General features: G+C 40.8%; 4 protein-coding genes across 11 annotated transcripts; 1 reads left to right on the top strand and 3 right to left on the bottom strand.

Moving 5' to 3' along the window:
* The first annotated feature begins 8,510 nt into the window (after positions 1-8,510).
* Positions 8,511-52,246, top strand: CAB39L (calcium binding protein 39 like). 4 transcript variants are annotated; one of them, XM_058018670.1, is made up of 10 exons: positions 8,511-8,633; positions 8,854-9,060; positions 17,968-18,116; positions 28,324-28,488; positions 32,571-32,689; positions 37,215-37,383; positions 40,896-40,955; positions 42,470-42,535; positions 43,140-43,283; positions 50,395-52,246. In XM_058018670.1, the coding sequence occupies exons 3-10, from the start codon at positions 18,015-18,017 to the stop codon at positions 50,572-50,574; spliced, it is 1,005 nt and encodes a 334-aa protein (XP_057874653.1). In that variant the 5' UTR covers positions 8,511-8,633; positions 8,854-9,060; positions 17,968-18,014; the 3' UTR covers positions 50,575-52,246. The 4 variants fall into 4 exon arrangements, with proteins under 4 accessions (XP_057874653.1, XP_057874654.1, XP_057874652.1 ...); XM_058018671.1 differs by lacking the exon at positions 8,511-8,633 and having other exon boundaries at positions 8,690-9,060; positions 17,972-18,116; XM_058018669.1 differs by lacking the exon at positions 8,511-8,633 and having other exon boundaries at positions 8,690-9,060.
* Positions 52,247-61,980: 9,734 nt separating this feature from the next.
* On the bottom strand, positions 61,981-75,383 carry CDADC1 (cytidine and dCMP deaminase domain containing 1). 2 transcript variants are annotated; one of them, XM_058018866.1, is made up of 9 exons: positions 75,246-75,383; positions 71,673-71,767; positions 69,991-70,168; positions 68,566-69,144; positions 66,583-66,632; positions 65,398-65,567; positions 64,174-64,363; positions 63,495-63,555; positions 61,981-62,319 (listed from the first exon to the last, which is right to left on the bottom strand). In XM_058018866.1, exons 1-9 carry the CDS (start codon positions 75,316-75,318, stop codon positions 62,246-62,248), a joined length of 1,470 nt encoding a protein of 489 aa, XP_057874849.1. In that variant the 5' UTR covers positions 75,319-75,383; the 3' UTR covers positions 61,981-62,245. The 2 variants fall into 2 exon arrangements, with proteins under 2 accessions (XP_057874849.1, XP_057874850.1); XM_058018867.1 differs by lacking the exon at positions 75,246-75,383 and having other exon boundaries at positions 69,991-70,162; positions 71,666-71,755.
* Positions 75,384-86,892: 11,509 nt separating this feature from the next.
* Positions 86,893-89,796, bottom strand: MLNR (motilin receptor). The gene is made up of 2 exons (XM_058018552.1): positions 89,028-89,796; positions 86,893-87,200 (listed from the first exon to the last, which is right to left on the bottom strand). Exons 1-2 carry the CDS (start codon positions 89,794-89,796, stop codon positions 86,893-86,895), a joined length of 1,077 nt encoding a protein of 358 aa, XP_057874535.1.
* Positions 89,797-89,987: 191 nt separating this feature from the next.
* On the bottom strand, positions 89,988-201,219 carry FNDC3A (fibronectin type III domain containing 3A). 4 transcript variants are annotated; one of them, XM_058045423.1, is made up of 26 exons: positions 201,169-201,219; positions 184,064-184,192; positions 164,169-164,244; positions 139,237-139,313; positions 134,281-134,518; positions 131,545-131,817; positions 129,405-129,463; positions 123,624-123,781; positions 122,396-122,455; positions 118,309-118,447; positions 117,806-117,859; positions 117,070-117,194; positions 113,678-113,852; positions 112,986-113,072; positions 107,759-107,897; positions 106,069-106,137; positions 104,657-104,775; positions 102,509-102,614; positions 102,242-102,417; positions 101,062-101,175; positions 99,716-99,865; positions 99,348-99,631; positions 97,235-97,444; positions 95,703-95,869; positions 95,011-95,138; positions 89,988-92,512 (listed from the first exon to the last, which is right to left on the bottom strand). In XM_058045423.1, the coding sequence occupies exons 2-26, from the start codon at positions 184,163-184,165 to the stop codon at positions 92,198-92,200; spliced, it is 3,600 nt and encodes a 1,199-aa protein (XP_057901406.1). In that variant the 5' UTR covers positions 184,166-184,192; positions 201,169-201,219; the 3' UTR covers positions 89,988-92,197. The 4 variants fall into 4 exon arrangements, with proteins under 4 accessions (XP_057901406.1, XP_057901405.1, XP_057901407.1 ...); XM_058045422.1 differs by lacking the exon at positions 201,169-201,219 and adding an exon at positions 201,015-201,090; XM_058045424.1 differs by lacking the exons at positions 184,064-184,192; positions 201,169-201,219 and adding an exon at positions 173,525-173,724.
* Between the last annotated feature and the right edge of the window lie 29,597 nt (positions 201,220-230,816).

The following is a 230,816-nucleotide window of genomic DNA, read 5'->3' as shown; positions in this document are numbered from 1 at the left end:
CTGTCTTTAGTTTTGAAAGAAAAGCTAGTCTGTGTAGTGTGTCACAGTGTCATACTATTTATTACTTTTGAACTTCTATGTCATCTGTTTTTAGGGGTTTTTTTAAATTGAAAAACATAAAAATAGGTAATGTTGTTGTTGGGTTAAATGCCAAGGTATTAAATAGCTTACGTTCACATCTTTGGTTACCTGGCTGCCATGCAGCTCTCTGGATACAGGCCTTTGTGTGCTGGAATATTTCAATGGAAGTTCTTATGCTTGTGAAAGTAATTTCATCCCATGATGACAGCTGGGGGAGACTGCCTTGCTCTTGCTGTGGTCATGGAAAGTTGAACTGATACGAGTCTTGCTGGGTGACCTTCTCACGGGGCTCTGCCTGCTCCCAGACAACAAGCCATTTCTTTTCAGTGGTACTTGGGTGGAAACTCCAAAGTTTGCAACAATGCCAGACATAATTTTGTGTCCTTACGAGCGCTGCAGTTCTGAAAGAAACAGTTTTGAGACTTTGATCCCTGAATTCTGCTATTGATCCTACAGCTCTCATAAATTCAAGGTACTGCATGCAAATATATTAAACATGTTCTGCAGGTGATCAGGCTCAGATAGCATCTAGCTAAAAATATTATTTTTTTGCAAAGATAATAGGTAACTTCTCATGTCTGGGCTGCTACAGCTTGAGACTCTTTTTTTATTTGAGAGGCGTATACCTTACTTATTTTCAGTGCTAAACATGACTTTTATAAGTGGACAGTAGCAGTCTTTTACCCTTCAGAGGTGTAGATTTTGATGGCAGATAAAGCTATTTTGCAAATGCACACTACCAAAACACACGCAGGGAAGAAAATTGTCAATTGCTTCTGTGGGAAGGGAACAGGTATGTGAGAAAGTCTGAGAAAACTGATTTCTTAAACTATTTTCAGAGGGTGTGACAAAGTCTGTGAGTATAGATCTGTGTGAGGTTGAAGCTGTCAGATTTCATTAGGAGATGTCTCAAGGAGTGATGTTTGCCAAGATTTCTTTGAGCATATTTGACCTGTTACAATCTATATATCTGGAGCTTGCCATTTATGTCATGCGGTGAGTGCTTTTCTTCCAGGTATCCAGAGCCTGTCAGGGATCTCCACTGTTGAGGCTACACAGAAATGGAGTTGAATCAAAGCACACCCAGGTGCCAGAGCTGCTCTTCCTCCAAAACAGAAATTGTCCAGAAGATGAACACACTGCTCCTGTTGGTCTTTGTTGGACAGGACAGACTTGGCTAAAAAATGCCAGTCTGCAGCATGCCTGCTGCCATTTAAGGACTTCAAGGCATGACCCTGGTTTATTAATTGAAACAAAAGGAACTCAGCCCTTAATTGGACACTTTGTAATTGTATGTGTCTGACATAATAATTAATTTGTAATGTCAGTTGTTGGGCAACATGGATGGGGGAACAGCAGATGGCTTTTTAGTAGTGTGGGAATGTGCATGGACAGGTTTCCCCACTGAGGACTCCAAAGAACACCCTACAGGTTAATTTGCTCAATATAGTCAACTTTTGGCCAGAATGGACTACAGGGGTCTTTAGGAAGGCACTGGAGGCGCCTTCCCGGGACCAGAAAAATATGTTACTAAAATCTGAGATAGGGGCTTCGTGACGACAGGAACTGTTCACCACCTAACAGGAAGATAACATTGAAGTGATGGTAAAATATTACTGTGGGACAGAGAAGTGCAAGCACCCCGTGTTTCATCAACTGGCCATGTATCTATCACATGAAGGCAAACATGTTTGCAATCTGTCAAGTGATGAATAAACTTAATTGTCAGGAGGAATGACTTTGGGGTACTTGTGAAGACAATCTCTCCTTGTGCAGCTTGAGCTTGATGAGTTCTCAAGGCTCCCTATCCTTTTCCGATGTCTTAAACTAATGTCGTTGCAGGACAAAACTGGTAAAGAGCAAAATGTGAGAGATGTGGGTTCTCTTTCTCCAGGGGAGCAGTGTTGGCACCAGAGATTTTCTTGTGTGACTTTAGGCAAGTCAATTTAGGGCAACACTTGCTTAAGTATAACAGTTGTTTTTCAAGAATTATAGTAATGCTTGGGTTCAATTATTTGACATTGGGAAAAAACTGTAATTCTTCATCTAAAAGCACCAGTTTAGACCTTTAAACTAGTATTATTCTGGTTTTGTTTCGAGTGTTCTGCTTTAGTAGGATTCTTAACCTGTATGAGAAGAGACTCAGAAGTTTGTTGTGTCTGTAGGCATGGTTTCTGGAGACCTGCATCACACAAACTGCAGACTGTGGGATGCAGGACGTTCCTGCATCACACAGTCTGCAGGAAAAGGACACAAGTAAGCTGGGTACTGCCTGCTGTGTTTGTTTGGGTTCCATCACTGCAGTGTCAAAGCACCTTATGGTTTTGAATGCATAAATCTTCCAGTGGGGAGATTAAGTGGCTTTTCCAAGATCACAGAGTGTGACATAAATAGGAGCTGACACTTCTTAGACCTGAACTCATCTTCTTCATGGATATAACACCGTGCTCTGTATGGGACTTTCTGGAAATACTTGTTCTCTTGTCTTGGGGTTGCCACTTGAAAAATACAATGGTTCTGCAGGTAAATCCTGCCTTTGCTGCCCTGAAGAAGGAACTAACTGGAAGGCAATAAATTGATGCTGGAACTTGTCCTGTTTGGTCCCTCACCCACAGGAAACAGCAGTCTCTGAGCTGTCTTGGCAGCTCAGTCTTGACAGTCAGAAGCATTCTTGAGCAATCTGTTGTATCTGAGTATGCAGAAGTGATTTAAGAGTCCCCCTAGATGGGGAATAGTGCTCCTTTGGGATCTTAAAAATGAAAGGTGTGTAACTATCCATCATGGTGATTTGGGATGATGCTTCAGGAAACCTCAAAGGTGCTGATTGCCAGATGCAGAGGAAGAGTAGAGTAGTCCTTCCTATGGGTATAAGTTTCTTTTTCTACTTTGCTCTTGGTGTCAGCCCCTCTTAGAAATGGGATTTAGTTGAGCTTTGTCTTATCCAGAATGACAATTCCAATCTCCTTCAACAGTATTCTTTAACAGTATAAACTTAATCTTTAACATTTTGGACTGCACACCTTTGGGTGTTCCCTTGGTGCCACCTCACTTGCCTCATACTAAATTGGGTGTTACAGTGAGTGCCTCACAAGAGCATTTAACTTGTGTTTTAAATTTAACTTAATTTTGTTTGTCTGCAAGTCATCTGGAAAGCATCTGATGAAAAATGCTTTAGCCTTCTATAGTAGTGGTCAGCAGAGGAAAAGTCTTAAATCCCATACTGCCTTCCAGCTTGTCAGAAGCAGTCACATACTGTGTTTCAAGTAATTATAGGCATCAAAGTTGATCTGCCCAACATTTTCACAGTGTATCACCATTGCTGAGGTCAATATGCAATAACTTTCAGCTTTTGGCTTCAAGCACTCTTAGGAAGTTTAAAGCTCTGTTGTCTTTGACCAGCAAGGAAGTTGTAGGGAACATCTATAGTATTTTTGGTTAGTGAGCCTGGTGGAAGGAGATGTCTTAACCTGTTCTGCCTAACATTAAGAAAATTGCTTGGTGAAGTTATGTGAAGATCAGTAACTAAATTCAATCATTTCAAGAAGACCAAACACTATTAATATTGTTTGACTGTTTCAGAAATGGGAGATCACAGATAAATGCTTTTATACACTTAAAATTCAATTCCATGAAGAAAAATGGTTTTTTGTGTGCTGCTATAGAAACTGCAAGATTGGCACACAAGTGATGAGTGGTTTTAGGTCTTCAGCAAAGCTCTTTTTGTTGCACCTCTTGAAATGGTCTTTCCTCTTCCCATTTTTAATTCTGCAATTGGACCTTAAAGAAACAAACACACAAACATGGCCACTAAGGTGATTGACTGTACAGAACTGGGATAGAAGCAGTTTGGAGAGGTGAAAACTTTAATTATTTAAAAATACTTGCTTGGCTCTTCAGGCAGTCACTGATTTTGGGGGCCTAGTTTCTGTTTGCATGAGTCTGCAGGTAAAAAGCCTGGTGTGGTCAGGAGGCTGTGTTCCTCTGCTCATAAAAGTGGGAGTGCAGGTATGGTTCTTATTTGTGGTTTATGTTGGGATACAGTAGATAAGGTGCACAATTAACATTTTATAAGTGACTTTAGGGCAGACATAAAATTTTAATATGTTATATTTTTCAGCTGTTGGGCTGTAGTAACCTTCTGTTTAGACACAATTCACTTGGGAGAGGGAATGCTCAAGGAAAGGGATTAATTTTAATTGACTTTCTCTAATGATGGAGCTGGATGCCCTTTAAAATGAGTAAACTTTTAAATATACTGGCCTGTACATAAAGTATTAATATACAAAAGTTTCTGGTAGAAAGGCCAGTGTCAGTGTTTGGTTTCTGGAGTGGTTGTACATATGAATAACACATTCAGTAAAATCTCATGAGCAGTTTACAAGAACTATTGCAGATCTTAAAAACCCCCCAAAACCCCAACTAAACCAAACAACATCTTAGCAACTGTATTTGCATTAAATAAATCAGGAGGGAAAAGGCCGTATGTCCTTAAAAGCGCTAGAGGGAGCTAGGAGGAAGAGGAGGGGAACATAATCGTGGAAGACATGTCTGCATTTTTAGGAGTAGCTTATATAAACCATCCATTTAAATGCTTCCACTCACGCCAGCTAAAATGCAGCTACAGGTCAGCCACTGCATCTTGCTGCTCTCTGTTTCCCGCACTTCACTGAAGGAATATAAATTTTCTAGTCCCAGGAGAAGCCAGAAGCCTTGCTGCTTTTTACATGGCTGTAGGGAAAACCACCTGCCCCTCCGTAGACTGTACCCCTTTTTTTTTGCCTTATTTTGTATTTGGATGAGCAGCCAAATGTTAATCTGCCTTTTGGTGCTGGTAGCTGTTTTGTGGGGACTGGTATACAGGCTCAGTTCCAAGCTTGTGTCCCTCCAAGATTACACAGAGAGAAAGTGTGTGTTGGATGTCTGTATTTGGGATCGACTGCATGAAGAAGAATTTATTTGCATTAATCTGAAGTGGCCACAGTGCTCTTGCAGGGATCTGAAGAAACTGAGTATCTGTGGACTCACAGAAAAACACAGAAGTATGAAGTTACTGTAAAGCATCTTATTTTATGAGGTTTTAGAAGTGTTGTTGGGCACTTTTTATATTGCTGTGCCGTAATGCTAAATGCTTTGAGTTAAAGTGTAACAGCTTTACGATGTAGATTATATAAGTTACTTGTTTTTAGTTCCCCTCCACCCCAATAAACTGCCCAACTATCAAAATGTTGATATCTTGGGCTTTGTAAGAATAGCACGAAATCCTGTGGGGGATGTTCTTTAGTTTCCAGGTTTTGGAGGGTGGGGGAATCTTTTTAGTATGCTAAAGCTTCTCCTCTTGATATTCAGCATTACACAACTAAACCTGTTGCTGTGGAGAGCTGAATTTTGATGGCCTGGGGCACTGAGCAACTTGGGGGGAAGGAAGGATGTTGTTGTTGTTGTTATTGTTATTAGAGGCTGCTTAGGGCTTTGGAATGCTGGAAGTAATCTCAGAGGAGGTAGGCAGACTGGAAATGGATGATTAAATAAGCAGAATTTATATATATACGCCGTGTGTTTATCATCTGCTGCTGCAATTTATTGCAATTTCACTCACTGTTGAAGTTCCCTAATTTCTCTTTTCCACATTAGAAAAGAAATGGTTAGGGCAGGAAAAATCAACTGGGGTTTTCTTCCTTTGGTCTTTATTAGATTGAATGATTTTAAGTTATGAAAGCAAGGACAAACATTTCTCAAAAGTACTTTAACCATGCCTTAGCCTGAGGACTCTGCCCTCTTTAAAGGAAACAAATATAATGAAATTTAAATATGTGGAAGCTGGAGTATTTTAGCAGTGCAGAGATTTTTTTTCCCCATGTACTTCAGGACTGTAAAGATTTTTTGTCTCTTTATAATTACATCATTCTAGATTTTAGATGGCTCCAAATTAAGAATTGAAGAAAACGTATTTTGGAAATATTTAATAACCTCTTGGCAACAAAAAATCCCAACAAACAGATAAGAGCACCAAGTAATTATAGCTTAATTCCTATTGAATGGTTCAGGGCCTTTTCCTGTCATCTGAGAATTAACTCTACTTAAGATGAAACAGAGTTTTGGAATAGCAGAGAATCTTTTTTCCCCTGCCCCTTTCGCTACCTTGTTTTGTGCAGTTTCTTCTGCTGCAATGCAGGGATGGAGGTGGGTGGGTTTCTTGCTCTCCAGCTCTCAAGAGGGCTCCTATTAAAGCCCTAAAAGATTTTCAGGTAGAAGATGGGAAAAGTTGAACTGTAATTGAGTGCAAATTCAATTTAATGTTCTGAATCAGGAAAACAGGCATATTTAGTCTGAAACAAAGGATAGTTACTTTGTAGATAAATTTCTTATATTTCCAGAAAGCTGGGATACTCAGAATGGTCTGTGAATATTTTATGGAGTGCAGTGATACACAAATTATCCCCACTGGGGCTCCTTATGTGCAGCTAGAACACATTTGTTGTGATGTTTCAATCTTTTTTTGTGATGGTTTGATTTCAGGGTAACACCTACCACTGTTGAACTCCACAGTCCAGCAAAAAGTTGGGGTTCTACCTGTTGAAGGGATGGTGGATTTACAGTAGAAAAGATAAAATTTTTCTTGGGACAGGTAGAGGAAAAAAGTTTTTCTCTTAAAAACACACAAGGGAAGCAGTGATGCACTTGGATTGTTGTGTTGCCTTAGGAAAAGCCAGTGCTGTCAGCAGCAGCCCAAGGGTAGAGAGTTTATCATTTGACTTTCACTGTTTATCCAAAGGCTGAGGTATCTGATGAAAAATAAAGGTCCAATGTCAGAGTGGGTGTGAGGTCCCACAAGGCCCAGCTCCCCTTCCCTTCCCCACCAGTGCCAGCTTTTCTCTCCAGGTCCTTCATGCCACGACACATCTCCTCAGGTCGTTCATGTGCCTCCTGAGCTTCGTGGGTGGCTCATCCCGTTCAGAGCTTGGCATCCGCAGTGTCCCTTGCTGAGCTCTCTGTGGGGCTGGCCTGGAGAGGAAACCTGCTCAGTGGTGGCTCATGTGAAACCTTTAAGTTGGTGCTGGAAGAATATTTCACAAGGGGTTTGGAGCAGAAATTGCCACTTGGTGTCACTTGTTGCAGTGCTTTCTGGTGCAGTGGGAGCAGCACTAATTAATGCCTGTTCCCAGTGCTGTTCAGGGCAGTCCAAAAACACAGGAATGCAGTATCTTGATGATCTGTTGGGTAAAGTGTGAGCAGAGGTGGTGACGTGCTTTACTGATAAGCTGGGAGTACAAATGTGCTGATCTAAGGTTGGCTTGGTGCCTCCTGTGCACAGGCGGGAGCAAACGCAGGAGGTTAAGGGAGCAGGGGTGGCTCCTGCCTCCCTGAGCCCAGGAGGGACAGGTGAGTGGCTCTTCAAAGTGAGGATTTGGGATACTCCTGTGTGCTTCATTCGGAGCTGGCATTGCAAGCAAAGGTTTAGAGCCCTTTAAAAGGTGTCTGTTTCATCTGTATTCCTCAGAATTTAGGTTTCTCATGCACTTTTGGCTGCCTGTAATGTAGAGCTGTGAATAACTACTGCAGGTGAGCCTTAAATCAAGATCTGATGCAACTATAGTGCTGCTAACTCTGAGATCAGCTCCCCAAGCAAATGTAGCATAGCAAATGATTTTTAATAATGTAGGACTTTGGCTAGGCTATGCCCTGAGGAAGAAGTGATGGGAGGTAAAGTTTTCCCCCCAAGCTGGAGAGCTTGGCAGAAAGACATGCTGGGCACACATCCCAGCTGGGACTCGGCCAAGATCCAGATGAAGATACATTTTAAATCCCACCTTGAAGTGCCTGTAGTAAAGCATCCTTCTTCCCCTGCTCTTAGCAGCTGGGGGCAGAGGGGACAGCACTTGCCATTCCCTTTGGGAATGTGTGGTGCTTGCCAAACAATTGTTGCCGAGAGAGAAAAATGAAGCACTAAAAATTCCTTTAATTACATTTTGCTGTATTCGTACACTTGATAATAGCTGGTAGTGCTTGTTTCAGAATACTTTATGATTTTTTTCCCCCATCACATTAGCCTTTGAAAAAATACTTAGGGGTAATGTTTTTCTTCATCAGGATTTAAATTTTGCTCAGAGTATACTGCAGATGGGTGGGTGTTTTTATCCCCTCAAGTATTGTTGTGGAAAAGTATTTGGATCTTTGTGTAATAATATATAGTCAGGCAGGAAGCAGCTTATCTGCAGCTTTTCTGGACAGGACTTTGCCGAAAGATGTGGTGCGTGAGCATGTTGATTTTTTTTATTATCTTGTAACAACAACCCGCTGTTGGGCTCCCTTATTTGCATTCCTAGCAGGACGGCAAGGTGAATAATTTAATTCCAGCAGCCTACGCCACGTGATGGTGCGAGGAGCCGTCAGCGATGCCTCCCCCTGCACCGGCAGACTTTGGGCAGGAATGGAAACTTACAGAAGTGATGCGAAATTGTCGCATGTCCTCCCTTAACCCTGGGGAAATCTCTCGGCGGAGTGATCGCTTCATCCCTCGCTTTTCCACGCGTTCCTCTGACGTGGAGTTTGGGGTGTGTGTGTGTGTGTGTGTGAGCCTGTGAGCAAGACGAGCGAGGGAGTGGGAAGCGGGGAGGGCAGTGGGGGAAAACGCACACCCAGGCACGGAGCTCGTCGGAGCAGGAACGGCGAGGAGCCGGGAGTGCAGCCGCAGGCAGCGGGGAGTGGAAATTTACAGCTGCTTGTGAGCGCCTGTGCATGTCCAAGAGATCCTTTCTGCTCACGCTTTTCCAGAGGCTGACGGCGCCCGGCGGGAGAGGAGCGGGAGGCCGAACCGAGGGATCCCCGGGCTCTGCCGCTTGCGGGCGACCGGCGCGGGAGCCGAGCGGGATTAATGGGAGCTCGCTGAGGGCGCTGCCGGCGGCGCGGGCGGGAGGCGGCAGAGCTGTCCTCAGCACCTGGCCATGGGGCTGCGCTAGGAGCCCCCAGCTTCCCACCCCGGTAAGTGCCAGCCGGGCTGATGGCCTCCGAGCCGCGGAAAGTTGAGGGGTTTAACGAAACTTTCCTTTTTCCCAGCCTTTTGGTAACAAACCGCTTGCCTGCTCGCTCTCGATAGTTAGGCTGGTAGCTTTTTATAGCTTTGTAAACTGTGTTACCAGGAGTGGCTCTTTAACGCAGGCAACCCTAAACAATGCTCCTCCTGTTACATAAGGCGCTGGCTCTGCGACCAAGCACTCCGTGTCCATGGAATATCTCTGGAAATGGCTTTATTTACAGTGTGGTTTCCAAAAATAAAATATCTGCAATATATCATTTCTCCCGCTCCTCTCCGCGGGCTGCCTGCAGCTGCGGGCTGGCTCCTGAGATGCAGAGGAATGAGAGCGTGGCCACTTGCATAAGGCAGGGCAAGGAGGGAGATGGAGGGAAGATGAGCGCCCGTGAGAGCAGCCACAAGGAACAGCCCGTGTGAATGTCCCAGCTCCTCCTCGTTTGCAGCCCACAGGTCCTGTCCACTGGAAATGCTGATTCTGTGCCACGGGCCATGCTTGAAGTCTTTATCAGGCAGAACTTTAATGAAGCTTAAGGGAAGTTGGGGTCTTTCTTAAAAGCAAAGGCTCTTTCTTGAACTAATATTATGAGTGAAGTGAAATTACTGCTATAGAAAATTATTTTAATCCATTACTATTGAAGCTATTGAAAGTAACACAGCGGACTTGCTACAAACTTGATCAAGTGAATGCTGTGTAGAGAGGTAAGTTTAGTAAAATTGGACCAAATACAAAAATAGTATCCATCTTCCTCACTAATGAATTTAGAGGAAGTCGTATTCCCTCTTGGCTGCTGCCTGTGTTATTTAAATTATGTTACCAGCTTCCATTATTTCTACAGATACTATTCCTACTAGAAATGGATATTTAACTTGGTTTTCCTTTTACTTGAGTAAATGAAAAGCTGTTAAGGGCTCTTCTGTTAGAATTGTGTGTACTTCAGAGGCGTTTGTTAAGAGAGCTCTTTCTGCATGACTGACTTTGTGGGAGTTTTGCTATGGACTACAGTTAGGCATGGAACTGAATTCTTAATCCTTTAGGTTTTAAAGGTCTCTGTGGTAGCAAATGCAAATTGGGATTCCAAATATTCTTGACTCATCAATCCTGCAAATTTGGTGGCTGTAAAAACTCTGTATATTTCTAAAACCTCTTGTATACTTCTAGTTTTATTGAATGTGAAGTAATAACCTACCACTTCTAGCTAGTTCATTAGCATGACAGGGAGAGCCTATGTGATCCTGTGATACACATAAATGGTGGTGGTGTGAGTATGGTGCCACAGGATGCCAGTTCTGCATGGGTGAGAATCTGAATGTTACCTGGCATTGCAGTGTGCAAATGCTGTTTTGTAATAAATTAATAATAATGATAATAATGATAATGATAATGATAATGATAATGATAATGATAATGATAATAATAATAATAGTGGATGTGAAAACACAGGACTTCCAATAAAAGGACACAAGGTAGCAAAATGTCCTTAACTTCAATTCTGTTCTCTGTACCCTACTCATGATAGATTTAGATTAGGTATTAAAAAGGAATCTTTTATGGTGAGGGTGATGAGACTGGCACAGGTTTCTCAGAGAAGCTGTGAATGCCCCATCCCTGGAAATGTTCAAGGCCAGACTGGATGGGGCTCTGTGCAGCCTGGTCTAGTGGAAGGTGTCCCTGCCCATGGCAGGGCGCTTGGAGCCAGATGACCTTTATGGTTCCTTCCAACACTAACTATTCTATGATTAGTATTTTGTTTGCATTGCCACACATTTATACCCCCTTTATGATCATCACTGCCCCATTCTGGGTATGGTTGGTGAACATCTGAGCTGTAGCATATGCTCCAGCAGCCTTACCCTCTTCCCATTCCCTTCTTTCCCTCTTGTGCTGGTACAGCCCTAGACTCTGTCTGGGCAGAACTGGACTGGAAACCTGTAACCTTTTTTTTTTCCCCAGCAGGCTATTTCTTGTTAACCTGGGTCACTTCACTGATCTGGCTCTCCATGTGGCCCTGCAACAGCTGAATGGCTCCCACAGAGGCTGTAGGGATGGGAATACATGTGGGGCAGGGTGTCACCATCACAGAACAAAGCATCTATCAAAATAGAGTGCCTCAGTGACCAGACTGCTTTTTGGTGTTTAATTTTATCCACTGTGTTTGCTGAAAGACTGTATATATAGGGGTTTTTTTAATTGTTTTTTACTTAAGTGGCATTCAAGCACTCAGATAAAAAGAGTTAATAATTTTTTTGAGTGCTTCCTTAGAGCTACATCATAGCACTTGAGGGGAGCATCACCGTAAGTGCCTTCAGTTTTATAACAGAATTGAACAATGGTGTGATATTATTATTCTCATTCTGTAGAGGTGATCAGATTAAGGGCAGAGCTGCCTACTTCTTTTGCCAGTCTGATCTTCAGGATGCTTACCATCTGCTAAAAAAATGACATGTGTGGTGATGGTAGGCATTACTGTGATGTTTTGTGTGTTCAGGTGAAGTTTCAGCTAATATCCCTCTTCATTTCAGGTAATGCAACAAGTAGGCAACATCAAAGCTTATGATGAGTAAATTCTGGAGTTTTTAGAAAAATCAAGTTGCCAAGCAGAGATGGATGGCATTCATTCACCCTAACCACAAAACTGTCCCATCTTCTGGTAATCTTTTGTCTCATTTGCAGTGTACCTTCCAAAATTTGCAACTCATAAGGAGAATTTGCAGAGTAGTTGCTTGTTCCATAGCCTAGATTCCTTCTGCATATCAAGTAAAACGTGGGTTGTGTGAGGAGACTGCACTGGGCTTCTCTGGGTGCTCACCACACATGGGGGCTTCCGTCTCCTGGTCTGAAGATATTGCTCTGTCATTGCAACAGCTTTCCCAAATGTGGCAGGAGGGAGAAATGAGGACCTCTTCCATTATGTGGAGACTGAATTAGACAAAATGATGAAGAAAGTGTTCTAACTGGGGACCAGGACCTATGTGGGTCATGGGCACACTGCAGTGATTGGGAAATGAAGGTCTTTTTTTCTGTTCCGGAAACTCTCACACGATATGAGTTATTGAAGTGTTTTGATTCTGATCAATAACTTGATGAAGGTTGGGAGCTAAGGCAAGACAATGTCTGATACTCCATGGGAAGGAAAATTTTTTTCTCATTTATTTTTGGAGACCAAATGTTTTGTCCAGAGGAGTGTCTGCAAAGAGTGCATGGATGGGCTCACGTGCTCTCTTCCATTCTTGCTGTTGTGGGCAGGAAGAAGCCTTTGCTACTGAGCTGCTTCACTGAGTCACTTCATAGTGGGATGGGCTGCTGAGCAGAGTGGTGTTGCTGTGTGCATTTTTCTTTCATTGTGCTTCCAAGTTCAGTTGCACTATGATATTTTGAGGAAGCATTTGACTTAAAAGCAGAGAAATTGTGGAGAGTGCCTACAATCAGACCTAGATCTCTTTCTGTACTTTATAGCTGTGCTGAATTTTTTTTTAGTACATTCTCTTTATGAGCAGATAAACTGGCAGAAGAGATATTTTGAAGCCTGATAAAGTGTCGGCTTTGTTGTCACATGATCTAGGTTGCATTCCTGACACAGCCACTGATTTTTTTGTTTGTGGCCTTGGGTAAGTCTTGTCATCTCTCTGTGTTTCAGCTTCTCCCTTTGCAGAGGAGACAGAATAAAAGTAGGTAGATAGGTTTTTTGAAATTGTGTTTTCCATCTTTGTTGAATGTGTGGGGAGTTGGAGACCTGTGAGAGACTGTATGGCCTCAATATGAAGGCAAGCTACTTTGACAAGCTACTGAATACCCTAAAAGTCATGTCTTGTAAACCACATCCAGCTCTGGATTCAATTCACTGCTTTGGTCTGTGTGGTTTTTTTTTCCTGACTTGAATAGAAACAGGCTGACATTTAGAAAGTGGTTAATTATTGTTTCCTTTTGGTGTTTCTATGGCTTATCTAACATAAAATCAGTGCCATTTTTTTCTCCCAAACATAGATGGAATGGTATTCCATGAAGTACTTTTGTAAAAGTAGAGTTTCTAAAATGTGCTGGACACTCCAACTCTGGTGTCTGAAATGTCATGTTCACACTGATGGAAACAGCAGGCTTAGGAAACTTCATTTCCTCCTACAGCACTGCCAAGGCATTTTCCTCATGGCTGGGAGAGGCAATCTCTGAGACCAGGAGAGTTGGTCTGGTAGGATACAGCTGTTTCTTTCCTTGGTCTCATAAGCTGCTCTCAAGAGCACCATTGAAATAACATCATCAAAACTAAATGTTTCACAAGTTGGCTGGTTCTCCATTATGAATTCAGGAGTGTCCACAATCCATTTTTGATGTTATGAAAACATATGTTGAATAACCATTAGATGGAAAAGTTTTCCTAGAAAGTGGGAAAGAAAGGGGTTCATTCAGTCCTGTCCCTTGCTGCCAGACAGCCCTGTCAAAAATTTATGAACAGATGCTCTGTAGTGTGCCTGGTAGATTAGGTCATTTCAAAACCTCAAAGCTCCAATGGGTGGAAACCTTTACATTTCCAGCTGAAGTTTATACATCAGCAGTTTTTAGCCATTTGCTTCTGCATAAATAAAGTGTTATTGTTATTTAAGCTGAAATAACTTTTTTCAGCTTTTCTGTATTTTTATTCTAAACTTACGAAGGTGAGCACCTTTAGCCTCCAAGACACGCTGGTCTTCCCATTTTTCTGCCCATCCAGTGTGATTCTCTCCACCCACTCTAACCTCTGTTGATTCTACTTGACTCTGGGTGTACAGTGTTCTGTATGAAGGTCTATCAACACTGTGTACAAAGGCATAGATACCCTTGGATTTCAACTGACCATTATTTTTGTGATTCATCACAAATTTGCATCTGTCTTTCTCACATCTGTAAAGTACTTGTGTGTTTGTATATGTCACCAGCTGCTTGCTTTCATCATTTCTCATGGCAAGTCCTCAGCTTGAAGCAGATATTCTTGGAATGATTTCGGTTGGAAGGAACCTTTAAAGGTCATCTAGTCCAATTCCCTCTGTCATGGAGGTCTTCAACTGGATCAGGTTGCTCAGAGTCCTGTCCAATCTGATCTTGAATGTTTCTGAGGATCTGCAACATCTACAAACTGTGTCTCATCTACCATTCAGCATTATCTGATACCTTCTACTCTTAACTTTTATCCCATTTGTATTACCTTTGTTCTTGACTCCATCCAGTTTCCCAGGTAATGATATTCCAGTCCTGTAATGTGTTGATAATATCTTTCTATTTTCAGTAACCACAATTTTTTGATAGGTTCTTAATTCCTGTGCCTCTCTAAATATGATCCCATCCACAGATTGCTCTTGCCTTCTCAGTCAAATGACACAATAATTTTCTTCTTCAACTAATTTTTTGGTACTGTACTCAAATTGGTGCATTTCCATATTAGATACATGGATTCTACTCTGTTTTCTCTGTTAAAAATATGTTTATAAGGCATTATTCTATGAGCTACCTTTGGTGAGCCTGTGCTGCATTTTTTTCAGTTGTCATTCATCTTAGTTTTTAAGTTATTTTTAGACTGATTTCTTGAGAGAATGGGGCTTATGTGGTCACACTGTCCACTTCTCATCCCAATTCTTTTCTCATGGTAACTTTTAACTTACTGTGAAATTTCAAGCAACCTTGACAGAGGACTAGGTGCATGGAAAAAAACAAGTTCCAAAAATCATACTGAAAATAAGCGATGTAACTAATAGGGCCTCTAAACCAAACTAGTGCCTCTACTGAACAGAAAACCTTCCAAGAAAAAGCTTAGAGAGCAGAGGGCTGGTACAAAGAGGAGGACAGGACAGGAATGCCCAGCTGTGATAAAAGATTCTTTAATAAGAGCTTGTGCTTTCTTTGATTCTGGAAACTCCAGTCATGGGGAGCAAAGCTGGAGGAGAGGAGTCCTCCTTTTGCCACTTGCCTTATTGGATGGCCAGCCATAAGGCTAAGGAATACAACTCCCAAATCTCAGCAGAGTGACTTCACCCCCATGTGCTTCTGCCTGTAGTTGTGAGCAGCTAGAAGATAGCTGTGTCCCCCTAGAAGATTCCTGCATGGGCAACCAAAAGGTTCTGCAGCTGCCAGGATGCATTTTCTGAAGTGATGATCATCTTTTGCCTGGTTAAAAACTGTATCCTGAAAAGGGATGAATCCAAAAATGTTATTTCATGCACATCTGTGGCTCTTCCCTCTTTGCTTTGTATCTAAAACTTGGTAATCTAATGAAGTAATGCAGAGACTTGGCTCTGTTCAACAGAACAATGAATTAAACAGTTTCTTGAGTCCCTTTCTGCCCTATTATTGGTGTTTTTGCTGTTGTGATTAAGCTGCTGGTAGGGAATGTAGTGGGAAAAAATGGTGTTTTATCACTGAGCAGTGCTCTGGTGACTTGCTGGTGATACTGGAACTGTGCAGTGGAAAAGTGCTGGTTCTATGGTAAAATTAGTGATTATTTGAAATGCAGACACATTACTCTAGACAGCCATGTAAGTTACTTTTGAGAGGAAAAAATAGTTTATTGTTAGCATTTCTGTTAGAAATGTGAACTTCAGTTTTTAAAAATCTCAGAACGTTAAGCTCATGAGCTCTTAATTTAAAAAATCAAGTTATCTCCCCCATTTCTTTCCTTTGTGTGAAGACTTCTGAGAGGAAAAGATGAAGGGATGACTTTAGCAATCTGAATATACCTGTCCCACCCTGGATGAAAAGAATTCTTTTCTGAAATGCAACTTGCCTGTTAAGCTCCTGATTTCAGACTCTGTGTCTCTTGCATCATCACATGCTCATGCCATGCCTTCAGGATAATAAAAACATGCAGAATAAGGTCCTTCTCAAAGTGTATTGTGAATTATTAATCTTCTATTTGCACCACATTTGGGAATACAGAGTGCTTGGCGCTTGCTAGCAGCACCTAAACAACTTTATTGTGTAATTCTGTCATCACAGTCTGTGTCAGTGCTTGTGTGTGCCCCAAAGGGTGACTTGTTAGTGCACCCAGGCTTCAGCCTTGCACCTTGTCAGGCTGAGACTCTGCTCTGGTGACTGGTGCTGCCAAAACCTGCGCCTCTGAGCTGCATGGGAGCAGGACTCTGCAGCTGGGAGCTCTGCTGAGCGGTGAAGGTCATGTAGCCAAAGCTGGAGAAATAAAAATGAGTTTGAGCAGGACCGTGAGGAGCTTGAAAATGGGAACTCAAAAGTCGAGAGGTTTCAGGCACTGAATGTGAAAATATCCCTGTAAAACTGACCTAGCAACAAATGAGAAGCTATATACAAACTCACCTATTTTGGACACTGTAAAAGAGCTTTTGGTTTAAATAAGACATTCAAAAAGATTTCCTGTGTGTCATGGAAACTCTTCTTGTAAAGATACTCTACAGAAGTGTTTTGAAATTATTTTAATAAGATATTAGGACAAAGTCTGTATAGATTTTGCTTTTAAAGTTTGAATTCATTTCGTACTTGGCTGTTCTATATGGTTACTATTTATAGTTGCAATAGAATGTATGCCCAATCTGAGTATTAATTCCATAGGTTATTTGGGGATTAGTAACACATGGATGTATGTCTCAAATGGGATCATATTTCCTGATGGATTCTGTACTATGCCCATAGTAACAATGAAGCATGAGAGAAGTTTGTTCTTTGGGACCACTGGGTTTTTTTAAAACTGTGCGAATTGTGTTTCTGTAGTTCTCTTGTTTGAAACCTCTCATATAAAGCTTTTTTTCAACAGCAAATCTTGGTGAATAATGGGATTGAAGTAGTTTGTGTGTGTATTTATGTTTTCACAACTAATTTTACAAATATGTGTGTGGAGGAATTGTGATTTTATTGTGTTGTGGAAGGAGATGAAAGTTTGAGATAATTTTTTGCTTTTTGTTCTTTTTTTTTTTTTTCCCCTTTTACCTCTTTTTTATTGTACAAACTGGAATGCAGTCCAGAACAGTGCTGGGCTTCTAACCAGAACATATTCCCATCTGTAGTCAGTCATTGACTTCAATAGATCTTTGTATTGGACCCTCAGCAAAACCCATAAGAATTCACAGCCTAAGCAGAAACTGAGCTACTTGGTTTCTTTCATGTATAAATACAGTGATGTAGTATTTGCCTTTCTAACCATACAGAAGAAGAACATTTCATATTAAACAAACAATCCATTTTCATTAAAATGCTCAGTCTGTCATTTGAATGTAATGAATATGTTTGTGTTTATATTTGGGGCTGATCCTCTCTTCTTTATTTAACTCAGGCAATGTTCTACACAAGTGAGATCTGACCCACAGATTCTTGAAGTCTGTCAGACTTAGGGGATAGCTTAAATAATTTCCTCTCAAGATCCCCTAGGCTGACAAAGCAAAGCAATGGAAGAAGAAGGAGAGATGGCGGAGAAGCTGGGACTACATTTTGCAATGCTTTAAACAAAGGGTGCTTTTGGTGTGCTGTCACCCACAGTTGGTTTTCTGCCCTGTGATGGAGCTGGTGAAGTCTGACAGAAACCCATATGTGAAATCCAGTGTAGCCTGCTGGATGTGCAGTGTCCAAAACACATTGGGCATGGGCATGGACTTGCTGGAGTGCTGACCTGTAGGTCAGAGCTCCCTGCAGGAAGCATCCAGCTCCTGTGCAGGTGCTGAGTAGTTGCTTTTCATGTTCTAATGGTGGCTTGTGAATCCTCAATGAACTTGCAAGAACTACACATGAGAACTTTCACTGCTCCACTGGTAGGCTGAAGCAAAGTGTAGTGCATGAGGTGCAACCTTTTCTTGTTCATAGTGTCTATGTGTGTTTTATTGTGTTTTTGTATAAGCCTTAAAAGCTGTTTTTGCTTGTTGTTTGATTTAAGGCAGTCCTCTTCTATCCTGAAGGAAGAAAGCCAGGTGGAGGAAGACCATGCCTTTGTTTAGTAAATCGCACAAAAATCCTGCTGAGATTGTGAAAGTTCTGAAAGAAAACATGGCCATATTGGAGAAACAAGAAAAAAAGACAGACAAGGTATGAGGTAACGTTGTAGAAGACCAAAAAGGTTTTTGTGCTGGGAGAACAGCAGAATAATGGGAATGACATTGTGTTTGGTCACTGCCCTGGTTCTGTGAGTGCTTGCTGTGGATATAGCTGTGTGTTTGAATGGTTCTGCTGAAATCAGGGGGCTTTTGCATAAATAAAATACATAAAATCTGGGGCTCAGACAGAAAATGCTGAGATCCAGGAGCCTCAGCCAAAACAAAGGGTGATCTCCCACTACTTTATACAGAGATGAATCTAGCAAAACAGCTTGGAAGGTTGTGTGAAAGCTATTGTACTGTTAATGGTGTTAGCAGGATAACAAATGAGGTTGCCAATTAATGTGTAGGTACCCACAGAGAAAAACTCTACTTCTGATGCACACTGTTTTCAGAAACCAGGAAAGCTGTATGTGTCCAGATGTGTATAAAAGAGATCTCACTCTGTTCATCCTTTCTAATGTTCTGGGTGCCAGTGCTTCCTAAAAGAGGTGTGCTACTCATTTTCTATTTATAGTGCTGGGCTTTTATTAATATTACTGCTCTCTTCTAATTCCATGACACAGACTCGAGTTACTTTTGCTGCTTTTCCAGTGACCACTTAATAGGTAACATGCAACACACAAAATCCTCCCAGTTAGCAATTTGAGCTCGTATAAATTTTAAATTTTTTTTATTTTTATTTTTTGCATCTGAGACTCTGGCCCTCTACACTATTGCTGTAATGGAAATATATGGTTTCAGTTAACAACAGACTAACTTTAAGTTAAAAGTGATTTTCAGTGGAAGCAAAAATAGCTGATAAGGGACACTGATACATTTTCCATGGAGCTGATTTTTGCATGTGTGCATGTTGTGCTTCCCCCACCTTGTGCAGGAAGTTGTATGAAAACGAACCCAACCCAAAAAGTAGGCATGGAGCCCTTTGCACCCTTAGTGAAATCCTCTTGAAACTTTTTGGTTCAAAGCGAGTAGCTCAGAGCGTGTTAATTACCTAAGGTAAGTCACATGGATTTCTGGGAGGTCTCTAGTATTTGATGTTTCATTCTGAAATACCTTCAGTAACCTGAGAATGGAGAGAATTTGACTCTGAACTAAAACATAAAAAAAGTAACTAAATAAATCTGCAGAATCTGTTCTGCCCTGCTGAATTCATCCTTTGGAGCCTGATTAAAGAAGACCTTCAAAGCAGATGCTCCATACTTGGATTTCTTTTTGATCTGCTCTGCAGAGTGACTCCTCAGGGTTGTGGTTTTGAGAATTTTTGGCTTTGAGCTGGTTTGTATATTTGGGTGTCAGTGACAAGGAGAAATTCAGACTTCTTAGAAAACTGAGTGCTCAATGTAAATTTTTTGTGAAAGTCAGAACAGCTGGTGTGTGTTTTCCTCCCAGAGCAAAAGATACAGAATGCTTCCCTGGTGTGTTAGAATGGAAACAGCTCATGAGCTCAGTGGTGCCTATTTTACAGGAAGAGGCTGATTTTCACTTAGTTTTTGTGTACTTCTTTGCTATGGGGTAGAGGCTGTTCCTGGGGTGAATGGGGGTGATTGGGGGAGAGGAGAGAGAGGGACAAGGCAGTCCCTTCAGCAGCAAGACAGAAGGTGAGGAAAGCCTTTTTTTGGGTTGGTTTAAGCTTATGTGGCCTGTTGACTCAGGGCTTTGTACTGTAATGTCAAGGAAGCACATAGCGTCCTTTTCCTTGCAGAAGGAAAGGTTAGAGACTCCTTGGCAGTTCTGCCTTTCATCTGAAGTGTTTCACTGAGCTGTCCTGAAATAAATACCTGTTAAAGAAAATAGCTAAATTTATTCTCCTGAGTTTATGGAAGTAAATCATAAGAACTGTCTTTACTACTGAGATGGTGATAAACTTTAAAAACTGGCAGGAAAAATACAGCTCTTGCAAAACCACCCAGCCCTATCACACCTGCTGCTATCCATTCAGGTTTGTGAGCTTAGTAATGCCATTTCTGTTTGCAGTTTGAGTTGGAGAAGAAAAGACAATGGGAAGACTTTCAGTGGCCCGCAGGTTTTCAAAATATACTCAGTAATGCTAATGAGTAATGTCTTTTCATGAGAATAATTGGAGAAACACAACTGAAAACAAAAGCAAAGAGAAACAAAGCACAGTGCTGTACTCTGTGCTCTTGGAAACCTAGCAAGGTTTTTAACTCTACCTCAAATTTGATTTCTGGAGGGAGAAGAAATTTGTCAAACTTTCATGAAAGGGCCTAGAGGTTTAGCTACTGCAAGAGCCAGAGACCCTGGATGTCTCAGAGCTGGGTTTGGACCCTGTAGCCCTGTGACCTGGGAAGTTTGTGACTCAGGGCCGTCCAATTTTTCAGCTTTCTAGCTCCTAGTCTGCTGTAAGAACTAAAAGAGTATTGTTATGCCTCACCATAAAACCAAAGTTCCCAGTTGTACTTCCAGGGTACAACTCCAGAGCATCCCTGATTTTGCGTGCTAAGTAGTTTCCAACTAGGACTTGCTTCAGATGCTTAAACAAGAAGATTTATCCTGTGACAATTAAGCTGTTATTGTAGTACAGCCAATGTGGTATGTGGGTTGAGACAGCTAAAAGCTGCTAATACAGGCAGAATTGTCAGAGAAGTGGGACAAAGCCTGAATTAACTGCAGGGCTGGCAGAAAACCGCCTTTCCTTTCCAGCTGAGAAATTGTGAGTATGAGGTGAAGATGCCATAGGCAGCCAGGAGGGCACAAGGTCAGACAGAAAGGGGCTTGATGCTTCTAATACAACTTTGTGCAACTTTCATCAGGAACCATCTGTGTCTTAGAGGGGATGCTTTTAAATACTGCAGAAAGGATCATTCCTGCCAAGGTATGGAGTGCACAGCTAGAGGGAACTTTGCAGCACAGCAGTTAAGACTTCTCAGGCAATGGGAAGAGGGTAGAGGATATAACTTGATAGACAGAATGCAGAGAAGCCAGTTGTAAGTGTAAAGGAAATTATACATATTTTCTGAGGCATTTCCACATGCACACATAATATACAGAGGTTTGCACTCTTCCTTCATGATGCTTTTTGTTATTCATGGAATAGTACCCATTCAAGCTTTAGCTAAACTCTATTGACTTCACTAGCATCTGTCTCCTTAGATAAGGATTGAATTTGACCCACTTTCTCCATGTGTCTAATTTTTTTGAAACTATTAATGTGTTGTGTTGCCATAGTGCTTTCTGATGCTTTTTTAACACTCCCAGCTGAAAAAATAGGTTAAGTTTTGATGTTTGGTTCTTATTTTTTTATGTAGGCTTTCTTGTTTGTTTGCTTGCATGGATATATGTGTGCTTAAAGCTCTGCCATTTTCTCAGCTACATTTTGATGGTTGATAGACCACAGGTTGAGAAGCGCCAGCACATCTGGCTCTCCTTTTCTTCTGAAGTGCTCTTTCTAATACCTTGTTTTTACAGATTTTAAAAAATAATATCTATTTTAAACGAGGGATTGCAGCACTGGCAAGTTTAATGCAATAATTGGGAGATTAAGTAAGACAGAGCTGGAAAAGTGGACTAAAATGTTCTTTGTCAATAATCCTCATCTCTTACAACATCTGAAAGGAAATAAGGTGTTCTTCAAGCATATACAATTGCTGACATCCTGTTTGGGCTTTGATGTGGTGAAGAACAATTAATTAAGTTTTATTGCAGTATTGTATAAATGTCATTACAATTTAATCTCAGTTATGTAGAATCGATCAGTCCTTGAATTTAATGAGAAATGTCCACTCTGGAACTACCTAGAAAAGCAGGAAAGTATTTAAATACATAAGAAAGAAAGCCTTCAGAGCTGAGGCTCTCTTCTTTCTGGTACAAACTCCTATAGCATTTGGAGGATGCATGTAAGTAGGGATGAGGAGAAGCCATAATACCCAGAGGCCACACCTGCTGAACCTGGGGAAGAATGGACAGCATGTGACGCTCTGGTCACACTGCTTCACTTATTGCTGGTGTGTCGTCGTGTCTTTGTTGATGGCTATTGTAAAGGAACATTGATAGAAAGGGTGCCTGACCAAGCTCACAAAAGAAGGGGTGTGACAGCCTGACTTCTCAAAGCCCTGTGTTCAGCTGCTGGGCCCAGTCAGCACCAAGCAGTGCGGGTGGCATCCAGTTTGTCACTGAAGGACATCCTTGAGCACATGGCCCTGCCGCTGCTAACCAAACACCTTGGGGTGTGGCAGCCTGACTCAGTGCCATCTGTGGTGCCTACAGGTTGGGTAACATTTTCTGAACCTGCCCTGCAGCAAAAGCCTTCCAAGTGTCACAGGCTTTTAATTTAGCGCAACAAACGGATCTGAGGTTGGTTGAAACTTGGTGTAATCTTTGCATGTGGTCTAGATGGGCTGAAAGATTTGCAGTTTCTGGTATAGCTGATCCAAGACAAGGGTTTATTGTGGAAAATGAACCCCAAATGCATTAGAGCAGGTTCAGAGCACTGTGCTGAGTGCTTTCCTGTCAGGCAGAACTGCAGTCTGCAGTGCCTTCAGTCAGTGCTCAGAAGCACAGTGAAGCGAGATGTAAAAATAACCTGAAGTGTCACACTTCTGCCCCTCTCACTTAAATCTCTCTAACGAGACTCCTCCTTCAGGTAGGTCACTGCAAGCTGTCCTCTCTTTCATCTCCACGTGCTGTAACAAATTTGGTGCTGTTCACAAGGGTCAGGAGAGCAGCATTTTATTAAGGCTACAATTAAAAGACTTCAAGATATCTGGAACAAATACTTCTATCAATAAATCCTGCTTTTTTACATAGCAACAAGGAAGCCATTCCTGGCTGCTGCTCACCTTGCTGGCTGCTGTGTTGGTAGAGCTCTGGGGACTGGTGTGTGAGATGAGGTGCATGAGAGGGCTCTGTGTGCATTTGCATGGAAGAACAGTTGCGTGACTGCCGGGAACGTGAATACCCATGGATGCGATTCTGCAGCTGCCAGTTGCAAAATTGCTTTCCATTTCATGCTGCACACTGAAACCAAGGGAATGAGATAAGAAGGGTTTGGCACCCCTTCCCCCTAGCTCTGTGTGTCCTGGGGTTTTGTGCAGCGTTTCATGTTTCAGCTTCCCTGTTCTGCTAAGGCCTGTTATTGCTCTAGAGGTGGGAGAAACTCCAGATACTATCAGGTTCTGGTGCCAAGAGTTTAAACCTGTCTCTTCTGGTTGCTTTTATTTTTAAGGACCTTCAGAACCTTTAGTTCTGTCTAAAGTGCAGCCTTAACAGTGGGAAAGGAATTTATGTCCAGGTGGGGCAAACCTGTCTTGTCCATTTGATCATACATCCTTGTAAAAGGCGTTTCCCTGCTGTGCTTGCTTGCCCAAATTGTCTTTGCCAGCTTCCTTGAGTACAGGTCCGTAATGTTTTGCTAAATAACAGACATCAGGCCTCCTGATCCAAAATACCCACAGTTTGTCCCTGCAGATCCATTCAGCATGAAATTGCATCAAGAATAAGTCAGTTGGGGTGATCCTGAGGTTACGTGGTTGCTTGATTCAGATTCTGCTAATGGCTTTTCTTGGGAATCCTCCATGTAGAGAGAGCTGCATTGGCACTGCTTTTTAGGAGAAAAATTGGTTTGAATCACACAGTGAGAATATTTTTAAACCAGATAAGACCAAATCAAGGAGCTTTATGCTTTTAGTTGCAATATATAGCATGGAGTACTGGCAGATCACTGAATCACACATTGGAGTATTTAACATGGCCCTGGCAGGCATCTCTGTGCGTTACTGTCTGCTGCTGTGCAAGAGAGAAACAGTTTATAGAGAGATTTTGGAGCTGGAAATGTGCTAGGTACACAGACAGAACCTGTATGTGCCTATTTGCCATATTCTTGTGTTTCTCCCCTCCACAGCCTATCCCACACTTGAAGATCAATCAGTCTTTCAGGGAAGATTTTTTCATATCGAATTTCAGGGAATCATTTTTCTGTAAGCTCCTTTCTTTCTGTTATGTTCCCGTTATGTCAACAGTGACAAAACTTTGATGTGTGAGGAAAATAAACCAAGACAAAAATCTTCAACTTATAAAATTTCCAGCTCTGGTTGAAGCTGTTGGTAGGTTTAGAAAGACACATAAAAACTGACAAAAAGTCAGCTTTATGAGGAGGGGATGTTGAACATATTTATAATTTAACATAGAGAAGTTATGCAGGTTTATCTATGCTGTCTGTTTTCCACATTCAAGGCTGTTGTGGATCATCTAGTCCAGTAGGGTTGGCAGAGTAACCCAAGGATTGTTAGATTTCAACATTTACACAAAATCCTGTCTTTCAAAATGGACCTCAAAACCTCTTGTGGGTTGATGGCCATTATAAACTACATTCTGTGGATGCAGAGTCAGTTCTTATTGGAAAGACCAGAAACTTGGCTTAGGAGGTTGACATCCTGTCACCTGGGCAGGCACAGCAATACTCATCTGTGTGTGCTGGGAATCAGCTTGCATTTCAATCTCACTTTTTTGTCCCTACCTGCAAATTCTGATTGTCCAAAGTTCAGCATATTCCACTTTTGACATTAGTTTGTCTAAGTATAAGCTGTTCTGTTTAGGATTATGTGTGTAGTTTTCTCCTTGCCTTCTTTTTTCCTCTCTATTCACAAGAGCCTCTCTAGATATAATGGCATAAATTCAGTCATGATGGAAAGGACTTGTACCTAAGGGAGTAAAGGAAAATCTGCTGGAAATAAGATTGTGCCTAATTGCAAGAGTGAGGCAAATGGCTGAAATGCTTTGATATTTCATGAAATTGTTTCTTTTGCACTCTAACTTCTGCTGGAGTGATGGTTGCAGCACTTTGCTGTTGTTGCTCTTGCCACTGAAAAGAAAAAATAGCATAGAAGTCAGAATTAGGGGTTTCTAGTGAATCCTTTTTATTTTTTGTCACTGAAATTCTGTTTGTGACACAGCTGGGGTGAGGATGTCTTGCTGAAGCTTTTTGTTGGTTTTTGCAATTTTTCCTAAAGAGGCTCAGGACTGGTCTGACTTTTCATGCAGATATGTTTCTGTCATCTTGTATTTTCCATGTATTTGAGTGAATAAATGTGCTTTGTTGTTTGTTTTGGACAGATGTTGGGTCTTTGGATCTTGGAATGCCTTTTTTCTCTGAGTATTAAGAAAGTTTCCATCCCAGAAACAGTGCTTATGTACTTAAAGTATTATTCTAAAATTGCTGTGAGATTAAGTGGAAATGTCAAAATGAAGGCTGTTAATTTAAGAATCTGTGTTTGGGATTATGGTTTTCCTCCAGATATATTGTGAGGGATATCCACTGAGGAGCAGTCCTTAGATTTGACCGTGAATAACTTTTGGTGGAGAGTTGCACATCAAAACACAGACCATGGAGTGGCTGTGAAGGGGGAGGAAATGGCACATGAAATGTAAATTGCATGTGGGAAAGCTGAGGAGACAGTGGATGGGATGGCAGGTGATTACAGAAATGCAGCTGTGGTGGCCACTTCTGTCCACCAGCCCCAGTGTTCTATGCTTCATTTTCTCACATTGCTCTTTTTTGCCTCCTTTTTGAGAATTAAACCTAAAGCTAAGTCCTGCAGAGCTTTTTTGTACATATCAGAAAGGACTGCTTATACTTGAAAGGAAAGTTATTAATGGTTTTTTTAAACTACAGAATGCCAGAGATATTCACACCCAGCCCAGCAGAAAGGGTGGAAAGCCAAAAATGTATGGGCTTTGCCTTTGAAATGAAAATATTTCCCTAGCTCTTATAAAGATTTAGAGCTTTAGTTTCTAAGATAGAGCCCCTGTTGTTAATCCCATCTGTACTCTGTGGGATATCTCAAGTGACACACGACTAACATTTGAGGTAAAAATAGGCTCTTTTGCTGAGTGATGGCAAGGAACATCAAGATTTCTGCTGTTAGAAGTTATCACACAGTCATGCTCGTTTACACACTGCCCATGCTGACCTATCTCAACCAGGAGAAAACTGCAAGTAGGTACAAAGAGGTTGGGGGAGAGCAGTTCTTTATGCTGTGCAAAATCAATGCTTAAATCTTCCAGGTAGCTGCAATGTAAAAGTTGCTTTTTGGTGTGGTTGGTTTTGGTTTTAGTTTTTTTTTTAAGACTTCCAGGTTTTTTGTATCATTTTTATTCACTAATTTGAATAAAATCTGTGATTGAAAATGTTGGGAGATCAGCAGCAGGTGGGAGATGCCTCTTCAGAGCACAGTGGGGTTATGTTGTGCAGATTGATGGGGTGGTATTTGAAAGCATGATGTTTTTCCTTTCAATGTATGTGAGAGATATATTGAAGTTATTGATGTGGCTTTGAACATCCATTGATTTCCAGTCAGCTTTTACAAGTCACTCTTGGGTTTTCTGTGTTTGTCTTGATTTTTTTCCCACCTGCTATGCTAACAAAAGGCTAACTCCAAGTCAAGGTTTTTCAAATATGTGAAATGCTGTCTTCAGCATCCTGCCTGGCAGTTTGCTGTCATTCTCAGCTTTGCTTTCAGACCTGATCCTTACTTCCTTCCCACTCCCTGCCAAAGAATCCAATCAGCCTTGCTGCAGGTGATGTGTGTATTAAATATAACCCGACACAGAAGGAGCCATTGCCTCCATAGCCCCGTGGCTGGAGCAGGTGGGATTTACAGCATACACATCCACATGAAAAAAAAATTACTCCTTTCCTCCACAGAGTCTTTATTGGTTCAAAGTGGAGCATAGCTGTGAGGAGAGTGTGAGCCAGAGCTGCCATGCTGTAGCCAGTGGCCCTTTTCCCTGGGAATCTGTATTATCACTCACATCTGATTTTCACCTGCTGACTGCATGAATGCTGAGCTGTTACCTGTTTACAGGCATGGCTCTTTCCTTTCCCTTTTGCAATCCTGCTGGTCAAGGTTTGGCAATTCTGGTTCATTCTCTACATTAGGTACCTGAAACATTGCACAGGATTAGTATACTCTAGGTGGGAGCAAAAGATGTGAAAGATCTATTTTACTTCACTTGGTAGCAGCTGTGGAGCTTTACTAAAGCAAATTGTTTCATTTAAATTTCTCAACCTGAGGCTGAAGGCCTGTGTGCTCAGTGAACAAATCCCATGTGGAAGATGCTGGCTCAAACCACACCTGATGAGGAGAAATGAGATGAGGCAATGTGAAGCTGTCAACCTTGGCTGAGATAAAGTGAATTTTTTTTTTTCCTGGTAGCTGGTAGAGTGCTGTGTTTGGAATTTAGGATAAGAATGAAGTTGGCAACACTCTGATGTTTTAGTTGTTGCAGAGCAGTGCTCACACCGAGTCAGGGCCTTTTCTGCTCTGCAGCCCACCCCACCAGAGAGTGGTTTGGGGCTCAGGGAGCTGGGAGGGGGCACAGCTGGGACAGCTGACCCCAGTGGGCCAAAGGGATGTTCCCTGTCTCATGGCATTGTGCTCAGCACACAGTGCTGGGGGGAGGCTGGGCAGGGCTGCTGCTCTGAGCTGGCTGGACATTGCACTGTGCATCACTGGGTCTTTGTTGTTGTTATTGTTGTTTTACTGCTACTATTTCTTCCTTCCTTTTCTATCCTATCAAGCTATCTTTATCTCAACCTAAAAGTTTATTTCCTCTCCCCAGTTCCTTTCCCCATCCTGCTGAGGGGAGTGAGCAAGTGGCTGTGCAGGGTTCAGCTGCCTGCTGGGTTAGGCAGTGCCACAGGGCTGTGAGTGTTTGTTTGGGTTCCCAGCGGAGGAGCTGGGACAGCCCACCAGGAAGCTCTGGGTGGGCAGGCAGCCCAGCAGCACCCCTCTGGTGGGAGCAGCCACCTGAAGGCTTGGCACCCTCATCTGGAGCCTCTTGCCCCACAAGTGCCGTGGAGCCCACTGGGGAGGACAGGGGGAGCGACAGTGAAATTGCTGCTGCCTCTGCAGGGCTGTGCCTGCCTCCAAACCTGCTAAAGGATCTCACTGGTGCTGGTTGGTAATTGATCTCTTGGCCCTATTTTGTACTCATGGTCTGTAAATGGTGGTATGTCATGTATAAATTGAATTTATCTTGTGTAAGGCCTGCAGGGTATAGTATGGATGCTCCAGCCTCCATGATTACCTAGAATTATGATATCATTTTGCAATAGATAATGATCATTGTAAGTACATTTAGAAACATTTGTTTTGAAATGCATGCCTTTTAAAAGAACACCTTTTTCTTTTTTCCTGTTTCATTTTTTTAAAACAAAACCCATTATCTGCTGGCAAAAGGCATCAGAGGAAGTGTCAAAATCTCTGCAAGCAATGAAAGAAATTCTGTGTGGGACCACAGACAAAGAGCCACCCACAGAAATCGTGGCCCAGCTGGCACAAGAGCTCTACAACAGTGGCCTTCTAGTGACGCTCATTGCCAACCTGCAGCTGATAGATTTTGAGGTAGGTCAACATTCATAAACTTTTTTCAACTCCTTGGTCTTGGTGCTGTCAGTGACTAGAGCCATATTTTTCTGAAGTTTAAATAATTTCATTGCATTCAAAACTGTTTTCTACAGGCTGAAGAAAGTTGCTGCTCTAGATTGGTTGGTGTCCTGAGGACACTGGCAGTAAATCTGATTTTTAAAAATTAAAACAAAAAATATAAAGAAATATTTCCATGTGTATCCAAACAAGATACAACATGGTGCTGGGAATACTGTATAAGACCAACATTGTAAACTGCAGGGATGATCTTTGGGATAGTGCTAATAGAGCTACCTGCTGTCTCTGAAGAGTGTCCAAATTAGAGAGGGTTCAGGGACATGGAATAAAAATAATTGGAAGCATGGAGAATTTCATATGACAAAGACTGAAAGAATTAAAATGGTTTAGCTGAGAGGAAAGGAATTGAAAAACATGTTAAAAACAGACAGCAGGTCACAAGGTAATTTGGCTGTCCCCCACTTAGCTGTTTCAATTAAAAGAATAAAAGAATATAACTGCTGGTATGGGTTCCATGATTTTTGTGGCCACTTCCTCACAAGTGTCCAACCACTAGCGGGAAATCCCCCGAGCCCAGGAGCCAAACCTCCACCACTGAGCCTGGAACAGGAGCAGCACCCAATGCACAGGTAGCTGCTGGAGGGAAAAATCAGCTTCTCAAAGAGATCTGATGCTCTCAGAGACACTTTTTGTGGGAGTCATGTGTAGAAGTTATTTTCTTTCCATTTTGTAAATGAATGAAAGGGAGGAAAATGGGTGATTTCATTTTTTCCACTCCACCCCCTACTGCCAGTAAATCCAGGATCAAGGACTGATTTATTTATTTTGTAATAATTTTTGAAAATGAAATGTATCAGTTTTTGAAAAGTTTTAGTGGAATTCTCTCACTCTGGCTCAGGTCTTAAGTTCAGAAGGGTTTTTTTTAATGCTTTGACTTCTCTGTGCCTCCTCTGGTTACTGTTAAATATCTAATTACAAAAATACTCAAAAACCCAACAACCAAGCCCTTAAAAAACCCTTTAATAGAAATGGAGAAGAGGGAAGGAGAAGATACTGAAATCACAGAAGGGAGACTTCTGCATTTTTTTATTTACATGAGAGTCTGTACTGCTTTTGCCAGAGAAAAATTTTGTATCAACATATTAAACACACAGTCCTAAAATGCAAGCACTGGATGAAATACTTAACTTGTTGTTGAATTGCTGTTATTACAAACAATTCTCATAATTCTTATTGCAAAATATATTTTTATTCATTGCAAAAGCTTTCCAATCATTTAGCCACGCTGTTATACACGTTCTTTGGACAAAACACTAGAAACCAATCATCACTGAACAAGAGGACAGTAAGAGCATGTGCTGCTTTGTTTTCATGTCTTCCCACTGACTTTTCCAGTTTATCAACTTTTCTGTTTCCATTTTGTTATATTGGTGGCTACAGCTGGTATTTAACTTGCTTCATTGAACAAGCAATTTCATCTCACTGTAACATTAATTGCATCTCACTGTAACATTAAATGCAAGTTAATTTTTTGATCCGTATGAAATGGTAAAAAGCAAATCATAAACTACTGAAAATCTGATTTCTGAAGGCAATAATGTTACTCTGTTTTTTCCTGACTCCCTGTGTCCTCCTCACCAACCCTGCTGCCCACTTTGATCCCAGTTTTTCACAGCTGAACTTCCCTTTGAAGATGTGTTTTCAAAGACAGTGTAGGGGAGACTTCCATCACACATCCATCACACATCCATAGAAGACACAGGTTTATTGCTTCTGCCACTCAACAAACAAGATATAATTTCAGAGATGATATTGTTTTGAGGCATTAAAGTCAGGTTTGGGCAGGAGCCCAGAATCAAGATCTGGGCTTTTCTGAAATGTAAAATATGAAATTTATTTTTGAACTTTAAAGAACTGAGGCAAATGTGCAAACAACAGAAGTCAACTAAAAATGTACATGTTACTGTGTGTAAGCCTAAAGGTTCACAAACTGTAAAGCCCCTAAAATAGGCAGTAAATAACTACAAGCCCAGGACTGGTGATTTTATAATCTTTTCCCTACTTTGCCTTGAAACAGGGGCTAAATTATGATATAGGTATTATACAAATTTTTATTTAAATAATGCATTCTTGGCAGGTTTCTTTTGTTCTTGTCTAGCCACTTTCTCTTCATGCTGCCTTATCTTGTGCTTCAGTGGCCACATGTATTTCATTATAAGGCAAAATTCAATTGCAGATCCAAGTAAGGAGTGTTTCAAAAGTACTCCTACAATTTTAATGTTTGTCAGGTGGTGAGGGAAATCTGTCATGGTTCCCTTCTATTTGCCTCCATTCCCTCCTGGAGAACCCATGGAGATCAACTCTGGCTTTCCCTGTCACTGATCTCTAGAAAATTAGCTATAATTGGATACTCATATCTATATATCTATATATCTATATATCTATATATCTATATATCTATATATCTATATATCTATATATCTATATATCTATATATCTATATATCTATATATCTATATACCTATATCTCTCTATATGTCTATATATCTATATATCTATATATATCTATATATCTGTATATATCTATATATCTGTATCTATCTCCTCTCTGCTCATGGATATTGTGCTGCAATGCACACAGTATTGAGTAACCAATATAAAATTTGGCAAAGCAGAGAGGATCACTTAATTTCTGGCCATCTTTACCTCACCCTTTCAACAGCTCTTCTCTGCCTGAATTGTTTTCATCTTGGAATAACTGCTGAAGCCCATAGGGATCACAGGATTGCAGGCATATGATATGGGTGTTGTAAAGATAGGGGAGAATGGATGACTTTATACAGAATTAGCCTATTTGAAATTATGTCCCAGGGTCAAAGAAAGTGTTGCAGATAAAGGCAGATGGACTGGCCTGCACTGATTTGATTCTCCTGTTTAATTCCCAGAGTCTCCAAGTCTCCAAGCCAGCTGGGCTGGAACAAGTAGGAAGGCAGAATATTTTGTGTTCCTCGGCACTGATTTATTTGTAGAGGTGAAACCAGGGAATTTTCCTCCATGTGAAACTATCTGCTCCTTGGCTTCAAACATTCAATAATTTCTCTGCCAAGGAATGTTTGTCCTCCCACGAGAGATCAATCAGCATGTGACCTTTTGCTTTAGCTTGCCCTGTGCATAGTGACCTGCTGTTGACTCAGTGCCTTGGTTACTGGTCCTGAGTGCAGCATCCCCCACCTCCCTTAACTTCACATCAATCTGGCTGCTCTGCCAGGGGAGAAGGTGGTGGGGAAGGATGTGGATTTCAAATGCAAGATGGATTGGTGAGCCCTCTGACTGAACAGAACATGATTTGGAAAGACCTTCTGGAAAGCTGTGTGCACAGGGAAGCATTTGGAGACAAGCTGTGACTGTGTAGATGGATGCATACAGCACAACATCAGGAAAAAGAGAAGGACTTTAGTTTTGATTAAAGCAGAGACACACATGTGAGGCAGCCATTTTATTGGTTGTAGTTATTCAATTTTCCATGGTAAATAATGGGCACAGGTTAAATTTAACCCTGATTTTCAGAAATGTAATCACACTTGGAGTTGTTTGCACTGGACTGATAAAAAGCTTTAGCTTTTTAAGTGTAGGCAGTGTGGCAGTGGTTTGGTACCAGCTCTGTTACTCACATTTGGAGGCTATGGGACTAACAGCACACACAGCAGCAGCAGGCTTGGCTCGGGGTAGGGGCTTGCTTTTAATGTGCTTTAATGTTCCTATTTGAAATAGCCAGGGTGGCAGTGTAGGAGGAATGCACACCTTCATTTAGGGAAAAAACGGTGCAAATGGGAGTGGGGAAGTCGGGAGCCATCAGAGCTGCCCGAAGGAGGAAGCCTTCCTGTGACATTGGAGAAACAGCAAATATGAGGCAGAGAGTCAGGAGGAAAAAAAAGGATGACCCGTTCTGATTTCAGTTTCATTTGCACTTTAAATTGATATAGTAAATGGTTGTTTGCTCGTGTTTTTCTAAGCAAAGATATATTTTGCTTCTGTAACAGGGCAAAAAGGATGTTTCCCAGATATTCAACAACATCTTGAGAAGACAAATTGGCACACGCAGCCCTACTGTGGAATACATCAGTGCCCATCCACATATCCTATTCATGCTTCTTAAAGGGTAGGTGCTTTAATTTGAGTTTTATTAAAAAAGAGCCTTGCCTGGAACATGCTGGCATTGCAGTTCATCTACTCTCTCACTTTTAGTTAAAAAAAAAAAGAAAGGGGTTTCAGATTTTGTTCCAGCTTTCTTGCTCTTTTTTTTTTCCTGATGACTTTCTTTCTATGGAACTCTATACTTTTAAATGATCAGATTATTTAATTTGGCTGTTATTTCTTCACCAAAAACTTAATGTTGAAATATTATGTGCTGGTTGTTTTTGACTGCACCCCATGTGATGTGCACTCCATTTCTCACTGTGGACTCTTGTGCAGCATTGCTGGTGACTGCTCAGGTTCATTTAGACCTTTTTGCATTGCAGGAGCGACCAGCAGTGGTGTCTGTAAATAACTGAGTGGTAGAACAGAGAGAAGCAAAAATGCATTAAAAGAGTAGTTGTGCCTGCGGGACAGACTTCTCCAACACTTGTGGCCACAAGTGAACTTCAACTTTAAATTCTTTCTGTAATTAACTCCACAACTTTCAGCATTAAATTTTTTTTTGGTCTTTTAAATCTCAGGACAATGATGATAATTCTCTCCATCATTTTTACAAACTGTTTTTAATTTCCTATGTATATACAATGATTTTCTTCCCTTTTCTCTGTCTTTGCTTTTTCAGTTTTTCACTCATTTTGATCTTGCACATTGAGCATGTATCACTACCATATGTCTGGGCTTTATTTAAAGATAAAAATATTTTTGGATTATGTCCCAGATTTTCTTTGGCATCTGTAGCAACCAAGAATATTAAGAAGATAAATAGTAAAGTCTTTATGCATATATGCTTCTGACAGACATTTTACAGCAAGTGACCTGAGCTGGTGGATGAATTTAAATAGCATCACTTAGATGCTTTTTTTTGAGAATCTTGCTGCATGCAGCAGTGTCTGTGGTCCTTGAGGTCCTTGTTCATGATGTCTTGACTGGCCCTCTGCAGCACTGCACTGGCTCAGAATTGCCATTTCTGTAATTTCTGTTAAAAAGTGCAGTTGAATCCACAGTAGAAGCCCAGAGTCGGTCCTGCCCAGCCCGAGCAGCTGCTGCAGAACAGTGTAATGATGTCAGACGTGATGATGCCTTCCCTGCCTGTGTCCTGCTGCTGGGACTGTCTAAAAATGGGACCCAAAATCTGTGCCTGCAGCCAGGGCAGGGCCCTGAACACACAGATTGCTGCATGCCCACAGCGTGGGGGTGTGTGCGCAGTCAGCTGCAGGACTGGGAAACAAGCACCTCATGTTAGGCACCACCACGTGAAAATGTGACTTGAGGACATGTTTTCTTATTTATTTAATGCTGAATGAATTATATTATTTATACTATATAGATATATATTAATATAATGCTATAGGAAATATAGGAAATCAAACTCTGCTAAAGGAAACTCTGGGTTTGGCTGAGTTGTGCCGTTTTGTGTTTGTTACGTGACATCATGACATTGCCTGGAGAGAAAAAAAACCACCTCTACCATGACTATAAAAGAAATGGCCAAGATTATTGTGACTGTTGTACTTCCATTGGATGCAAAATTTCCTCTGCCCTGTGTCAGTCCCCAAAAGCAAGAGGTTCCTTTTTTGTGGCTTAATGTGAGCTCTGTTGGGTGGGAAGGATCTTCAATCAGAGCTCCCACCCAGTGTTTCCTGTCTCATACTCCAGTGGAACTGCCAACTTGAGATAACAGTTCCTACCTTTTAGGCTTCATTTCACTTGTTGCCTGCTTCCTTCCAGCTTCTCAGCTTCAGAAAACACACAGCACATAGTCAACTTTCTTTCTTTCTTTCTTTCTTTCTTTCTTTCTTTCTTTCTTTCTTTCTTTCTTTCTTTCTTTCTTTCTTTCTTTCTTTCTTTCTTTCTTTCTTTCTTTCTTTCTTTCTTTCTTTCTTTCTTTCTTTCTTTCTTTCTTTTCTGTAGGTTATTTGACTTTGCTGCTGCACTTGCTTTAAGGATTGCTTTGCACTTGCTTTAATAGCCTCCTTTTTTCTGTGTGCAGGTTTTGTGTGTAGGATTTCAGATGAGTGCAGTATTTGGTGTGCATAGAGAACCAGTTGTAATTGGGCCAATTTTTTGCTCTGGTGTCAGCCTATTGCATTAGCCCAGAAATAACTTTGTCCTTTGTAAGTTAAAATACTTTCCCTCTAGGACAGTGACTGTTGAGGACTTAGTTTATGGCGCTTGCATTGTTTCTCTCAAGTGACAAATTCAGAAGCTTCTTTATGAATATCTATCTGTATCTCATGCCACATGCTATCTCTACCTAGACACTGCCCCAGCCTGTCTTGTGATGACCTCTTCATATCACAGCCCAGTCAAAGCTTTAGTGGTGTATTGGCTGAGGTTGGAGAATTCCCCTTGAGTCTATCCAAGGATAAACTCAGGCTATACAAGCAATGTAAAGTCAGATCAGAATGCCTCTGTTTAAGACCTTGTGTCTCCCAGGCTTGATGCCTTCCAAATCTCCTGCCTGTGCTCCTCACCTTGTACCATCTTCTGCACTAACCATGGAAGAATGATTCCCCTTGCACAGAAATGCTTTTCTGCTCTCAGTCTTGCCCCTTTCAAACTATACAATAAGTGTTTTGAAATACTTCAAGTCCATTGTTTCATTTTCTAGTTCTCTCCAGTATTCACTGTGTGGGGGTTTCTTTAGGTTGTAAGTTCATCCAAACAGAGAAGAACTCAGTTGTTTTTTTTTTCTGCTGTGGAAATACATCAGCATAGAACATTAATTGCTCATTAGAAGTGATTTGAATCACATTTCTATCATTCCTGCCTGGTGGCTTTGCATGTAAGTGTGGGTGCAAAGGACATGCTAGCTATGACTGGGCAGCCTGTAAACTTCTTCCAGGCTTATTCCAGGCACCAAACCCAACTTCCCTTGCTTGTGTGAACAGCCAAAGGTCCATAACCCACTTCCAGATAATGGAGCATTTGACTAAGAATGATTCTGTTGATACTTAATGTTTGTAAAAGTTATTGTGCTGGAAACAATGTAATTTGCTTTTATTCCAACCAAAATATTCATTAGCCAACTATTAAATATTTTCCTGGCTGCACTCCTAGGAGCAGCTCTGCCTCATTTTCCTTAGAAATTAGTATTCCTGTTAATGGAGTTGATGCCTCAACGGGAAACATCAGTGAATTTTTGCTGTCTGAAGAGTTAGAAATTCAAGTTTGCAAATGCTTCCCCAAACCAAAACAAATAGGGGCTTGAGTGCCTGCATTTCCTTGAGGGTGGGAAGCTTCATTTGCCTGTTTGGAATAGCAATCCATTTTCATTAAGCCAACTATTGTTGACAGCAGGTTGAAGTATGCAGCTCTGGTATGCTTGCAGAACACAACTGTTCTTTTAAACTGCATGCTAGGGGTAAATTTGAGGGCCCACTCACTTACAGCACAGATGGCATTTTGTGTTTTTCTTCCCTTTTTTAAAAAAATGTATTTCTTTTGGCCTAGTGATAGGAATTAATTGTGCAAAGGAAAAATGATGCTGATAAGCTCTGGGTGATAATACACAGCTCTGATATAATATAACCAGTTTATTGAAACAGAGAGTGCTTTCTGTCTCCTTGGACTTCACCACTTTCACATGATTTCTGGGAGACTGCTGGAAAAAATTCATTTTAAATCTTTCTTGACTGTTGGATTTCATCCTTTTTGTTTTTTAATGTGTTTCTAACAGTTTTGTTTCAGATTAATTTCAGCTTTAAAGAAATCAAGACTTTGTAGAAATTGAAGATGATCTGAATTTCCTTCCCCCTCCCTCCCTTCCTTCCTTTCCAAGGGTGAGACGTGTGCTGGCTCCTGGCTATTGCAGGGCCTCATGTGCCATAGCAGGATTGTGGCTTGGGGAATGGCTGCTTGTGTCCTATCACAGCCAGAGCCTCTGCAGAAGAGGCATTGAGCCCAACTCCTCCTAAACTGAAGAAAAAAAAAATAAATTTCAGAGCTACAGAAAGCTTAATCCTGTGTAGACTGCCTGGAGAGACTCTTCCTACTTTCCTCATTAATACTGCAGAATGATGTCCTCTAGAGGAGGAGTGGGAGTTGATGGATGGTCATGAGGTGTTACAGTTTTCTTGAATAAACTGAGGAGCTCAGAACTGAATCTGAAAAGGGAGGTTATATTGTACAGGCTGTGCTTTCTCACAAGGTCAAAAGGGTGAAGGATTTCTGTTGAAATGTTGCACACTCCCCACGGTCTTTCCACAGAGAGGGGGAGTAGTGCAAATTTACACCAAAATGTGGTTTGGCTTGGGAAGAGAGAGGTTTGCAATGAAGAATTCTGGCAGCCTTGTCTGTGTCTGCTCCTAAGCTTTGGGATGAGGTCCTGCAGCTGGGCACAGCACTGTGGCTGGGAGCTGCCCTCGGTGGGCTGTGTCCCTCCCAATAGGTGTTCCTGTGCCACAAAGTTCCCTGTTGCTAGAAAGGTGCCTGTTTATCTTCTCTCTACTATGTTTTGATGTTTTCTGTTTCTCTTCATTCTCCAGATACGAATCCCCAAATATTGCCTTACGTTGTGGAATCATGCTGAGAGAGTGCATCCGCCATGAGCCCTTGGCCAAAATCATACTGTTCTCAGAACAGTTCAGAGACTTTTTTAAATATGTGGAAATGTCAACATTTGATATTGCTTCTGATGCCTTTGCTACATTCAAGGTAAATTATTCAGTACATGCATCATAGTTTGTGTCAAAAGCAGCACTCCATCAGAAGTCATCACTGAGCACTGTGTGCCTTTGAACTGCGTGGCTTGTTTATTGTTCAGTAAAGGATATAATTAATTAACCCTTGGTCTGATTGTAGCAGGATTCACAACAGTGATCAACTCTGCAAAGAATCTTTAGAGAAATGTAAATCTGTATTTAATAAACACTCTTCCCCTTGATAACTCACAGTGTTTTATGCTACCATTTAAAACTCAAATGAATCATGTATTACCTACAGCTGTTGTAAAATGCATAACCTTCTTCTCTCCCTACCTTCCCCTACCACAAACTCACTGCCCATCATGACCACACGAGTGAATAGAAGGCAACATTTAAAACTAACATTTGAAATAATTGTAATTTTTGCTGTCCCTTCTGAGCTCAGCAGTCAAGTAGAGATGAATGCCAAGCCTGCTCATTATTTTGCAGTGTATTCATAGTCTTATTTTTGTGACCCATGGTTCAGGGTAAGGACTGTAGTGCTAAAAGCCAAGTAAGTGGAAGCACTGCATAGGCTCTGTAGAGTGTAGAGCAGAGTGCACTGTGTAGAGTTTGTGTTGCATTAAAAATTAGTTGGGTGAAGATGCCAAATTTCTTGGAGCTTGTATGTGACCATCATCCTTCCCACCAAGTGCTAGTACAGTCTCTGAGCAAAAAAAACCAAAATAAATTCGATGCCTGTGAACTCCACATACAGGAAAGATTACTTTATTTCTGAAAAACAGTTTAAGAAAACTGAGGGAAAATCTTTTTAGTCAAAGACTCTTCTAAATATAGATCCAACTCCTTTTTTTTCTTCTATCACTGAGCTCCCTGCTGTCATAGAAACACATTGTTTATTCTTTCCTTTCAAAGCTAATTAGAAACATGATTAGATAGACCTCAGGAGTAATTGTAAGGAATGTTAGAGCTCAGCTCATTGATTCTACATACACTGAAGCCTGGCTTTTTACTGGTGTTTACTAACCTACTGAATGGGACAAAGATTTGCATAATGGAGATAACATTGCATTCTTCAGTAATGACTTGAGCAGGATTAGCAATTCAAATCACCCCTTAATCAATTGCAGCATCTTTCCATTATTTTAAGTTTCACTGTTGTGGTGTCCATTATGTAAAGGTTATGAAATTCAAAGTAGCACAGAAACACAGACAAGGTATAAAAATGCAACATAACTGAGGTATTTAATTCTTCTGTTTCTGGCATGAAACATTTTACCCTATGCTCAGAAGAATATTTTTCTCTGGTCAGAAAATGTGCTCCTGGACTCAGTTCCCAGCTTGACAGAAGGGAATTGCATCTTCTCCCCAGGTCCTGCTGAAGCAGGACAGCAAAGTTTGTTGGTGGTGATGAGCAGTGTTCACCCCAGCCAGGAGGCAGGATGGGGATAAGGGTCAGTTAAGCTGTGGCAGGGACTGTAGACTGCTACAGTCCTCCCAAAAAGAAGAGAGATTGGTGTTGTTCACAGATCTACAGCTGTAGCATGTACTCCTGTCCCCTGTGAACTGAGTGTATTTTTAGCAGGATTTAAAAATAGGATTCTACATCCTCGTGTGCACTGGAAAGAGAGGAGTATGAGGGCAGTTCATCCTCAGACAAAGGACAGAGTTCACCTTTTAAAATGCTTGGGGTAAATGTATAAACAGCATTTTTAGGTTTTTTTGAAATTATCTCTTATCACCTGATACATGGTCAGTTCTGGAAAGAAACCAGCTGCTCATTTCATCGCCTGTTTGTCTGTTACTCGGAATAGCTGGAACAGCAAGAGATTATGTGGAAGCAACTGAAATATGGAGCTACCTCATTTCTAATGCTGGGAAAAGAAGTGCTATGATTGTTTGCTTGCTGCATTACTGAACTCACATTTTCATTTCTGGTGTCCCCATGTTGGGTTTGCAGTTGCCACCGCGGTGTCTGGTTCAGAGCTGAAAGTCTTGGATAGTCTATGCACCAGAGGAGGGCTCAATTAAATGTGCATTAAAGTCTGAGGATATTTATAGCAGGGAAGAACTGGAATTATGATCTGAAGATGTACTTCTTAATTAAAGTTATCCAGGTGCACTGCAGAGAGGAAGCAGAGTTGTTAAAAATGCAGAGAAAAGGGCTTGTATTTCAAGGTACAAGCTGTCTGTGGAGGGAGCAAGCAGCAGTTGGAATGTGCTGGCTGAATGCTGCTGCTCCATGCTTCCTCATTTCCTGTGAAAAACTCATTTTGGATTATGTTTCATTTGTGCCCCCTATTGAAGGACTTGTACTTGCCTCCAAGTGCCCTGCATAAAAGCTCCTGAATCATGTGTTTCACTTCAGCCTTTAAAAGTGCTGTCACTGCAGTCCTGCTAATTGAAGGGATTATTTAAAACAGGCACTGGATTTTGTAGTGCTCTGCTTTCCTCTTATAATTGATGGTAAAAATAAATTAAAGGATTAGTATGTAAAGGATTTCTTTTATTTGTGAGGATGTGTCTGTGCATCTGCTTGAGCTTGAGCTCCTGATCAGCTTCAGTCTCTGCCTGGGTAGGGAAACCAAGAAAAAGATTATAAAAAAGAGCAGAAAAATACCAGCTTGATTCACTGAAAAATACCAATTTGAATGGACTTCGTCAGGCCTTTATTGAGATCAATGTTGTATTTTAAAAGAAGCAGTAGGATAAAAATCACACTTAAATACCTCACACTGGCCACTCATTTCACAGCTATTCATCCAGTGAAAAAGACACACTTTCTTCTGGAACTGAACATTTGCATCTCTGTCACTGAGCACCAGCATCACCATTCTGTGGGAGAGGTTCTTTTAATTTAAATTTGAATTAATTAGCCTTCTGGAGTGGGAAGCAGTCTGTCCAGCTGTCTGGAAGGTCTGCTGCTGCTGCTTTGTGTCAGAAAGCCAACCCCGGGCAGAAAAAGCTCTACAGAAGAGACTCATCTCACCTACCTGAGACTCCTTCCAGGCAAGGCAGTGGAGGTGGAGGGAGCCTGGATGGCTTAGCTGAAGTTGGTGCCTGGCTTTCATTATTAAATAGCTAGGTGGATATACAGTTGAATTCCAATTTTTCTTGTATTCTTGGAGATGAGCAATAGCAGTTCAGGCTTACCATCATCCCCAGCTCTGGGGTAGCATGTAGACCAGTTTTGGCTTGGAGACCATAGCTCATCCTCCATAAAGGGCTAATTTTCTTTCTTCCTTTTGCCCATCCTTGTTTAATGTGACTACTGTGCACTATGATCTATCAACAGCAAGAGAAGGTTGGGAAGGAAACAGCAATAAAAAGAAAAGGTATTAGAATAAGAAAGGTCTGTCTTGATTCTGTTAGCATTACATTAATTGAGTTCTATAGTACTAAAGTCCTATAGAAATCATGTTGTAAATGCTTTCTGGTCAAAACTGCTGAAATACATTTGAGAATCAAGAGACAATCACAGGCACTTGCTCTCTCAGCTAACCTTTCTCTGTTCTTCCCCAGGACCTGCTAACGAGACACAAATTGTTGGTGGCAGAATTTCTGGAACAAAATTATGATGTAGTAAGTATCAATGCTGAAAGGCTTTTCAGAAAATCTCATTACGTTTGGCTGCAAAAAAAAAAAAAAAAAAAAAAAAAAAAAAAAAGCACAGAGGATTTCATGTTCTGCATAAACTCCTCACATAGAACTGTAAAAGCAAACACTGCAGATGCCCCCTCTGCACACAGCTGGGGACACAGCCAAGGTCTCAGGAGAACTCACAGGTTAAGAGCAAGTTTTATTCCTCGCCGTGTGCATCAGATCTCCTCAAGTGTGAATGGAACTGAAACTTGCAAACAGATCATGGGAGAAAACTTGTGCATGGTTTTAACCAGTTTTGTGATACCCCAGCACTGATAGGGCCATACAGGTGTTATTCACTCTTCTTTGAGAGGAGTTACTGAAACAAGTTTTAGCATTACTGGAAATTCCCTGTGTCTAAGTGAGGGACTGAGATCTGAATATTCCTATTATCTTCCTAAGGCAATTAGCCCCTTGGTTTGCTGCTATTTTTCACTTTGATTTTTTGGCTCCCTTTTGGACCAAATGTGGGTCAGAAAAATTCCATTGGATTCAACTAAAATTGAATTGATACAGATCATGGAATTAGACTGTGGGTCACGTTTTTTTGTTACCTGAGGTATTCTTTATTTCACTGCCAAATGAAAAGACAAATTTCTTTCATTCTGGTTACCATGAAGGTTAAATAAAGAGCAGGCTTATTATTGCTGAGTCACTAATGCAGCTTAGCTGGAGCAAAATATGTGTCTCTGCTAATCTTTTCTCTTAATACTGGAGCACTGCACTGGAACAGTCCCCATTCTACATTTATTTGACATTTTACATTTTTGAGTATCAATTGCCTAAGGAAGTTTTTTTGGGTTTTTGTTTGGGATTTTTTTTGTGACTATCAGACAACCATGTTGATTTTTCCTGCTTATTTGGTAGGTAGTCTGACCATATTGCAGCCTTGTCTCTCAGTCTTCCTGACCACAATACCCCCTTGATCCATCCCTGCAAAATCCAGCACACACTTTGCTCCTAGTGACCCTTGCTGAGTAAAGAGCTTTAACGAGTGATGGTGCTGAAAGCAGATGAGGTGGCACCTCCCAAAAGGAGCATTTGGGAGTCCCCATCACCATTTTGGGGTGTTGCATTGAGTCACAGAGCCAGGCGTGACCATGATATGAGTGAGTGGACGTCATGTGCTGGGCCCACATGTCCTGTCAGCAGTCACCCTTCTGTAAGAGAAGGCTGTGCAGGCACTGGCTTACTTGTGTCCCAGCTGGCTCGCACCAGCCCCAGTTCCATCCAGTCCATATGTGGTATTCCCCCTCTGCAGCACTTGGAAGAGGAGTGTTCCTGGGCATTAGTTAATTCCCTGTGTGATAAGCAGCCAAGAGGAAAGGCCACAAGAGCTCGGCCTGGCATTGCAGTGAAGTGTTAGAGGGTGGCACTGCTGCAGCAGTGAGAAGGACCAAGAGAAGGAAGGATGGACATTCATCTGATGCATTTGTGTTTTCTTGTTACTCTAGATCTTTGAGGACTATGAAAAACTCCTTCATTCTGAGAATTATGTAACAAAGAGACAGTCTTTGAAGGTAAAGTCTCTCAGCACTTTCCTCCTACATTTGTACTCTGTGTTATGCAGAATATCGAGGTGCATGTATGGCAATGGAGCAGCCATTCTTCTATCGACAGAAGGATTAAGGGCTTGTGATGCTCTTCCTGAAAAGCACAGGAGCTCACTGTGTGTTTTCTTTCCTGGGCCTCTGGGGAAGCACTGGGCCATTTCTATGGAACGAGTGCTGTCCCTTCTCCTCTGAGCTTGGATCTGTGCTTTGGTTCAGAACATGGTTACAATGAGCTTTGGTTCAGAACATGGTTACAATGAGCTTTGGTTCAAAACATGGTTACAATGAGCTTTGGTTCAGAACATGGTTACAATGAGCTTTGGTTCAGAACATGGTTACAATGAGCTTGGCAGTAACGTGGCAGTCTCTGTCTGGGACACAAGTGTGGCATGGCCTGCACATGGAGGCAGAGGGGGCTGTGAATGGAACATGGCAATTAAATGAAGGTCTTTGTCTACACTTGCTTTTGTCCGAGATACTCACACCAGCCCCTGTTACACCCAGCCCAAACACAGGATCTCCCTCTGTAGTATTTAGAAGATGAGCATTATTTTTCTAATTTTGTTTACAGCTTCTGGGTGAACTGATCCTGGACAGACACAACTTCGCCATCATGACGAAATACATCAGCAAACCCGAAAACCTGAAGCTGATGATGAACTTGCTGCGAGATAAAAGCCCCAACATTCAGTTTGAAGCATTCCATGTGTTCAAGGTGAGCCAGTATGAGTTGTAGAGGTGGCAGACTTTCTCTTCTCCTCATAAAAAGATCTTTCAAGGTAGGCAAGAAGAAGTCTGGGAAATTAAGGCAAAGGTTGAGGTTTACAGTCACTTGCAGTATTTGAGAGTGTCATAATTGAAAAGGGCCTTCAGGTGAGACCTAAAGCAGCATCATTTTGGTTTAAGCTGGGGGTAGTCAGTCAAGTAGCCATTGCTACAGTAGTACACAACCTCTAGGTAGTATCCAGGGGATCTTCTCCCCGCTCCTGGATCATTTTACCATGTGATTCTGAGTAAAGATTTAAAAAAGCCTTAAAGCTCTACCTTATATTAAGAGTAGGTCGTGCTGGTGCTGGGCATCACTGCAAGCACAATATGCTTTTAAAGGTATTAGAAAGGTTTAGTAAATCTGAGCTTGAAATGAGTTTTATCCTTCCATCATTTTGCAGTGACATTATTGCAGAGTTAAAAAATTACCAGGCCCAACCAGTGTCCCTTTTTTCATGGTGATCAATTTTGATAAGTTAGAAGTTTACAATTTTCCTATCAAAAGAGTTCTCTGTTCTGAAACAGAGGGTGAGTCAGATTGTTATGCAAAACTAACTCTAATTTGGAATGAACATGTTAATTTCAAACTATAAATAGAGTTGTTAATGATTATCAGAAGAGGAATTTTGGGCCTCTAAGGATATTCCTTCCCTAAGCTGGCTAAGAAAGATACCAGATAACACCAAATGACTGTGAGAAGAGGTTACAACACCCTCCACAAATTCAGAGTGACCTGTTAAATATTGTACTTTTGCCATTTCTGATTTGGGAAAAAAGCTTTCAGATCTTCAGTGTGGAGACTTAGAGAATGTGCAGCTTCTTCAAAAAGCTTTTAGTTTTGTAAAAGAAAAAAAAATCTTCAAGGAGGATTAAAAGAAAATTCCTTTCATGAAATAAGTGGCTTGGTAAGCTGTTCCCTTGCTGACTTACTCCAGTTAGCTGAACCACTGTGAGTAACTTGTACTCCTCCTCCTTATCAGGAGGTGTGTGGCTCCAAGATAAGCAAGCAGTCTGGCTCCAGACACTTGCAGCCTTTGAGATGCCAGTGGAGAGAAGGTATCAGAGGATTTGGGTTTCTTAGCCACTCTGTAAATAAATGCAAGATTTTTATTTATGAAGGACATGAGTTGCTGTTGCTGAATTTTTGAATTAATGATAGGCATGGACTAGGCCTTGGGAAGGCTGATTTCACTTATTTTAGGAGACATTTAAAAGGACTTGGAATAATGTAAAAGGATCCCAGTGTGCAACCATGTCACACATTGCTGTTCCTCCTATTCTGCCTTCCCATTCCTCCCTTCCAGTGTGTTGCATCCCATTACCAATTAGAGTGGGGATGTTGCAGGCTCATCCTTGCTTGACCACTTGCAGTTGCTGCCATGTGGAAATAATGTTTGGACCTTGGACTGCCAGCAGAACAAGCCATGAGCAACAGTGGTGTTGTGTCTCTTCAGTTCAAAGGGCCAAACTCTGTCCTCACACACCTCTGTGGGTCTTTTCCAGTGGTGCCAGTCAGCAGCACTTGAGGGGGCCAGGGCATTCCCATGGCATTCTTCACACTGCCTCACATGCACAGGGCTCATGGTGAGGAGCTGCAGACTCAGAGCAGAACCTGATCAGCTGGAAATTGCTCATTCACAACCTCCAGCAGCACACTATAGAGTAACTGTAGAGGTGCAGCAGCTCCACTTATAGGATCCCTCTCACTGAGGATCTGGGTTGCCTGGATGCAGCTGCATCCAGCTCCTCCCCAGGGGGAAGGGTCTTTATAGGGTTTGTTACAGGAAATTGCATTGTGAATTAGCTTTGTAGAGAGGGTCAGAGAAGATCTTTTCCCTGATTTCACTTCTTAAATTGAGTTCTAAATTCTTGAGGATTAAAAATTGGAATTCTAAATTCTACTGAAATCCTTACGTATGTAAAGATTGGCTTTGTCTTTAAGTTGTTTTTTTTTTTTGTGCCCAGTTCTGCAGTGTTCCTGACTCCTGTTTCTGGTTTTGTGTCCCTCAGCCCAGTTCTTTTGTCAGCTGTAGAATTCCATGTTAATGTACTTGGGAGAGGAATCTTGTCCTCAGCTTCTAATCTCATAAATTTTGAACTGTGCCTGCATTTTAAAATTATGCTTGCAAAATACTTATGCAGTCCTGGCTGAAATTACAGTAGACTAACCACAGTGATTTGGAATGAAAGGTCTGCTGAGAAGGGGATACTTGCTGCTCTGTCTGAGCTGCCAAAAGATTTAGGTTTAAATTACCTGATTTAGATGTTTTACCAGTTAGACACAGTTGAAATGAAAAAGTGTTTGTTTTGTAAGCATCCAGATTCCAACGTTCCCGTGCTCCAGCTGACCCAAAAAAAGGCTTATGACTCTTACTGCCTGAGGCAATTTCTAATTATTGGAGATTTGAAACTGTGAGATAGAGATGAAAGTGATGACCACTTCTAGTGCAAACTTATTTTGGAGGAACATTTTGTGGTTGAAAATGCCAATACCCCCAAGCTCTGAGAATATTTAATTCACTCGACTTACTGTGAGTGGGAAAATGAAGACAGAGTGCCCACTTGGAGTGCCTTTTTCCATTCTCCACTTAGGAGATGGTTGATATTCCTCCTAATTCCAGCCCCTTCTCTTCTTTTGCCTGAAAAAAAATGGACCTTCTGCCTTGCAGCAGCATCCTAAAGGTCTGCAGCTGCTTTGTAAAACTGGATGTCCCAGGCAACGTGTGCATAAGGATTACACAGTGTGTTCAATCATGAGGAAAAGCTAACAGACCTCACCCCTTCCCTCCTCCTTCATAAATAATCTGAGGGGATCACTCAGAGCTGTGGGCTTTGAGAGTCACTGGCTCTTCTCTGTAGTGATTTCAGTGGAGAGGTGTTGGTCTCAAGTGCACACACTTTGGGGATCAAATACTGGGAAGGGCTCTCCAGCTCCTCTGGTGGGTTTGGGATGTGTTCCATTAGTGGAGCCTCCTTCAAGTTTGTCTGTCTGTAGGGCGGGCTGTATCTTTCAGACCTATGTGAATGTGGTGCAGGGATTCCTCTGACCTCACATATTCAAAAACAAAGGATAGGAACAGCTCTCTTAGATTTCACATAAACAATTTGCTGATTTTGAGGAAAACACCCTGTAGCAGTGAGCTGGGATTATATGACTTTCTTGCTCTTAAGGGGACATTTAGCAAGATATATTTTACTGTTTAAATCTAAAAATAGAATGGGTACATTGTGTTTTGTGACCTCAGTTTCATTTTTCCATTCTCTTTCGTGCACATTACGAGCTACCTCCTGCAGCTTGCTTTGCAAACAGCCTCACATAATTTGACCATACTGACAGTCTGCTCTTGGTACAAAGCTGAGGCCGTGTTTATGGGGATGTGTCCTCTCTGTTTCTCAGCTGGATAATCTAAAGGACAAGGATTATTACGTGAAGCATTGTTCTGTAAGCAGCATGAACCTTGTGTGTTCTGTGTGTGCAGTGTCCTGACAGTGACATCGTGCGTGACCCCAGAGCAAGTCCTAAAATGCTCAGTCCAGGGCATCCTGTAATTGCTCTTGCTCTGCTCTTGCCCCAGAAGGTTGTAATGCCTGGTTATTAATTGTAAGGAAATAAGGTCAAATTCTCTGGTCAAGTAATTTTGATGTTTGTTTGAAGAAATACATTAAGACTTTTAATGGAGAAGGTAACAACTATTCCACTTTCAGTAACTTTATAAGCTTTAGAGTTGATTTTCATTCCAGGTCTTTTGCAAATACTTATGAAATGGAGCTTTCTCTGTTTGGAGACAGCTATATTTAGAGTTGGAATTTTTATATGGGTACTGTCTTTATTTTGGGTCTCTGTCTCTCTCATCCATCTGAATTTAGTGCTCTAGAGCATATATCTTTTCATAATAAAACCACAGGTGAAACCAAGTTCTCTGTGGTTTGATCCAACTTCATTTTAGTTGAAATGTTGCAGATAGCATTAATAATGTTTCTGGTTTTAGGGATTGATCTCCTTCTCTATGCCAATACAGAGTTCTGAATGAGGGGGACCCTTTCTAACATAAAGTCTCGTGGTGGTCCTGCTCCTGGGCTCTGTGAAACTGGTCAGTTGATACTGACAGAATTGATTTTGTTTGCTTAGCCAAAGTATTGAATAACATTTCAGGAATTTTCTGGTCCTTGAGCATTCTCTCTTTACTAGTCCCTGTTGACACTGAGCAAGACTGGCAGCTGAGATGATCTTTGTTTGAATGTTCACTTTGCCAGTTTTGCAAGGGGAAGATTGTAATCTATAAATAGTTGAGCAGGAAGATAAACAGGATGTGATGGCTTCTATGAAACTAAGTTCTTTATTATTTGCTATGGTAATACCAGTGGTGGGTGCAATATGAAATACTACTTACTAGGTTTACCACCTACCTTCCAGTCCTGTTTGCAGAGCAGAGAGCTTTTACAACAAGAATTATTTAGATTTCTTCATTTTGAGAGTCACCCTTCAGATAAATATTAGGGAGGCCTAATATTCATTGAAGGAAGATGTTCAGCACTTCAAGGCCAGGCCTTCTTTGATGGCTTCCATTTGCATTGTCATCACATGATTTCTGAGCATGTGGGTCTTGCCAGTGTATATCACGGCTTCTTCTCCTCATCACCAAGGGTGAACTGAACTCCAAAATAAAAATTTCTTATGAAGATGTGTAAATCCCTGCCTGTAGGCTTACATCCTGCTTTTCCCCATGGCAGCTCATCCAGATGACTGGGGGCTTATCATAGTCCAACTCCTGGAAGTATCCAGCTTCCATCAGCATGATCACCTGCTGTAGGTCAGCACACAGGGAGCTGCATCCTGGGCCTGCTCCAGCTGAGAGCATGAAGTGCTGCAGCCTCATCCAGAGCCACATGTCCATGCTCAGGAGATGTCAAGATTCGTGTAGATAAAGCAAGAGTGGAAAGCTGTAAAGCACGTTCATATTTACATCCCCAAACCCTTTTTCTCCCAGTCTGAGGGGAACCAATGCATCAATAGCAGTGTATCAAAGTTATTTGCAAAGGAGGAGATGCTGCTTTCTGATGCTGCAGCTGTTGCTGTGAACTGGCCATCCCAGTTCACAGCAACATCCCAGGCAGGTGTGCCCCTGGTAGGAGGCTGCCCTGTGAGTACTTTGGGCATTGTGCAGGAAAGGGGCTGCTCAAAAAGGATCCTTGGAGGCTGTTAGTGCTGGACTTGAGAAGTTTTAGGTAGCAAGTGGGAATCATTTAAGATGATAGCTCAGGGAAATTAGACAAGGGCAAGGTGGAGGCCTTTGTGAATAACTGTAGATAGTGTATTGTCACTGGGACCATGGCCTGGACACCAGATCAAGGAAAACTTTGTAATGCACTTGGGAAGTGTTCACCCAGCATGGCAGAGGTTGCAGCTCTTCCTGCACAGCAAAGGGCAAAGTACTTTGAAGCAGGGACTTGTAGGAGAAGCCTGAGGAGGAGGGATCCAGGGGAGAGAAAAACATAGACACAGATTAAGATTACTCTAGCATCAGGATGCCAGGGTTTAAGAGCAGATGCTTTGTCTCACCTTTGTGAAATGAAAAAGTACTTCTAGTTTCCTGTTTGGGCAGAAGTTCTCAGTGGGATACTGTTGGTGTGTGTTGAACCCCACTCCTTCCACATGTTCCCCTGATGTGGCACTTTCCCCACCACTTGTATAACATCCTCTGATTTTGGAGTATGAGGCCTAGCGGTGGGTGCAGCCCAAGCCCTGCCCCAGCCTCTACCAGGTGTTGTCTTAGCACAGCCCCCCAGGACAGAGTGTGTGTGGTTCTCATCAGGTGTCACAGCTCCTCCCCGAGCAGCTGGATGTGGCCCAGGTTTTCCTGTGGGCACAATCTCAGGGGAGACAAAAGGACCTGCAGAAGAGCCCCAGACCGGGAGCCAGCGGTGGTGCTGCCTGTGCTCGGCAGGACAACATGCCATTCTGTGCTGTCAGCAGATGTTTGTTTTCATTCTGCTTTGGACAGGCTTGGAGGGAAACTGGAGGATTTCCAGCTCTGTCCATCCTTAATTTCTTCTCATGGGGCAGAGACTAACTGGAGTTATTTCTGTCGTTGCACAAGCGCTCGGGCGGTGTTTGTTGCCCAGCCATGGAAACCTCGGAGCCAGCCAGATGTGGGAGCTGCTCCCGGGGCGGCCGGGGCGCTGCACGTGTGCTCCCACTGTGAGCCCCACGCCCCACCTGCCCCTCCTGACCCACATCCAGGAAAGAGAGCCCCATCTCTGTGCCATCCCGGGGTCCCTGAAAGAGCCTTTCACTGTTGGCCTTTGCAACCAGCCTTAGCTTTGCACTTCACCCAGAGAAAATGTTAAAGGAACAGCACTGTGGCATGAGGAGTCATGTTCAGAGCTGCAGCTTTAGTGATTATAGTAGGAAAAATCAGAGCATTGAAGAAGGCCAGTAAGCCACAGTGCTGGGCTGGCTGTGCCAGGTGAGTATCTGTGTCTCACCTCACCATACTGCAATGCCACCCTCCTCTGGTCAGCAAGGACTGCAAAGGTGCTGGGCACACCACAATCCTCCTGCTCCTGCTGCTGTAAGTTTCCATGCTCCCATGAATGGATTAGGCAGAGGGAAGTGAGGCCTCTGACATAATTTTCCAAACCAAAACAAAGCTGGCAAGTCTAATTTTAGGCCTGGTTTAATACGGAAATGATATCAATACTGACACAAAGCTTTTCCGTTCTCCTGATAATTAATTTCTGTGTATTTGTCTTGTGGGTGGGAAGAGGCTGAGGATTGATAGCTCCCTCTCAACAGCTGGATTTACAGTCAAAAGCTTTCATCACCAAAGACCAAAGTGAAAGGGAAACACACAGGCATAGTTTTGCTTCAGTTTGCTGTGGAACCAACATGTTTGAACTCCTGTCTGACTGCCCTGGAACAAGGTGTGTAGCAGTAGAGGATCTGCCTGTAACTTGTGGGGATGTTGTGACTGATGTTCCTCTATCTCTCTCTCTCTCTCTCTCTCTGTCCCCACCCCCTTGCTGTCTCTCTGTGCCTGATTTTGTTTGCATGTTAGGTTTTTGTGGCCAGTCCAAACAAAACACAGCCTATTGTGGAGATCCTGTTGAAAAACCAACCCAAGCTAATTGAGTTTCTGAGCAATTTCCAGAAAGAAAGGACGGACGATGAACAATTCACTGATGAGAAGAACTACCTGATTAAGCAAATCCGAGACTTGAAAAAGCCAACGGCATGAAGAACACCTCTTGTTTTCCACTGTAGGCATTAATCCAGTTGACAAGTTCCTCTGTGTCCCTTAAACACCACAATAGTGCTTGAGAAGGCACAGCAAGTGCCTGGTTTTTATTTTGTCTTTGTTCCTAGATGTCAAGAGTATAGGGGTTTTACATGAGAACTAAAAAACCAAAAAATCTAGAATAATATATTATTTTTAATCAAGATTATAATTATTTATGTCAGTTTAGAATCTCTCTGTAATAGAAGCTGGTTTGACAGAAGTTTTTGTGCTCAAGAAGAATGAACCTCTTTGCTTAACTCTATCAGCAAACTCAAGCACTGGCAAGTGCACAGAGCAGGTCTCCTGAGGACTGTGACATTGTTCCTTCACACCTGTAGTTGTGACTTGGTTCTAGCGCTGCACACACACAAGACTGTGAAAGAGTACATTGGTCTCTGGAGTTAGCTGCACTTATAGGTCAGGTTCTTTAGTCAAAACTATGGAAGATGAAAAAGCAGTAAAGGTCACGTTTTTGCTTCATTTTGTGTTCTTTCATCCTTTCCCCCCACCCCTAGATCAGAGGTTTTCTATTCAGTGCTAGGGAATGGATGGATATATCAGCCATCTGAGCTGTTTCTGCCTAACTCCCATTTCCCTGTGTGTGATCTATCTTGTGCTAGAGCACAGGCTTTTCCTACCAGCTCCCTGCAGTCTCATGAGGAGCAGCCCCATGGACACAGTGCTCACGTGCCCCGTAATGGGAAAAGGCAAGGGCAACACCCCTCCACCAAAGGCCATGCTGTATTGCTGATAAAGTGATCCTAACCTACAGAAGCCATCCACGGTCAAGAATACTGGGTGGCAGCCACAGCTGCTTGGCTGAATTGTGACAAGGGCTGAGCCTCAGAATCAGAGTAAGAGGAGGGTCCCTAGAGTCTTTCCATATAAATTCCAGTCCTGGCTGTGTGAGGCGGGGTTGAGCTAAGTTCAGTAAGGCAATCATGAAAAGGCCTCAGCCAGATTTACGGCGTGGGCTGAGGTCCCTGAGCCTGCAGGTGCTGCCATAGCTGAGAGCATTTACTGGATGCTGAGCCTGGGAGGCCACTGAGCAGCAACAGGCACCAAAGGCCACCTGTAGTTTGGCATTTTCTGCCCTTGTTCATCCTGACCTGAATTCAGGTTCAGTGTTAAAGTTGTGGAAGAGGAGGTTGTTGCACCATAAATGTTTTGAGTTTAATAAGCTCTATGGTACAGACTGTTTCCCTGGTGTTTTTGAAGAGTTTTTGGGGTCTTTTGTTTTCTAACAGGAAAATGTTATTCTGATGCTTTAGTAGGAAGTGGAGTTTGAAAGCAGGGAGTGGAAATTTCTTGAATTTTTCTGGACAGCCTAAGTTCTGAGTTTTCCTATTTGCTGTAAGAAAGTTCTCTAGCTAAAACTCTATCTAATGCTTCAGGTAACAGGTGACACTGAATTGTAAAAACAGAGCAAGCCCTTTTCTTTCATTAAACTGTTGTATATTGAGGTGACTGATACTTTAATTTATGTGCTTTAGAAAAGGGAAGAAACAGAACTGATTGTGGTCTTGGTTTTTTTCAGATGTCAGATACACACAACAAACGTACATCTTAGTTGCCTGGAATTAAAAAAAAAATTTACAAGCTATTAAAGGCATGATTACTGATCACTCTATTTCTGTCTCTGGGTTTTTTTCTCTCTTGCCTTTCAGGACAGCCAGATTCCATATAGTGCTAAATTCCTTCTCTCCTTTGTCAGCTTGTTTCAGCAGATGGAGAGGGATGAGCACTGCCTTCGAAGCCAATGCTCTCTGAAGCATCAGGTCTGCAGCCCTGGCTGGCAGGGGTCTGGTAACCCCAGCCCAGCTTTGCCTGGCCATGAGCCCCTGCCTGCCGGTGGTGCTTGCTGGCAGTGGTCACTTGCAGGTCCATAAGGGAGCTTCTCTGGAATCACAGTGCTTGGAGCCAGTCATTTAAGTCTGATCCTCTGAGATCTGGAGCCTGAATCCAAAGGGTGCTTGGCTGTGTTCTGAGCTCCTGGGGTGGGGCTGGTCTCCAGGGCTGGATTAACACAGAGACACGTGTCCATTGCCTCAGCCTCTGGAGTCACATGAAACATTGGGCTTCTAGCCCATGCTAGGAAAAAGTGTCTCATGGTGTGTTGCTGGGGAATGCCTGCCCTTGACGCAGGGAGCGTGACCCACACAGAGGTGCCCAGAGAGTCTGTGAGGGGTCACACTGGCAGTGCTTTGTCTGCATGGTCTGCACACAGAGGAGCACTTGAAGAGACCCAAACCTGATGGTAACACAAGGAGTGAGGCTCCACCCTGGTGTCTGCATGGGCAGAGAGGTGTCAGGCCAACAGGAAACAGTGATGTGCCCTGGCCCTGCAAAGGAAACCTTTTCCAGGGCAAAGAGTCTTTGTACCACATGAGAAAGCAGGTGGTAAGGAGGGCTTGTGAAAAAGGGGATCTGTGTGTGTGTCTGCAAAGGGGAGGGGAAGAAGAGGTCTTAGAGGTAAAACGACACATGCCAGGGCCCTTGCAGCTTGTCTTACCAGAAGATGGTCCTGCAGTAGATCACACAACCCATCTCAAAGTAGAGTCTTCCCCAAGCTCAACTTGCTTAGATCTTTGAAAGAATAAAAAGCATAAAAATTGGTGAAGATGAAATTAAGCACCATAGTAATATTTCACAGCAGGTGGGGACACAGCAATAAGTAAATGAAAATGAAGTCTTTTCTAATGTGACTTTGAAATAATGACAGAACTCCCAATTTCCTTTGGTGAATTCAGTCAAGGTGGTTCTCCTGCCTAAGGGAGTGCTCCCACCAGGAACTCAGAGTTTATCTGAAATTACTATCTGAGGGAGCTGTGTGATTTCAGGACGTGGTTCATCAGAGTGAAGGCAGCAGAGAAGACTGTAAACTGAAAAGATAAAGAAGATGGAGGAAGCCTCTCCATTCCATTCTGCACACAGCATTCAGAGGGTTTGGATCACATGAAGAAATCTCTGCTGACATACGATGTAGGATGCTGCAATGTCAAACCTTATTTGGTACAGCAGAGTGCCAGGAATCTTTAAACCATAAGCTTCTGTCATGGGATTTGGGCAGCTTGTGCTGAAATCAGGAAAATCTGATTACAGGCTCCCCAGAGTGTCCTGGTGTGTACAGCAGCAGGTGTGAACCCGAGAGAGGCCAAGGACTCTGGCCTTCCACAAATGTGGGCGTTAAGACCGCTTGAGCCTCTTAATCTGCATTCTCCAGAGACAAGATCAGATGAGAAGGAAAGAATGACTTGGGCCTCTGCTGTTATCTAATGATAACAGCACTCACAAGAGGGAGAGGAGATCCAGATCCCATTTGTTCTCTAGCATGTGCTTTGCTCTTGTTTGTGAAATTGGAGCAGGGCTGAGAGAACCCAGGCCTCTCTCCAAGGGATGCAGTGGTGTTTGGTCAGTAGAGAAGCTTTTTCTCTGGGCCAACAAATACTTCATTTCTCTTTCTGAAGCAGTAGCACTTCAACATTTTGGCAGAAAGCGCCTTTCTGCAGAACATCTTATGCCTGGCAGTGAAAGTTGAGGCAGAGAGGATACAGGTTTTGGTCCCTATGACATAAAAGGGATTGTATGTAACTCTTCCACTCATTGACTAAGTGTTCTTGCACAAAGATGCAGGTTTTCATGGACTGAGTGTAAGGTATCCCAGAGCATCCAGTGGGAGCTTCTGCCCCATGGTGAGAGGCAATCCTGTGAGCAAGAGCTGCTGTGGCCTGGGGAGGAGAAGGAATTGCCATCCCGGCCTATGCTGAAGGGAAGCCTTGCCTCCAGCAAAGTCTCCAGTCCCTCAGGGTCTGATGTGTAAGGCCACAAGGTACCAGCAGCCCAAGCCAGCTCTGAGCACAGTTGGTGCTGGACAGGCAACGTGGGCTCAAGCTAAGGAGAAACCCGAAACAAGGTTAGCAGTTCTGGCCATGTGGTTCAGCTCTAAGCCAAGTGTCTCACAGGGCTGTGACTTGGCCCAGCTCCCCAGGAACCCCAGGGAGAGGCAGGCGGTGAGCCCAACCCTCTTGACTCATGGTCCTGCTCCACAGCGCCTGCCTTGAGCTGGCCTCTCTTTCCAGGAATGTGAGAGGAGGAAAAACAATTAAACAACCCACCCCCTTCCTATGGCATTGCTTGAGAGGGGGTAAAAATTACCTTTCCCACCTCAGGCTGTGTCACATTGAGTGGCAGCACAGGACAGCCTGTGCCAGGGGTGTAGCACCAGCCATGGCCCAGCCATGGCCAGCAGCTCCCCCCACCCAGCTCAGTAATGCCGGGGCACTGGGGACAGGGACGGGTGGGGTGCCAGCACATCCTGTGACACACCGGCGTGCCTTGCACCCTCACCACTGCTACAAGAGCCCTGTGGCTGTTTCCTTTGCCCTACGGGCACTAGCAGCTGCCGGGAGGGCTTTGCTGCTGAGCACTGGCCCAGGAAAGCCCCGTGCTGCCTTGCAGAGCCCTGCTGTGGCATGGCACAGCAGGCATGGCCAGGTGTCCCATGTGTCTCAACCTCCTCCCTCCCTTGGTGTATGCTCAGGTCTGCACGTTGGTATTGATGCCCACAGGGCCATGGGATATGTGCTTTTCTTCAGAGCCATTCTCTCCCCCAAGCACAGATTTGGGAATGGAATTTCCAAATGTCATTGTCCCATAGCCAAAAATGTAACCCATGTATTTTAACTGCCACACTGTGCCAGCAGACAACACCTCCAGCATGTTGAGTTTGACAAGTAGTTGGACAGAACCAGCACCTGACTACCAAGGTGACAGGTTGGAGCAGTTTTTTGGTTGCATGACAGACACCAGCCCAGCCATGGCATCATAGCCCAGCTCCTCACAGTTAAAGAAACAAAACCCACCCAAATCCCCAAAGCAGCTCTCCTGGGAAGAGCTACCACTATGCCAGTGAATAGAGTTATTCCTTCTGAGAGCACGGAGAAGACAGTACCTTGTCTTTGGGGCCATGAAGTGCCTTACTCAACTCTTACAAATAGAGGTCCTTTATTTCCAAATTGCTGGGTACGTTGTCTCTACTGGCGCTCAGCTTTGGCAGTGCCCTTCAACTCCCTTGTAGAACAGCTGGCTTGACAAGCGTTTGGATTTAAAAATACCCTTGTCAAAGCAGAGCCCACTGCATCTGTTTGTGCAAACACGCAGCCAGGGCTGGCTGTTCGGCACACGCGGCACAGCCCTGCCCCGGCAGCCAGCAGGGAGCAAACAAACCCGGCCTTTGCTCGGGCAGATGGTCAGATGCCCAACAGGCTCTGTGTGCCTGGGACAAGTGGGAGCCTGCAAGGAGCAGGGCTCTCAAAATCCCATGGGGGAAGTGGAGAAAGGCATCTCCTCCCCATTTTAAAACTGGGTGTGGGGGAACATTTATATCCACAGATGAACTCGCCTTGTGCCCCAAGGAACGTCAAGGGCAGAGCCACAATTAGCTCATAGCACAGAGCAGGTTCTTGCTGTGGGCTGACAGCCTTCCTGTCAAAGGCTCAAAGGAAAGTGACACTGGGGACTAACAGGCAAGAAAGCAGGACGTCCCAGGGGACAGCAGGCATTGCAGAGGGAGGAGAGACATATGTTCATTCCAACAAAAGACCCAGCTCTCCTGCTAATACACACAACTTCTAGCCATGCAGTTAAGCTCCTCTGATTCCTGCTGGCTTTTGTTTTCTCTAGCTAAATCTGTCTTGCCTCAAAACAGGAATGAAAGACTAAGTGAAAGTGAATGCACTGGCATTCACACTATCTTACATATGTCTTTCAGGTAGTTCTGAAATAACATTGGGGAGGAGGAAATGTGTCTGTGCTGGCATTTGTGTGACATGTCCCAGAGGCCTGGCTTTTGTTGAAGTTATTGTCCAAGTGCTTCATGGTTTCCCCACATTTCTCCAACCCCTTGTTTTTCCTCCAAGTTAGAAATTTAACTGCTCTGGTGGAAAATTTACTGGCAAAGCAGTGAGGTGACCTCACTGGAGCCAAAGTACAGACAGTTGAGCAATGAGGGTGAAGGAGGAAAAAGTCAGGCTTAGTTTTTAAGTATACCTGTCTTGTGCCACTGAGGAACACGGTGAAGCTGGAACAGACCCCATCCCTCCAACAATGATCCTGTAGTTACAGGAAACCACCCAGTCCTGAGGCAGAGCCTGGCTTCCTGGGAAATCAAAGTGGAAAATTTCCTGTACAAACAGCTGATACTTGGGGTGCAGAAGATAAACGTCACACTGCAATATATCCCAGGGAAAAAAACCATGCTCAGCATTTTCGTCTGCATGTCTGTTCCCAGCCCAAGCATGGTGAAGCCTGTGCTGCTGCACGTCAAGCAAGAAGGCCCTTTATCTACATAGCAGATGTGCCAGCCACAATTTTTCCTCTTCCCATTTATGAACTTAGAGCTGCCTCGAGTGTTCTAATGTTTATCATCACCATCAGCACACCTTTGTCGTCTTCTGTCTGCAGCAGCAGGACTCTCTGGGTACTGGTCACAATCACAGAATCACGGAGTGGTTGGGGTTGGAGGGGACCTCTGGAGACCACCCTGTCCAGCCCCTCTGCTAGAGCAGAAACAGGCTGCAGAGGATTGCACCAAGGTGGGTTTTGAGTGTCTCCAGGGAAGCAGACTCCACAGCCTATCTGGGCAGTCTGTTCCAGTGCTCTGTCACCCGTGCAATAGAGAATTTTTTCCTCATATTCAGATGGAACTCCCTGTGCTTCGTGAGTACCCATTGCTCCTGTCACTGGGATCCACTGGAAAGAGTGTGGCCTCCCTATCTTTACACACCCAGCCCTAAGACATTTGCTGCACTAATATAATATATGTAAATAATGCAATACAAATTTTGTGTGCAGACGAGAGCTGGAGCGGCTCTTGAGCGGCAGAGGCCCGCCGCGAGTAACAGCATCCCTGTGGAGCCTGGCACTCCCTGGGTCCCGATCTCCGCGGCCTCCCCGGGCATTTCCCCGCCACCAGCGCCCTCTCCCGGCCTTCCTTCGCCGGCTGCCGGGGGCGGCCGCGCTGAGGAAATTATTTAATTTATTGCCAATCAAATCTGAGCAGGGTAATGAGAAATAAAGGTATCTTAGAACAATTCCCCTTTACTCCTCTCTTCTTCCCGGGCTCAACTACATTCCCGAATTTTCTACCTCCTCCTCTCCAGCAGCACAGGGGGAAGAGGAATGGGAACTGTGGTCAGTCACCACACTTTTGTCTCCGCCGCTCCTTCGCCCTCAGGGAGGGGACCCCTCACACTCTTCTCCTGTTCCACCCTGGGGTCCCTCCCACGGGCGAAAGTCCTCCATGAACTTCCCCAACAGGCATCCTTCCCTCGGGCTGCAGTTCTTCATGAACTGCTCCAATGTGGGTCACAAGTCCTGCCAGCAAACCTGCTCCAGAGGGGCTCCTCTCTCCACTGACTGCCCACAGATGCTGCCAGGAGCCCCCTCAGGACAGGCTTCCCATGGGGTCACAGCCTCCTTTGGCAGGCACCTGCTCCAGCGTGGAGTTCTCCCTGGGCTGCAGGGGGATCCAGGCTGACTATGGACCTCCTGCACCAGGGGCTGCAGGGGGATCCAGGCTGACTATGGACCTCCCTGGGCTGCAGGGGGATGCAGGCTGCCCTATGGACCTCCCTGGGCTGCAGGGGGATCCAGGCTGACTATGGACCTCCCTGGGCTGCAGGGGGATCCAGGCTGCCCTATGGACCCCTCCGGGATGCAGGGGGATCCAGGCTGCCCTATGGACCTCCCTGAGCTGCAGGGGGGTACAGGCTCCCTTACAGACCTCCCTGGGCTGCAGGGGGATGCAGGCTGCCCTATGGACTTCCCTGGGATGCAGGGGAATACAGGCTTCCTTATGGACCCCTCTGGGCTGCAGGGGGATCCAGGCTGCCCTATGGACTTCCCTGGGATGCAGGGGAATACAGGCTTCCTTATGGACCCCTCTGGGCTGCAGGGGGATCCAGGCTGCCCTATGGACCTCCCTGGGATGCAGGGGAATACAGGCTTCCTTATGGACCTCCCTGGGCTGCAGGGGCTCAGCTGCCTCCCCATGCTCTGCACCAGGTGCTGCAGGGGAATCTCTGCTCCTGTGCCCGGAGCACCTCCTGCCTCTCCTTCTCCACTGACCTTGGTGCCTGCAGAGTTGCTCCTCTCACATATTCCCACTCCTCTCTCTGGCTGCAATGGTACAGCTTTTCTTCACTTCTTAAATCTATTATCCCATGGCACTATCGTGGTGGCTGCTGGGCTTGGCCTTGGCCAGAGATTCATCCATCCTGGAGATGGCTGGCATTGGATGTCAGATATGGGCAAAACTTCTGGAAGCATCTCACAGAACCAACCCCAGAAGCCACGCACGACCAAAATCCTGCCACACTAACCCAACACAACTGTAACCCAGATCTATTTGAAATCAGCACATACCATCAGCCTTCTTTGCATTCCTATTCTCCAAGCAATGTAACTTACTGGATCCAAGAAATTAAAGCCAGATATTTGGAGTCGGGTTTGCAGGCACAATGGCTGAAACAAAAAACCTATTTAGAGGACTACAAAGCTTTTCAGAGTAGTCCCCACATTAAATATGGCTCTGGGAAGCCTGTCCCTTTGCCAGCCTGGCTGTGTCCCACTGACTGCTCACTGTGATCTACAGTGACATTTCAGTTCAAGAGCACTTCTGAAAGGCATCTCCCATCTGTCCCCACATACGGTATGTGGCTCTGCAACATGAGCCAGTCTTGGAGGGCATTGAGTGGATTCCTTTCAGCTGAACAGGAAAACTGTAGGAATAGCTGTAATACATTCCACTGGCTCTTGGGCCTTCAGTCCAAATGCCTGGGCTGGAACCAGGTGGATGTGAAACCCCTGGTGGGCCAGAGCCCCAGCATCACCCACTTGATGGTTCAGCCTCGCTGCCCTACAGCTGCACTGGGGACGGGCACTGTCCTCGGCCCCGTCACCGCAGCGATCCTGCTCTGCTCTGTGGGGACTGGGAACAGGGGCCCCTGGGGATGCCCACACATGCAATGCAGGGCAGCAAGGCAGGAGGTGAGATAGGAACCAGTTTTACTGTTGGATGGTCAAAGCTTCGTCCACTTTGATCCTCTCCAACCAAGAAACAGGCCATGGAGGTGGCAGCTTGCAGTGCTCCCGAATGCAGTTCCCATTCTCCCAAGGAAGAGGAAATTAATCCTCATGGGCCAGGGAATGGGATCCCAGCACTTTCCCAGGGCTCACAGGAGGCACAGTCTCATTTGAGACAAATTCTTCAGGCAGAGCAGAGGAAGGCCTGTAAGGAGTGTGAACATTCCAAAGCACTCTGTAATGTTCCTAATAACCCAAAGCACTTAAAAATACACTTCAGTACTTACTGTCAGAGTAATTTATTAGCAGGAAGCATGTTTTGCTGTAAGGCAGACAGTTAACAGAGAATTTCTGTAATTCTCAGTCAGAAGGCCAAATTATTACTGATAGTTAATACCTGCAATTAAAATGATTGTTCTGAAATGAATGAGTCTCAAAATGCATATGCAACTTTCATACAATGTATAAAATATATAACTTTTACATTTCTTGAGTAAATACCTTGCAGTTTTTATGTAAGAAACAAACATCCTGGAGTTGATTTGCAAAATAAGCACTGAAGGAGATGTCCAGTATTCTGTAGCTCTCCCTGGTAAGCAGACAAGCTGAGCAGCACCTACAGAGTCCATAGGCTGAGAGAGGAACCCTATTTGCATTGCTCCTGTTGGTCAAGATAAAGTCCCTACTTCGTAATTCCAGTAAAAATTAACGTAGGGTTATACTGACGATCAGAGCCTAGAGAAATTTCTCAGCCTCTGGAAGATTCTGTAGAATGTAGTAAGACAGAAATAAAGCCAGGCTTCCAAGCCTTCAGCCTTACAAGGGATTACAAGTTCCACAGAAAGTTTTGTAAAAAATCTTCTTTTTAAAAGAAGTAAATAAAAGTAAAGGTAGAATCTTAACTCCTCTTGAAGCAGAGACTAGCAGCAGCATTCACTGTAGTTATTTCATGTGTGTGATATTTGACTTCATTTACTTCTCTGTGTACCCAGGCCACCTATGAAGTTTAAGGGACTTTTCAATTCCAGCTGTTCCTATCAAGATACAGATTTTACTGATTTTGATACCAGCAAACTGATCAGTATAAAACTTGAAGGGGCCTTAAATCTGGCCCTGTTTTTTTCCTTGCTTCTACTTCAAGTAGATGACCATTGCCAATGGATTATGGAAACAAGAAGGTTTCAGTGGGTGGACTACAGCACACTTTTTATTCTAATTTGGATAGTGTACGCTATCCAGTCACAGCCCTGCTATGCAGTTCCAAGCTTCTCCAAAACCTAAAAGAAACAAAAAGAACCTACAGATGCATCTTAGGACATGATTCCCCTTCCAGGACTTTAAGAAGAGCAGCAAAGAGAAGATGCATGAAAGAACTGGGAAAGGGCTGTTTACGTATCCTACCAGCAAGAACAGAAAAAGATTTAAAGCATTTGCACTGGAGAGCTCAGCAGAGGAGTGAACAGAAAGTCTTGGGACATCTGCTAAAACAAACAGTTCGAGGTCAGATTCAAAGCAGGAAACAGATGGGAATCAAAAGATTCTGGGTACAACTCTTTGTTCTGGTTATGCATTACTTGGCCCTTCAAAACTAGCCACACTAGACTGCAGTTCCAGGGGCTGTTTCAATGTCACCCTTGTAGTGCAGTCATCCAAGAGAAAAGCACCTGAAAAGATTTGGGCTATTTCACTGGTACAGATCATCCTATCTAAGACACAAAAGGACACTGATGGTTTATTAGCTCCTGTAGTCCTAGGAGCCTGTCACTGAAGATTAACAAAACCTCAACACTAGCAATCTTCACAGGTATGTAGGTGCCAGTGAGATACATACAGTAAAATGCTTTTATGCCTGCCTCCAGAAACTGAGAAAAAGAAAAGCTAATTTTAGTCTTCATTAATTCAGATGGACTACATGTGAGGAAGCACATGGAGCAGCAAGGCAAGTACCAGAAAACTAAACAGCTCTGCTGTATGGTAGAAGTGTGTATGAGAGACAAGATTGGTCTCCAAACCATTTAGCTAGCAATGACTGCTATCCCAATGGTTTTGTGTCCATTATACTGAGAAGCAGACTCAGAAGCAAAAGCCACTTTCAAGAAGAGAGAGAGCTGCTGGTGATTATTTACCTACCATTTCCTAGAAGATTCCCTTGATGACTGTATTTGAAGAAGTACGGCTTATTTCTGCCATTTTCTAGCCCAGAACTTATAAATCCATTCCCTCAATCCATACCACAAGCAAATAAGACACCATTTTATTGTTACTCTGATCTACCACCAATGAACTTTCAGTTTTCTTTTTTAATGTGTTAAAAATGATCAGCCACCCAGTTACTTTCACAGAAAATACAAGCAGCATTTTTTCGCCAGGAGCTTCTAAATTAAAAAAACCTTCAGGTAATGCTGTAAAACATTTAAGACATCATAAATAAACTTATTCTAAAATTCACTTTCCAAACAATAAATAAAACTCTTCCTTATTTGAAAGTGCAAACAGGCTGTATTATAAAAAGTACGAAGCAAGACTGCAGGAAGTGCTTAATTATTCAGTAATGACCAAGACACAGTTTCTTGCTTTGGTGCTGCTGGTCATCCAGCGATTTTGTTTTCTGGACCCCATCTAAAGAAAAAAACATGCATGGACCATTAATACAACAGCAAGTATAGCCAATGCTCAGCATGGACAGGGACACTGGAGTAACACTGGGGGTGGGGAATGGGGTGGAGATTGTCTTCTTCTCCTTACAGAGGAACATGCAATAATCATTAGCTAACAGGAATACATCAAGGAAAGAGAGGAACTTAAACCAGTGCAGTATTGAAAATGCAGGCACACCACATGAAAGAAAATTGTATGAGAAATGAGCCCTGTTAAAAGCTGTCTAACAAAGTACCCCAGGATTAATCTTTCTCCAGCTGGGTCATTATGAGAGAGAGGGACAAACAAGCCCTAACGTTTTGCAGTGATCACTAATGCCATAAACACTACTCTGAGCCCTTCCCTCCCCCCTTCCCCCAGCCCACAAGGAAGTAGCTAACAAAACACCTTTTCCACTAATATATCTCAGTACATGATAGGAATTTGCTCAGAGTATGCGGCTATTTGTGTGCCACAAAAACTACCTTCAGTCTGTCTTACGCTCCTGACATAGTACTCAATGCATCTTTACACTGCATGTTCAAGCCTGAAGCACAAAAGTTATTTAGCTGCCATTTTCCATCTTGTTTTCCCCTCTGGATGAGTAACATTTTAATGATTGGTAGCTGACAGCAGATGCCTATGATGGGTCTGTTTTGTAGCACAAAAAGGCTTCAAAGTAAGACTCATCTAAACTCTGTTTTGAAAAGATGACAGGTCCCTTGCTACAGGGGTGTGTGTCAACAAGGATTTTGTGACTCTAAGGAGTCCAGTCCAATTTATCTTGAAAAATAATGATACTCTTTATAGAACACAATCTAAAATGTCTTTCTAGAACAAAAGTTAAAACATGATAAAGCAGTCTAAAATTATCTACATGCCAAACAGCATGTTGCTGACCTTCACAGTAGCATTGCTAGATTTTGCAATGTGTGTCAATGACAAGCATTTTGTTACAAGTTAGTTCACCTATTACAGTTAGTTATTACTATAACAGCTCATCTATTCAAAAACCTCAGAAAATGTTTCATAGCAAAATTTAACTCACTGAAATCAAGACTAAGACAAAACAATCTCAGAGGGAATCAGGTTAGTTTAAAATGTGATCTCACTTATTGGTTGCAGTCATAAAATGAATTAATGAAAAAAATACTTACTTTCCCTGGCTGTAGGGTCATGGAATTCAAGTGCATTAGTGTGCAATGGACTTAACTGCCACTGATAAAACAAGAAAAAAATGTTTACTTATTCCAGAAGACAGAATAAGGAGCTAAGTGAGACAGGAAAAGTACACTACAGGCCTTCACTGAAAGGCATGACCTGTGAGGTGGGGAATCAAGGACTCCCTCTTGAACACTCTTGCTTTGAGGACAAATGACTATTACAGCATGCAGATGTTAAAGCTGCTCACACCTACAGTGCTGCAGTCTGTCATGGAGACTGCCCTGCCTGCAGGTGCACTTGGCCACATTTGAAACCCACCACAGCTCTTTTGGGAGCTGCTGGAAGGATCAACAAAATCACACAGCAACCTCTGAAATCAGCTGTCATGCTGTGACAGGGGAGGCTCAGACAGAACTTCACCATGTGGAGAGACCACCTCCAACAACAGTGAGTTAGAGGGAAATCCTCCATGTAGATAAAGAGAGGGTCTTGCCCATCCTCTGGCACATGGCACAGCAGTGCTCCCCAGAACTGTGACAGAGCAACCTCTCAATTCCACTCACCTGACTAAACAGCACAGGACTCCTCTGTGCTGGCTGCAGATGACTGCTCACTCTACTCTCCCACCAATGCTGCCCCAGTTTTTAGAATACAGTGCATTTAGACACTTACTGTAAATTTGCTTACACCCTCAAGTTCATCAAACTTCATATACGATATATCTGCTTTCTTTTTTCCAGCATCATCATCTCCTGCATAGATCTGCTTGATACCAGCTCCTTTAATTAAAGGGACACATTCATCACATGGACATTTTGTTACAAATATCATGCTTCTCTCATCTGGCTTTATTTCTCGACACCTACAAGCAATCAGAAAACAGAATTTCAGAGTTTGTATCTTGGTAGTTTTCAATTGTTACAAATTTGATGCCTCAAAAAGCAAGCAAAGAAGTGTTATTTACTCTCAGAAGCAACTTATTTCTAATCAAGTGCACAAGTACACAATGGAATCTGGCTTGGTATCACTATCTGTGAACAACACCCATCCCGTGTCTCCACACCTATTATTGTTGGAAGCTTCACCAACTGCCACACTTCCTCATTTTGGTCTAGCAAGAACCAGAGCCAGTGGTTTGTATCTGAAGGATAACTGAAGGAGCCAATATCCTTTAAAACCCAAGTTCATATAAGAAATCTCAAGAAACCCTAGGAGCTGACTGTGCCAATATACATCCAAATTCTACACACAGGCATAAAAAAGACTGTGACTGCAATCCACAATTCATCACAGTGACATCATACATTGTCCTAGTTTGGGCTGGAATACAATTAATTTCTTCTCAGCAGCTGGTGCAGTGCTGTCCTTTGGATTTAGTAAGAGAATAATGTTGAAAACAGACTGATGTTTGAGTTGTTGCTAAGTAATGCTTACTCTGAATCAAGTGCTTTGATTCATATTCTGGCAGTGAGGAGCTGCACAAGAGGCAGGAACGGTGACCCAAAGTGGACCAAAGGATATTCCATGATAGAGTCACTCCCAGTATATCAACTGGGGGAGTTACCTAGAAGGGACATTGATCAGAGTTTGGTGATAGGGTAGGGCATTGATCAGTGGCTGGTGAGCAATTGTATTGTGCATTACTTGTTTTTACCTTGGGTTTCATTTTTATTATCATCTACTATTATTAATAAATTTTGCTTCAATTAAACTGTTCTTGTCTCAACCTACAAGTTTTACTTTTGATTCTTCTTCCCATTCCACTGGGGCAGGGGAGTGAGCAAGAGGCTGCCTGGTGTGTATCTTCCCCACTGGGCTTAAACCACAACATGCATTTATTGTGGAATTGTTTCCAAACCATCTCATTCTTCTCCGTGGTGAGAACAAACCCATTACCTGAATGTCAGGGCGTTCTGCTCCGCATGGATAATGTATCTGAACTTTCTGATTTCCCGATCTTTTTGCTTATCATCCATGTGTGGAAAATCAGCATATTCAGATCCAACAGGAAAGGCATTGTAACCACAGCCTACAAAATACATTGCTCCTGTTCCATCACAGCCTCTCTGCAACAGGAAACAAAGCATCAAATTTGGATGGTATTTTAACTGAGTTCTAAGTCAAAGTACAGTGGAATGCATACTTTTGCATGCTCAGACAGCTCAGCTCTTGCCAACTGCTCCATGCCTGTCTGAAGCTTTTCCACTGAGCCCTGTAGGAACTGCACAGGTGAAGTGTAACACCTCTGTTACCTGCACCAGGCTTTTGAGGCTTTCCTTTTGGCAAGTAATAATGACAGCAGGGACAGGAAGTCTGAAGGATTTAGTCCTTCCTTAACAATGCACATGATTAAATACAGCTGGAGTTCATCCCTGATGTGCCAGAGATGGTGTTTTGCCAGTCTTTTAACAGACTCAGTGACCAGGGGGCTGATAAGAGGCAACTGGTGATTGAAGTAAGAAAAAGAAACAAAATAGCCATAAGCAGCTGACGACGGAAGTGTTAAAAACAAATTAAGAGTATGTTGCAGCTGCATGAAGAATGAGGCCTCCTGGGACTGGTAACATGCATAAGCAGAGATACAAAGAACAAAAACTTTCTGTTTGGATGGGAAAAAGCACTGTAACAATATTCACAGAAAAATACAGCTTTGATCTAAAAAGGAATGTGCTTAAGCCCATACAGCATGTCACTGCAACAAATATCCTCAGGAGACCATCAGGCTATAATTGCACCTGTGCAGGGGCTCTGCAGGACACATACTGCCTGATCAGCAGCTGTGGCAACACCTTGTAGCCAGGATACCTGGAATAACTGACAATGACTGGGGAAGCGGGTGCACTAAAAATCCAGAGCTATTACATCTGGATTCCCATTTATTTTAGTAACTGTTGTAGTTACTAAAATAATTTCTACTTCTCCTTCATCTTAAAGCATTACAATGAATCAATCAACTTAGTTACTAAACCTGCATGTGTGTGCATGAAAAACAGAAGTGTATAAACTTAAAGGAAAATAACAAGGGCAAATCCAGTGTATGAATTGGTAAGTTCAAGAAAAAGTAACTTTTCCAATACTTACTGATTTTTCCTCTGCCCAAATAATAGCTCCAACTCCCGTTTTATGATCCTCTAAAATACATAATATTTTAGGAGTAAATAACAAATAAAGCACTTCTGAGTTACCTATACATTAACATATGACATCCTAGAGTAAGGAATAACATTTACTGTTGCTTTGTGAACAGGAGGAAAGAAATGCAGAAAGATTAAAAGCTTGTAAATCATATGATTCTACTGTAAAAGCTGGGTATGTTCTTACTGCAAGGCAGTCATTCTAAGATTTTGCTGTGTACATCTGTTCACAAATGAAATGAAGCAACCAACACATAGATAAGAAAATGCATGCCAAGAATATGTATGGGCAGGTTCACAAATGTGAGAGAGCTAACTCATAGAAACCTTCTTATTAAGTCATTAATTTAATGACTTAATTTCTGCTATTCTTTAAGTTTACGCTTCTTTGATCTGAAGTCATATAAAAATTAGGCCTATTTTATACCAAATTCAGAGACAAAATTTTAACAATTGGATTTTGGTGGTGTAGTCTATCACCACCATAGGAAAACTGGTACAGAGCTTTCCTTATGTGACTTGGATGGTTTTTATGGCGCTTGAAAATCTTCCCCAGTAGCTACTGATGAGAATCTTGAGCATATCAAGGAGAAAAACATTTCAGGCTTCCATTGATTAATATTGCAGAACACACTGTTTCCATTAATCATTTCCATCATCCTTAGTATCACTACCATATGCAGTAACTCAAAGAGGGTCTTTCCTGCCAAAGAGGTACTTTATCAAAGCTGTCTTCATCTATATTCTGCCTATTTATTAGACACTGATGAAGAGATGATGATAATGACTGATTAAACCAGCACATAAAACATCCTATGTTCTTGCTCCCTTTATATGCACCTATATAATAGTGTAAAGCACCTAAATATGTGTGTGAGCTGCTATTTATTTTAATTTCAATGCAGTACAATAAAAGTTGGCTCAAACCCCAGACCTGAGTCCAGGCTAAATACTACAGCTAAACCTGAATTTTGCTGCCCCAAGAGTACTCAAGCTTGGTCATTCCATCTTGTTCTGTATAATGGAAACTGTTCAAAGAACTCATAACTGGTTCCATGAAACTTCTGAATTACATCTAAAAAATGTCATTTCTGCAATTTTTGGAGACAAAATTTGCTGAGGGTACCTGACTTAACAGGTTGGGTTTCGATGGGTGTGTTGGGGGATTAGTTTTGGTTTAAGCTTTGTACATGGACTATTTGTTTGCTTACAATAGTTTAAAAAAAAGCAACTATCATATCTAGAGTACAAAAACATCTTTATGGAGTACCACCAAGTTTTCTGTTCTCTGGAAGAACTTATCACTTTCCTGCATTGGTAGCCAAAGAGAATAAAGAAGCTAACAGAAGTCATCTCTATCAAGGGAGAATCAATAACTATCTTTCTACATCAGAAACCTGGACATAAAACTCCAGCATCTGTGCAAAGAAAATCCCCACCAGACATATAAGCACTTCCACTAACAACATTAGGACTAGGAGACTTAATATAATGGTACTTAATGTCCTTCTGAAGGATATTATTTCAGTGCTTTTTTCTGAAGTGTACATAATCTGCTTGAAATATTGACATTTATTTGATAACAGAAGCATCTTGTGAGACTTCAGTAAAAAGAGCCTCAGAGCAGCTTGAAGAATTTAAATGTCATTCTGTTCTATTTTCCGTTGGGCATTGGACACATTGGCAGGGCAGGGTTTGCCAGCACTGTATGTGAAACACCTGCACTGATTTCCTCATGGAAAGCTTTCACACACAATACTGTGTGCCCCTGAGGAGTCTTTACTATTATTGTTGCACTCATTTCACACGTGTAGGAATGGCATTGAGCAGCTTGCTCAAGGAAGTATTTGGAAGAATAAGACTGAAACGAGGAACTCGCTCTACTGCTGAGCCCCCTACTGATCATTCCTTCACCCCAGTAAGGACTCACCTGTCCGATAGGCAAGCAGCCTGGCCTGTATCATGCAGTGCCTGGCCACGTCCTGGGGCAAACACTGATCCTCTGCCTCATTTGTTCGCTGGGATCCGCTCCTGTAAAACCCAAAGCATCCAAAGACAGGCACGCTGGCAGCCACTGACGCCAAGACCAAGACAAGATCTTTCATATTCTGTCTAAGGTTGCTGAAGTATGGGTTTTCACAGAGGTTCTCCAGTCCCATTGTCATCAATATTTGCTTGTGCATTTCCTCATTTGAAATTAGAAATAAACTTTCATACTCTTTTATTCTCTCTTGCCTACACGCAGTATAAAAGTCAGTGTTACAGTCAGGCTGTGATTTTGCTATTTTCTGAATAAAATCAAACTTGGTGGAAGTTTCTTCAATAAACTGTACCATGTAGCACACCAAAGGCTGAAGCAACACACACACACGAGCACGGCTGTTTGACTTCAGTCTTTCCACTGCTTTGGCATCCAGCTTTGCATCCTCAGTGCTCATTGGATTGGATACCTCGCTCTGCAAGCTGATTTCAGGATCTGCAGGCCAGTAAGAAATCCTGTTGACCCCAGCTGGAAGAGAAGATAATGCAGCAGAAGGAACCATGCAAGCACAGTGGAACATAAAGCTCATATTCAACACACTATTGTCTAACCCTGGTTTTGCTTCTTTAAGGCCCCAAGTCCTCCCTAAGGGGTGTCTAGACAACAAAAATGGCGGTAGATACAAGTATCAAGGGTTATCCAACTTGATAAGCAGACTACAGATAAAAAATTGAGTTACCCAAGTTCCCAGATCTTTGTGACTGCCTAATTTTGCATCTTACATACAACAGATAAATTAGCAACACACAAAAATAGTTAGCACTGACAGTTAGCACTCAGCAGCACATTGCCGCTGAGATTAAAAATCAATATTTGCAGAAGGGCTGTACCGGCAGATCCCATTTCTGGAAGTGAATGATCTGGTTTGTCTTCGTATCTCATGGGAAAGGAAACCATTAAGTACTCCCTGTGATTTCTGCATAAAAACCCACTCTTCCCTGGGGTCAGTGACAAGCAAAGGGAAAGCAAGGGAAAATACATCCATCTAGGCCTTGTCATGAGGCTTAGGGCTGCTCTGGCAGAGTGCAAAAGGACAGTCAGAACCTCAGCAGTGCCTCCCAGCCGAGAGACAAGCACCATCAGTAATAATGGTTGCAAATTACAGGGAAACAGGGTCTTGGCAGCAAACCCCAGTTTCTTGACCATCAGCTCCAAGAAATGTATATTCATTTTTTCCTTATGGAAAACATCAATGCACACTACACAAATCAGGGATTGGCATTCACAAGTGGGACAGTCCAAAGAGAAAACAGGCTTTCAGTTTATAATTACAAGTGTAACATTTACTCCCACTCTACTACAGTCATTGCTTACCATTTACAATCATTTTTAAACAAGTTGAACATGGTTTTCTGGAAAAATAAAGATCACAATTTTTAAGTCTTGATCCGTGTTTAATGAGTGCAATCTGGCCAGCATGCAAGTCTGGACTGGAGCAATGAAGACCAATAATCTTCATATTTTTCACCACAACCAGACCACTCTTCTTCACCTACAGAAAAAGGCATTATTATTATTTTACTCTTTTTCAACACTGATTCCATAAAGATGTTACATCTCTTCCTTGGATAATAGTAACCAACCAGCAGTAGAGCACAGAGCTCTTCAGTACAAGCCAATCATTAAACAATCTGCACTTTCCTAAGCATTTCTTCTTGTTGTTTTCTTTTCACATGTGCCGGTTAATATCAGGGTGCCGTGTCTCTGTCAAACTCCAAAGAAGGACTTCTCACAAATTCCTGATTTTTTCTGGTCATTTCTTTGCCCTTAACAAAATCCAGAAGTAGCATAGAAAATTCTGTCAATTATAGCTGGAAACTTCTCTGAATCAGCCAGCATCTGGAAATGCTCATGAATTTAATTTCTGTCTTAAGCCTGACTATCCTGGGAGCCAATAGCTTCCCTAGCTTTATTTCACCTCTTCATTTATGTAATGAATCCTGGTTCTAAAGAATCTTCCATGGAAGAAGTCTGCACACCACAGACAAGAGCTACTACATCTGGATTCCCATGTATTGTGAAAAAAATGGATAAAAACTAGTTTGATGAAGCTGGTGACACAGATCTCTTTAAGCAATCCAGCTGCTACTGAACACTGCTGCCTTAGATCTGTAAATTATTCAACTGCTTTGTGGTTACAGAAATGAGACTTCACTAAAGCCCTACGTACAAGCCAAGTGCCATTTCTAACTGAATTACTAAATTTCAAACTGCTTTTGACGGCTGTAGCTGCTGCTCATCTATTCCTCCTTCAGATCTAGCCTGGGACATACCCAGCTCCGAAAATTAGGCCTAATTGCCACTCAGGTTATTCTCCTATCTCTTCTTGCCCTGGCTGATACATGTGCTATGGATCTTAGCACATGGGTATGCTCTGCACAATGCAGTTATCATTTAAAAGCCCAGTAACAACTCTGATCACAACAGGACATCCTGTTCCAGGTCAGTCTGAAAATGCCTCTTGACTTTGAAGAGTAACTGGTTACAGTTTAGAAGACCCACTCTCAAGGGCAGCTTCTTTTCCTTGTCACTAAAGTAGTTACCAGAAGTTCTTGACCAGCAAACATTTCAAGTACTCGTGTACACCTCCACGGTATAAAGGAACTGTTCATCTACAGGCATGAACATTGTAACTCTACAAGAGTCTCTCTGCACCAACAACCATACTGACTTTCCACACAGGGTACATACCACACCTCCTTTGTCATGCTCTTTAAAACACTGGCTGATTTTTAGTACTTGCCTCACCTCTTGGGGTAAGTATCTTGCCTTTCACAGTTTTTCAGAAAGAGCATGCTATTTAGCCATCTTGCTATTTTTCTCCTACTACTGGATTTTTTTCTACTTCTAAGAAATATTTGAAAAAAGTTTACTACATTTGGTTGTTTGGGTTTTTTTTTTCATCTGGACTATGTGTCATCTAAAGAGCAGTTGGGTTAAATTCACTGAAGGAGCCCTTCAGAAAGACCAATTAACAATAAGCACAGACATTTTACCTGGGATTTTTTCTGCTGCTCATGTGAGGGAAAGAGCTCCATCCAGAGACTTAATAAAGTAAAAAGATTGACCTTAGAAAGTCTTGGCATTTGACCTGTTTTGAAAAAAAAAAGAGAAATATTTATTAGAGAATTTTTATAAAGAAACTCCATATTGCTGAACATTATTTTTCAAGTCTTTAATACCACAGCTGCTACAGAAGCTGGTTCTGCTCTTGCAGCAGCTACATCCACACCATCCCTTTCAGGGCAGTTATTGCCAACTCATGATGCTCACATCTAGATGCAGAGATCAGATTTGCACAACAAGAAGAGCTGGTGAAATTTCCACTGAGCTTCAGTGAGTTTGTTGGACTCAGAGGGGTAGAGCAGAAATCACAGATCAGACCATCAGACCCCACAAAACTTAATGTGCTCAAATGACTCACAGATGCTTAGAGAAATCTGAGACAGGTTCTAATTCAGCTTCAGGCTCACCACAGAAGAGGGCAAAAATATCCAGGCACACACATCATGATCTTACACTGATGCCTGCAGCAAGAAAGGATGAGCTATTGTGAAACCTTCCAGTTACATCAGTTCTGGAGATCCTGCTTCTGGATTCTCACAGTCTGCTTAGATTTTGGCTAGCTTTTTTACAAAAATTTAAACCTTTTGCTCAGGCTGTCACTTCTGACAAAATATCCAAATGCAAAAATCCCTTCTCAGAGCACCACCTTGTGCTGTGCTTCTAGTCCAAATCTGGAAGTTGTCCTGTGAGGGCCAGCACAACTCAGCACTACTGAGTGCCCCACAAAGGAAAAAGGAGGAAGCCCTGACTGTGCTGCTCAGTAAAGCTTGCACCGTTCCAGATGTAAAGCTATCTTGCCTCACACTTGGCAAGAAGTTTATAGTCTTGGAAATATCTCCAGTCCCCATTTCAGGGGTGCTTACAGAGAGCTGTAATGAACACATATTCCTCTGCAGGTCTCACATGTGCTGTCTGACAATAGTAGTATTTCTATCTTTTCCCACACATGTTACAGTGTTTGCAAAGGAGGTAATGGCAGTGGCAAGAATGGAACAGAACAGAGAAAAACATTTGTTAAGTAGGTCTAGCAGCTTGGAAGAGATATAATCAGATACTAAGATTGCCTAGCTGAGGGAGAGGTTAGTTTAATGACACGTCTGTGAACCCAAACAATTAGAACAACAGATAAACATATGCAATCCATGACTGAAACACCATTTTCAGATGGTATTTTAGCAGCTTTTTTCACACATAAGAGTGGTTTGGAAAGCAAATATGGGCCTGTCAGCAGCACTATCTGATGCCACATTATCCGCTGTTCCTGAGGCTGCCCAGCTCTGCTACCCCACTTGGCACCAGCACTGCAAGGGGCACCTGTTAGCACAGTCAGATACGTGTGCTAGAAATGGCAAGAGGCACACACCAAGACCTGCTGTCACCTGTACTAAAAGCAAACAGTAAAAAGAAAGTCTACAGGCCACACCGAAAGAAGCAGAATCTGTTTTGTTAAATGGGCACTTGAGTTCATTCTCATTACAGCCCCTGTTTACTCCTGTCATGGCACACACATGCACAGTTCCCAAGAGGCAAGGTAAAACCAACAGTGCAATTTATACCAATGCAAACACACACACCTTTGTGTTTTCTACAATGGCCCACAATGTGGCACACAGAGTAGACTAAAACTGCATGCACCACGAAATAGTTTTAATTACTCTTTGTTTTCTTGCACCTAACCCAAATGTGACCTCTCAAATGCATGGGAAACAAACTGAAGAACATCCTGACATGAATTTATATTGAGAAGCAGGAAAATATTCTGAAGAAGGAAAGATCTTTAGTTACAGTTATCATATTTGAGTGTTTGCATCTTACCTCAGGCAGTTAAACATTCCCTTAGGTTCAACAGGATGAAGAGAAGGCTGGTTAAAATGGACTGGAAAATAGGCAGAAGATGCCTTACAGAATTAAAAGCAACTGCAGAAGACTGGGGAAATAAAGGAATCAGGCTCTCTGCTACACAGAGCAAAGACACATAAGAGGAGTGATCTCTCCAGGTGCATCAGGCCCACCTCACACAAAGGTATGATTTTATTCCTCCTAGTTATGGATCTTGCTTCAGTGAGGCGAGGCATGCTCCAGGGAAAGTGTGTGTGTGTGTATGTGTGTGTGTGTGGAGGCTGGTGCCATAAACCCTGCTGCACCTGGAAGCCAACAGGAGCAGGGCACAGCCTACCCGGACATGGCTCGGATCCAGGATTGTGTCCTGCCAACAATGCAGGAGTTCCTAGCCCAAAGCCTGAAAGCTTCTAACAAGTGCTTGACACCAAGGAGGAAGCTTCCACTGACATCATTCTGCTGCCTGGGAAAAGGAAACTAAAACCCATTTTCAGATTTAATAAATTTTGCTTGCTTGGAAGCAGGCTTTCCACGAAACTGGGATGAAACAAAAGTCATATGTCCACCCAGGAGAGCTGGCTGCCCTGCCATGGTGCTGAGAACCACATATACATCACATCTGTATGCACACACCACTCCCTTGGGACACAGCAGTGGGGTCTGTGCAATCTACCAGCATCTGTTTCTCCTGGGCACCCCCAGCCCTGTGAGAAAGTTGCTCTCTACCAAACCCATACCATAGGCCTGCTGTGCAGTTACTTAGAAAACCCTGCAGGTGAGCATTTTCCTGCACATTGCATTGTATGCACATTAAATATACCTGGTATAGGGCAAGAAATTGCTGTAATGGGATAGAAAGGGGGAGCAAAATACAAACCTATGTTATCAAAAGGCCCTCGTGGAGAAGGGTGTTGTCAAGAAGGACTGGGGGAGGATGGAGAATATATATATATATGTATATGTATATATTTATTTATTTATTTATTTAATTTATAGATATATGCTAAAGATACTACACAAATAAGTATATATATCCTTTATGTATACATACACACACTGTATATGTAGCATAAATGTACACACACACACTATAAATATATAGTATCAAGTGCATATAAATATATATATATATATAAAGTATCTGTATTCTTATGTACTGGAGATATGCTATCTATACTTATACGCATATTTACTTATGAAAGTATAGGTACATATAAGTACACAGATACTTTATATATACACACACGTACATATATGCATATATATACACATATGTAGATATATGTATATTTATGTATATATACACATTACTGCACTGTCTGTGGCGGTCAGGAGCACTCTGTGAAGCATCACCGGCAGAGAGGGACAGTGCAGTCCCCCTGCTCTCCGAACAGCCCCGGTATGAGGCTGAAAGTGTCCCCTGAACAGAGGACAGACCAGGCGGTCCCTGGAAGGACCCGGTGGGTGAGGCGAGACCCGCGAGGGGCCGGTCAGCGCACACCTCCCTCACATAAACCCAACCACCCACCCACCCGGCCCGGCCCGGCCCGGCCCGGCCCGGCCCGGCCCGACCCGGCCCGCCGTCAGCGCCGCGGGGCCACGGTTCCGTCACGGCGGGCCAGGGCCAGGCCCGCCCTCCTTCCCACCCCCGCAGCCCGGCTCACCGGCCATGCTGTCGGTCTGCGTGCTCGCGGCTTTCACCCGCGGCCCGGCCGCCGTCTCCTCCGCGCCGTGCATGGGTATGGGTATGGGTGCGGGTGCCGGTACCGGAGCCCCCCCGCCGCCGGCCCGCACCTCCCCAAGGGCGGTACCGCCCCCATGGCCGCCCCCGGGGCGGGGCCGTTCGCACGGCAACGGCCGCTGACGGGCGGGCACCCCAACCAATGGGAAGCGCGAACGGCGGGGAGGGCGGGGCTCGGAGGGGCGGGGCGGTGGCTCCCAGAGGGATCCGCGCTCCGTAGCGGGAAGTTAACGGGGACACGGGGACACAGGGAGAAGGGCACGCGGAGTGCGCCGCGCTGGAAGCGGCCCGCAAGGATCAACCAGTCAGCTTCTGGCTCGGCACAGCACCACCCCCAAGAGTGACACCATGCGCCCGAGAGCACTGTCCAAACGCTTCTCGAGCTCTCTCGGGTTCCAGTGCCCAACCACCGTGTGGGTGAAGAACCTTTTCCTGATATCCAACCTAAACCTCCCCTGACACAGCTTCGGGCCATTCCCTGGGGTTCTGTCACCGGTCACCCCAGAGAAGGGATCAGTGCCTGCTCCCCCTCTTGCCCTCCCGAGGAAGCTGTGCCTGCCATGAGGGCTCCCCTCAGTCTCCTCCAGGCTGGACAGCCCAGGTGCCCTGAGCCGCTCCTCACACGGCTTCCCCTCAAGGCCTGTATTCGTAGCTCTCTTTTGGGCACTCTCCAACAGAACCACAGAAGAAGACTCTCAGAATATTCTGAGTTGGAATATTCCACCAGGATCAAGTCCCGCTCTTGCTTGAATGGGATCCCAGAAAGTTATTTACTGCAACAGGGGGCTCAGCTGCAAAATGGTGCAGGTGGAGCAAAGAGAAAAGCCTCTGCTACTTTTTGTGCTGTGAGGGACCTGGGGGCTGTGCTCTGACAGGTTATTCAGCTTTCATCAGAGGTGTCTAGAGGGACCAGCCTTCATTAAAAAGCTCTGCTGGGCATCTGTATAAACCAAGGCATCTGCTTGTGACCTCTGCGCTTTTTCAGAGCCTCTGAGGTGGTGTTTAATGTCCCCACCATTTTTTTCTATATATCAGGGCATGTAAAATCTTCTCTGTGGATACATTTTGGAGGTATATCCATAAACTGCTGTCATGTATAAAACCCCCAATAATTATTCAGAGTCAGTGACAAAAAAGATCCCATCTTGAAGAGTTTCAGAAATCTTAGACCATCTAGACAAAAAAGATTAAGGAATAGAAGGACTGAAAATTAATAAAAGAATTCCTGAAGATTTAGGTCAGGAATTCCTGACCAGACCTTTGCTGAATTCTGTGTTAAAATAGACTGTATCAAGCAAAAGGGTAACACCTTTCAGTACATTTTTCTCCTGGTATCCCCAAACCAAACCAAGATTTGCCAGAAGTCTCTCTGCTCTGTTACACCTTGAAGAAGTTTTTCCCCCCCTCCCTGTGTTATAGAAACTTCTTTTTTCACAAGTAGCTTGCTGATTCAGACACAGTACTTGACTTGTGTGCTCTAGGGTTTCTGTTTAGAGCTGGGCATGGAGGCGGGCTGTTTGAGGGTCAGTAAGCCTGCAGTCAGTGGAAATCAAAGAAAGAAAAGACATAGAAGAAAGGGAATAAAGGAGAAAGATGGAAAGAGAGATGGAAAGATGGAAAGAGAAGTGGCGGAAGGAAGTGGTGGAAGGAAGTGGCGGAAGGAAGTGGTGGAAGGAAGTGGCGGAAGGAAGGAAGTGGCAGAAGGAAGTGGCGGAAGGAAGTGGCGGAAGGAAGGAAGTGGTGGAAGGAAGTGGCGGAAGGAAGTGGCGGAAGTGGCGGAAGTGGCGGAAGTGGCGGAAGTGGCGGAAGTGGCGGAAGGAAGGAAGGAAGGAAGGAAGGAAGGAAGGAAGGAAAGAAGGAAGGAAGGAAGGAAGGAAGGAAGGAAGGAAGGAAGGAAGGAAGGAAGGAAGGAAGGAAGGAAGGAAGGAAGGAAGGAAGGAAGGAAGGAAGGAAGGAAGGAAGGAAGGAAGGAAGGAAGGAAGGAAGGAAGGAAGGAAGGAAGGAAGGAAGGAAGGAAGGAAGATCCCATCTTACAATGGCTTTTAATCTAATTATGATCTTGAATTGGAAAGCTCCCACTGACTGGATTGGGACTAAAGGATTTGCTGCTTCTGTTTGCTTGCATCGAAAGCTGCAGGTAAAGCTAGAGGGCAGCAGACAACAGCATCTCTGTGGAGCATGAAGACGGTACTCATTCGCTCCAGAACCAGGAGAAATCATGCCATTCCCCAATATTTGTTGAAAGGAAAATGGCACCAACTCTACTGCAGAAATCATTCCTGCCCAGGGACTAAGTGGGCTTCTTTTGGCAAGATTACAGTGGAGAAGATGATGGTAGTAATGAGGAAAAGTGGGTCTTAGTCTTACTGTTCTTTTATATACAATTCAGGGCAATTCAACATTTCTAGTTAACCAGCGTGCTGCCCTCTGAGCTTCAATTTTTATAATTTACAGATTGGCAAGAATTTCTGGATGGGCCTTTTCTCCTTAAAAGAGACCTGCTGAAAAAACCTACTGCTTCTCTCAACAGCTGCAATTTGTTCCTGCATCTCTGTCTTACAAACCCAATTCATTCAAGTGATTGGTTGCTTAACACCCCTTTCCCCTCACCCTTTTTTTCTTTACTCAGCAGACCCTTTTGCTTGGATGTCCCATTTGAAGAGTCCCAGAAGGCTGTCATTGCTGATATGTTGTGTTTTGATCTGATAGATGTGAGAAAGCAAAAGCTCTCTCTGCCACAATGCCCTTTGGAAGTTGTCATACCCCTTGTGTTCTCATACCCCTGGTGTGTTCCCATTTGTGCAGGTACCTTCTGATACACAGCTAGGAAGCTGTGTGATCATCTTGGCTGATGACTTTCAGGATTTATCCTTTGCAATAATTTAATAGCCATTTGGTATAGCAACAGTGCTCACTGTTTAAATTTACTGAGATGTTTTGCTTGGCTTTTATGGTGCTTCTTGTATCGCTGTTAGTACGTTTTTGCACCCTCATCTTCATGGTATCAGTGGACTGAAAATCTCATTCCCCATCACCATCTCTTTTGGGATTGATTTGCTGAGAAAACTTATTCCTGCATTGCAGTTACTTGCTTTGCAGTATTTTTCTGCATCTGTGCTCTGCAGGTTTTAGATCCTGGATTCAGGTTTCAGATCCTGGATCCAGGTTTCCTGCACTACCATCAACTCTCTTAAGGTAGATAACTTCACACCTACCTCAAAATTCTAGCTGGAGTATAATGATAAACAGTGAAGCTGTTAATCTGTTTAAAGACTAGTAAGAAGAACTTATAGTGCTTATTCTTGGGGATTTGGATGTTTATTAATCTCTAGGAGTTCTACTTTGACTTTTGTTTTGCCTTCTGGATTAAAAAACAAACCCTGTCCTCTTAGAAAGCTTTATCTGTGAGCTGTTAAGCATCTGTAACAGCTAGGCCCATCAGTTCATGTAGGAAATATCTGGTATTTGTTAGTACCATGCAAACACAACAAGGTGCTCTTTTTATCTCTTAACACCCCTTGCATAAATGACCTTGGAAGAGATGTGCTTGCTTTACAAAGCAGCGTGCTGAAGTACGCGCAGTGGGAAGGGAAGTGTTGGAGTGTGTGGTGGCAGGAGCGTGATTTGTGATGGCTGTGCTGCTGAGCAGGGAAACCTGCCCTGAGCAGGAGCCCCTCCAAGAGCCTCTGTCTTTATCCCTCACTGCCTCTTCCACTGCTTTGTAAAACAGCAAGATTAGGAGTCATGTAAAAGTCAATTTGACAACAGTGAAGGCAGCATCTGTCAACTCTATGTCATGGAGACAAAAAAAATGTTTTTGCAAATTCTCTGCCTGTCTCCTGCTGTAGATGTTGTAGGCCCCAGTCCCTGCTTTGTGAGGGGGACTGCAGTGCCCTGCCATGTTGGTGGTGCATGGCACCATTGAGACTTTTTTTATGAGCAGCTTTTTCCTCACTGGGTCACTGAAAGCAGCCAGTGATGCCTCTTTCTTCTTTCCTCCAAGCAGGGCCAGGTTTGTGCAGCCAGCCTGGAAGCGATTGCTTCTGCAGTTAGCTACAGATACTTAGAGTCAAACGCTTTCCTGCTGATGCCTTCTGGTAAACAACAACCACTGAGGCACAGCAGAGGTGTTTTTTGGGGTGGTGAGTGAACATCCTTTGGCTGCACCAGGGTTGCTCCCAAATGGCACCAAGCACTATCAGGATCCTTTGTAGCTCAGCATCCCCTTTGAGTTTGCTCCATTGGCTCCAACATGAGTGTGAGGTCCTGGTCACTCCACACCACCCTGCCCTGTGGGTCTGTGACCCAACTCATTCATGGTCCAGCTTCCCTGAAACACAGGTGTGGGATTTTGCTCCCTGTTGTTTGTGCAATAAAACTCAGTTTTAAAGGTTCTGTTGTGTAAATATCCCAAAGACTCTCCAGTACAAAACCAGCACCCTTTCTGCTCTTCCAGTCTGCCAGCTCACAGAGGGAGTTTCTTCCAAGGTTGTCTTTTTTGATGACCATCAGTTGTAATGCAGTGATGTGTGCTGTCAAATGGGCTAACTTGGATATTTCTCTCTTTATGTAACAGAAATTACCTGTCAATTTTTTCTTACTGGCATGTGTTTCCTTTGACAGCCTCGTCCCATGTTTGGTTGACAAGAAGGCAATAAATCAATTTTGTTTTTTTATTTAGAAATAAATGCATTATTCCTAGAGCCCAGACTAAAATGTAATACATTTGACATTTCCACACAGAGGCATATTACTCCTCACACACACTGCACTTCACAAAGCAAGAGGTGTCTGAGAAGAAGGAAACCAAATGAAAGTGAGGAATCTGGCTAGTACAAGCTTCTGGTGAGCTGTAGTTTCTCAACAACAGCTGTAAAATGGACTGAAGATCAAATCAGTAACTGAAGGGAAAATACATAAGGAGGGAAGCGTTTATGGGGAAGAAATGGATCTGGGTGGATCCCATATGTGTGGTAGGGGAGTTCTGCTCCATGGGACCAACTCCTTGCTGGAGTGGTCCATGCTTTTCTGTGTTTTTCTTTGCCTTTCTCAGGCTTGTCTCAGTCAGGGCTATTTTGAGCCATGTCCATCCTTCACTTCTTTCTAGTCCCCAGGCTCTGCAGGAGAGATCTCCCTTCCCAACAGGCAGCATGGGAAGGAGCAAACATTTCTTTGTTCTGAGTCTGTCCCTTCTGCATCTTTGTGCTAACTTCCCAGAGGCCAAAAAACTGGCCTACCACTCTGTGGGAGCAGCTTCCCTTGTCTCAGCTGCCTTATCTCACAGGCTTGCTCTGGAGGAGCAGAATGCCGTGGGCAGGTGGATGAGATGATTTCCTGGCACAAATACACTCGTCCAGGTCAGTCCAGCAGGCTCTGCTAAGGTTTGTTGAAGTCTGTGAAGAGGTAATGCCTACAAACCTCAAATGAAGTCCAGGGCTGGGAATGCTGCCTGACTTGGCAGAATTGAAACCCTTGAATAAGAGAATGTTCCCTATGCTATGCTCAGCTGCTGTAGGAGAGGGGAAACTCAGCCTCTCTGCACATTCCTCCTCTTCTGTGGCTGTGGACAGCTTGTGCTTCCAAACTTGTTCAAAACACAACTTGTCTTTGGGGTGTATTTGCGCAGCACAGACGAAAAGCAGACCTGGACTCAAATTAGGGAACTGATTTCCTTGTTAAGATGGGGAAAATTTGTTGCACAGGAGCCACACATTTGTTGGGCATATGCTTCCCTTTATAATCAGTTTAGCTGCAAGCTGGGCAGTGGTGGTATCCTTGATTTATAGCAGACACCAGGTCATTTTTGTTCCTTTCGAGGTTTCCTGACATTGCTTTGCAACCTCTGCAAAGCTTCAGAGTGCAGAAACATTACGCAGAATTACACAGAGTACTCTGAGCTGAAAGGCCCCCACAAGGATCATTGAGTCTAACCCTTAAGGGAATGGCCCAAACAGGGATTGAACCCACTTGCAGAGGCCTGGTGTGCTTGGGTACCCCTGATACAGCAACAGTCCTGTGAACTGTCACAGGCTCTGTGAGATGACACCACAGCTGAGTTTCTGAGAGCACTCTGAGTCACAGAGCTGACTTGCTTTTGCTGTGGTGAAATGCTGCTCCTTGTCACGGGGGATGATGTAAAATAAGTTCTGGAGGGGGGAAAATGTTACTTTTATTCTTTCTCCGCCTTCTCTCTCTTACTCTGGCCAGAGTAGCTGTCACCTCTGATACAGCAACTGCACCAACCTCCGCAGGGATGTGCGTGCCTCATGTTGCAACAACACACTGGTGCTGGTTCTTCCATTCCAGGTAAATATACCCTCCCATGTGGCTTGCATTTCTGTCACTTCATACTGGTTTTAGTGATTGCCACTGGTTTAGTGATGCATCTAAAACCATCCCAGGCTGGTTCACTGAGCTGAATTTTGGCTCTTTGCTAAGGACAGTGGTATTTGATGGAGTCTCAGGTTTAGGACACCTGACTTCAGCCCACACTGAAGGTTGACCTTGTGGATACATCCCTGGTTGCCTGCAGGGGACATGCTGGGGTTGAGGGAAAACACTGAATTTCCTCTCCTGCCCTGCCTGTGGGCCCTAGGACAGTGTCCATGAGGGGCCATGGGGAGCGATGGAACCTCTGCAAGGGCTTTACATGGCCTTCATATCTTGGGAAAAAATTGACCCAGCCCTTCTTAAGGGTTAATCTGTTTTTAAGATTAGCTCACACAGAGGTGCTGTTAAAACTTTAAACAACTTCAATGTGAGCTCATACAGGCTCATGGCTGACAGGGAAAGGCTGTGGTCGAAGCATCTGGCTCCCTACCAATCCCTGGCAGCCTGGATGAGCCCCTTGGCAGAGATGTTCATCACAGACAGCTTCTGAAAGAGAAATAAATGAATCCATCTGGTGAATTCTGGCTGGGGGAAGGAAAGGGAAAAGGAGGGAAAGCAGACAGCATTATCTGTCCTCCACAGCAGGGGAAGGAAGATTGAAGTCCAAAAGTGGAGATAGAAGGAGCAGGGACTCATTTTTGAAAAGGAGCAGCATGCAAATGGGGTGATCTGAGGGGAAGATGAGGCAAGTGAGAGGCAGGACAGAGTTGTCAGCCCCACTGTCCTCTCTGAGGACATATGCCACCCCTATCCTGGGTATATACCATTGAGTTCTGCTGTTCCAGGGGACCTGGAAGTCCCCAGCCTCTGGGAAGGAAATTGAGATAACACGTAGGGCAGCTCTGATCCTGGCTGTGGGGAGCTGAGGACGTGGACTCTTGGACGTGTGCAGCCCCAGGAAAAACAAAGCAGTGTTGCTGCTTGGAGCTGCTGCAGGAGGAGATTCCAGCCTCATCTCTGTTAGGTACTTCCCAACCTGGACAGCCATTTTCTGATTCAAAACTGGCTTTCTTAAACACTCTGGAAAACTTAGGCTTTGGTGGCATGCTTGAAGATGTGTGTGGCCCACAGAAGCACCGGATGACATCAGCCTTAACATTTTGGGTCACCACAGTAGGGTTCCCACAGTAGGGACACTGAGCAGAAGACAGCACTGCTTTTGCTTCCCAGTGTTTTGAAGCTCAGTTTGAGGTTCCATCAGTGACGTCTGGGCAGGCACCAGAGATCTTTGGTCCCCTGGTATTCACTCAAATGCTGTAAGCCCTCATCTGCCTTGTCATGAGAACCACCAAGCCTGCCTCAGCAGTAAACAACAATGCAACAACTGGACTTGAGCCTGTGGAAAATGCTGTGCTTTGCCTGATGGAAAATCTTTTAACATCTACTGGTACCAAGTGAACAGGTGGTTAAATTTTGTGTCTGCTCCCCAACTCCTCGAATGCAAACTTTTTCCCCACTTGCCGTGTTTTCCCCCAATTTTCTTCTGAGTTCCAGGACATCCCCACCAAAGCTCAAGTGCAGCATCACAGGCAACCAGGAGCATATAGCAACAGTAAACCAGTTTGTACATAGTTCCCTAAAGCAGTGAAATACACTTCTGGATACTAATTTTATCATAGAATTGGCCTATTCTGGCAATGTTAAGCCTGCTCCTAAACCAAATAGAAAGTGGCACCCCAGGGATGCTGGGGTTTGTTCCCATCAAACTCGACTGATCCAAGGCCAAGACCATGTTTGTTGGTTTAACTAATTCAGAGCAGTTTGGGCCATTTTATACCTATTTGCTTTCCCTCTTACTTTATATAATCCCTTTGTTTGCTGAGACAGCCTTAGGCTTTGTGTTTCCTGTGGGAGTGATGGAGCACAGTGACAAATGGAATTTTAAGGGGAATGACTGTGGGAAGGAAACATGTCCCTGCACCTCTCTGTTTGCCAGGCCAGCTGCACATGGAGACAGCATCACTCCAGCAAGTAAAAGAGCAGCTTTAAACTTGAGAGATCTTTGTTCACCTGAGTGCAGCAAACCTGTCTAAAACATTCCTTCCTTCCTTCCTTCCTTCCTTCCTTCCTTCCTTCCTTCCTTCCTTCCTTCCTTCCTTCCTTCCTTCCTTCCTTCCTTCCTTCCTTCCTTCCTTCCTTCCTTCCTTCCTTCCTTCCTTCCTTCCTTCCTTCCTTCCTTCCTTCCTTCCTTCCTTCCTTCCTTCCTTCCTTCCTTCCTTCCTTCCTTCCTTCCTTCCTTCCTTCCTTCCTTCCTTCCTTCCTTCCTTCCTTCCCAGAGCTCTGTCAAATTCCTGATTTTCTATCCTGTGATTTTCAATGTAACTACATGCATGCTTTAAGAAAGAGACTAACTCACCATGTTTCCCTTTTTGTCATCTGGTCTCTATGCTTTTCTTTTACATCCCTGCCTCATTTTCTCTCTCCTTCTGGTCTGCTTTCTCTTGTATATTATAGGCTTCGTGGTATGGAAATTACTTCTGAAATACTCAGTGCTATTTTCTTTACAGCATCCCTCCTTACACAATCCAGTACTGAATGCCAGAGACAGCAGTGCCAGGCCTGGTTTATGCTAAACACGCCAAACTTCATCTATTTCCTAAACCTTTGTTCTGGTGGGGAGGGAGCATTAACAAGAAGGCACTGCAAGCTCACAGGTGGCATTTTGCTGCCTGTGTTATTCTACCAGGCATGCAAGGGGGATACCTTTTAACAGGGATACAAAGACTTTCCCAAAAAACCTGACCACTCCAATGCAGTCTGCCAGCAGAGCAGAAGCCTGCTGCTGCAGCATCAGCTGCTGGGCAGGAGCAGCCCAAGCCTGGGGCTCCCTGCAGAAATGCAGGCACTCCATGAGCAGCCTGGGAGCAGCGAGCTGGAGTCCTGCCTGAGAGGGACCTGCCTTGGACACCCAGCACACACACAGAGCAGAGCACAGCACAGCACTGCCAGGGCTGTCTGTGGCAGGGAGGGCACCACAGAACAGCAGGCTCAGGGCAGCAGCCCTGAGGGCATTTCTCTCCTTCCTCCACCACTCTTGTGCTTCGGGTACCTATGCAATTGCTTTTGGGGAAATTTCTGATGAGCAAGTGTTTCACCCCCAGTGCAATTTAGCAGCAATTGATAAAGGAAAAGCCTTTATCAGGAGACTGCAGGCATGCAGAAGCAGTTCCATGGCCACATAACTATGTGATAAAGCTTTTTTCCCTGCTTTGGTCTACATACACGTACAGAGATTACTGTTCATAATAACTTGTCCAAATCCCCTCCAAAAACCAGCTGTTTCTTTATGATAACTGAACATCTTAATGTCACCTCCCAGCAAAAGCAACCTAACCCAAGCCTTGCAGACAACTGCTCTCCACTGATATGAAGCTGATAGAAAAAAGAAAACCTTATGTGTATGCAGTGAGATAGAATTTTTTTCTGTCTTTAGATTTTTTTTTTTTGTTTTTATTCAGTGACTCAGAGTTACAGTCTCTTTAATGGATAACTGGTCATATTTTTAAAACTTGGAGAAGACTTGGGTTCAACTTTGCTGCCCTGAGATCTCTGAGCTAGCTGTTGAATTCTGTTGAATTTATGTGGACAGGCTGGCTTGATGGGCTGAGGCTCAATAAGGCCAATGCCGGATCCTGTATTTTGGCCACAACAGCCCCGGGCAGCGACACAGGCTTAGGGAAGAGTGGCTGCAAAGTGGCCCAGCAGAAAATGACCTGGGGGTGCTGGTCAGCAGCAGCTGAACGTGAACCAGAGTGTGCCCAGGGGGCCAAGAAGGCCAATGGCATCCTGGCCTGGATCAGCCATAGTGTGTCCAGCAGGACCAGGGCAGGGATTGTCCCCTCATACTCAGCACTGGTGAAGCCACACCTCAAATCCTGCGTCCAGTTCTGGGCCCCTCACTACAAGAAGGACATTGAGTTGCTGGAGCATGTCCAGAGAAGGGCAGTGGAGCTGGTAAAGGCTCTGGAACACAACTCAGGAGCAGCTGAGGGAGATGGAGTGTTTAGCCTATACAAAAGGAGGATCAGAGGGGATTGTATCACTCTCTACAACTGCCTGAAGGGAGAAGTTAACAGAGAACTGAGGGCGAGCATGGACAGTGATGGCAAGCATCAGTGATGCTCTTGTGAGTGCAGTGCCACATCACTGATTTTGGTCCAGATTTACACCACTAGAGCCAATAATATAACAAGTAAAATGTACAGAGGCAATGATTCTCCACAGAAAACACTGTTGCAGCTTCTTCTAGCTCTTCCTCACAACTAGCCTCCTTCCTAAGTTGTACAGTTGAAATTTCCAATTAAAATCTTTTGGAGCAGAATTAGTGAGTTGGTTTTTGACTTGCAGTGCAGTGTTATGCAGCATGAAGTCCTGGGCATAGTCCAGCACATTCAGTGATGGGCCTTGTTTGTGGCAAGGTGGGTTAATTTGGTGTATTATTTGCAAATGCAATACACAATGTGGAGACACACTGCTACCTGTTGCCCAACACCACTCATCTATTATAAGGGAAGTGATCAGGGATATCTCAGGTTTTACAACAAGTTGTTAATATATAAGTAAAAGACCTTATTTGATCCTGTGGTATCAAATAGGGTTAAGCTCAGAGACTGCTGTGTGCAGCATATGCTTTCCTAAGGGAAATTAGTGAAACTGCCCAGGAAAGTCCCCTTCATGATTACAAGACCAGGTGCTAAAAGCATACGCCTCTTCTTCCAGGGCTGTTAAGGTTGGTGGGTGAATTTTTTGGCGTCCATCTCCTTGTGAGTGACTGTGTTTTGTAAAATTTTGTTTATGAGAAAACCGTTTTAAAATGGTGAAGGCTGTCTGGGAATTTTACCCATTACAGCTCCCAAGAAGTGCTCCTTTGCAGACCTTGGTGTTATGATTTGAAATGGCACAGAACATATGCAGTGAACACTATGTAATAAAGCAAACCTGTGGTTTTACTGGGAAGTTACTCCAGCTTTTCCTATTGACTTATCACCTTTCACGAGTTGCACTTCATTCTCCGTCCTTCGTGGTGCCTGCTGGCTCTGTTACCAGAACTACAGGTATCCCACAATAAGGCAGTTATGAAACACCACATGCCCTAACAAATGTCCATCCTTTTGTGACTCCCGTGAGAAGGAAGTTCCCCTCCTTAGGCAAGAATGCCTGAAGAAGTGCAGGCTGCAGTCTCAGAAGCTGGTGGTGTACTCGGGCCTTGTGCTGGTCTCTGTGTAGCCCCCAGGGTCCTTTGCTGCCGTGAGAGCCCTTTGTGCAGCTCGCCGGGGCAGCAGCAGCTGGCAGGCTGCCGCCCTGTACTTCTTGGAAACGAGGTTGTAGAGGACAGGGTTGATGGATGCGCTCAGGTAGAAAAGCTGCAGGGCGAATATATTAAAGTACTGGGAGAACAGCATCGTCCTCATGTCCCGGGTGTTTATAAATATGATCCTGCCAATGTGGAAAGGCAACCAGCAAATTACAAAGGCCAGAACCACCACAGCTATAAGACAAAATAACACATGCGGCAGTTAAGGACTGAGTTAACTTTTCAACCATCACGTAAACTAAACTTTACGTGGCTGATTCAGCAGGTACTTCTAACTGATACAAATGATATATAGAAATAATGGCAATAAATTGTTGGAAAAACCATGAAAATGGGAATAGCATCAAGTCTGACTGTTAGTCTTTGAAGTAAAAGGTAAAATTTTAAGCTAAACTGTGAGATGAGGTTTGCTGAGAAAAATGTGAACAACAGTGGAGTAACATCTGTATAATAACATCAGGCACTACAGAAATCGCCCCTGGTTATGTCTGTAATGCCACATATGAGAAAGGAAAACAAAAGTCAGAAAGAGAAGTTTCTGTGGAAGCTCAACAGCAGCTCCAATTGCTGCAGAGCTGTTGTTTAACTTGCCTGCATCACAGAAAAAGACCCGGGCTGCACCTCAGTCACTCAAGCTCCCACAGCATTTGCTCTATTGTGACGGGATGGTATGTAACATAAAGACTTCCAAGTGTAGTTGAGCTATTGATTTTTTTCCACTAAAGCTTTGTCATGCATCCCCAGACCATTAGTGCTGGAGACAGCTATTTGCCTGGATGGATCTCTAGACTGAGTCACTTCAGCTGTTCGCCTGGTCCTGTGCTGCATTTTAGGACAATGAGAACAAATACAAACCCTCTTGCGATTGGTAGCACAGCAGGAGCAGATGAGGAACAATTACATAAGTGTGTTATTGTATCCATACTTTAATGATTTTTGTTTATAAATGCATGTAACTAAAACAATCATTTGCAGAGCATCCTCCTCGTTTCTCGCAGCTTAAATAAAAGGGATGCAGCTAAAGAAAGTTTTGTTCTGAAAACCACCACACACGTAGTGGTGCAGGATCTTTGAGATAAGGGGGCACTGGTCTCATTCAGTGGGTTCTGAGATCATGGATATGGGTGTTTCTGCTGGAAAACCTTGTGCCTACTTCAGCGTAAGTACCTTTCTCAAATAAGTTGGTGAAATTCTCTCAGGCTTATTAGTTTCTTCCCTTTGTGCTATGCCATTTCCATCCAGCTGATTACACTCTCAGTAAAAGAAGTCTCCCATGTGACATGTAAAAACTACACTAAAGGTATGCAATAATAATAATTGAGGCATTTTGCTTAATGTTCCTTAGTCTATAGCTGGATTTCTTTTTTCTTTCCCTTCAGATTGGTCACTACTTGCAAACATTAAAGCCCCAAAGCAGATTAAGAACTCTGACTTTCCAGAGTCTGACGCTGGGTTACTGAATGTAGGACTAGGAAAATGAGCTAAAATTTAGCATCCTACACCTGTAGGAAGTGCTTTGGTATTATGGGATTTGTCTCCAAACAGCTCGAAGGGGCTAAGTTTCTGTTTTTCAGTTTCCTTGCACAATCAGTGGATTTACTCCTTGGAGAGCTACAAATGACCACTAAGAACTTAGTTTTCAGAAGCAGAAATTTTCTATGCAGCGGTGTTGCTGCCAACCGGAAGAGACTGATGATGTTACCACAGTTTTTCTGAAATTGCAGGACGGTAGCCTGTACTTGATTCTGCCTGGTAAAACTCAGGAAACGGGTATTTCTATGGAAGGCAGTCCTGCTGATGGATGTGCAACGCCACGAGGGTGAAGCCTCCGTCGGGAGGGAGTGAAATCCCGGCCGTGGCATTCCCAGGAGCGTGGCTGGGATGTCCCCCTGTGCTATTCCCTATCCTGAACGGGAGCTGCGGGTGCTCCAGCCCTGCCATGGCCCCCCAGCCCCGGTCCTTGCCCCAGCCACAGCCCGGGGGGATGGTAGCGGGACTCACCCAAGATCCTGACCGTCTGGCGGTGCCCCTTCTCCCGGAGCAGCGAGCTGGGGCCCCGCAGGCGGGTGTTGCTCCGCCACAGCTCGCGGCCAATGCAGCCGTAGAGGACGCTGAGGCAGGTGACGGGCAGCACGAAGTAGCAGGTGGTGACCCAGAACATGGTGGCCAGCAGGCCGGACTGCAGCGCCTGCGGGGTGGGCTTGCACTCGCGGCTGAAGTCAGTGTGGTTGTCGGGCTGCTCCACGCCGACCAGGAAGAAGAAGGGGCTGGCGGTGAGCAAGGCGAAGGCCCAAAGGACGCCGATGGTGGCTTTCACCCGGCGCTTGGTGACGACCACCTTGGCCTTGAGGGGGAAGCAGATGGCGAGGTAGCGCTCCACGGTGAGGGCGGTGATGTGGAGGATGGTGCAGTAGGTGCAGCCCTCGCTCAGGTAGTGCGAGAGGCGGCACAGCAGCTGCCCGAAGATCCAGGGTCGGGAGCGCCACAGGCGGTAGAGGTCGAAGGGCAGCCCCATGAGGATGAGCAGGTCCGAGACGGCCATGCTGCCCAGGTAGAGGTTGGTGGTGGTCTTCATGTCGCGGTAGCTGCGGATGACCAGCACCGTGAGGACATTGCCCGCCACGCCGACCACGAAGAGCCCCAGGCAGACGGCCGTGATGGGAACGAGCACCCACATGGGCAGCGCCAGGCACAGCCGCTCGTCGCAGGGCGGCCACGGCCACGGCCACTCGGGCTCGCCCTCGCTGCCGTTCCCGCCGCCGCGCCGCATCGCGCCGGGGGCCGCGCCGTGCCCGGGGCAGCGCCGCTCCTTCCTCGGGCCCGCCCCGCCCGCGGCTGCCCCGCCCGCGCAGGTACCGCGCCCCCGGCCCGCCCCGCGGAACCGGCACTCGGCCAGCCAGGGAGGGGAGGAGGGAGGGGAGAGGGGCGGCGGCGGTGCGCGCACAGGACTGACCACCAGCAGCGAAAAAGAAGGTACTTTTATTGTCCACAGACTCTTAAAGGTACTTTGCTACATCGTTTTATGTATTTTCTATCAGACTATACAAGTTCGTCTTCATGGAGCCCGACGTTGTACAACCGTAAAGTGATATGTTTGGTAGTGTATCTATAGCGTTTTAAAAACTTTATAGAGTTTCTCTTTTTCTTTTATTTATTTATTTTTGGAATGTACAGTATATGAGGTAAAATTAAGATTACATTAAAAACTGTCTTCAATGCAGTAATATGCACTGAGGCTCAAATGGCAAATACACTATTAAATGACTATCAAAAATAGGAGCTCATTTGAATTTTACTATGAAAAACGTAAGTCACTGCAGGTTGCCTGCAGTAACAAATCTTACCGTTTTAGACATTCAACCATAAGAAATCTCTGGGCTGTGACACGCAACCTCATTTGCACTGCCAAACATGGCACTTTTAAGAAGGTTCTAGAAAACATCAGTTATCGCGGTATCCTGCGGGAAGGTATCAGCCTATACGTACAAATGACAAATTAGAAATAAAATGTAAATATACAGTACATTTTAAAGACAGATCGTTCTTGCCACGCGGAGGCCAAGTTCTTTGCCATTTCTTCTTTTTTTTCTCTAAAAAAAACAAAACTCAGCAACATTATTCTACAGCACAGATCATTGGACGTATAAACAATTACAATACATGCCCGTTCTAATATAAGAGAAATTCTTCAGAGATCTTCAAAGCACAAGACAGAGGTTCCTTTTTTTATTATTATTAAGACTGACAGAAGTGTTTAATACTATTAAAAATGCTAAACTGAACACAACTAGAAGTCATTAATGATCCACTATCTTGTAACTCAAATAAATTAAAAGTAGCTAATTACAAAGTGTATAACAAATAACATAAGTGTGATGAGACAAGGATTTTTTAAAGATAGTTTCACTACAAGCTTTGTGTCACTGGCAATCATTGACATCTAGCAAGATGTTCAATGGGATACTTGTTAAAATTCAGTCTGGTCATTCAAGAACTCACAAATGCAAGCTCACAAAACATTGATGAGTTATGCAATTGCAAAGTGCTCTAATGCAACATTAACTACATGCAATCAACAATTTGGTACAGTATCCAAAGAGACATTACATTAAACATTAGGATCTCAAGAAAAAAGCAGCTTTAAGTTTTCTGGTGCAAATTACTACACTTCGTCTTCTGATTTGGTGCCCCAAAGAAAGAGAGAAGAAAAGAAAAAAAGGAAGGGAAAAAAGAGAAAGAAAGATAGAAACAAAACAAACAAAACAAGGCAGTGCTTATTTCTGGTGGATATGGCAAGTGAATGTTGGGGAAACAGCAAAAATTCAATAATGAATTTTATCTCAAAATTCTGTTGACTAGCCAAAATCAGAGGGCACAGACATCTGTATAAACTGCATCCAATCAAAGGTCAACTTTGGAAATGTGTTTTCCAATTTAAATAACAAATCTAAGAAGGTCTCTCACACTCTCCCTTCTATATTCAGAAGAAGTAAAAGAGGCATTTTTTTAAAGTAAACACCAAATCCTGGGGGTAAGATAAACCACTTGTGCCATCTCCTTGTAGTCTTTCGAAAACATCTACTTGCAGTGAAGAACTCCACATTTATCAGATAAGAAGCTTCCTTCATGCATACTCTTCCATCCAGTTTATTATTTGCTGCCTGAGAAAAGCCCCTTCTGTTTTTCAGCATAAATCCTGCTTCCCAAATAATTAAGACAAATGAGGAGGTAGAAATACAGCGCTAAATTGCTTTCACAGCATCAGATTAATATTGTGTACAGCACAAGTTTGTTAGTGTAAGTTTTAAATGCGATCTACACATTCTTCCCTGTTATGTTAGCAACCCTTAGAAGTGTGGGCCAGGAAATCACCTTTACACTTGTGTTTACTGGTCAAACCCTTTTCCTTAAACACTGTGTGCCTGCCCCATATCGAGTTTGTACTGCATGAAGGCATATAAAGAAAAGATTATATTTCTGTGGCTTGCATTTTAATAACATGTGTCAGCCTATACCTACGAGTAAGCATATTAAAGTGGCTGAGAAAGTTTGCATCAGTCCCAATGCCGGTGCAAAATGCCTGGTTTTGTAAAAGCAAGAGAACAGAATTACTTTTAGATTATGAGAAAGTAAAATGTAATGGGCAGCATTATAAAATAGATCTCTTTTCTTCACTTTATGACGAAGTACTGAATGATAACAGCAATCAGAATGGAAAAGATAGCAAAAAGTGCAAGGATGACAGCAGCACACACTTGGTCGCTCTGTGACCATTGTGTCCTTGTGGTTTGCACAGTGTCCTTGTTGGTGCTCGCTGGAGGCTCAGTCCTCTGAGAGATGAATAGCACTGGGGCGCTGTAGGGGCCCACCAGGTCCTGGTGAGCCGTGGCCTCTTGGCACTGGCGAATGGCACACGCGCGGAATCGGTATTCACAGTTCAGCTGCAGGCCTGTGTATCGGAACGACCAGTCCGGGCCCTTGTAAATCTGGAAATAAGGGGGGAAAAGGGATACTTCAAGTAAAAAAGTACTGTATACACACATGTATCTTAGTATGGTTTTGTTTATGGTGAAGGTAACTAAAAAGGATGACAACTCACCAGTGTTTTCACCCATGCAAAGAAAAATGGACAAAAAGCTCAAACACACAATTTAAATACCAGATAAAGTCTCCAGTTATTTTGGTGAAAGACAAGAACTGTGCTTGCTTGTGTGGAGTGATGAGTACACATCAAATAAACTCTGTCACAAGCCCCAGCCTTCAGGTGTTTTAGTGAACACTCACAATGTGATGCAATATACAATATTGTATCATGGGATTTTAGGCCGTTAACTCCATGTCAAGCCAATTCATTAAGTCTAATCCAATCCAATGTACTTTGTTGTAGTTATCTGTATTTAAAATATTATGATTTATCCCAATAAACACTGGATCAGGAAAGCCACAGAGTCCTCTTTATGATTTTTATTTCATCATATTTCCAAGACAGAGATAACTTGTGAGGGTGCTTTTCAGAAGTGTCTCAGTTGGCAGGTTAACATGAGTTCACAATGCTTCTGCATGGAGTCCCTATTTCAGTGAAATCTAAACTCCAGTTTCTCAAATTAATTAAATTTGCAGCTATATAAAGGTTCTGTGAAAGCCAACAAAACCTCACAGGGGTGCAGTTATAGGTACTTCAATAGTTAGGGAGGTATTAGGTGAGTAGCACAGTGCAATTTGATTTCTCTCTTTAAACCCCTTCACCCTCCCACCTCCAAATATCTGGATTTGCTGTATTTAACTGGAAGCACGATACAGAAATATCACATCATTGGGAGCTTTCCCTACAGTTACCATACTGTTAGACAGTATCCTGAAAATGGACACTAGAAATGTAAAGAAACAGGAAATCCCTTCTGATTCTGCTGTTTGAAGAGCTCTTGCTGTGCCTGAGGCACAGAGTTCTCTGACAAGCTGAGCTTTACTGAAATCTACAACCTAGAGACTTTTCTCTCTGAGGCAGGGCAGGCCATTGGAAGTGCAGCTTCCTCAAAACTCTGCTAATGTGGCTCATGCATTTGGGAGTGAGCAAACAGGCCACTGACACACACCCTACTCCAGCTCCAGCTATGCCAGCTAGCAGGGGTTACCATCCTCAGCTGCTTGTCCCCAGTGCCTTGCCAGAAGTTGCCTTCCCCTCCAGTGTGTTTCCTGGGCTGTTTATACAGTTGCTTCCTAACCCCTTTAAGATCTTTGACTGATGTATGCAGCTCAAAGAGCACATTATTAACTTATTTTGTCTGTAGCATGGAGGGAGCAGTGACATGAGCAATTTGGATGACAGATCAGGAAGAAGGAGGAGAGGACAGTGAAGTTTTGGCAGTGAAATAGCAGGGAACAGCTCAGAGCAGACTTCCAGGCAGTTTATTTTTTGCCTGCGTCAAATAAAATTGCCACCATCATGTCTAAGTCTCTTAAAGGCTGTTTTCATAATGTTTACTTCTTGATTGTTCCAATTTTAGTTTCTGCAAATTAGTCTTTTCATTTTATTCTAATTTACTATGATAGACTGCTCTGCAGAGGCAAAAACACACCTCAGCCTACTTTGTTACTGCCATATTCAGAGCCAACTTTATTATCTTGCCCAGGCCATTTGGCAACACACACTGATAATCAAAGTGTGATTTGACTTGGTGTCTAAAAGCAACACTGACCACACCTCAGGTACCTAATGTTGCATTTACAATGTGGAAGTTACAAAAAGACTATACACATGGCAAGACATCTGGGTTTATGGTTCATCTTTTACTGAAAAATTTAACAAATGGCCATAATAAACACTGTGTTGCACTAAAAGCTATGAAAATATTAAGGCCTATAATCTACCAAAACCCAGGTGAAACTTATTTAATATTGAACTATAATAAAATGGTAACATACTAGAATTAACTGTTTCTGTCCTGGAAGGAACGTTCCTGAGCTTAATAATATGAAACAGTTTTCAAGCCTAATTTCATATCAAATATCAGGCAGTTTAAACTGTGAAGCAAAAAAAACCCAAACTGGGAAGCAAAATTAACAATGAATGCAGGATAATTTGTACCTTGGCATTTCAAACTGCTCCTTTACTCTTAGTGTAAAGAGAACCCTTTGCCCCTTTTCTCCCCAGTGTCAATTCTGTACCGTTAGGTAAAAGATTTCTTTTTGTCAGTTGTTCCATCAGTGGATGGCTTCCTCACCACCTGATGTGTCAAGCTGTATTTAGTGAACATCAGGGTAACCCAGAGAGGCTATAATTTAGTGCAGAATCTCCTTCTGAAATGAGGGAGAGGGGTTTAGGAGATATTACCTTATATTATTTAGTAATAAAAAAGTTTACACTGTGACTAAAACCATGCTGGAACACAATAAGCTTTACTAAATCTGATCTCAACCAGTTTTACTAAACTAGTTATCACAAAGAATAATCCAAGAAGACTACAATAACTTAAACACATCATACCTGTTTGAATTCGGAGTCTTTTCCCACCATGACCTGAAGACAGTAGATAACTGGATCACCCTTCATGGGCTGCAGAACCTCCCATGTGATTTCACAAGTGTGATCATTTATTCTCTCTATCTTTGGTGCTGAAGGAAGGAAGGAAGCATAAGAATGACAGCTAGCTCTGCTTTCCCCATCACATGTGGTCATATTCTAATATCTTTAAAATGATATATTCTACCTCCTATCTTATCTCAGAGAAACAAAAGATTCAGATTCAAATTTATTCTTCCTCCAGTGTTTTCTGGAGCAGCAACTAATAATTCATATAGGCCTCTCTTCCTAGTTTAGGTAACACCCAAGAGAAAGCAAATAAAATGTACTAACTCTAAGTCTGCATCATATACCAGAAAAACCCCAACAGTGCTTAAAATTATTCTAAACATGCTAGAAAGCATTTTCACCTTAACTTGCCACTCTCCTGGTTAGCAGGAGAACTAAGTACAAACTCCTTAGGTCAAAGAATGCATAAACCCCAAGTTTTCAATTTTTGGAGTGAATATTTTAGGCAACTACATGAAAGGAGCCTTCTCCCACTATCCCAACCTGCACTTGAAAAGGGCTTAATATTCTCAATATCCCAAATAAAACAATAACAAAATCAACCTGCTATCCTCCCTCCCCTCAAATGAAAAAAGAAGCACTCTTACCTTTCAAGGCAGCTGGAACAGATTTGGGAGTAGTGAAAATATATTCTTGAGAAAGGGGACCTTCACCAGCTTCATTACATGCCTGAATACAAAATTTGTATGACGTTGACTCACTGAGTCTTTGAACTTTGTATGTATGACATGGTCCTCTGTATAAGGATACAAACCTGAAAATGGAACGAGCAGCTGATTTTGAACACAGACAAGGACTTCCGAAGCAGTATTGTCTTGAAATGTGTTCCCATAACTTCCCAGAATTTAATGAAAAGCCCAGAAACACTTATTTCACAGTTAAACAGTGTTCTGGCTGCTATAAAACAGTAAGCTCATTTTCCAGGGGCAAGTTTTTATTTCTCATGTCTTTGAAATAAAAATGTCTTGCAAAAAGAACACTACAAATTCTCTCTTACCAAAAATGTTTTAAAGCATTTTAAGAAACTGTTTTGCATTTGAAACAATAAGAAAAGACAGCAGTTGTGTCTCTCAATGAACTGCATTTTTTGTCTGCTTGGCCATCTATTCCTCCAACATCTTTAGCTTTTCAAAATTAGGTAACTAGATTGTAGCTTTTTGCCCCTTTTCAACTCTCCCTTACACCTAAAAAATGTGCCATGGATCCAGTTGCTTTTGTACATCATTGTTGGAGATGGTCTCATGCACAGGAGGGCAGAGTCACACTTGTAGAGCACACCAAATCTGTTTCGGGGAGTTCTGTACACTGGCCACTGTCCTTCATGTGACAATCTTGCACAAACTGATCATGGCAACTCTTGTTTGATTTTCAGTCTTGGTGTCCCCAGGACACAGCACAAGTTTTTCTCTTCCTGCAGGGGTTGTCATCTACTTTTGGCTTTTTCTTGTCTTTTAGATTAAAACAGATGGTACCTGCACATGATCTAGTCTTTAGGAATGAAAATGAATTTCCTTCCACTTAAACAGTCTAATTTATTTTCCTCCTTACAGCACAGCAATTTCACATAGTGGATCTCTTTTATCTTTTTTTTTTTTTCAAGCTAAAGCTGCTCATCATACATGTAACACTTTGTAGCAGCACTGCTTATTTTACCATTTGGGCAAGGGTTCTTTCTGTACCAGCTCAGCTGACATTCTATTTAACATGAGACAAGGAATCTCTCAAAATAAATCGTATTAATTTCCACAAAAATAACTGCATATAAGGCAACAGGGAGTAAAACATTTATCCCTTCTGATATTAAGCATATAAAATTTACAACACTGATTGGACTTGTTACTTTGACAAAATAATTAACCAAAAGTGAGGGAGAAAAGCCTGCTGGTACAAAATGCAGCATTAAACTCTTCATGTTGAACTGTAAGTAAAAAGCAATGAAGTTTTTTGTCTTGCACTTCTCAGCACAGACCCTAGAGCCCTTCTTGCCTTGGCAGAAGAGATGACCTCCTACATCTGCTGTAAATTCACCAAAGCATAAAGGAATTTTGCCCTTTGCTGCCATCTCCCAAGCATCAGACCACAGCAACACTGGGCAGATGAAAGCAATGCCAAAACCAACCTTCCATTTTTATCCTCCATTTGAAGGTGGTACTGGATGGAGTCAGTTAATGCTTTTGCAGTTCCCTCTCCCCACTTCAGCTTGAGAGTCTGAGAACTGTATGCAGCACATTCCAGACGAGGTGGATCTGGGGGGAGAGGCTTTGTTTTCAGTTTTATGGTGTGGCTGAAAGGACCCGCTCCAAGACTATTTAGGGCTTGAATTCGTACCCTAGCATTTGGAAAAAGAGAGAATAAATTAACTTGAAATTAGATTCTAAAAATAACTGTCATTAAATAAAGAAGAATGGTACTATCTACAATAAAGACTTTTATCAATATTATGCTTTGATAGACTGTCAAGAATATGCAGGTGCATCACTTTCCATACACTTTAAGGAGCTGGCTTGATTAGAAATAAGAATACTCAAAGTAAATTCACATTAGTGAAAAGATGTAAAAGCTCTGTGAATTACTTCAAGAGTGGCCCATCTTTCTGACTGCGCAGGCCTCAAACCAAAATTTTGACAGTCACACTGCAGTGATGAGGGAAGGTCAAAAAGCCCACCCCAAAGAGGGGATACCATATCTGTGACTGCTTTATCAGGTGAGTTCAAGGATGACTATCAGACATTTTTATGGACTTTTTTGAACAGATCCTATTAGTGTGAAAATAAAGCAATGGTACCCAGCCACCTCTCTTGCTGTATCCACCAGTAACACATCTCTGGGCACTTGCAAACACAAGCCCCCTTAGGTCTGCCTGCAAAGTGAGAGGGGGAAGCCAGAAGTCACCAAAGGACACAAAGCTGAGGAAGCTGTAGAACTTGTTATTCAGGGATAAGGTAGGGTTTTGGTTTTTTCTTCTTTGATACTCCAAGGAAGACAATGTACATTACATTTGTAAGTAAGAATTAAAAGACTTAGCTAAGAAATTTATTTCTGAAATGGAAAAAGCAGAAAACAGAGGCTCTTTACATACTTCACAGGTAGCCACAGGGAGCAAAGTGTGTCTAATTTAATTTTGCAGACTTAACATTTGCTTGTCCAAAATAGTATCTAGGTAACTGGAAAAAAGTAATCACACTAATTAAATTTTGAAACAGTCAACCATACAACTGCAAAATGTGGAAACACAAATGTGTATGCAGGCTAAAGAATAAATATTTCTCCTTCACTGCAGTAATTTTTAACATTATGCTAATTTATTACAGCCCAGAACTAAGGTTAATGCATGCAATTTTTCATTTGCACAAGGAGTTGACAATGTATTCTATTAAAAAAAAACTTATGTGGGCAGAAGTATCGACCTCTCTCTGCAATGGGAATGACTTTTTTTCAGTCTACTGACACATAGAGCAACAGCTCTTCAGATTGCCAGCATTATTGTTAAATAATTATAAGGCACAAATAAACACTGTATTCTCACATAAAACCATAAAACAGTAATTAAGGATTCAGAAAACTGCATAGCTACATGATATCCTAATTATACTGAAATCAGAGTGTGTTAGAAGTCTGACTTCAGTGGGACTGTCATTCTCCTTTTACACTGAGGACATGTATTTGTAACAGAGATGTAGTGCCTTCAGGAAAAACTACTGATTTTTGCATTTATATTTTTCAGTAACCCTTGGACTGAACATAAGGAATGATTTCAGCAATCATCCCTTGATGATTCTTCAAAAGAGATGCATAGCTGGCTGTTTTTTCAAACTGATACTGTTCATGCTGACTTCCACTTTTTCTGAGATAAGGCACTGCAAGTTGCCATGAGCTGTCATTAGACTGGGCATAGTCCTTCCTTGGATGGATTTTACCTTTTCAAACAAAGAAGTAACCAGTCCAAAATCAGTTATGAATCTGAATATGTGATGTGAATTCAGTTAAACTGACACATTACCGGACAGATACAACAATACTGCAATAAACTAACATAAATTATTTTTTGGAAGAAAATAAAAATTGCACGTCTATTTATGATGATCATCATTACAAAACTTCTTTTTGCTCCATGGCTGTGCACTAATGTGTCTCTGAGAGTAATAATGAAGACAATAAAAAAAACCAAGGAAACAAAGCATCTGCTCTTGTGGAAGAAACAACAGGCTGTCAAGTAGCTGTGCATCACATACCTGTAGGTAGTATCTGGCTGTAAGCCATCTAGAAAATAGGTCAGATCCTTCCCAACAGTTATCGGCTGCTTATCTCCAAAGTCTATGCTGTAGCCAAGGATTTCAGATCCATGGTCACAAGGTTCTTCCCAGCTTATAGCGAGGCATGTGGAAGGAGAATAGTGTGGACTTTCAACTTCATCTTCACTTAGTCCACGAAGACAGGTCACAACTGCAGGTACAGAGGCTGGAGTCATACATGCCACTACTTCACTGAAAGGGCCTGCACCTGCAACATTCACTGCCTGCAAATCCAAAGCAGACCATGTTTATATGGCAGAGTCAATTCCTGTTTCCAGATTTCATTAACAACAGTTTTACATCTTTACCTGAACCCTGCAATAGTATATAGTGGCAGGCAAAAGCCCTTTCACTTCACAGCTGAGCCCAGGCCCACAATAGGAGATTTGCATGCATCCTTCCACGCCGCCCCACTCCAGTCGATACTCCGTGACATCAGCTCCATTACTCACTGGCACCTTTAAAATGGACAGCAATCATTAGAAGCTAAATATACTGACATAAGAGAAAAAATCAACAAAACTCACCACATCTATATTTTGTTTTTGTTCTAGAGGAGTCTTACACTGTCATTTCTTTGCTGATTGTTAATTTAGTACAATACAAATAACAGGCAGAATCTGATACAAACTTCAGGAAGTTCAACTAAGACAATTGCAAACACAAAGTCCTGGACTGCTACAAAAAAGTACAGGCTGAGGAGCAACCTATAACAAAAAAAAACCCTGTGTGTCCTGGAGAGAAAGTTGAATAAGAATCAGCACTGTATGTCTGATGAAGGTTAACTACATATTGGTTGTATTAGCAAATGAGCAGCAAGAAGAGTAAAAGGAATAATGATTCCCCCCTACTCAGTACTTGTGAGGTTGCATCTCCAGTACCATGTCCTGTCTTGGGATCCCCAAAAGGAGATGGACATTGACAATTACTGCGTGACTCTGTAAAACAGACATCTAACATCACTCAAATTAACTCTACCTGAATGTTTTGTGGTGTTTTTTAAAAAAGGCTTTGCCTTGTAGATATGTAAGGAGGGCTCCTCTGACACTCCTTTCCAGGTAAAGCAGTTTAATTTTTTTAATGTACAGTTCTGTAACTCAGATACTTCACCCCCATCTCTAAGCCACTAAAAAGCTGTGTTTAAAGAGTATTCCCAGATAGAATCTTTCTTTTTACAAGCTTAATTTTTATCTATTGCATTTTTTAAAATCAGATATCTAAATACTATGGGTTTATAGGAAGTCTGTGAGGCTTTTGCTACATTATTACTGATGTAATTATATAAAATTAAATCAGATTATAAAACCAAGAAGCACACAATTAACTATTGTATTATGTGGATACATTGTCTCTGAGGAACTATAACTATGTTAAAGAAAAATTTTAAGAGAGACTGCATCACTGAGAAATGCAGAGCAGCAGCTGTGGCAAAACTTTTAAACAAAAGAACACAGTAACATCCAGTACCTGCAGCCTGCCCAACTTACTGCGGCATTATAATGGCATGATGAATGACTAAAGTTTTACCTACTGGATAATCAGGTAAGTTTGCTTACAAATAAAGTGATTAAAACACAGTATTAGACTTTTCAAGCTGAACTCAAAAATGCAGAAGACCATTATGTTAAGACAGGTGTTAGCATGGCACTCTTACCTCCCATGACACCTGAGCACAGGCAGCAGATCTGCACGCCACTTGAGGGGGCTTGCACTGATCTGGGGGTCCAGGTGCTGTAGTTATTTCACATTTTTCTGAGTAAGGTCCAAACTGTTAAAAAGGGAGTTGATACATCTACATTGTAAAAATGAAATTACTACTTTAAAAAAAACAGTTTACCACAGTAGGGACATGTAACTGCAACCTGAAACATTGTATTATTTCTTTATAAAATAAATTTCTGTGGACTGTGGATTCAGGATTTATTTCAGTATGTGACTATTGTCCAGAACAGCTATAAATTTTTCTTCACTCCAGCAAATGCAATGTGAATAAATTTGACACTTCAAAGGTCTCTTGGGAAAACCAGGGAAGTACTATGCAAAGCCTTATTCTGAAGTTACATGATGGCTGCACTGGAACATAAACCAATTGGTACTGCCTATTTATACCTATGTAAAAGAAATAAAGGATTCCAAAACTGCTGAACAATGAGCCATTCTTTGCAGGGTGGAGGGAAGATAAAAGTTAGGATAGTGCTTTAAAGGCTTAAGCTGCAGACCTCTCCACAAAGTGTCAATGCACCCTGACAGTTTTCAATGAAGTGTACATTATTGAACAAATCAGGACATTGGGTACATAACTAAAAAGCTTGTTCTACAGCAACAATTGATTTAAACACATTTAATACTCCAAAAAGGGAAAATAGTCTTGTATTTGATAGAACATGTACTCAGAAGTTAAACTAAATATAAAAATGGAGAGTCAGGAAACACTAATTATTATGTTCTGAACATCAACAGCTGTAAAAATAAAGGTCAATCAATTTAAAAAGCTGCATACAAAAATAATTTGCTACCTTACTTCACCTGAGAATCGTGAAGTTGTAACAGTGCTTTAATAAAGTACTTAGCATTTCCTAATGATTTCCTAATATTATTTTTCAGATAAAAGACATAATTAGCTATTTTCTCTTCCCTTCATCTAAAAATCCCTTTCATTATAAACTGATATTTAACTGTCTGTTCCCACACAACAATAAGCTACGTGACCCAAATGATTCCACATTTGGAAATCCTAATTTTAAAATTACTGTTAAATGCTTCATTTGAAATAAAAAATCCTCAATAGTGATTGCAGTCTCAGTAATGAATTTCATTTCAGACTGCCTCCTTACCCCAGCCTTGTTAGCTGCTCTCAGTCTGAAGCTGTACATCCTCCCTGGAAGAAGGCTGCCCACTGTGCATTCAACATCAGAACCCTGGTAAACCTCTCTGTGTTCATCATTTTCTGCCTGAAACATTTCCAGACCATAACAGGTAATGGGTGAACCACCATCTACCTGAGGCGGTCCTAGAAATAAGAAAGAAAGAAAAGCTCATTTAATTTTAACATGTAACACATTTGGATCCCTTACAATCTCTAACACTTGCAATAAAATTACCCCAACGCAGCTGAATTTCTCTTGCTCTTGGTCTGCCCTGTAGCCTTGGAGGCTGGCATGGACCAGGAACCACTGCTGGTGTCTGCACCAGCAAGGAATCAGTTACCTAAAAAAGAAAGATAGATTAATGAAGTTGTCCAGGCCAAACCAAGAACTATCAGCTATGCCATAAGTAAAGGCAAACACCTCAGTCAGAAACAAGATCATCCCCCTTTTCAATGACATCTTCAAATATGTGAAGATACTGAAGTGATCTAGTATGTATTTGTCATAATAAAAATCATGCTAAAATAATCACACAATATGCAAAATTTGCTTTTGTATTTGGGTACACATGCAAGGAGTAGAATTAAAAACAATGACTAATCATCAGTACAACCTAGTACAGATGCTTGAAATATGACTTATTCAATGTAAATTCAACCTATTTTGCATCAGACTGCAGTTTAATGAGTTCTAAACCCTTACTCTAAGGGTTATGTACTTTCCATGGAAAAACCTCTCAGAAAGCAAAGTGGGCAGAAGTGTCAACCAGAAGAAATTAAAAAAAAAAGATATTTCAACTTTTTCATTGCTTAGCAATACCTAATGAGGAACAAGTTTCCACCTCTGATTTGAAGTTTGGGCAAAAATCACCTAAGAACATAACACATGCAGCAGATGGCACTGACTGTTCTGGCTGCAGACAGAAGTGAGCAGAGACAATGAGGGGTTATTAACTTCAGCTTGATATAGAACAAATAGGAAGTTGGAAAGCCTTCAGGTTTACAGAAGAAATGAATCTCAGAATCTCATTTCACAACTGGTTTCTATGTGTGTTCAAGAAAGAGTAGACTGGATGATCTGCTGCTTTTCAGCTCCTTTGAATATATTGTTGCACTGAACAACTGCTGCTACTTAAAAGTTTTGCATATGTTAATGAGAAGCTGCAGAAGAGTTAATTACATCTTCATAGATTTTCTGTTGATTTCTGACACCTTCAGAAAGCATAAGAACTTTCTGGAAATTATCTTCTCTTTGGTACTTAAGGTTAATTCTAAAATCATGGGGTTGGGCTGTAGGGAAGTACAGAACAAAAGGCAGAACAGAAGTCTCCAAAGACTTGTGGACTGATGACTGGGAAAGCACTGCAAGCCAAGCCAGCATTGAAGGAGTCCAGATTTATTCCTAAGGCAAGGTGGCTGTAGTCAAGGTTATCCTTGCAGGAGACTTCTATGTGGAGGAAGAGCACATACATTTCATGTCACAAGGCAGGGCTGGGTAGAAATCACACACACCAAGAATGGAAGGCTTTAAGATTTTCGTGACAGCAGCTTGACAGGAAAGCCCTGCTGAAAGTCTGCAGAGAGTCAGGGCTGGCTTTGTTACACATGTTGCTGAGAAGGCAGAGCAAATACAGCAAGACATTTTGGCACTGGCAGTTGAACTACACCACAGAACTGACAGTGCACATGTGTGTGTGTGTAATGTGTGTGTGTAAAGGAGAATAGTATGGCACAGCAAATTGTGTGGGAATACTGAAAAGCAGGGCAATGTAAACATTTTAACTGTGCTTGAGAGAGCAAGGGAAGCATAACCCTGTAAAGCTTGAGTGAAGACTTCTTCCCCTGCCTGCTGGGGTAACTTGGCTACTCAGACAAGTAGGAAATATATTAAATTCATAGAATCACAGAATTTTCTGAGCTGGAAGGGATCTACAAGGATCATTAAAGTCCAGCTCCTGGCCCAAGAGAGCCCCAAGAATCACACTATGTGAGAAACCATTGTCCACATGCTTCGTGAACTCTGTTATGCTTGGTGCTGTGACCAATTCCATGGGGAGCCTTTTCAAGTACCCTTCTTAAACTGCTATACTGGGATAGGCCTTAATAAATAACACTGTATTAATGTATCACATAGGAAAAGTATCTGTTTCTGTAAATAAGACTATCATGTCAAACAAAATATATCAGGAAAGAATACTCAAATATTTTTCTTTAACAAATGAGCAGAAACTCAAACCACTGTGCAGCAATACTGAAACTTCTCTGATGTTCTAATTATGGCTATTTTGTCCGGCACTTCTGCACAACATTTGCTTAAATATCTACTGGACCAGATTTTCTTACAGAGAGAATTTTATTTAATAAAAATATTAGCTGATATTACCGTGCTTTGTCCTCCCTCCCCAACGCAATATACACGTAACCGGTAGGAAGAGCCCGGATTTAGTCGGTCACACACATGTTCCCTCGCGGCTCCGCTGTATATTGTATCCCACTTGTTTCCTGAAAGGTTAGGAATAAGTGTGCAGTGAGCCAAAGTGGAATTTGCCACACTTCAGTACCAGCCACAGCAGGTATCCAAATTTCACTAAGATAAGTGTGTGCCTGATGTTTATGAAAAAAAAAATAGAAATTGAGACTGGTTTGAATTTCCTGGAAGATTCTATAATTTCAGAAAGTTTCTTACATGTAGATCTGCTGAAGTGAAATAGCTTCCTTATTTGGGATTTACCTTAACTAGAAAAGAACTTACTTGGTCAGCAAGCACATTCAACATCATTACCAAATAAACAGGAAAGATACAAAAGTAAAATTTTTCATGGAAAACAAGCTTCAAATTACATTATCATTTTGCAGGCTGTAACTACAGTTTGCAATTGGTGAAGTTTGTTCCTGTGTTCCTGAATGGCCCAGAATAATATGAAATTCTGATTCCATTATTTGCTACTCTTAAATCAGAAACTCTTGAGCATTCTGTCTTTCTTTTTAAGATATTAAGCAGGGAACCTGGGGACTTTTAATTAAATCTCCAACAACTCAATACACCACAGAATTTAGAAGGCTGGGAATGAAACATAATGCAAATCTCACTAAAATTGCATTAAAAGCTTGGGTGCATCATTCCAAAGTGGCTTAATGTGGACATGTGACAGAGCGAGGAAAGCAATAGACGAACAGCCTGAGAGGGTTCCCATCACATCTGGGGGCAGTCCTGTCTTAATCTGACACAGCACTGAGAAGTTTAAACTTTCATTTTTGATGTAACTATGTTTCTGAACTCAACAAGGCTACTTAATTAGATTTTTAAATAATTTAGCAAGATAGGTTTATGTCCAATTTAGAAATTCTGTCAGTTTCCTTTCTGTATGAAAGAACAGAAAAGCAAATAGCAGAAAGTTACCCCAGATGCATCATTGTTCTCTTTTAATAGTGATAAATGGAGTACAAGCTTTTCTTTCATCAGCCATGCAGACAACAAAGCTACATGTCCCTGTCTTCTTGCCCTAAAATGTCTCAAGTGTGTAATTTCATTTCCAAAACTGAACAGACCTAATTAGTAAGTTAAAAAAAAAGCATCTCTTGCGTCACAGAATTTTGTGGCAGCTCTCTTTTCTAAATCAGAGAAAAAGAACTTCTTATGTACAAGCATCAATGTGCTTCTATTTTCTTTTTGATGTCAGTCCCTGGCAATAACTTTCCCAGTCATAATACACATTTTATTTCTTCCCACATGCATACAGAGACAGGAAAAAATCCCCACACAAGTGAATGCCAATGTATGATCCTAATACTTACCACTTGAGCCTTCAGACATTTCCACAACATATGTATGTATTGCTGCTCCCCCATTGTCTTTTGGTGGATCTATAAAAAACAGCAATATTCCAACTAAGTGAGGTAAGTTAAATGGCTTTATAGCTTTTGGGGAGGATTTCCCAATGGCAAAATCAACAGACAGCTGGAGATGGGTGCTTATTTAGACAGAGAGCATACTAGTCCAGGGCAGCAGCAAATCATTCCAAGTCCTGTTGTGTGAAAGCTCTCAGCCCTTCTGAACACTCTACCCAGGAGAAGGCACAAGGGACTCACCCCTGGGAGATGCCACAACAAACATTTCAGTCTTAAGTGCCTGAGCATGGATTCAGGGTCACAGACTCTAATGTAATTTGGACCATTATCATACGGATTTGTATATAAAAATATTTTGAAATTTAAGGACAGAATTTCAAAAACCTAACTATTTTGGGACAGAATAAAATAGTAAAGAGCTCTACACTTAAGACTTATCTCTTAACTTCTAATATATCACTAGAAATTGAGTGCACTATCCCCCCCGGTACAGTATTCATGTACAAGATACAAATCTACACACCCTTCTTTGACATATTACCCTAATACTGTTTTTCTCAAAGATGACTTAGAAAACAGCAAAATTAAAGTAATGTGAAACAACATTTTGAACAAATATAAAGACAGCATTATACTTCAACACAGAAGGGTACTCCTGCCTAAACATCACATTATGCTTGTGCTGGATGAAATTATGTTGGCTCTTAGGCAAGGGTTATGTATCATAAAATGCCAGCTGAATAAAATGAGACTTAGATGGCAGATAGTACTTTTTTGGTTGGAAGGAAATTATTCCAAATGGAAAATAAAATTGTCACTATAATTACCAGATAGAAAGAGCATCACTGTTCCAAATAAAGACAATTAACAGTTTTATATAAATTGATATTTTAGATCGTTTTTGATACACAAATCAGGTATTTTCAATAACTTAATACATTATGCATTGTACATAAAAGATCAAGTCCTGAGGTAGCAAAGCACTCTGGGAAGATACAAGGCTGGACCTGCTGAGTACTATTTGTACTCTTCAAGTAAGTTTCTTATTACTGATGCTAAAGAATTAAAACCATTATTAAATGGAAACAGGGGAAAAGTGACAATAAATGTAGTATTTTACTGTTTGATTTTCTGCTAAAGCACTGCATGGCACAGTACTGTTTAACCTTCTCCTATTTTACAGCATAAGGCTAAAAATTCCTGAGCTTAAGGAAAAGTTTCTCAACATCCTTAGCAAATAAAAATTTATCTCTCAAAACCATATAGCTTGAAGATACAGGTTGAACTTCAATCTTCTCTTTCAATAAGAATCCAGAATGACATGCAACTACTTTTTGTGCCAGGGAAACAGAACTTCTTAGAACATCAATTAACTGCACTTTTTGAAGAGTTGCAGTCCTCTGCAATAACAGTCCCTATCACAGTTAGTATATTATTTTTCCCATATAATTAGCTGTACTGCCACACTAAGTATTTTGAGACAGTATTTCTCAATATAAATGGATCATATTAGCTCAGTTGACTGAAGTGTTACTAAAGTAAAACCTGACCTTCTGTATAAAAAATATTTTTTATATATAATATATATTAAAAATATAGAAGAAATACTCCAATTAGAGCCGGAAAACATTCTTACCCCAGATTATTTTAAAACTCTGTGCATGAATTTTTCCTTTCACTGTGGGTTTTGAAGGTACTCCAGGTTTATCTGGACAAGTAATGTACTCCACTGTCTCACTTGGACTGCTTTTCCCTTCTGAGTTATAAGCAATGACCTGCAAATAAATATGAAATACTATAAACACATTGGATAGTGGTATGCTATTCACTGTTTATGGTAAGGACAAATTAATTTATATTGTATATATAGGCAGACACATAACAAATTTACACAAAAGCTAGTTATTATACATATTCATTTTACATTTTCCTTAGTCCCACAGTTAAACAATCACTATACTGAAAATATTAATGCATGCGAATTGCCAGAAAAAACCAAATCCTTAAAAAAATTCCTCCCATGCTAGTACAACACCTTCTTTTACAAAAATACTGAGATAGAAGAAGTATTTATATGGGTAAGTTGCATTAACAACAGCAAAGGGATTTTATAAACTCTTCAGTCCCAAGGATCATTATGGCAAAGTTTGTCATGAAAGTCATGTGAAGGACAAGGAATTTTATTTGTCAAGGGTAAATTGTGTTTAACAACCTGAGTGCTTCCATGATGAAACAACTTGCTTAACAAATAGGGGAGAGCTGGGGACATCACCTAGCCTAATTTTAGTTTGATCTCCACAACATCTATGTAGACAAGCTTAAGATAGAACAGATGGACCACAAGATGGCTGTAGAAAACCTGACAGAATGCTAGGCTCAAAGAGTGTTGGCTAATGGTTTGAAGAAAAATTAGCAGCGGCTCATGAGTGGATTTCCTCAGCAGCCAATCCAATGTCTGATTCTATTCATTATCCTTAGAAGTGATCTGGATGACAGGAGCAAGTGATGCTCCCAGATTTGCATATAGCACCAAACTAGGAGAAGACAAACATATGCTGGAGGGAAGAGCCATCATACAGACTTTGATAGGCTGAAATATTGCACGAACAAGAACTGGATGAGCTTTGGACAAAGACAGAGTCTTGCACCTGGGATGGAATAATCCCAGCACCACTGCAGTCTGGGGTCTGACTCTACCCAGTTCTTTTTTCAGCTCTGCTAAGAAGGACATTGGCATTTGAGTAGGAGCAAGCCAAATTAATCAGCAAAGCATACTGGCAGTAGCAAAACCAAATTGTTTAATGGGCTGCATCAGTAAGAATTCACCCAGCAGATCAAAGGATTTAATTATGTCATTTTACTCAGCACTTTTAAAATCATGCTTGGAATACTGTGTCCAGTTTTGTTCCTCCCAGTTCAAGAGACACTGGGAAACTGGAAAGAGTTCAGAAGAGGGTCAGCATGATGATCAGAGGATTAGAGAACCTGACATTGGTAAAAAGCTTTGTTTTATTCTGCCTGAGTAAAATGAAGTTTTATTGGGAAGGATCTAATCACAGCCTTCCAACATCTAAGAGACATTTACAGAAAAGATGAAGACATTGCCTTCCAAAGGATCTGTAATGACAGGACAAGAGCCAGCAGACACAAAGTGTGTTAGAGGAAATTCTAGCTGGATATAAGAAATTAATTACCATTAGAACAGACAGCCCAAAGAAGTGGCTGAATCATCCTTGCTGGAGTAGTGAAATCTCAGCTCAACAGGGCTGGGACAGGGTTGAACTGCCTAAGATACGGCCTGGCTTTCTACACAAATTTGACCTAGATGATCACTAAGAGTCCCTTCCAACCTAGACTTTTTTGTGATTCTAGGAAAACAAATTCTTGTTACTCTTTACTTTCTAGTTTAGTTTAGTAAAAAGCTAAACCACCTAGGAAAAAATAAAAAAGGGGAAAAGAAAGAGGTTTTTTCAGCTTTTATATCTGTTTTAAAAATGAGCAGAATCTAAATGATAGCAGTGATGTTAGGAGACTGAGAAGAGGAAATGCAAGCTAACATGTCTCTCAGACATTAAGTCTCCCAATACAGTTTACAGGATTAATAATCATCTGGTTGTCTTTGTGCCCTTACAAATCAATTTAAACAGGCAGTTAGCATTTACGTATTATAATAAGGTTTCCAATGGTTATAAAGCTTCTTTCAAAAGCCTTAAGGAATATTACTACTAATTAAGTCTTTCCTCTGTATAATAAAAATTAAAGACCTCATCAACATAACATTTGCTTCTCCTTTATGTTCCATGAATGCGTGAACAGACTTCTGTTTATTGTTTTGCTAATAAAAATAGGGTATAAACACTGGAGTTTATTTTAATGAGAAACTTAGGATGTTTAAGTAACTATACATTTACTAGTTATGAGTATAAATCATGTGTAGTATTACTTTCAAAGGAAGACTATGTTCATGTCCTGCAAAAGCTAGTTTCAAGAGAAGTAGCTACTCTTTAGTTCATGTGTAGCCATAATAGTGCTAGAAACATACTGTATATTTGAAATTATTTAAATACTAAGTTATGCAAAAATCCCAACAAAATCATATTCAGAAGTGCAAAATATCATCTGAAAAGGAGTACTTACATGCTTTAGTGTTAACTCAAAAGAAATCAACCAACGCTTAAACTATTGCCACTCATATTGCAAAGAGAAGCTGTTCTTCAACAGTTCCCAATTTTTCCTTAAGTATTTTACTTAGTATTCTTCCTTAGTATTTTAGGTGTATGTGTGACAACAGCTATCAATATTTTTCACTTGCAGACAGATGAGGTTATTCTGACTCTGCCTCAAATTCCACCAGAAGAAGTGCAAATTGAATATTAGGAAAAATTGCTTCACAGGAAGAGCAGTCAATCATTGGCAAGGCTGCCCAGGGAAGTGGTTGAGTCATCACCCCTGGAAGTATTTTAAAGATGTGCAGATATGTTGCTTAGGGACGTGGCTTAGTGCTGGGTTTAAGAGTTGGACTTGATCTTACAGGTCTTCCTCAACCTAAATGATTCTGCAATTCATACTGTCAGACATGTCTTTAGCTTTGTTCCAAAACCCAAGCAACTACTCAAGAGTAACTGAGAACATAGAATAGCCCAGGCTGGGAGGGACCTGAAAGATCATCTGGTTAAACCCTTCAGGGGGAAGTGAGCCTAGATGAGATTATCTAATACACTCTCCAGTCACATTTTGAAATCATCCAGCAGTGGGGATTCCACTACATTTCTAGGGAGATTGTTCTAGTGATTACAACTCACTGTGGAAAATTTCTTTCCTCTACCAAGATGAAATCCCTTCCAGTGCACCTTGCAACTCCTGCCCCTTGCCATCTCAAGGGGGCTTCCTGTGAAGGGAGAACCTCTCTCTCTCTGTAGGTCAGGCTTTAGGTACTGGCAAACTGTGATGAGGCCCCTCTCAGCCTTCTCCAATGAGAAAATATGTAATTCCTTTAGACTTTCATTAAAGGGCAGGTTCTCCAGCCCTTTTACAATTTTTGTGACTCTCCTTTGGACCAACTCCCACTCTGCCTGTCTTTTTGCGAATTGTGCGGATCAGAACTGGACACAGTTCTCCAGATGTGATCTGACACAAGCTGAATACAGGGAGGATCTCCTATCTCTGCTAGCAATGCCACTATTGAGTCAGACCAGGATCCAGTTTGCCTGAAGGTCCCTTTCAGCAAGGTTGCTCCAAGCCTATAGCGGGCTCCTTCGTTATTCCAGCCTGGGTGCAGAACTTGGCACTTGTCTTTGTTGAACTTCATACTGTTTTTGCTACCTCACTCTTCTAGCCTGTCCAGGTGTTTCTGTAAGATAGCTCTGCCTTCTGATGTGTTCATCTGACCACTCTGTGTGGTGTCACCAGAAAACTTGGTGAGGGTGCTTTCAATCCCCTCCTCAAGATCAGTTGTGAAAATGAACAGCATGGGGCCTCCTATCCCTAGGAGCTCCTAATTCAGACAGGCTGCCAGACTGACTAGAAACCATTGATCACCACCCTCTGAGTGTGGCCTGTTGGCCAGTTTTCTATTCACCTCACATACCACCTATCCAGTTTGTGTCTTGCCAATTTGGCCAGGGAGAAGGCTGTAGGAAACTGCTGAATGCTGGCTGAAGTTCAGGTAAAGAACATCCACTGATCTCCTTGGACCAACTGGAAGTGTTACCTTGATGTAGAACATGATCAGTCTAGTCAGCCATCATTTACATTTGGTGTAGGCTATTCCCAACTGCCTGCTTTGTCTGGTTTGTAGTATTTCCTAGGAAGACTTTTCCGTTTATTTTCCAGGGACTGAAGTAAGATTAATGGGTCTGTAGCTCCCTGGGTCCTCTTTTGGGTCCCTCTTGTAGATGGGGGGTATTACATTTGCCCTCTTTCAGACACAAGGGATATCCCTTGACCTGCACAACTTTTCAAATGTTATAGATAGGAGTCTTGCAGCAATGTCAGACACTTTTCTTCAGATCCAGATACAGACTGTGCCCTTCCAAGACAGCAAACTCCAGCTTTGTCACAGCTACCTTATCCTGTGATCTGGGGTCCAGTTATGCTGGTAAGGCAGAGGCAAAGAAGGTACTGAGAACTTCTGCTTTTTTGGCATTATTAGTAACTTGCCTCTTTGCCTTGTTTAGGAATGGCCTCTGTATGTATTCCTTGAGCTTCTACTTCTCACATATCTGAAGAAGCATTTTATGTCGTTCTTGTTATCTTCGGCCAATTTCAGTTCTAGTTGACCCTAAGCTTTCTTTACTTCAACTCTGGCTGTCCTGGCAAAGTTCTTGTAGTCCTTGGTGGCTATTTGATCCCCTTCCTAGGGCCAGTATGCTTCTTTCTACCTTTTAACCACACCCAAAAGCTCATAGTTTGGCCAGAATTCCTCCCAAACTAAAAGTTCAGCCCTCAAGCTTATTAGAACAGGCTCTGCACCACAGTAATATGGATGACTTCCTAACAATTTTTTTTTAATCAAGGCTGCTCCCTACCCAAACACCTCCATTGTGTTTACTATCAAAGAACCCATAGCTACAATAAGTAATATCACCCATGGACATGAAACAAATCAGCCAAATAAAAACCCCTGGCTGTTAAGAACATGTACTTTTAACTTGGAATTTCAAGACACCTGCAACTGTGTTATACCCTTGCAGAGGTTCGTATTGCTTCAGCAGAAAAAATAATCAGGTGTTCAGCCAACAGTTTTAAGAGATTGAAATTGTGAGAAACTGGCATCAAATTCTGTTTTCCTTAAAAAAGGCCCTCCCCACTTCTGAGTCAATCTCAAACTTGTCTGGTGCCCAAACATATGAAAAAAATCTTACCCTAAATTTATATTTTGTACTACGCCTCAAATTCTTCACCGTGTAGGTAAGATCATCACCATCATATTTTGGCTTGAAACCATATCCCTGCAGAATTAAAGAGGATTATTTGAAACATTATCTTTGCACACCAGAGGATCTAACACACTTCATACAAATAAATTACTGTTTCAAACTGTAATTATTATCCTTCTCTGACAAAATAATAAGAGCGCCTTCATTGTGCAAACACAATTTTTTTTTAAAGCAGTGCAAATTCATTAACCATTTTCCAATCAGGAGAGGACTAAACATCACTAAGAAAGACATATACAGTGCCACTGGAAATTTTACCTAACACTTTCAAAGGGTAGAACAGTACTGATTTTAAAGCAAATGTTGTTAGTCTGAAATGAATCTAGAGGGACCATACTTCATGATGCAATTGCTTTGCTCCAGCTCTTACAGGGCTTAACTTGCACACATTGATTCACAAAGTTATAACCAATTTAAAAGTCTTTGCTGAAACGGGGCTTAATAACACTAAACACAATTAAAAGAAGAAAGCTAGGTGGCCTGGCCACAGCAATGACAAGTCATTAGCTTAATTTCAGAAAATACAATTCCTTGTAGAATATTCTAGCAAAAATAATCATTGCTACACTAATACAATAATGTATCAAATATAGTGAGAATAAGTATTCTAAACTTACTGAGTTCTCATCCTCCATCTCTAATATATATGAGATTCCTTCATCTGATGGTGTTCCTGAGGGTTTTGTCCATTGAAGGGATAACCAAGTAACTCCAGCATTAATCAGCAAAGGACTTGCTGGTGTGGTTGGGGCAGTGCCTGAGGTATGATACAGGACTTCTTCACTAAAATCACTGTTTAAAACAGACAGTATGTAAACTAACTAGACACAATAATTATTAGCTGAAAACCAAAATTCTTACTAAACACAGCTATGACAGTTTCTTGGAGATATGCACAATGGAAATTGCAAGCTCTTACATGTAAACAACTTAACTTGCCCATGAGTCTGTCAGTAACAAAATATCTGAACAATGTAAACATGTTCATAATTGAAAGATTCCTTTGTATGATATAATTAAAATGTTTTGCTAACCAAAACGTTTTGCTTTTTCATATTAACTCAGTATTCTAAAACACTAAAGCTCTATATGAATAATATAATAACACCACAGTGTCCTTCCTTTTCAAAGTGAAAACATGAAGGCATAAAAACATTTAGGCAATACTTCAAAACAAACTTTGCTGATGTGTTCTGAGCTTACTATGGTTTCTCTAGAGATCCATAAAATAATAGAACAGTCTCATTCAGTGGTGAGCTACTTTTAGAGATGATAAAAATGAAAGTCTTATTGCAGAAAAAGAAGTAGAGTGTATACCTGTAAATCTCCTGACACAACTGCTACCCTTATCTGATTGAGATTAGAATCACCTTGTGGTGAAAATACAAACAAATTACATATAAAGAGCTACTGTGAAACAGGGGGATGCAAAAGTCAGTGAACAGGTAGCATGCTTGCCCAGACAGCCTGACATGCATCCAGCTAGACTAAAAAGGCCCACCTGCTCTCAGCTGGCTTTGCTGCTTCACATCACATCTGAAGAATCACAAGCCTAAAGCCAGTCTAGTTTTTTTAACCATATGAAACTAATTTAAAAGATGTAATTTTAATCTAAAATTTAAAGATTACCTAAGTGACTATCAGGAAGCCCTGAAAATAAAACCCTCAGTATAGCTTAAACAAAGATACCAGTAAACTATCTCGTGTTTTGAACCCCACTTGCTTGAAAAATCTCTATAAAAAGATAACTCAATTTCAATTTCTCTCTTACTCAACCTATATTATAGTGATGCACATGTTATCATTTTGGTCTGCACTGAGGTATTTTTTGGCATTTAAAGGAAAAAAATCTTACAGACAGCATATTATCAAGAGTGTTGACAGCACAGAAAACAAACATATTGTCTGTGAGGACTGCCCAAGAGATGTGCAGCAAGAAGGGAAAAAGTAAAAAAGACAAGAGAAAACTTCCAAATTTGTGGGAACAGTAGTTTATTTTCTTGTAAGAAGTCACAAGCAAGAAAATTTCTGGAATGGAAATCAGGTGATACCTACAATATATTTACTAAAAAAATTAAAATTTTATAGGGAGCCTGAAGAAGCATGAAGAGGTTAGATACAAGTAGTATGTGTAGCTCTTTTCAAAACAAACTATTGAAGGAGTCACCTTACAAGTAGATATAAGGTAAAAAACCCCACATCTTAAAAATATTTCATCTCTAAACTTGCTTGAACCACTCCAAAATACACCAAAATGAACTAAGTGTTCCAGCCATAGCCATATTTGAGTAACTATTAAACAATTCCCTCAGAAGTACACTACTATCTCTGAAAAAAAATTTTATTTTTCCAGTTTTCTTTAACCATTATTTCATGTAGGTTAGAATTAAATTTAAACATTATTAACTTAGAGATAAATAATCTGTTCTTCTTGGTAAAATTATTTAGACAAAATTCTGTCTCCAGATGCCTAATGTTCTCAACACTCTTCATAAGGGATAAACAGGCACTCTACACTAATAAATATTATTTCAAGAGACTTCTTAATTAAATAATACCACAAAGACAATAAAGCACATCTTCACAAGGCTATGAAATACTGATTTAAAAATCTATTCAGTGTGATTAGTTTAAGAAGGGTACTTAACCAATCAGTGTCTTCAAAGCTTACGCTGGAAGAATCTGTAATATGTGCAGCTATTCCTACAGGGTACAGCTACACTCAGATGTAAAAGGGGAACAGGAAGAGAGCCCAAGCATTGGACCCTGCTTAACTGCCAGCTCCCTCCCTGTCTTTATTTTTAACAGTTCCAACTGAACCTCAACAAGACAAAGTCCAGGAGCAACAAGAGGATAATTAATTCCAGGAACATCATCCAGAAGGCAGTAACGTAATAAAGACTACTGGAGCACACCAAAAGTCATTCTAGTCCACTACAGTGTCCTCTGACAGCAGCACAAAGCAGGTACTTAAGAAAAGACATAGGAACGGGCACCTTATGCAATGCATTCCCTGAGTACTCTCCAAAGCCTCCCTACACATGCTTCAGATCCTCTGAACCAGCTGTGTTTTTCACATACAAAATAGTCTGCAGCAAATCCCTTCTGCCCTGCATGAATTATGACCCTAGTCTGCCCCCCTACTCTTTACACTGTCCTTTAACACTGGCCAATCAGGCACTGGCCAATTCAAGCACCTCCTTCTGCCAGATAAAGGATACACAGCACACATCCTCTATTTCATGCTATAAGACCACTTTAGTGAGCTGCAGCACAGTGTTCATAATATTTGAATTTATAAAAGAAACACAAAAAGCAATTTTGATGGTGAGAGAAGCTCCATTTTTATGCCCCCACAGGAGCTCAAGGTCCAAGTGCTACTAGGTAGCATGGACACACCAGGAGTCTGCTGTAAAGGAGACGAGCTCTGGCAGTGTGATTGTTAGCCAGATGCATCTACTTTGCCTGATGACCAAGAAGCCCACTCAAGAACTAATGCACCCAGAAATGCAAGCATAATTTCACAAAACATTTTTTTCCGAAGTTCTTACTTATATTCTCCACTGAAGTTGCATGTCATTAATTCAAAAATTCAAAATAAAGTTTGGTGCTCTATAACATCTGAAAAGTAGTAATTAAAAGCATGAACCACATATCCCAAGCATTGATAATAAGGGCTAGAACTCCCAAAGAATTCTTTGATATGGTAATGTCATATTCCATTTCCCAGGGTAACAGGAGACTAACAGACAGATGAGGGGACAATATCCAATAGCACAAAGGCTATCTGCAAAAAGAATAATCCAATCACATACTGTGATTTAACTAAGCAGTTGGACTAGATGATCACTCTAGGTCTCTTCCAACTGAAATATTATATATTTTATATTCCTTTTCAGACCATTTGGACAAAAGACCTTTTTCTTTAAATGCCACCACATGTTTTTCCTAAAGTAGCACACACATGGATGCATATGCTTTCCATATTTAGGTATGTAATAGCATTTACCTCATTCCCATGTCATTTTTGGCTGCTAGCCTAAAGGTGTACCCCATTGCTGGTGATAGTTTAGTGATCCTGTACTGCTTCTGTTGACCGTAATAACACTGGCAAAACTCTCCATTTCCTTTTCCCTAAAAAGTAATAAGTTAATCATATTATTGACCTTAATACATATGCATCCATCAATTAAAGTATATACAAACATGAAATAAAATCCTTTTCTGAAATTAAATATAACTCAAGAATCTCCATATGGTGAGGCAGCAGCATATGAAACTTTGTATTAAATTAGCAGTTTTTTTCCTTCCTTTCCATTTCCCAGCTCCTTGGGGCTGAAAGAATAAAAGCTATGAAGATACTGCACCTCTACCATCTCAGGATAGCTGTCCAGGTAGAGACTGCAAGATCATTGCAGGGCCATAGTTGACCCACCCACTTATTAAAAAAGAAAGACTGCTACAAGAGAATGACCCTTCCATGTCAGCTCTTGAATATGGTATTGGACTATGAGTCAAAAAGCCACTATTAAGAATGGCAGAATCATGCAATTAAGATACTTTTATTTTATATCCCTCGAAAAAAATCACTGAGTAACTGTATTTTAATAATTGCTTCAGGAATTACATTATTGTCACATGCCTCTAATCAGAAATCTTAATTTTCCCATAACTTAATGTGCACAGTCACATACAGCTGCTTAAAAAAATAGAAGACTAAAAATACAATAGAATAACTTGCTTACTTCATCCCATTCTAAAAGGTAATTGTGGATTTTGGAACCATTATCACAAGATGCCTGTAACAGGAAAACAGGGAAATTAGAATTCTAACTCGATACAAGACCTCTTATAATGCATGTATGGATCAAACCATAAGAAGAACAGTGAAAGACAAGTAATGCTCCCCTTATACAATTGTTTCGCTTGCTAAGACATTCCTAGTTTAGTCGCCATACAACAAATGCCTGTTCCATGTTTATGGTTTTTTTCCTAATTTAGTCCTTAAAATGCATTGGGTACTGCACTCAGTAATTTTAACTTGAAAGACTCCTGCTTTTCTGTGAATTCTTCTCTTTTTACTCAAGCCCACACTTAACCCAGTAAATCTATCTCCAATCAGGGAATTGTGACTCAATAAGTTTGACAAAAATTTTCAGTTTCAATAAACGGGTATTTTATTGATAAATCCACAACAATTCTGATGAGTTTAAAGTATTTCTTTTAAAGGCTGTAAAGCAATCCTTACCTTCCACTGAAGAGTAAGAGAATTTTTGGTCCGATTAGTTATCCTGGGCAGATTTGGAGCATCAGGTTCACAACTTGCTGTGGTAAAACTCTCTGTTTCTGAAGGGCTCCCCTTTACACAGTTGCATTCTACTTGGACTCTAAAGAAAGAGGGTCAATGACATTTTGCTTCAAAATCTGTATAGTTTCCAAAGAAAACCAAGCATTTGAAATTAAGTTGCTGCCTTGCTGCTTCATTATTAAAATATCACCATTATAAATAAATAACTGGGGGAAACATCTTGGTCAAAAAAGGCAATAAGAAAGAAAAGAGTCCTTTACTTCGGATGTACATCATTACCATTGGTTGGCTTTAGTCTCACAATTATATTTGAAATATGTCTGTTATTAGCTGTACTTTGGTTGGAAAATAATGGCAGCATTTTGCAGGCTCATTATCTGTTGTAGAGACATAAACTTATATTATGAATAATTCTTCTGCAAGTGCTTTCGTCAGATGAGCACAACGACACTGTTGATGTATTTTCAGAGTATCCTCTGCACTCAAATAAGTGTCCTGCTGAGTGTGTTCACCTTGTCCTTTCCTTTAGTAAGGCTATGAATTAGCTCTCCACATACTTCAAGAGTGAATTTTGCTTCTGTCTCACAGAGAAATGGCTTGTTTTTCAACAGGCTTGTCTCCGAAAGGAAATACATGACGATTGTCTGGTCTGCCCCTGTCCCCCAAGCTGTGCAGCTGTCTTGCCTCTTCTTTGGGTCAATGGCACATTACTTTCTTCTTATTCATCTGTTCCTTTGGAAAAAAACCCAAAACAAAACTCTCCAAGAAACCCATTCCTCTGATTACCAATGTAAGATCTGAGTTGCCAGCTTAAGAAGATACAAAAATCCCGATAAATTTTTGATGCATGAACAGCAAATCACAGTAAATTTGACTTTATAGATTTCACAAACAGAGAGAAGACATTCAAACAGTGACTAAAGCTGAACACAAAGTTGTTTGTGCTTGTATACAATTGATACAATTGCAAGACATAACTGCAATATGTCAGTTATCTTGGTGGTTGAGTCGTTCCAGTCTTTGTTGATTTTCTGCAGTGTTCATACTGGCAGAATTCTGTTTAGGAAGAGCTTGGATGGCCAAGCCACTGATTCTCATGTTCTGTCTACAAACAACCAGAATTAAGCAAGAAAAAATATGAATGCAGCCTGATAGAAGACCACTTAAAAAAAAGTAATTCTAGGCACTGACCCTAATGCTCCACGAATTTTCGACTTCAACTTTGTTGGATAAAATATACCCAAAAACACTAAAAACAGGAACAAAATCACAGGTAAACACTTTCATAGGAAAGAGCTTAGAGCCAACTTACCATTCATCCTTCTCCCGACCTTGTGCTCTAGGCAATATAGGGGCTCAAATTAAATGAGGGGTGTGATAAAAACAGAACAACCCTCTTCTGCTTTAAGTCTGACAAGCAAGACAACACACTAGGAAACAGTTTTGGGAGATGTAGACCCCTTCATACCTTCAAGTGGGAACCTAGCTCTCCCACTTGAGCAAATGTCAAAAAGGCTATTGTACAAGGCAAATCCTACCCTAAATTCGATGTGGAAGGAGGCAGAACATTGTTAACTGGGACCCTTCTGTTCCCTGTGCTTCCTGCTAGCTGCCTCTAAATTGCTTGCCTTGATCAGTACACAGGGATCCTGGGGTTCTCCACACAGTCAAGAGAGGCAGGACATTCAGTCATGCCTAAGAAGGTACTCTGCACTTGCCATTATCTCCTGAAAAGGCACTTCTTTTAAGGAGGCCTTCATTTCTGCCTTCACAATGTTATTTCTTTGTAAACTGCTGTATTCACACTATTTTTTTTTCAACCAAGAATCACAGAGTAGTTTGGGCTGGAAGGGACCTTTAAAGGTCAACTTGTCCAAACTCCCCTGCAATAAACAGAAACATCTTTAACGAGATCAGGCTGCTTAGAGCCCTGCCCAATCTCTCCCTGAACAGTTTTCAGGGATGGGGCATACACCATCTCTGGGCGAGCTGTTCCAGTCTTTTACCACCCTCAGTGCAAAAAATTTCTTCCATATATCTAGTCTAAATCTACCCTCTTTTAGTTCTAAACTATTATCTCTTGTGCTATCACAACAGGCCCTACTAAAAAGTCTGTCTCCATCTTTCTTACAGGCCCCCTTTAAGTACTGAGATTTCTCCAGGCTGAACAACTTTTGTGGCCCTCCTCCAGAGCTACTCTAGCAGGTGACCATCCTTCTCATGACGGGGATCCCAGAGCTAAACACGGGACTCTGGGTGGAGAGCAGAAGGGCAGAACCACCTCCCTCACCCTGCTGGCCATGCTCTTTTTGATGCTGCCCAGGACACAACTGGCTTTTTGCAAGCGCACATTTTCAGGTCATGCCCAGCTCTCTATCCACCAGTACCACCACATCCTTCTTGGCAGGGCTGCTCTCAATTCCTTCATCCTGCAGCCTGTGTTGATACCAGGGCTGCCCAGACCCAAGGGCAGCACCTTGCACTTGGCCTTGTTGAACCTCATGAGGTTCCCGTGGCCTCATTGCTCAAGCTTGTCCAGGTCTCTCTGGATGGCATCCCATCCTCCAGGTGTGTCAACTGCACCACTTGGTGGCTGACACTGCAACTGCTTGGTGTTTTCTGCTGGAAGCTCACTCAATCCCACTGTCCATGTCACTGATGAAGATATTCAAGAGTACCAGTCCAAGACAGGCCCCTGTGGGACACCACTTGTCACTAATCTCCATCTGAACATTGGACCATTGACCACTATTCTGTGAATGTGACTGACCAAACAATTCCTCATCCACTGTGAAGGATACTGTGTGGGACTATCTCAAAGGTCTTAGAGAAGTCCAGAGAGCTAACATCTGCAGACTCCTTGTCCATTGAATACAAGTCACTTGTTCATAGGCCACTTGGTTCTTCAGGCAGGACTTGCCCTTGGTGAAGCTGTGCCGGCTGTCCCGAATCACCTCCTTGTCCTTCATGTGCCTCAGCATGGCTTTTAGAAGGATCTGTTCCATGATCTTCCCACACACAGAAGTGAGGCTGACAGGTTGGTAGTTCCCACAGTCTTCCTTCCTAACCTTTAAAAAAATTGGTGCAGAGTTTTCCTTTTTCAAGGCACACAGGACTTCACCTGGTTGCCATGATGGAGAGTGGCTTGGCAACTACATTAGCTAAGTCCCTCAGGACTCTGGGATGAATCTCATCTGATGCAGACTTATGCAGGATCCTCAGATGGTCTCAAACCTGATCTTCTCTCACTGTGGAAGGGACTTTCCTCCCTCAGTCCCTGTCCTGCTGCCCATCCACTGGAGAGGTGTGAGAAAAGTTGCCAGTGAAGACAAAGGCAAAAAGGTGAAGTACCTCAGCCTCTTCCTCATTCCTAGTTACCAGTTTTCCAGTTGTGTTTCCAGTTGTGTGAGGATACACTTTCTCTGACCTTTGTTTCTGGCTGACAAAGCTATAGAAGCCTTGAGTCTTTGCATCCCTTGCCAAGTTCAGCTCCAGATGATCCTCTAATACTTAAAGAAAGAGGGAAGAATTACACCTAACCACATCTTCCCAATCCTCTGCTATTTCTTCTGACCTACTGAAGTAGTCAGTTCTGCTAGAAGGGTAGAATTACACTGAGCTGGGGGCACATTTTGTCATGCATATGGGGTCAGGTTCTCTGATCTCCTGGAGCCAAGCAAAAGAGCAAGATATGACTTTCAGGTGGCCAAGCAGGGAGCATCTTCCAGGGCAAGGTACTTTACTGCTTGTGGAAAACTGAAAAGCAGCATCTATGCCTGGCTCCAAGGACAGAAAAAGGTGACTGTGCTAGCATAAAGAAAAGACCATGAATGTAGGATGAATGTGCACCAATCTTGTCTTATGTTGTCCAAAATGGACTGAGTGGTCAGTGAAGTCAAAAATGTTGATTGTGACTCAAAAGATGGTGAGAAGTTGTTAAGATCATCTCTGGAGACTTAGGCAAATACAAAATGAAACTTCTAAAACATTTCCACTGAATTTAATGAAGAGAAAGTGAGATACTCACTTTGCATGGTAATCAGTTGCTGGCCTGAGATCATTTACAGTAACTTTATTTTCTTCTCCACTGGAAAGAGATACAAGTTTGTTTTAAAATCTGTTTCAGAATTCCACACATTTATAAAAAAGACATGTATCATCTTACTCAACATACCTTCTATGAAATGTATTTGCTACGAGTTTGTCTTTTGCTAAATACAGCAATGTGTAAATGCATTTATCTCTGAATTTTAGAGGTTTCTTGTGTTATTCCTGTTCTTTTGCTCCCGTGGTTTCGAGGCACTTTTTTGTTTCTTGCTTTCTAAAGAGTAGCAATCATTTTCTTCTTTCCTTAGTAAGACAAGCTGCATGTGCATGCTTGTATGCTATTACTCAAAAAAAACACCTGAAGTACTGGAGCACATAGCAGCTCAGTCCAGCCTGGCAAAAACTATGATCTAAAACTGCACCTGACTGCACACACCTACTTGTTAGAGCCCAGGAAACAAAAAAGGCACCAAAATAAGATCTGTTAGTCTGCTTTTGTTGACATCACCTTATCTTAGCAAAGATAATTTCTCTGCTGCTAGTTTCTTGGATAGGGATACTCAACTTTCAACTGCATGAAATCCATGGAGGGTGACTAAGATAAAACTAGCTAGATACACAGGTTTAAAACTGTTAGAGAACTCTATACACTTAATTCTATATTTTACTGTCATATTTCTCCAAACTGCAAAAAACTGACTGAAAACCATTGTGTTAGGAATGAAACAATTGAAGAGTTTTGTTTGCTCTGCTGCTGCTATGAGCTGAGTTCTGTGTGAATTTGCTTTTTTAATATCATAAGACTGTCTCCTATCAAGATCAATTTTAGTGAAGGGAAGGATAACCTTACTGGGAGGAGGAGCATGTGTTGACATAAAAAGTAACAAATACAGTTTATTTTTCTTACTACTTGTATGCCTCACTATGTGAGAACTCAGGGGTGTCTAGTGCAGCTGGTTGAAATACAGCAAAATTGGCACTAAAATATGCCTCCAACATGTAAGAACAAAACCTTTACATTCCAGTTGATGGCAGAGACTTCAGTATGAATGAAACAAATTCTACTGAAAAAAGTAGCTAATTTCAAACCAGAAGTTTCACAAAACTCCTGATTATTTAACTTTCTGGACAACAAGCAGATTTTTAATGAGGTTTTAAGCCACATATTTCAATGCAGCAGTGACTAAATAAAAATAGCCAACACCTACATGTACACAGTTTTGTACTTTCCATCTTTTCCAGTACTTGAAATCATCACTTCATAAGTATAAACCTCTGGTGTGTCATTCTTGTCTGTGTCTTCCCCAGTATCACTGGATGGAGGGGACCACATCAGCAGCGCTGTTCTTGCCTGAATATCTGATACCTGTAGAAACACAAAGTTTTGAGATCTCTGCCATTTAAATTCTATTGTATCTAAATGTTACTTTGCAACAAATGATCAAAGAAGAGAAAGCAAAATCACATACTGTTAGCAAATCAGAGTATTTATACTGACACAATAGCTACTAACTAGTTTTTACAGATGAAATCAGGTTGGAAATGCAAGGAATGCAATGAGAAAAATGCAAAGCCAGGCAGGGGGCTGAGGGCAGAGACACCTGTCGGTACATAACGCCACCCAGTGGGCTGCTGAAACAAGGACCAGAGAGTGGGCAGGCACAGGGATGGCAAAGCACATCCCAGGACAGCAGGCACTCCATTAAACCATGCTTCTGGCACCTTTCTCTTGGAAGTGACCAGTACCATGACTTTTTAAACACTTTCTTGTTTCCTATGAAATGCAGGAAGATGAAGGGATGCTCACAAGGTCCCTGTACATACACATAGAGACAATATCCTGAAGAATTTCTGTGGTCATGTTTGCCTGAGCACCCCACCCATTGCAAAAAGGCCTGGATAAGAACAGCTGGTGTGACAGAAATAGCAGTATAACCAGTGTGTGTGACCTCCAACTATCCAACAAGTGGTCCCAGCAGACCAATCATGCTAAAGGGCAATGACCCTCAGGTGGACTAAATGGAAACAGAGAATCACAAGGCGCTCCTGAAACAGAGAAGTCATCAGCTTTAGAAGTGCAGAGGTAGCATGAAAACTGGTAATGGGAGAGGTGGGTAAGAGATGCTGGAGAGGAACAGAGCCATGATCAAAATCTGGCCTAACAGTGTGAGAAATTGCCCTGCCAAGCACTGCTGTCTCCATCCAGGTCTGATGGATACTGTGCACCCCAGCTGGTGCAACAGCATTTTAAGGCACAGCAGGCATGGATTTGCAGCTCAGGTGAGTGCATGTGATGTGGTGGAGAGCCTTCTCAATGGCTTGTGGATTGGCAGACTGTAGAGAACAACAGATTCTAGGGAACAATGCAGTCACACACAAAGCTGTTGACGCAGCCATGTCTTCCAAAGGAGATACATGACTAGGGGCACCCATACTCCCAAAAGAGTGAGCACTGTCTGAAACCCATGTGTGCTGCAAGGGGCTGAGGATGCTCGTATGCTTGAAGGTGAGTGCACAGGTACATGCAGGTTTAGGATCTGCTATGGAAGAATGCCTAGAAATTTGTGGCTGTTCATAAGTATTGCACATCTGCTATTGTGGTTTATATGTTGCACCCTCCTGCTGTTTCCAATAACTTATAAGAGAACTCAAAACACATTTCATTACATGAAATTACTAGTTTTACAATATGATCATAGTGTATGTCTATTTTGGGAATAATTGCTTTTGAAAATCTATTACCAGAGTATCAGAATCAAAAAGCTATCTTCACAACTGGTGCTCTCAAATTGCTACAATGTACTAAAACTAAACTGAATAGGTCAGCTTCAAGAACGAAGCAGAGAGGACATGACTTATTGACAGCAAACAGAAAGGAAGAAAAATCACACTATGTGAGCCTCAATGTCTTGGAAATAACTAAACCGTTATGCACTAGCAGAACTGTACATGATATCCTAAAAGGGATCAAATGTTGGTATGACTAAACACTGAAGTTTCTCTTTAAAATCTGATAAGAAAAATTCCACTACTATCTTGATGCAATCACCAACTAGATTAACACTATCTATAAGTGCTGCAGTAAAATTCTAGCATTTCTGGAAGTCTCTGGAGTTGTGGGAAGCATCTGAAAAAGCTCCCTCCTGGACAATCTTTACCCCACCCTCCTGAGTTGCAGCAAGTGGCAGGAGATCCTGAGGGAAAGAAATTCTCCCTCAGGTTCTCCAAGGACCTACTACTTCAGGACTATTAGATTTATTTTAAGATGATCTGTTCCTAGGTTTAGCTACTTTAACAGCTGAATTTTCTCCCTTAGTGTCCAAGCAGTGTCTCTCTTACTACCAGCTAAGCCTACTAATCCTAGCCATCACAGAATTGAACATGGTGGCTAGGATTACCACCATGTAAGGTGGAAATTACACCTTCCCTTCCTTTTGCAGTTGTTTCTCATGCATTTGGAGACTGTCAGCATTTGAGTTTCCCCTCATCTATAAAATCTGCTAATTCTCACCGTTCTCCTTACCTCCTACTGATTGACTTTCTTAGTGCTTTGCCCAGAACAGCCCATCTAACACTTTGCTAATACCAAATTGCCACCTGACAGATTAGATTTCCTTCATACATAGGATATTTTCTACCTCTCTGAGACATAAGGAAAAAATAAGTATTTTTGAAGAGCCAAGATTTAAGATCAGAAGAATCCACTACTATTATGTGCTCTAAGACACTTGGGAGTGGCTTTTTCAAAAAACTTGGCATTACTGATTACTTTGCATGCTTAAGCAAACAGCTGCAATGGATTCTGGTTGCAACTCTGAACACTATGTGCTTCTGCAAAGCAGAGCATAATACTTGGGTCAGGCTCTAGCACTGTGGAAACAAGAGGTGAGCACATCTTCATCAGCAATCCAGTTTGCCAAAGTGAATCTCCTCATTAAATATGATACACATGCCATTTGGGTCAAACAAAAAAAACACTTTTAGCATGTGCCATCTGGACTGCATTCACAGTAACCCAAGATACTTAACTGTGAGTGAGGTGCATCACATGCCATAAGTCCACAAACATACACAGAACCAGAAAATACAATGTTCTCCAAAGGGACTTACATGCTATATAACCAACCCTCAAATTCACAGCTTTTATTGCCTCTTATTACATATATTCAGCCTTCTGCATCATTCTTCATTTGGCTTTTGCCTTTTCAGTCTTCTTTTCTGCTTTTTTATTTGGTTAAGAGACATGACAGCAGGTGAAGACTTTGCTCAAACACCACGGTGCAATCTGCAGAACCACTCCAATTTACATCTGGGTACAAATACTTCAAGACTCCTAAGTAGAAGGCTCATCTGGTGTCAGTATCATGTAATCAACTTGACTTAACACTGCAATGTATGAAAGGATGAGGGATCCATACAGGGGAAAGCTAAAGGAAGTCAGAATCCAACAGGAGTTTGGAGGTAGCAAAATTGATGCATCCCATACTGCATAGAACTGAAAGGTATTTGTGAATGAAAGATCATGACAGAGAACACCACCTGATTTAGATGTGCATCCCTGGACCTGGGCATTGAGACATGGGACAGTTCAGGACAGGTCACAGCCTTCAGCACTGCTCCTGGCTGTCTGGAGTAGGACATGGTGCAATGGACACTGTACTGGACAGCACCCTGTATGATCATCTGATTGTATGGCCACCACCACAGCCAGTACTGCCCGTGCCAGCATGGTTCACCCTGGGAACAGAGTACTGATGATCCATCAGCAACCACAATCCTCATAGTAAGTGCTCCAACCACAACATTAATAAAAAACCTGCAGGAATATTTCTAATGAGAACTACAAGGAGAAGGTGTGAAAAAAACAATGTCCTGGTTCATTTGAGGGAAAGTGAGGAAAACATTTCCTTGATGAAACTGCAGGAGGGTGGCTTGAAATCCTGCAAGGCCCAAGTAGGTAACACAGACTCCTATCACATCAGACTACACTCCCCCAAGCTGCAACATCAGCTAGACTTCCATCCTCTCACAGCCCTGACAGTGCCTTGCCTTCCTAAAGCATAAGCCTCCCCAAGTGCTGAAAGCCTGGCCTTGTGTGCACTCTGAATCTGTAGCAGAGTACCTCTGCCTGTGATGCCTTCTGAGGCCTGCAGAGATCACTCTGGCACACAGCTATGTGCAAGATGTTCAAGCAAGAACACGGTGGGGAGAGGAACCAGGGCGCTTGTCTAAAAGGCACGGGTGGCTGAGGGCAGAAGGAAGTGAAAGAAAACATGGTAAGTACTGGCACTGCTCTGCTTCTTCCTATGTCATCAGCAACACAGCACAAGAACACACCTGTTGATCTGTTCTCACAGTCTCATTCAGAGAGAGTTCAAAGCTCTCCTTGACAATGCAGTCCTTGCTAACATCCCAATTTCAGACAGCTCCCACCTCCCTGCTGCTTAGCCACCAATGACACAGGAGCACTAAAGACATGTGAAACCCATCCTGATACTTGGACACAGCAGGACACCAGGTGTTCAGGACACCAGGTGTTTCTCCATGCAATCCCTGCTCAGTGCTTGGGCAACCACAGAATCACAGAATGGTTGAAGTTGGAAGGGAGCCCTGGAGGTCATCTGCTCCAACTCCCTTGTTTAAGCAGGGCCACGTAAAGCCTGCTGCCCAGAGCTATGTCCAGACAGCTTTTCAGAGTCTCCACAAACTCTCTGGCCAAGTTGTGCCAGAGCTGACATCCTCACAGTATGAAAGTGTTTCCTGATGTTCAGAGGGAACCTCCTGTGTTTCAGTTTAGGCCCACTGCCTCTGGTTCTGACGCTGGGCACACTGAAAAGAGCCTGGCTCCATCCTCTGTGCACTTGCCTTGCAGATATCTATATACATTGATAAGATCCCCTCTGAGCCTTCACTTCTCCAGGCTAAACAGCCCCAGCTCTCTTGGCCTCTCCTCATCAGGCTGTAAAGAAACATATGAAAGAAGAATCAAGACTAGGGCACTAAACTGGGGCGAAGCTGCCTGGAAAGTGAAGGGAAGAAGGTAGGTAGCAGACGACTGGAGGAAGTAGCTGACTGAGTGGACAAACCCATGGCAAGCTCTTCCTGGAGTTTCAGTTGGATGGACTGAATACACTACAATGTGGAACACAGACTGTTTTCACTCAGGCAAGATGGTGGACTCATGACTGTGGTGAAGATTTTTGGAAAAGATGTGCAAATCTTCATAGCGAGGCTGGGACCAGGGAAGGTCCAGACAACGAAAGAAAAAACCACTGGCCTGCTCTAAAATTCAAGAAACTACTGAATTTGGCAACAATGTTTTAAGGAGTATCTACACAAAAATATGCATCAGTTTTATAAACTGAAAATATGTTGGTAAATTTTCAAGTAGGTAGGTCAGAAGTCCACTGCTGACAGTCACCTTCTGTGGGGAATTTTATTTCTCTCTTCCCTGAAGCTGCCAAAAACTCTTAAAAGAGAAATAAGTCATATTTTTTCTCTACTTTTCAAATAAGGTTTTACAAAACCTCATTTTTGGTGATGCTTGCAAAACCTTGCCAGGTATCTCTCATGCCTAGAGATATGTGGCGTGTAAAATTGCTTCCTGAACAGTTAAGACTAAACAAAGTTGCAGGAAATTGAGAACAGATTCTGCAGTATAATATTATGTTAAGCATCATATTCCATTAATCAGCATCATTATGCTACTGGCAATGTTACAATCTCTATGCTTAAAAAAATTCTGTTAAAACTGAGATTCACAGACTAGCCAGGAAGAATTCTGCAGTGTAAGTATCAAGTTAATTTTAGTTTCATAAATGTTAATACGCTAAAAATTGCTTTGGTTGTTTAGTGACTGGAAGTTAAGTGAATTTGCTTTAGTATGGAAAATTAAAGACCCCTTAAACTTAAGAGAAAGAAATGGAGGTGCAACTGTGTAAAATAGCAACAGATATATTCTGATTTTATGGAAAGCTTTTGTTACTTACCACTGGCTTGGCTATATTAGAAAGAAGTGCTTCCAGTGCTTTTGTTTCTTCATCCTTTTCTTAAAAAACAAAATCAAAGCAAAAGAGAAGTACCCATGAATATTGTGCAGTAACTTTACAGTGAAATAGCTCTTCAAATTCAACAATTGCATACAGGAGAAAGCATTTATAAAGTAGAACATCTTGCTAACTTGCATTCATCTAGGACAACATGAAACCAAAAAAGCTTCTGAAGAAGTTGTTAATATAAAACTATTTCTGAAGCCCTTCTGTGCTTTATGGAATACAGACAGCCTGGTTATCATTTATTAATGTATAACTTTAAACCAACTGCTGCTCTGGAGAATTTAAGATCGTGGATATTTCCCACAGATTTCTCTTTGGATGTAGATGCAGTCAGGTTACAGTAGTTTAAATATGTTATTACTCATCAGCTGGAAGCCTACTGGCAACACTGCTGCCCTTTCTCAACTGCAAGGGAAACAATCTAAGGTGTTTTCTGCCCGCTGAAGGTATAGCTGAGCTTTATAAAGGATTTATAGTTTACAGAAAGCATTTTATCTGCTTTTCTCACATAATATTTAAATTTTATTACCCCAACAGTGTAAGTCAACAGGCCACTCAGTTTTGAAGGTGCAGCCAGGCATTTTAAATTCATTTAACTGGCCTTAAACTAAACACAAAAGAAAAACAAAGCCTGACAAAATTCTTCAAAAAACATAGATCAAATCTATTTTGAACTCTCTGTTTCTAAGATGATTTATGCTGTTGACACAAATAAAATGCTTTTCTGACTTGTATGACAACTCTAAGTCACTGCCTTCTGTTGCACAAGCCCAAGTCTCAGTACATAATTTTCCCCAATGTCTCCTAAAATAATTTTGAGGAGTGGACGTTCCCATTTTTCATATAAAATACATCTAAGAAAACACCACCATAATCTTTGTAATGTGTAAACAACAGTACATTTCATCACTTGTGCCTTGTTAAAGTTAGCTCATAGATAAACACCAACAAACAGAAAGTAAACTGAAGCTGAAGAGAAAGTAAACTGCTATTCTGGAACTATAGTGACAAATATTCAGGTTTGGAGCAACAGTTCCCAGCTTCTGATTTTTGGTTGTATCTCAAATGTGACCTTTGGTACTAAGCTTGCCCAGGATATCATCTACACATGTTTTTAAACAGCTCTCACAGGCTGAGATTTCCTGGTTCTGATGAGATGTACTTTCTTCACAATTCATTTTGTTTACAGCAATCTAACATACACTGACACAAAATTATTATCTCAAAGCAAACTTTAGAGAATTGAGAATAATCATGGCTTATTTCCCTTAACATCACCAATTACAGTTCCTTATTCTGAAACACTGTTCCTGGCTGATGACAAGTCTGTGACGTTATGTTCACAATCTGAAGGACTATGGCAGAGACCCCAAAGCTGCATAGTGACACATCACTAGATCTGACAATGACTGTATGACTGAGTGAAGTCAGTCCATCTACGAGATCACAAGCCTTCCAGTGAAATAAAGATATTAATAATAAGTACACTCCCTATGGTGGTGTCTTAGAAAATATGAACAGCCTTTTTCTACAAGGGTCTTTCAACAGTGAGTGGGTAGGGATAGATCAATTTTATGTAACAGCAGTATCTCTTCTACAAAATATTCTCTATCAAGTTGGATATTTTATCAAGTTTGTATATTTTCTGTTTCAGACACTTGATTCTTTCCATGTTTTCTACAGTATTAAGCAGGCCATCAATATTCAGTGATTCCTTAAAATGCAAGCACTCCAAACAAAGCTTTTTGAGATTTTTCTTTAAACAGTGTTGTGAAGTGCGACTCATAATATTTCCTCAAATTTACATGGAGACTTCTGTACCAGTAGTTTTTCTTTTCTTAGGCTCACATTCCCATGTGATGAGCAGGTTGATCACCCTTATCTACACTCTACCTAAGTCAGGGCAATTAGAGGCTGCTACTCAACTTCAAGACTGTCAAAGTGTGGTGTTTTATTTACAAATGTTATGTTCAGCCACTATAATAATAATATCTGATTATTTGTCCAGTCCAGACACTGGACTTGCATCATTTATTATTATGTGTGTATATGCAGTGTTTTTGATAACACCTACCTTCTACTTCTGTATCTGTCTGAGAATTGCTTTTTCCTTTACCCAAAGACTTGCATTTGGTAGAACCTGTGCTTATTCCAGCTGCATCCTGTCCTTTTGTAAGTCCATTAGGTTCACTTGTAGGAGAAGGACATTTCTGAGGAGATGATGGAGGACTGTTTAACTTATCCTTCTGAGTTCCATGTCGATCTTTTAACTTTTTTTGTAATCTTTCATACGTTTTACTAGACCTTTCATCTCTAAAGTTGGATCTTCCATGAGCAGGCAGAGTATCTAAATGAAGGAAGGAAAAACAAACCATTAAGAACCAAATCTAATTTTAAAATCTACCTAAAAATGCTATGTAAAATAAATGTGCACCAATGAGTAAAATGATATCTCTACTCCTATTTGAACACTGAAGTGACCAGCAGGTAAACTGATACACATTAAATGGACTTTACCAATATGTTAGGGAAGAGAGTGTAATCTTTCCCTTCCCCTTATTTTCTCCACTTAAAATTTAATTCTTGAAATGTTTCTATGATCTTCCTTGAGCTGTGAGGTACAGGATGAAGTCTATACAGAAAAAATGTGCTCCTTTACAACACTGGAGGAGGTTTGATCTAATGTTGAATAAAAAAATCCATTAAGTTTTGGAATGCAGCCAGAGTTCGAATACTTTAATGACGCCTCAGCAGGAATCAACAGGGAAAACAACCATAAAAGCGTAGAAACATAGAACCTGTGTTCTGTGGGGCAGTGCAAAGACACTACAACACTGAGGACAGCTTGGCCAGGCCTTACAACAGTAACCACAGGCACTGCTGCAGTAGCACCAAAGTCTCATCTGTAAGTCAGAATTGCCTCTGGAAAAAAGTCAGTACCAGACTACTGACAGCATTAAACTGCAAACTGGTGAACTCCTCTGTCCAGTTTTAACATTTGTATTAATTTCATCTTTATATTTCAAAACACTTTACAGACTAAAGACTTTATATTCCAAGTCTTTCCTCAGTGTAACCCTGCCTATGATAAATGCTGAAAGCTTTAGAAAAATACATCCTTCAAAATCACCATAGAATTTCCTCATTTTTAGGTAAGTTGCCTAAGTCAGTCTGAGGAATATATTATTTGTTATTACTTAAGAGATAAGAAGTACTGAAAACAATGTCAAATAAGAACTTCCTTTCCTTTCAAGGATAAAAAGAAAAAAAATTAGAGAATTTCTCCATTTCTGTTTTTTTTTTTTTTTTTTAAGTCAGCTTAATTCACAGAAAGTTTGACAGAGGACTTCTAGATAAGCTAGTGTCTATTTAGAAATGTGATTTTTCACTACCTTTTGAGAGTTCAGTCCTTGTGTCAGGGAACTACTGTGCTCTATGAATATCTGGTTGTTTTCTGTGGGTTTTTTTTTGTTTGTTTGTTTGGCCTTAAACTTAGATTCCTGAAATAGGAGCCTAAGTGTGGGTTTTGACTTTTGAAAGCTACAGCCAAAGTAAGAGATCCAGAATTAAATATGAAATCTGTAGCAAATAAATAAAAAATTACAGTATTAATACTCAACTTTCCTAAAGCCAAAGGCATTTTTCATATACACTGAAAATAAAGCAAAGAATCTCACTTTATCATTATTTTACATTAGCAGTTTAGCAAATTATCACTGAATTCATATTTAAAGTGATATAACCTGGCAGCAAAAATCTAAAAAAATATTATTCCATTAAGAAGCATCATTTTATGTGTTTAATTATCATACCCCAATTTCTTAATTTAGCAAACTAAAAGCAAACAACTGCCATCTACAAGAAATCAGGAAACAAAACTACAAATAAGCACCTGAAGAGCATCTAGTAATGTACCATTATCGAAGTGCAAAAAGAAATAAAGTACAGAAATCCTAAGAATTCCAGGAAGATCAAACATTGGTATATTCTTATCCTACCACTTTGCTCATCCTAACTATTTAAGCTCAGCAAATTGATGAAGGCCGTTTTTAGCCTATTTTTGTAGCATCACAGAATGTTGAAAATTGTGTTTAACCTCCCTCCTCATAGCTTCTAGCTTTCTCTAGAACTGCTTTCTGACAGTCTTTCAAGGTTGGCACCTGCCTTATCTAAAGAAAAGCAAGTCTACCAGAAATGTAAATATTAATCTAACGAACCAGCCCCTAGTTAGAACACAAATATACTTTGCCTCCAAACCACAGTAAAGGCAGATGTCAACAGCACTACCGAAGATGGCTTTAACCACTTTATTAAATTTAGGTTAGTGGCACCTTATTACTCCAACTGGACTTCAAAGGGACATTCAATTAAATGCATATAGTTTTATGAAAAATGGACCACTTTTTTCCTTAATACTAAGAATTCCTAATTCATGTTTCAAACAGGATGTTTGCAAGACATGAAATCTCAGAACAGTGCTCAGGCATGGATTTAAATGCTGAAACATTTAATACACTATAAACACTTTCTGCATCACTTTGCTGGGAAAATCTGTAGCTTTTACATGCAAGAAGTAATCTCTAAGTTTAGTGGATCACTGAACAGACAACCAAATAAATTAAAAGAACTTCTGGAACAATAGGCTTCAGCCAAATCAAGGCTGGTATTCACATACATTTTTTTACGTATGACTCCCACTGAAGCTGTAAGCCTTGCTTAACAAAGCCCACACAACAACATAGCAGATGCTGGAAACGAGCAGAACATTATTGCCTTTGCCAAAACTTGCACTATTTGATGAGCTACTTACCCACATCCCCATAGACTTGTGAAGTGTGGTACTGTGGAATGTACTGCGTTGCCATGTCACCGGCTCCAGTCACAGGTGAGTATATGTGACGGGGAGGAGGGGGTATCATGGCTGGAAGGGGAAGGAAGCCGGGCAGTGGGGGATGTGGAGGCCTGTGTATCACTGTGTGACCACCAGGGTGAAACTCTGGAGCCTGGGGAACCACCACAACCCTTCGAACACCATTATCCTCAATAACCTGTACAGGGAGAGACACCACGCAAAACAGAAATGACAGTCTGATAAATATGCTTCTATAGATTCTTAAACAAAATCAGGAATAGTAAACTCTTCACATCTGATGAAAATAAAACAGGAAATATCAAGGGGGGAAAAAAAAGGACAGTAAAGAACTATCTATGTTAAGTGTATTAACTGCACAATGCCATTAATTTTCAACATGGTGGGGAAGAAAACTAAAAAAAAAAACCTGACTGTAAGAGTATCTAACAAACAACCTGCTACATTTACGGCAGGAACCAAGCTTCTCCTATGGGTCCCATTTCCATCCTCATTCTGCCTCATTCCTCATACACTGCCTGTATGCTACACTGCTGTAGGATTTGTTCTACAGTTTAACAACTAGATTGCTCCCTAGAAATGAACTGGTGAACTGACAGACCTCACTCTGCATCATTAGTGAGAGAAAAGCTAAGAAGTGTCTGGTTTTTGCCCTGTCCCCAACTCAGCCCACCAACACTAACCCAGGAGACACCAGCCATAGCAGCCCTGCAGTAACCACCATCTGCATCAAGCTGTTAGCATCAAACTACCAGGATGGTAGTCAGCCCTCTCAAAACTCCTTCACAAACCAAGTAGTTCTAAAATTTTTTGTCTTTCTCCTCCCCATATCCTTCTACCTGTAAAGAGGTCTTGAATCCTGAACAAGTCCCATGCTACTCAGAAAACAGGGGCCTTTGTGGCAGCCATTGGCAGACTGTAGGGCAAGGGATTGTGAAAAATTAGCAAATGGGAGATGTGAGAGCAGCCTTTGTGTGAAGTGTGGCTCTTTGCAATGCTGGCAGAAATTCCAAGCAATGGCAGTAGCATGTGCAATCCCATGGTGAGAATCGGTAAGACACAGGGAGCTGAGGTGTGCTGTGCATGGTACCTGTAGCACATCTGGGCTGTGCAGCACGTGGGGCTCTGCTAGAGAGCAGGCACAAGGGCACAAACTGTACCAAGTACTGAAGTAGAAAATGTTCAGTAAATGAGGGTGGGTCATCAGCTAGACCAGGAACAAGGGTCTGCCCCTGAAGCACCTCACATCATTACCCTCTCTAAATGTTTGTAAATTCACATAAATATATGACTCTTGGTGACACCCAGAGATGATCTTGGCATATTTTGATTTGAGTGTATCGTGGTGTCAGTAACTTTAGTGTATGGGATGCCAACAAATAAGCTGTTCTTCATTTCCTCGTAAAATGCTGTAGAATAAAGTCATAGCAGAAACTGCAATGGAAGGTTTTAGATGGAACATTTATCCAGAAAAAGGGGAGAAGAATGGAGCATCATGACTACATTCAATAGCAGGGAAAAGGCAACACTATGCCATAAGTTATCACTGACATTTGAAATGAGATGGGGACATGTACACACACACCAATAAACATCCTGGTGCAACAGGAACAGATCAATAGATCAAAACACTTAGTGCCAAGCTGCTTTCAGCTCCACTGTTTAAGGTTAATGGAATCATGCTTAGCTAGATTTAGCCCTGTACCCTAGAGTGAATGCTTCCATCAAGTCCATGACAGAAAGCTGCTTGGAGGATCATTGGTTTTACCATGTCCCCATTAGGGGTTGATGTGCATCCGGTACATCTGGAACAGAGCTTCTGATTTTGTTTTCTCTGCCAGCAATCTAATTTGTACAGCCCCAAATTATCCTGCTAGCTGAACCAATGCAAGGTAAGTGAGATTGGTACAGGAAATTGTTTCAAAACTTCACCACTGTGCTGAGAGAAACAGTGCTGTGGATAGAGTTGCACGCTTCTGGTACTGTAGGATATGCATATGCAACGACATCCAGAAGACACAGAAGTGTGTACACAATAGAGCTGACCCCACTTTACTTAATAGACAGTTGGAAAATAATGTTACCTAAGTGAACACAGCTTTAAAAAACATGCATATAATATGACTATAAGAAATGGCTCATTTTCAGTACACAGAAATTGTTCCTTCTTGGGAAAGAGTTATTAAAGACAACACAATTCAAATCTGTGTAACCATAGCTGTGTGGTATTCTAAAGGCAGAATATAATAGCAGTAAATACAACTAGAACTTCTCCTGTCCTATGAAATTCTCTAAACACTGAAATGTAGTTTTAATTATTTAAGTCCCTTTTGGTTACAAAACCCCCAAAATACTGCAACTTATTATGATTTTATGAGTAGACTCAGATTATGTAGGAAGCAGCTCCCATTAAAAAGCAAATGAGCTGCTCAGTTTACAACTTGTTTCCTCGGGCCTGCTAATAGCCTAAGTAACTTAGAAATAGTCACCCAATCCACAACAGCAGGGACCTTATGTTTAACAAGCCTGTAACTGTGCTTCCAGATCTAACATCTGCTCAATGGTAGGCCTCTAGCAGACAACTACATAGATAAAAATGCTCCAAAAAAAAAAGCCAGAGCATCATGGTAAGTCTATAATTTTAAGTTTAAAAAGCAAACAAGCTCTCTGCGAGCAAAATGTGGTTCTGGCACAGGCCTGTTTGGTTGCGCGAACGAACCAAACATCACTGGAAAACTCACTGCAGACAGTGAATATAGATGGCTTAAGAGAGGATGAATAAAGATGGGCTTTCTTTCAGTTTTACAACTACAGTTCCAAAAGAAGAGGAAGGGGAAAGGAAATCAGCTGATGAATTGCTTTTTAGTTATGTGATATAAGAAAAGTAAATCTTTTATTCAGTGGTTATCCTCAACTTCTAACAGAGGACAGTACACTGTATCACTGCCAAACAGGAACTGAAGCAAGCAGAGGCATAATAAAACTAAATGAAAATGGAGAGACAAAAGATGGTTATGTTGAAGTTCTTCCCGGCTGACAGCTTAGGACATTTAGCTGGTTTCCTATTCAACACAAAATATAGCTGCAGCTGCTGACCTTTAAAAATATACTATACCTGAACAAACCATAGAAGTTTGCTAGGACTGCGCTAAGTCTGGGAAAACTCTTAGCTCTATAATGTTAGACTTGCCTGTTTTGCAAGACTGCTATCAAATCTTCTGGCTTGTAAGAGAAACTCCCATCATAAACCTCGAAGTCTGGTATGTTTTGTCAGTAATAAGCACTTCAGAAGGCTTATAAACTACAGGTTGTCCTGGACTATGGCACTTCTACCCATGAAAATAGCAGATGAGCTCATTCCACCTGCACTCTGAGCTGCACAGATGAGAGGTTCCTTCAGCTCAAAGGTCAGCGCTGTGCTAAAACAACACCTGCTTGGACTAACAAACTCCAGTGAAAGTGAAAACCCCTTATGAATGGGCCTCAGCAAGGCCCAGTCCTTCAGCATCTTTGACTCAAACTGTCCTCAAAGGAAGGATAAATTAATAAAAAAAATAATTTTCAGATTGGCACATGTCTCACAACTTTTAAAATATGTACTTCATTGTATGAAAACAATAAGAAATACAGTAAAATTCCAATTTTTGCTTAGCTCTAAACTTCTTTCAGTTCTTTAAAAATGAATTCTAATAGGAATCAGGACTTTTTACTATGACTTGAAGATATATGGACTTTTAGTGATTATTTATAAATAAATATTAATTTTGGAAATATAAATATAACAATATAAATAATATAAATATATAAATATAATTTTTCTTCTTGTTAGGGAACTCAACTACAAAGGATACACAGAATCAACTTATCAGTCAACTTCCAAGAGATGAAAAATAAAATCAGAGTAGTAGTCTGCCTGCCCTAACAGCCTTTTCTTTCACTAGAGGACAATTTTTAAAATGTTGTTTAAATAATTTGTCCAACATCTGCTGACACCATGGGCTTTTTTGCTGTACTTTATGCATTGTAGTCTCTTCCCAGTGTACACCACTGGATGCACACCAAGTCAGAGGTAGACTGTTCACAGCAACACAATGTCTTGAGAGAGACTTCCATCATGGGGAGTGGCATTCAACTGCTCTAACTTCCAGATCTGACCTACTAAGCCCTAGACTTGTTCTACAGGCAAGGGAAAGAAAAAGGCACCATCTAAAAGGCCACACATCTCATCACAACTCACATGTCAGAAATAGCCAGGAGAAATCATCCTTTTAATCTACTTTAAAGGATGTCCAGGTTATCTAGCTCACATTTAATTTCCAGCCATCTAAATTAGGAATCAAACAGCAGTGAAAAATGAGAGTCCCACTTTAAGATAAGTGGTGGAAACACTATTATATGATAACCTAGTCCCAATGGACAGCTGACATTTTTTCCATGTTGTTTGCTGTACTTTTTCAACTGACCTGTTTTTCTCCTTATCTACAGGGAACTTCCCAGACATGAACTATGTACATGTATAAATTATATATTATATATATATATTGCTGCCAAGAGAAAATATCCACTAACACAGGAATCAGTACAGGTCCTGCACAAGCAGATATCTGGGTCATGATTACATTTTCTATTCAGAAGGCATCTAGTACATTAGGATTGTGAACTCAGCAAGGAACTGTGCTTGCTACTGTCATGTACATAGTTACTATATAACTGAACAGGCACAGACACAGCATGAGAAGTCTCCCATCTCAGAAATACTGAGAGACATCTCTTATCTCCTTGCTTGATCATACTGACTGAAATCTAACAAATTATTTTATTGAATTAGCAATTATGGTTCCAGTTCCAAAATTTGCATGAAAATAAATAAATTAAGAAGAAAGTGAAGTGACATACCTGTGGGGCATATCCAGGAGGCACATAAATAGTAGGCACTGAACCATTTGGGGACATCATTGGAACCTGAGCAGGACCTAAGTGGGTTACAGAAATATTCAGTACAGCACCATTTAATAATTTGAGAATGCAACTCAATATGTTCTTTCAGCTAAGTCTCAGTGAAAAATATACAAGATAACATGGATAAACAAAGGCAATGAACTGTACAAATAAAACTATAGCAAAGGGCCCTCTTTGAAATCTAAAAAACAGTTGAACAAAACCAGTAACAAGCTAAAAAAAAATCCCCAGCAGATATTTCTCCCATCTCTATCAATAAGCTCACAGAGGAGTTCATGTAAAAGCTAAAAACTCAACAGTTGACAAAAGAAATACTCCAAGACAAAAGACAATAGAAGAGACTATAAAACAGAAACCAACAAAAATATTTGAAACAAGCTGCTGAAACCAGATAATATTTAGTTAAGAGTTACAAAGAAAATTACTTACAAAATGGCTCTTTTTTACTATGGTCTTACCAACTAAAGTGGTGTCAGTACCACAATAAGTGGTGAGACAGGGAAAAGTTAGTGTATTTACCAACTAGTAAGTCTGCTCCAACTAATGGGAGAAATCAGGACACCATGGTGATCCTTGTACCATGCAAACCATAAAAGAAGAAGTTTACACACTCTTAGATAAATATGACACAATGGGAATGTGGTAAGGTGGCATTTGTAGATAAAGTAGTGTCTAGAAAATCAGATACCTTCAAAGAGCACAGAGATGCTGTCAAATACTTGGGATTTTCAAAAAGCTTTTGACAATGTCTCTCAAAGACTGTCAAAGAAGTAATGCTGCCTTTGGTTAAAAAGGGAGAAGGTTTTTCCATTAACAACTAATTGGAGAACAGGAAACTAAGAGAAGTACATGATCATCTTTCAAAGTTCTTTGAATGACCAAGAAAGAGTCCCATAGGCACCCAAAGAACCTGTTCTGCATATTAGACAAAGCTTCCAGAAAAGAAAATGAACAGCAAGGCGATAAATTGTTGCTATGTTCTCAGAGAGCAGTAAAGGACCTCACAGCACTCTGATCAGATGACAAAAACCCAGAAGGAATAATGTTATTAAGTGCAAAGTGATGCATCTGGATAACACCAGAAGTGTTTCTTTACAGTGATAAGCCATAAATCAGATGTAAACAAACACACAATGCAGCTGCTACATGGATTTCTAAAGAAATCCCCGCCAAGGGTTGTTTAGTGGTATTCGCAGAAAGAAAGAGAACATTAAAAAATCATTACTAACAGAACAGGGAACAAGCAGAAAACATCATTATGCTGTGGTATAAATTCATGTTGTACCTCCAATCCTTGAGCAATGTTTTTGATTCTACCTTTCAAAAAGAACACACAGGACTAGAAAAGGACAAAAAAATGTTTACAGTGGCTTTCTGCTGGTTTATCAGGAAAGATTCAAGAGACCAGGAATTCAGGATTCTTCCACCAGAAGATGGTTTAAGGGCTGGCAGCAAAGAAACAGTAAAAGACCTATTTTTAAAAAACCCTAAAAATGGAAAGACAGATAATTTATAGTTTCTCATTTGCAAGAAGCAGAGATAGTAAACTAATTCACCAGGTAAATTTTAAAACATAAAAGGGAATTTTTCATAAAATGCACAGCTAAATTGTGTAACTCCTTGCTTTAAGAACAGTGTAGAAACTAAAGATTAGGTTCAGTTTGGGAGAAGTAATCCATTAAGAGCTGTAAAAATATAAATATAAACATACTTTTGTTTAATGAACAATGAAGTTTCTTCTATCCCTGTGCTGTCCTCTTTAGTATTTGATACTGGCCTCTACCAGAGTGAGCACATTGGTACAGGCTCAAGAGGGACATCCTTACATTACTGTGCTTTAAACACACAGGGGAACAAACACTGAATTTTAATAATGAAAGAAATACTGAAACACGGTATAATTTGAACAAGTTTTGTGACAAGATAAAAATGTTGGAATTCAGACACTGTAGGCTGCACTCTGCAAATTTCCAATTCAGTAAACTGAAGCTAGCAAAAGTACCAATCCAATTTACGCAGTTTCAGTAATACTTTTGAAAGGGCATTCATAGCTCCTCCTTAATGTTTTTTAAAACTCTGTTAGGATCTGCAAATGGAAAGTACTGATTAAATGCAAGTTACAGTAAATAAGATTAGAACACCTCACTGATACATATGGACTTGACAGAAAAATAAAGATACCTCTGTCTGAAAGCAAAGAGCAGGGAAAAGCAATGAAAAATGCTCCTTAGAAAAGCAGCATGTAACCCAACTTGATTGCATGTATTATAGGAACTTCTTTAGAACAAGACACAGAAGTTTGCAAATATGCTATCTAAAAAGAATCACAGCTGTATTCATTAAAATACCAACCCACAACAGGGGGAGGGGGTGAAGAGACTTCAGAAACAAGGTCTTCAATGAATTATTCACTGAACTCTGCAACAGCAAAGAATATAAAGACTACAGTGAGCTATAAATTGAGAACTGAACATTCTTCCAGTGTTTTTGCTCATCTGAAACTCAAAAATGTTTCAGCAAAAGTTTCTCCTGAATATGAAGTGCTAAAAAAAATGAAAGCGAAGTAAAAATCAGCAAGAGAACTTAAAATAGTGCATTACCTTACTACAATAAATTCAAAGAGGTCAAAAATAATGGAAGCACACTTATTTTAAGTTGCCATTGAAATAAATAATGGTTTAAATTCTTACATAAGAAGGTGGATTTTATACAACTTGTATCTTGCATTGCTTAGTTTTTCTATAATGAGTACAAAACACTGACACTTCCATTAAATTCACAATTTAAAACTATGTAATTTCCAAGTAAATGGAAAATTAAGACCACATTTACTTGAACTTCTTACAGAACAGCATGTCCTTGGGGGATGACGAAACTCACACAGGCAAGTGATTATCGGTATTTGGCTTTTTTGTTTTGTTTTGCTTTAAACATCTAGAGGATATTGTTTAACAACCTTTTCAAGGTTTACTTATTTAGCACTTTAATCTCTCTAACAAACACAGAGCAGTTATCTCCCATACAGTACAAAGGTTGATTCACAAAGCCATTTTCAGTATACCATAATCTAGCAGTCACAAAAGTAAAGGCATAAACTGAGTGCATGAACCTGAAAAAGTATTGCAGTGCTCAAATAGAGTCAAATCAGTAGTTTCAAAATTTGCATCCCATCTTTTGCACTTTAAAGTACCAAAATTAGCAAAAACATATTTGAATATTCAAGAACTCTAATTTACTTCTGATTAGATTTCCAAGTGGCTGTGAAATGAAATTTCTAGGCGGACATCCAAGAAAATGATAAGCATGGGACAAAAAGTCGGCAGACTTCACAGGTGTTTTGAATGAACATTGTGTTTTACAGCAAGATTACTGATTTCTTGATAGGAAGCATATTACAACCTGCAAAAGCTTATCTGAAGATAAAATTATAATATGCTATAAAAACGTGTATTTTTTCTTCACTAATGTGAAGATCTCAGCTCTCTTGTGGTGTAATACACTATAAGAGGAATTTTCATGTTTTTAGGTATTGGCTGGAGTGCTGCATGACAAAACCAGTGTGTTTTACCATGAGGTGAGAGTTATTATAAAGTACCAGCAAACAACAGCATCAGGAGTTCATGTTAAGGAAACATCTATATTTCCATTGCACATAAAGAGAACTGATTTAATCCAAATCACTGTATAATGAATGTTGATGACTTTGTTGTTGGTAAGGGGAGGTCTCAAATCTTTGATACATTTTCAGGTGTACAAGTTCTCTTACATAGTAAGTGGAAAAGAAACAAGTGGGAGTGGAAACAAGCACATAACTGGTTTATTACTGAAAAATGTCTCATCAAACTCACTAAGGGTTGATTTAATGGAACTGAACCCAAAACACAGATGCTTCACCACAGTCTCGATTTATTATTGTCCTAAAATCCCACCGAGGAATACCTCCTTCCCCTAGCAATAGCTGATGAACTTCTCCAACGTGTCCATTGGAGCAGACTATAAAAACCTCATTATGCTCATTACAGCCACCATAAACATGCAGCAAAATTACCAGCACTGCATCATCGCTAGGATCGTGACAAGCTGATCTAAACATAGCAACACCTGAAAACCTGAGGATACGCCACCGCTCGCCTAGCACATACACAATTTCTTTTTATTTTAACCATGAAGCATCGCTCCATTTTAAGCGGCTCACGAAAGCCCAGGCAAAGGTGCACACACCGGATTCCCAGCGCCGGGCAGGGAATGCTCTTCCGGGGCACTCCGCGCCCGGCCCTGCGCTTCAGCACCGGCTCCTGCGGCCTCCCAGGGCTGCCCGTCCTGCTCCCCTCACGGCTCGGGGCCCCCGCGGCCGCCGGCACCGCAGGCACACCCCTCCGAGAGCGCCGCACCGACACAGGGGCCTGGCAGCGCTCCCACTCCTGCCCACAGATATTGATATTTTTTTCCTGACCATTGCAGCTGTCCCCCATGCGCCGCTGCCGCACAAGCGCGGAGGCCGCCGGCCCGCAGGTGTCGTGTTTCACCGCGGCGGCCGAACCGGGCAGGCGGGAGTCCTTACCGCTCATTTCGGGCCGGGCCGGCGGCTGCTCCCGGCGCGCCGCGGCTGCGGGCGGGGCGGGGCGGGGCGGGGCGGCTCCCTCAGGTGCGCGGCCGGGCCCGCTCCATCCGCTCCGCCCCGCGGCCTCTCCGCGCCCTGCGCCCCGCCCCGCCCCGCCCGCGTCGCCGCTTCAAGGGCCAGCGCCCCGCCGAGAGCCGCGTCCTCTGCGAGCCCGCGGGGTCCCCGCTCCGCTCTGTACTGTAATCTGCCGACTGCCACTGCCTGCCGTGAGCCCAGTCATTCAGCTGAAAGCTTTTACATTAATGAGCATAATTAAGTGCTAAAGAATTACTTAGGCCCAGTCCTTCCAGAGGATTTTCCTTGAGCTGACCTGCTAATCAGTTTACACTTAAGAAAGGGGGTGCACAAACAGATCTGGTTGCAAACAAACACTTTGCGGCCCAGCGTTTGGAGAGCTGCAATGACTTTGATAGTAATCTATGTGGATACTGCGGCTCATGAACACTGCTATACTTAGCATTAGTCTAATGTGAACGGTGATGAATCACTGCTATCCCCAGGAGGAAATAGCATTCAGGATTTACTGCAGCACATTAGGTTAACTATGGCTCTATAACCGAACACCCACACTTTGACATCACACAGGCGATGATATGCATCACTGACGCAAGCACTGACAGGATCAAACACAAAGGCCACAGCAGCAGAAACAATAGAGCGCCAGCTGACGTAGCAGCACACCCCTCTAACACTGATGGGCTGCAGTAAATCAATAGTCCCAGATGCCACAAACAGTTGCACCGCTCTTTTACATAAGGACTAAGACTTCAAAGTTTTATTTTGGGTTCCCAACAGCTACAACTAATTAAAAAATCCAGCAGTAACAACCACCACCAATTGGTCTACATTTGTCTTGTAAGCCGTGCCTGGAAAATACTTCCAAATTAATACTTTAACTTAACCTCAACATCTATACACATACTAGGTGCAACACAATAAAAGCAAGTAATAAGAAAACAAGAAAGCAAGTGCAGAACTTACTGTTTGGCCTAAGCTGGAGAAGAAGCACAAGAAGGAACTGGGATCACTGCAAGGACACAGGTGATCAGAAGACTTCAGCTGGCAGTGCTCTCAATTTAACGTATCCCTTATGCTCTAAATTCATCCTGACAAAACAATCCCTTCCCTTCCCCCATCCATCTGTCTACTTTTGCCATCAAGGCTGGGGAACAGCAGCTGACAAAGCCTCAACATCAATTGAAATGTATTAACTGACTAGGAAAAAAAAAAAGGAAGCCTATCAGTAGACAGCAGGCTGGCAAACAAAAGGAAAAGCGGAAGGTAAAACATTATCATAGTTCCTTTCAAAAGTGGGGGGCAGGGGGAGCATCAGTTTCTTTTACAGAGACTTTGGAATAATGGATAAAAGAGCAGAAAGCTATGAAGCCTACCTCGAGTATTTCTAAAGATTACATCCTAATGAGATCCTGATCTTTCCCATGAAACCACACATACATATTCACAAGAAAATCCCTTCTCAGGCAAAGTGCAGAGATGACAGGTTCCTATAGCACTTTATCACTAATGCAGCTATCAGTTTTCTTTTATAATGGCCTGATATACTTTCAAAGGAAAAAGGTGACAATGGTTTCTATGTTCAAATGTTAAAAGTACTTTTATTTCACCTGTTTCTAAACAATGACCATGATGCAATTTTGTAATTAAAAAAAGACTGCAAGTCCATGGCTTTGAATAGCACAAACTTCATAAGACAATGTTACACTTGGGAATGTGCAGAAGAATGACTGTAGTTGTTTGAGATACTACAATAATAAGACTTTTTATACCTACTTTCTGAAGCAACTGTGTGCCACAGTGAAGAATTCTACTTCACTAAAAAAAAGTAACATTGATTCAAAGATGTTAATGTGGAAATACAACACACACTTTGTACTGTGCAGCCCAGGCTGTTAAATTACTCTCTTTATTTTGCCAGCTTAGGGCAATGATTTACTAACTATATGGAAGAGTTAGGTCAAAAAATTGTTCACTCCCTCACAGAGTTCCAATTTAAATATTGGGTGAACCATAAATTGCTGCATTTCAGAGGGAGTCAAATGTGATATTTTGATAAAAAATGTTATTATTCTTAGCAGGAAAAATAATCTGCACTCATTCTAATCTATCTGCACTGCATATAGCTTAGCTTTTTCTTCAAGGAGAGCCTAATTTCTTAGCACTGATCCTGAGCAGTACAGATCTGCAACTTTTTCAGGCTTAAATTTGGTATTTGTATATGCTGCTTAATCATGTTGCACTAGATGCATAACATTCAGAACAATCTACAATTTAATCATCTAACAGTTGTTACCACTAGAATTGGTATTTTTCTAATCAGGTGGGTTTGGGGTTTTTTTTCTCATATTAAAAAAACCATTTTTCTCATGATCACTGCAGACCAGGGAGTTAATAAGTTAAGCACTGCTACTGACAGCTGCTAGTGGTTAAGAGTGAAAAGAACAAGTTGGCAGTTCTTGGTGTGTAGACAGTGTCTTCTACAAAAGACTGTGTTGATCCAGAGGAGATAGATCTTGGAAGGAACAAGCATTAACTTCAACTTCCTCCCCCTGCCTGCCTGATTGTGCTAAGAATAGTATTACATAGTATAATTACTTGTAAAAGCCTTTTCATCATCCTGGTATTCAACTTTTTACACTAATGAGGTATTTTATTTACTTACCTGGCTACATTGGCTTGAAACTAGAATGCAGAATTATCTGGCACATTCTGCTGTCTCAGCTGGCACCCAAAGAAGTCTCCTTTCCTATGTGCAAATTTCTTAACATTACTCCTTCCCAAATTATTATGCACACACACACACACAAACAGATCTATGTATATATATACACAAATATACATAAAATTACTTGAATATGATTTACTGAATATTACTTATACAAATCTTATGTATTGATTAGGAAAATCAACAGCATTCATAGAAATGCTGGAACAATTTTACCAGATTCTAAGGTGAGGTCTTTTAAAATGACGGACAAGAGAGAAGAGTCCATGGATATAAAACAAACAAAAAAATCATCAGTTTGTGCAAACTGGGATTAAAACGTCATATACAGCATGAGAAAACACAGCAAAAAGTCCTATCAGAAAAGGCTGTCAAGAAGAAATTCAGTGCCCAAGTCAAATTTTTATTTCTAACCAAGGCAGACATCTCTAAAGCATCCTACTCTGAGCCTCTGGAATCTACTAATAACAAGTACTTTCACTTGAAAACCTTTGGGTTGTCTAGGTTTCAATCTAATTATACAAATGAATACAATGCAGATGCATATTGCTCATTTAAAATAAAACCACAGCAGAACAAAAGTTATTATTATTATTATTATTATTATTATTATTATTATTATTATTATTATTATTATTATTAACAGCTGAAATCCTCCTAATATGTAAAATAAATACAAAACACAACTTTCTTTAAAGAGACCAGTTTGGGAGTAATCATTCCAACTAGAAGATATAAAACTAAGTTAGTAGGATGTGGGGTATTTCAGCTTTCCAGAAATCCCATAATCCTGGATTCTATATGATTTAGCAGAAGAAGGAAAAATAGGTAAATCTAGAAAGGCATTGGCTCCACCTCTAGATTTCAAGGGTACAAAACCAGGCTTAAATCTTCTCAGTAAAAGGAAAAAAGTTAATGTCAACTGCTGATTTCTAAAAAACCTCCCACACAACAGCTGTCTCACTGAAATTTTACTCTCAGATGTGGTTCTTTAATTAGGTGAGTCTGCTCTTCTGATCAGATGAAAAGATTATTTGTAACAATACTAAGCAGTGGAAAGAGTTTGGTTCTACAGCCCTACCTCTCTTCACACTCACTGTACACAATTATTTTTATGTCTCCATGTGAGGTGTTCACTTGAGTTCACCAACAAAGTTTATGGCAACTCTGCAGTTCCACAAACAAATGTGCAGATGTAGGTTTCTTAAGCATGAAATAGATTTTGAAGTAACACTTCATTACACAGTTTTGTTTCAAATCAAGAGTAGAGAAAACAATCCATGAAGCTGACAATTCAAAAGATGACATTTGTGATGAGAAATCATTCTATCATGCCACAAACTGTGGCATGGGAACAAGACCCAGGCAAATGATACAGAATCATATGGCAAAAGAGAGATTTAAGACCAAACTGAAAACATCTGATGTCATACACCTTACACTTTGCAGCATCTAAAGCAAACACTTGGCTTCAGCAGCCTGATTCACTGACTGCCTCCAGAGGACAAGTCTCTGCTTCTGCACATTCATCACAGCTTGCTCCTTTTTAGGAGAGTGCTATGAACACCAAATGAAGAAATAACCTGGGTCACTTCTGCTGGAGATGGACCACTAGAAACTGGAATGGAACACACTTAACTCATTTAATCCAAGAGCTTCTAAGTGGAAAATTCAGAGTCAGCCTTTAAAAGAGGAAGAACCCAGGACTTCACTTAAATCATAGAGGAATCCCCATTACATCAACAGAAAAAGGCAGCTTGCTTTCCCATATATTTTTTCTCTATCTAGAATCTTTTTTTCTGAAGTGAAGATGCCTACCTCCAAAAGCCAACAAAAGAAAAGGCCAACTCAGAATTTCCCAGAGCCTCATGGCTAAGGGACACTGCTGGAATCAGGGAGCTACAGGTTTAGATTCAGTGGTATTTGCAGAGCTCAGATTTGGTTTTGGTTGTGGGCAAGGGCTTTAAACAATTTCCTGCTGATGATACTGTTTTCATTTCAGAAAAAACTTAATACAACCCAAGTAGACAAGCAGCCTTTCTTTTTGGAGAGACAGAAAGGCATCATTTATATACTGTTTCTATACTGTCTCTGCCTTTGATGTCTGTCTCCTTACTGTCCCCTGTGGCCTCATGTTTTGAAGCATTAGAGGCATGTAGGGAATTCCACGGTCAAAACAGGAGAAGCAATGGATTCAGCATGCTTCCTTGGATTAAATCATTATTTAGTGGGTGACCTGGGCTTCATCTGAGACTTCTGCAGCTAAATCTAAGTTACAACTAAGGTGGAATCCAAGCATCTTAAACATCATCCCTTGCAATCACAATTCTTCCCACAGACATATTTTTCTCTGTCTTTTCACTAGTAACAAGCCTATAAATGCAGATACATTAGGGGATGCTCTGAAGACAGTGGAAATAAAAGTTTGACTGAAAAACTACTGTTCTTGAACACTGTTATCATTGCAATTGATATGATAAGTACTTAAACACTTAGATTAAGATTTGTGGTTCTGCTAATGACTTAAGGTCCACATAAAAGAATTTTCATGTCCATAAAGCTTTGCAGAAATTTGATCCCAAATTAATTAACCCCAAACCAGGATACACATTTAAAAAAGCTAAGTCTGACTGATAAGATATTGTCAGTCAGACTTGGCAACACAGAAAGGTGCCATGCTTACTGCAAACATCTGCAGCCCCTTCTGCAGTGAAATGCTTCTACTATTGACAAATCCCTTAACACTATCAGCCAATTTGCACTGCAAACCTCACAATTTACTGCTCAAAGCGATATGAAAATAGTTTTCAGAGTCTGCAATCTAACTAACAAAGACTTTAAAATCTGTATGTTTTAAACTTGTTTTGGAATTTGAAGTTTAAAATTTTTGGTATTTCATGTGACGGACTCCTTGATTCTCTAAATGAACTCTTTACACATAAACGAGGTATTATCTTCTACAAATCTCAAGCGAGTTACACATATGGGAAGCATGTGAGCTCAAATACTAAGAGCATCTATAGCAAAGGCTTCTCTTGATAAAAAGCTTTCAGCAATGTTAATAAACATGCATTACCAGAAAGAAAGTATCTGGGAAAGCAGTAAGCTGGAAACAAAGCAGAAACAAAGACAAGCCTATATCATTGCAGTGTTCTCTTCAAATTCAATTTGCTTTGTAACCAAATACGTTTTGGAAAGTAACAGACCCACTGCTTTGGCATCCAAAATAAACCTGGAGCCAGAAAGAACTGTGTAAGGAATCTACTTACCTGTGCCAAACAAGAGGCCAGGGATGAAACAACTAACTTGGCTCAGACATATAACAGTTGTCATTCCAAACCAGAAGAAAGGAAAAACGACACATGCATACAGTGGAGTTCCTTACTATACATTATGTATGGATCAATATATCCCTCCATGAAGGAGCTGAGACAAGAAAATTGCTAAATAGCTGCAAAGTAAATGTACCCTTTGTGCAGAAATCTTTTTATTGCTTCACTATTGTCTGGATGCAGGAGATGAAAATTTTCTGTTGTTGAACCATGAAGGCTCAAGGCCTGAAAAACACTTCATGAATCAAGTCTATTCACCTGCAATTGCAATTTCATTCCTCTCTCCCATTATCATACATCAAGATCCACCATGAATGGATTCTATGTAGAAGCATGGAAACCAATAGCAAAGCAGTTCTTTTATCCGTATGTCTCCCTACTGGACTGCTCTTCTGGAGCACCACTTTCCTATGTAGCCAAGTTTCTTGTAATTATATAAAAGTATTTCACAGCCACTTGATAGCCAACTGGACTCTAGACTAGCTCTGGCATTAATTATTTTTTTTAAATCCCTGTTGTTTTCTAGCAAAGTCATTTTTTTAGCCAAGCAGACCAAACTCTTCTGCTTTCTTTTTATATTTTCTCCTGAATATCCTAACACTTTGTATTCACAACACCTGGAGTCAGCTTCATTTCATCTTTTGTAAACATGAGTTATCAAATTACAGTTGAAATCTCAGCAGAATCCTGTAAACATCCCTAGCTATACTAACAACAACTGTCCTGATGCATTTTATGATCACACTAAGCTTTACAGATACATTATACTGGAGATAATATTTATCTTGTGACTCAAATAGATAGCTTGCCTGCTTCTTTTTCTTCCTTATCAAGTTTCAAGTGAGATCCCCATCCATAATTTATTAATCTTATGCACAACCTTGCATAGTATATAACTGCATTTCACCCAGTTCAGGGTACCATTCAAACAACATTCCTTTGAACAACTACTGCATGTTCTTGTTAATCTTTTACCACTTCTGGAAAACAGATCTCCTGTGCCATAGAGCTGTCTGGATGATCAGCTTTGCTTAAATACCAAGTATTTCTAGAATGTCTTGTTAGCTGAAAGACACCCGAGTGCATTGATTACTGAGTGATTAAGGAGGAATATATTTACATCCTAGGCTGGCTGTGCATCATGATTTAGCATTCAATCCTTTCCTATTTCATGCACAATTTAGAACTGTTAACAAAAAAAGAGGTTATACTGAGTCTGCTGAAGTTCTTTGGAAATAGTGATCAAAAACATTCTGTGCTATGCTTTCAAGGGAACAGGCAACATGCAGGTATCTGGCCTCAAGCCTCCATTACATACCTGCAATTCATTACACCTGCATTTTCTACTCCTGTCTGCTTCCCTCCAAAACGACATCCTAAATAGATGTAACCTTACCCAACATTAAGCCTCTTTTTCTATGTGGAATGTTCCCAGGCACCTCAGACCTTTTTTCCATATCTCTGAAGCTGCAGAGAGATGGAACAGAAATGGAACAGAGAGATTTAACAGAAATGTTTACTGTACTACTTGCCCAGACCCAGCAGCACAGTAGCACCATACAAGAAGATGATCCAGCAATGTACATTTATGTGCTTCTGAAAAGAACTCCAAACCCAATACCCTTCTGTTTAACTACTGTCACCAACATGAGACTAGATTCTTTCCCATCAAAAATAATGGATCTGTTTTTCAGTTGAGAGGACAAGGCTCAGTAATGAAAAAAAAACATGACAACACACTGAAATTCTATGAACATAATGCACAATTGGAAAGCTATTGTAGAGAAATCAGTGCTCTGTATGGCATCTGAAAGACCTGACAGAGGATGAACAAAGAAAGCTGTGTGGGCATAATAACAATCTACTATGTGTCATATCTTTGCTGGAAAGTGATGCAAGGAAACTTTGAAGTGTATATAGCTGCAATTAAAAGAAAAGATAGGGTATTTCCAAGGTACATTTTCCTCCTGTTCAAGCAATTTTCATTTTCAGAAGCATTAAAAGGGCGTAGTAAGCATAAAACAGTATCTTTTATAAATATTTTATTGAAAATGCTGCATACTTATCATGTCAGATTTACAACCTGTGTAGAAATGCACTAACACACATAGGCCACAAGTGAAAAAGTGATCAAACCATCAATAATTAATCTCAAAACCCTCATGCTTGACAGTGCTCTTGTATCCCTTTGTAGTACAAATCAGGGAAATAAATGGAAGTTGGTCTCACACTAGCCAGTCCTCTACACCTCTGATCAATATTTGTTGATATTCACTCTTATTTTTCAGCTCTCTTAGCAGGTGATTTTTAAAACTCATTCATGTTGGAAGAACTTTAACTGGTTCCAGTTGTTTAGACTGCCCTTGTAACTTACTAAATATTTTCACTTATTAATGCATTGCATAACCACCAGATGCTCCCCAAAACTGCACCACCAGCAGTGTGAAACTAATGGGAGATAGTCACTCTGCTTTTGACCCCAATTCAGAAAAAAAAAGTCTCTTTCAGAAAAAACAAAGTTTAGCTTCTCAAATTCCCAAACTCACCTTGGGCTTTATTTAGGCACCCCAAGGATCTGTCTGTAAGCTTTATTTGTATGTGCTATCACTTGAAAAATAAGAGTAAAAAGTCAGATAAGATTTCAGATTTAACTAAATTTTAAATCTAGGTCAGAGTCAAAGTCCTTTTTTTTTTTTCTGTCTATCTAATCTGATTCAAAATCTTTGCCGGATCACAAAACAAGAAACAAAATACAAAGTACATGGAAAGCATAACGAAAAGATAAATGCATACTTAAGTATGTGTCATATAATTTTCCAAATCTGCCTGCTGCTTAAGAGCTTTACTGAGACGTCTCTTGGCTGCATAAACCAAAAGAGGTAACTCTGTCCACAGTGATGCCTTTCAGAGTACAAACTCTTCAAGTCTAAAGCAGCTGAGGATGCAATACAATAGCATTTCACTTAAATGCTATCTTTCAAGAGACAACTTGTTGGCAAAACAGAGAAGAAAAGAAAGGTTGACCACTCTCTGTATTTTAACTCCTTTTAAGAATTAATGAGCAATAATAATTACTACTGGTTTTGCATTTATGGTTCTTACTGTAGCTCTTTCTTCAGCTGCCTTGAAAGGCACATCCATCCAACCTCTGAACTGTAAAGATCATCCAAGGGAAACACATTATACATAGTATTTACGAAAATGGCCCCTATATAGAGCATCAAAGCAAAAGGGTAAGTGGAACTATTGAGGAATGGTCTACTGGAAAAACAAATGGAGAACAAGCAAAGGAGATAAACCATATCGTCATTGAACAGCTGATTAATCAAAAGGGAAGGAAGGTGTCATAAGCTTCTCTAGAAGCTCCAGTACCAATAACCTGAGACCCATCTACCAATTACTGGATGCTATACAGTCACTTGAAAAAATCTCAAGCTCTTTGAATGATGTCCTAGAGCACCTGCCCTAGACAACTGATTTTTCTAGGACAACTAGAAAGCCCTCTGTAGTGTGAAAAAGAGCTTCTCTCTGGCATAAAGAAACAAGAACAGCAGTGTGGATAGCTGTATTCACTTCCAGTGAATTTGGCCGTTCCAACTTTGAAACCTCTTATGATTACACTGTTTCTTAATGGCTTTAAGTGGCTGAACTTACTTGTAACCAGTCTTTAACTCACATTACACAGGAGCTGTTTATATTTGTGCACAGCTAGCCTATATGTAATGACCTTGGTTATCTTCTGTCTCTTCTTCCTTTCCCTCATTTGGATAATAAACTGCTTTAGATGTAAAACAGATTGCTGCATGTCTGCAAAAGGAAGAAGGGGAACTTACATTACCATGATTTTAAATCAAGTTGAAGAAGAGTGACATGATCATGTAAGTCATGCAAGCTGACAAAACCTCAGCCATTTCACAGACAGTCAAAAAAAGACAGCTATTAATTTACTATTAATAACACATGCACAGCCACATCTATCAAGCCATGTGCTGCTGATTCATCTCTTACTACAAAACAAATCAAAAAAGCAAAACCAAGAACAGAGTTAAAAATCCCTGGATTCAAAGTTGCAGCATTTAGTTAGATATTACATTCTTGCAAGAACAAAAAACACATTAGCTTTGCACAGGTGAAAATGAAAGAAAGGGAGACTAACTTCCTGGGTACCCAACAACTTTTGGCATCAGAGAAGGCACCAAGGCAGAGCAATGCCAGCTTGTAAGCTTGTTGTCATGGGTGTGAGTCTGAGTATGTATGAGGAACTGGCTTTGTTTTGAGGAATTCTGGAAAAACAATGGCCATGAGAGCTGCTCCACAACTATGAAGACTCTTTTCCTTCCCAGTGTGTCTGCAACCCTTCACAACTACCAAGGGCCTGACAGTGGCAGTGGCACAAAATAAGGCAGCCATGGCTACAAGAGGCCAAGAGTAAACCAAAGTCAATTCAAAGCTATTTCTTACCAACAGTAATTCTGTGATAGAAGTCTGAATAGTTTAACAGCTACAACTATACTTCAAGAATTCAGCAATACAACTTGAATTGCACAGGGTGGAGCTACAAGGAACTCTCCTGAGGTCTCATCTAACAATGCACAGCATATTCCAACAGATGACACACCAGCCTGTATTCGTACTGTATAGTTACAAAAGAGGATCCAGCAAAAGTCCTTTATGCACAAAGTTCTAGCCTTTCCATTTTCATAAAACCCAGCACAAAGTCCATTTATAAACACAGTTTGAGTTTCTACAAAATAAAAGCACTATTTGTTTTTACATAATCAGATAATGAAATTAAGGAACTTCTTCCACTCTTTAATATTAGCGATTTTCATGAATCTTTATTATTTTAGTTAATCAGATTGCATCCAATTAAGATAAAGTTTAAGCTATCAGTTTAAGTTATGCTAAATGTTTGTACATTAAGTGAAAATATCAAATAAAATGCCCACAGCTCTAGTTTTTTAAATTTAATTCAAACTGCTTACATTAGACAAACTTTCTACTCAGAGAAAACTACTAACTACATCTACTTACTCTTACAAGAACAGATCCTACCAGTTTCCCCCTCATAAAGCAAGTAATATAGGGCTATTTCTTTCCCATCAACAGCACAGTCAGAGAAGAAATCAAATTAACTGATTGCAGTGCCCTGGGAATATTCTAATATTGCCAGACACAAACCTGTCAAGCCTAGCATGCTTCATACAAGGCTCATCCAACAGATTCCACACTGAGGCAATAACAGCACCTGTATCTCAGCAGCTTGAGTTAATACTTCACAGCCTTGGGGGCTAGACATATCTGACTAGAGTAATGGAAACCAAGTTTTAGGGGCATTCTCCAGCTGCAACGTAGGGCTGTAAATTCATTCCCAACACGCACCTCCAAGAACCAGTACCATCCTTGTAAAATGTGATGTGAGATGCTCATGGAAATGGATGAGTTCAAAGAGTTCAGGTGCTTGAGGACAAAGACATTCACTGAGGGTACAACTGTGAATCAACACAACTAAATGAGGCACTTTCAGGATGTAGCCTTATTTATTTCAGCTTATAATAGCCAAGCTTTAGTTACAAAATGGAGACATCTCATTTAGGTATCTAAAATTATATGTCTCTGTGCAAGTTAGGACTTCAAACTCCCATTATAGCAAGTGCAGACCTACTTGGTACAGACAGTGGAGCCTGGAGAGCTATTGAGTGCAAACTGATGTCAGCTGAAAAGCACTGAGTGCACTATACCTAGTGACTAAATCTTCACTAGTTTCAATGGGAGCTCAGATCCAAGGCCACATATAGAAACACACATTTAGACACCTAAAATTAGAAGACTTCACTATGCAGCTGAAGCACTGAGATTTCAAACAAAATGTCTCCAGAACCTTCCTACAGTCAGGCTGAGTTTGCAGTGGAGTCAAAAAAAGGAATAAAGAAGAAGATTAAAGAAGATACAAGGGAAGATTAACTGATCTGAATATACCGGAAAAATCAAACAGGAAAAGGAGAACCTGACTGAACACTTTACAAGGAATGTAGAATTTTATGAACTTACATATCATGAATGAAATAAGATAGAACAAAAGTTTAAAAATATCTATTAGAAGAAAGAGAAATAACCAAGGCAATAAATATTAGGCATGTTTTGTCCATATAAAGATATTGACTCTCTTTAACACATTTTAAACAGAAATGAATGGCAGAAAACTATGTTTTTCCTAAGACGCACTACAGTCAACATCTGAGAGATATGAATTAATGCATTCCCTTTTTTTCTTTAATTTGCTACTGCAGAAGAGGATAAAACAACTCTAGTTTTCTTTTCAATCAAACTTTTACCAAATTCAATTTGTTCTGGGAATAGAATGTTTTAGAAGTCTAGTATTTATAACACTAACAAAGTAGGCATAACAGCAATGTGAGCTGCTCTGGCAGAAAAGCAGCATGATAAAGTAAGTTTTTCCAATAACAGCTTCTTGTGTCATCCCTGCCTGCTTCTTTAATGGCTCAATGAGACTGGGACCACAAAGACCTGGTCAGTCATCAGAATTAATGGAGGACAAGGTCAGGCAGTTCCCAGAGAAGGCTGAGGGAGCTCTGTTACGAGGTTAATTCTCATGGTCACTCTCAGAGCAGAGAGAGGCCAATCTAAGGGAGAGAATTCTGGATTGCTGTGTTTTATTCTTGTCCAGAGAATGACCTTGTTTTGCACTACTTTGAAATTTTCATGGAGTTAGCACAACAAATTTGAAAGATGGTCGTGACTCTAGAAGACTGCCTCTGCCCTGCTGCAAGAGGGCCTACAGAACCAAGGAGATGTGTCTGACCCCAGCTTTAATTCAGCACTTGTACCAGAAGAGCTACAGCAGCAGGGCTTACCGGCAAGTTTTACCTGCCAATAGTACTTGACTTATGAACTGAACTTGTGCTACGTGTCAAAGCCAACACATGAGCATTCCACATGTGCTGCAGTGAGGGTTTAAAGACATCATTTCTTTACCTCACCAGAAGGGTGTCACAAACATATTTTATGAAGAATCCTTTCATTAGGATCTTTTCTCCTGAGAAACTTCAGCTTCTCCATGTTTTGCTGCTTTAGAATGTGATTTGGAGAATTGTTTACCCAGCATGTGAAATTGTTTTTACTTGATGACCAATGACAGCCACCTGTGTCAAGGCTGTGAGCAGTCACAAGATTTTATTATCATTCCATTCCCTTTCCTTGCTAGCCTTCTGATGAAATCCTTTCTTCTATTCTTTAGTGTAGTTTTAATATATATATTTAATATAATACAATATAATACAATACAATATAATATAATATAATATAATATAATATAATATAATATAATATAATATAATATAATATAATATAATATAATATAATATAATATAATATAATATAATATAATATAATATAATATAATATAATATAATATAATATAATATAATATAATATATAAAATAATAAATCGGCCTTCTAAAACATGAAGTCAAAATTCTCATCTCTTCCCTTGTCCTGGGACCCCTGCAAACACCGCTACATTTAGTGAGCCCCAAGTGAAGAACATTGCCATAGAAGGGTATTTGCCACATTTCAATCCAATTTTTAGGCTACCAGTAAAAGGTAGAATGGTTAAGTCTTCCACAATATTTGCAAGGGCATTCATGCACCCTGTTTATCAATCTAAGCTATAAAAAGACAGCTCCTACTTAAAATTATTTTGGAATGAGACAGCTCCAAATCAAGCTGCTCCAACCACGCTTTGTGACCACTTTCCCTCATCATCTTGTTTCAATACAAAATGGAATTATGTATCCTCTGCAGTCATACTCCCACATAGTTGGCCAATACTAATATTATTTTTAGTTTGAGTGCAGATATCTAGAAATAGAAAAACTTTAATTTAAAAAAAAATTGTGTATATTGAAGGTCATTCCCAAAAAGAGGTGCTTTAGAGTTAGTACTCCTATAGACTCAGCTCCCTCTGCACAGACATCCTTAACCAATAATTAATTAGCTGCAAATCACTGTAGCTTGCTCTGACCCCATATTGTCAGTTGATTTGTCTTAGCTTCCCTCAATGCCTTTCATAAAGGCCCTCTAAATACTTCCAGTGGAGATCCTAAAATTAATATGTAGAAAAGGAAGTTAATCTAAGTATCCATATCCAGTTTCAGGCTTACATAATATGTTTAGTCTTCTATATAGAAGGAATGGAGATGACAACTGAAATAATTTACCATTTAGGGTGAGGTTGTTTTGAGGGGTTTTTTAGATTTTTTTTTTTTAATTAACTGATACATAAAACCTTACATCTATTTTCAGAAGGCTACTGTGGAGAAAAGCTGCAAATCATCATTAAAGATGAAAAGGAAAGCAAATAAACTTACACATGTTTTTATGCAGCATTTCAGTATTTAGAAATGAGAAACACATAAATGGAAACAAGGATGAAAAATCAGTTTCTGCTCAGGCTACAGAAAGAAAAAGAGCACCCAGAGCAGCTTCTCTGGCTGGCTTCAGTAAGCTCTTCTTAATGGAAGCAGGAAAACCAACGCACTAGATCTCTGTAATACACACCTGAGTTTACTTGTAAGGGGTCCATTACTCAGGCTATTAAGCTACCTAGAAGACTAGATGTGCTCTAGGAGAGAACTCTTGTTAATAGTGTTCTACTGCTTTTGCTAGTTTGTTCCATTACTAGAGCTCTGTATTTAAATAAACGTTCTTTTATTCCTAAACTTTGCCCAGTGCTAACGTGGATACTGAGTAATTTCACAAACAAGATATGGCATTTCTAGAGGTGATGTCACCCTTTAAGTCTATAAATGTGACCACTAATGTAGTGCCAGGTATTTTTGCATTATAAAATCACCACAGAATGACAGCACACACTTCCTCCGCTTACCACAGTGTTTAGGATTTGATAATAAGCTATGGTGGTCTTGTGAGGGAAGCATCTCCCAATTATCATTAGCAACTAACAAAGTCCCATTCTCAGGGGTCTGTGGCAACTCATACAGAATTTATGACAGGTCTTTAACCACTTCCAATATTAAAATAAAACTCAACACCAAAGCACAAGATGATATTTGAACAAGATAAATGTAGGGGGCTTTGCTTCAAATGTACTTAAATAGCAGTTACTTTCAGATTTTTAAGATACTCAGTATGGCTGCTGTAACAGTATCTGTAAACAATCAAAACCACACCAAGCCTGACAGCAGAAAAGAGTAGAAGATAGATTAAAAACTGCCCTGCAGAAAACTTGGGGATACTGGTGGATGAAAAACTAGACACAAGCTGGCAATGTGTACTCACAGCCCAGACAGCCAACTGTATCTTGGGCTGCATCAAAGGCAGTGTGTCCAGCAGGATGAGGGAGGGGATTCTCCTCCTACATCGAGTCCTGGGCTCCTCAGCACAAAACAGACATGGACTTGAAGAGGGTCCAGAGGAGAGCCAAAAAAATGGTCAGAAGGTTGGAGCATTTCTCCAGTGAAGACAGGCTGAGTGTTGGGCTTGTTCAGCCTAAAGAAGAGAAAATGCTGGGGATACCTTACTGCAGCCTTTGATTATATAAAGGGGTTTATAAAGTAGATGGAGAAAGACGTTTTATCAGGGTGTATTGTTACAGGTCAAGAGGCAGCACTTTAAACTGAAAGAGAGGAGGCTTAGATTGGATATAAGAAAGAAATTTTCATGAGGGTGGTGAGGCACGGTCAGGGGTTGCTCAGAGAATTGTGGATGCCCCATCCCTGGAAGTGTTCCAGGCCAGACAGGATGGGGCTCTCAGCAACTTGGTCTAGTGGAAGACACCTAGTGGAAGGCGTCCCTCCCCATGGCACAGGAGTTGGAAATAGATGACCACTGAAGGTCTCTTCCAACCCAAAGCATTCTGTGATTCTGTATGAGTTTTATTCTCAAAATTTTCTGGGCAATGGACAGGTTTGGTTTTGCAAAGCTCAAGCTGATCTTAGAATGAACTGAAGTTTGTGTTTCACTACTGTAGTCTCAGAACTGATGTATCTTCTTTTCCTCTTGAATTCCTTGAAAACACTTTTCAGAAGAATCTTATTTCTTATTTCAAAGAGAAAAAATCAGGTTAAGCTTGCTTAACTTTCATTCCAGAGCCTAACCTTAACACCAATACTTCATTTAATTTCAAAGCATGAAGTATTTATGACTCATTCTAATTTACATAAGTCTTCTTATTCTATTATGAAAATAGCAATTTTCCTTTGCAGAGACATATAGAACATGGTCTCTCTTATTGTGTCAAGTAACATTTAATAGCCTTTAGCGGTAACTTGGGACTGTTACAAAATGTCCTCGAGATGAGTCATCTTCATTCATTTATTCTGCAATAGGAAGAATTCATGAATGAGTGATCTGCAGTAATTCACTTCTACAAAGAGAGTCCATTCATACATTTCAAACCTGGTTTTCTGAATCACTGTAATATAACTGATTACTTCATATTAACACAAGAAAATTTTGGCTTAAGGAAAGTTTCCACAGAAGTCCAGTATATGAGAAATTTCTAGTATATGAGAAAATTTTTGTATATTTAAAAGATTTCTAGGATATGAGAAAATTTTCATATATTTAAAAGACCTCTTTTGAAAATAAACATTTTGGTCTAACACATGGTTACTCAGACAGATGTTCCTATCTAGCTAGTAAGGAATGCATGGTATTTTTGTAAAGTTAGAGACTGACAAATGGTTTAAATTGAAGCTGCATCAAGGGGGAGCATGAGTTGTCACTATCAGACAAATCACTAGGCAGGCAAAGAAAATATTTTATAATATCTGAAAAATATGGTCATTGGCACACAGAAGTGCTCAATCAAAGCTGTATTTAAGTCAAAATACAGACAACAGAAACCCAACTATGATCCAAGACTCCTAACTACAGAAATACAAAGTAACCATGCTTCTTATTCTACAGAAATAAAGAATAAAACACATGTTATTTTAATTCATTAAAAGGTCACCAGAATAAAGGGATGGAATTCACTAAAGATCAAGGGTCCCTTAACCATCACTGCTCTCCTGCCATACTTAGGCGATTTCAAACCAGGAATGAATTATTCTTAAGAGTCTTTTCACTCAATATTATTCACTCAATATTCCACTGCCATGGAAGAGGACTACAGTAAGAAGCTGCTTCTCACTTAATGTGGTTCCAAACCAGTCAAAGCTTTACAGACCACCTGTGAGAGCAGACATGTGGGAAGTCAGTACATAGACCCACATGCAAATGCAGCATTTTCTTCAGAAGCGTAGTTCACAGAAAACACATTGCGTGCTTCTCCATTAATTAGTGCTTTAAGTTTTCATTACTTCATTTACGCAAGGACAGCTCTAAACAGCCACTTTATTCCTTTCCTTTCTCCTGAAGAGACGCTAACTCTCATCATTTTTAGGTTGAGAAATTTTACCCTATGTACAGTTTTACCAAAGCAAGGACAGTTCTCTTTAAAAATAGAATAGATGACAAGAGCAGCATGAAGATTGACAATGCATCTGAATGTCTCCAACAGGCAAATATTTGACACAAAAAACCACAATTAACATTATGGTTAGATATATTAACAATCCACATTGACTTCAGCAGATAGCATAGTATCAAGGTGAATTGACCAGTAATAAAGCCCAAGAGAGATTTAGAATTATGCAAGGAAGCATGACTTACCGAATCAAACAAATGTATCTGACTACCTGCACTGTTATCTGGGATCCATAAGCAGCTTGCTACTTCTCAACTTTCACTCTTTCATTTTAGTACTATATTTACATAATTTCAATTTTTTATATCATACATCACTGAAAAAAACTGCATATGTGTTCTTCGCAGAGACTTTTAAGTCAGAGGATTTAGGAGATTTTTAAGTCCGAGCCATCTCCATGCTTGCTTTCTAAATAAAAACATTTTTGTACATTTATCCATAGTATTCTCATTATATATTTCCACATCTATAACTATGATTTCACTTAACAACTGAGTGCATACAGTGAAGAAAAAATCAAGGAACTGATGTGAGCTTGCTTTCTTTCTTACTTTCAAAACAATGCACTAGACTCCTGCAGCTTTAACCCATTTTGCAGACTGATAATCCATTTTGTAGACAAGTCAAGGGCAAACTATGTCTGAGAAGTTGTGGCAGAACAAAAAAGGACCAATACAAAATTACTCTTTATAGTTTACACCATCTAAAATAGTTTGTTTTATACAAATCTCTGCACAGAAAACCAAACAGCAGACACTCCTCATGAGCTGCAATACATATAATGAAAAAGAAACAGCATCAATTACTAAGGGAATTTCTTCTTTAAGGAAGATGGACCAAACAACCCGAAAGGTAGAAAGATCCATTGGCACAGCACTCAAAACCACAGATATGTCTCACAAGTGGCAAGAATTGACCAGAAAAGCAGTATTCAAAAGATCAAGTACAACTCAGGTTCTGTATGAATATTACTGAATTTACAGATATGAAAAATAACTTTATGCCCCCTATTTTACTACCAACTATAATCCACAATTTCATCTTCAGGAAGGGGGAAAGACGAAGAATATCGATGTAACAGGAGGTTTGCAGAAGCTGGGGTACTGATTTGGGATGTAGTTTTCCAGATTGCAGTGCCATTTTTCAGGGAAGTTGTAAAGACTGTACCTCAGCTTACACTTAGTGAGTCCCAGAAACAATCATCTAGTAACTTGCCCATGCTCACTTTCACATATAAAAGATGAAGAAATCCACAGCTGAATCAAATCACAATAGCAAGCTGCCTGCTCCAAAAGCAAGAGGCACCAGGCAGGGATAAAAGCTGCACCATGGAAGGTTAGAACCATATCTGTAAGGATATGATGTTAGTATTTTTGTAGTTCATTAAACAATTCCTGCTTTGACGATAATCGTGCCAGGAAAGTATCAATTCATTCTCCACCAATAAAACCATTTGGTAAATCAAAAATTAAAACCAAACATGTAATACATGCTACTTCTCCCAGTATTTTATGCAATAGAAGCAAAATATATCTTATCTGTTCTTTGACTTGAATTGCAATACAAAAATAATTTTATTTCTGTCAGTACTGTCAAGTAATTATTACATACCAGTTTTCAAGTATAGGCTGTATAGAATGGAGAGCTGCAACACTGATCCACTGGTGGATCAAAGGATGCAAGAATACCATGCAACCAGCCAAAATCTTGAAATATGGTGCTAACAGACATGTAAACTTTAAGAACTGCCAGTATAAACTTAATTACCATCTAAGGCCTTCTTTGAATCAGTTGTTTTGTAGCCAAAGGACCTGCCTATGACACTGGAAAGCAGACCTTTCAGCTCTTTTCAGACTGGAGAGAAGAGGGAAAGGAGCTGGAAAATGTTTGCCTCAAATTCCCAGAACAGTATCTGTTGGAGCTGGGCCATCATCCAGGGAAAAAAAAAAAAAGGTAGGATTCACTGGCCCAGATGATGACAAGGAAAAATGTGAGCCCATAGCTGAATCTGTGGATACTCTCTTACATGACAGTAAAATGGCGTTCTGTGCAGCAGCAATAGCTGATTGCTCATTTCTCACAGTACCTTCTGGATACACTTAACTGGTAGTTCTGGTCATTCAGAATAGAAAACAAACTGACCATTGCATAAAGGGATGCTATGGTTAAATGAAACATTTGTATTTTGAAGCTGCACTTGCTAGAACTCAGAAATAATGCAATTTGGCTCCTAGAGATAATGAGAAACTGGGTGGGATAACTGACAGGGAAACAACATCCACATGATAGCAAAGAATAAAAAAACCTAAACTCAAGCCATATTAACAGTTTAAGCTTTTAATTTGAAGTCTGGGATATAAAGGAGCTTAGTCAAAAGTTGCTACAACAGCCTTTCTGAGCTTGCTTTGCAATCTGAAAATTTTCCTCCCTTTTCTTCCCCACGAAATTTAATTTCATCTAATATAACATAAGAAAAAGTACTTGGTTTATGGTAGTAAAAGCTAAATCCCAATGATCCTTAGCACATAATCGTTTAGGTCTTTAAACAGCTCTTGTATTTAAAATAAATTCTGTCCTTCTTTTACTTTCACCACAAATTGCCTTTTATTAACCCTGACTCAGACTCAGAAAATATGAAAATAAATTTATCAACTTTACCTGTAATGCACTGAAACTGTCCATCTTCTCTTCTTATTGTAAATGCTTCCCCTGGATTAACTTGCACAAGAATAACCTTAAAAATAAAAGAGTGTTTACAACCATTACACAGGAATATGTTACAGAAATTTTGTATGTGCAAAAAAAAAAAAAAATTTTACTGGAAAAAAAAGCAATATTTTTTTCTGGTTAGTAAATACATTATTTTTCACTTCACACTTCTTGCTGTCTTCATCCCACAGAGAAATAGATAAGAGCAAGAACAAGCATAGATATTTTTAAACAAACATTTTTCAAAGAATGAAGGAGAGAATAACAACTAAGTAAAACAGTACCGGTACAAATTTTATTTTCTCAACTGCTTGGTATAATTAAAAAGCTATTTGTACAGCTTAAATTATTTCAACAAATTGTATTAACTTCAACATTAATCAAACCATTACGTAAACTTTCAGAAGGAAACCTAGAATTCCCAGAGCTTGACATCAACCACTTGACAAACAGTTTTCAACACAAGGAAAATAGTGTGTCATGTCCCTCTTCATATGACCCAAGCATATTTGTACATTCATTAATGATAAAAAAATCAGAAGTCATGACAAAGTAAGTGTACCAGATGCCCAGCATGAAACAGTATGTATAATTTTATTTGTGGAAAGCTGGTTATCCCAATTTTGTAAACCCAAGCAATGCAGAAATGATACCAAAGCACACAGCAGCCAAAATAAACAAAGAAAGTTTGTACCAAAGCAGAAGCCTGTCACCATTTTAGATTTCTGTACTTTTATTTGAAACCTGCCCTTCTGTGAGGAAAAGAAGTTTGTTAACATGAAAAACCTAGCTAAAATTATGAACAAAGGAGAAAAAAAAACTTTAAAAAGTAGAAAAGCAGGTGCGCTTTATAATTTCCTTTCTGGACAGAATGTTCTTCAGTCTTGCTTGCACACATCTAAATAGAGCCTATGTCCTCCTCCCTCTACAAATCAGTAGGAAAGAAATCTTTAGAAACACAACTCCTGAGTATTATGGCCAAACATTTACTTTGTTAAATTGCTAAAAGAAAATAAAATCTTTCATGTTTACAAAAACACAACCAACCAACCAACCAAAACTCCCCAGAACCAGAAACTTGAGTGTTACTCATTTTAGGAATACCAGAGAAAAAGTAAAGGATAAGAAAATAGCAGAAATCATATTAATTCCTCCTTTTCTGGTGGAGCAATTTCACAAATTAAAGAAAAGATGGCAAGTTCTAACAGTAACATATTGATGAGATATGACAGACATTCACATTTTCAAGCTTGGGCTGTGTTAGTCAACACTGATTAGCTCAGCTTTGAGCAAGCAATTTAAAAATACTATCTTGTTTCACATGTTTTTTTCTAGAAGCTTTGGCTGTTTGAGAAAAAATAATGAACTGTATCAATATTTACATTTTTATCAATCTATTACATCTTCCAGATCTTCTGAAGTGTGGCTCAATGTAAAATTCAGTTAGCATTCATAATATAATCTAAACAAGATGATTTTAGTAATGAATTTCAAAGAAGACCTAAAGGTCTTCAGAAAATACTGTATTCAGAAAATACTGCCAGAGTTTATTTTGAAGTGTTTGAAGGTAGCATTTTAACAACTGGCTATCATCAGCTTCAGAATGTGATGAAGAAGAGAAATATGAATAGATGAGTTCTTACATTTTCTTTTTTGGACTCCCCAAGCAGGCACAACTTTTTCAAGACATATTTCATTGATATACTCTTCCCTCTGCTACAATTGAAAATTTTAGCTTGACGTTTAGACTGGAATAAAAGTACCTAAAAGCTTCATGGTACATGAGAGTGTCTCTCCATCTGTTATGTGTGGGCTGGATAGCTACATTTGCCCATCTCTTTTGGCTGATTTAGGTGCCCAAACTCCTGGGAGGAGCCATTCTGGCTACAGCTGACATGTCAATCTGTACCATACCCAGCTCAATATTCCTGGTTGCCATCACATGAACTGTGAGAAGCAGAAATGCTTTATGGTGATGCCTGGCCCTTGGTTCCTGCTTTTAAAGTAACAGGGAATGTGGGTTGACTGTATTCCCAGTTGTCCCTATTTACCCTGTGTGAGTGCCAGAGGTTGGTAATCTGGGTAATAATGCTGCTGTAGGAACTTGCTGGCTTTCCTCCCTCAGACCTCTTGCTGCAGGCCATCCAAACCTGAGCTCCAGCTGGCAGAGAGGATTTGAGCATGGGAACACAGACACTGGCCCAACTGCAGCAAGTGGGCCCTGTGCCTCCTGGTCCTGTGTTAAATCAGCTTCTCCTGTGTGAGAGGAGAAAAAAAATCTTTGTTGCTCACTTCACAGCTGCTCTGAGAAGCTAAAGGCTCAGCATGGCAGCCATGGTCCAACAGTGAGACAGGCAGCAGCAACAGGTCAACTGATGGCATCCAGCACCATTCTGACACTCAGGATGCCATCAGATTTTCACACCTCTGATGACATCCAACTGCCAGCCCAAAGGGTGGGAGACTCACCAACTTCATGCAGTTTAATTGGATCTCAGTTCCCAGAAACAGGAAACAGAATGTCTTTTGTCAATGGACAATTAGCTTACTTGATGCCTGATTGTATTTCACCGACTCCCACTTTCAGCCTTGCTTTTATGTAGTGCATTCACATTTTTATTTTACAACTATTACAAGGCAGGATTTGTATCCTGTCAGGTGTGCCAAAAGATATTCTGAATCAAGGTTGAAATTTCAGAAGTTTCAAGAACTGCAGGCATGAACAGTCTTTGTGTTTTGGGGCAGTGTATGACCAAAAGGGGTTTTTGGACCAACCTTATCACAGTTGAACCCCATGGAGTGATCACAGCTTTGAGAAGGGTATTTCTGACACTCTGCACCTCAGCAGACATGATTTGAAGTAAGAAGAATTAAAGTTATGCATGGAGAGAGACTGGTAACTTTCTGGTCAGAAGAGATAGTACAAAAGACTGACAGTCACTCACAGGAATTCCCCCTTATCTAATTGAAGTCTGCAGCACATAATCAAGGATGCAAGAAAATTTATCTAAAGCAAATGTAACATGGATTTTACATAGCATCATGTTCTAGGTAAAAAAAAAAAAAAAAAAAAAAAAAAGATAGAGAAAAATAAATCTATGAGTTGCTTATTTATAGCTCTTTCATCTTGTTTGAGGTGCCCTTGTGCAGGCTTGCACACCCCATCTGCCAACATGTTATTTCATGCACCCTGGCATCAGTACTTCTGAAAACTGAATATTCTGGATCTTGACCTCCTTCCTCTTCTGGGCAAAACATTCAAATTAGCTTGAACTAAGAGAAAAGCTTCGTAAAAATCTGACGGTCCAGCCTTTCTTCCTGTCCCTCAATCTTTTTGTGACAAATTCTGTTGCTTTACTCACAGCACCCAAAGTTCTGCTACCCAAAGGCTGACATGCATTCTACCCTTTGCCTGCTCCTCTAAGGTAACTATGATACTCAGATAAAAAAACCTCATTTGTGATGAGTCAGTCTCAGTGGGAGGCACCTTTAGCATGGGCACTTTTCAAGGGCTATTTCTCTTACTAAATCAACAAAACACTAATTGAGAACTTCACAATCTTAACAAAATAATGTGAACTTAGGATACCGAACCCTTGATACAAATTCTAGAATCATACAGGCACTTTTAAAGCACAACCAACTATAATGGAACCTAATAAAATTTACAAGTGCAATTTCTGAATGCGATCAGAATTTTGACAATGTATTTTTGTCTCAAATCATGTTAAGTCATTGCCATTAAGAAATATGAGTATTAGGTCAACTAGTTCTATGTAATTTCCACTGTGCCTATAAATTGTTTCCTTTAAACAGTTGTTTAATGATGATCCACATGATCTCAATACAGTTCCTGATGAAAAACAATACAAAATCTCTTTCCAGGGATTAGCATACAAGTTGACAATACAAGAGTGCAGATACACACTTACGTTAAAAGCAGTTCTTGCATAAATAAAAAAGTGGCCACTGAATGGCTGAAGTTTGAAATACCTGAAACATCAGTTGTCAAAACTGTTAGTTTTAGAAGTGAAATTTCACACTTTTCAATGGTACTTAATATTTTTCTATATAGGCTACTTTAGAAAATAAACCCAAGCCAAATGAACAACATAGTAAGCTTTGTAGTAGTTTAATTTAATTGCCCAGATTGGCACAGACCTCCTAAAAAAAAAGCCTTCTAACAAAACTAATAGTGCCATGTATTAGAAAGCTCAGTGTGTATTTCCTGAAACTGCTGTTTGAACTCAAGCAGAAGCTGAAGCCAAGCAAGAACATAGGAAATGACCTGATAGTCTGGGTCAGCAGCCCATCTAGCCAAGCACTTTGACTCTAATATACCAACTGAGAAGCTGTTCAAGAAGAGTGTGTGAGCCAGGCCACTTTCTGCAGTCCATCTCTCCTACTGTCCTTATGTTTGCCTAAACTCTTTGACTTTACTTACAATTTGAATTGCCTCCACAACCTCCTAAGGCAGTAAGAAAATTTCAGGAACTTTCTAGACATTTTAAAACCATCTCCTACTAATTACATATTCCCTAGCTTCTCTGCTATGGGATTTGCTGAAAATCAGTTCTGAATAAATTTCATCCAGCTCCTTCAATATTTTTAAAGTCTTGGCATTTCCCATCTCCTTGTACCTAGTCTGCAAACCAAGGAGCTTTAATATTCCTGATCTCTCCTGGGAGAACTGCTACATTGTCTTGACCACATCAGTAATACCTAAAGCCACATTCACATTAGCAAAGTAAGCAGTATTTGGGAACATTCCCAGATGCTGGAACAGTCACCTGCAATAATGAACATGCTATAGTAGTCCTGAGCATAACACAGGTCCATAAAGATCTGAAAACTGTTCCTGAGATCACTCTTACCAGGCAGTTTGCAAAAAAAGATTTACTAAAATTGACTTGCCTCACAACAATCTCAGTCTAGATGAACATTCAGAGCACATTTAAAGTACTAATATGTAAACAATTACAGTCAGTATCCTGAAGAAGCACTACAATATTATGCCTTTTTGAAGGACTACATAAGGGACGCACTCTAGAGCGGTTTTGAAAATCTATTCTTCACCTTAAATCACAATTTGAGCTTGGCAGATGTGGCAAATAGATTTTTAGAATACAATAATTCTCTCCCTAAAGAATTACAAATTGAATATAATTTTGTTGCAACTCAAGTAGTATAATCACATCCTACAGAGATATGTAACACTGACTTGCACATACTACAATTAACAGATATAATTATTTTTAAATTATTATATCTTAATATCTCATATAGGATTTATTACTACAACAGTGTGAGCAGGATAGAAAGTATTTAGATCTTGCATCTAAAGAATCAGTGGAAGTACAAACGTTCAAAGAGAAGAATGATCAATGTTACTTATTTTTATTGAGTAAAACTCTTCACTGTCTGCAAGAGAACATACAGGATGTTTCTGCAGACTGAAGCAGGAAAGGAGTTTAATGTCTTTTTTCAAGTCCTCAGCTTGTTTTAACACAAAAGAAATGAATTTGATAAAAATGGCTGGAGTCATAAAGAAAGACCTGAAAGAATGCAAGTAACAAAAGGTGGAAGAGAAAGCTGTGCGAGGCAGAGCTGCAGCCACCTTGACTCAGCAGGCTGCTCCAAAGAAAGAAAGAACTTAAGGCCAAATGTTAAAACTTACCTCCATAAAGGTCTAGAAGTAATTTTTATCAGCAAGAAGCAGAGGCTGCAGAAGCCAAAATAAGATCCTTCGAGGTATTTCACTCTGCCAATATGGTCATGGCAGTGTCTTTCAAAAGCAAAAAAGCAACAATACAAAACACAGCTGATTTCTATCTTACTAATCTTTGTCACTAGGTATACAGAATACTTTCATAAGCACCCTAAGATTTTGCTCGTGCTGGAAGAATACACGGTTAACTTATTTCTTCACTGGAGCACAGTGAGGGCAGAATGGAATTTAAACTACAGAGTTAGCTAATCTTGTTTTGGATATGTTTGTTTGCACAATAATTAAGGCCCAAAAGCCCATTACCTCCACTGAAATAACAATTAAAACCAACCCTTCATTCTGTAAGATACACACTTCTACAGGCTTCTCTACTTGAACGTCCATCCTCCCTCCTAACAGTAGTAGTGATGTACCAGGAGACTGACAGGTTTCAAAATAATTTCAGCCTGACAGGAAAGAAAGGCAGCATTAGACTTATGGCACCGTCACTAATATGTATTTACATTGCAACATGAAGGAAAAAGCTTCCCTGCTACTTTCAGTGGAAAAAAAAGTGACTAAGTGTAAATAGCCCTGCACAATTAGTAACTGGTCTCTGTCAGGTGGTTAGTAAGAAAGATGGAAACATAAACCTATGGACATTATTGTGAAATACTAATATCAAAATTGGATTAATTCTGAAAAGCATCCTAGATGAGGTGAAAGACTTGCAGAGCAGAAAAACAAAAACAGATTAGGACTAATCCCTAAGCATTAACATCTTCACTGTTTTAAGGCAACATCTTTCCATAGAAGAAACAGTAAATACAATTAGAAGTCCAAACTATTTCTGTCCCCGTGGAAGAAAAAAAAATCTGATAAGTAAATAATAAAATAAATCAAAGAGCTCTAAAAGCTAACTTCAAAAGATCTCACAGCAAGTTTGACACATTTCTCTTTTGCTCACCCTTATATGTGCAAAAGCGGGTCTCAAATAAATTTAAAAGGCTAAAGAGCAAAGTTTCCTCCCCAAATAAATACATGCCATACAGCCAATCAAAAACTAGTGCCTCAAAAATACTTTGTCATTTCTATCAATTACATACATGCAGTGGACCTATAAGGCAAAAGAAATTTTATTTGATAAAAAATCTACATATTCAAAATATTAATAACACTCTAAGTTTATTGTTTAGGTTCTAAAAATTTGAATTTAGTTCAAAGTAAAAAAAAAACCCAAAACCACCAAAACCCAGAAAAATCCACAACAAAATAACTCAACATCCCCAAAAAATTCATTGTGCTTAGAAGTATACTAGGTACTCTTTTACAGAGACACAAAACAAAACAAATCCAGAATTAAGACATGTGTTAACCTTCTCCTTCACACTGCTCTATACAGTTATGAGGATCTTCCTGATTTGGAGAATTTTCTGCAGATCAGATTTGAGTATGATTTATGGAAGAGAGTTTAACTTACCCTTACCAAATAATTATGATTTTAAATATTACACATTTTAGAGCCTATGTTCAAATAATGCCTGTATTTCTGACAGGACAGGACTGACTGAAACAGTTTCTGATTCTTCTAAGCCAGCACAAATATCAAGAGAATCAAGTCAGATACAATAAAACTTTGTTTGCAAATTTGGTATTTACAGCCAAATTTTCAAATCGTTCCTAGCACGTAACAATCTGTCTTGTCAAAATAAATGCTTTTAAAGCATTAAAAGATTCTCTATCAGTAAAAGAAGCTATTAGCTACTGAATGTAAAACATCATTAAAAAAATTAGCTTTCCTAATAATTATAGGTTTATTGCAAAACAGCTAAGTGTTAGCTGAAAAACTGAAACTATAATTTAGAGTTACTGGGATATGGGAGAAAGGTTTTTGTATCTGCAATAAAGGAAAATAAATAATCAAGCTTGCTCTGTCTCCAGAATATCTTGGCTCTCAAACCCATCCTCCGGTACCAAGGACTATCAGCTTCCTGAAGGGGAAAAAAAAAAGGTTACTTTTTAAAATCCTGACTGAGACTAAAGAAACCAAGATACATTAAACATTTGTGTCATGTGTGAAGTTGTGGGATAAGCCCACATGAGAACTGTTCTCTCCATAGGTTAGCACTGTCTACAGCCACAAAGGCAAGAAAACGAAAGGAACCAGACTGAATTTCAGTGTAAAAGTGCATTTTGAATGCCTCTCTCTCCCCAGCCACCCACCACCTCACTCTGAAGGGGGAAGGAACTGAAAGAGTTACTTTGTATCTTCCTCTAAAATAAGTTAGGTATGCTTTGTGAATTTACATATTTTTCCAGAATGAGTGAAAACTGGGACAAATTTTCCAACCAAGCAAAAAGCCTCTGAACATATATACCTAGATGCTAATATATCATAACAAACTAAATATATCATAACAAACAAACAAACAAAGCAATCCTTTAGAAACAAAGCCGATTCCTAGCCTGGCATGCACGTTAAAATACCAAAAAATGTGGGAAGTAAGATGTGAAGGAAAAAGTGGAAGGGGAAGGGAAGCTAGAACATGGTACAATAATTTTAGTCATTATTAATACTATATATATAACATGAAGAAGTAAGAGTATGTTACATTACAAACTGTGGTTAAAGCACAATTAAATGTAACTACATAGCAAGAGACTGCTCCTGTACACCAAGGAAGATTACAAGTTGGAGCAAAATAATATTACTAAAAAGCAGAGTTCTGTTTTTCCCTCATTCTGGAGTGGCTTGGGAGAATGTGTGTGTTTTTTGGGGTTATGGGGAGTTTTGGGGTTTTTTTCTACAAACAAACTTCCTAAAAAGCAAGGAGGTAAGTGTTCCAAAATGTTTGCTTGGACATTAAAAACCATAATTTAAAGATAATAGAAACACAAACCATTTCTATACTAGCAGAAACAATACTATTTTGTGAGATGTTTTACTAGGGAATAAAAGAGTGTTTCAGGCTTGGGTTTGGTCCTTTTTTTTGTTTTGTTTTGTTTATTATTAATCTTAAAACATCTATATTTAGCATTATATGGTTATAGACGCTGAGTCAGTAGCAAAAGATTGTCAGCAATCACAAATAATGGAAAGACTTCACAAAAATCGTATTTCTAAATGCACTGCTAAAACAAATCAACAGGAAAAAAAAAAGACAGCAAGCAGTGGTTTGTCTAAAAATACTGCAACTGAAATTAGCTCAGCAGTACTCATGAGAAGATTTTTACTCAAAAGGACAAAGGTAGATTAATTCTTGAATATTTTTCAAATTTAGGAAAACATCGTAGCTATACTCTTCGTCATTCTGACTTCAAAAAATTTTAAAACACTGAACCTGTTAAGAGGGTGGTACAGCCAAGCTCTTTCTAAGATGTACACTGTATCTTTAACAATCTGCCTGCAACAAGATTATAAAAGGGTGTATTTCTAGAAAAGACACAACTTCCAGGCAGAGCCACATTTATGCTCTGTCATTAGGGCACGTATTCAGAACAATTACATTTTTCTCCACTAATAGTTGCAATCAAGATGTTAATTAGTGACATGCTTTATCTCATAACCCATTTCAAAAGCCTTAGCACTTTGACTTACTGTTGCTCGCATCCTTTTATTTCTCTCATTCAACTGGTGCTACCACAGTGACAAAGGATGAAGGAAGATTCAACAGGCACCACTCCGGCTGCTCCAATCTGTTCCATTCACTCAGGACTGAGCTAATCTTCGGGGATGTGTGGAACACTGCCCCCCCTCCTGTCAACAGGGCACCTAAACCTGAACGCCACGCAGCAGGATCTCCCTTCACCTTCCTCTAGAGCTGTGCATCCGCCAAGCGTGTGGAGGCAGGATGTGAAAGGTAGGATCAATTAACAATATAGTCAGCAATACCTACCTCAAGCCTTCCTTCCTATCAAATTAGCCAACGTACAGTGAGCTTCCTGCTGTACATGAATGTATCATGTCACCATAGCAACTAAATCAACAAATAGCTGCTGCAGCATCTGCTTCTGGATCATCTAACGTCAGTCAACAGAAGGTTCGGGTTTAAGAGAACAAAGCTTCCAAATATATGCTGTTTTATAACTGCATTTTTAATTTAGCCTCCTGATTCCCAGATAGGCTATACTAACTCAGGATGAACCAACTTCTGACTTTATAATCTGTGGTACAGTTTATGACTTCATTTCTCAAGTAAGCCAGAAAGAAGAGAGGAAAAAAATACTTTGTAAAAGAATAAAAAGAAATAGCAAAGAAATAATCAACTGGATTCTAATGCACTCCCCCAAACACTGTGCTACTTTATACCATGCATTTACTAAGAGACATGAAAAGAAAGAAGTATGTTTCTGAAGTTTGCTGTATAATTTACATAGGTCTGCCCTAAATAATACTATAGACAGAAATACCTTTTATTAAATATTAATATTAAAGACATTTCAGATAGCTGACAAATATGGTTTCCCTCTATTAGTCTCCACTTCAGAGCTAAACTGAAAACATCCAGTATTGTTTTCTGGAAACCTCACATCTGTGGTTTTTAATCCCAACAACAGCAGGGGACCACTGGCACACCCTCACCTGAAGAGAGACAGTTACACAGAGAAAAACACACATCTCTCTGTTCTTGTGAGAAATTACTTCAAATACCACTTGTGAACCATTGGTTTAAGTCCTAACCCATAGGCAGACAAGATATCGAAAACTGCTTTGAAATCATCATGGTATTCAGAATGCAACAACATGAGATTACAGATTAAATGTCATCTAAGGTATAAAAAATGCTAACATTACTAACATCTAATGTCTTCAAATGTAATAAGTAAGTGTACAAAGACACAGACATCTTTATGTAAAAAGACTCAAAGCCATAGCCTATTTAAAATAAAGTAACTTTCCTTTCTTTTAACTTCAAGTCCTATTCCTAACATTTGATCAGCATGAAATTATTTACCAAGTAAAAGCTTTCCAGGCAAAAAGTACCAGTCATTCATATCCAGTACCATTTTATTATTAAAACCACATACTTTTAGTTTTCAAAGCAGATGTTTTTCCACCCATCTTTTGTTACAATGAAAATCTTTACATCTAGGTTGGCTCCACAGAGTGTGGTCCAGTGAGCAAGGAAAACTAGATGCAGACTCAAGGTATTAACAACACTGCTGTGGCTCCCACACCAACTTACTGTATTTGTGCCTTTGTCACCTCACCTATGCCACAATTCTCATTTGTAGGGCTTGTCCAACAGTATTTATAAGTTCCTACATGCTACTAGGTAAAAAAATACTGCAAGACTTGAGTGGTTTTATTCATTAGTAGCACAGAAATTGCCAGATGGAATCACATCTGTGGTCGAGCTAAGGTGATGTCAGTTAAAAATACAGCACAAGTTGTTTTTCCATTGACTGTATGTTCAAAATCTGCTGCTTATATCATAACAAGGCTAATGAGGCTATGAACTACTCTTTTCCATAATCAAGCCCACTATCACTTAAAAAACATATTAAATGAAAAAATGCAAAAGATGTAACAGGCCTTACAGAGAGTATATGATTATTAAATAGGAACTTCTGACATCAGTAATAAAAGCTAAATTAAAACAGTACCTTAAATTGCTTTAAATTGCCAAAGGCTTATGAATTTCATGAAGTGTTACTTCCAAGTACTTCTTTCTTGAAGTCATCTTTCAAAAGATCTTTCTGCCTCCCATCTTCTTTTAAACTTAATAAAAGCTTCCTCTCTCCACATGTACAGTGGCTACTAACCAATACAGAATTTTGAAAAATTTAGATTAAGCTTTGTACCACACCAATTCATAGAAGACTCAGCACACAACATCTCCATGTTATCTGTTAGGAAATATTAGAATTTATTTTTAATTTAAATGATCTTCTGGTTTTAGGATCAATGACAGACAAAAATAGGCTTCCCATCATTGTTTACAGAAGTGCCCTATAGACTTTGATCTTTGTCCAAGTAACATGAAGCAACACTCTTAAACACCGAAGTTGTAAATCTATTTTCCACTGTATTTTTTTGAGCAAATTCCATTTTACAGGTTTCCTATGACTAGACAATTCTCTACCCTAGCATCTGCTATTACTGACTATAAGGATCTAACTGCTCTAGATATGGAGTTCAAAACTTTCTTCATGAAGAAGAGTAAAGATATGGGCAGTAAAGGGCATCAACAAATCTCAGATTTCAGGATAAGGGAGGAAAGCCATACAGAATTGTTACATAATATGTTGCAATAGCAATTTACGTGCTTGGGATTTTGAAAAAAAGCAAATACAATCCAAAGAATTTCAGCTTACACAGACAGTAGCTGTATATTTGGGAAAAAAGGGAGTGAAAGAAGCCATCTTTCCAGTGACATGCTTCTAAGGCCTGTATTTTCAGAGGACAGATCTAGTAATTCTGCATCATTTTTCTAAAAGGCAGCTGACAGATAATAAAATCAGTAAACATTAAATCTTTAACCATTGCTACAAGATATTGTCAGATGTCAATAAACTTTCATTGCTCTTTGCAGAAAGGCAGGTTGGAAAGATCCAAGAATTGGGGATTTTTTTTTCCTATAAAACAAATTTATTAATGAAAAGTTTTTAAAATTCTTACTGTACTTGTTCTTCTCCTCCTTCTTTTCAAGTAGAAGATGATCAGTGAAAAAAGGTGATCACTGAGAAGGGGAGATGAAGATGATTTCTAGCCTTGTTTTGTAAAAATACAAAGTTTTTTGAGAAGAACCAGTAAAAGATAAATGTTAAGTTCTGCACTGAATATCAATGATAAATGTTCAAGACTTGTTAGTGTCCACATATTACAGTGCCAATCAGTGAACATTCCCCAGTGTCTGTCTCATTCTTTAGTATTAAGAAATAATTACAATTCTGATCTACTTGCTTCTTCTTTGTCTCTTCTCTTTCACATTCTCACAGCTTGCCTAAGCAAAGTTTTATTTGCCTCATTTACAGCAAACCCAATCTGTCTCATTAGCATTTCCACAGTCTGTGGTTAGCAGATAGCACACAGAAAATTTGCTGCTTAAAATAATACCACTATTATATCTTTAAATCAGCAAAAGTATAAACATAAGGATAACAGCAGTGTTTCAAGGAATCTGGATAATGCAATAGACAAACATTTAGGCTTCAAAGTTTTAAGCTAATCCATGTTTACAGGGAATTAGAAGGAAGCAGTGTTAGGGCAGTCACTGAACTCTGGAACTTTCTGAGGCATCTGGTCACGGTCCATGGTTAGACACATCAACCTCTAAAAATAAAAACTGTAATACTTCAATCAGATCATTCTCATTTCATGATTTGCTGGTTGGAGCCCCTAGGAATTCAGCTTCATGATGCTAAGCAGAAGTGGATGAGAAACAGAGCTCACACTGCACAGTAAATGGGTAGCAATGGCTAACTAAGGTTTCAGCCAATACTTCACAGGGGCTAGTGCCCTCTCGAGGCATCCTCCCTGATCAATCTGCCTATTTGCAACAGCCCAAATGTAATATGGACTAGAAGAGAATTTTATATTTCTCAGCATTGCTTCTGACAACTCAGAATCCTGTTTGCTGATATAGCAAGTTAAAAATCCATAACATTTAGGACTGATGGATGTGTTTATTTTTTTTACCCTAAATACAGTATAGAAGGAAGCACCAAAGGAAGAACAGTGTTTTCTAGTTATTAAAACCAGCATTTACTTAAAAAAGATTCCAATGTTAAAAAAATCCAATATCACTTCTAAAGAAACCTTTTTTACCATGAAAAAGTAGCCTATATACCCAGTTTTGTGTAAATATGGGGCACCACTGTATATCAAAACAGTGTGACAATACAAACTTGAGCTGGAAGAGAAATTAAAAGTTATATCTCAATTAGATCAGATTGGAATGACTTAGTAATGGACCAAGGACTTGGTGGAAGAAATCTCTACAACCCCAATCCTTTCCCATGTATTTTAACCTTATACTTCAAAAAGAGGGAGAAAAAACAAAGTCAACTGCCATTTTTTGCTACAGAATGTAAACTACAGTCTGAGTCTGTTTCTAGAGAATGTCATTCTGCCTGCTCTATAAAGTGAATAATTCTGTAACATACAGAGGGCTCATAGATTTTAGCCACTTATGGCAAAGTCTCAATCTCTAGGAAATAGAATATGACAGACTTCTTAAGTGGGAAGGGACCTGTGATGATAATCTAGTCCAATTGCCTGACTGATTGAGGGCTGACCAAGCTGATGTTAAGGGCATTGTCCAAATGCCCCTTAAAATACTGACAGGTTTGGGACTTTGGCTACAATTCTAGAAAGCCTGTTCCAGCATTTGACCACTGTCTCAGTTAAGAAATGCTTCCTAGGGAAAAAAACAAGTTTCAGCTAGCAGAGGGTGTACCTCAGATAACTTATTTGCCAAGAGTGTAATTCTCACGTATTTTAAGAATGGATTTGAAGGAACATAGGCAAGCTCTTGGGATGACTTTGCAGGTCTTGGAGTCTGCCATTCAGGTCATGGCTTACTCAGCATTAAGAGTCCCATGTCACAGGGGAAGGGAGAGATGGGGACATGCCTGGGTCCTGGACACTATTCAGGCATAACTATATCCTTCCAAACCTTATTGATGGATGAGCACACAGACCCAGCAACCAGACCCATTTGCAGCAGACTGCACAGAAAAATGAAGCTACTTCAATGCTTACAGCTCCAGGCAATTTGCACCTTCTCACCTCATAAAAAGAGAGAGAGAACAAAAAAGTACAGATCTTTAGTCACCTTTGTACACCATGAATGGCATCATCTTCTGGACATGCTTATTTCTCCCCATTGACTGTATTAGCAACCTACGGTGACTAACTGACTTCAAATTCAATTTTCATGTGTCATCCAATTCTCCCAAATGTCAGTTTCTGAACAGTTTAATTCAACAGGGGCTGAATGCCTCAAGTATCTTGGGAGGAATCCACTGTATCAGAGACCAAAATTAATCTAGGATTCATATCATGCACATGAAAACAGACATTTTAGAGAGAAAGGACAATTACTGAAAAGCTTTATGAGGGCGCTTCATTCCACAAATGTTCATACCAAATAGAAACAGAAAAGGCTATGAACTACACAGCCTTCACTCTTGTTTCTACATTTATTTTCAAACAGAAAATATTAAAATAAACATATCTGAATGGTAGTATAAATTGTGCAATGAATCTGGTGCTGCTTTCTTCTCAACAAAAGCAGCATAGTATTCATACATTACTACACATCAAAGAATTTTGAATCCTCACTTTCTGCTGAGGATTCTGCCTTCTTCTAGGAAATTTAAAGCAAGTTTTCAATGCACCTGCAATCAAGGATACAGTTTAAATAAATTGCAAAAAAATCTGATCTCTAAGGCACAAAAAAAATTTACACTTAACTAAGAAAAACTTCACCCTTCCTTACTAAAAAACATGATTAAGTCAGATTGAGAAAGTCTCTACCAATCCTGAGTCATCAAAACTCACATATTTTTAGCTTTTCTTTGTGATTTCTTTTTAAAAATCATAGCCAACAAGCAGTTAAAAACTTCCATGGAAAAGATTTTTCTGTATAAGGAATGTCTCATATACATTTGATAATGTATTTTGCAGCGATGGTTGCTACACAAAAGTACTAATCAATCCTGAGGAAAAATACAGCTTGGTAATGAGGTTCCATAAGCTGGCACTGAAGCATTGCATGCCTGAAAGTTCCAATGGTTCCACTGAACACACTTCTGCTGCGCTTCAGTGCTATGAAGTCACTGAACAATGGAAGAATAATTGTCAACTAAAACAAACTGCAATGAACCTCCAAAATGAGAAACTACACATATCTGCTAATTCAAGAGAGCCAAAGGAGAAGTACAAAAGAAAAAAAAAAACAACAAAAGGCAAAAGGACAGAAGCAGCCATGCCCATACTGTGTTCTGTGAAATCAAAGCACAGATAAAAGAAAGGAAAGGAGCACAATATGGAAAGTGATGGAAAGTGAGAACAGTTATAACATTATATGTTGTTAAACAACTTTTAACACGGATTTTTTTTTCTTGTCGAGGAAAAAGATCATGAAACATATTGCAGTTCTAGGCTTGATTTTCAGCAGCAAGACGAAACCAAAGCAAGCTGGAACTTGATAATGTACCATATGGTTTTCAGAAGCAGAAGTGCCAGAACAAAAACCTAGGAAACTCATTTAGTAATCTAGTCTAGATTTATATTTCCCAACACCATCTTCACCATTATATTTTGCTGTAATGCCACATATGTAAACAATTTGAAAGCCAAAAAAAGAGGATTACTTAATTTGTTTTATAGCCATCTATTACTCAGCTGACTGAAGGCATCCTCCTATGACAACAGATGAATAATAACAACTTCAATATCAGAAGTTTAAATATTTAAAGAAGAAATTGGTTTTAGGAACACTAACTTGTAGATTTGATGTTAAATACTTACTTTAACCCACACACAATATACACACACACAACACATATAGACATACAGAGTGGGATTTTTGGAAAACTAACCAAAACATCTAAATTTCTCAGTAAAATTTGGAGAATAAGCATCCAACCTCCCAAGCTAAAAGTGTTACTTTACCCCTATACCTTGCCAAAAAATAAAGTCAGCTAAAGGTCAAACACTATGTCCCATTCCCCAGAGAAAAGCAAATGGTTAATAAGCTCTTTAAGAGTGCTATCTATATTTTCTGGTAATAAAGGACACATAGGTCATACAGGAATGTCTCACTTTGCAACTGCTAGTTTTAGTGGGAAGGTACTGTGAGGGTCCAGAACTCCTTGGCTGCTGCACACTTGTGTCAGCAATTTACTGATTTGTTTTGGAATAGCACTGGGTGCTGTAGCAACTTTCCAAAACAATTTAACATAAGTGTGTTAAAGTAGTTTGAACTCTTGCCTCTTATTTTCCTCTCCTTTCACCAAATCAGGACTCACATAATCAAGCACATCCTTCCTGTCCAGCCTCAGCAAAAATCACTAAAGCATCACTGTACTAGCTACTCTTACGTGAAAAACCCTCAAGCATTTCTGTCCTCATACCATGTCTTCCCAGTTTCCACTTGGTTTCTATCACAGATCCTATTCCATTCTCCATTCTCCATCTACAACCTTACTCAGCATCAAGACATAAGAGGTACATTATCCCCTCATGCTGAACACAGTGATAGGAAGGTGTAAAATCAAGCAGTACTGTGCTTAACAGAGGAGGAGGAGCCAGCAGGCTTGGTCTCTGCCTTTTCTTTTCACTGGTTTTATCCTATGAAACTAACAGTAGTCCCTTGTTCTGTGGGACAGGGAACCAGGCCATCTCCCACAACAGCACTGAGTGACATACAAACATCCACACAGTTTAAGGATCCCATGTTTTCTGACTGAACACTCACACATTCCTCTAACTTTGTGGATTGTTTTGTTTTAAAACATGGTGGAAAGTTACAGCTTTAACCTGATCAGACACTTCCGCCGTCTGAAGCATATGACCTTTCATCTTAACATGTTCAAATATTTGTACTGCTATTTCACATTTACACTGCTAGCAGAACTTCAAGTATTTGAAATAGATTATCTTGAAGATATGAACTGTTCCAGAAAAGTACGGAATGGTCTGTATCCGTCTGGTAACTCAGTTATGCAGTAAAAACAACCTAAGTCACCATAATTACAAGAGTTAATTCTGGTAAAATGTAAAAAGGGGTAAATTGATTTTAAAAAAATCCTCAGATGTTTTACAGCTGAATAAAAACTTTCAAGTTTAGTATACAGTTAGTTAGTCTAACATAGAAAATACCATCATAGAAGCAAAGTAGTTAAATAAGGAATCTCCTACTGGTTTTCAGAAGCAAAATACTTAAATAACCGATTTTCTACTGGTTTTCAATACCTTTTCAGTCAGGACTGACTAAAACTAATTAGTTCAGCTACAGACCAACTTATACACTATGAACACAGAAGACAATATCCATTTCTTTACATGGACAATGCAGCTTTGAATTTTGATTGCAGGAATACAAATTTTGTCAGCTCTACAGGTTAAGTTATATTTTATGCAATCCAACACCAATGCTGTTACAAAATAAACTGGAGAAGTACTTTTAATACACCAAGGAAGTAACCACTATAAAATGTGTGTACTGTAGCTAAGTAAAAGGACTTACAGAAAAATTAGTAACTCCATCATAAAGGCAAAAGTCCTCTTCCTTCTTATTGTTTCAAAGTTCAAGGGAAAACAAAGGAATACAATGAACTAATATCCAAGTTTAACATTAAAAAAAAAAGACTCAACACTACAGTGTTTTGTACGTGAATACATCTTGCTTTCAAATGCAGTATCTACACCTTTCATAAGTACCATATAAAACAAACATACAAGATTTTAAGACTCTTTTAAATAAATAAGCAGCTGCCTGACCTTTCTGTGGCTTAAGTCTTAACTGGGCAACCTTGACACACAACACAGTCCCTGCCATTCTGGATTTCCCATATTTCAGATATATAAAGTATTTTCTACCTACTGATGGCTTTTAAATCACCAGATGCAAAAAGGGTTTCCACAGAAGTTTCTTGCCACTGAACAAACACACATTGTGGTGTATAACTGCCAGTTATCATGAAATGGGATTAGGAAAGAAAATTACTTTCTTTATTGATGACCAATGCCCAGTGAAAATTCTCTTTTTAAAAATCCACGCGATTACTACCAGTCCCACTTTAGACAGTAGTCATAATGAGCTGCCTTTTGTTTTAAATGAAAAAGGACAACAACAGCATACATGTTGTTTTTTCCATTAGAAGATTAACACAAACTCCCACAGATTGATTTATTTGAAGAAATACTTTGTTTTTTTCCAGTTTTAATCTTCCTTGGCAGGAGAAAGAGACAACATTTTAAAGAAAACGGTTATCCAAAAGAACTTTAAACTCACATATGACTCAAAATCTTGCATGATTACATCATAAGCTTGACAGAACAGCCTGAGAGTCTTATCTTTATGGAGGGCAGAACAAGCAACTCAGTATCAACTATGTTTGAAAGGTCATGGTGAACAGGGGAAGTTCCCAAGGATTAGAAAAAAGCAAACACCAGTGCAATCTTCCAAAAAGGGCAAAGAGGAGGACCCAGGGAGCTAGAAACTGGTCAATATCACCTTTAACTCTGGGAAGATGAGTGGACAAAGCTTTCTGGAAGCCATTTCCAAATGCATTAAAGACAAAAAGATGATTTGGGGTAGTCACTATGGATTCACAAAGGGTAAATAATGCCAGACAACCCTGGATGGCCTTCCAGTGTGAAATTACTAGGTTGATGGATGAGGGGAGAGCATAGCTAATGCTCACCATGACTTCAGCAAGGCTTTTGACACTTTTGAATAACATAGAAACTGATGAAGCACGGACAGAGCATAGGCACCAAGGTAGACTGAAAACTGGACCAAATGCCAGTCTCGAAATGCTGTAATCAGCAGTGCAAAGTCGAGCAGGCAGCCATCTACTGCAGTGGCTGACACTGGGGCAGACAAGGACTACAATCTTCTTTAAAGATCTGGATGATGGGACAAAGTACATCATGAGCAAGTGACACAAATCTGGTTGAAGCAGCTGATGCACTAGATAGTTGCACGGCCATCACAAAATACAAATTCAACAGGTGTCCAGGCAGACACCAACATACAAAAGCAAGTCCCACCATTCAAGCTACCCATTGCAGGCAAGTATCAGTCTGGAGACCAGTTATCAGCATATGTTGTGCCTCAGCTACTATGTTCTGCCATAGGAAAAGGTTTATTTGCCTTAATAAGATCATGCAGTAATATAAATATATAACTTCCAAACTAAAACACAATCATGGCTTGACAACTTGGCAGCTGTTTGGTCCCATTCTTCCATGAAGAAGTCCTTCCACAACACAGCTTTTCTGCTTCATACTTCTTACAAATCTTATCTCTGCACCAGTTCTGCCTCCACCTCAATCTCTAACACACATGTATGCCTAAAGCTGCACAAATGTACTCCAGATGAAGGATTACTATCTTTTACAATGTCAACATGTCACTGATGTGTCGGAAGGAAAAAATATATACTGAAGTTTCCTTACCTGTTGTGCTCCATCTCCACTAACAATAGGGGAAGTCAGAAGAGGGATTTCACTACTTATAATTGAAGTGGTATCCAGTAACGGTGGATGTTCTGCCATCATTGATGGTACACTAATTCACAAGATCACCTGCAAAGGAAAGTTACTCAGATGGTTAAACTATATCAATATTTCTGAATAATTATCCTTAAACCTTGTCTCACTTTAGAAATAGCAACAACAACAACAGAAGATTATGAAATTAGATACCTTAACAAAGTATGTTTCCACAACAAGCAGCAACCACACAAGCCTCAAGACGAGTTTTTGTCAGCTGGTACAAGCCTCAGTTACATGGAGAGGGTGGTTTACACCCCCTCTAGCGGCTGAACCTCAGAAGAAGATAGATCACTACCCTGGAGCTAACAAAACAATCTTTAAACTTTGTATCAAACCAAGGCTTCAGCAAACTGGCACTGCTGACAAAATGCCTACCGAGTTAAAAAGAAAGAAAAAAAAAAAGAAAAACCGCATTTGCTTTAGAACCTACATGTATAGTGTTCTTGTTTATGTGACTGGTAAAAATCCAAGATATATTAACAGGGACACTTACTTCTTTTCTTTTTTAATAATCAACCCACTTTTCCTACTGTTATAATGGATAAATACTTTAGGGACAATTTATTACAAGGAAATGTCCTAGTGAGGCACAAATAAATAAATAATAATAAAATATTATTAATTCTGCACGATCTGACATATCATCATTTTAAAATTTATTAGATCCAGAAATAAAGCCGTGTCACTTTGATAACCAGTGGCCCTTTAATCAGCAGCTAAAACTTGGGGAGGAAGGGAAGAGATAATGCCCACACACACAATTGTAATCCTCATAACCATACTACAAAAAACCCTCACTTGCACACATTGAAAAGTTACAAGAAACCTGATAACAAGAAAAAAAGCCACAGAGGCAAGAGGGCCATGAAAGCAGTGATACATTTTAACTGAGGAATATCACATAACAAGGTTACAGAAAGCAGGATTCAGCCGAGCATTCCTTTCAATTATATTAACAAGTCACAAGGAACATATTTTTGATATTTTACATCTTAGTGCTATATCAAGACTGGATGGAAGAATTAAGACCAAAAAAGCTGAAGATTACCATTTTTCCATGTTGGAAATAAGTACTGCAAGTCTAAGAAGCTGCTTTTGAAATTGCATTTAATATTGTTTAAAAAAATATCACTAAATTACATTAGTTTACTATAGTGGTCTTAACTCAATCCCAGCTAGACCTAGTACACTTAGCCCTTGAAATAAAAAAAGAATTAGATCAACAAGAATTGAGAAACTGATATTTCTTAACAAAACAGAAAGACAGATGGAAAGAATTCACTAGGGGTGAATGGCACATTCAGAATTCCCACAAGTCAATCCCATTTTGCATCTGGAAACAGTGCTTTACGTCAAATATAGACATAAGGATTAGGCTGAGAAAAAGCTTGTACAGTATTTCTAAAGCAGAGTCGCTTCTCTCAGCCAGTACTTACAGTAGCCTGGTAAAAAAAAGTAAATACAATTTTAGAGTTATACAGCCTGACAGCCAGCAGTATTCCAGGCTTTTCTAAGTTTTGTCTTGGTATCATCTGGCTACTGAAACTCCCTACAAACTTCTAGTTCAGATATACTGTCTACTCATAAACAGAGACATTTAATAGTTACAGCATTAACTTCAAATGAAAAAATACCTGATGGTAATGGAAAAATGGAAGGAGTGATAATGGAATAAAGCCAGCTTAATGACCTAACTTCAGTAGCAAGCTCTAGAGATATTTGGTTAACCAGTGCAGCTTACTACTCAAAAGCATGCCTAAAACTTCATCCCACCCAATGGGCTTGCCGCTCGAGGGTAGATGTTGTAGCTCTGCTGTCGGCTGAAAGCTGTAATACAGTGCTCTCAGTACAAGAGGACTTGCACATTAACAAAGCACTACAGGCCTCTCGTACAGAATTTTTTCCTACTATCCAGCCTAAACTCCTCCTGCTGCAACCTGAGGACATTTCCTCTTGTGCTATCACCTGTTACCTGGGAGAAGGGACTGACCCCAACCTGGCCCCACCCTCCTTTTAGGCAGCTGTAGAGGGTGATAATGTCTCCCCTGAGCCTCCTTTTCTCCCCCAACTCTCTCAGCAGACCCTTCCCCAGCTCCTTGCCCTTCTCTGCTCCAGCACCTCAGAGTCCTTGTAGTGAGGGACCAAGAACTGGACACAGGGCTGAGGTGTGCCCTCAGCACTGCCAACAGGGGCACAATCCCTGCCCTGTCCTGCTGTCCACATTGCTGATCCAGGCCAGGATGCCACTGGCCTTCTTGGCCACCTGGGCACACTCTGGCTCAGTTGCTGTTGACCAGCACCCCCGGGTTCTCTTCCACCAGGCAGCTTTCTATTCCCTGCACAGCTGTTAAATGTTTTATTTGTATGAAATTAGGTTCCCACAGCTACCCAAGTGCTTAGGTCAGTATTCCACCTTCAGCACCCAGTCTTTAGTGCCTTAACTGGGACACAGCTAAATTCCATGTCTGAATTCAAGCATTTGATTTATTCTGGAGACAGAACACACGGCTCACTGATAAACCCTGACAGGAGGTACTATGTAGAATGTTATTCCTGACACCCTCTACAACAATAATAGAAGTGCTACCTGTCAGTCTGTGTAATCAATCTAGGAAAAAAAATGTTTCCTTGACAATACAATATTAGATTTCTCTGCAATGTCACTGAACTAGTCTCAAAGACTAAAGGTTTAAACTTCACACCAATGTTGGTCTATACCACATGTTCATCAAAGCCTTTCCCCCATCAGCAGTCGGGAGGCAGCAATCCATACAAGCCAGTGCACATAATACAGTCACACAGTAAGAAGTGGCATGTTCACCCACTGCAGGTGCCTTCTTGTTTTGCTGTGAGGACAAAGAAAGACACCCATTTGAAAAGACAGAATGTGTGGCAGAAGGAGAAGTCTGCTAAAATGGACAAAAGGTTGGTGTCAAGACAAACAGAAGTGCTCAATTAACACATCTTGGAAATAAATCATATCACATTCAATGCAAGGACCTCAGGTGTGTGCAGACAGAGCCTTTAGACCAGCAGATCCCAGTAGCTTGCATTCAAGACCTCTTGAAGACATTTACCTAGACCTTTGAAAAAGACTTGCAAAATACTTGGGTCCTAAGAAAGTCTCAGAGGTCTGGAAAAAAAGTAGAAGTTTGAAGTTTGCATTAAATACTGTGTTGTAAAAGGGACAATCTAGTCCTGTTAGCAAACGATACTTTGAGGCCAACACTGGATGTTATTTGTAAAGAAATAAAATACAATTAAGATTGATTGAAAAAATCTTGTCCAATTAACTTCATACAAACCTTCTGCTGATGGATATTGCTGAAAAAGGTACTAATAAGTGGACTGGAAAAACAACCTTAAAATCTTAATTGGCATTAGAGAGCATTTCTCTTCAATAGAAAAACAGAACAGATGGATTAAAACCGAATGGACAGTCCTTAAACATTAACAGTAAATACAGAGTTGTTGAGCCATGCGAGTTTCCAATAGCAAGGGAAGGTACCAGTTCTCAGCTTCTCATTACAGAACATGTTTTTAACTTGCCTCCCAGAAAAAAAATTTAAAAAAGGAAGTCGAAAGGAAGTCTGGAAATGACAAGCAATGACAGTGATAAGAGACTGAGTCATTTCAGTCAACTAAAATGGCATGAATAGCTTAAAAAGTTAGGCATAGCAAAAAGTATTAATGTATAAAGGTAAAACTACTCTTTCTACAACTAAAAAGAATGAACACAATCCTGTGAAGGGTTGATTTCGACAAGGACAGAATAATAAAAGTGGACAGTCGAACACAAGCTTGCCAAAAGGCTTTATCAGTTATATCAACAGGTCTACCTCCCTTAGCAACATGGAGGGGAGGATGTTTTTCCTGCCTCTGGCTACAAATACCTACCATCTCTACTGGAATAACTTTACAAGCTTTGTCTCCAATTTTCTGACTTGAAATTGCTGCTAACTGTTCCAAGTGTGAGCAACAGCTTCTTCAACATATTGTTCCATACTGAAAATACTGAAAGCAAAGTATATGCATACTGTAATTTCAGCCTTAATCCTCATAAAACTGCCCCAGATGATGTAACTGTCCTCCAACTCCATCCAGTTTCTAGATATACTCAGGACTTAATGAGAGCTCAAGAAAAACAACTTGCATTCAGACAACAGGTAAGGTTCAGCCTGCAGAACCACTACAAACAATTCACTAGCCTATCATCAGATTTCCTGCACTATTTAAAACTTTGATGCAGCAGCCTTCAGAAGGGGTAAAATAACATGTGGGATGAACCAAAGGATTTATTTAAGGCCTACTCACTACACCATTCTTGTGGACATTAACAGGGACCAGACAAGGAAGAGGACACATAGATAAACAGAGAGATAATTCTCAGTTGCTAAGCACAGAAGCAGCTGAGAAGTAATTTGCTACTGGTGGAGCATTAAATGCATGCTTATTTACACATCTACACTGCTTTATGCACAGCAACAACTGCTGCATGAACAACTATTTCATTTTTTGTCTTGCTACTGCATATACTGAACTAGTAGCAGACATTCAAAGCCATTCAGGACTGCAAACTCAGTCTACACTGAATCTGCCCCGAGTCTGTTCTACAATTCAAGGAAAGTACAGCATCTCTTGAGATTACAACCAAATTGTGCAGGTTAATGCTTTGTACTAGACTTATATTTTAAGAGGGCTACTGCCCACGACCCTCACCTGAACTGCTGTTTGAAAATACCTTGAAAGAGTTTTCTGAAGCCTATCAAAGCTGAAACAAAGTAAGGGTATATAAACTTACTGGATGTGATTTGTTTAGACTCCAGGACTTATGCCTGAGGAACCTTTAAGGAATGAATTACACTAACAAGGCAAAAGGCTAAATGATGTTAAAGCTCACAAAATGTGTTCCACTCCATAGTTCAGTAAGCAAGTTTGCCTTCCTGAACTGTAATGACAATTTAACTCAATCCTTAAGTGCCTTCAGATTTGGTCCTTTAGTGTTTCTGTGGCACTACCCTCAAGTGGTAAAGCACAATACAACACTACTTTTGACACTGTCAGTTGTTCACTGAGGGTTAAGGAGTGTTGTAAGGCTCAGATCATTGGGCAGTGCATTCAGTGCATTTCCTCTGCACATGCAAAGGATCAGCATTTCTCCAAGAGACTAGCAGCTGACCTCAAGGATAGTTTCTGAAAAACACATCAGCATTGTATCAGCTGGATCACCAAGGTAAAACAACATGAGTCAGCAGCACGTGTCCTGTAGCAATGAAGGCATATGAGGCTGTATTAGCAGACAAGTACAGCCAATGGGCTGAAGGAGGTGATTCTTCCCTGCTACTCAGTGGTAACAAGCTGGAACCTGGAATACCACGTTCGGTTTTCTCTTCTCAGCCACCTCCACCTCCTCCCAGTATAAGAGAGGTGCCACAAAGACTGTTCCTGGGCTTGTGCCCATGAAAGACAGGGAGAAGCTAAGAGCACTAGAGTAGCTAGGGGTCACCTGCTAGCTGGACACCACTGCCTCAAGGATGGTGGTTAAGAGCCTCAAATCAAACTCTTCCTGGAGGTGCGCTGCAAAAGCACAAGTGTTTGGACAATGCTCTCAGACACAAGGCATGACTCCTGAGGAGTCTTGGGCAGTGCCAGGAGTTGGACTCTAGGATCATGACAGGTCCCTTCCAACTTAGCATATTCTATGATTCTGTGATGGGCACGCACTGCACCATTGGAAATGCTGTCTGTCCATAAAGATTTAAAAAAAGGTATAGTGACAATGAGAGTGGTGTAGCACTGGCATACCTTGCTCTGAGAAGCTGCAAAATTCTTAATCCTGCAGATCAGTAGTCTCCTAAAGAGGGGTAAACACACTCCAGTACAAGGCAAACTCTTGGCATACAAGAAGAAAATATTTTTTGTAAATTAAAAAAAAAAACCTTTTAAACACTGGTTTTCGTCTCTATCTTATCCTCTTTTTTTTTGCATATGCTTTATAGTGTAAATGTATCAATAAAGTAGCATATGCATATAATGTAAAAGATTACATATATTGGAGGTGCATGCTTAATAGATTCATTACTTACAGGGTGCATGACCAAAAAATTTGGAGACCAGTGCTGTAGAAAATCAAAACCTGACCTTGTAAGGTCCTAACAAAGGGCTGGAAAAGGCAATCTCCAAAGACCCTGACAAGTAGAATTCTCCTATGAATTTCAGAATATTAGTCAAACAAATTCAACACTTAATGCCAAAGTTGAATGGTTCAGAGTAGGTCAGAACCCAGAGAGAGGACCACAGCTTGACTCCAAGCTCTTAAAAGCTATCAGATTCTCAATTCAAATTTCAAAGCAACTATGACGATGCTAATCAAAACTCAAACTTGGATACCTAAGGCTCAAATTTTGGAAGACATACACATAACGGTCCATAACAGAACTGCTTTATAATCTGGCCTTTCTCCTAAAAGAGGAAGGCTGCATTACTGGAAAGTTTCAAATTAAAAAGTTACACTTTCACACGGACATCCTACACAAACAAGCTTTCCAGTTCAGCTGGGATATAGGCACTACCATGATAAATGTAGTTCTATCTAGTGACAGTGCTATGTACAAGAAAAACATATGGACCATTCCTTTCCTAGAGATTCACTGCTTCTGGTTATTGAGTTTGATACAAAATATAATTAATTGATTTATTCACAACTAGAGGACTTACAAGGCCACTCCCCACAGTGGTATCACTGGTGCCTACTGAAGGAGGAACTTGTATTGCTGCTTTTTTCCTCAGTTTTTATGATTTACAGAGTACTGCTTCTCTACCTACCTATGTATCATCACAATGCTTACAGCAACTTAATACTCTTTCAATTTGAATTCTGTCAAATCTAGTGAACAACAGACACAAACTTTTATTATTCCAGAGAGCTGTTCAGAAGAGCTGTGAATTCTACACAACACAAGGACAGAAGTTTAAGCAGGGACAGGACAAAAGCACCTAACACAAAAGAGTGCAGTGTAAGAAACTGGCTTAATGAAATCAATACTAAATGTTTCCAAACTGCATGTTGCTGTCACAGAAGAAGTAACAAACTCAGGGCTTTTCCACAATTTCTTTGTCAGAACTGCAGTTTCATACATGCTTCAAGCAGTATCATATTACAGCTGCCAATTCCAGGTTGCTGTAAGGTGTGCTTTCCCAGTGGGTTCAGCACAGCAGAGCAGGTGTGCATTCCTTTGTCACCTGGGTCTTCATGCAGCTACACTCCCCCAGGAACCACAGGCAGGGCCCATCCTCCAGCCCAGATAACTTCCAGTAAGAAATAAATGCTTCTCTGAATAGGAGGCAATACTTAGGTTTTGCCAAAGACCAAGGAATGTATTTACAGAACCTAAAAAACCATAAAACCATCACCCAATCCTAATGCATTCAGTGCTTTAATTCTGCCTTCTCCAACATGGAGACAGCAGATGCATTTGAAAAACAAACATCTTTCAAGAGGCTGAAGCAAAAAAGCCAATTCCTTCCAATCTATCAAACTGGCAATCCAGTTCAGAACTTATGAGACAAGAGTGGACAAACAGAAGCACCCAAGACGTACAAATATGCTAAAATCAGGAAAATTCTAGAATATTCCAATGCAGCCCTAGGGTGAAAAGGAAAGAACAAAGAATATACAACAGATGTTAGTAATATCACTTAATGCACTACTGGAAAAAGCTCAGATAGAGTGATGCAGCTGGTGTAGAAACATATTAGAATATAATTACCCAGAGATCCATAAGGTTGTAGCTGAGCTATTAAAGTTATGAAGCATGCTGAAGAGTTTTGTGTTTGTTTTTAAGAATCAGAACTGAGCAGAAGGATTTTAATTTCTCTCCCTCCCTGTACATTTACCACATTTTCCAATCAAAGAGTTTCAGATGTGGCAATTACAGTACACCAGCTTTTAAAGTTCTGAACTAAATGGTTCAATTAATATGCAATTTATTTAAAATATACACTTTGTTCCTGATAAAGTATTTTTCCTGTTTCAAAAATGTTTTCCTGGGACACTTGATAAAATACTTTCCAACGCAGCAGAGGAGGGATTTTTTTTGTTAGAAGGGTGTTGTGGGGAACATTTTTCTTTCACTAATTTGTCAACCTCCTTTTAAGTACAATGAAAGTAAAATGGCTATTCCCTTTGGTGCTGGTCATAATACTAAAATCGCAGCTAGGCAATAGAGGAAAATTATAAAAATAGTATTGTTGCATGAAGTGAATCAACAATGTCAAAGTCTGACAGCCACTTAGGAGTGAAGACATGCCAAAGGTTTTAATAAGCACTGGAAGTTCCTATCAAAAAAAAAAAAAAGAATATACAACATCTACCATCAATATGGAAATACTTCAAGTGTTGTCACAGATGCTCACTCATCATAATTTTCAAAGACTGAGAAACACGATCCACAACTCTATTCATACATATGTTCATATGTTACAACCAGAAGATGAACACTGAAAGGTGTAAAATTAATGCAGTAGTCTTGTGAAGGAAACACTGACTGTGAGCAAACGCAAGTGCACACTAACAGCCAAACAGTTCCCAGGTCTGACTCATGCCCAATAGTTGCCCCTGATCTACTCGGAGCGAGAATGGCCAAGCCCCGCAAAGCAAACCTTAGCATTGCAGGCGTTTGCCATAGTAATGAACACTTATGTGTGCTAGAGCAAATGAATGTCAGGTTACCTCCATACCCCAGACTATAAACTGCAATGATTCAGGGGCAGCTTCAAATGCAGTTCATGCACTCATGCCATGGGTACTATAACCTGTGTAAGAATGCATAGTAGATAATTGGAAATACCCCAGCTGTTCAAGTTTAATGCATTTGTATTCATAAGCCAGCAGTTTTTGAATCTGAGCCAAAGAGGCTAAGTTTTTAATAGTAGCTGATGTAGGAAACTAAACTTTTGAAGGTGAAGACTACATAGAGGAAAACTAGACAGTTATAAACCAGTCATCCATAAAGGCACAATATGTTCATGGACACTGACTAGCTCAGCTTGCCCAGCACAAGCGCTGAACACTTGACTGTACACAGCAAGACCAGGGCAACCAAAACTACTTCAAAACAGCACATTCTGGTTTTAAATGTTGTTGTTATTATTATGTTATTTAAAAAATGTCCACAATCCTTATCTGGATGAAGTACATGTAACTTGAAACTGTTGCATATGAAGAATTCAGTACTTCCCACTTATTTGCCCATTCCTCCTATACCTTCGAAGAAGTCTAAGCTTCTAGTAAGGGGTAAGTGCAAAACTAATACAAATTGGAATTATCTGTTAATTTTATTTGGAACTACTTTGATAGTGCACACTTTAAAATCAAAGAGCAAATAGTCAGCAGCCAGGTGCAAACCCATAGCTAGTCTTTAGCAGGCACATAAATCCAATGCACTGACACACACAGGGTAAAATACCGTGACCTCCTTCGTCTTGGAGAACATCTTCAATTTGGATACTCTTGGGAATCATCTCCAAAAAGAAATGAGGAGAATGAACTGCATACTATATTTTTTGCACCACTTGTAAAAAATCGGCAATGCAATTCCACTTTATTTATGCTACACTGATCTAAACTATGTTTTGTTTTACACTCTTGTAACTCAAGAATTTCCTTAAACCCTCCTAGTTTTACTTTTATACCAGCAAAATTAGATTCTTCTAAGCTTCTGCCAGGACTGGATTTCCTTCAGTTTGTTTTCTGAAAATCACATGGCTTCAAAACCAACTTGGCCTTTCCCACTTAACTGTTACTTTTGCCTCCATTTCTGTTTAATAACATGCTTAGTTTTTGAGCAAACAAGAAAATTCAATGCCAAGAATCAAGCTACTTCCTCATTTGTCATTGACTCCCTTTTCTCAGAGGCTGTGAGTAGCAATGAGAAATTTCCAAAATAATTTTTCATATGATACCTTTAAGGCAAACTAAAAACACGGATACATTTTTATTAATAAAATAATAAGACCTGCAACTGGTCAGTGAGATAAATTTATTGCAGAGACAGCTGCTGGTGTTGGAGCTACAAAGAGTGCATGACTCAAGCAGAATGAACAGCTTTTAAAGAGCTCTTATGAAACAGCTTTTTCCTGCTCATTCTGAAAAATGAAAACTGTGCTATCCAAATGTAAGGTGACGTAGGATCAATGAGGCTACAAGTCTAAGAGACTTTAAAACTTCTCTCCACTGATTATTTTGGAAAAGCTGTAGATCTCTGCTTCCATAAGGAACAGGACAATAACAGAACATGATAAATCAAGACAGACATACAAAAACTACTTCCCAAGAGCAAAAATTCACCAAAAAAGCTCTTTTGAGCCTAACAATCACATTTGAAGGGCGTTCTCTTATCAAGAATTTAAACTCCTCTACGTCAGTTCTGCTAAATCATTCTAGCAGATCCCACTTGCACCACTGCAAGCAACTGGTCAACAAAGTGAGTTAGACTGTAGGACAGATGCAGTTTAAAATTTATCATATAAAAACTGATCAGTTTTAACACAGAAGCTTCCTGATTGACTTTATACAAAAAATGTGCAAATACACAAGTGAACGTGAAATGTAAGAGTAAACAGAGAGGAAGTGCTTGTACCCCATAGGAAAAAAAAAAAGGCACAACAGTCAATCAGGGCCTCAACTGAATGCAACTCTTGAAGTCTGAATGTGCTACTCATTCAAGGGTTCTCCAACAGAGGAGTATCTGTAACTACTGCAGGGGAAGACCAGCAAAACAATAGCAGGTTTCTCAGGTGATATTAGCAACCCCTTCTCCCAAGTTCCACACCATCCTCCTAGAAAAGTTTTAGTTAATCAAAACACCACGAGACCAACTAGTTTGATTGCCCAATCAAGTCAGGAGGACAAAGCTGCTCTTAGCTTCCTCTTTTACATATGAAGTTGCAACATTGAATAGCTGTCAATTTGTTATCAACAATACAGTCACAAAGTCAGAAACGGATTTATTTTGAGCTGTATTGCCATGATGTACATACTTAAATGCACAGGGGTACTTTTAATTTCTATTACATTATTTATGGTAACTTGTCCTCACCATTGAAATGCCACCATTGAGCAGAATGTACAGATAAACTAATATTCTTAAATGGGGGCAGGCAACTTATCAGCAAGCCTGAACAATTTCAAACAAAATACATTTCAGCTGCATCTGTGATTAATCATTGCCAACAGTCACTGCTCACTTCCACAGTTTCTTTTAGCCCTAACTTCTTAGTACTTCATTTCAATATCTTCAATCCACTTTCATAACAGACTAAATGGGTGAATACTTGTCTTACAGTGTTGTCCTCCCAATTTACATTTCTGATAGACTCGACAGGATTTGCAGAAGCATGGTAACTCTTGTGTTTCATGACATTTATTCTTACTGCAGAAATTCCCCTAACAGTCCATCAATATGTATTTTGAAATATTACTGCACAGTTACAGTTGCAGTCACAGCTCTCTCTCATTGCCAGGACACTGAAAGTCACCAAAGTTTGTGCTGAACCTTCTTATCCATTCAGTTTCTGCTTACAGATTAGTTTCCAGATACCTGCACACTTTTTGCAGACCATTACTACTTGATTTGCTATCCTTACCTAAAATGTGTTCTTCTGCCACAGAGCAAAATTACTCAACGTGCTATTCTGTTGTCTCCACTTCCTTCTGTGAAGTTATCTAGTAGATAAAGTTCTTCCAGTTAAAAGGACAACAAACTACAAAAAACCAAAACCTTGCAGTTTAAAAACTGGAACTTAGAGAAGAAGGATTTCTCTTATAATCAAAGGAGTAATACCTGGAATGGAGTATGCTACATTAGTGAGGGGAAATGAGACAACAGCTGGACAGCAGCCCATGCCCATGCTTGTAGGATCCTGTATGCCACAGACACTGGGTCTGTACACTGGGGAAACTCAACCCCATTTACAAGGGACCATTTAAACCTGTGAACTGCAGAGTTTTTTTACTTTTTACTGCTGGTAACAGTTAAGCTCAAGGCTTGCTAAGTTCGTTTTCACTTCAAGTTATTCAAAATCAAAAGCAAATAAGAACTGAGCTTCACAGACTTAAATTCAACCAAGGTATAAAAAACTCAGAGCAGATTCAAAAAGAACTGTTATGCAGAAGGTAAAGTTAACATTCCTGCCCTGCATATTCCTTTTCACTTCCAGCTACCTATCCATACCTGTCACAGCATGAATCCTTCTGGACCTTATTGAAGACATTTATTACATCTTAGAACGTGCTGTGCTCTTCTTAAAGCCTAATAATGGCTAATAAAAATTACTTCTACTGGTCAAACTGGGATTGCAAACTTGTAGATGATTTAATTTTTGACAACTTGCTATGCCCCAAGTCATTCAATATACAGTAAGGTACAATGTTTTCTACTGTCTATAAATGCAGAATTTTGCAGTGTATCTGCTCATGTGTCCTAAATGCTTTGGAACAACTCTGGCAGCAAAACTGGGGGGAGGTACACCATAGGCATATTCAGTGCTCCTGATTAACTTCTGTGGACTGGTGTTGGGGTGGTGTTTGATGCCCAAGGTACTAAACCAAAAGAGAGGATACCAAGGTTAGCCTAAATGATGTTTTGGCTGCAGAACAGCATGAGCAGAAGGTCCACATATCCTGAAAAAGTAAAAACTTAAAGGGAGACAAAAATATATAAATTCTGTTAAGAACACTGGTTCAATATTGGTAGGTCTGATGAGACTGAAGCCAACAAATGTGCTTGCCTAGACCTAAACAGTGAAAGTTTACTTGGAGCCAGGAACAAAGAGGGCTAAGCAGGTCCAGTATAACTCAGTTTGAAATGTGTTGTGAAGACATCACAAATGAGCATGGTGCTGAAGTTTTAATAAAGTATTTAGAAAATAAAAGGATATTTCATTCTTGAGCTACTGCAATTCTGAATACATAAGCTAAAACAATACATTCAAGAAGAGTAATAACACAGTGCTCTACACAACTGTGCCACCAAAGTGAAGACCAACAGTTTCTGCAGCATGTGTTGTAACCAAGACAGATTATCAATATAACCAAGAAAAAGTGCATAAACTAACAAGTGACATGGTGGACATGAAGAGTCCACCATGAAATGAACAGCTAAAAATTCTATTTCACTATTGACAAAAGAGCATAGCAAATGCTATTTTAATTTACATTTCATTAAAGTCATCTAGGACAGGTTAGCAAAAAGTCTGCAGATTTTCAGTGGTTACAGGCTCAAGAGTGTGTCAGCAGCTGGAATAGGACCAGATTCCTGGGGAGCAAACAAAATGACTTCGAAAATTTTTGTTCCATCTGAAACCAAAAGCAAATTAATTGGAAAAATTAAAGATGACAACCTACAAGAAACATGTATTAGTATCAAGTGTTACAGACATTTCCTAAACATCCTGCTACCTCATCAGTCCTACAAAATACACACCTGAGGATGACAGTCCAAAATACTACTGGACATAAACACAACCATTAAACTTCATGAATAGAGAAGATTAAGAAAAAGGCTGATAGTGTTTTTCTATTGACATCAAGTGAACACCAGCATTAAGAAAGCTCAAAGTTTACTGTATATAGCAAAGAACAAGCAAAAAACTAGTCATATCTGTAGCTCAGGAAACACTGGCCCCATGAGCAAAATAAACATTGTTCATGTTTGCTGAACAGAAAAAGCAGTGTACTCATTCCAAACTATTATTGCTTTCCTGAGATACAGACAGTATCTTTTAGTTAAACTAAAAACTTGACAGTCCAAGTCAAATCCATTTTTAGTGAGATCTGGTCCTACAGGAGAAACGTCAGCTCTCAATTCAACTCAGGCACTCTAAATTGTAGTGAAGTTGAATTTTACTACAAATTGCCTGGGAATTTCCCCAAGCCAACAGTCTTAAAGAAATCAATGATAAAATATAGAAGTGTTATTGACACCTATAACAGAGAGAATCCAGTGCATATCCTAGATAACAGAAATGCATTGATGGAACATGACATTATCTGCAGACATTTTAGCAGCGATTGAACTAGAAATCCCACAGCAATTAGACAGTGGAGGTGAAAAAAAGATACAAAGTTGCTAGAAGAAGAAGAAGAAGAAAAGAATTCCTGAGGTTGCAGAAGGCATTGACAAGGAACATCTATGGTGCAGAAAACTGTCTAGGAAGTAAGCCTGCATCCTCAAAAACTGTGTTCTCTGGTGTCTGCCTGTCTGGGAATGAGCAAGGCTGCATGTTTGCCAGTTCAACCCAAGAAGGGGGACGGGGCTGGGTTCCAAGATTTGCCACTGACAGAGCCACGAAAAGACAATCAGAACAGCAGCACACAACACCTTCCCAGCATTCTGCATTTCTAGAGACCAACACAAGTACAACAGCATACACCACTGCAGAAGTGACCTGCCAGCAAGGGAAATTGTAGCATCATCTAAAAGCATTCAGATGTTAAAGCCATCTAGGAGAAAGTACTGACAAGGATGAAAATTTGAACCTCTTGTGAAGTCAGGCTTTAAGAGTTTTTCTCAAGTCCTAAGACAGAACACTGCAGAAACATGTTGAATTAAGCACTTAAAGCTGCAATAACCATTCTAAGGATCTCTTTGAGATCTTCAGCCAAAATGATCATCAGCATAACACTGAGTTAGCCGATGGAGGTCCAAATTCAAGTAAAATTAAATGGCCACAAGGCAAAGGTTAACAAAGAAAAGCATCGTAAGATGCACAGGATTCAGAGCCCAAAGCAAATGAGTTACTAGTCCAAATCATAATCCAAGTTTCTGCAGCTCCATTACATCATTGCCTATAAAAATCTAAAGCTTTTGAGTTTTAAGTTCACAAACTAGGAGAAACTTCAACTTGAAAAAGGTAGAAATGCCATTAACAGACTAAAATTAGGCAATTGGTGCTGCGTGTAATGACCTGACCCTCATGAAACTCATACACCCAGAGCTTGTCATACAGCAAAAAGCCTTAGAAGAGCTCCATTTGCCCTGAGAAAAACCTGAGACACTCACCTAATCCTGCTGTAATATTATCATCTACAGTGGTCAGCCTGTGACTCTGCTCCAAGCTGATTGCTCACCCCCTGACCAAGTGAGCCAAGCCACAGATCACCGAGTCCTGGCCTTCCTGAGGACAAGGATCTCTGTCTCTCTCAACCAGGGCTTCACCTGCTAAAAATCCAGTGCCCCTGTGGAACTCATATAGCACCTCAACTTCCTCCCCCAAAGTCACCAGAAAAATCATTCTGGTGAATGATTTTGAATGAATCATTTGTTTGCACAAACAACTCCCAGATTCAATACATGTGTGACAAGATAACTTGTGTACACAGAGTGAATCTGGATTAGATGCCATGTTTTCAAACTTGACCAGCACCTTTCTTGCTCCCTCATGCTTAGTAGAAACACTGGCTGTCAAGAACTCTATCCAATTTGCCAACATTGAGTGCTAGAGATACTCAGCTACTTCTGACTTTCACATGTGTGTACAGTTTTCTCCCTACCTGACAGCTTGCTACTTCCCCATTCATCATGTGACTAAATTTCATAATTATTTGAGATCATTTCCTTAAAAAAAAAGGCAGAAAAAAATGTAACTGATCAACCTCTCTGAATTTTAAGGACCACTGATTTGCTGTGACTCATACTATTTCACAACACAGAAAATAAACACATCTACGGATGCAGATTCACATCAGTTAAATTTCTATGCTGTATAAAACAGAAAGTTTCCCATTGCCATAACAACAAAATAGCTTCTTAAAAGAAGAAAGCTTAGCAGGACTGGCTCCTACAGCTTCTAAGACAGAAGCTGCCAAGTGCTCAGCAACAAAAAATTTAGACATTTTAAGTCTCCTTGAAAATTTAAGGCGTTTCTAATCAGGTATGTATTTGATCAAATGCAGACTGAAATTCTAAAAACAAAGAACATTTCACAGAAATTACTTCGTAACATGAAATGTTCTAGAATAACACTTGACATGCAAGGTGGCTAATAAAATGCCTTTGACAGGGTTAAACAAATGACTAACACGTCTTGAGGTGCCGTTTATAACATTTTCTCCTACCAAACACATTTTCTCTTGTTTCTGCTGCTTAATTTCTTTACTTCGCACAATAAAAAACAGCTGAAAAGTTTCATTTTTGCTTTTAGCTGGTTTCACTTTCTAAGTTGCCTGGAAGCAACGAAAAGTTTCTGTTTAGCTTGGGCGACATTCAGGGAGGGGGGATTCGGGAGCAAATCTGGCAGAAAGAATAATGCCTCTGCTAGGAGTCGGCAAGATGATTATTACCGTGTTTTCGGGAAGACTTTTATCTACACAGAGACGCTCAATCCCTTTAGCTGGGCGTTATGAGGGAACCTTTACGGCTTAGGCGGAGGGCAACAACAACAATAACAACAACAACAACGAGAGAGAGGTGTCGAGCACCACCGCTGCCTTCTCCTCCCCGCCTGTCACAGCCGGCTCAGCTGTTTTGGTCGCGCTCCGCATCTGCTTCTTTCTCCGGCTCACCCTCCGCCTCCTCCCGCGGCCGCCGCGCCGCAGCCCGGCGCTGACAGCGGGCGGATCCCCGCGCCCCGGCCGGCAGAGGCACCTCCGAGCCGCGGAGGGGAGGCAGGGAGGGAGACACAAAGTTTCTTTCGCGGGGCTCCGTCGGAGGCGCCGGCTCCCGGTCCTGCCCGGCGGGGAGCGCCGCTCCTCAGGCACCGGGGCAGGCAGCGGCGCCGCCCCCGTCCCCTCGCACCCCTCCGGCCGCCCCGCGGAGGAGAAGGCGGCGGTTCGCCATCAGCGCCTACTCACCGCCATGGCCCCGCGGCTCTCCCGGCTAACGGTCCGCGCTCCGCCGCCAGCGGGCAGCGGCGCCGAGGCGGGGAGCGCCAGGGGGAGTTCCCGATGGCGCAGCTCGGGCAGGGGCGGCGCTTCCCCCACCCCTTTGCCCGCCCACTCGAGGTACCTGCCCTCCGGCCGCCGCCGCTCCGCCGCCTCTTCCTGCCCTCCCCGCGGCTGTCACTGCCCCCCGCTCCCGCCGCCGCCCCCGCCCCGCCGCCTCAGCGCTGCCCGCCGCCTCGCCCGCCGCCGCGCGGCCGCCATCTTTGGGGAGAGCTGGGGGGGGCCGCGAGGGGGCAGTTGGCTCTGGCGCGCAGTGCGCCTGCGCGGAGTCCTCCCGTGCGGGTGGGCGGGGGCGTGGGCCGGAGGGATGGGCGGGGCCATGGTATGTGGGCGTGGTTTGTGTGTGCAGGGGGCGTGGTCTGCTGGAGGGCGTGGCCGGCGGGGGCACGAGTGGGGCGCGAGCGGTCTGTGGGGTCGGTGTCGGTCGTTCCCGAGCCTTGACCTCGGCCTGTACCGGCTTCTGGGCTCAGGGCTTGCTTGTGTAAACCCTGCTTAGAAACGTCTCTACATTATCAGCACTGTGTTCAGCATAAACCCAAAGCACAGCCCCATCCCAGCCACATCCCAGCGTATATTCCACCCCTTATACCGTGCTATTTACACCATGGCCAGACCTCACACTATTCAATACAACTTCACTAGCCACCGTCCTATTTCCCACAGTTTGATACAATACACAACTGTCATTCTGTTAGTCGATGGACCACCCTTACAAATTGTCCATAAAATGTCCTTTGAGTTCATGTGTTCCATGACTTTGGGTTCCATCAGTTATGGCAGTCACTTGGGATGGCAGAAGTGTGTTTTGTGGAGATACTGGCCACCAAAGCCACCTCACTGGTGCACGTGCACTGCTTCTTGTAATGCTTCTTCTCCATTGTTTTATGTGGTTTCTGTGGTAGTAATTCCTGTAACGTGCAACTCAAGCCATGGGACTTGCCCAAGCTGGGCTCTTGCTGGGTGGAGCGAAGGGTAGGAAGGATTGCCTGTTTCCTATACAGGCATTATCACAGTGAAAGTCAAAGGGCAGACGCTGAGCAGGGCAGGACTGTGGACACCTGAGATGTCCCCTGCCTGCTGCCCAAGCATGTTGTGTCCAACATCAGAGAGGAAAGGGGAAGAAATGTGCTTTTCCAGGCACTTGTGCAGGGAGAAACTATCTTCCCTCAACACCTGCAATGATCAGCTGGTGTCCTGAATGCTAATTTGTGATTATCCTTTGCTTAATGTTTGTCCTTTCTGCTGTTACGGATCAAAATTATTTTACTACAGTGTTTGGCTTAATGACCTCTGCAGCAGTGGGCCAAACTGAACAAGATATTTTGTAAAGTGGTTTTGTTAATTTGCCTTAAAGCTCTCTGTTATTAACTTGCTAAGTTCCTATTTCTCTTGCATTTCAGCAGTGTGCATATCATTTTGATAGCTTCACAGCAGGCAGAAGGTAGCTCCTATCAACAAAGGATGCACCAACCAATGTTTGGTCATTGCCTGGTTCCTCCCTTTCCCAAATGCAAAATTTTAATGGTGAATAGCATACTTGACTGTGGTATCTCAGATCTCAAAAACTAGAGAGACTTGGGACGGATCAATATTTGGATGAGCTACCTCGTTAGATACTGCGGAAAATGCTGCTGGTGATTCATTCAGCACCATTCTTCTGTCTATGAGTCAGGGCTGAACAAATGCCACTGCACAGCATTAGTGGGTCCTACCATTCAGGGGCACAAACTGGAGATTTTTGCCAGTTACAGCTGTTGGAAAATTCCCGATTTTCCTGCCTTATTCCAGTTTCAGTACGGCTTTCCAGAACTTGCCAGCAGTTGTGGCAGAATACAGCAAAGGGTTTCTACAGTTCCTTTTGTCAGGCACCACTCACTGGTGGCAGTGGGGACAAGAACAGCAGGGGCACCGTGGCCATGGGCACCACTGTAGGCAGCCACAGATCCTGGCTTTGTGTCAGTGTCCAGTTTGAATTCATGGTGCAGCACCGATTGTACGTGCCCCACTGCTGAGAGCCCTGGGAGGAAGCATCCTTCATTCCTCCTCCTGGCTTCCCAGCCATTCATCCCTTCATTCCTCTTCTTTCCCAGCCATTCCTTCTTTCATTCCTCCTCCCGGCTTCCCAGCCATTCATCCTTTCATTCCTCCTCCTGGCTTCCCAGCAATTCATCCCTTCATTCCTCTTCCTTCCCATCCATTCCTTCCTTCATTCCTCCTCCTGGCTTCCCAGCCATTCATCCCTTCATTCCTCCTCCTGGCTTCCCAGCCATTCATCGCTTCATTCCTCCTCCTGGCTTCCCAGCCATTCATCCCTTCATTCCTCCTCCTGGCTTCCCAGCCATTCATCCCTTCATTCCTCTTCCTTCCCAGCCATTCCTTCCTTCATTCCTCCTCCTGGCTTCCCAGCCATTCATCCTTTCATTCCTCCTCCTGGCTTCCCAGGGCTGCTTCCCCTGCACTTCCCTTGCAGGTAAAATCAGGAAATCTGTGCTGTGTTTTGGGTGCAGGCACAGAGCTGGGACAGGGGATGGATGAGAGTGTTTAGGGTTCTTCTCCCCATCTAAATGCTGTGGTGTGTAAGTTTGCATTACACAAAAGTCCTTCACCTTTTCCTTCCTTTTTAGCTCACAGGTGTATAAATAAGTGTCATGAAATTCCATTTTCTGCTGGAAACCTGGTTAAAGTCACCTAGAAATCATTCTGAATAATATTAAAAGTGGATGGAAGGCATTGGGAACCAGTATAAGGACCTCTTTGTCTCTGTATAGGGGTTTGTGAATAAATGGACTTTTCTTAACCAAAACGAAACAAGATTGGAATTATTTACAAACCTAAGTTGCCTATATGGCTCTCAGGTACTTTAGATGATTGACCAAATGCTCTTGCTTTCATCCACTCCAGAACTTCCCAGAAGGACACATTCAAGACAGAATTTCTTTATAGTAATGTAGCAGATACACATCCAAGTGCTAATGATGGGCGTTTATGAAATTGATATTGTAGCTAAATCCAGCAGAGGAGAGGTGAGGAAATACAAAAATGTATTGCAGAGTACCCTCTTAACATACAGTTGTGTGTATCGTAATGCCCTCCTTCTCTGGCTCTCACTTTTTCAGTCAAACCAAGTTACTGTCTCCAGAAAACTGAGAAGAATTGGTGCTACAATAGCCATTATTTCAGGTTTACACTGAGTTGTATTTATCCAGCAAAACAGGCAGCAATCTGGTGCTGGGACCAGAACTGAGCAACCCGCGATAGTTTTAAGACCTACATCACTTGATCCAACCCTCCAATTCTCTCCACCCTTGCAAGGAGCCTCATCCCTGGAAACATTTAAGTCTAGGTTACATGGAGCTCTAATAAGCCTGATCTAGTTGAAGGTGTCCCTGCTCATTGCAGAGGAGTGGACTAGATGTTTAAAGATCCCTTCAAAACCAAACTATTCTATTCAATAATTAAATGGGGAAAACCACCAGTTCTAAAGTTAAGATGATGTGGCTTAAGTTGGAGAGTTCAGCAAGTTTCTCACAGACAGCATGTGCCTCCATAGTGAGCAGCCCATTTTCACTCTTGGGCTGAATTTATATTTATAGTGTATATATATATATAATATATATATTATTTATCACCTGTAGCACCTCTGCCAGGGGGGAGAATGGTGACCTCTTAGTAGTGGCAGCTCTGCTGCTGTCACAGCAGCAGAGCCTGTAAGGGCAGTGGTAGCCAAATGTAGATCAGCAGACTTGCAGTCAGACTTCACAGTGTCTTTACATTCAGGTTTGTCATCTAAACTTCACCTGGAGGCACTAGTGGGAACATTTATCCTGGTCCCACAGGCCAGAGGAGAGCAGTTTGGATGGACGGTGGGCTAGGAAAACATGAGTTCAGAAGCACTGCTGCCTTCCACCAGACAAGGAGCATCAGTGCAATGCACAATTAAAGAAATACAACTGGTGCTTATTTTCTAAAACAAGTAACTAATGTATGACTATAAACTGCCTCAAAGTAAACTTGTTGTAGATAACAGCAAGGTGAATGAGGTTTAATTTTGATGTGTTGGCAAAAAAATTGCAGAAAATTTCATTATCACAAATTGAGTTACTGATTCCTCTGTGTTACCGGGCATACTGTGTCTTCACCTGAGCTGCACAGCATTCTTTTGTTTGTCCAGATTGCTTTCAGAGAGGCTGCCAGTCAGTATAAACTCTTTACTGGTTTCTGATTTGGATGAAAGGTTTTGAACTGTAAAAAAATCCAACTTTAATATCAGGATGTTTTGTCAAAATAAAGGTTTGCTTGACAGCAGTTTAATGCTAAGCATGATTCACCTCAATGGTAAAATAAGTGTTTGTGGGGAAAACGGAATCTCAGATTCAATTGATCAGCTGTGCTTTTTACACAATTTGGTGAATTAGTAGAACTCAAAACACATTGAGAAATGACATATAATAGGATGTTGATCATGTCTATAGCTGTTTTTTGACACTTGTTCTGGAGTAAGTCTTGTATGATATATTTTACCATGCTTTTCTCAAAACACTGATGGACACAAATCCACAACTCATTGTCTTCTTTACCTGCTTTTCAGGACATGGATAATGAACTAAATGATTTTATGACAAGATTGAACCAGCTGAAACTTTAGAATGATGATACCAAAATGAAAGGGAGGATTAAATGGATGAAAAATGCTAATTCCATCAGAGGCTACAAAATTCAACCATTCAACTCCACATTACAGAAGTAACTCCAACACAGCACCAGGAATTTGAGGGAAATTGCAGTTTCTTAACTTCAGAGATTAGCTGGAATGTGCCATTTCCTTTCTACTGATTAATTTCATTTTCTGGAAGAAAATCCCTTGATTTCAATGGGATTACTCTTGAATAACAAGAACAGGTATGGAAATTGTGCACTTAAGGTGTTTAAGTGCTAAACCAAACCAAATTCTTTAAGAAAAATTAACGAGTCAAAATTTTTCAACCTTAGTACAATGATTTAGACTTCAAAAACATTCACTGGAGCACATATGACAGAGCAACCTAATTGTGTGGCACTTGTTTTTCTGGTATGTACATTTGCCAACAGGAAAAGCAAAGTACATACACACAAAGATGAAATACATGGTTTAGAACTCAAATTAATTTATCTTACTTTATTAAAATGGAAAAAAAATACATGGTGTTAACCTACTTGTTATAATATTATTTTTCAAACTCGAGTTAAAAAACTAAAATTCAAACAGTGAAAAATGCCTCACAGCAATGTAGACCTTGGCATTCTTGCAACTGATTATTTTGTACCTTGCAAATCTTTATTTGTTGAAATCGGCCACTTAGTCGAACTGTGATTTTCCCATCATGAATTAAAGCTATGTTTTCTTATTATTTTTTGCCTTGAAGTGATATTTAAAGCAGTGGTTGTGGACACCAACAAAGCAATATTTATTGTCCTCATCACTTTTAGAAAACACTGATGTTTGTTTGGGCTTTATGGAGGTATGGAGGTATTTCTGAACTGCTCTTCAGAGTGATTCTTTAGTGATCTCCTACTTTACCGTTGCCTTGTGATAAATAAAGTTGAATAATCAGCCAACCCAGGTTGTAATCAAAGTGTTTATCAGAAGCATACTTTGAGTTTGTGCTTCTGCTTGCTGTTGGTTGGAAATAATTTTGTAGCTTTCCTTTTCAAACTGTGGTGAAAAGTTAGACATTAAAAGCTCCATTGTATGGAAACAAAGACTTAGAAAACTCAGGTGCAGAATTCAAGTGGATATGTTACTAAACTACATTTATTTAGGATCTTTTTCCTTATTGAATTATCAGAAATTTCTTATGCAAGTTTAGATTTTTCCAGGAGATTTGCTCTTGGGATAAATAATAGCTTTCACCTGATGGACCACTGAGAGTCAAATGCGAATTTCTTTCTTTTGGTGAAGAGCTGTATCAGGCAGAGTTTAGGAGGGACTGATTGTGCTTAGGACATTTTGACCTAGTTGAGTTGGGAGGAAGTTACCTGTCCTATTTGAGCAGCTATGCCCCTATGTTGAGGAGTTCTAAAAAGCACAAGATTTCCATTATCTCATCCTGAAATGCTGTATTTGGGGGTTGTGCTGTGACTCTTTTTATTCCAGCCCTTGGAAATACCAGACTCATGTTGTGCTTGAAAACAAAGAAGTTGAAGAAAGTTTTCATCAACCTCTTCACATAAGAGTGTATTTCAAGCTTGTTCAATAAAAGATCTTGCAGCACAAGTCCTTGTCTGGCAAGATAACAGCCTGAGTTCGATGTGCTCAGGGAATACTAATTAGTCTCTTCATTCAGATTTTTCCTGGTTCGGTTTTTTTGTTTGGTTGGTTTTTCCCCAAGAAGTCTGAATATTTAGCATGTCTCCAACATTATTTTTGGTTTTCCAGAAGAATTTAACTGCTTCATGGTGGCTTGGAGGTTCCTCTCATATTTATTTCAAGTATTTTTCTTCCAAATGAAGGATCCAGATGATGTGAAAGCATAATCTGTGTGTTTAGACAAATGCTGTTCACACCTAAAAACTCCATGGCAGTGGAAATCACGTATAGACTTCACCAGCTTCAGAATAATGAAGCCATTGAAAAATCTTCAAACCAGGATGAGTACAAAGAACAGTCTTGTCTTCTGAAGTTCTGTGCAGTGAAAAACTCAAGTCATGGTTGATGAGGTGTCTCAGAGATTTTAGCAATGTCAAGCAACTGGCAATTGGTTCCTGTGACAGGAAATAGCCAAGGCATCTCAGTGCTACAAGCAGTAGAAACTGTCCGTATTGTTATTGGAATTGTAGTTTCCTCCTTTTTAGCCATCATGTGTTGCAAGTGAATTTGTTTTAGCCCCCAGAAAAAAACATGTCTTGCTTTCATGTGGTCTCTGTTCATTTGAGAAGAATGGTGCTGGTTAATGTGCACACAGTTTCCCAGCAAACTGAAATATTTAGCTGCTCACTTGGGTAATGCAAATGCATTGGCTACAGAAAACTTTGCAGCATGGCAGGATAAAAAAGGGAAATAACCTTGCCATGAAGGGCTATTAAAAAGAGACACCACCCCTGGCTTAGGAGTCTTTGAGACACTAATTTCTAAAGCATGGGTAAATAATGGTAAGTACTGCTGTGCAGCTGCCCATTGCATTGCTGTTGGCCATTGCTGGAGGCAGGGCTGCAGCCAGGCTTTTACAACAAGAGCTCTTTGGTCTGATCTACTGTGCCTTTTCATCTACATCTGCTTTTATATTTTTTTATGTGCAAAATGATTGTAACAAAAAATAGGCTATCAAGAAATCAAATTACGCTGTGTTAAACTGTAGTGAAAAATAACCCTTGAAATGAGAGGCCCCAGCCAAGGTTTTGCCCAGCTCTGTATGTTGGTGTAGTTGGTGATGAACGTTAGTGTATCTGAGACATGAGCAGAAAACATAAGTACCTGCTGTAATCTTAGATTCTTGCCAGGAAAATTTGCTTAATGAAATGAAATCCTTCTGTTTACCTTGAAGCATCTCTTCGGGTCCAGCTGATTTTGTTTTATCTCTGTAAACTATTTTACCCTGCTTTAATTTTCTCCCAAGCAGCCTGTAATCTTTCCATGCACTTCAAGCTGAGACAGTAGGTAGTTAAAACTTGTCTGTGTCTGATTTGGAAGGCTACTGCAGACAATTCTGTGCAAACTAAAAACTCCACTGAGTCTCCACTGTAGAAGTGTGCAGCTTCTTTTTTTTTTTTTTTTTTGGATGTTTTCACAAATAGGCAATTGACAAGCGGTTCCTAATAAAATATTAAGAATAATAAACAAAAAAAGAATATAAACAAACAGTCTGAGCTTCTATTTGATATTTTTTTTCTTCAGTGTTCTTTGAATCCAAGCAGTGGATATGTTCAGGGATGGTAACTCAAGTAGGTTTCTTGTATGCTTGCTTTCCAAATGATGACATCCCTAGAATTCTTGTATCTGTCTTTGGAAACAAGGGTCACATCACTTGAAATTTCGCTGATGGTGTAAAAAAGAGCTAACTATATTCCTTCTTCGTTGTCTTTGGTCTTGTAGGAATCACTCCTCATTTATTCCAGGGTAGATGAGCATCACCCCAAAGGCCCTGGCAAGTGAGAAGGGTCCAGAGATACAATCTACATAGCATAAACCCTCTTGCCCCAGTACACAACTCTTAAGCTCTGTGTTATGCTGGGAAATTCCACCACTGTCTCACCCTCCATTGTGCAAAAAGTACTGGTCCATGTTTGCAGATCAGATTCTCTCTCTGAAAGATGAAACCCAGGATATAGTGAATTTCTCTGTGAGCAAAAGTGCAATTTGAAACTGTTGTCTGAGAAAGAGGCATCAAGTTCCTGAGAAACAGCACCCATCTTGTACATATTTTCTTCACAAATATTTTCTTTCTGTTGTAAGTACTTCAGTATTCTGACCATTTATTAAAATATAGACAAAGGAATTTCAAAAATATGGGAACATCATCATTATTATAACGTCTCTTAATTAATTCTCCTGCTCTCTGTCTTTCGTCAGTTTTCCAATTTAGGTGTAAGTCTGTTCTTCATACCAGTAACTGAAGGGAATGAAGCATGAATGTCACAGTTCAAAAGAAAAACCTTTGCTTCAGACCTTTTTTCATGTAGTGTTTTGGGTTTTCATGTTGCTGAGAACATTCAAACATGGTCCTTACACAGTACCATTTATTCTGGAGTGAGCAATTTGTTTCATGCAAAATTTGAGATGTCTGGGGAAATGTTAATTTTGGGTTTCCTAGTAAAAGGCATGCAAATTATATGATTTTTCCCAATTTTAGATTCTAGTCACAGTGCAGTCTGTCATTGAAGCCTTGGTTTGAAGCCTTCTTCTTTTACCATGCAGGGTACTCTTAGATCAGTCACAGATCCTTTCAATTTGGTATAATTTTTCATACCTTTGATTTCGACACTAGTCTTCTATTTTATTTTCAGTGTGGTGCAGCCCACAATTTTTTTTTTATTTTCCATGATTTTGACTTCCCTCTGACTTTAGATGAAAAATGAGTAGAGAACAACTCTGCTCAAATTGTCTGGTGGTAGACTTAAATGTCTCTTATAGTCTTCCTTTCCACTGGCAATTAGTGATGGAAGATATAGAGTGATGCAATGCATGGATTTTTTTGTTGTTTTGTTGTTACCTTCCCTGTATATCTGTAGGGACAGCTCCTGTGGCCCTTTCACCACTTTAACTTCAACTTAAGATAATTGTCTTTAATTTATTTCTCCTGCTGACACAATGGCATGCTCATTAACCATTACAACACAAGGTGCTTGAAAGAGAATTCCCTTTATCTGGTGACACAGTTCCAACAGTTTTTGTCTAACAGAACATGGACTTTTACAGAGCTCCTCCTCTGGATATTTTTGTGTGCCTGGACAGAGAGCCCACTCAAAGGTATGACTGACTGCTACACAGAGAACAGTTTGGCTGCAAAATAAGGAAATCAGTCTAGACAGATCTGTCTGTGCGCATAGGATAAGATTATTTTGCCTATCTATAAAGTCCTGTTCCAATCATTTAGGGCATATTTGTATTTTCAGTGATGGCATCTTATTTCTTCAAGGATTTTTATGAGAAGCAGTAAGACTCCTGTAGCCTCACAACCTCCTGCAATTCATAGGATGTTTGAGATTTTAGGTCCTGTGCTCAGAACTGTGAGTCTTGCCGAAGTAATTTGCTTTCAGTGGAGGAAGAATTTCCATATTCTCAATAAAGAATTTTGATGTGCAGTAGCTGAAGAATTTATGGCTATTCTAGGATTAGGTGTTTTAACATTTCATACTGTCGGGGCATTTGATGCAAAATTATGTCAAAAAGATGTAGGACTATTTGGGAAATACTAAAGGCTAATGTGGACCATGTTAAGATACAACATTTTTGCAGAATCTGTCAATACAAGATGACATACTAATTTGTCATTAGTATGACAAATCTATTCTTGGAATAGATTTGTGCATACCATGGGAGTAACCCCCAAATATCTGCAAGACTCAGTTTGTGGGCTGTTAGGCAGAGGACCTGTCTTACAGTCTTGCACACATCTCTTGGACCACTTTTTGAATTTTCCAGGAAATATTTGTTGCCTGTAGACAGCTTGCCAAGGAATCTCACATTAGTGGAAAGCAAGACTATGTCCAATAGCACTTTAGAAAACCTTGTTGGAAAGTGGTATTTCTGGAGTCACTGTGTTGAAGTCAGATCCTCTCTGAAATAAGAATACAGGAGGAAAAGGTTCAGAGGAAGGAACAAAAATAGACTGCTGTGTGAGGCAGAGACAGAAAGGTCAGGCTATTAGATGCTGTGCAGGAACAAACAAGGGATGATACAGTAGGTATAAGCAAAAATTTCCTTAGGTTCTGCGAAAGAATGAGCTCAAGGAAGTTCCTGGTGAGGTTAAAATGGCAATATCCCTCAAACTGATGAAATGTATCTCTCCAAAAAGCACACAGATTTTCAGGACTCATTACTCAAGCATGTGTTTTAGCAGGAGTTGAATAAGAATTTCTGCTGCTGCCTTAAACAGAAAACTACATTCAAAAAGTTATAAAACTTAATGTTCCAGGATGAAAGTTAGACACTTCCTATTTAGGGTCAGGAAAACATTTCCTCTGGAAGCACAGTAATAAGAATTGTCCATTACACAACTTTTTAGCTTTCTATCTCAATCCAAATGTCATCATTTGTGACAGTGTTTCTCTAGATGAACCCCCATTTGGCAACTGCAAGTCTGCTCTCTTCTAAATTTAAATACCCTTCTCAAATGTCTTAGACCTTGGTGCCCTGAAACTCATATTTTAATTTTTTCATACACAAGCATAAGAAATAACAGGAAATAGTTTCCCTGCTGTTCTGAATACATGCCCACTGACTTGTTTAATTAGGATTATGTGTGTAGAGACAGTTTTCTGATAGTTTATTTCCCTAAAATACTGTAGGCTAAATTCCATTCACCACAAGAAACAAAAGTTAGATTGAAGCATTGGTCCCTAGTTTAGTACCATGGTATTTGTACATGTGAGAGCAATTAAATATTCCTACATTTTTTGCTCTGGTACTTACCATGAGGGAGCAAGCTACCTGTTAAAGACATCACTGATACATCTTATTGTCTGTCCCACTTGAGGAGATAGAAAGTGGATGGGACTTTGTCAAAATGGACAACAGCAAGGTAATGGGTCATAGAGCAGTCATCAGTGCAGAAAGCAGAAAAATGCAATTAATCCTTGGAGTATGACAAAATCTGCTGTCATTTTCCACAAAATAACCTCAATCAACTGAAAATTGTTTCAGCCAGTTTTTTTAGTGGTAAAATATGAAGCAAGTGTGGTGTTTCAGAGACACTGATTTCTGATCTGCTTTAAGAGTTAATATGAATGCTGTGTTTGGCACCCTCCCTCAAATACTTGTAAAGAAGAATTAACTTGTTCACAAGGTAAGCATCCTCTTTTCCTTGATCCTCCACATCAGATGTTCTCTGTGATCTCTCTGTGATCTCTCCATCACAATATGTGGCAATGGCACACATATTTTGGGCTGTATGCCAAGACCTGATTCATGAAAGTTGAGGTGTGTAGGAAAAAGCTTTCATGCACCAATAAAGCTGTATCTCTGAGTGGTTAAACTGTATATCTCTTACTTTATTATGTTGATTAATTACAGGGTTGTAGCTATCATCCTGCAGCTAAATCATAGGAGTATTTATTATAATTTATTCTTTTACTTAAATTGATCTCTCAAAAGAGAACTTACTTTGCACACAGAAAACTAAAATGAACTTTGCCAAACCATTATGTTACCTGAAGAAGTAGCATTTCTTCAAAAATACAGATATATTCCTATAGGTTTATGGAGTAAATAGCTCAAAATAGCTTGTGTTTACTATAGCACAGCTATCACAGACATAGTCCTTCCCATAGAGGATCTTTCTTGTGTTTGAAAAACACCAATTTTGAAATCAAAGGATCTGGTTCTTGTTTGCATGGCTGTGCCAAGAGGCCTTATAGTGGTTGCAGAGGACATTGCACACACCTTCTGGTCTTGAGCACTGGAGTGTGAGACCTTCGCGGTGTCTGACCTGTCTTCTGGCCTGGGTGCAGCAGAGCCCTGTGATCCTTTCCTGGCAGTGTGCTGTGGAGCCTTTGATGGAACATTTCAGCTTCTCCTGGCAGAACCACATGGATTTCTTTGCATTCTTATTATTGTCTCACGCCCATGTTACAATCTAAGTGAATTTTTTTCCCAGGATCTGGCTATGTCATGATTCTGTGTGCGTAGGTGCATTGGTACTACTTCATCACTCAATATGCTAAATAAAATTGCCTTTTACCACAGTCAGAGAAGTGTGCTTACCTGGTTTGTATGCACTGGGGTTGCACACATTTCGAAGCAATGTCTCTTCAGTGAGAACTAGAACTTCTCCAAAAAATGTTGAGCAAGGTTGCTACTGTAACAGCAATTTCCATTCCCTGTTGGGAGGGTTCAATGCTCCAACAATAACCTTTGAGTAGAGGTGATTCTAATTTGCAGCTCCCCGGAGCAGGAATTTTCATTCTTTACCTCTGATATCTACTTAGGACTACGTCAGATTAGTAAATTTCATTTATTAGGTATTCCTTTTATATATACATACATATATATAGAAAAGAATTAATGTGCTAAATTATTTAATCTGGCTTTTGGCTTAATTTCTGTTTATATGGTGATGATTTCCATCTCCCCTCTATCATTTTTCAGCTGTACTATCTCCTTCACTTAGAAGCAAATTTATTCAAGTAATTTGCCATGGAAGGTTCTGAAACATATTATTTATGAGTGCATTCTGTCACCCTCAGACAATATTCTGAGATGACGTAATACAGCTGTACTTAGTATTTCTATATTTTCTTATGCTTTTTAAAAATATTTTTCCTTTTAAAAATATAAAGTATAATCATTATGTTATTTTGTGCTAGAATTCTGAAAGAAGACACATAAAAGCTCTGCTTCATTTTTGAAGTTCTTGGATTAATTCCTATAGTGCAAAAGGTCTAGGTAAGTTCTGATCAGTTCAATTGGGAGTATAAGCCAACGCCATACTTCTTAAGGTTTGTTATATCTGGATTTGCCATTTCAAAGTGGTTTAGAGACTATTTTCATTGTTGGGAAAAGAAGTGACATTTTTAGAATTCTTCAATGGCTGAGTTCACAGTTAGCATGACATAAGAGACTCATTTCCTCATTTGTTACTATTTAAAATGTATACTTATCCTCCCACTCTTCCTGAAAAAGTTCTGTTTCTTGTAGAGTCTCTGCCCAAAAACCTCTATGAAAGCTAACTTATCTCCTTCATCTGACAGTGTGCATTCCCTTTGAATGATGAATAGGAGCAGTTGATGCCTGTGAGGGTCATGTCTCCATGGACATTGATAGGGGTTCCTGTGGCAGTGCTGGGAATGTTCTGTGCTCCTGCCAGGCACTCTAGGGTTCCTGACAGTCATAGAGAGGAATGGGAACTCCTTGGCTGCATTTCATCTGCACTGAAGGCACACATGTTAAGGATGTGGTTGGGCTGCTCTCTCTGCCTGTGAGTTTCTCGTGTTCCCTGCTCCTGAAGACAATCCCTGCCTGGTTCCAGGTGTAGCACAAAGCTGCTCAGAGCTGCAGTGCCTACCTGCAACTGTGGTGCAGCTTGCAGAGGTGACCGGGGTGCAATGCCCAGACATCCTACTTGGTGGGAATAGGAATTATTCACTTTATGGGACTGCATTTCCTGGGTTCAGGGGTTCCTCCTTCACCCCAAGATTTGCACCATGAGTGTTCTCAATTGTAGAGCTCATTCTGCACTCAGAATATTTGTAAAATATGCTGCATTACACTGCTTAGAAGCTCAGTGTTTTTCATCCCAGCTGCCTCTTTTTTTCTTACATCAGTGCTATTGTGTGATTTCCTGGACTTTTGAGATTTTTATGTGTAAAAACTCTTACCTTGGGTTTAGTTATTCTTACAAAAGATGCAAGCAGACACAGTGTATGAAGAATAAGGATACTGATTTGCAGGGTGCTATTTAATGAAACTTTGACAAGAGTATCTTCTTCTAGAGATTAATGAAATTCAAAGTTGTTTTTGATGACCCTGTAATTAATTCGAAAATGTTATCTCCTCTTGTGGTCACTCATGTATTGCTATGTTCAGTTGCAACAAATTAAGTTGCAACTGAAATTTTGTTTCCTTCATCATGTTTGCTGGAAGATCCACACAGTCTTTAAATGTGCTTCCTCATGTTAGCTTTCATTGAGTTCCTTTGATTTCTATTACTTGAGGTTTGTAAAATAATTCTGATTTTTTTGCTTGTTTTGCTTTGAATTCCAACCTGTATTCCACAATATTTTATTGTTCTTACTTCACATGTAAATCTTTGTTGTCTCCAATTGTCCCTTAAGGAAAACATCAGGAAAATAATGCTCGGCCTTTGTAGAAATCTGTCTCCTAAATGAACTATTTTCGATCTTGCAGACAAAATAGCTACTCTCCAGTTGCTTTAGGGCAAATGTAATTATACTTTTTTTTTCTTGCTTGTTTGCTTGGTTTTGTTTTGTTTTGCCTTTTTTTCCCCTTGATTTTGTGTTTTTGTCTGATAGAATCATAGGTGAAATAGTGGATTTGTTGCCCAAAAATTTTTAAATGTGTCCATGATTTTTTGCCCTTCTTCACAGTTTTTATGAGGAAAAATTTCTCCCAGCAGGGGAAAAAAAGAAAAAGGGCAAAATTTTGATGCTTCTTCTGTGCTTTTTCAAGCAATGCTTCTGCTCATAGTCTGCAATATTGACTTTACAGTCCAGACGCTGTCTGTAGATAAAGTAGATAAATCTACTTGATAGAGTTGTTTGGCTAAAATATAGCAGTTAACAGGGAAATGGTGTTAAGATTTAACAACTAGTTAATCAAATAGTTTTCCACTAGCTAAGTCATACATTATTTTAATATAACCTCTGTTTTTTCTAATTTGTCTGTTCCTTTTTCTATTTGAATATTTAATTAAAGCAATCAATTGTGGGTATAAATGGGACATAAGTTATGAGGAATGCATGAGTCCAAGCTAAGCTCTTCTGCACCATTTGAGAGCATAGGCCATGGTCAAGGCTCTCCAGTGATTCTTACTGCCCAGAGAAAGCTTTAGGGATTTTTCAGACTCATGCTTTGTTGGTCTGCAAGAGCTGCTAAAGACATTAATGGAAGTATCAGTACTGACAACAGTTTGGATCTGAACTGTAAAATACTATTTTCCCTTTAAAATAATCTTTAAGTGCTTTAGTGGTTTAGAGCAGACAGGTTGTCAGGTTATTGGTGTTGCAGGGACTTCAGAAAACAGACTGGGAGCAGGGCCAAGAAAGGTACAGAACCTGAGTGGGGATGTCTGGGAAAGAGCTTCATCTTCCTACACAAGCAGTGGATGAGAGCACACCTGAGTATTAGTGCCCACTCTGAGCTGTCCTTGGGAGTGACCTTCCCCTTCCCACTGACTTAAAGGGAGGTAGGAAGGGTGGTTTTCTGCTCTAGGCACCTGGGTCTTGTACTGACAATTGGTAAGACATGAATGGTGACATAGTATTGGGTTTGTCCTTATGAACTGTCTTCTGAGATGTGCTGGCCAGTGAATACTTGCTGAGGGTGGTGTTGATGAGGACCCACCAAGTTTAGAGCAGGAAATTGGAGATGATGTCTTGGTGCCAACAAACTGTGCAGTACTGAATCCCTTGGATTTGGTGTTTTGCCCATTGCTATGCAAGGCAGCAAGATACACATTCATCCTGTCCAAGCCTTCCTGATTGGTGCTCTCTGTGAGCACTTTGGGATGTGTAGGGAAAAGTTACTCAGATCCACAGTTCCAGTTTACCCCCCTTGCACAGAAGGAATTCAATTATCTCCATTATTGCAGGGAAACACAGAGGTGAATGGGAGATGTTACTGAGAAATGAATGTGGAAAGCAATTTGTCGTTTTCATGTCCAAATCTGTATGACAGTGATACTCTCTTAATTGAAAACCGTGTTTTTCTGCAAAAGAAAAAGAAAACCTGTCTTTTCTACCTCACAAAGTTAGTTTTGGTTGTTAAAAAGAGCTTTTGAAGAGACTTTAGTGATTATTTAAGCCTGCTTTTACAGAGAGTTTCCCCTGCATCTCTCACAATAGAATTAAATGGTGGTCTGAGTAACTGATTATTATCTATTACTGGACATACCATTATATCTTCCTTGAGACCAGAGATCACACAAATGGATTTACCAGAATTCTCCACTCAGAGGAAGAGAGCTTGCCAAGGTGTACATCTGAGGGTGTGTCTGGGCCATGCATGGTGTTAAGAATCCTTGCCTTAGGTCTGGATATGTGCCTGTTCCTGGCTCCAGATCTGGTGTTTTCAGGGCTGGTTTGGTGAGCCTCCAGAGTCCTTTGTGCCTATGCCCCATTATGCAGATATATTACCACCAGATTTTTATGGAAAACTGCTGGGTAGGAGCTAACAGAAAGTGGCTCATCAGGTTTGGAGTGATGTCTTATTCCTGAAGTGAGCAAAATAAATTTTAATGGAGTGATCCATCAGCTTAAGTATTCACACTTCTCACAGAGCTTGCCCGAAAGGATAAGACAGATGTTGTGAAACAGTACACTGCAGATGGTCTACAAACTCCCCTGAACTTTAACTCAACTCACCTTCTAATCCTACTGCACCACTGAACCCTCACTGCCAGCTTAAAACAAAAACCATTGAGGAAAAGGGATCAGCTACTGACCAAGGCTTTCTTTCCCTAATTTTGCATTTGTACTTCTAAGTCCTTTTCTGGCTGTCCTAGCAAGGTGAGATCAAAGAAGCACCTTCCCCATATCCAGGGGAGATTAGTTGCTGAGGGGAGATACTTTCTTAAAGTGATTCTTTTCCCTGGAGTTGACTTGTATGACTCAGCCAGACACAGAAAAGGGAGAGCATGTGGGTGTGAGAGGCTTGCACAAAATTATTGCACTCTCTCAATAATCTGTGTTTCTTGTCACCTGTGTGTAGTTTCACAGAATCCAAAAATTAACCCTGAATGGAAAGCAAAACATAGTTTTTAAATAATTATTTTTCTTTAATTTCATTTTCTGAGATGCTTTCCTGGAAGTATATTTAACTGCCTTCAAAAAGTCAGTTAAGTATAAAAAACATTTGAGATGCGATTTGCACAGAGAGGGTGACATGAGTCCCTCCCTCAAAACATGTGTGGAAGTGCCAGGAAAACAGAGAGATGGATGTTTGTGTCTTCTGTCTGGGCAAAATGCTCCTGAAGATACTGTTACTGTATTTTTGGGAGGGGTTTACTGTGTGGTTTGCTCAGGAGTCTTTGGGAAGGCATTATTTAGGATTAATTAATTTTCAGAGGTAGCCCCTTACAACATGGAAGAGCAGCTTCTAAATGAAGGAGACAGATGCAAAGACTCTGACAAGACCAGTCTAGGTAGAAGAGGAGAAATAAAGAAACGAAGAAGAGGAGAAATAAAGTTAGAGTGTATTTCCCTGAAGGGGAAAAAACTTCAGGGGTTTTAGCAACTTCACTCATAATCTGAGAGTATTTTGGTGGCAAAAGAATAATGTCATATGGCAAACACCAGCAGGGGAAAAGGCCATTTATTTAGCAACAGAGTGAGTGCCATGGAAAATGAACTGGGAAACAGTAGCAGAGAAACAACTTGGAGTATAGAGTGGTGAGAGCATAGAGTGGTGAGAAGCCAGCTGATATAAAAAAAAAGGTTTACAGCACAAAAGAAGACAGAAAACACAGGTGAGAAAATATGAGAGGATGGAGAAGTTAGGAAAAGGGACTTAAGAACTGGTTTTTTGTTTTCAGAAAGGAAGAACACAAGACCAAGAGAGGTAATTGCAGCAGTGGAGAAGGAGGTTAAGCCAGAAATAGTTGGAAGAAAGGAGATTTTGTAAGAAAAGTAGGTTTAAAGAAATGTTCTCGGAGAACAAACAATAAGTAAATTTGGTAAAATGTTAGAAAGAAAAAAGGAAGAGTGAAGAATAAAGTTGTATAAGGCAGAATTAATAAGTAGAGTGAATGAGTAAAGGAGAACAAAGTCAAAGGAGAGGATCTCTGTGCTCTAGGAAGCTTGATTCAGACTTATTTTGATATAAAGTGTCTTTAGTACACTGAAATGACAATACCGAGGGGGTTTGAGGGAGCCAGTCTGGCTGTATCTAAAAGACAGTGATGCTGCCTGAAGCTCTGCAATGGGGAGAGCAAAGGGTGATTCTGAATTGTCAACCCCAGCAAGTGAGCCTCACTGACCTTTGCAAACTTCCATAGGGATTTCTACCAGCCCCTCTCTGCCTGGTAACAGGCAGGCACAGGGTCAGGTTTCAGTTTTTGAGGTACAAAAACACTGTCTCAAACCACACCTAGAAGCTGGTGAGGTCAAATCACTTCCTGGGCTATAGATCCTTATTTGCCAAAATAGGATGAAGTAAATTAGGGCTACCAGGATGGTACTGAACACAGGGAAGGAAAAAGAAGGGGAAAGAATAGAATAATAAAATAATTCAAATGAAAAGGATCCTGTGCACCCCTCCAAAATTCAACTACCCAGGCACCTTGGTGGTGCCCTGCAGGACGCATTCCAGTATTCCAGAGTCTGTCTTGGACTGAGGAGCCTGAAATCACACACGGTATTCCACGTGAGGTTTTGCATCATAGGAAAAGGCTTTGGGGCTCATATGCCAAAAAAACCCTGAAGGTTATAAAGAGAGAGCAAATGTTAGAAAATATCTGTAGCTGCTCTGTTATTAAATTTTGAAAATATAGGCATTTCCATTTTAGTATAATTGCATTCAGTGTTGTAACTCTGATTCAAGAAAAATAATCTTCCATAAGACTAAAAGCATGTAGTTTAAAAACTGTGCCCACATCAGAAGTAATTTCTTTAATTTGATATTTAACTTCTTCCTTCTCTGATTCCAGAGGGGTTTTTGTAGGGAAAGAAAGTTTTGCCATATCACGTGTCTGATATTACAGAGATTGAAAATAGCAAAAAGCACCAGCCAAATTTAGCATTACCTTGTGCTCAACCATGTTTCTGCTTATCTACTATGAGATAATACAGTTTAGTGTCATATACTTATGGTTCACCCACTTTTGATCAAACAAACCCCTCTTATTTGAGGCAAGAGAAAACTCTATTAAACACAGATATAGCCAAAAAAAATGACTTGTGAAATTTGTCTTTTTCAGGGATAATGTTAAGAATGTGGAGCCAGAACTTCATTCAGAGGCTGCCCTGAGGCCCTTTGGGGTTACATTTTTTTAAAAAGCAGCCAATAACTCTCGCCTCCAGAATGGCAAAACTCATTTCACTGACTCATCTTTCCAATAACAGTCACGTCATCCCTTTGAAAACAAGCAAACCCAACGACCAAATCCAAACAATTTCCTTGAATGGAGTGTCAAGGAGAGACTGAGCTTTTATTTTACCTACTAGCTCTACAGTGACAATCAGAGGTGCCTGGTGGGCACCTGAGGGGGTAAGGGAATGCACATGAAATAAAATCATTGTAGGTGCTACTTTAGGACATTAGTATCCCTATACACTTGAGCAAACCCTGCTGTTATCACAGGGAACTTTTGCTCTGCATTACTCAACGCATACCATTTGCATTCCAAATACCCATTGCATAAATACTTGTCATCCTCACTTGTTTTGCTACAGCTGGGTGAGCTCTTCAGGGCTGTGCCTCATGATCTGGACACTGGGTTCATTTAGCCGTGTTCTGGTCCACTTCCCTGTGATTTCTCCCATGACTTCTGACTGTTAGGGAAATTTCTCTGTACTACAGCTCATCACTTATAAAATAGGATCCAGGGCTCTTGCTGGCCAAAGAAAAAGCCATTAATCCTTATGAGGCTCTTGCACTCCCAGGTAAGAGGCTGTATCCAGAGCATTTTGGAAGACCAGTGGATCTGTTAGAATAAAGCACTGATAATGTTGTGCAAGGGCAGACACTGCCCTCTCTGACTGGGTGTGTCCCCTTCCCCAGGCACACACATACACACCATGCAATGAGGAAAAGCATCTTCAGTTTCTCCCTACAAACATATGTACATTAATACTAACCTTTATTACATTTAATAATAATTCATACACATGATTACAGCTAATACACATAATTACAATTACATACCTGCCTGATCTAGTGAAAGGTGTCCCTGCCCATGACAGGGGGTCTGGAACCAGGTGATCTTTATTAAGTCCTTTCCAACCCAAACCATAATTCTATGGTTTATCAGCTGTCTTTAAAAAAGTTATAGAAATAGACACTTTCTATGGTTTCTGTGGTCCAGTTAATAATGTTCTGAACACTATAAAATGCTCACAGTTATAAAATGCTCCAGATAGAGATACTGCAAGTTAGATACAGGGTAGGATAGGTATGTGGTGGCATGTATTTTTTTTGCATAGTCCAGTGTACCCAAAGGAGCATCTTTAACCCAACAAAAGGTTCACATTTACCACAGGCAGATCAGTAGATGTGTGGCTGACACATATACATAAGGACAAGCTGCTACATCGCAGGAAAGATTTAAGGCTCTTTGTAATCTGGTCATGTTAGTATAATTTGCTATTGGCCTTGTGGAACTGAATAATAACTTGCCTTACAGAAAGGATGCTGTGAAGATACACTGTTTTTTAACCACCTTCACTAATGCATATGAAAGATAAGATATCTCACACTATCATTGTAGCAGAAATCAATGAACTTACATTTCTTCACTGTGCTATCTGCTAGCACCAAAACACAGAACACAATTGTTACCCTCTCCTGAGCTGTGTGGCCATTTTCACAGTGATATTCCTTGAGAAGCAGAGAAATTATTTTCAGGGTATTGAGGTCTTTGTCATCATTCTTCTTTTCTTACAGATTTTTCTTTGAATTTTAAGTTCACAAAGTGAGGTATGAGAAGCACCACTGACACATGGAGAGAGCAAAGGCATTACTTTTTCATTCTCAGGGTCTTTCTCAAGGTATTTTAAGATCAAGATATTTTCAGTACATGGCAAAATAATTGGAGGTGACGTTTATCCTTTTAAAATTTTTTCAATGGGCCCTGGCTATTTCCATAATGCTTACTTTAGAACTGAGCCAGTTCCATGCAGAAGAAAATTTAAAATAAATGTTTATCTCTTTTCTCAGTGCCTATTCTTTTCTTTAGACTTCAGGAGGGTTTGCTTGAAACAACGATTTTGCAAATGGCATGAACATTATGTCAGTGTTGGCAACAACATATGATATCATTGTTCCTTGTAAGGGGATTTTTGGGGGCTGTTTGTGTTGTCTTGTGGTGCCCCTTAGTCCCCACCCACACCTGGTGCTGTGTCTGCTCTGAGGGATGGAAAGATTGATTTTGTCTAATTTTACCGCCCACTCTAAAGTTGTCATAACCTCTGCTGAGTCTCTCTACTTCATGTCAGATTTTGTGAATGGCAAAGAAGCCTAAAAGCCAGCTTTTATAGTGTTAAGCCCCTTTGCAGGAAATTCCTTACAGAAAATCAAACCAATCAGCCCCTGAACTCACTATATGTATGGTGGTGGCCTATAGGGTTTATTTAGTTTTCCTTTTTTTTCTGTCCCTGCGCACACATTTGTATATATGCACATGCACATATGTGTGCACACACTCACACATTTTGAGAACTAGCAAAGCAATTCAATGTTCCCATTCTTATCCCCTCTCTCAGCTGTGAAATTGTTAACAACACTGACAATTAAATCAAAATCACAGGCATCTGACTGGGAACCACTGAAACTAAAACTCAAAAAGTGTAGTTTGGTGCTTTACAAGCTCCTTCTGCTTCTGCATCAGGCATCCACATGTCATACTTTGAGGTCATTCCAGAGGCACTGCAAAGACAGGCCTTGCTTTTTAGAAAAGAAAATAATGCAAGAGTTTTTTTTTGAAACAACACTCAGTTTACATGCTAATGAAATAAAAAGGCAGAGGCTGGAGAATCTCTGTAGGATTTATCCACATCAGGTCCTGTTCTGTGTCCCTCGGGAAGCAGAGGTCATGTTGTGTTTCCTGAAAGCCATGCACCACATGGAGTGCCATAACATTTCAGCCTGGTAGGAGCTGTCTGTGTGTGTCTGTGCAGCACAGAGGGACACAAGCCCAGCAGCCCTGCTCCCAGTGCCCTGCCTTGCAGGGCCCCAGGGCAGGCAGCCTCTGGCTCCCTGCTGCTGCCCTGCTGACTTCACTGCAGGAACCCCCACTCTGCCAGACCTGTGTAACCCTAGAATTGAATGAGAAGGGAACAGAACAAATCCAGAGCTTTGTAATCTGGGTCCTATTCAGTCTTGCCTTTTCCCAGCTGAATTTGGTCAGTTCCAAACAAGTTTATTACAAGTGTCACAGGATGTTTAAAGGGCAAGCATTAGTCATACTGGTGCGGAGCAGCGTGGTGAGACTAATATGAGGCTTGATTCATAACCTGGATTAACTGAGGATACTTTTCAAGGGGAAGGTAAAAGGGGCAGCTCTAACATGAAAGAGTACATAACACTTAACAACTCTTCCTCTCCTGCAGAGAAATCAATTTGTAGTATATGAAACTGGATTAAGATGAGCCTGTCCCCAGGTGAAATAACATGTGACTTGGTGTTGACAGTTATCTCCATCAAGGACAGAGTCTTCATACAGGTGTTCTCTGGTTTATGGAAATCTTAAAGCGCGTGAAGTCAGGGAAAATGTATAAAAGTCTCTGCAACTCAATTTGCTTTGCAGAGAAAAGTTTCATGCTAGAGCTGTTGGCCTGAATGAGAGACAAAAATAAAAATTACTTGTTTCAAAGCTCTAGTGTGAAAAATGCAGTAACAGCTTTGCCCTGTGCTTTGACCAGTTCTACAATGAATGGTGACATTTGACAGCCTTCTCACTGTGAAGGGGAATTTAACACAACTGTGCTGGCATCTTAAAGGTCAACTGTCTCTCTCCAACATTCCGTTCTTTGGTAAGAGAGCTGGCATCACTGCGTGTGGGAACAGTCATGCTCATCTCAGGGTCTGCCCCTAAACAGCCTGCATTATTGGGAACAGCTGCATGGGTTCATTAACACACCTCCCTCAAATGCCCATCATTTTAATTTCAAGATCATTTGAAGATCTAGTATATTTTAGTCCCATACAAATCTTCATTCCTTTTCATTTTTAATGTGGAAAATTATTTGCATTGGAAATATACTGAGATTGCAGGAAGACCTCCCAGGATCATAGAAATGTTGGTTGCAAAGGGCTTTAGTCTGACCTCCCACTAAAAGCAGGAATATCATTGATGCTGGGTCACATGAGAAGTAGTTTTGCACAGTCAAGTCTTGAAAATCTTCTAGGCTGGAGATGCCACTGTGTGTCTGGATCCTTATTCCAATAGTGCACTACCCTCCAAAGAAAGAAGTTCTTTATGCCAGAGGCAAGAAATTCCATAGCAATAGAAGTTTCCCTTGTTAATGGTGCTTTTGATTTGTCACATGGCTAGAGTCCTCCATTTGGCACACACTCAGCTGACTGGCATGAGTCGATGCTGCCCTTCAACAGTGTGAATTACAAACCTGTCATGAACTTAGATGGCAAAATTCATGGCTGCAAATGATTTGTAGCAAATTAGCTGTGCAATGACGTCATTAAGCCACACTGAGAACTTCTGTTTCCTTTTCATTGCATAAATAGGTGGAAGTCCTTGGAAGAGAGCATGGAATGAAGTAACTTTGTACAGTATGGAAGGCTTAGGCTGCTGCTGTTTCTGTTGCAGGGGGGAGAGGAAGGCACCTGACTCCCAGTCTCTTCCTCTGACCTTTCACTGTGCCAGTGTGTCCCTACAGAGCAAAAAGGTGCTTCTTCACACAGGTATCTAACCAGGACCCTGCACCTAAGCTCCCTTGATGGCTCCCCCACTCACCACACACCAGCTGGGCTGCCATCACCTGTGCACATGGCTACATGCATGATGTTGTCACCTTCAGCCACCACGAGATGGGATCCAGTGGGAGCTACTGCTGGGTGGCATTACTTGCCATGGGGGTGGGCCATGAGCACTCTGTGGTGTCACAGCTCTCCTGCTGCATTGTGGTGTGGGGAGGTGCTGGTAGCTCTGCTGGAGATGCTGGTGGGTCTACTGGTAGGTTTACATGTCTTGTCTGTAGTTTTGGAGGAATGTTGTTTGCACTCTTCAGCAGCTGCAATGCAAGAGGGCTGTGTGTCAGTGGTGAGTGAGAGGATCTCTTTGTGCAGCTAAATCTTGCCAATGCTGCGGAGTTTGTCACAACACTTAATTGCTACCTTACACAGACCAGTTACTCAGCACAGTCCATGGGTGATTAAATTCAAAAGTTCCCTAAATACTTCACCTGGTCTGACTGGGGAAAAAACCAAGAGAGTGCATAAAGCAATCTAGTATCACTACATGTTATATAATTCTTCCCAGTCTGATGCACAAAAAATCTCAGCAATCTTTATTTGTTGCTTGCTTGCATCTACACAGATGCTTCTGCTTCTCTGTTAGGGGAGGAAGTGCCAAACTTCTTCCTCTGCCTGTGGGTTTTCTCCTGCTCCTCTCCACAGAGGAACTGGTGCAAAATTTCAGTTCTTCTGAAATGTCAGACTTAGGGTTTTGCACACATAAGATTTGCAAATCTTACTGTTTGTAAAAAGCATAAGGGTTGCTATGATTTACCCATCATAGAGCTCAAACCTTACAAGTTTTCCCATAGCTTGTGCTTTAACGCTCTGTTGAAGGACTGTGCCTGCTCCTGGAGCCATGTGTGCAATTCCTGTTGACTTTAATAAAAACTGTACTGGGTATCTGAGACAGAAGTAATTTCATCATATTGTTTTCCTTTCTGCCCCATATTGCTGTATCCTGTAGCATCTGTTTAATAAACTTTCTCCCACTGGAGATTCTCTTCAATCCACAGTGGACCGATGACTGCAAGCCAACTGACTTTTTTCATTTGAATTATTTTAGCTGAATATTTGGGTCACAAAGAGTGAGATCCCAGCCATGATTTTGCTTTTTAGATGTCCACCTGACTCCAGCGAATTCTTCACAGGATCCAGCTTGCAGTGATCACCAGCAAAGTTCATGCTGTCCTTTTTACTTTCATTTTTTAATGGCAGGAGAGACAGTTGCATCCCATTTAAAGGTAAGTTTTTGACACTTCTGGAGCAAAGGTGCTTACCAGATGAAATTCCTCTATGGTCCATACAAATATGGGCTGTGTGGATACCGTTGTTTGCTTTCCCTGGGGGCATGAGATGGAATCACCGTGCTGCAGGTGTCTCTGTGATGTAGAAGTGCTCAGAGATGAAAACAACAGCCCCTTCTGCATTTGTCAAGGAGTAATGGGGTGTTGAAATGGCAGGGACACGTGGCTGGGGTGGCCACACCTGCTGGAGATTAGAGCCTTGTGACACTGGGCAGCCCCAGCTCTGCAGCCCCTGTTGGGTGGCATTTGTGCCCAAGGCATGCAAGGAGTGATAATTCCAGTATTGCGTAGAGAGCTGAAAAGTATTTTGGCCAGGATTTCAGTTGGAACTTCTTGGTTTTTTAGATTTTATTTCCTCCATTTTTGAGCACAGTAATGCAGGTGTTAACTTTCAGTCATACATCAACCTGAACATGAAGTTTTAAGCGTGTTTGTGTGTTCAGGAAACAATCTGTTTCCCTTCAGTCTTATCTTTCCTCCAAAAAGTCTGCTCTCCTTGGGAAGACTGAGGGATTTTCCTGGGCTTCCTCTAGAGGAAATGTGTGTGTAAAACCATGGAGATATAAGCACTCCCTGGGACCAATCTCTGCTAATTCAGCTGTCACTTTCCTCAGATGGCAGCTCTTTCTGGGTTGCTGTCAGGGAACCTAACATTTCCTTCCCTTTCATCTCTCCCCTGCAGACCCACTGGAAGCAGATGATGACTACAGGCTAACAGAAAGCTTTTCAAAGACAGGTGCTTGCTGCCCTGGGCATGAAGCAGGCTAGTTTTCACTGAATGCTTCACTGATGCTCACAATGAACTAAAGTTTAGTTAGGAGGAGGCTTTCCTTCACATATAAGAAATTGGTTGCTCTTTAAATCGAATTTATTTTGTATGGAAATGTCATTTCTAAGGGTGAGTGGCTGATGAAGCCTTTTCATCCTCCATGACTAATCCTAACTCTGCCCACATCTGTTGTGACTGAACATTCTACCAAGTCACGGTTGCTCAGTGACTTATTTTAAAAGAGTGTAGGTGACTCAGTTCCAGCAACCTCATGGTGAAAGTTTATGCCATGGTTAGCCTCAATTAAGTGAATTACAGCAGGGGTGGATGTATCTTCTGGAGTAAGACTTCCAGTCATGGGCTACAGGGGCCAGCCAGGGCAAGCCAAGGGAACTTGTGGTGGCAGCATTCATGCCAGATCACCGAGATAGTCCAGGAGAGGGTGGGAATCCAGTGCCTGCCGTGTGTGTTGCATCCAGGTGAAACAATGAGAGAAAAAAGAACACTTTGGAAGGACTTTTGCTGGAAAGCACGATGCCAGGGATTCTACAGGAATGAGCCTGTGTTCTCCTTCTTGAAGCCCTCTGGAAGCCTGAGGAAGCTGCTCATGCCAGCTGTTTGCACTTTTCCACCAGAAATATGAAGCTGTGAGAAATACAAACCTCTCTCAGCTTCTGTACCAACTGCATGCAAGTTAGGAGTACAGGGAAGATTTATTTTGCTGTGTATGTTTGAAGTTTGTCTTTGTTTAGAAATTAATGAACTTGCAAGTAATAGATTTTAACCTATGGGACAGTTGAGATAGTTATTGAATGCTCCATGATTTACTCTACTTTGTCATGGGTGGTTTTTCAGAGTATTTCACAGTTTAAATTCATAGCAAATGAGAAAATCTCTCATGAGCAATGTATGTGATCAATATGCACTGAGGGGGTAGAACACCTTCTTAGCACCCTTTAATCCCAAAGAGAGGGTAGGAGTCAGAGGCAATCCACCAGGCTTCACTGCTGGTAGCAGTGTAGACAAAAATAAAGGCTTGCAGGTCCCACTACAGAGGGTAGGAAGGAAAGGTGTGCTGCAGATACTTTCTTGGGGTATATTGGGAGTTGAAATCACAGGCAGGAGGAGAAGAAGGACAGGAAAACAAAGAATAGGAGTCCTGATCTGGGAAATGCAGAATTACTGCATGTGCTGCTCAAGGTCAACATCCATGAGCAGGACTGAATTGTGCTTCAGCCTAAAAAATCATCAACACCCCCATTCAATTCTGTAGATGATTGCAAGCATTTTGTAGGTTAAGGTTATCATTCTATCAAGATCATGTGGGCTGAAGCTCTAGGCTGGTCCTAGCTTAATCTCTGTATTAGAGTGAACAATGCAAGGGTGCATGGGGCTTCCTTACTGGGCAAGGCAAGTCCTAAATACAATTGTTCATAATATTTTAGTGATATAATTTAGTGAATAATGGCTATAGGGCTTTGCCTAAGATTTGATGTTGCTGAGAAACTTGTTTATCTAATTGCTGCCAGGCAAACTTTTGGTATATAAGGGAAGTCAAATGAAACATCCCCCTGCTGGCATTCCAACTGTTCAGCTCTTGCTCTGTTATTATCTAAATTTATTTTGTAACCAAAGCAAAGCCATTGATTTTCTTAAATCATTCTCCTGACTAAGCAAGGGGCTCTGTTATCTCGGAGCCAGGGAAGCATTCTGTCCGTATCCATTCTGGATGGTGCAATGATTCATAGACATTATAAAAGAGAAAAAAAACTCAAAGTGAGCAAATTAAGTTAAATTCACAGGAATCAGGCTGAGCTAGCTTCTTCAGGTCACTAAGATGTTGATGTGTTGCTCTGTGTTACTGAAATAATGGATCCCAGCTTAAAAGCTTCCACACTCTCCTAATTTTGTTGTTCCTCCAAATCAGAACCACAGGTGACTTCTTTGTAATGGTTTCTGGTAGAGATACTGCAGATTAGGTGTTCAAAGTGCAGAACTAACTGTACAGCTCAATGCTGTGTTTAAGATCTAGCTTTTTAATAATCTGAAGAAAAAATGGAGTCTATTTATCTACAGACTCAAAAGGCTTGAAATCCACCTTAAAAGAAGTATCTCGGTTTTGCGGCTCCGGCTACTTCCCGATGTGATCTCAAAAATTGCTGTTTAGTAATTATATTGCACAAGTAGCATAATGGGGTTTCTTTATTGTCCTGAATATCTATGACCAGATGTGTTTCTTTGGTTACTTGATTTTAATTGACTTCACATTAGGAACAGGACTCATGTGAATTTGCCCCAGGCACTTGTAATCTAACTTGGGTGTCACTGCTGTGACACTGACAGGATGTGGCAGGAGCATAACACTGACTTACATGAGACACTCCAGGGAAAAGACATGGAGGAGACACTTTCATGGGGCCCAGCTTGGGAAGGCAGAGTCTTTATATTGTCTCATGCTCCACGGGCAGCACTGAGTCCTCACCTCAAGTCATCTCTGACTAGGTGCTGGCAGGATGTTCTCACTGGATTTTTCATCAGAAATTCCCATGTTGGTTCAAAAGAGCCAATTACAAGTCCCCTTTTCTGTCTTAAAGGTCACCAGGCTGAGGAGTTGTAGACTCTTGACTTTGAATGCTCCCTTGTTCCCTGCATAGCCCTTGGCAGAGACTTTACCCTGAGATCTGTATCCACTTAGGATGGCCACAGACTAGGTGTCAAAACCCTGCCTGCCTCTGCACCAGCTCTACAGCTGTAATCTAACAGGATTCATAGACAAAACTCTGTATTAGGTAAGAGCAGCAACCAGAGAGTTCTTCTGCTTCTAACACATTTCCTGCTTCATTTGAGGATGGGTAAATTAGGGATTTCAGCTTCCAGGAGAGCATATACTTGGATGTTTCCTCCTATTTTTGAGGACCAGCTTTAGCCCTTGGCCCATTCAGTAAGGGAGCCCATCTAGAGGGAGGAGCTGGCCAGACCAGTAAAAAAAGAAATCTTTGACCCAGCTGACCTCTTTCTCCCTCTCTTGTGATCATGGTTCAGATATGTCTCTGCTTGCTTGCTTGCCAGACAGAGCCCTGCCTTCCAGTTGCTCAGCAGCCTGCCTCCATATGCAGCTTGCCTCCATGAGCCCCCATACCCTCCATATGCAGCTTGCCCTGACTATGAACCGCTCCAGCCAAGGCAATAGGTGAGTTAATTAGCATGGATTCACTCCTGAGGCTTTGCACCTGGGACAGAAAACCTTGTGTGACTGCTCATGATGAGGGCTGCGTGGCTAGACAGCAGCTCGCCAGAAGTGGACCCCAAGCTGAATACATCACCTGTGTGCCCTTGCAGAGGCTGATGCATGCTGGAATAGACAGAAAGAGAAGAGCATAGCCAACAGACCAAGGGAAGAGACTAATCCCCTCTATTTGTCACCACGGAGATTGCATACTGATTACAGAGTCCAGTTAGGGACACTGGTGCAAGAAAGATGCTGAAAAGGTGGAGCAAGTCGAGCTAAAGACCACTAAAATACCCAGAAGGTTGAAATTAGGCTTGAGAAGACAAAAGCTACAGACTGTTTTTTAACCTGAAAGGGACTTACATGTAAGATGTGTCCAGACAGCTCTCTGGGTACACAGAGAAAGATG

Source organism: Melospiza georgiana, chromosome 2 (assembly GCF_028018845.1).
Source record: "Melospiza georgiana isolate bMelGeo1 chromosome 2, bMelGeo1.pri, whole genome shotgun sequence".
Taxonomy (NCBI): domain Eukaryota; kingdom Metazoa; phylum Chordata; class Aves; order Passeriformes; family Passerellidae; genus Melospiza; species Melospiza georgiana.
This window is presented reverse-complemented; position numbering and strand designations above follow the sequence as displayed.

Bases quoted from the DNA above. Each gene is read 5' to 3' on its own strand.
- CAB39L (XM_058018670.1), top strand. From the start codon at position 18,015: ATGCCTTTGTTTAGTAAATCGCACAAAAATCCTGCTGAGATTGTGAAA. The intron at 28,489-32,570 runs GTAGGTCAACAT...CTTCTGTAACAG, and splicing joins TGCAGCTGATAGATTTTGAG to GGCAAAAAGGATGTTTCCCA. The intron at 32,690-37,214 runs GTAGGTGCTTTA...TTCATTCTCCAG, and splicing joins CTATTCATGCTTCTTAAAGG to ATACGAATCCCCAAATATTG.
- CDADC1 (XM_058018866.1), bottom strand. From the start codon at position 75,318: ATGCACGGCGCGGAGGAGACGGCGGCCGGGCCGCGGGTGAAAGCCGCG. The intron at 65,568-66,582 runs GTAAGTATTGGA...TTCCTGTTGCAG, and splicing joins TTTGGGCAGAGGAAAAATCA to AGAGGCTGTGATGGAACAGG. The intron at 62,320-63,494 runs GTAAGTATTTTT...TTTTTTCTTTAG, and splicing joins TGACCCTACAGCCAGGGAAA to ATGGGGTCCAGAAAACAAAA.
- FNDC3A (XM_058045423.1), bottom strand. From the start codon at position 184,165: ATGATGGCAGAACATCCACCGTTACTGGATACCACTTCAATTATAAGT. The intron at 123,782-129,404 runs GTAAGTAACAAA...GTGTTTCTACAG, and splicing joins CTAATATAGCCAAGCCAGTG to GTATCAGATATTCAGGCAAG. The intron at 99,632-99,715 runs GTAAAGATGTAA...TTGGATTTGCAG, and splicing joins TATACTATTGCAGGGTTCAG to GCAGTGAATGTTGCAGGTGC.
- MLNR (XM_058018552.1), bottom strand. From the start codon at position 89,796: ATGCGGCGCGGCGGCGGGAACGGCAGCGAGGGCGAGCCCGAGTGGCCG. The intron at 87,201-89,027 runs GTGAGTCCCGCT...TTTGTCTTATAG, and splicing joins CCAGACGGTCAGGATCTTGG to CTGTGGTGGTTCTGGCCTTT.